General features: G+C 36.1%; 1 protein-coding gene across 1 annotated transcript; it reads left to right on the forward strand.

Moving 5' to 3' along the window:
* The first annotated feature begins 12,406 nt into the window (after positions 1–12,406).
* Positions 12,407–231,421, forward strand: LOC149190914 (agamous-like MADS-box protein MADS1). The gene is made up of 6 exons (XM_089410618.1): positions 12,407–12,565; positions 12,716–13,027; positions 230,615–230,696; positions 230,919–230,980; positions 231,139–231,238; positions 231,374–231,421. Exons 2-6 carry the CDS (start codon positions 12,846–12,848, stop codon positions 231,419–231,421), a joined length of 474 nt encoding a protein of 157 aa, XP_089266744.1. The 5' UTR covers positions 12,407–12,565; positions 12,716–12,845.
* Positions 231,422–288,358: the final 56,937 nt, after the last annotated feature.

Raw genomic sequence — 288,358 nt, forward strand, 5'->3', positions numbered from 1 at the left:
GTCGACTTTGATTATATTATCACCCCTTAAAATCCTATATATATAAAGGAGGTTTTTTCATTTGTATCATATAAGAATTGTTCATTTGTGTAATGTAAAGGAGGTTGATTTTGAAGTCGTTGATCTATCTTTTCTTCTATTTTTTTTACATAACATTTGTAGGGAAGGAAACATTCCTGATTGACATGGATATCTCACCCTTGGTGGAGCCACCCAACCGTGTATTACTGCAAGTGTGGTGTTTTTGGTAGTACAAACTACTTAACAACCTTTGTTGAGGTGAGGTCTTTTTTACTCCCACTATTGAAAATGAAACACAATGGAGCATTGTTCACCCACATTTGTGAGTGGAATATGTGTTCACTTTCCTCTACATCTTCAAGCTAACTTTATTGGACCTTGGTGGTGGCAATGTTGACATTGGGTTAGGAATCAACGATTTTATTCCCCTTATCTATGTTTGTTTCATAGTAGGAACGTTCATATTATTATGAATCTTTTAGCTCAACCAACAACGATTGATTCCTATGTCATTCATTACTATTATGAGTGGGGCCTTTTAGAAAGTGTGTCAATTTCTCATATCCTTTTTCATCTTCCTAGCACTATTCTTTATTTGAAGCTTAAATGGGTTGTATTGCACTGGTCATGCCTAGATCTATCTTTTTTCTATGGTTTTGGGATGTCATTTCCCTACTTATGTTGTGAAGGGTTAAAATATCCAAAGTCTCACTTCTTATGATTTAATTTCTTCTCAATTTTTATAGAATATTGGTATGCTTCTCCAAGCGAGGACATGTAGAAGAACTTCATTTATATCTGGATGTAGTTGTGCATACATCCATGGTACTTGAGTATAAAATGTCACTCATAGTCTTTGATACCCATCATGGCGTGGAAGGTATGAAATATATTTGTGAAATCTACCACTACTTGGTCCCTTTCCTACAATAGTGTGGTCCATCTCATGCACTAGCCTTCATAGCTTCCAACAAGGTAAAATTATTCCTTAACAACATCTCTAAAAGGGTCCTACATGGGTAAACTACAAATAGTAGAGATTCCTCCATGGCCCTTTTCTCATAGTAATTTTACCACTAATCGTTAACATAGGAGCAAGCTTAACAAGCGCAAAGGTAATTATTTCTTTGTCGGGAAAATTTTGGACTAAAAAAAATTGTCTAGACCAGTTGTCTAGAGCATTCGTGTCTATTTGACCTTTAAACATAGAAATATCAAAATTAGCGTGTACCTTAAACTGGGTGGCACCTCCAAAGTAACCATTCGATGCAAATGCATCAGCTACTATCATTTGTTGAAGGATATAGGAAAAATGATACATCATCTTGTTCCTTTGTCGCTCAAAGGCTACTTCAAGCAATAGTTTAACATGATATGTAGCTCCTTAGTATTTCTTTTCTTCAACCATTGGAGGCCCTTGATGTCAACGAGAAAGATATTAAAAGGGCTCAAATAGTTTTAATTATGTAACCATCTCACAAAATAAAATAGAAGATAGATCAACGACTTCAAATTTAGCCTCTTCGAGGGGGAAACCTCCTTTACATTATGCAAATGAAAAATTCTTCGATGATACAAATAGAAAAGCCCCCTTTCTATATATAGGAGTCTAAGGTGTCACAATATACTCAACGTCGACATAACAATAATAATACAAAGGCACAACCATAACAATAGTGGGCTTCTATGGGGAACAATAAAAATGATATGGGGACAATAGGGGTACAACAATAACAATAAGGGCTACAATTAAAATAGTAATGGGGGAATCACTAGTATTATAGGGACCTAACATGCCCCTCTCCTTTAAAAAAGTGGTGTCCTCAATGCTTGGGTAGTTGTGGATGCTTTTGTATTAAATTCTCATCCTCCCATGTGGAATATTCAACAGATAAGTTCTTCCACTTGATGAGATAATCCAAAATTGATCTATTTCGTAGCTTTTGAGTTCTTGTTTCTGTGACTGCTACAGGTTCCAATATGAATTTTCCTTCCTCGTCAAGTTTTGGTGATATTTTTTGAACTAGGAGGTTGTCACCTATAACCTTCTTTAAGCATGAAACATGGAAAACTAGGTGCACTCAAGAAGCTACATCAAGCTCCAATTTGTATGCCATAGTACCAATATTTTTACAACACCTTCTATGGACCATAATACTTTGCTGATAATTTATTATCCTTCTTAGCTTGTTTGAGGAATATTTATTTTTATGGTTGTAGCCATAGGAATACCCAGTCACCTACATCAAAATTTCTTTTGTTGTAATGTTGATCTCACTATTTTTTCATTCTATTCTGCACCAAAGTGACGTTATCCTTTAAGAGTTGGAGAACTTGTTGTTGATGCTCAATGTGATATTCCACTGATTGAACCTTATAATTTTCTCCTAAATATGATGTGATGGATGGTGGATGATATCCATAAAGTGCCATAAATGGGGTCATTTTTGTTGTAGTATGGAAGGAAGTGTTATACCACCATTTAGCCAGAGGAAACCATTTGAGCCATTATGTATGTTTATCAGATACAAATCAACAAAGATATCCTTCCAAACTTTTGTTTACTATCTCAGGTTTCCCATCAAATTGAGAATGATAAGATAAGCTATGAGCTAACTGAGTACCGAGAAAAAAAGGTAATTCTGTCCAAAATATTCCAGTGAAAATGGGATCTCTATCACTTACAATAATCTTTGGGTTTCCATGTAGCTTTTGAATTGTTTCCATAAATGTAGTAGAAATTGTACTCGCTTTAAATGGACGAGATAATGCACAAAAGTGTGCATACTTGGTAAGTTTTTCAACTACCACCATGATGACACCCTTTCCTCGGACTTGGTTAAACCTGTGATAAAATCCATTGAAACCTCTTCCCAACGTTGGCCTGGAATGGATAAAGGTTGTAATAGACCTAGGGTCTTAATTGTTTCAACCTTTTTTTTTTTTGCAAACCAAACATTCTGCCACAAACTTTTGAATATCCAATTTAAGGCCATCCAAAAAAAATTGCTTCTTAACCCTATGGTAAGTTTTTAAAAATCGTGAGTGCCCTCCTAAGGGAGAGGTGTGCAATTCCATATGAATCTTTTGTTTTAATTGTGAATTCTTACATAGGTATAAGCGATATATGTACCATAACGAATCATTTTTCCAACTAAATGTATTAGATGTACTGGATCATGTTGTAACTTTTGAATGAGCGCCCACACTTCTTCGTCATTATTCCATTCATCCCTTTCTTCATTTATCCAGTGTGATTGGATAATATAAATGTCGCAAAGACATTCTTCCACATCCTCATCCTTTCTTGAGAGTGCATCTGCCACCACATTTTGCTTCCCTTTTTTGTAGATGATTTCAAAGTCATAACCCAACATTTTTGTGACCCATTTTTGCTTCTCTTCTGAAGATAATATTTGTTATAAAACATATTAAAGAATATCATGATCTATTTTTATCTTGAAGTGTCTTCCCATTAGGTAGGGTCACCATTTCTTAAGTGCATGTAGTATTGCCAAAATTTCCTTCTCATAAATAGATTTGTGTAAATAATTCCCTTTGATTGGACGAATTTCAAAAGTAATGGGTGTTTCTTCTTGCATTAAAAGAACTCCAATTCCATTTCTTGAGGAATCACATTCCACAAGAAATGTTTTTGTGAAATCTGGAGTAGTTAAGATTGGTGCTTGGAACATTTCCTCTTTAAAATGTTCAAAGGCCTTTGTTGCTTCTGGAGTCCATGAAAATGCATCTTTTTTAAATAATGTTGTTAGAGGCACTGCTATTCTCCCATAATTCTTAACAAACTTGTGATAATACCTTGTCAAGTTGAGAAATCCTCGCAAATGCTTTATGGATGTGGGGATTTTCCATTCCTTAATGGCTTTAATTTTTCTAGGATCTACCTTAACACCTTCATGAGATACAATATGACCTAGATATTCCACCTCCTCTACTCCAAAGAAACATTTGGAGCTTTTTGCATATAATTGTTTCTTCTCCAATAGTTTGAGCACCCCGTCAACATGTTGAACATGATCCTTCCAAGACTTGTTGTAGATTAGTATATCATCAAAAAATACTAACAAAAATTTTGTAAGGAGGGGTTTTAAAATGGAATTCATCAAACCTTGAAATGTAGAAGGTGCATTGGTAATGCCAAAAGGAATGACCAAAAATTCATAATGACCCTCATGAGTTCTAAATGATGTTTTCAGAATGTCTTCAGTCTTCATTCTGATTTGATGATATCTTGAATGAATATCTAACTTGGTGAAGTAAATTGATCCATGTAATTCATCCAATAATTCATCAATGACAGGAATGGGAAATTTATCTTTCATATTGAGCTTGTTGATTTCCATGTAATCCAGATGCATGTTGCATGATCCATCCTTCTTGCCCACCAATATTACTGAAGTAGATAAAGAACTTTGACAAGGTTGAATTATACCTGCCTCTAGCATTTTTGCAATCATATGTTCAATTTCACTCTTTTCGTCATAGGAATATATGTAAGGCCTGATGTTTGGAGTAACTCTTCCTGCAATCAAATGAATAACCTGATCATGATCACAAATATGTGGGAGGCATTTGGGAGTCTCAAATACCTTGGATTGATTGTCCATGACTTTTTGGAGATCTGGAGAAATAGATGATTTCTATGTGGGAACCTATAACGAAAAAAATTGTGCAATTACACCTCATTTTTCTTTCTTTAAAAGCTTTGTCATTCTGTTAGATTTGATTATCTTTATCTGTTTCCCTATGATACCCCTTAATTCAACTTCCTTTCCTTCCGAAAAAAATTTCAGGAAAAGTTCTTGAAAATTAAAATCTATTGTACCCAAGGATTGTAGCCATTGGAGTCCTAGTATAACATCAGCACCACCCATTGGAATGGAAAGCATTGGGCTATTCAATACATATTCTCACATGGATAGTTTGATATTATGGCACTTTCCAGAGCAGTTTATGGTTCCTGCACTTGCAACCATCACTTGACACTTTGGTGTTGGATATAGGAAGCAATTCAATTCCTTGGCTATCTTACAATAAATAAAATTATGGGTACTGCCCGAATCAATCAACACTATTAACTTTTTCTTCTTGATATGTCCTTCTATCTTGATAATTTAAGGAGTGGTAATTCCGGCCAATGCATTACAAGATATGGTCAGATTCATTTCTTCTTTCTCTAGGGTTTGTTCCTTGTGTATATCCTCCTCTTTTCACATTTCTTGTTCCTTCTCTTCCTCCTCTTCATAATCTATGTAAAATAATTTCTTCTCAACACACTTATGACCTTTAATGTATTTGCTATCACAACTATAACAAAGCCCATTTTCTCTTTTTTCTTCCAATTGTTTTGGTGTCAAACTTGTAGGTTGTGGAAGGCTAGGGGAAACAACACTTCCATCTTTATAGTTGTGAGTGGTAGGATTCATTGTTGCCATAATTTTTCTTTACAATTTTATTGCCAACCTAAATGCTTTCTCCAATAAATCAAATTCCCAAAGGAGAATCTCATGTTGGATGTTATCCTTTATAAACCCTATCAACACATCAATTCTATGCTCCTATGGAATATCTTTTACCCTTATATTCAATTTTTGGAAGTCCTCAATGTGCTCCATCATTGAACCCTTTTGTTTGAGATTTATTAATTGGCTAAAAAAAGTGTTGCATTTTGTACCCTCATAATGTTCTATCATTTCTTCTGTAAAAATTTCCTAAGTGACAATTTGTTTACGATAGAAAAGTCATCGATACCATACAAACTGATTTGGTTCCAAATACAATGCATACCTTTTATGTGTTTTACACATTATGGAGATCGAAATATTTTTCCATCTATAGTATTAATGTTATGGGAACCTTCCCATCAAACCTCCTTGTATCGATCTTTGGAACATGGTGGGTCTTCAATCCAACGTTAGAGTCTATGAAATCATGATTAACATTTATTTTGTTCTCATCATGAGTTTCCTTTATTACCCTTTCACCATTAGTAAGAATTTCTTGTAGCAACTTTATCAAATCTATCTTCAAATCTTCCATCATGCCTTTAATTTTCTCTTCTATGCCATCCATCTTAGCTTCCACGTCATTCATGTTATCTTCCACGCCGTTCATATTAGCTTCCACATCTTTCTTTAAACCATCCATATTGTCTTCCACGCCTTTCTTTAAACCATCCATTAGCTTCCACACCATCCATATTAGCTTCCACGACTTTCTCTAAACCATCCATCTTAGCTTCTTTTACTTTTTTTGAGGATGAATTGTGTTGTACTTTGTCTCACAATTTTGATATATCATGTTGCATTTATTCCTCTTCTTCATGATTCATGCTAGAGACTTCGGGCTTTTTACTAGGCATTTCCATTTTATTTCTTTGGGGCATCAATTAATGATAATGCATCACTATTCCCTTTGAATTCCTTCATACTAATTTTTAAAACTAAACTTATGCAAAATTTTAGAAAAACTACACACTTTTTTTCACTTTGTAGGAGCTCGATATTGAATCTGTTGTAACTCTATAATTTTGGATCTCTAAGGTTTGAAATTGTGTCCTGTGGTAGACCTCTAAGTTCACTTTCCAAACTCATAAGTCTGATCAAGATTGGATTCTCCAAGAAAGGGTTATGCCAACTCTCTGATGATGACGTAATTATAGACTAGTTCAGTAGATCAAACTTGACGAAGTTCCATGTGTCATTGTTTTGACCTTAGGACATGAATCCAATACATAGAAAGCTACCGGTCATCCATGTTTTGTAACTTTTTATGATATTTCAATTTGATGCGCAGAGATAAAGTTATGACGATTTTCCCCAGGTCACCTATTTGAGATATAATTCAGAAGCCTACATAAACCCTGACTTCCTTGGATCCTATATCCGAAAATGTAGCGAGAAAAGATTGGACATTCAAACCCGAGGTTCATCACGATTTCTTCTCAAATGGGTTTTAATTTTAGCTTCTAAAACATCACAGACAAAACATTATAGCAAAAATTCCACGATGACCAATTTGGAGCAGCGAAACCCTAAAATCCAAGGCCTCTAATACCAAATATTATGTAACCAGCTAAAAAAATAAAAGAAAAGATTGATCAACAACTTCAAAATCAACCTCTTCGAGGGGGAAACCTCCTTTACATTATGCAAATGAAAAATTCTTGGATGATACAAATGACAAAAACTCCTTTCTATATATAGGAATCTATGTGGTCACAATATAATCAAAGCTGACATAACAATAATAATATAAGGGTGCAATAATAACAATAGTGGCCTTCTATGGGGCACAATAATAAAATATGTGGACAATGGGAGCACCACAATAAAAATAAAGGATACAATGAAAATAGTAATGGGGGAATCAGTAGTATTATAGGGACCTAATAGTTTGACTCCTAATTCCTTATACCTTAGCCTCGTTGGGGAAATGCATATAAAAATAGAGAAAGAGCAGACCACTCTGAAACCATTGATCTGATTTTATGAAGGGAATGAAATGAAATACATATTACTAACTTAAATATAGAGATACAACAAAACTTGACTTCAATTAAATAATGGAAAATTTTGAAAATTGTATAGAAGTAGAATGAAATCAAACTAACTCAACATTGGTAGCTTATCTCTTGGAAGAGATGTGACAAATATGCACCTTCCTAAACTTATTACAATGATAATACAAAGAATTTTTATCATAAATAACCAATAATAAAAACCCTAAACATCTAAAATCCTAACCCTAAGAGATAAAGCACTAAATACTTATGGCCCCAAGATGGGGTAAGTTGGAACAACAACTTCATGGGCTTGTAACTTTTGCATATGATCTTTATTTGACACGTAAGATAGCCCATTGGGAATTATGGCTGGAAAATATAGGAACCTTATAATCTCTAGTATCTTAAAATTCTTAAAAGGAGACTCCAAGATTATAATTCAAATAGCTACTCACATCATCAATGGACCTCCTACAACCATTCAACCAATCAACTAATACTTGGAGTATCATGTGCAATACTTGGATAACATCCTCTCCCATCAAGAAGTAATTGTATTCCCCCACGTCAAGCGCAACACCAACTCCCTTGCCGAATTCATTACAAACAAATGAATTGAAGATCCTCAGCCTAAACAAAACTGGCCTCCCTCCTCCCCTGCCATTGCAACCTTGATCACCTAGCTCCTATATCTGGTGGAGTGAGGTCTTCTCTCCCTAGACTCGGGTGCTTGAGAAGTGAATAACATGAAACATTTATGTTTTGGATCCTTTGTAATGGGACATCCCTTTCCACTAGCTTTAAATCTTGGAGATGAGGTTCAAGTTTGTGAACCAAAATTGCTCAAATCATAAACATTTCCTCATTGGTTTTCCAAAGGTTCTCTGGGAGAAGGAAATGGGGCAATGGTCCAAGCCATAGGAGGATAACATCTCCGCAGAGAGCTTGTGACCATTGATTGAGAGTTCTACAGAAACTAGAAATATGTGCAGACACGAGGAGATTTGGTTGATCCACCTCTTTTATTGTTAGAAGCTTAGAGGTCATTGGTGATTTTTATATGAACTAGGTTGGTTTCTCTTCCGAAAGTTCTTAAAAGTTTGTATTCATGGTCCAAGTATCTTTGAACTCCTTTTTTTCTTAGAATAGGTGATGATGTTGAGATCGCCCCCAAAAGCCTATTTTAGTAGGATCAAGTTGGTTCTTTAGAGAGGAGAGATGATCTAACATAGCCTATTTCTTGGAAGGGGCTTGGGGTTCATAAACATTTGAGAGGAAAGCATAGAGACCGGCTCCTAGAAGGAAAAACAAGGAAGTAAGAAAATATGGTTAAGGAAGAGGGGTTCGACAGTAATTTGAGAAGGGTTCTAGGCGATTCCCAGGCAGTTAGAGGATCCTTCAATGTCCACTGCAACGATTTCGACTGATTTACAAATTTTGGATATCATAGATGCAAAATCAGTGCTAGAGAACTTAATTTCTTGGATGAGAAAGATTGTAGGAAGACCTTGCTAAATCTTTCTAGGAAGGGATTGATGTTTTTAGTGGTTTCCTATGACCCTTATGTTCCAAGAGATAATCTTCATAAGGAAATTCCATATTTGGAGTAGATCTCTGAGATCTTCTTGTATTATCTTGATTCCACCAGCTTGTGGCCTAGAGTGCATAGTCTTTGAATCGTAGACTTTCTTCCTCCCTTCTTGAATTCTATGCTACTTTTATTCCCTTCTCTAGTTATTATGGTTTGAACCCTTGGATGTATAATGGATTTCATTTTCGGGAGTGTTGTAGTGACAAGGTGTATATGTTTGTCAGGAATGGTGTTAGTTGCATTCCAACGATAGACGCCTTCCATGGCAATGAGGTCTAGACCTTTCAAGTAAGTGAAGTCATTGTCCTTTTCCATGGGGATACCTTCATCATAGGGACACGAGTCCTTCATATTTGTTTGTTCCATGGAGGTTGGGCCTTTCCTTTGTCCATTTTCGCCTGTTGGTATTTGTTGAGTTGGGTGCTACTTCAACCTAATTTTCTATGTTTTCTTTGCTTCTTTTAGGAGAGCCTCCAACACTTGAAAGTTATTATTGGATGTTAGACACTTGGGTTGCGAGGAGGAACCGTGCTTCTTCGTGTGCCTTCACTTGGTGGGGATTTTTTTTAAGTCATCTCCATCAGTGGGACTGGCATTTGAGGCCTTTAGCTTGGGGTCATTGAAGGAACAGTCCCTGAATAAATGACCACATTGGTGGGACTTTTTGCATCTAAATGGAACATGCTCATAATCAATCATTTGGAACCAATCACTATCTCTTAATTCCATAGATATGGCTATAGCGATAGAGCGAGAGATATCCATATAGATAAACATTCATGCGTAAGCTGTGTAGAAACCTTGGCAGGTTTGTTCTAAGAGGCAAAAAATCCTCCCTAGGCTATTTCCTATATCGCAAAGAGTGTTAGGGTCCCAATACTCATAGGATAAAGAGTAAAGTCGGATCCATACAAACATCCAAGAGAAGTGCTCATTTTCTTGGATGAAGTACGAGGTCCATTATTGAATGTAAATACCTGTAGAGTTGAGAAAGTAAGGACCTCCTTCCAGAACTGATTTGAGATCATCTTGATGTGTGAAAATCATTGTGAAGAAGCCCTTAGAGACAAGTTTGACATCGTAATGAGATTTTGGCTTCCACCGCAGAGTGATCCAATGTAAGAGCATTTTCTGTGTTGGCCAAACATTGATGAACTTACAAATCAGTGTATGGTCTTAGATGAACTAAATGTTGTTATTTAACCGCACTGGAGCAATATGCAACCTTGGGATCTTCTTCGATTTGGCCTTACATGTCCTGGTGTTCCTCTGCTCTGATTTGCGGTGAACCCTAGGTTGATGCATAATAACATCAACAAATTTGTCACTTTGTAGTTTGATCTTGGTAGTTTGTGCAATGGGGTTAGAGGGTTTTGGGCCATATGTTGTAGAGGCGACCACATGTTGTTGGGGAGTGGAGGAGCCAAGGGATCCTCCCCAATGGATGTCATGCTTGCGGGAGCTCAACTGTGAGGGGAATTGGGGGGCATAAGAGGTAGAAAGAAAAATTGAAGACACAAAATTGTTTGCAGGTAACCTGGAAAAAAGAGCCAATAAATATTAATCTAATTATAACTATTATTCTCACTTAATAAAACTTTGTTTATATCTTCATTATTGTTTAATAAAATGTTATTTATATATTTTATAAATGAATTTAAAAAATATATATATAAATTCAAATTTTAAAAAATAATATATATATATATATATATATATATGTATGCAAATCTCCTATTTTATAAACATTAAAAATGCATACATCTTAATCATAATTTTAATTTTAAATAACAATAATATAATATTTCTAAAATATTATTATTATTATTTTAATATTAATATAGGTTTTATAACAACAATAGCCCTATACTTCGCGATGACCGCAAATATGTCATTTTGATCGAGAACCCAAGGCTCTGATCACATATTTAAATATTGATTTTAGGCGACTCCTATATTCAACCCTATAGCAAAGTTAATGCGGCCTGACATGGCCGCTCGATACGCAGATATAACACGTGCACGGTGATGACTAGGGGAAAAAAAACGGCATGTTATATCGGGTATCGAGCGGCCATGTCAAGGCACATTAACTTTACTATCATTTTGATCGAGAACCGAAGGCTCTGATCACATATTTAAATATTGATTTTAGGCGACTCCTATATTCAACCCTATAGCAAAGTTAATGCGGCCTGACATGGCCGCTCGATACCCAGATATAACACACGCGCGGTGATGACTAGGGGAAAAAAAGCATGTGTTATATCGGGGTATCGAGCGGCCATGTCAGGCCGCATTAACTTTACTATAGGGTTGGAAATAGCATTTCCCATTGATTTTATGGATATATGAATCATGATTTGAAGTGTAGATGGGCATATTAAATATTAATTTCATTGAAGTTTATGTACGATAAAGTTATTGATTTTGACTGACCCTAAAATTGATGATTTATAAAATTAATAATATTATAATAAAGTTATTGCCAAAAGAGGTGATTGGGTGATTAATAAATTCTAGGCTATTATAATAAACATGTTACTATTTAAGAGAAGACAATGGCCATTAGGCGCATGAAAGATGTCTTCCTCTTAGCAGGGATGGAGAAGGTGTGTTCCGCATTTTTTGTTTTGCGTTTGATTTGAATATTGAAAACAAACGGTAAAAACAAGGAAATTTGTGCGTTTTCCGTTCGGGAAATGAATAGTACTACCCTCTATGCGCCTCCAATCCCCTCAACAGAATTATGTATAGTGCGGCACGTGGCCGAAGGATTGATAGGTTTAATGGAAACAGGAGGGGGTCTTTTCACGGCTTTCCATTTAGCATCTCTAGAATGGAGTTGTGCGGCGTGGTGTAAGTGTGGTCGTATGGATCAGTAAAATGTCGGGGCCGTAACATTTTTGAATGAGAAAAACCAATATTATATACAGCGAGGCAGAAGAATATGATCCTCGTATTTGATTCGATTGATCATCTAAACATTGTCGGTCCAGTCGCAAATCTACCATGTTTTTCTTAACTATATTGCTAGTTTGCCATTGGAAGAGAATGGCCCAGGAACAGCCGGCAAGCGGTGGAGACGGATTTCGATTCCTGGTATTGCAATTCATAACTCAAATAGATTTTGGGTAATAAACAAATTTATCGACTTTACATAAACTAGGAATGGAGGCTCCATACAGAATAAGACAGCGCCACATGTTGAGTACCAACTACTTCGCCGGCCCCGAGAAAGAGCCTCCACCGCATAGATGACTGACTTCCTTTCCATCTACTAGCAAGGTTTTCTTTCCTCTCAACCACATAGATGACTGACTTCCTTTCCATCTACTAGCAAGGTTTTCTCTTCCTCTCAACCACATATTTGACTGTTTCTTTCCATCTTCCATGGAGGGTTTGCTGATTCTGTTTCTTCTTTGTCTGTAAGCGCTCTCTCGGAAAGCCTGATGATCCACTCCAACTGAAATGAGTCATCTTTTGTTAGAGTTATTATCCCCAGCCGTATGGACTAATTTTATTTCGGAGATATTACGGCCGGCCGCATCCACTAATTTCCTCATATCTCTGTACAGGTCGAAATAACCGCCAATACGCAGATCACCGTGGACTTGCCAGCTAAAAGCATTAGCAGGACTAGGGTTGCGTTAACCTAAGGACTCTGTGGATGTGACTGGATTGTTATAAAGTGCGTACAAATTCACAATGGGCCGCGGAAAGATTGAGATCAAGCGGATCGAGAATACTACAAATCGGCTAGTGACTTGCTGCAAGCGTCGAAACGGATTACTGAAGAAGGCGTATGAATTGTCTGTGCTTTGCGAAGCCGAAGTGGCACTAATCATCTTTTCAGACCGTGGAAAACTATTCGAATATGCTAATAAAAGGTATGGCGATTACTTACTCGAACTCCTTCCATTCACTGCCATCCATTATTTTCCTACTGAATGGGTATACCATGTTATGATACACGCCATTATTTTCCTACTGTATGGGTATACCATATATGGTACAGGTTATTAATATTTTTCAGGTAATACTTCATGCCAAAAAACTCAAAATAGCTCATGAAATTCAGCGTATGAAAAATCCCCTTAAGTAATATGGCAAAGATAACTTATAATAGCAATGGCTAGCAGGCTGTAATTTCAATTTTATTAGATTCAGTATGTCAAAGGCCAAGGTCTTCACACCCATTTATCTGGAACATCCAAATCTGTAGAAATCCACCTCCCCGCTGTTGTATACAAACCTTCACAACAAATCTGCGAGAATGCAGAATCAAATTTTACCATACAGACAGACACACGGCTATACTCTATACCATAACCCTCTTGATGTCTTTAAACATAGGGGAAATTTCTCGCCATGGTTTTTACCAGAACTGAATAATCGATCAATTCTTCCAGCGGCATTAAGCGGTTAATGAATTTCTTTTGGCATGTGAGGCTTCTTCTCAATCCCCATGCCTAAAGGATTAGAGCAGTGTTCACATCAAAACAGAAAACGAACCATAAACAGTAACGAGATTGACACAGTAAACAACTTAACCGTATGCTACTGCAGGATCGCTTTCCTTCTTCTTTATGCATAAAAAAATCGTGATTACATCAATATATAGATTAAAATGTCAGTGTCAGTCATACGTTTGATCAATCTTATTAACATGACCATTAATCAATTTCTTCAATCTCCTAACATTTGTTTCAACCATTCAAATAATTTTCTTTTGAGTCCTTCAAGCTTTTGAGTCGAGTTCTTCACCTTGGTGTGGTCTGGAGGTGTTCCGAAATTATGGAGAGGTATTATGTCTGGTGATTCAACTCTTGTTTTGTGTAATTGATAATTGGGGTCTTGTTCAATTTGTCTTTATATTTTGTCCAAGTAGGATTTGGCGGCACAGCTTGTTGTTTGATTTCTTTGGACTGTCACGGGGTCGTCTTTCTGTTTCTTTGAGTCTGAATTACTTGTTGTATAGTTCTTGGACCAGTGGCGTCCATTTCATTTCCTTGCATGTCAATTTGGTTCACTTTTGCAGAGTCTTCCTTCATCTTCTTTGGTTTGCATACACTATGCTTTCGGGCCCCTTTTCCTATCATGTGACCATTTATGTGATAGGCGTAGAACTATGTTTGTCTTTTGTATTTGGGTTGGGTTCACGCTTTTATCGTGATTTTCTTTTGTTACGTGGATTATGTGAATATATATCTTTGGTATGCCTTGAATTAGCTTATTTGCTCGTGCTTGGTCCTTGGGAGTGGTGTTGGGAGACAATATAGTGGTTTTTTTAATCCAGATTGTAAGGGTTTGTTGTCTTCCCAACCTTATTTTTTACTCGACATGGATTTTGCAATTGTATTCCCTGTTTTTCTTTCACAATGTCCCCTTGCCAAAGAATGCCTAGAAGAAGGGGTGGTTGTGGAAATGTGGGAGTTAAGCAAACTAGGTCTTTTGTGTTTGATTTCGTGGGCACCTTTTTTGATGGGTACCTCTTCAAGTTAAAAGGGAAATTATGCTTTGGGAGGCCAAAGAAATTGAAGCATCTATATCATTATGACTCTCAGCTTTTGGAGTTAATTGTAGAAATGAATAGGGTCCTAGACCCTTGGGGATTCTAGAGGAAAAGGTTGCATTTTTTGTACTCTCTCTCATTGCACCAGCAATGGATACATTGTTACAACTCAAGTTTTAAGGAAAAGTAGGTAGAAAAATATTTTAAATTAATGCTAAGAAATATTTGATTATGTATTAATAATGTTGATTCCAAACCGTCGAGGGTGGAGACCCTTTTGGTTTCAAATTCTGCTACTTGACTGATCATCTTGGGGATCCAAGTGACTCTCTTGTGGATAGTGGATAGGACTGGGTTGACATCCCTTCAGAACAAGATTAGCTTTTGGCATCCTATGTTTCTTGTTGATGCCTTGATGGTTTTGTTCTAGTGATGTCAAAGGGGTCATCAAGGTTGTCCCTTTTTGAAGGGGACATGGTGCATCATAGTTCAGCTGGCTTAGTTGGTGTTGAACACTTGTCTCTTGGGAGAACATATCTCTCATAGCAACATCAGAAATGGTACTTGTGCGAAATTGTTTTCTATGGATACTCAAGTTATGCCTCTTAAAATGTCTTGATTATGGTTTGGGTTTTTCACTGTCTTCTATGCAATGTATTTTGCTGGTGAGTGCATTCTTTTGGTGGATGTCTAGAGGGACTGGTTTGACGGTCTCTTGGGAGAAGTGGGTGATTACAGGGATGTTTTTCGATTTTATCCCAAACACCTTGGTCATGCTCGCCAATAGTCCTACTGCACAATGTCTATTATGTTTTCTTGATGTCGAACCCTTGAAAATGGGCCTGTGTATCACATATTTAATTGTTGTTGGTCACTATAGTAAAATGCATGGATTTTTGTTTCCTTTAGCCATTGTTGTTCGAAACCTTGTAACTATGTCATAATTAGCTTTTTGCAGGGAGTGGTTCAAACCACCTCATTATGTGAAAGACTATATGTACTAGGTTGTTCTCCACATAGAAAGATAGCATGTATGTGTGAAGTGCTTGGGCACTCTCCAAGTATCTCACCTGGAGAGCCTTTTAATTAAAAGAACATCGTATTTTATCATGGTATCAGAGTTGCAAGAAGGAGAGGTATGTACGCTGAGTTGACATCGTCGCTATGGAGTTGAAGAGTAATTGTGCCATTGTCACAGGGAGCAGAAAAGAGTAGCCGCGACGAACCTCTTGTACACTTCACACACTTTTAATTTGTTTCATTGTCACACAAGTTTGGCGCACCTCGACAACGGATTGTCACAGGAATTAGGTGTACTTTTGCAACTAGTTGCGAGTTCGAGGTGATTTGTAAGGACCTGTAGTCCTTGGCACGACTTCGCGGTTGGTGCGACAAGTTGGTTCATCCCTCAGGTGCACGGATTGATGAAGTGCGAGCTCAGACTTACAATGCAATGGATAATATATGCATAAAAGAGGAGAGGGAGGTGTTTTATATGCATGGGGAGCATGAACGCTCAACCCACGGCCAACCAACAAACGTAGAAAGACCGACTACACTTGTGGGTGTTTGGATGAAGGCCGACATGAAGTTTAGTGATGTTTGCGATGGAGAGGCAAGTTGGCTAGGTAGCCAAGACCTCACCCTACCACTCGTATAAGTTAGCACGCGTTGGAGCTCATTTGGACAATCAACAACTTCGCTCATCATGTGAAGAGAAGTGTGCAGATCAAGTGTGGACGCAGCAAGAAGGGAAGGCGCAAATTTTGGTGATGCGCTCACTCTTGGGCAAGGCCGCACGGAGGTAGCACATATCTCAGTTTTGGGTGAGACTTGGCATGGGTGTCTTCGTAGCTCGGGTGAGCACCTGCCCATCATGCAAGGGTAAATAGTGGAGACTTGGTGAATCGCTCGCCGGTGCGAATTCGGAGAATGGTGGAACATGGTGAAGCCAGGTGCACGGTGAAGCGTTGGTGAAGCCAGTTGTGTAAAGGAGGTGTCTTTGTGACTTGGTGGAGTATCCTGCCCGTCGTGCACGAAGACAAGGTTCGGTTGTGAAGTGTGGAAGACAGCTCGTGTGTGGGCGTGCCCGCCCGCCTTGGGCAAGGAAATCTTGGTTGTCACACGGAGGTGTGACAAGGTTGTAAATTTGGCTAAGTATGAAACTTGGAGTTTCCAAGTATACTTGTAAAGCTTTGTAAACTTGTAAAGTTGTATAATATATATTTCAGGCAGACTCATTGTTCAGGGAGTTGCCCCTCCCTTTATACTGTGTAATTTTGTTCTTCATGTATAATTGCTGATGATAATGAATGTGTATGGGTGTTCATTGGTATAAAGGAATATTAATAATACTTGGTTGTGAAACACAAACTAAGTAGGATAAGTGGTTATGCGTAGTCCACGAACATAAGTATTGGTGAAAAGAAAGTGTTCGATGGTGCCGCACCTCGCCAAGAGCGGTTGAAAGGCTACCGAGGCTCCGGCATCATGACAGTTGGTATCAAAGCAGCTGATTCAGGCATTGAAGGTTGAAGCTGCTACACAACTCCACTAAAGTGTAGTTGGTATGAAAGCTAGTTTGAAGACTTGGAGGAGTCTTGTAGGAAGCTGGGTGAAGCAGGTGTATAAACACTTGATAGTCGGTGACAGTGAAGAAGGTACTTGCAGGTGAAGGAAGTTGTTTCACATACAAGTGGAACAAGGGCTAGTTCAGGTTGCAGGCAATTTGGTGAAGCTGTTGGATGGTTGAAACTAGATCGCAAAGAAGAAGGAAGTTGTTAGCAAAGGCAGCTGAATCTCAGGTTGGGTCTAGTCACGGTGTGAAGGATGCTACTATTGCATTCATTGAAAAAGTGTTGGAAAAGATGGAGGACTTAGAGGCTTACTGGACTAAGAAGATGGACTTGGTCGAGAAGGATCAAGAGCCTAATTCGAAGATGAAGGAAGAGCTCGATGAACTCCAGACTCAACACAAGTACACTGATCTTATGTGTACACAACTTGAAGTAAGGGTCAAGGAGATTGAAGAGGCAAGAGATCATGGCTTGGCCGAGATCGTGAACTTGCATAAATCTCTTGATGAAGCCAGAAATGAGATCGTGGTGTTGAAGAAGGTCGTGAGGCATAACTCAAGTGGAGGAGTGCCTCATGTGAAAGTCAAGGAACTAGAATCTTATGATGGTACAAGGAGTGCAAAGACTCTTGGCAACTTTCTATGGGACATGGAGCAATACTTGGAATGATTGGGTCTATCTGATGATGAGACAAAGGTGAAGGTAGTTGCTCAGTTCTTGACAAAGGATGCTAAGATGTGGTGGCAAAGGAGGATGGATCAGATTGCCAATGGCAGTGCTGGTGACATTACTTTGTGGGATGAGATGAAGAAAGCTTTGCAGACCCATTTCAGTCCTCAAGATGAAACGTGGGAAGCAAGGATGAAGATAAAGTTCATAAAGCAGACAGGGAACCTACAGACATATCAGCGGGAGTTTGCAAGTGTGGTTCTGGAACTTCCTGACATGGCGGAGAGGGACAAGGTGTTCAACTTCATTATTGGATTGAAGCCTTGGGCATGAAATGAAGTGAGAGGCAGAAGATAAAAACACTTGAGGAAGCTTTTGCTACTATGGACAGGTTGGTGGAGCATTATGATGAGACTTCTGATGATGGGAATAAGAAGTCCAAAAATCCGAAAGAAAGAAGAAGGATGATGCTTTGAAATCGGATGATAAGTCGAAGACAAAGAAAGCCTTGAAGTGTTGGATATGTGCTGAACCACATACGGTGAAGAATTGTCCTTCAAGACCGAAAGTGGCTACTATTGCACAATCTAATGCGAAGAATGAAGAAGCTTCTGTGGGGATGATGCAGATACTTGGAGCTGCTACTGCTATAGAGGTGGTCTCTTAGAGAGATCCTGAGAGCAACAGTTTGGACTATGTTCGGATGAAGATTGGGGGTGCTGATATACTCACTATGGTGGATAGTGGGGCTACTCACAACTTCATGGGAGAAGATACTACGAGAAGGATTGGGCTGAAGTTTGTACCAATGAAGGCACAAATGAAGATAATGAATTCTCCTCCTGATTCGGTTCTTGGTGTAGCTGAAAAAGTGGACACAACACTAGGTGAGTGGACTGGGAAAGTTGACTTCACTATAGTGCAGATTGATGACTATGAAGTTGTGCTGGGAATGGAATTCTTGAAACAATTTGATGCTATGATTGTTCCACATTTGAAGAAGTTGTACATTTACGATGGAAGGGAAGATGTACCCATTGGTGTTCCAACCATTGGAGTGACAAAGCCTGATTGTAAGTTGGCAGTGATGCAAATGGAGGATGAGAAGCGAATGGAAGACATGAGTAAGAGGTTGTCCACAGTTGAGAAAAAGCTTACAGAGCAGTCATTGGTCATCAGGACACTTTCTGATAGTATCTTTGATTTGTCAAAAAGGCTAGAAGTGGTTGAGGATGATGATGAGGAGGAGGCATATGTGAGGCCGAATGTCCAAGAGGAGGATTGGGTCACTTATCTACAGAGGATGGATATAGAGAATCCTGACAGATGGATTGAGATGATTAGTGAGGGTGAGCCTCTAGACTCTACTCCCTCCACATCTTCTTAGATGACAAAGAAGATGGGGCTCATTGTTAGCTGCTCATGGCAGTGAGTCCTTAAAACATGTTCAGCAGGTATGATAGATGGTGCAGGGATGGTTTGGCATCAAGCATCATGACATGTTGCAGATGGGATGGAGTTCCATGGACTTGAGCATGGATGAGATTCTTGGTGAGTCCAGGATGTTGCAGAATCCGAGATAGATTGGTGAAGGCATAAGGATGTTCACTCTCATGGCTTGAGCATGACAGTTGGATTAGCTACCCAACTAGTTCAAACATGGGGTCCAGAAGTGCACGGAGAGATGCTGGCACCAGGCAGACAAGGAGGATAGTTCATAGGATGGGACAACGCATGATGGAGATGGAAGTTCTACATATGTTGCAGGGATGTTTGCAGTATGTGGAAGAGTTGACATCATGGATCGAGAATGCGATAGAGGTTTTTGATGATCTTCGTGGATGGCTACCACGATGGTATGTTGTCAAGGACGACAACGATTTTAGGTGGAGGAGGATGTAAGGACCTGTAGTCCTTAGCACGACCTCCCAGTTGGTGCGACGAGTTGGTTCATCCCTTGAGCGCGCAGATTGACAAAGTGCAAGCTCAAACTTACAATGCGATGGATAATATAAGCATAAAGGAGGAGAGCGAGGTGTTTTATATGCGTGGGGAGCATGAACGCTCAACCCATGGCTAACCAACAAATGTAGTAAGGCCGACTACACTTGTGAGCATTTGGATGAAGGCCGACATGAAGTTTAGCAATGTTTGTGATGGAGATGAGGGCGTGGGCAGGTCGCCTAGGTAGCCAAGACCTCGCCCTGCCACTCGTATAAGTTAGCACACGTTGGAGCTCATTTGGACAATCAACAAATTTACTCATCATGTGAAGAGAAGTGCGCAGATCAAGTGTGGACGCAGCAAGAAGGGAAGGCGCAGATTTTGGTGATGCGCCCACTCTTGGGCAAGGCTGAATGGAGGTAGCACATATCTCGGTTTTTGGTGAGACTTGACATGGGTTCCTTGGTAGCTCGAGCGAGTGCAAACCTGTCGTGTAAGGGTGAACATTCGAGACTTGGTGAGTCACCCGCTGGTGCGAAGTTGGAGAACGGTGGAACGTGGTGAGGCCGGGTGCACGGTGAAAGCCAGTTGGTGAAGCCAGTTGTGCAAAGGGGGTGTCTTGGTGACTTGGTGGAGTCAACCGCCCATCGTGCACAAAGACAAGCTTCGGTTGTGAAGTGCAGAAGGTAGCTCGTGTGTGGGCGCACCCGCTCGCCTTAGCCAAGGAAATCCCGGTTGTCACACGGAGGTGTGACAAGGTTGTAAATTTGGCTAAGTATGAAACTTGGAGTTTCCAAGTATACTTGTAAAGCTTTGTAAACTTGTGAAGTTGTATAATATATATTTTGAGTAGACTCATTGTTCAGGGGTTGCCCCTCCCTTTATACTGTGAAATTGTGTTCTTCATGTATAATTTCCCATGATAATGAATGTGTATGGTTGTTCATTGGTATAAAGGAATATTAATAATACTTGGTTGCGAAACATAAACTAAGTAGGATAAGTGGTTAGGCGTAGTCCACGAACATAAGTATTGGTGAAAAGAAAGTGTTCGATGGTGCCGCACCTCGCCAAGAGCAATTGAAAGATTATCGAGGCTCCGGCGTCGTGTCATGATTAGTCGCGAAGATCATGTAACAAGGTTTCAGAGACTAGTTGCATGGATGAGTTAAATTGCTGGCTACATTTGTTGAAGAAAGAATCGTGAGGTTGTGTCGTCAGTAAGTTTGGTGAGGCAATCATGTTGGTATGGTTGCTGAGAGGTCGTGTGAGCATGGACGACTGTGCGTAGAGTTGTATGTTCCTCGAGGGGTGGAGAACCCACATCAGATAAATCAGTGAAGGGAGGCTACAACATGATGTTAGAGTTGAGCCTCATGAGGTGTTGTTGGAGTGTTGTAGCATATCAATCCACGGATATGTGACATGAATAGTCATTGAAGTTGTATGTGTAATTTAGGAAAGTTCTTGCATGTGGAGAAGAATTTATGTGTTGTGGCTCAAGTGTCATTAGTAGAGCCACTGGTGTCACACCCCCAGGCCTGCGGTAGTCTTTCAACTGCTCTTGGCGAGGTGCAGAACCACCGAACACTTTCTTTTCACTAATACTTATGTTCGTGGACTATGCCTAAGCACTTATCCTACTTAGTTTGTGTTTCACAACCAAGTATTTTTAATATTCCTTTATACCAATGAACACCCATACACATTCATTATCATCAGTAATTATACATGAAGAACACAATTGCACAGTTTAAAGGGAGGGGCAACTCCTTGAACAATGAGTCTGTCCGAAATATATATTATACAACTTTACAAGTTTACAAAGCTTTACAAGTATACTTGGAAACTCCAAGTTTCATATTTAGCCAAATTTACAACCTTGTCACACCTCCGTGTGACAACCAAGATTTCCTTGCCCAAGGCGGGTGGGCGCGCCCACACACGAGCTGCCTTCCGCACTTCACAAACGAACCTTGTCTTCGTGCACGACAGGCGGGTGACTCCACCAAGTCACCAAGACACCTCCTTCGCACAACCGGCTTCACCAACATTTCACCGTACACGCGGCTTCACCACGTTCCACCATTCTCCAACTTCGCACCGGTGGGTGACTCACCAAGTCTCCACCGTTTACCCTTGCATGATAGGCGGGCACTCACCCAAGCTACCAAGACACCCATGCCAAGTCTCACCCAAAACTGAGATATGTGCTACCTCTGTGCGGCCTTGCCTAAGGGCAGGTGCATCACCAAAATCTGCGCCTTCCCTTCTTGCTGTGTCCACACTTTGATCTGCGCACTTCTCTTCACATGATGAGCGAAGTTGTTGATTGTCCAAATGAGCTCCAACATGTGCTAACTTATACGAGTCGCAGGGTGAGGTCTTGGCTACCTAGCTGACCTACCCATGCCCTCATCTCCATCACAAACATCGCTAAACTTCATGTCGACCTTCATCCAAATGCCAACAAGTGTCGTCAGCCTTGCTACGTTTGTTGGTTGGTCGTGGGTTGAGTGTTCATGCTCCCCACACATATAAAACACCTCGTTCTCCTCCTTTATGCATATATTATCCATCGCATTGTAATTTTGAGCTTTCACTTCATCAATCCGCGCGCCCGAGGGATGAACCAGCTCGTCGCACCAACCGGGAGGTCGTGCCAAGGACTGCAGGTCCTTACATCCAACTCCACCTGAAATCACTGTCGTCCTCGACAACATACCATCGTGGTAGCCATCCACCAAGATCATCATCAATATTTGTCTCATCCTCGGTCCATGATGTCAACTCATCCACATACTGCAAACATCCCTGCAACATATGTAGAACTGCCATCTCCATCATGTGTCATCCCATCTTGTGAACTGTCCTCCTTGTCTGCCTGATGCCAACATCTCTCTGTGCACTTCCGGACCCCATGTTTGAACTAGTTTGGTAGCTAATCCAACTGTCACGCTCAAGCCATGAGAGTGAACATCCTTATGCCTTCACTAGTCTATCTCGGATTCTGCCACATCCTGGACTCAACAAGAATCTCATCCATGCTCAGGTCCATGGAAACTCCATCCCATCTGCGACATGTCATGATGCTAGATGCCAAGCCATCCCTGCACCATCTGTCATACCTACTCAACATGTTTTAAGGACTCACTGCCATGAGCAGCTAACAATGAGCCCCATCTTCTTTGTCATCTAAGAAGGTGTGGAGGGAGTAGAGCCTGAAGGCTCACCCTCACTAATCAACTCAATCCATCTATCAAGATTCTCTATCTCTATCCTCTGTAGATAAGTGACTCGATCCTCCTCTCAGACATTCGACCTCACATAAGCCTCATCATCATCGTCATCCTCAACCACTTCTAGCCTTCTTGACAAATCCAAGATACTATCTAAAAGTGTTCTAATGACCAATGACTGCTTGGTAAGCTTTGTCTCAACTATAGACAACCGCTTACTCATGTCTTCCATTCACTTCTCATCCTCCATTTGCATCACTGCCAACTTACAATCAGGCTTTGTCACTCCAATGGTTGGAACACCAATCGGTACATCTTCCCTGCCATCATAAATGTACAACTTCTTCAAATGTGGAACAATGATAGCATCGAATTGTTTCAAGAATTCCATTCCCAGCAGAGCTTCGTAGTCATCAATCTGCACTATAGTGAAGTCGACCTTCCCTGTCCACTCACCTAGTGTTGTGTCCACCTTTTCAGCTAGACCAAGAAAAAAATCAGGAGGATAATTGACCGTCTTCATCTGTGCCTTTACTGGTACAAATTTCATCCCAATTCTTCTCACAGTATCTTCACCCATGAAGTTGTGAGTAGCCCCATTATCCACCATAGTGAATATATCAACACCCTCAATCTTCATCCGAACATACTCCAACTTGTTCCTCTCAGGATCCCTCCAAGAGATCACATCTGTAGCAACAGTAGCACCAAGTATCTGTATCATCCCCATAGAAGCTTCTTCATTCTTCGCATTAGATTGTGCAATAGCGGCCACTTTCGGTCTTGAAGGACAACTCTTCACCGTATGTGGTTCAGCACATATCCAACACTTCAAGGCTTTCTTTGTCTTTGACTTATCATCCAATTTCAAAGCATCATCCTTCTTCTTCTCTTTCGGTTTGTCGGACTTCTTCTTCCTATCATCAAAAGTCTCATCATAATGCTCCACCAACCTGTCCACAACAGCAAAAGCTTCTTCAAGTGTCTTGATCTTCTGCCTCTTCACTTCATTGAGTGCCCAAGGCTTCAATCCAATAATGAAGTTGAACACCTTGTCCCTCTCCACCATGTCAGGAAGTTCCAGAACCGCACTTGCAAACTCCCACTGATATGTCTATTGGTTCCCTGTCTGCTTTTTGAACTTTATCTTCATCCTTGCTTCCCACATTTCATCTTGAGGACTGAAATGGGTCTGCAAAGCTTTTTTCATCTCATCCCACGAAGTAATGTCATTAGCACTGCCATTAGCAATCTGATCCATCCTCCTTCGCCACCAAATCTTAGCATCCCTTGTCAAGAACTGAGCAGCTACCTTCACTTTCGTCTCATCATCAGATAGACCTAAATGTTCCAAGTGTTGCTCCATGTCCCATAGAAAGTTTCCAAGAGTCTTCGCACTCCTCCTACCATCATAAGATTTTGGTTCTTTGACTTTCACATGAGGCACTCCTCCACCTGAGTTATGCCTCACAACCTTCTTCAACATCACGATCTCATCTCTAGCTTCTTCAAGAGATTTCTGCAAGTCCACGATCTCTACCAAGCCTCAATCTCTTGCCTCTTCAATCTCCTTGACACTTACTTCGAGTTGTGTACACATAAGATCAGTGTACTTGTGTTGAGTCCAGAGTTCCTTGAGCTCTTCCCTCATCTTCGAATTGGCCTCTTGATCTTTCTCGACCAAGTCCATCTTCTTAGTCTAGTAAGCCTCTAAGTCCTCCATCTTTTCCAACACTTTTTCAATGAATGCCATAGTAGCATCCTTTGCACTGTGACTAGACCCAACCTGAAATTCAGCGGCCATTGCTAACAACTTCCTTCTTCCTTGCGATCTAGTTTCAACCATCAAACAACTTCACTAAGATGCTTGCAACCTGAACTAGCTCTTGTTCCACTTGTATGTGAAACAACTTCCTTCACCTGCAAGTACCTTCTTCACTGTCACCAATTGTCAACCTTCTTCAACCCTGAATCAGCTTCAATACCATCTGCACTTCGTCACGATCAACCCTACTCTGATACCAACTGTCACACCAATGAAGACAACAGTAGTCTTTCAACCGCTCTTGGCGAGCTGCGGCACCACTAAACACTTTCTTTTCACCAATACTTATGTTCGTGGACTACGCCTAACCACTTATCCTACTTAGTTTGTGTTTTGCAACCAAGTATTATTAATATTCCTTTATACCAATGAACACCCATACACATTCATTATCATCAACAATTATACATGAAGAACATAATTGCGCAGTATAAAGGGAGGGGCAACTACCTGAACAATGAGTATGTCCGAAATATATATTATACAACTTTACAATTTTACAAAGCTTTACAAGTATACTTGGAAACTCCAAGTTTCATACTTAGCCAAATTTACAACCTTGTCACACATCGATGTGACAACCAAGATTTCCTTTCCTTCCCCAAGGTGGGTGGGTGCGCCCACACACAAGCTACCTTCCGTAGTTCACAACCGAACCTTGTCTTCATGCACGATGGGTGGGTGACTCCACCAAGTCACCAAGACACCTCCTTCACAAAACTAGCTTCACCAATGTTTCACTGTACACTAAGCTTCACCATGTTCCACCGTTCTCCAACTTCGCACCAGCGGGCGACTCACCAAGTCTCCACTGTTTACCGTTGCATGACGAGCGGGCGATCACCTGAGCTACCGAGACACCTATGCCAAGTCTCACCCAAAATTGAGATATGTGCTACCTCTTTGTGGCCTTGCCCAAGAGCGAGCGCATCACCAAAATCTGCGCCTTCCCTTCTTGCTGCGTCCACACTTGATCTGCGCACTTCTCTTCACATGATGAGCAAATTTTTTGATTGTCCAAATGATCTCCAATGTGTGCTAACTTATATGAGTGGTAGGACAAGGTCTTGGCTACCTAGCCGACCGGCCCACGCCCTCATCTCCATCACAAACATTGCTAAACTTCATGTCCACCTTCATCCGAACGCCCACAAGTGTAGTTGGCCTTGCTATGTATTTTGGTTGGTCGTGGGTTGAGCGTTCATGCTCCCCACATATATAAAACACCTCGCTCTCCTCCTTTATGCATATATTATCCATCACATTGTAATTCTAAGCTCGCACTTTGTCAATCCGCGCGCCCAAGGGATGAACCAACTCATCGCACCAACCGGGAGGTCGTGCCAAGGACTGTAGGTCCTTACAACTAGAGTGCAAAGGAGCTAGTGAACATGGAGCTCGAGTAAAGGGTTGAGGCCTTCCGAACGCTGCATGGAAGAGATTGACAGTAGCATAGATTGGACCTGCGCGCAGTGGGTTGAGAAAGGTGCTGCATGTTCTATATCTGCTGCATGCTGCCTACATGGTGGAGTCTGCGCGGAATTGAAGGAGCCCACAGTGGAGGCAAAAGTAGCCTGGTGGCGTCTTTCAGATAAGGCAATTGATCTGGTAGATGAGGCATTTGAAAAAATAAAAGTGAAACTAAATTGACAATCATCTACATGCTAGCCACCTGTCTGTCCAATTTCCATTGATAGTCATATTCGATCAGCTGATTGTTTGCTTTAATAATATCTCACTCGCATCATTACGGGGAGTGTACACTTAGTTGTCATATTTCCAATCTAATTGTCACACAGACTCCACATTTGAATTCGAATGGTGAGATCTTTGGGCCATACATAAATTTTTAAATTGTTATCATCAAGAATCTGTGGGACCTGAGCAGAAGGTGCAGGTTGTGGATATCTGAAAAACAATTTAGAAATTTCCTTCTAAATTATTATATGCCACAGAAAATGAGATTTTGTTTTTTGTTTTTTGCTGATTTGAACCTATCTTCATAAATATGTGCATCAAAATTAGATACTGATAGCGTTTCCAACTTGTGAGAGGTAGTTTAGTTGCTCGTCGCCAGAGTCGAGGGCACTAATACATGCGTGGCATAGAAGCCACAGTCTACAAGGTTCTACAGTTGAAGAGCTGCCAAAGGGAGAAGTTTCTCGTTTGTGTGGTAACAGGGTTGTTGGAGCTCGAGGACTGTGTGGAGTTGAAAAGAAATCTTAAAGCAAGATAAGCTGGACCTTTCCAATATGGCTGCAATTTTAGACATATTTGATCCTGAGGGTTTTTTTTCATAAGGTATAGTGGTTTTATAAGTGACCACGATTATCAAGAGATACTATATGTTCTGTAACAATGTGAGACTAAAGACTCACGAGGTGTTTTCAGGAAAGATGTAAAGAGGAACATATTGTTGAAGATAAATTGGATGAGCCACATGAAGCTGATTGCAAAGACATGGTAGAAGAAGACAAAGGGGGAGTGAATTTAAATTCTAATGATCTCATTAATATTTCTATGTGTGCAGATGATACCAACAACGATAAGGAAAAAGTAACGAAGTTTGAAAAAGAATTGAAATTTCTTCAAGCATGGCTTGAAACACCATGTCTTTATGAAATCAACAGAGAAGTTGTAGTAATGAATGGTGAAGACATCATCGTTGGCATTTAGATGGTTGACACTGGAAATAGTGAGAAGGAAAATTCTCCTATCTAGCCTGCCATAATTCTGAAAAGGGCAAGAATAAGAATTCAAGTTTTCCTTCACAGGGGAAGAAATGAGGTGAAGATACAGCACTACCTCATGGCAAAAAAAGTGAAGATGAAGTCTCATCCACAAATGAACAAGCATGGACTCTCAAGCAAGAAGACTAAAATGAAAACCTCTGTTACCAAGTTGTTTTCATGTTTTTAATTGTAAGCCTAGCTGAGACTAGACCAGTAGGCATATGTTGTTGGTCAGTACCCTTTCTCCATTAAGGGGGGGTGTTAGAATTAATGAAAAAAACCAAACTTAGTTCACTGTTATGGTAATGATAGGATTGAGAGTCTAACTTTAGATCTCAGATCCTAATATTCAGGGAGTGGTTTGAACCACCTCATTGTGTGAAAGCCTATATGTACTAGTTTGTTCTCCACATAGAAAGATAGCGTGTATGTGTGAAGTGCTTGGGCACTCTCTAGGTATCTCACCTGGAGAGCCATTTAATTAAAAGAACATCATATTTTATCACCTATATACTCAAAATAGTGTCAAGAGAATTGAATCCATGACGTCTCAATAGAAAAAAAATGATTTAACGACATGAACTTGATCAATTGAACTAATCCTCAAGGATGTAAAGTGAAATACATAGAAAAAATAATATGAAATTCTTTTATATAAAAAGACAACATAAATACATATGAAAATTATTAAGTATTTAAGCCTAAAAAAAACTTGAACCTATACATATGAAATCTTTAATTGTGAAATCAAATTTCTTATAATTTATTAAACCTTTCATTGAAAATCCTATACACACGAAATCTTTAATTGTGAAATCAAATTTCTTATAATTTATTAAACCTTTCATTGAGTATAGTATTGTTCTCCCTCATATTTGTCGAAAATTATTGTTCTCCCTCATATTTGTCGAAATTTTTTCTTTTTTAAATGAGAGGGCAATTGGTTCCCGATTCTATCTCTACAATAGAGCGTCTCACATAGAATAATTAGGTCACATATTTCAATAGTAAATATTATATTGCAAGTTGTATTGCACTCGGGATGTTATGTTGTTAGGTTGAAGTGAGATACGTTGGCCATATATTGGTAGAGAATATCTCTTTCGAATCTATAAAAGACAAGAGTCTTCGATATTTCATATATGAATATCGTTGCTCATATTAAATGTAGAATACTTACATTCTCATTGATATTTTCATTTTTTTAATTGTAATTTACAATATGCGGTTTACGTGAAGTAATTATCTTGGAATAAAGGCATTATGATCCAGCATAGAACCATGGTAGCATCTCAGCGTCAACCACCTTGGAATATTTCTTGGAATAAAGGCATTATAATCCAGCATAGAACCATGGCAGGATCTCAGCGTCAACCACCTTGGAATATTTATTTCAGTTTAATATTCATGTAGAAAGGAGTTTCATCAAAGATAAAGTTGTCCATGAATAGAATTTACGCATAAACAAATTTAGAGGGTTTTTCATTCAATTGGATTTTGTGAATAGAGCATTAAAGACATAAAAATAAATATATCTTTGAAGGGAGAAAGACACCGACAAATACTTGTGTTCCTACCTTGTGATAATGAAAAAGAAACCAACGTTTGTTTATTATTTCCATTATTTGTTTCCACTATCAAGGCCAACACATAGAGGAAGCAACATGCATATCAACTAGAGCAACCAGAAGAAGGAAAGGAGGTATGCATCAAGTAAGACATTTCTCATTTTTCCTTTTTGCAGTAGTAAAGGAGATACCACTACCATATATTAGTAAATAGATAGGTATCATTTCTTGGGAAGAAAGGCCATCATGTGTAACCTTATTGGGAGAAATAAGGAACTTGTAATTAACTATATTTTCATCAAAAGAGAAATAAAAAAAAGGCTTCCTTAAACACAAAATTAATTGAGGCACAAGGAGAAAAGAAAATGTCAAGAAATCCAGAGAGTGGTGCTCAGAAATTTTGCCATGGGTACAACTTCAAAGGACATTGGGAAGAAAAATGTTGGTAACTACATCTATACCTTCATCCCAACATTGTCCCAACCAAAAGAAGGGTGTAGAAAATGAAGTGTAAAGTTGATGAACAAATCTCTCACTTGGTAACCTAAGGTGAAAAAACATATTTGTATACTTGCGATAGTCTAAGCGGTGATCTTCACAACAAAGGAAATAGTTGTCCGATGGAAAGAGAGTAGAGGGGGTGTTAAGAATGGCTTGATGCATCTTTCGCTACAGTTTGGTTGAAGAATGACTCACCAACCAATGATCCATCTTACATATTAGTAGACAATTAGCGAAGCAATTGTTAGATAGAGACTCGACAATTAATGACATTGTCATTTGATTGGTATTAATGTAAACATGGAATTTTGTGCAAGCAAATGTAATACTATAAATAATTTTTATGTCGAAAAGTAATTTATCATTACAAAACAGAGAACATCACACTTTATTTTGTTGATTTTTTTATATGATATCATATGTTTTTAAATATATTAGTAACTCCAAAATTTATTTTATTAGATATTAGGAGAGTCTATCTCCAAGTATAAGAATACAAGGGACTTACATAATGAAGACCATAGTGATTCTGACTGAAGAATTTTGAGTCTAGATATTAATCTAGAGTGAGAGCTAGTGAGAATACATCTATAACCTAGAAGAACATGAACCAATAAATTGAATTTAAAGTGAGATATATAGCTAAGAACAAGAATTAAAACCATGAATAAGAGAAGTAGATAAAATTTATGTTGATTTGTATTAGTTTCTTCTAGGATTTTACAAAGCATAAATCCTGTCAACGGAGAATTTAGATCTAAAATGGATATGAACAAGACAATGGTTGTAATATTTAGTGTCTACAAGTGTAATTTTACAATTATTGAATGTTAGTTAAAATATAAAAGATAATGAAATCAATAAAAAATAATAAAGTAAAATAAGGAAGAAGGAATGTAAAATAATTAAATATAGAATATAAACGAATATAAGAGAAGAAGAAGAGGGGAATCAGAAATGAAAACGTAAGCGATTCTTGGCCTTCCCATTTTTCACTCTCTATCCTAGATATTTTTTTATAGTCATTCTCACAAAGTTACTTTCGTTGCACTAAGGGAGGTGAGAATGGACAAAAAATAAGGAGTTTCATTTTTGCAAGAAGAGATTATCAAAATGAGAATAAAGAAACCATTTGAACTTGGTTTTCCCATTTAGATTTACAATATAAATACTATGTGTGGTGAATTTAGTTGCATAGTGTTAGATATATGGTTAAGTCTCTTATGGTTTTCAAAATGTTTGAATTGTTTCCGATTTTTGAATTCATTATTATAATGAAGAATTCCTCTCATTTTTTATTTTTTAAAGCAAACAACTATGTAATTATCTCCATCTATTACATTGTGAATTCAAATAAATGGATATTAGTAACAAGGTGTTGTATTTTTAAGTTAAGTTTATAAATTTTCAAATGAAGAAACTATGAAATTTAGTTGTTGGGCCCATTAAAGTCTAAATCTAGCTTGAAGAGGAACAAATTACTGTTTGAACACTACCTATTACTTGTTTCTTGCGCTACACATAGTGAATTCCTTACACTTGAGGTTGTATATAGGTTTCATATTCAATTTACTAATTAGGGAGTTCTCCTTTCATTCCCATTGAATGAAAAAAACACTTTAGTAGGTTGTATGCACCACTTGTGTGGTCATTCCTATTCCTTTTTTGTTGCACACAAAGTTGGGTCTCATTTTAGCACTTAATTTATGAAACTAACTCACATCTTCCTACAATTCCTTACTCAATTCAGGCGTTGAGCAGATGCCCTCACATGATAATTCAACTCCTAGTATTTTACCACTTATATTGTAATTTGTTTGCACTTATCATGCTTCAAATTATTTTAACATTATTTGAAATTGCCTCATCTCTTCTACACTTTTGAAGACATAACCTTAGTGATTGCAACATGGAGCTAAATTAATTGGTCTAATCCCTTTGACGTCATGGTATTTGTCTTGTTCATAGTTATCTCTCTACACTTTTGAATACATAACCTTAGTGATTGCAACATGAAGCTAAATTAATTTGTCTAATCCCTTTGACGTGATGGTATTTGTCTCATTCATAGTTATTTTATGAAGTCTCTTCACATCTATCTAGAGCATAATACTTGTGAAGATATTGATATGACATACATACATACATACATTATCTATTATCTATATATATATATATATATATATATATATATATATATATATATATATATATATATATATAACCATTACATAATAGTATAATAGGAATAATATATTTAACTTATACATATGAAGCATGGATTTAATGCATTGTTTTTTAGTTTTTATTATTAAGGCTTTTTACTAATTGAAGTAGCCTCATCCCTTATATTTTTTAGAACAATAAAGTTTACAAATTTGTGTTATTCATTTTTTCACAGAAGAAAATTATGTGCATGAATTTTCAATTGTAAACTTCGGTGGAATGACTATGTTACATACATGGAAAATTAGATCTAAAATTATAAGTTGAATTGAAAAGGAAATAGTATTGTTATGCTAGAGTTGGTTCAATTGGGAATATACTTGTAGAATACAGGTCTTATTTTTTATTTTTTTGGTACTACCTAAAGGTATATTATTGGCCATAATAAATTTTCGATTTTTTCGTTTTCATTTATATTTATATTTTGGTTTCTTACACTTTACGATGCATGGTGTATCTATAGTGATTCGCCTAAAACAAATTCATTATAATTAGAACTCAACACACACATAAAACTATGATTATGTCTTAGGCCTAACCATCTTGATAGATTTACTTCGATTATGAATTCATGTGCAAAGTAGTTAGACCAAAGGTAGATTTCTTGGTTGTTATTCCAAAAAAAAATCAAAGAGTGCATCATTCGACTGGTTATTGATAATAGATAAATACAAACATGAGATAAATCAAGTGTTGAAGAAATATAGCCAATACTTAAGCCCATGCTTAATGGTAACCATAAAAAATCCAACCCAAAAAAATGTTTCTTATTGGCATTATTTATTAGTTTTTTTGTGCAAACTACATTGAGGACAAATGTATTGTAGTCATACATATGTTAAATATCTGGGAAAAGGAGAAAGAAATAGATATCATGTTTTAATTCCATAAAGGTCCATGTTGGCGAGGAAAGTGGGATACACATATATTATTTATGTATCATTAGAGGTGCCAAATCCTTGAACATGGCATAGCTACTAGAAACTTCAAGAGAACAAAGACACATCATATGCAAAGAAAAAAATGAATGGTTGGTAGACTACTAGGGTCCCACCCTAACCCCCTTATTTATGTAGTAGGATTGAGTCATAGTTATAGTTAAGTAAAGAGTCAATAAAGCCCACATTAATAATTGTAAGTGGTTAACCCACAATTAATGACGGGACCACAGTTAGTTGCAAATGGGCCATAGTATTAGATAGATGGTATTAATAAGAACCGTGGTATTGCATGTATGAGTCATATATAAAGGATAGAGACCCCTGCGAGGAGCATCATGTCTTATTTTGTAATCGAGCTCTGCTCTATTGGAGGTTGCCCCCTCGAAGAGGCAAGTGAGCATTGCTCTCTGAATAATAAAATACCTACTGTTATTTCTCACTATTCTATGTTCTGGTTACATTTTTGCACATATTTGGTATTCTTGTATCATCTTGCCAGTTAAGAGCATAACAAGTGGTATCAGAGCGCTTTCCAGGGTCGGTGGGATCTCCATTTCTTAGCAAATTTTTTTTGGCTAGAGACGTGTTCCGGCGTCTTTAAACCATGGGATCTATCGTTCAGTGCATAAACCTACAGATTTGGGGAGGCATGCACGCAGGAAATACAAGAGGTGGTCATGCGTGTTGGACTCCCTTGTAACCCCTGTGGGTACCCCTTCGAGTAGTAGCGCATTAGACAGAACCATGCAAGGATTGTCTTCCAAGTACCCTCTGGGTATATCAGAAGCCCCCTAGCTCCTTTGAAACCTCGCCATAGATAAACCGTCGGCCGTCTTGCTGCTACAATACACCGAGAACAACACTCGGAGAGATTACTCACCCGTGCGATAGGGTAGTCAGGTTGTACGGCTAAGGGTATGGTTGTTCCTCCTTAGTTAGTGCCCTGAAACATTGGGCCGAGTATTACTGTCAGGCCCTTATGTATATTGCGATCTGTAGCACCTGACACTCCTCGAGACCATAGTTCCCTTCTCTATCTCTAGATCATGCATAATCTCTGCCAGATCAGATCTCACAAGTGGGGGTTTTATAGCAGTAACAACAATCAGTCTTGCCATTTAGATTTATCAGAAAGCCATTCAGATCTATTAGATCCATTAGATCTGTAGCAGAAATCTATTCCGCCTCTCCGATCAGCCATTCAAATATCTCAGATCCATCAGATCTGCCATCCAGATTTGAGTAGTTGTGTGGGTTCCTATACCTAGGCGTGATTTTCGCAAGACTTTTGGTAGCATTGACATTTCGGAGATTTGGCAACTGCAGTATTCCTAAGCAAGGAGTAAAACTCCATTAGGGGTTTCAAAAGAAGAAAAAAAATAAAAAAATCTGAGACCCCCCGGAGCACTTATTGGTGACTTAGCCCATAAGACGAGTTGAGCAAGAGGGTGCCATTCAATTGTAGTGGAAAAAAAATTCAGGCGGTCCCAAATTTCAAGTACATCAAATTGGTGCATGGTAGAAACTAGAGCTCAAGCTATGGCCAATGAGAAGATCGATAAACTTGAACAATCCTTGAAAGAAATCCAAGACCAGCTGGCGAAAATAACTAACACACTCTCTAAGGGCAAGGCGGAAGCCCGCGAGGAGGTGTATATTGGCAATGAACACAGTGAGGGTGAGTCTAGCCACTCTCTTCACCTCTGGGGCACCCACCAACAATCCCGTCTGCGACCACCCAAGCTGGATATGCATAAATTTGATGGTTCTAACCCAGCAGCATGGGTAGCACAAATGGAGCAGTATTTCAATCTGAATTACATCTTGGATAATGAGACTCAGCTTATGGTAGGGAGCATGTACTTGGACAATGAAAGATGGCAATGGTGGCAATGGCATCAACGTTGCAATGGAAGGCCCTTGACTTGGGACACCTTCAAAAAAGCTCTTATAGAGCGCTTTGACCATGACTCTGCTTTTTTGGGTCGTCTCACTAAGCTCCGACAGACTGGCACAGTGGATGAATATATTACAGCCTTTGAAGCCTTAGCTTTTCGCAATATGGGTCTCCAAGATGAGTTCTACACTGAATGTTTTATTAGTGGTCACAAATAGGCCATACAAGCTCACGTTCGACTGCACCACCCTCCCACATGGTCAGAGGCTTGCAAGGTAGCTCGTAAAGTTGAATGTGCATTAGCGGCCCAATCCAATCACCCAAATTTGACCACCAAGGGTCGCCCCCCACAGGCTCACAGCACTACTCAAACACGTAAGGTTCAAAAGGTGTCACTTGCAGAAATGGAAGAAAGATGAAAGCAGGGATTATGTTACTACTGTGATTAAAAATACTCCCCTGGTCATAAATTCAAGGAGCCCAAATTCTTTCAAATTGATGCCACTGATCATAGCTCATCGAAGGAAGCCCCACCACTTGAGGAACCTGACGAGGAAGAAGAGGACAACCAGAAGGACAATGTCCCTAATGAACCAGTTATTTCGCTGCATGCTTTGGCAAGGATTTATTCACCTCAAACGCTCAAAATCAGAGGTTTTATTAAGCATCGCCTAGTAGTAGTTCTGATTGATAGTGGAAGTACACATAATTTTATCCATCAAAAAATTCTGGTAGCAGTGCATTGTTTTGTATGAGCAGTTTCTAACTTCCAAGTCCAAATTGCAGATGGGGGAACAATGAAATGTGACAACCGTTGTGAAAATGTCAAACTTCAAATGGGTTATTATCAGTTGAAGACCCACATGTTTTCCATACACATGGGAGGGTGCGACATTGTCCTCAGTGCTGAATGGCTTCGCACACTTGAGCCAATCACAATGGATTTCCAGGAGTTATATATGAGCTTTAAGCAGAACGACTACACACATACCCTCCGCGGACTCCAGGTGGGAGCTCCCTCTATCATCAGCTCACATAGGATGGAAAATTTGTTAAAAAAGGGCCATCATGGTGTTATAGCTCAATTTAATGCCATCCAAGCTGTCGAACCCAATTCTCTTCCGATTCATCTGAGATGCAATAGATTTTAAATAACCATATACCAGTCTTTGACAAGCCTCATGAGCTTCCACCCTCGAGAGGGGAACATGATCATCGCATCACTTTGGTCCCAGGGGCCCAACCACCAAATGTGCGCACATATAGATATCCATTTTCCCAAAAGAATAAAATAGAAAAAATAATCAAGGAACTTTTGGAAGCAGGCGTCATTCGTCCCAAAATTAGTCCTTATTCATCACCAGTGGTCATGGTACTCAAGAAATATGGGGAATGACGTATGTGTCCAGACTTTAGGGCCCTCAATATGTTGACAATCAAAGATAAATTTCCCATCCCAGTTTTTGATGATTTGCTGGATGAACTAAATGGGGATCAATTCTTCACTAAGCTGGATCTTCGCTCAGGCTACCACCAAATTCGCATGAAAGAAGTCTAGATTCCAAAGACTACTTTCAGAACTCATGAAGGCCATTATGAGTTCCTGGTCATGCCATCCGGTCTTTGTAATGCCCCATCTACTTTTCAGAGCCTTATGAACCACCCCCTCAAACCATATCTCAGAAAATTTGTCCTTGTTTTCTTCGATGACATCCTCATCTACAATCGCACCTGGGCCGCACATCTTCAACATGTAGATCTGCTCTTGCAACTGCTCTGCAAGCATAAATTATTTGTTAAGATGTCCAAGTGTTCTTTTGGCATGGAAGAATTTGAGTATTTGGGCCACATTGTGGGGCGTGAAGGTGTTAGGGTGGACCCCAAAAAGATCCAGGCAATGCAGGATTGGCCTCAACCTAAGACCTTGAAGAGCCTGAGAGGATTTTTGGGTCTCACGGGATACTATCACAAATTTTTCTGCAATTATGGTCACATTGTGAAGCCCCTCACTCAACTCCTCAAGAAAAATTCATTCCTCTGGAATGATGAAGCACAACAAGCCTTTACAACTCTCAAAAATGCCATGTGTTCCACTCCAGTCTTAGCACTACCCGACTTCACCAAATCTTTTGTCATTGAATGTGATGCTTCGGGTATAGGTATTGGGGCAGTCTTAATGCAGGAAGGTTGACCCTTGGCCTTCACAAGCCAACAACTAAGTGGGAAGAATCTGGGAAAATCTACCTATGAGAAGGAAATGATGGCCATCTTACATGCAGTAGATACCTGGCGACCTTACTTATTGGGGTGATGTTTCCAAATCCACACAGACCATCATAGTCTTAAATATTTTTTGGAGCAATTCCTATCCTCACCACAACAAAATAAATGGCTCGCCAAAATGCTAGGATATGATTATGAGATCATTTACAAGAAAGGGCGCGAAAATATTGTAGCAGATGCATTATCTCGCCAATTTGAGGAGGAAAGTACCATGCTCACAATTTCCCTTCCCATTCCAGAATGGATTGAAGAGGCTTGCAGGGAATGGTTTTCACATCCCGGGTTCTCCCAACTCATTACTCAATTGCAGGCGGATCCAAATTCCACCAAGAGCTACTCGTGGTAGGATGAGATTCTTCGCTACAAGGACAGAGTCGTAATATCACCAACATCCACCCTCAAAAGATGCATTTTGGCGGAGTTGCACTCATCCCCCACTGCAAGACATTCAAGTTTTTAGAAGACGTATGCTCGCACTAGAAGATCATTTTTTTGGATAGGCATGAAAAAGGACATTCTTACTTTTGTAGCAGAATGCGATGTTTGTCAGCGCCACAAAGGGGAGACAGTCAAAGCACCAGGCACGTTACAACTATTGCCCATCCCGGCATCAATATGGATGGAGGTTTCTATGGATTTCATTACAGGTCTTCCAAAGTCAGGAAACAAGTCAGTCATCATGATGGTTGTGGACCGACTTTCCAAGTATGCTCATTTTTGCGCCCTACCCCACCCTTTTACACTGAATTTGGTTGCTCAATCTTTCATGGATCATATCTTTAAATTGCATCGCATGCCCACTTCTATTGTGTCTGATCGTGACCCGATCTTCACCAATAATTTTTGGCAGGAACTCTTCAAGCTATAAGGTACCCAACTAAAACTCAGTACTTCCTATCATCCACAAACGGATGGTCAAATTGAAGCAGTCAACAAATGTCTGGAAACCTACCTTAGGTGTTTCACTTCAGAAAAGCAACATCTTTGGGTACAGTGGTTACCTCTAGCTGAATGGTAGTATAACACCAACTATCATGCCACCACCAAAGTGACTCCCTATGAAGCAATTTATGGTCAACTCCGTCCTTCCCCTACTTCTTATATCAAGGGGTGCTTAGAAGTGCAAGCAATGGATCAACTCCTACAAAACTGCACAACCATGCTTGCCCATCTTAGAGAGAATCTTCATCAAGCTCAAAATCGCATGAAGCAACAGGTAGATTAGCATCACTCAGAACGCCAATTTCAGGAAGGGGATTAGGTATTTTTGAGGCTGCAACCATATAAGAAAACATCACTCAAAGACAAGGGTTGCCAAAAACTATCTCCAAAATTCTACGGACCATATCGAGTACTTTAGCGCATTGGAGAAGTGGCCTACAAGCTAGCTTTTCCACCCACTGCAAAAATCCATCGAGTTTTCCATGTCTCATGCCTCAAGAAAGTGATTGGGAACAACTGCAGAATTCAAACCAGTCTACCTGAATTGGATGAAGAAGGGTCAATCTGGCCCCAACTTGAACAGGTCCTAGACACACGAGAACAACACCTGCATGGCCGCATGATCAAGGAAGTCCTCGTCAAGTGGAAAGACACCTCTCCGGAAGATGAAACTTGGGAACCAGCCACTATGCTTCAATAGTTTCCGCAGCTTCAGCCTTGAGGACAAGGCTATTCTTAAGGGAGAGGGCATGTTAGGGTCCCACCCTAACCCCCTTATTTATGTAGTAGGATTGAGTCATAGTTATAGTTAAGTAAAGAGTCAATAAAGCCCATATTAATAATTGTAAGTGGTTAACCTGCAATTAATAACAGGACCATAGTTAGTTGCAAATAGGCCATAGTATTAGATAGATGGTATTAATAAGAACCATGGTATTGCTCCGTGGTATTGCATGTATGAGTCATATATAAAGGATAGAGACTCCCTGCAAGGAGCATCATGTCTTATTTTGTAATCGAGCTCTGCTCTATTGGAGGTTGCCCCCTCAAAGAGGCAAGTGATCATTGCTCTCTGAATAATAAAATACCTGCTATTATTTCTCACTGTTCTATGTTCTGGGTATATTTCTACGCATATTTGGTATTCTTGTATCGTCTTGCAGGTTAAGAGCATAACATAGACTTATGGACTATCAATGTGCACCATCAAGAAGAGAATGGACACTTGAAGGACAAAACCAAATGTTTCACTAAACAATGGAAGATGGAGAGAAACCTTCATAAATTGGCAAGATGTTTTCTATTGCAAGATAAATAATTTGATGAACATGAAGACTCTCTTAGTACTATAATGGTGTATCACAACAGAAATTGATTTCATCTGATGCAATTTAGAAAAGATATTCAAATGGATAGTTGGTAGGTGTGTAGGCTCACTCAAATAATGGATTAGCTCTAATAAGAATTGTAAAACAAGGAAGAAGAAATGTAAAATCTACAAGTATCTATCCAAGAGACCAAGGATGTAAATCCACCTTCAATTGTCACTATCAAGACAATGCCGTGATTAGGCCAAGCATAATAAGTTCACCTTTTTATCCCATTTCTCAACAAAATTTTGTAAAATTTGATAAACATATAAGATGTAATTTCTCAAATGAAGAACAATCACACAGCCATCTAACCACATGCACAACAAAATAACACACAATAATCAAACCAACAACACACAAAAGACAAACTGGCAGAAAAGGCAGAAAGTCGTCTCTCATGCTCATGTAATTCTCTCTCTCTCTTATTCAAATTATTTAATAATACATTTAAATACATGAGCAAGTGGTCTTAATATAGTGTGTCTATCTTAGACTCACTTGGTTGAGACATTTTCTCAACTTACACACTAATTTAGGAGAACTAGTTGGAGAGAATCTCTCCTCCTAACTAAACTCCTTAGTTTGAGAAACTAACTCTCATGATTTAATTTAATTAATTATTTTATTTGGATTTATAATTGTTTTTAAGGGAGTAAGGCTAACACTCCCCCCTCAATGATAAATCCGAAAAGAACAAGGAACCATCTTCCAAGTTCTCAAGTTGCTCCTCAAAAATCATATGCCTAAAAGACTGCCAAAGCTGGATGCTGGAAAAAACTTAAATCTGAAGAGAACATGAATCACCTACATGCTTGATTCATCTCTAAATGTCGCTTGACAACTCCATCACGTGCGAAGCTACAAAAGGATCCAATTTTCATTTGCTTGAAATCAGCATCCTGTGTCCACTAACAAAATGTGATGAATGCCCACTGGCGTATTTGCTGATGATGATCACCACTGGCTGAAGATGTCGAAAAAACAACTCAATGTTTCTTTTCCTATGATGAAAGCTACTCACTATTGGTTTTGTTGTCGATTGCCCACTGGCGAATTTGTTGATGCTCACTTCTGATGAAAAATGCCCACTGGCTGATGAAGATGCCCACTAGCTACTTCGTTGATGTTGTCGAGACTTTCAATCTGACAATCACTTGTCAATTTCATTGACATTTCCCCCCTTTGTCAGCTGAAAGGAGAGAAAATATTTTTCAAATTATTGTTGAATTCTGAACTCCCCCCCTTCAAGTGTAGGAGAGTGTCACTGTTGTAATCCCTCGTTCAACTGCACGAGAGTACCATCTTCATTTGACTGTTGGCTGCAATATGTGTGAGTGAATTTGATTGTAAAACTTGTACAATATTTTGGTTGTGGATGACCATTCCCAAGGATCAATCCATGAATAATTTATCTTCAATCTGGTCGGTTGGTCTTGTTTGCAGCATTTCTCTGATGAATGATTCTGCTTGCCACAATGGTGACAAGTATGAAGATCAAAACACTGATCTTCTAGATGACCGGTTCTATGACAATGAGAACATTTCGGTTTGTCTGCAACTTGAGTTTGCATGCATGTCTGTTTATCTACAACTTTCTCATGGCTTGTTGATGTTATTTGATTAAGAAACCCTGCACTAATGAACTTGATCGGTTTAGAATAATCGTGGATATGCAAGTTGTTTTCATCTTTGTCATATCCTAATCCTTGTCGATTTTTGTTACTTTGAATTTCTTCCCATGGCTTGATGATGGGTTTGGAATAAAGTTGCACTGGAACAACTTCAACACTTGAAGTTGGTTGGATGAATGATTTGGAATCAACATCTTTATCTTCATTTGTATGGTTGAATGACTTGGAAGAAGCACTCTGTTGTTGCAGCTCATCACTTTGCAGCTGCGATTCTAGTTGAAGGAACTCAATCGTTTCATGTGCATGTTGAAGATGCACTTGAATGTCAGTAAGAGTGGTTTTACTGATCTGCACCATGTCACCAACTGATGATAACATTAAATTGTTAATAATTTGGGACAACTGAAAGTGTGTCGCCATGTTGTCTTGCTTACTTGGAAGTCAGGCTCACTTGGTGGAGAAGCCATGCTTGAAAATTGTGCACTTGAGTTGATCACTAAAATGACAGGCTCGCTTGTACTGATACTTTTAAACACTTGCTTGAACAGCTGATGCTTTTAAACACTTTGCTTGAAATGTTGATTTCATGCTTGCTTGATGACGATTGCTTTGCTTGAATGCTTCACGGACACTTGTGAATGCTGTAAGAAACTTTGCACTTGATTTGGACACGCTCGCTTCATTGGTTGTTTGAATTACATGCTCGCTTGCTGTGTTTGTTTTACTTGAAATACTTGTTTGCTTGATTGTTTTTAATGACACGCTCGCTTGCTGATTATTGTTGTACTTAGTTTAATTACTTGTTGTCTTGAACTCTTGTTTAATTACTGCACTTAGTGATGCACTGAATGTGCTGAAAAATGATGGGTGTCGAGCATTGTCGAAAAATGCACCCAAATGACAAATGATAAATTCATCAATGTTCAAGTAACAACTGACTTGACTTAATGATGCTCTTTGCCAAATCAAATGAGGGTTTTGGTTACAACCGAAAATGCACCCTTACAATTCAACGTAATTTGACTTTGATTACAATCCAACTTACAAATTATGATTTGTAAGTTACAGTTTTGTATTGAGCTTATGAAAAAATGGTGCAAGTGCAATTGCCAAAAAAATTGTTGTTGAATTGCTTCAATTGTTGTTGATGTAGATGACAACTTCATTAACTTGATTGGATGTTGATGTAGAATCGTCTTTGAAAACTTGATTATGTAGCATCCTTAACTTGATTTGTTTGATTACATAAAGGAAGTTAACACATAACCAATAATACACTCACAAACCCATATTAAACATATATGCAAATTAACACACAATAATCAAACCAGCAACACACAAAAGACAAACTGGTGGAAAAGGCAGAGAGTTGTCTCTCATGCTCATGTAATTCTCTCTCTCTCTTATTCAAATAATTTAATAATACATTTAAATACATGAGCAAGTGGTCTTAAGATAGTTCATATATCCTAGACTCACTTGGTTGAGACATTTTCTCAACTTACACACTAATTTAGGAGAACTAGTTGGAGAGAATCTCTCCTCCTAACTAAACTCCTTAGTTTGAGAAACTAACTCTCATGATTTAATTTAATTAATTATTTTAATTGGATTTATAATTGTTTTTAAGAGAGTAAGGCTAACATCAAAATTATTAGGGAGTATGGAACAAAACAAAGAAGGGCTAGGTAATAGAAAGGAAGCATCACAAGCCCCATTTTATCTAAAACAAGAGTCAATCATCAAGGCTTGGGATTTAATGGAAAGGAGAAAAAGGAAACATAAACGAAGATGACAAATTTTAAGGCAGAAGATAGTAGAGTTGACTTCTTCATTTAAAAAAAAATGGTGAATTAAAATGGAAGCACACTCCCAATACATCCTTCTTCTAGGATATTTAAAAAGGAATCAATGATGAATCTATAAAGAGCCAATATGTGAAATATGAAATAAGAAAATCAAATGGAGTAAGAAGAAGAAGAGAAGGTATGCTATAGGCATGGAATTCCTCATTTTTCATTTTTACAAGAGTAAAATCCATAGTGCTACTAACTATTGGTATAAAAAGAAAGGCCATTATATGGCTTCTTTCAAGGAGAAGCAAGCCACATTCCACAAGAAAAGTTTGTTTCAAAGGAGGAATGGTAATAAGACATACAGAAACAAGTAGTGGTTTGAAAGGCATGATGAGAAAAGAACTAGAATCCATGCAATAGTACTAGGAGTGTTTTATACAAGTATAAGTTGAGTGGAAATTGGAAATGAAAGTATTGGTGACTTCATATAGATATTATCAAAATCAATATATGACTAAGAAAAATGTGTGAAGAGTGAAGTCAAAAGGAGATGATGGTCTCCTTACCTTGACATCCCAAGTTGTTGAAAGAGCTTGCAGATTTGCGGTAGCATAAGAGATCAACCTAAAAAATGAAGCAATAATTTCCATTTTGGAAGACAGAGAGAAAAGAGGGATATCAAGCTCGGGATGAAATTTATTTCATTGTAATCCAGTTGAAGAATGATTCAAAATTTTTTGAAACATCTTTCCTATTAGCAAACAACTGAAGCAACTAATGGGAAATGGAGGGTCGATCATTCATAGATACTTCTACATAGATGAAGTGTTGCACAAGAATATGATGTACTAGAGACCTATTTTTATTCGAATAAATAATTCATAATAGCATAATAGGATAAATCACAACTCTTTTTATGGTTTTTCTACATGATCGAATATGCTTTCTAGAATCTCACTATATGACTAAAGAAATGAATTCAAATCATATTTTATTGGCAATCAAGATAGAACATTTATAATTCTAAAACCAGAAGGGACTTGAATTTTGAATGTAGAAATGAGTTGTAAGCGAAGACTTTGGATATAGAGTTTTCTTACAGCTAATATTTAGTGGTAAATCATGAAAAAAAAAGAGCTAGGAACAAAGTCTAGTGTTGTAGTAGGAACCAATGCCATAACCAAAGACAATGTATGAGCTATATTTAGGAGCTAAAGTTAGATAAATGTTCCTAAGAATTATAAATAAATTATATTGACTAATATTGGTTTCCTCTATGTTTATGGAAACAAAAAATCTTCTCATTTGGGAGGTGTGATCGAAAATCAATCTGAACAAATGAATGGTTGTAAGGCTCAATATCCATAAAATGTGATTTGAAATTTAATGTAGGTAATATAAAACATAAAATATAATATAATAAATAAAATAAAGATTAAATTAAACAAATAAGAGAGGAAAATCAAAGGAATCAAATGTAGATTGTAAATGAAAATAGGACAAAGAAAAAGAGGGGAGTGCGAAATGAAAGTTCAAGGAGTGCTCTCCCTTCCCATTAGACATCAATACTCTTATATAATTATGGGAATTTTTCGTTCGTTGACCAATAGAGGTCATAATGCATAAAGAGCCATAAGATACATTACAATTAAGCATTGTTGAAATAATAACTTAGAAACAATTCAAAGCTCATTTTCCCATTCGAGTTTCCAAAATAAATATTGTGTATTATTGTAATGGATTTCCTGACATGTTGTGTTAAATATCATTGATAATTTACTAGTGATCTTATGAATATTTAATCTATTACCTATAGTTAAAATCATAGTTATGATGAAGATTTCCTCAGTATAGTTGTAACGAGCTCCATCACTTCCTTTTTGGATTTAGATTAATGCATATTGGAAGCTATCTATTATAATTTTAACCCAATTTGAAATTATATATATGAATATACAACATAAGTCAATCATTGGATAGTTAAGGTCTAATGAATGAAAAAGAATAAAAAATCAGAGGTTGAATGCTTCATATCTCTTATCATTGATGATAATTGCAAATGAATTCCTTGCATTTAAGCTATTATGTAGGTTTTACATTCCATAGCTAGTTTTGGAAGGTCTCTCATTTCCATAAAATGCATAATTCGTCTAGCAAGTTATATGCACCACTAGTGGGTTGCTTCTCTACCTATTTTGTAACACATTGAGTTGCATCTCCTTCTAGAACTTAATTTTCTAAATTAGCTCACAGGTTTCATCAATTCCATTGTCAATTCAATGTTGAGTGACTACCCTGTGATGATCATTTTGTTATTCCCAATGTTTGCATATCATGGTGTAAGTCACTTGTACTTACTATACTTCAAACTACTATGAAATTACTTGTGTTTGTCTTATCTCTTATATGATATTGAATTCATCACCTTAGCTATTGTATCATATAGAACAATTTATTAATATAATCCTCTTAAATTTATTGTAATTTTCTCACTCATCATGATTTGATGAAGTCCCTTTATGTGTTTGTGTATGTAGAGAGATAGAGAAAACAAATTGAAATGAAATTCCTTTGTGTTAGAATAAAATATATATGCATATAAGCATTGGAAAGATTTAGAGTTTAATTAGAGCTTGAGCCTATACATATTAAACTTGGAGGTGATATTTGTTTTCTTTGTTTATTATTAAGCATTTCCATTGAGTGAAGTAGCGTTATCCCTTATATTTTTTTGAAATAATGAATTTCAACACTTTGTGCCATTTCTTTTGGCCATATAGAGGTAATTAACTTGTGGTCAGGAAAGTAAAAGCGAAATTAAGCACACCCATAAAAGAAATATGTATCAACCTTAACCACCTTGATAGATTCAACTTATTTAGGTATTTGTGTGCGAAAGAGTTTCACTAATAACAAATTTCCTAGTGGACATTATTACTTCAAAAACATAGTTGGATTGTGATTCATTCAATTGGGTCTTTACAATACAACATTCAAAACATGAAAGAACTCAAGCCAAGAAGCACCACCAATACTTATGTGCTTTCCTGTTGATAACCGTAGATAAATCAACGCAAGATCCTATTTCTTATTTATATTATTAGATGGTTATTGTCTATACTATATGGTGAGAATATAGTCCTCATAGCCATTCAAATGATAGATATATCCAGATAACAAAAAGAAATAGAGGCAAATTATAAGTTCACAAGGATTAGTGATGGTGAAGTGAGTAGGTTATAAGTCCCCCATTTATGGATTTTTAACAAATTGTCAATCTAATTTCTTAGCCATTGAATTATGTGGATCTTTAAGTTACTTATTCCTTGAAAACACATTTGAAGAAATTTCAGTTGTCCTTTTACTTGGTTTTAATTTGAAATATTAAGAAAATTGACTCATTCATAGCTTGTTGAATCCATATGGGTTCCTTTGAGTCATTTTTTTAGCTAATATTTTCAAGTCAATCTCTATGTTACAAAAAATTAAAGGAGAAATATTAGAAGAAATTGTTTTCCATTCTTAAAAACGAGGAACATATTTTCTAATTCTTTTAGATTCCATTTTATAATTAGAAATTATTCTTTTGACATTACTAAAATAAGTTTCCACACTTATCGACCATTATTTCATCTCATAATCATTTAAAAAATAATAAAATTTTCATCACCAATAGAGGTAAAATATCAAGCACCATTATTTGAGGTCACTCATGCATACACACATTCGTATGCATTAATTTGAGTATCTCTTACCTCTAGGAAAACATTATACCATTCCATGTTTACCAAAAACACATGATTCACGAAACTCAAATGAATCAAAATTTAGGCCCATACCCTGATTATTCCCTTTGATTGCATGTCTTGTATAATTTTCTCATTCAAGTGACCATGTTCCTTACCATTTCACATGCTATTTATATTGCTTTTAGGTGTTTTCTTAGTTGTTAGACTCTTCTTAGTTGTTTCCAAAATGCTACTAACGTCAACATTAGTAGTAAAATCCAATCTAGATGGTTCGAAGATTGATTCCCTTAGCTAATACCAATGCACGTCCTCATGAAAAGCACATCTAGCATGCATTATTCAATTGGATTGCTAAAAGAATATTACTTTTATCCCACATGCATGCAGTTACATGATTTTCCTATCATTGTTTATTTCTAGCACAGACCCTCTGCCCACTACATTATAGGCTTTGTTATTTATAGGATTCCAACCTCTTCGAAAGAGGAGTCATATAAAATGAATCTTCAAATTCTAAAAGACATGTTTCACTATACAGTAGAATAAATAAATAATATGTAATAAAGTGCATTCCAATTTTTAGCCATACTCCTTGTTTCACTATACGCTAGAGTAAATAAATAATATCTAATAAAGTGCATTCCCATTTTTACCCATACTCCTAGCTAGTAGAGACCACCATAGTGACATATTCTTCTTTTTTTATTAAGAATCCTTTATATGTCCATTTTGGTTGCATTTAAAGTGAAATGCTTCACATTTTATCTTCATACTAGTTATTTTACTCTTTGACTTGAGACTGCTCGAAACCCATTGCCTTTATTACCTTTCCTTTCCTTAAAGTAGCCTTCTGTAACAAATGATGTAACAAATGATATTAAATATAAAGATATAAATTACATTCCTTCGTAATTATGTGTTAGATAGTGGTTTAAGTCTTTGGGTTATCTCTACAACATGAGTACATATCCATTACCAAAATTTTTCCATTAATCTAGCATACTAATTTAGACAGAAATGGATATCATATAGAATCTAATTATTTCATGATTGTATTAAATTTATTTATTTTATAATTTTTTACCTTCATTTTTGTCCGTAATGCTTTTTCTCAATGACATCTTATTAATTAATGACTTGAAGCTATACAAGGCCTTTCAATTCTCTCATGTTTCCTTTGTCATGGGAGCTTTAGAGATATTAAAGTTTACAAAGTGAATAAATTCTAATCGTATTATGGTAAATGGTAAACTACGTATATTATGGATGGACATTGATTATGTAGTAAAAAGACTATGATCCCCAAAATTCATTACTTGAAATAGAAATGTATAACCTGACAAAAATTTGTAGCTTTTTTAAACAAAATCTTTTTGAATCTTTTTATGGTCCTTTCTGAATCAAATCCTAAATTTCAAAAATTTTCAACTTTGTTCATAAATAGTATAGCATAAAGCTAAAAATAGCTTGCACTGTGCACTTTGTGGTTGTGGCCCAACAAGAAAACCCCAAAGCTGAACAATGAGAAGGATGAAAAAATAAAATGTTGAAGACTCGTTCCATAATGGGAGAATTACACATAACACGGATTTTGATAAAGAGAATTTGATATTCTTAACCATGAAGAAACTATTACCTATATTCAGAATCATGGTTATAATGAAAAATTCCTCACTATAAATCTATTAACGTCACTCAGAATTGTATTCCTATCATTCTTACTCTATGAAACCCAAAAATTATGCAATGATCTCCATCACTTCCTTGCTTTTTATTAAGATCAATGTCTTTTGGAAGTTATCCATCACAATCTCAACCTGATTTTTAAAATTCTAAAGATGGAGAAACAACATAATTCAATCATTGGGATAGTTCAGATGTAAATGTAACATGGAGAATAATGAATTGGGTGTTGAATGCTTCATACAAATTATCATTGAAGTTGCATGCAAATGAACTCATTCTCTTTGAGGTCTTATGTAGGTTGTACATTCCATAAGTAGTTTAGGAAGGTCTCCTCGACTATCCATAATCTGCACAATTCCTCTGGCAAGTAATATGCAGTACTAGTGTGTTGGTTCTATACCTATTTTGTTATGCATAGATTTGCATCTCCTTCTAGCATTTAAACTGTCAAATAAACGTACATGTGAGATCAATTACATTATCAATACCAGTGTTGAGTGAGTACCCTGTGATGATCATTCCATTATGCCCAATGTTTTTATATCATGATGTAAGTCACCTGTACTTACAATGATTCCATCTACTTTGACATTACTTGTGATTGTCTAATCTCTTATATGCTATTGAAGTCGTCACCTTAGATATTGCATCATATATCAAATTCATTCATCTAATCCCTTTGAATTTATGCTAATTATCTCCCTCGTCATTATTTGATGAAGTCTCTCTATGTGGAGAGAGAAAACACATTTCCATGAAATTCCTTTGTGTGAGAAGACAATACATATGCATATGAGTAGTAGAAAGATTTAGAATTTAAATTATAGTTGGAGCACATACATATTAAACCTAAGAATTTCCATTAGGTGAGGTTGTGTTGTTTGTTATTTTGATTGAAATAATCAATTTCAACATAGCGCGTTATTTGTTTTCATCATAGATAAGTGATTGGCTCATGGTCAAGCCAATACAATCCCAATTTAACACACACCTAGAATAAATATGTCTCAACCTTAACCACCTTGAGATATTCAAGGTACATAAGTATTTCTTTGTGAAAGAGTTTCACTAATAACAAAATTCTTAGTGGATAGTGTTAATTACAAAACATAGTTGGAGTGTTTTTCATTAGATTGGGTCTTGAGAATACAAAATTTAAAACATGAAAGGAGTGAAGCCAAGAAGCCCCACTAATACTTATGTTCTTTCCTGGTAATAACCATAGAGAAAGATACTATGGATCCTATTTATTATTTGTATCGTTAGATGGTTGTTATCTGTAGGAGATGCCTCATAGCGATTCATGAGATAGATATATCTACATAACACAAATAAAGAGAAGTGGATGCCTCATAACGATTCATGAGATAGATATATCTACATAACAAAAATAAAGAGAGGTGGATTTAAAGTCCACAATGATTAGTGTTGGTGATGTGAGTAGGCTATAAATCCTTAATTTGTGGATTATTAAAAAATTATTATACTCATTCCTTAGTAATTAAATTTTATGGATCTATAAGTTATTTAATCCTTGAAAACACTTTGTAAGATAGTTAAGGTGTTCTTTCACTTGGTTGTCACTAGAAATCTTAGGAAAATTGACTCATGCATAGCTTGTTAAATCTAGAAAGGTGCTTTTGAGTCTATTTACTTGTTTTTTTAGCTAGTATTTCTAAGTATATCTCCATGTTGAAAAACAATATTCACAGTCTAAAAACAAATAGAATATCATACTTCAAAAAAATAGATAAAAGTCACGAAGAAACACAAAAATCTAAATTTATACAAACGAAATCTTTAACCATTTTATTCATTATTTTCTCTTTATACATAATATAGAGTAGAGAAATTTTCTTTCCATTCTTAAAAGTAATGAACATATCTCATAATTATACCTTTTTTCCATGACTAGAATATATTTCCACACTTCTCCAACATTTTCCTTCTCTTTGCTAAATTGTTTGAGTCCTGAGATGATTGTGAGATAAAACTTTGGTTTGAGGAAATGTCACTCACAGGCATCTAAGCCATCAAAACCACTCGGGCATTGCAGTTGATTTGGGCCACACCAATGCTTAACATGGTTAGATTTTTTTCCCATGGAGTTTCAAATCGGTTACCATCACATCATGGAGTGCCTTAATAGTACACCCCATCACTATCTATTCTATGCCCCATGGGCCACTGTTCTCGTACATTGTTCCAGTTGGTAATAATTTATATAATTAGTCAAAGATTAAGCACCACAAATAAAAGTAAAAACTTAAGCACCATGAATTGAGACTAGTCATACATACACATATACATGCATTAATTATAGTATCTCTCTAGCTCTAAGAAAATATTACATCGTTCCACATTTAATCAATGCACATGGTTCATGCCTTTAAAGTGCATGCCTTTTATACTTTTCTCATTCAAATGAGCATCCTAATTACCATTTAGCATGCACATTATAGTCCCTTTAAGTGCTTCCTTAATTCTTAAACTTTTCTTAATTGTTACTGCAATACTACTAATCTCAAAATTAATAGCAACATCTAATCTATAAAGTACCAAGATTGCTTCCCTTAGCCTTAAGCCAATACACCTCTACCAAAATATTCCAAAAATTCTTTGTAAAAATTTCATCTACTTATACATTTGTAAATTACCTCACTATTTTTTAAGAATAAACCCTCTACCTACCCCATTATTTTCTTTCTCATCACCTATAAACATCCTTTCTCTATTTATCTATTTTCAAGTTAGTCATATAAAACGAAGCTTCATAATCTTTTCACTATACGCTAGAGTAAATAAATAATATCTCGTATGCAATTATATAATATCTAATAAAGTGCATTCCCATTTTAAATTTCTCTTCGAGATACAAACCATTGTTTCTTATTTCAAGTGTTTTAACCCTTTCACTCTCACTCGAGTCTTTATGAATTCTATTGTTTTACCTTCCATTAGAGTGACCTTTCGTAACAAATAATTTCATTCATTTATCATTAGATAACAATCAGATAATTGTTTCAATCTTTCAGTTATCCCTACAAGCTCATTTCATAGACTACCAAATTTTCTCATTAATCTACCATACCAATGTGGAGAGAGGTTCATCTCCAATGGAATCCAATTATTTCATCAACATTTTAAATTCATTTAAATTTTTGGAGAATTTTTTTCCCTTCATTTTTTTTCAATTTTTTTTTTTTTTTTTCCAATAGCATTTCATTAATTGATGACATGGAAGTATACCAGGCCTTCAGCTTATCCACATCTCCTTTATCCAAAATATTTTCTTTTCAATGACATTTTATTAATGGAGGAATTGGAAGTATACCATTTTTTTAGATTTTCCACATTCTTGTAGAGAGGTTTAAAAATATTAAAAATTATAAAATATGTAATGAAAAAGTGAATTAATTATTATTTATCTTGGTAGATTTTTTATTATTTATATTTACTAAAAAATTATATAGATTAAATGGTTGAAATTCTCAATAAACATTTTTATAGATAAAACTTAAAAATATTATACAAATTAAAATTTTATTGAAAACATAGAAAATTCACAAAGTGATTGAATTCTAATTTAGTTATGAAGTATTACAGACGTTATAAATAGGCATTGATTATCTACAAATTTTAAATCTATCTTAATTTTGGATTTATCAAGTACTCAAAAGTACAAATCTCTTTCCTAAATACATCATAAAATATTTTAAAAATTCACAATTGAAATTAAATTTCATTACGAAGATGTTATAAATAAGCATCGATTACTTACTAAAATAATCCAATCAATACCCAAAAAAAAATAGAAAAATAGATTAATTGAAAGGGAAATGTACAACTTAACATAAACATTTAGTGTTTTTAAAGAATTCAATTTGAGTCGAATCAAGCACCAAATTTCCAAAATTTACAACACCATTCGTAAATACTAAAAAAAAGTTACAAATAAATTGCAATATGCGCTTTGTGGTTGTGGTTTGATAATAAAAACCTTAAAGTTGGAAAGTCATGAGAAAATTATGGAAAACTTAAAAAATTCACAATATAAATCCAACTTCATTATGAAGATGTTATAAATAAGCATGGATTATTTAGTAAAATATTCCGATCAATACCTAAAAAAATAAATAGATTAATTGAAAGAGAAATGTATGATTCAACATAAACATTTAGCGTTCTTAAATAATTCTATTTGAGTCTATGCATAGCTCTTTTTGAATCAAGCACTAAATTTCCAAAATTCACAACACCATTCGTAAATACTGAAAAAGAAAGTTACAAATAAATTGCAATATGCATTTTGTGGTTGTGGCTTGATAAAAAAATCTTAAAGCTGCAAAACAATGAGAAAGGGGCAAAGTTAAGATGATGAAGATTCATTTATTCATGTGAGATTACATGTCTAAAATTTTTATTATGAGAATCTCATAATTTTAATTATGAGGAAATTATAATTATGTTAACGGGTATTTTATCATTTACTAAAATGGATGTGTAAATAATGTAATAAAAATAGTATGTTAATATTTTTTTAATTTTAATTTTAATTTTAAGTTAATAGGTTGAATTTAAATTAATTTATATGTTATTTTTATTTATTTTTTATATAAATATTTTTTTAAATTATGATAGGAAGTAACTAATACTATAAGGGATGTATAAGTAATGTAATAATGATAGTATTTCAACATTTTTTTTAACGTTGGTTTAATATGTTGAATTTATATTTATTTATATGTTGTTTCTATCCATTTTTTATATTAATATTTGCTTGAGTTATTGTAAAAAGTAACTAATGGCAAATATGTGATTTACCTGAATGTGAAATTTTTTCAAAGATTTTATTTTTGGATTAAAAAATCACTACATAAATATTGGAACCATATCAATAAATTTTGGCATAAAATATGTCATGCAGTTATCCACATGACATTGTATTATGTAAATACTAAAATAAGACCAACTTAATATTTGAAAAATAGTTTTTTTAATAATATAGAAAAATAAATAATTGTTTTTCAAAGCTAACCATTATAAGTTGCATTGGTCAATGCTAAACTAATAATGGTAAATGGAAATTCTATTGCTAGAGTCAAGCCTTGGGTAGGAACTAATAATGATTTTGTAGCCATATGTAAAGTTAATTAATAAGCACATAAATTTTTCACCATGGATATTTACCCCAAATTTACCATGGATATCATTAACTTGTAAATAGGCTTTGTTACAATACTATGAGCTAGTACCATGGCTTACTATGAGCTAGTACCATGGCTTATCAATACCACATGCCCAAAAAACATAAATCATTTCACAATAAAAATATTTTATGAATATTTTAGTTTAATTTATTTTTATAACATTTTTTAATTAAATATAAGAGGAAAATGGTTATAAATTTTCTACCATCAGTGATACTAAAAAAAATTGTAGATATTTTATAGATATTAAATTAAAGTTTGAATAAAATAGAAAATAAGAATACCTTATATACAAAGATGTGAAATTTATATAATGAGGGATCTTAACTCTTGATCTGTCAATCACGGAGAGGGATCAAATCTCTTTTCACTCAAAAATAGGTTTGCACATGAAAAGAATTGATCCATATCATCCCTTGGCAATCCATAGTTAAGATGGATCTAGGCTAGGCTTAATTATCGATTTTATGGGTGCTTTCTTATAATGATTTTCATCTGAACGTGGATTTAAATTTTTGAAAAAATATGTTGGAGCAATAAACACAGTTGAAATTGTGGAAAATTTGTTAAAAAATATGTTGGAGCAATAAATGCGGTTAAAATTGTGGTACACAAATTGTCTCTGATAACAGATAACAGGCTTTTGTGATCCACATTGATTTAGTGAATGTCTTCCATATTAATCACATTATCATTTGTTGTTTAATGTTTTTAAACCTTTTTCATGAGGATGAAACACATTAGATGGTTCAAAACGTCGACAAAAAAATGATAATTTGATTAAATCGCATTATCATTTGTTGTTTGATGTTTCCAAACTTTTTCCTGAGGAGACACATTATATGGTTTGACATGTTCACCAAAAAATAATAATGTAATTAATCTAAAAGACATTTGCTTAAAAAATTTGTTTCTATATATACAAGGCGAAAATAAACACAATATTATATTTCACCTCTTTCATATACATTCTTAAAAAATATATACTTACATGAATACTTATATTATATCTTTATCTTGTTTTCTAGACATGAATATCTCTAAATTCGATTTCTTATAGATACAAATAAAAACAGTTCTCTTTAAAGAGACTTTTTGGCAGCTTTTTTGGTCAAAATCCGGTGGCAATTTATTGGAATTGCAAGTTTAATAGCTAATTTCTGCACAATCAAAGCGTCCCATGGTTTTTCAGGGTGCTGAATCCAAATATGCAGTTAAAAAGCCATTTTAAATAATACAAATCAAGATTTAACCTCAATTTTTTTCACCAAATTCCGTCACCAGAATCTCCAAAAAGTCGTACTAAAGACAACTCCCAAATAAAATATTACTTTTAAGAAAATCCATTCCACAACCCTTTAGGGAAAAAAATTGAAGATTTTGATATATTAGATATCAAACTAGAAGAAGTGATATGCATGCCAATAACTTAAATTTAAGTAGCTCTTTCTAGGTGGCCATAGTATCGACCGACAAAGAGTTTCTTCTGCAAATCCCATAAGTACCGATTTTCTAACTTGTTTTATATGCTAGCGGCATATTTAATTAATCTATAAATCCACTATAACAAATGGTGGGTATGAGTCTTTATAGATGATTAGTTATTCATGGAACGAGCAGCATCTATAAAATTCATTGAACCTAACCTAAAAGCGGTAATGTTAATTATTTTATTTTAATTAAAATTTTGAAGAAGAATATAATTTATTATAATTTAATATAAAACCTTGATTCTTTAGATATTTTTTAAGTTTGAATCTCGGTCAGCCGCCTATTTTTACACGTAAATAAACTAAACTTCTAAAAAACCTATTTTTACAAATAAATAAACTAAAATTCTAAAAACCTAATTTGCCTATAGTCTTAAATACCATCCCAACAACAATATTTTACAAACCTTTATTTCTCAATACATCTTCGTGCAATCCTTTCCTCTTAAATGCTTCTTATTGACACAAGACATAGAAGGATACAAGACCTTCAGCTTCTCTACAACATATTATCCATTTTGAATTATTCATGATTATATAAACAACAAAATTCCATTAAATAACTGATCTTCCATCTTTATTTCGAAATGAAATTTTTGAGTTATTATCATTATTTATATTTACAAACATTCCAACAACAAAATTGTTGGTTGATCTTCCATATTTATTTCCACGTAAAGAATTTAAAACTTTAAATCGATCTCTACTCTTCTTTGCTCTTCAAAGTAACCACCTGTTTTTCATCACCTACCAATAATAAGAACTCTATAAACCAAGACATCTTTGATACCATCAAAAGCATCAAATATGTCGTTCATCGTTTTTATAAAATAATGATTTTAAGCTGTTAATTTATGCTTTTAAATAGTAAAACAAAATTTTCAATTAACATACCATTGAAATTCATTCCTTTTACATTATAAACGTGATTGTCTCTCTTTCCTAAGAAAAATACCCTAAGTGACTTAGGAAATTGAAAATAGATTTATATATAAATCCGATAAATATTGAGAATAAAATAGCATCTTCATGTTAAGTCTTTATACACATAGTCTCCTTTTCTAGATTAAAGATTTTGGTGCTGAGTGAAGATGAAGTTACTGTCGTTGGTAGCCACGGTTATCTAATGTTTTAGGTTTTCACTTTTTACAACGGAGTTGTCTTTAAAGAAACTTTTTGGAAGCTTTTCCAGTCAGTTTTTCCGGTCAAAATCCGGCAACAATTTATTGAAATCACAAGTTTGATAGCTAATTTTTGCACAATCAAAGCGTCCCAGGGGTTTTTCAGGGTGATGAATCCAAATATGCAGTTAAAAACCCATTTTAAATAATACAAATCAAGATTTAACCTCAATTTTTCCTGCCGGATTCCGTCACCGAATCTCCAAAAAGTCGCACTAAAGACAACTCCTTTTACAACTACTCCAAATGATAGGACCAGAAACAATTTTCTTAAAGATTTTTTTGTTCGCGTGTTTAAAACAATTAGAACAATGCATTTTTAACCGCGGTTCATCGTTTTGTTAAGTTTGAGGTTGTTATTTATAAAACTATACTAATGGGTGATATTTAACTTTGAGCTTAAATTGATTGTAGATTTTCTGAATATTCGGGAATGGACAGATATAGGCATGGTCAAAAAATTGACCGTGCCTATGTCTGTCCAATTCCCGAATATTTGGGGAATTTGCAATCGACTTAAGGATGTCCGATATTTAACATCATTGAAATATTATATTTTTTTGTCCTTAAAAAATATTATTTAATTTTGTAATTGATTGTAATTTTATAGTTTACTATGAAGGTAATATGTAATTGTGTTTATATTCAATGTGGAATTGATACGTGTTTTTCTAAAATCATAATAAAATATTTTTTAAATAGTAATTTAAGAGGGGATATAATAAAAATAAAAATGAATATGCTATGCATGTTTAATTAGTTCAGGTAAAATAATTAGAAGTATAAAAAAGTGTAAGATATTTAAACATTATATTTAAAAAAAAAAATCAACATGGGATTTAAATAAACTATTGGAAGATCTATGTTAACTAATTTATATCTATATCAACTTCATGTATATCTATATAGTAAAAAAAATGATATATAATTTAAATAAACTATTGAAATATTTATGTTAACTAATTTATGTCTATGTCTAACTTCTTGTATTATATAGTAAAAAAATGATATATAACATAAATAAACTATTGGAAGATCTATGTTAACTAATTTATGTCTATATCAACTTTGTGTATTATATAGTAAAAAAATGATATATAATATAAATAAACTATTGGAAGATCTATGTTAACTAATTTATATCTATATCAACTTCATATATATCTATATAGTAAAACAGTAATATATAATATTTTATTATATTTTAATGTTGTGTATAATAAAATATTCAATGTGGATTATCAATAAAATATTTTAATACAAATTAATATATGCGTATACTTAAAAATATATTAATAATAAAAGACCATTTTAATAAAAATGTACCTATAAAATATTTTAATGTCAAATTATGTATATATTATATGTTGTTTTTAAAAAATTATGTATATATAGTATAAAGAAAATTTAAATTTTTATTATTAAAATGTTTGAAGTTGGCCTCAACATTTTACAATTTTGTTTTTTAGGTATAAGTTATTTTTTGTTTGAATCTAACAAATATTTTTTAGATTTACAAAATGTATTTTATATAGCATTCAAAATTACAATTCTAAAAATGAAAAATTACACATTATATTTTACACTCTAAAAAATTAACATTTAAAATTTTTTATCCCTCTAAAATCATATTAAATCTTAAATCAAAATAAATCTATACAAATAATTAGCCATGAGTCAACAAACCATTTAAAACTATATTACATATTTAGAGAATCACTTTCTTTTTGTAATCATGTATTCAAAACTCTGTAATTGGATTGATCTTAATATATCTATTGTCATTAGATGCAAATGCTACCCTTCATAGTTTGTCTTATTTTGTTATACAACATCGTTGTACCAATATCTGTATCATACCTTCTAAAATATATTTAGTGTGCACTGTTCATTATGTGTGTATATATGATAACACCGTTACAATATTTCTACAGAATAGCATACACCAAAACAGAATTAGTGTGCATTGCTCATTCCTAGAGAATTATTGCCTGTGTTTTCCGATACTTCATAAGCATATCCTAAATTGATTCATCTTTCTTTCAGTGAAGCCTTGAATGAGCTGCTCTAAAATTAGAGGAGAGTAATCTCTCTACTTTTCACCTTAATAAAGCTGACACACGTCTCTCCCTTATTGAAAATGATTACAATAATTCCGAATAGTTATAGTTCATCATCATAAAAGTACAAGTGTACGTTTTATTCATAACTCTCACTGAAAACAGTATTGGAGTACGAGATTCCAAGCTAAAGATATAATTATAGAACCGGTGAACATAACCCTGTCAGAGATGGCCTCCGTGTATTTTAGTGGATGATGGCACGCAAGTAAACTCTGTTAAAGGAGTCGAACGACGCAACTGAAAAAAATAATTGCATTGAATCTGACTTGTGCAACAGGAAATTGGTATTTTAATCTATTGGTTTGAACTGCCCTTGGCCTTTTCCAAAATATTTAAGGGAGGCTAGGACATGCGTGTTTAAGGAGTCGAACGACACAACTGAAAAAAATAATTGCATTAATGTAACTTCTGCAGTAGGAAGTTGGTATTCTATTAACTTTATATTGGACTTTCTTTCCAAAAGATTTAAGGGTACCTAGTGTTTGGCTTTTTTTTTAATATTTAAGGGAGCCTGGTGTTTAATTAAAGAATAATTTTTCGATTAATTAGGTATATTCTAAATAGTTGATGTGGAATAATTTAGTTCATCAAAACTATCTTTCACCATCAACTCCTCATAAAATTAATTCTTCTAGATAAAAATTAAATCTTATAAAGACTAATAAATAAATTTGTTTTCATTCTAAATGTTAATTAAATCTTATAAAGACTAACCAATAAATTTGTTTTCATTTTAAATGTTAATATATTTTGATTAGGCTTAGATGTGATGGGTTAGGGCACTTGCTATTTTGAAGATTCACATCAAAATATCAAAGTCAATGTAGGCAAAAATCACATTAGGATGTTTGTTGAGATAGAAGTGGCATGAGGAAACCAGTTGGTGTGAACCAGTGTTAAGGAAAGAGGATGACTGCTTAAGTGACTGGACCATAACAAAAAAGAAAAAAAAATGTAGATCGATTTTTTTTGTTTGTTTTATGTACATGTAAATGGGCATTAAACTATTAAATCTAATTAGCCATGTGTATCTATGAAAGTAAAGTCTAGATGTAGACCTAAGTTATAGAGGAAGAGATCATGTTTTCCATATTCGATCTCAAGAATTTCCCAGTAGTTTAAGGGAGGATTGTTATGTAATATTGACCTACTGAAATAGTGAAGGTTGTATGTCAACAATGGTGATTTTGAGCACCAGATAATGGTGACCTGTGGTATTGAGCACATGTTACTATATGTTGTAATATTTAAATGGCTTGTGAATCATTCATTGTAATGCACCTGATTTTAGATAAGGCCCAACTTGTCTGAGGCTAGGGTGATGGCTAGATTGGCCACATTTGAGTCAAGGATACTAATAAATCCTACAATTTGATGGTTTCCCCTAGTGGGGTTTTCCAGCATAAATCATTGTATAAATAAAATAATAATATATCTATTATTATTATTATTATTGAATGGGTTTTAGAGGATAAATCATGGCATAAGTGGTTTATTTGCAATTATTTGCAAGGAAAAAACTCAGAGGTTGTTTCATGGTAAAGAAGGAACTAAAGTGATCTACATCCAGATCTAAAAGGATTCAAAAAAGGAGTGAATAACACAAATGTTTTGGAAAACAATACCATCATCTTATTATGAGGGAAAGATGAATATTTTATAAACAATGAAAACATTCTCCTTATGCATTTTTAATTACAAAATATATGAGATAAAAATCAATTACATTATTAGATAAAATAACTTTTTTCCCTTGGAAAAAATCGTAATTTCCATTAATTTTGAAAATTACATTTTGAAGATGCCAAAGCATTGCAAAGACAAGGCTATGTAGCCTCACAAAAATGATTGACACAAGTGTCAAGTACAGCGTAAAAAAAAACTGAAAAAATAAACCATGCCTGGAGCACTGAGATTCCTGATAGGGGGACGATCAAGTTTTCCTCCCCTTTTTCCTCTCTACCTTGCGCCACTTGCCTTGGGCCGGATGCATGGGAATGAGTTGAAGTGGGTTTTCCTCTCCGGGTTGAGGATTTTCCTTGTCAAAGTCCGAGGTGTCCAATTTATGCTGCCTTTTGGTTCCACTGGGTTTCGTTGTGTCGAAAGCCTTTTCCGGTTGCGTTTCCACGGGCACTTGTGGAGATTGTTTCTAGGGTTCTGCTTGGCTGTTCTCATTTGGGATGGGAAATTCCTCCTCACCTGCATCCTCTTCCTCAGGGTCTGGTGGGGGGAAAGTCCACCCTTTTTTTTTCCCGGATTTCCTCCTTCTTTGGTTGTCTTTTTTGGAATCTGGGAAGGCATTTTGTAGGTGCCCTATCTGCCAACATATTCTACATCAAAATGCTGTATTTTCATAATCTATTGTTTGCATCCAGCTACGATCTTTATGCTTCAGTACTATGCGGTCTGGTAATCCTTTGCTGAGATCAACTTCCACACAGATACGTGTGAAAGTGTAGATTCCATCTTCCACTCGCTGAGTATCCATTTTAATATATCTGCCAAAGGAGTTTCCAATGCATGCGAGAGTCTTTTGGTCCCAGAAATGTGCAGGGAGGTTATGTAGTCGTACCCATACTGGCATCCTGGAAACGATGAAGGAGTTTGCATCAAACTCTGGGGTCCAAGGTGTAATGAAGAGTCCTGAAGATCCCTAGAACCACGGTCCCTCCTGAATTACTAGGGCCCTGACCTCTTCTGAAGGGAGTTTGACTATAAAGAAGCCTTTGGAGCAGAGCATGACGTCACAATTAAGAGACCATTTTGTGAAAATCCAGTGAAAAAGGTCCATGGGTTTTGGCCAGAAACCGTTGAAGCGACAGATGAGGGATTTTTTTTCATAAATGTTATGTACCTCCTCTACTTCTGTTGTATCTATTGTTAGTTCAGGTGTATAGTTCAGTTGCTCCACGATATATGGGCTGGGTTCTGTTCCAGCCTACTGTGGAGCTGCAGAAGAAGATTTTCCCCCTTGTAGAATATGCTTGTAAGATGTTCCTTCGCTTCTATGCTGCTGGTGTGGTTCTGGGCTGTGTTTTGCTTTGGATCCACTGCCCCCTTCTGTTTGTTTTCGTGGGTTGCTGGCTGCTACACCTCCACACAACCTCATGTTGAGTATAATATTTGATCCTGGCTTGATGTTGTAGTCGTCAATTTCTCTGTGATCTTGTAATGATCTTCCCTCAGAGAGTAGATGTTCATATCCTTCCGGGAAGCCAATGTGATTGGGAATGTTTTTCTTCAGATTTGAGACACTGTCTGTAGCTTGAACCCAGATTAGGGTTGATTTCCCAGAGGGGGGCTTTACAATGATTTGGAAGCAAGGATCTGGTAAAGTTGTCGCCACAGAGACCGTGGGAGTTGTTCTTCTCTGTTTTGTATTCAGGCTATCCTCGTGCCATATAGCCCCTTCTGAGATCTGGGGAACCAAATCGGTGAAGAGTGCTTGTGCAAGACCCATCACCACTATCGAACAATCCTTGTTGTAGGTGTAGTGGACTGGGTGGCTGAAGTTTAAATCATCCCAGTCCCGATGGCCTTTCGTAAACCAGAGTTCCAGAGTTCTTGGATCTTGTCGTTTCCTTTAATTGTTGTCCGGATCGGGTAGATCCAGGCCAGATCTGGCGTGCTTGTACCTGTTCATGGCTGGAGGGAGCAAATCTGCATCGTGCGGCCAGCCTCCGTTGATTTCAGCGTTTGATCCGATGGGAAATCTTGCATATCCAGTACCCAGAGTGCCCAGGACCCCCTTCCTTTTTCCTCCCGTGGCATTGTTCTGAGCGTTCGGCTTTCCTGCGCATTTCTGAGAGTGGCTCATCCAGATCCCTGTTGCAGTGGGCATGAGTGCTGCATTGTCTTTGTTAATTCTCTGATTCAGAACACCTCTTTCGCTGTGGCTGAGATATGTCGCCGTTGAGGGCGCATGAAGGTTCCGGGAAAAATCCAGAGTTCCGTGTTTCGATTCCATGCTGCCTGGGATGTCTTTCCCAGCTTCTTGCAGGGTTGCAGGGGCGACCATGGCAGCAGTCTCCGATTCCACGGGAGAGAGCAAAATCAATCGATTTCTAATGTCAAGGAGAATCCCGGATGCAACCCGATAAAACAATTATAGAGACGTTTGCATCTTTACTAGTTTTTGATGTTTCTTTTTGTTTGAGTTTTAGATGTTGCCAAGAAAGTAGTGTGCTTTTCCCTTGTTATCCAGATGTTTCTGATTGGTGAACCTTTCTTGGTTGCCCAATTCCTCCCTATTTAGAGTGGGAAGTGTCCTGACTTACTCCACCAAAGGAGGGAAATTGTGCTTGAATAGCTTTATTTTTAGCCATTGGGTATGCACTCATGCGTGTACCTTCCAGCCAACAAGATATGATAAGTCAAGGGCCACATTGATACCCCTAACCAGTGTCATTCTTCTCAATGAGAGTTACCTTTTTGAAACAACAGAACACATTGCATGCTTGCTCATCAGAAGTGGTGAGTGGTGAGCTGTTGAGATTATTCATGCATAAAAAGTAGCATGAATTTGAGAACAAGTGAAATTTTTCTTGTCTAACATGGAACCTTCCACAATAGGGCCCTTCAAATTTTTGAGAACAAGGCCCTTCTTTGACTGCCATTCTTCATTTGTTTTCTTATTGTTGAATACAGTATCCACACTCTACCCAAAAGTTGTTGAAAATGGCTTTGCCCCAACTTGTGTGGCACTCTTCCGACAAGAAATTTAACTTGAGCTTTCAACCATTTCTACCATTAATGGATTTATTTGAACCCCATTATTACCACTATTAGATGTTACATATCTCTTTACAACCTATATATTTTTTTGTCTAGTCTGACCTTTGACAACAACATGTTTCTTTGATGAATCATTTCGAATAGATGGTTTTCCGGCAAGGAAAAAGGATGGGGCGATGGATAAGGAAGCACTAGGAATAAGATTGATTTGTTGTTCAATAGAGCATTAGGGATGCAACACTGTGGGTTTGGTGAAGATATTTACAAATTCTAGCTCTAGTGGAGCCATAACAGGGGGTATTGGGTTGGTGTTGTTTTCTGGCTTAACAGAGCAAATGAAACACAAAGGAATGTATTGGTTTATATCGACTTTCTTAATGGCAGCTTTTCTAGTAAGAGGTTGGATTGATGTGAGGGCCGAGGATGTGAGCACATAGGTGCGGCCCTCATGTTGCAAGTGGTATTTGTGATCTTTAGCATGATAAACAACATCTTGAGCTTGTTGGTATGGAATGCCTAGTAACAAATCGACACAATCGAGAGGAGAAACATCACATACCACAATATCTCGAAAAGGACTAATAACAAAGGTGACGACACAATGTTGGGAGATAACAAGACAAGAACTTTCGTTTTGAACCCAACATAGTTGATATGGGTTGGGTTGTGGAGTGGTCGGAAGGCTAAGGCAATGAACCAAGTCTTATGCCACAAGATTCTTTTGACTCCCATTGTTGAGGATAATAGTCACCAACGCATGTTTGATTTGACAATTATGGGTAAATAGAGGTGGAGCAGATGTCCCAAATTCATTAGCAGTTATGAGGATGAGAGAGGGGTCTACTTCGGGGCATTGTCAAGTGAAACAATTGCAAGTGAGGTGGAAGAATTTGGTTTCTCTACCTCCATGGAAAATTCTAGGGGCTAATATTTGCAAGTGGGCTAATTTTCAATGATTTTTCCAAAAAAGAAAGATTCGCCCAAATTTTATAGTATAAAATTATTTTACCCTAAAAATCACCACAATTATATGGACTCTACCTATAAAGTAATTATAAATTTGGATATTTTTATAAATATATCAACAAATATTTTATAGTTTTCTTATTAGACACTCATGAGATTCGCCAATATTTATAAACTTTAAAATAAATTCCCATCCTTAAAATTTTCTCTGTCTACCTCTGTAAAAAGAGTCTTGTTTGGGTGCATATTTTGAATTACATGATAGTCTGTTGAAGCATGTGAGTTGGTCTTATCAAATGTCCACTAGAAAGATGAGTTAGGGGCCACATTAGATGGACTAGCAAGGGACAGACCATTTTTGGTTTGAGGAGATCAGATTTGAGGAGCCATTTTATGTTCTATAACCAAGCCCCAATAAAGGCCTTGTCCAAGGAAGTACTATCAAACAACTCAACTTCTCGACAAAAAAACATTAGTAGACCAAAATTAATAATTAATACCTCTTCTGGATCAGAGATATCACTACTACATAAAGGGGGGTTTTAAGACAACATTTAAGTCAATTTTTGTGTAAATTGTCTTAACTTGAGACAAAAACAAGTTGTGTATTGTCTTAAATATTGTCTTTAAGTGGGTGTCTAAAAAATTATTGTCTCAAAGATTATTGTCTTAAAAATTATTGTTTTAAAGATTATTGTCTTAAAAAATATTTTCTTACAGATTATTGTCTTAAAAAATGTCTCTATAAAGACAATATATAACACAAGCATTATTGTCTCTTAAGAGACAATTTCATTTTTGTCACTCTTGAAATAATTTCATTTTTATCTCTCTAGAGACCACTCAGATTAGAGATAATATGTCTTTAATACTAGCTATTGTCTCTTTAGAGAAAATAATTTTTTTATTTAAAGCTCACTTTTGTCTCTCTAGAGACAATATAAAACAATGAATCCAGAAATATCTCACCATTGAAATAAATTGATATAAAAAATATTCAATTAAAAATAAACTACAAAATCGTTGATTAATCCATGTTAGCACACAGTGGAATCAAACCACCAACCTCCTTCTTGTAAGGCAGGCGCTCTTCCATTGAGCTAGCACACTTTAAATAATTATGTGAAGAGTTCTTGCAATCCCGAAAACTACATGTATAGCCATTGATTAAAAATAAATAAATAAATAAATCTGACACATGATATATAATCTTTACAAAAGCTATAATCATGCAGACCATATTTTTAACTTAATAAAACTAACAATTGCCCCAAAAGGTACAAAGAGAGGCAAATTATATCTCTAGCAAAAAATTCAAAATCTTCTATTAGTATACAGTTAAATGTTCATGTATATAGGCTATCTTGCTACAGTGGCATATCCTTGTGTTGGGATTTCATTCCATGTTAAGACTTCTTTTTCTTCATCTTCTTCTCCACACATGTATGTGTCTATTATTGTGTATATGCACCCATATAAAATTCTATAACAAAATGTCTTGATTTCCAAACGTAAAACAAACAGAATTATGATTTGTGAATCCACAATCTGCGATTGAGTCGTTATCAAAGAAAAAGAAATGAAATGGAGTGGATATATTCTCTTCCACCTTTGCAATCATTTCTCCCTACTTAAAAGTTAATAGACCTGGAATATGTTTTTCCTTTGAATTTTAAGCTGGATAGATTCATGACTCCATCCTAGCTCCACAATTATTCAGGGCCCTCTATGGCTTGGGAGTTCCACACCATCCATTGTTTATGACAATGAAGAGTATTAATGGCCAAGAACATGTGCTAAAAATTTCATCTATGTTGCTACTAAATGCAAATATATATCGTGATAATGAAAAAACCAACAACAAGTTTCTTATTAAACACGTGGACGTCGATTATAAAAAGGAGAGGATGACATAATGGAAGACAAACTACTCTTCAGTAGTCAGTGCCAAGAAACTATGGCACACACTCAACAAAATAGATAAGCATAACATGTGAAAAGTTGCAAACTATGAACTGTAAAGCAAAAGGTCAAAGAACTACTTACCACAATTTCTCCAGTAGTATCTATCCACCAGTACAGATTACTTGCAAGAATAGCAGCTATTAGACCAATTGTGTTGGTGATCACATCAAAGAAATGATCTTGAGCATATGCCTTCCCAATCTCATTAGTAAAACTTCAACAATACATTATGAGGAACAACTTCACAAAAGTAACTAAATCCATAATTCCAACCACCCAATGCCATTTGTCACCATCTAAAGATAAACCATCCTCCTATGGAAATTTAGAAATAGAGTTGACAAAAGTTAATTGCTTGTATGCAAATTGGAAAAATAGTTTGTCTCTCAAAATATAGTACACAAAATTCTGACCATAAGGTACATGATAGAGCAATCAACAATATGATATGAAGCATGGAGAAGCAAATCCACGGCTAATATGAGCTCAATATTAGTGTAACTTTTAAGACAAGGAGTAGGATTATAACTGCGCAAAAAAACAACAAGAGTATGAAAAATGATTTATTAAAAACAAAACTGTAAGACTTAACACACAAGTAGGTCCCGCAAAAGGTGCATGGATTTTTGGTGTTTGGGTGTTGCAATCCCATGCTTCCTTTTAATCTATATTCATAATACTAGAATTTGTAAATAAAGGGGTATCTGCAAGAGTTGATATCAAGATAGGAGGGTTTCTACTAATGACCATACAAGAAAACAAGTCATAAAGCTTTTAATCTATATTTGAAAAATAGAAAGTAATTCTGCCAGATATCGGAGAATATATAAAACCATAAATACAGGCTTTGCAAACTTAGTTTTCCTATGAGAGATTATAGAAAATTCAAATGTAAAAAGAAGATGTGCAAATAGCTATTCTAATTTGACATTCATAATGAAAAATTCAGAGTATCGTACAACGCACTCAGGCTCACCAAACCTCTTTGGTAGTGAAACAATAACATGTTTGTCCTACAAAATCAAGAGCATATAAATTCTATTACTGTCTAAAATAGAGCCCTAAAAAATCCTTGTTCATTGTAAGGGAGGTTATTGTTTAATCCAATTCATACATTGTACAAGTAGAAAGATAGCAAAATACAAAAACAATGATGCAATTGGATGAAGCCTAACTAACAAGTGCATTATGATGTTATGGTAGGAGGAGGTTTCAAGGAAAATTCACTAAATTAAAGTCTTGGAACAAAGAAATACATGAGCTGATTTGTATATATAATCTCTAAATAAAATTCCAACTAAACTGGATATGTTCACAACTTCCCATATAAGTTTAGCTTCCATCTTCATGCAACATCAATTTTAGTAACAACGGGCATGACCTCTAGTAAATGTGCTTCAATTTATGTAGGTTGGTTTGTGGTCTAGCAGAAGCTTGATGTGAGTCTACCCCAACTAACCCATGTTTGATTCTCAGTGTATGCATGGTTGGGCATCCCAAAACTGACACATGGCAAGAATTTTCCAACCACTCAGGCCAAAATTTGCATAGTTCATTCAGAAAATAAAAGAGGAGGGGAGACTTCAGTATGTATTCAGGTTGGAAGGGAGGGAGTGCCTCGGAAAGCAGTTGTTGGAGGGAAAACAAAAATAAATAATACCAAAGCATGATATAAACATGGTACAAAATCTTAAGCCAATCACCTGGCCATGTGGATGGTCTCGCTTTTTAGACCATGTATATTGTGGTTGATATGCGCCCATAGAAATCTCAGTATCTCTTGAACCATCCATTGAACTTTGGTTAATATTTGTAGGTTAGTGTTTTTCTGTGAAGAATAACTACCCTGCTATATATTGGTTGTAGTGAGCTTTATTTTTTTCTTTTAGTTGTGACCTTCGTTTTATTTTTCATTATATGCTCTTGGTTTATATACATCGTTGTAAGATTTGTTGATGCTTTGGAGTAATGCACTACTTCAGCACATATCTTCAAAATAGTTTTCATACCATCATGCATTAACACTCAACCCTATAGACCACACCTACTGATTAATAATATCTATAATATAATATCAAATTTTATCCATTCAATTATTAAAAAATCAAAATTCCTCACCACCCTATAAGCCACACCTATGGATTGATAATAATATCTATAATATCCAATGTCCATACAACATGGGAGAGCCATGGAATATCCTAAAACAAGTCCATATAGCTTATGAAAAAAGCCAAATGGACTCCTTTCCCTTCATACGAGGATCTTTCTGTGCTTGCAAAGCTGCAAATAGATGTAACCAATTTTGAACACAATTAATATGACCACGTTCTCTCATGGCTGTCTTAGGCAACAAATATAGACTACAAATGTAGTCATTCTTATGCATATATAAAAGATAAGTGACAACTATATGGGATGGTCTTCAATGGTGTGAAATGATGAACTCTTATTTACACACAACCGTCTTGTGCCTCTGTGGTTTACTTGGAGGCCTTGTAGAGGTCATCAATGATGCCTACATCAAGAAAAAGAGATGAAGTTTATAAGGATCGTGTCCATATTTGTGTATTATGATAAAGATAAACATTGTAGAGTTTAGGCTTCTGTGATCCATAACAAGTTTATGATAGTTTTTCGGTGAAAATCACATGAGAAACCATTTGTCAAAGATAAACATCTTCATAAAACAATATAGATATATTTCCAACTGCAATGGCTGCGTTGTATACATTTCGGGGAAACAATATCTATAAAAGGAGAGGTTGAAAGCACCACAAAGAAGCAACAACAAGTACAGTAAATATTTCAACAATCTTACCTTGTAGTACTTCAGTAATTGAGGTCGCTTCAAATTTAATGTTTGAGTGATCAGGTCCCTTTCCACATCAAATGGCTTAGGTTCAAGGTTAATACCTTTCAGCATCTCGAAACTTGAGCTAGATTCAACATAAAAAAAATCAAACAATCATGAAATTAATAGATAACTAATAAAAATGAATAAGAAATAAAATAAATTTCCCAAATATGTATTGGAAAGGGAAATTGAAAACATGAAGTGACATCATGATGGATAATTCATAATGTGTTACCTTGTGGTTTTTCCCAGCTGCATTGAGATCGTGTAGGATGTATTACTTTTCCTTCGGATTTTCACACAAATATTTAAATTGGTGGCAACCCTGCTTTCAAGCTCCTTTTGATCAAGTATAATAATTCCCACAAGAAAAGATTCGAAACTATTGCCATAAACCCATATCTGAAACATGACCAAACAAGAATGAAGAGTGAACAAACATAGCTAGCAGTGCTAACAATAAAGTTTCGTTTAAGGACTGAATTAGAAAGAAAGTGCAGTGTTCCCCCTCACAATGCATGTCCGTTTTGAAGATTCTATTTCTAGCATAATAATTTTCAAGAGTTTGTAAACAAGGGAGTGCCCCGGAAAGCAACTGTTGCACAAAAAAAAAAAAAAAAAAACAATAGCAAAGCATGATAAAAACATGGTACAAAATCTTAAGCCAATCACCTAGCCATGTGGATGGTTTCACTTTTTAGACCATGTATATTATGGTTGATATGCACCCATAGCAATCTCAGTATCCCTTGGACTATCTATTGAACGTTGGCTAATATTTGTAGGTTAATGTTTTTCTGTGAAGAATAACCACCCACTTGTATATTGGTTGTAGTGAGCTTGTATTTTTTGTTTTGGTTGTGACATTCATTTTATTTTTCAGTATATGCTCTTGGTTTATATACATCGCTGTAAGATTTGCTGATGCCTCGAAGTATTGCACTGCTTCAGCACGTATCTTCAAAACAGCTTGCAGAGCATCCTGCAGAAACACTCAAACCTATAGACCACACCCCATATACCACACCTACCACTTAATAATATCTATAAAATAATATAAAATTTTATCCATTCAATTATTAAAAAATCAAGCCCTATAAACCACACCTACAGATTAATAATAATATCTCTAATATCCAGTGTCCATACAACATGGGAGTGCCATGGAATCTCCTAAAACAAGTCCATATAGCTTATGAAAAAATCCAGATGGACTCCTTTCCCTTCATACGAGGATCATTCCATTCTTGCGAAGCTACAAATAGTTGTAACCAATTTTGAACACAATTAATATGACCACATTCTTTATGGTTGTCTTAGGCGACAAATATAGACTAAAAATGTAGTCATTCTTATGCATATATAAAAGATAAGTGACAACCATATGGGATGGTCTTCAACGGTGTGATATGATGAACTCCTATTTACACACAGTCATCTTGTGCCTCTATGGTTTACTTGGAGGTCTTGTAGAGGTCATCAATGATGCCTACATCAAGAAAAAGAGATCAAGTTTATAAGGATTGTGTCCATATTTGTGTAGTATGATAAACATAAACATCTTCAGAAAACAATATCTATAAAAGGTGAGGTTGAAAGCACCAAAAAGAACCAGCAACAAGTACAATAAATATTTCAACAATCTTACCTTTTAGTACTTCAGTAATGGAGGTCGCTTCAATTTAAATGTTGGAGTGATCAGGTCCCTTTCCACATCAAATGGCTTAGGTTCAAGGTGAATACCTTTCAGCATCTCGAAACCCTTGAGCTAGATTCAAAATAAAAAGCCCCAATAATCATGAAATTAACAGATAACTAATAAAAATGAATCATAACTAAAAGAAAGTTCGTAAAGATGTATTGGAAAGGGAAATTCAAAACATGAATAGACACCATGATAGATGATTCAGAATGTGTTACCTTGTGGTTTTTCCCAGTTGCATTAAGCTCGTGTAGGATGTATTGCTTTTCCTTCTGATTTTCGCACAAAGATTCAAAATTCACTCTTACCTCATTGGTGGTAGCCCAACTTTCAAGTGCCTTTTTATCAGGTATAACAATTGCCACAAGAAAATATTCGAAACTATTGCCATAAACCATATCTAAAACATGACCAAACAAGAATGAAGAGTGAACAAACATAGCTGGCAGTGCTGACAATAAAGTTTCGTTTAAGGACCAAATTAGAAAGAAAGTGCAGTGTTCCCCCTCACAATGCATGTCCATTTTTGAGATGGTATTTTCAACATAATAATGTTTAGGAGTTTGTAAACAAGGGAGTTCCTTGGAAAATAGTTGCTGTAGAGAAAAAAAAAATAAAGAATACCAAATCATGATATAAACATGGTAAAAAATCTTAATCCAATCACCTGGCCATGTGGATGGTATCACTTTTTAGACCATGTATATTGTGGTTGATATGCACCCATAACAATCTTAGTATCTCTTGAACCATCCATTGAACGTTGGTTAATATTTGTAGGTTAGTGTTTTTTTGCAAAGAATAACTCCCTTGTTGGATATTGGTTTTAGTGAGCTTGTTTTTTTTGTTTTGGTTGTGACATTCATTTTATTTTTCAGTATATGCTCTTGGTTTATATACATCGCTGTAAGATTTGCTGATGCTTTGAAGTATTGCACTGCTTCAGCACGTATCTTCAAAATAGTTTGCATAGAATCCTATAGAAACACTCAACCTTATAGACCACACCCTATAGACCACACCTATCGCTTAATAATATATATAATATAATATCAAATTTTATCCATTTAATTATTAAAAAATCAAAATTCCTCACCGCCCTATAAACCACACCTATGGTTTATAATTTCTATAATATCCAGTGTCCATAGAAGATGGGAGTGCCATGGCATCTTCTAAAACAAGTCCATATAGCTTATGGAAAAATCCATATGAACTCCTTTCCCTTCATACAAGGATCATTTTGTGCTTGCAAAGCTACAAATAGATGTAACCAATTTTGAACACAATTAATATGACTGCGTTCTTTGATGGTTGTCTTAGGTGACAAATATAGAATGCAAATGTAGTCATTCTTATGCATATATAAAAGATAAGTGACAACTATATGGGATGGTATTCAATGGTGTCATATGATGAACTCCTATTTACACACATTCATCTTGTGCTTATGTGGTTTACTTGGAGGTCTTGTAGAGGTCATCAATGATGTCCTACATAAAGAAAAAGAGATCGAGTTTATAAGGATTGTGTCCATATTTGTGTAGTATGATAAGCATAAACATCTTTAGAAAACAATATAGATATATTTCCAGCTGCAATGGATGTATTGCATAGAATTTCGGGGAAACAATATCAATAAAAGGTGAGGTTGAAAGCACCACAAATAACCAGAAACAAGTATAGTAAATATTTCAACAATCTTACCTTGTAGTACTTTAGTAATGGAGGTCGCTTCAGTTTAAATGTTGGAGTGATTAGGTCCCTTTCCACATCAAATGGCTTAGGTTCAAGGTGAATACTTTTCAGTGTCTCGAAACCCTTGAGCTAGATTCAACATAAAAAATTCCAACAATCATGAAATTAACAGATAACTAATAAAAATGAATCATAACTGAAAGAAATTTCCCAAAGGTGTATTGGAAAGGGAAATTCAAAACATGAAGCGACATCATGATGGATGATTCAGAATGTGTTACCTTGTGTTTTTTCCCAATTGCATTGAGCTCATGTAGGATGTATTGCTTTTCCTTTTGATTTTTGCACAAAGATTCAAAATTCACTCTTACCTCATCGGTGGCAGCCCAACTTTCAAGTGCCTTTTGATCAGGTATAATAATTTCCACAAGAAAAGATTCAAAACTGTTGCCATAAAACCATATTTGAAACATGACCAAACAAGAATGAAGAGTGAACAAAGATAGTTGGCAGTGTTGATAATAAAGTTTCGTTTAAGGACCAAATTAGAAATAAAGTACAATGTTCCCCCTCACAATGCATGCCCATTTTGGAGATGGTATTTGCAGCATAATAATGTTTAGGAGTTTGTAAACAAGGGAGTGCCTCGGAAAATAGTTGTTGCAGAGAAAAAAAAATAGAAAATACCAAAGCATGATATAAACATGGTAGAAAATCTTAAGCCAATCACCTAGCCATGTGGATGGTCTCGCTTTTAGACCATGTATATTGTGGGTGACAAGCACCCATAGTAATATCAGTATCTCTTGAACCATCCATTGAACGTTGGTTAATATTTGTAGGTTAGTTTTTTTCTGCAAAGAATAACTCCCTTGTTGTATATTGGTTGTAGTGAGCTTGAATTTTTGTTTTGGTTGTGACATTCATTTTATTTTTCAGTATATTCTCTTGGTTTATATACATCGCTGTAAGATCTACTGATGCTTTAGAGTATTGCACTGCTTCATCACGTATCTCCAAAACAGTTTGCAGAGCATCTTGCAAAAACACTCAACCCTATAGACCACACCTATCAACTAATAATATCTATAATATAATATCAAATTTTATCCATTTAATTATTAAAAAATCAAAATTCCTCACCACCTTATAAACCACACCTACAGCTTAATAATAATATTTGTAATATCCAGTGTCCATACAACATTGGAGTCCCATCTCATCTCCTAAAACAATTCCATATAGCTTATGAAAAAATCTAGATGGACTCCTTTCCCTTCATACCAGGATCATTCTGTGCTTGCAAAGCTGCAAATAAATGTAACCAATTTTGAACACAATTAATATGACTACGTTCTCTGATGGCTGTCTTAGGCAAAAGATATAAACTACAAATGTAGTCTGTTTGCAGTAGACCGTACTATACTTTATCTTCATAATATGGAGTTTCATGCCATCTATTTGAGTAAAATGAAAGGTTATGGGCATATTAAGATGTAGGTCATTCTCACTACCTAACAAAGAAATTATGGAGTTGCCTATGTTACTAGAGATAAAAAATAAATAAAAAATAAAATAAATAAATAAAAAAATGAACAACAAATGGGAACTGAAACGAACAAGAAATATGGCTCAAGAGTCATAAAGATGGAAGTCGTTGGAGAATCTGAACACGTGCCTGCAATTTCAAAGGAAAAAATTGAACAACAAATGGGAACCGAAATGAACTAGAAATATGGCTCAAGAGTCATAAAGATGGAAGTTGTTGGAGAATCTGAACACGTGCTTGCAATTTCAAAGGCCAATCATGGAGGTGCACTGGAAGTGGTATCAATTCAAAATGAAGAGGGAATTCATAAAGGGAAACCAGATAATTATACGACAATGATGTAGTCTTATGAAATTCTGTTTCACAAGCCAAAGGTAAGCATGCATGCTTGTTATTTTGTGCCCATATCGTAACCTTAAGTCATGGGGGGTTATTGGGTTGATGGAAATCAGGTGTTGTTAGATCCATCAAGTTCAATTGAAAAAAAGGAGTTAATATATATATTTTTCCTCGAAAGAAAGCAATGTAAACAATATCTCACCATCAAATGCAATCTCATAGAAAAAAGTTTTATATTTCCATATCATCATTAGGCATATATATATATATATATATATATATATATATAGATGACTTTGAAGTTCAAATCCAAATCCAGTAGCATATAATCCAGCATTTATAGTGGGATCCGAAATTCTGAAGTTACTTTGAATTCAACAATGCATATTCTAATATTTGAAGATACTTTTAATTTAATGATGTATATCCTAACATTTCAAGTACTTAAAGGTAATTTAAATTTCAGTGTGTATCGTAACATATATAACATTAATTTCCCTATTGTTGGGTACTTATTGATTGCTTCATCACGACATATGCTTATTTTAATTTGTTAAGTATATTTTTTTGTTATATGAGATAATTGATGGGAATGTATACTGTGTATATTTTTGGAAAGCGAGAAACATTGTCGCTAGCTTATCAGACAATTGGGGTAGTGTATGGAGATCTTGGAACTTCTCCCTTGTATGTCTTCTCTTCTGTTGGTGTTGAAAATCCAAAGGAGAGAGAAGTACTAGGAATTCTTAGCCTCATATTTTGGAATGTAACCATGATTGCCCTGGTCAAGTATGTTATGATTTTCCTTCGAGCATATGATCATGGAGAAGGTAATGGATTTTATTTCAAATGTGTTCCACTTCACTTATAGCTTCTAAGACTATAAATGCTTGGATTTCAAGGGTTTTCCCTCTTTTGAAAAAATACCATTTTGTGGCTATTGAGGGTTAGTTGTATTGAATATGCACATTCGCACAAACCCATTTAGACCAGGGTTTGATATGAATTTAGAGGGATATGCATTTTGAGGTTGCATATTTTTCTATTGGAGACAAATCCAATCTTGAACTTCACCATGGTTGTGAATTTTGTCACTGCTTACTTCCATTTCCATTTCTTTTAACTCAAGATATGCACCCTCCTGCTTCACCTTTGAGAGGTGCATCTGAGACCCAGTTTGGATGGATTTGTGCCACTGAATAGGAATATTTAATATTCAAAAGTAACTAATGGTTTATCATAGAGTGCAGGTTAGTGCTAAAGTGTGAACTGGTTTACAGGAGGCACATTCACTGTATACTCCTTGTTAGCTCAGTATTTCAACCTTGAAAAAAGCACTAGAAAGAAATTCACATGCCTTGGATCAGATAATAGATTGAATATTTCAGTACACAAAATGGTGGAAACGCTATCAACTCGAAGACAAAGTAATTTCTTGAGAAGAGTGCAGTTTCATTTCGATGCATGGAGTAAAATAAAATAAGATTACTGCATCAGAAATCAAAATAAAGGAATTTTACTTTGCAAAATCATTCGTGAAAATGCTAACCTTCAGGAATATTTGCAACAATGATACCCACTTCTGATAGGAACCATAAGATAAAATTATATTTATTGGATATTCTTCCCTGTAGTGTTACGCGAGATGCTTACCTGATGGACTAGCAAGTTCAGGGGTGAGTATAATCTCAATTCATATAATTTTTTGGCAGAGAAGACAGATGAGGGACAGACCTATTGAAACTCCTAAATTCAATGCAAGATATTGAATAATCAAGCTACTTATAGACATCACGAGAATGACCAAGAGTAACTACAAAAACACAAAAAATTGAGCAAACAATATTATATTAGGATCAATTCTAAATTCTTCTAATAAAAAAAGTAATTAATCAGAATCAATCATCTCATTCAAGAGCTTATTATTATTATTAAATACCTCATATTTGAACCTAGCCCCTCCGTGCAAATCAAATGCCACTGAGACGCAATCAGAATTCTCGATATCAACATCGATACCCAAATATATACGAAATAAAATTGTTAAATATTAGTAACTACACACACATTCCAGGATCCATGAAGGCTATGGACACAAGAACTGCAGGTCAAATATAACCTAAAAATTTTCTCCATCCTGGCTTATTCTTCAATGATATTTCACAAATAAAAATTATTAAAAGGTAAGGAAATCACTTATGTTTAAACATTAGAGTGCCTTGCTTAAACTGTAGAAGGAATGATACATATAGTGAGATGTAACCATTATAACAAAATTCTACCTCTTAATTTAACCATAGAGATTCTTAACCTCTTAACATTTCTAAGGGAAGAATAAATATGCACACTAAAAGATATGGAACCCTAAGGTTTAAGGGAATGCATAGAATTTCAAATCATATATTCGAATATAAAATACTTGCCCCATATGGCTATCAAAAAATTGTAAAAGTTGAAATCCCGCTAAAAAAGAACATGACTCTTCATTAAACGATGACCCAAAAGGAGATTGGGCACCATTCCAATAGATGCATTGTGGATCTTATGCATCTCTAGGAAGACATTGAAATCGCCATACCTGTAACAAGAGCCAAGTTATTAGACTTATCTATTTATGAGTGTTTCATAGTAACAACCCTATCACAATTCGAAGAGAACAATAAATGTGCAAACTGAGAAATCTGTAACACTAAAGTATTGAGATGCACAATTTTAAATCATACATTAGAATATAAAATGGCTGCCATATATTTCCATAACAAACTCATATAATTGGAAATCAGAGTAAAGAGGAACATAGATCTTTGTTATGGGGTTACCCAAAAGGAAATTGGGTACCATTTGAACATAAATTGTTTTCCTTGTGTGGCTATAGAAAGCTCATAAAAGTTAAAATCCAACAACTAGGCAACACATGCCTTCTTTATGGGATGACCCCAATGAAATTCACAACGATTTGAACATAAAATTCTTTCCCTAATGGCCAAAAAAAATCCATAGAAGTTAAAATCCGACAAAAAAGGAAAATGTATCTTCTTTATGGGAAGAGCCAAAAGAAAATTTGGTATTATTTAAATATATAACTCTTGCAGTGTATGGCTATAAACAAACTCACTAAAATTGAAATCTGATTAAATATTATTAAATCCTAATTAACAAGATATAAGCAGCGAGATCTAATTAAATACTAATTAACAAGATTAAATCCTACATCAAGGAGCTTTCTATGAATCAAATAGCCTTCTCTCTTGCAAATACCAAATAAGCAAGTAAAGAAATTGCATCAGATCTAGAGCCTACTTCTAGTTTCCCACAATCTTTTCTAAAGGAAAATGCAATTTTAATGTTGCAGAGCTATTTCTAAATCAAAATATCTATCTCCCTTCACATAAGCAGCTAGGGAAATTGCACCCGATCTAAATCCTACATCTAGCTTTGCACAATCCTTTGTTAGTGAAAATGCAATGGTGACATTGTAGAGATTTTTCTAAATCAAATTAGCGTCCTCCACATCACAAGCGCAAGTAGGACTAGTGCATGAGATCTAAATCCTACATGTAGATCTGCACAATCTTTCATTAAGATACTTAGATGCAATAAGCTGAAATAGAAACTAAATTGTTATAAAGTCCATAATTAGGAATTTATATTATTTTTATCTAAGATTGCACTCTTCTTGACTTTGGATTTTATGTTTCCATCCTCGTCACTGGTTTCTGGGGTTCTACTTATAGTTTTTCACCTATTTTTGTATTGGATTTATAGATTCATATCCCATAACTAAAAATTCTCCTATGTTGCATCAGCATGTTTGATTTATGGATTTTATCTCTATTACTCATAGCAATCATTGCCTACCCTAGACCACACAAAATGGAAGACTCAAACTTGCACGATGTGCCAAAGCCAAGCAGAGGCGGGATAGGACAAAATGATAAACTTTTAAGAAAAAAGGGCTTTGAAAAGCGCCAAAGACAAATAAAGCGAGTGCAAAAGAAACAGAGTTTGACAAAATTACCTCACATCAGTTTCGACAGAATCATCTTGATCGTCGTAGGGAGAAGCATCTTGATCGTCGTCTGCACTGGACACATTGACCGACTGATTATCTTCATCATCTTTGTCGTCATCTACCATCAGACAAGTTACAACTTTAAGCTCTTCCTGGTCATCCTCTTCTTCATCTGGGATCGATTCTTCATTCTGTGGATGTTCTTCCTTGTAGGAAGCCAGGTCGTCTGATGAAATCCTACCATGCTTGCCCATTGCTCAACTCAGCTTAGTTGTAGAGGATAGATCCTGGGACCTGTATGGAAAGTAGGAGTGAAAATTGGAAACCCTTGAACCAGTGAGGGTTTTAAAATTTGATGAACAAATAAAACTATGCTTTGGTAGCTTTTGTTGTCACTAGAGTGAAGCGGGGAGGAGTATATTTGAGTAAAATGGTGAAATGTTGTTGCCACCCTTTTTATTGAACTAGAGCTATGAAAAGATAGATCAAATACAAAATACTCAATATCATGTTTCATACTATTATCACCCCAAGAAACTCTCCTAGGTTGTATATCAGAGATGCTCGGGAACATTACAAACTCAACAAAAAGTTGGATAAATGGTGGATGAATGAAAGAAATGTTGCATATTCAAGCCAGATAACCACTTCTACTGTGCTTGACCCTAGACATGGATTAACACTTCTAAACTACAAGGCTTTAGACCACAAATTACTCATAGTTTTAGGGAAAATGTGAAGATGGAGAAGACTGATCACACTAGCAGATGCGCAGGACCCTGAGATGGCCAGCTGCAACCAGTTTAAAGGTCTGTCAATCTATTTCTTAATGAATAGACAGGATGACAACTCTCTGGCATTAAAACAACAGAAACCTGCATACAAATTCAATGATACAGCTATATTCTAACACAGAGGTGGGATGACAGCCCCTCTAACGCCAAATATCAATAGTACATGAATAAATACATGATAGGCACAATCAGAACAAGAAGAAGAAGTGGAAAGTCAGAAATCAATAGAGAAAGAAGCTTGTATTAGTTGGAAATGAAGACCAGAAGCTGCAGGTGTCACAATAGTTGCAGTCTCCAGAAGTTGAACCTTACAGCAAAATAACACTCGTCAACCTATTACATCTTTTCTCTAGGTATATATGGAGGTCGACTACCAAATTGCTCTGCAAATCCATGCGAGGGGCCATAACTGACCACCAATTGCATTTACAACTAGAAATGGGTCTCTAATACAGTTTGACTGTTTTTAATGAACAAAATGGCTCTTTCCGTACTTTTTTGTCCTTCTTGAATAGGTGAAGTATTATTTGCATGACTTTCAATAATTGCTGCAGTCATTGAATTGCTCAAGGATCATTCTTCTCATCCTTGGCTGTGTTGTCTCCTTAATTGTGGTTGCTGAGAATTCAATTCACAGTGTACCAGATGATCTCTTCCTTCTTCGCGCGCACAAAACAGACCGAAAACACTAAAAATACATTGAAAATGGATGATGAACTAGGCACGAATATTAACCATTGGATGACAAAATGGATGATGGAGATTGTTTGTAGGGAGCTATTAGGCGTAGACGAGAACAGATGAATGAAGATCCACCGTTGGATTCATAAAAATCAATGGCAAAGATCGTTTGATGAGGGGTATCGAGAGGTTAGAAAATCAGGATAGACGAGAGCAGTCAGATCAGGGTGCGATCAATCCGACGGCCATCGCACGAGGAAGATGCGCACAAGTTAGTGAGTGGGGGACCATACCGAAAGGGCGGTAAGTGGTTTCTCCACACCAATTTATGGGAAAGGTGGTTTACGTACAAGGGCATGCGATCAAGTAAGGTTGCGACATGTGGCTAGCGGGAAACCACTTCCCCGCGGGTTAACAGTCATGCAGGTTTGTGGAGCAGGGGAAGTGTACATCGTTGGATGATATGGTGGGTGCAATTGGACGACGAAAAACGGTGAAGGGTTAACGGAGTGTGATGTGACAGGTGAGGGCCGGCGAATATTAAATTTCTTTGTATGGGCGTGGCTAAAATGTATTAAGTCATTAGTGCCAGGGAATAAACAAATAAAGGTTTATGCGGGGTTTAAAAGGTTTTCGGGCTTTTATAAAAGGTAATGGGGTTCATAAAGGGTTTAGGTGGGCTTTTATAGGTTTTAAACAAAAAGAAGCCTGGGAGCCCGAAAATGGGTTTATGAGGGGTTTTGAGACAAAAATAGGATAAAGGGTTTTAAAGGGAAATAAGGGGAATTTATGGGGAAGGAGGAAACGGAGGTGTGGGAGTTATAAGGAGAAAAGGGAAAATGAAGGAGAAAGCATGAAAAACTGCTGCCAACCTTGTACAAGAAAACTAGCACTGCTCAACACCTATTTTGATCCATCAAGTATCAAAGAACATAGCAGAGCTAACACTGGCTCCTTCTGGCGATGAGATCCTCCCTGTGAGGTCTCAAGAACCTACAGATCAATGTCTTTCTAGCTAAAAACAAATTAGCCAAAATTCCTAGTGTTCCATTGGCATGGACTCTACTGCATCTACACTAAAACTGATAAAAACACAATATTTACAGCTTTAAGGTGAAAGACCTTAAACAACATAAACTTTCAAAAACCGCCCATTAACTAGGCCATCAAAAACTCTCTCCTCCCATACTTTTTAGTATGAAGGTGTTGTTCCCTTGAATCTATAAAATGATGAAAGGCCCTGTCCAGAGAGCATCAAATTTCCCATGATTTCCTTTCTTCTCCTTTAGTTCATCCCATTTCAAAACCAAGTCACCAATTTGAAAAGTATTTGTTTTTTCCTTCTTGTCAAAGGCATCCTTGATCCTTCTCTAATGTGCTACAGCCTTTTCAAACAGTTGTTCTCTAATCTGATGTATTTCCGCTAAATCAGTGATCCTTTTTGCCATTTCCTCTTCTTCATTTTGCTCTTCTTGAAGGAATTTAGCCACAGGGAGAGTTAATTGAATTGGGAATATAGCCTCAGTGCCATATACCAGCTTGAAAGGAGAATTTCCTGTGGATTTTTTAATTGTCACTCTGTCAACCCACAGTGCATACTTGAGCTTTGAGTCCCAATTCTTTTTATTGTCCTCTAACAACTTTTTAATTATCTTGATCAGACTTTTATTAGAGGATTCTGCTAGACAATTTCCTTGAGGATAATATGAGGTGGAATGAACAAGTTTAATACCCAGTGAAGCACACATTTCCACTAGCTCTTTTGCCCTAAACGCTGCTGCATTATCTATAATTAATTTATGTGGACAACCAAATCTGCTGAAGATATTCTCTGTCAAAAACTTTATAACCACATTATGATCAGCCTTCCTTGTAGGGACTACTTCAATCCACTTAGTGAAATAATCAGTGGCTACTAATATCCACCTGTGCTAGCCACTGGAATGTGGATTGATTTCTCCAATAAAATCCAAGCCCCACTGCTGAAAAGGTCCTTTTGTCTGAATTAGTTTTAGGGGCAGGGATTTCAACTATTGTTTTCCTTCAAATATTTGGCACCTGTCACAATATTTAACAAAAGCCAATACATCAGAAAATAAAGTGGGCCAATAGTACCCAGCTTTGAGAATTTTATGTGCTATCGTTTTCCAATAATGGTGCCCTCCACACATGTTGTTATGAAACTGCTGCATAACTTCTTTTGGATGTTCTTTTTCCAGACACCTTAACAATATTCCAGATGGATCCCTCCAATAGAGAAGATTTTCCATAATGCAATACTTTGCTGCTCTAAGTTTTAAAGTTCTGGCTTGAATTTGAGTAAATCCTGAAGGGATCTCTAGCTTCAACAAGAAGTTAATTATTTCAGCATACCAATTACATGAAGCTAGATTTTCAGTCACTAACTGCTTTCTCTCTGTTTCAGCCATTTTCTCTTCTTTTGCCTGACCATTTTTTGTGATTGTGCATAAGAAATCAATATCTAAAGACCTGTAATTTTCTTCAGCCAATAACTTGGAAAACCCCTGACCTCTGACCAACTTGGTGGGCTTCAGCTCAATATTAAATTTTATCATTTTTGAAATCCATTTTGCCCTTCTTCCATCAGCATCAGGTTGTGTTAAGACATCCTTTATTGCAGCAGAAGGAACATATACAAGTATTTTGGAATGAAGGATATAAACTCTAAAATCTTTGAAGGATTTGATAAGAGCATATGCCTGTTTTTCAATAATATCATACCTCAGTTCAGCATCCCTCAAATTCTTGCTGAAAAATGCCACTGGATGCTCTGAACCTTCTTCATCTGCCTATAATAAAATAGCTGCAATAGTGTCTTCAGAGGCAAAAGAAAATATATGGAACTCCTTGTTGTAATCAGGGCTGCTTAGTGTGGGAGCCTCCATAATAGCTTTTTTGATGGAATCAAGTGATTTTCTTGCTGCATCAGTCCATCTTACCTCTGACCCTTTCTTCAACATGGAGGTCACATGCTTAACCAATTCTGCAAAATTTGGAATAAATCTCCTGACAAAATTAAGTTTGCCCAAAAAAGATTGAATATCCTTCTTTGATCTAGGGACAGACAAAGTCTGTATTGCCTTTACTCTTTTTGGGTCAATTTGAACACCTACAACAGACACAATATGTCCTAACAGCTTGCCTTCATTTAAAGCAAATTGAGATTTTTTGGGATTAACTGATATTCCAAACCTCCTGCACTTTAGAAACAATTTTTTCAAATGCTGTAAATGATTTTGATGGAAGTAGTTGTAAATTGTTATATCATCGAGGTATATAAGAACAAATTTTTCCTTCTCTCTGACACATGCTATATCCATAGCTCTCTGAAAGGTCGCTCCAGCATTCATCAATCCAAATGGCATTTTGGCATACATAAAAGTTCCCCAAGGAGTGGTAAATGCAATCTTTTCTTGATCATCTGGGTGCACAGCAATCTGATTGAAGCCTGAAAAACCATCCAAGAAAGACATCACTTTAGCTCCTGAGACCTTTTGCAGCAAATGTTCTAGCTTTGGCGGAGGATAGTTGTCTTTCTTGGGGAATTTTTTAAATTTCTGAAATCAACACACAGTCTAATTTCTCCAATCTTCTTCCTTACCACCACCAAATTGGCTACCCATTTTGAATACCTGAGAGGGACAATGATCTTGGCAACCAGCAATTTTTTTATTTCCTTTTCAATCAGTGGAAGAAACATAGGATTTATTGGTCTCAGCTTCTATTTGAATGGCATAGTATCTTTCTCCAGAGGGATTTTATGCTGAATTATGCTCTTATCATAAATTTTCAGGTCACTATACTCCCAGGCAAACACATCAGCAAATTGCCTCATTAAATTGCAGTATTCAGCAATTTGATCTGCAGACAAATGAGTGGACAAATTTACATATCTAGGCTGACCTAGACTTCCTATATCATGCTTACAGACTACAAATTGGTGTTCTTTTTTAGCAGCTTTGTAAGGCACATCATTCTAGTCAAACAATATTTCAAGAGGAATTAGACCCTTAGGAATATGGTTGCTGGGAAACTAGACAATGTTATCTTTACCAATTTTATTTCTAAGTTGGGACTGGTGGTTTTCTATCAAGGCTTCATTCTCTTGGTCAATTTGCATCTTAGAAAACTCATCAATGACTTGAAGGAACCTATTTATCTCATCATCATCTTCAAAAGCTTTCCAATGCTGGACATTGTCAAGCAAGGACAGTCTGTATTTCATTTGGACTTCATAAACTAGTCTGGGAGGCAAAGGAGGTATAAATAGACTAGCAGAAACAACAAGGGAATCAGCAAGCTGATTTTGACCTCTAGGAATATATGAAATATAGAAATAATCAAAGGAATCCCTGATTCTCCATACCTCATCTCTGTATGCTTTCAACCTTGGGTGCTTTGCTTGAAATGTTTTATTGACTTGCTGAATAATCAAATCAACATCTCCAAACACTTTCAGATTATTGATTCCTATGTCTTTCGCTGCATTAAGGCCCAATTGCAGAACTTCATATTCTGCTATGTTGTTTGTCACTTGAAAAACCAGCTTAAAAGATAGCTGAATACTTTCTTTCTTTGGAGATTCTAGCACCACCCCTGCTCCTACAGTTTCCCTAGAACATGCTCCATCAAAGAACATCTCCCAAACCTGACTTCCTTGTTCTTCCTCGGCCTGAACTATTGGTTTCCTGATCTACAACGAGGCCTTCTAAGATTCTTATATTTGGAGAATACATGCTCCAAAATCAGTGTCCACTGCATATATAGGATGATTTGTAGGATTCTTCTCATCACTAATGATGTATGCCAACTGTGCTTCTCTATATAACCTCTTGCTTTCTCCTCCAAAAAATGGGATAGTTGCATAAGATAGATCATTTTGTAGTGTCCCACCTAGTTTCTTAATCCACCCTCTGGACAACAGCATGTCAAACTTATGAGGGACATCTGCTACCAAAATATGCATCATCATATTCTTCATGGGCAGCTGAGTTAAGGTAATGGCCAGATCTTTAATCAATCCAAAACAATTCACCTTCTTTGAATCAAAAGAAAATAAATCATGATAGGGTCTAGTGATATCAAGGCCTAACTCTTCCGTGACAACTTTAGGCATTATATTGTGACTGGCCCCTATGTCTAGCAAGCAGTATGGAGGATTTTGTCATGAATGGTCAATGAGACATAAAAATATGGAGAATTATTATCAGCAGGTTCAATCATAGGGCTGAGCACAATCGCAGGCTTGTCATCTTGCAAATTGACGGAGTTAGTGGATGTTTGTGTGGTTTTCAGCTCAAGTGCTTCAAATATGGGCTTTCTAAACACTTCACTCTTTACCAACTCAACCAGAGGCACATATATTTTCAATTTTTGGACCTCTGACTCAAAGCTGAAAGAGGAGGGCAGCTTATCAGAACCTCTTACCTCTTGAACTGGAGCTTTGAGGATGACTGGATTAGCTGTTGGTCTTCTTTGTTTGATATTCTGTGATTCTGCTTGAAAAACAGCTCTTTGGGCAGGATTCTCCTTGGCATTTTTTGCATTGGATCTCAGATTATATCTCTGCTGGTCACCAGTTTGTAGAACAGTTCCTTTGTCCCATTCTTCATTGTCTTGTTCCTACAGCAATGATTGTTCACACTCAGCCAATGTCAAAAATGCAGCGCTACCTTTATCTTCCATGCAGTGAATTTCATCCTCATCTTCTTTAAATTGTTCCTCCTCCATGACAACATTTTGGAAAGGAGCTTTAACTTTCTGATCTTCTTTTGAATCTTCACCCCTCTACATAATCTATAACTACTCATTTTCTCTTCTAAATGGATTGGGATTTCTTCGAGCAAATGTGTTCTGCTGCCTTGTTTTCCCTGAATTCTGCTCAACTTTTAGCTTAGAAATTTTAGCAGCCAATGACTCTATCATCTTGGTCATTTTATCTAATTTAGGCTCTGAAGATGATGTAGAAGAAGTAGATGCCTGATTTCTCTGTCTTCTCCTGTCAGCTTGACTTTTGAGCTTTTTTGCAGCCATGATATTAGACTCTACTTCAAGGGCTGCATCTTGCATGTCTGCCAGCATAGCACATCTCCTTTCTCTCAATAACAGGAAGAAATCAGAGTCAAAAGCATTGGCATAAGTGAATTTGGCAAAGGTGGGAGTAAGCTTTACCTCAGTTGGTAATTTACTATACATGCGATTGAATCTTTTATTGAAATCAGGGAAAGATTCACCATTTTCCCTCTTCAGATTACCAAACTCAGTATGATAATATATCAAGTCTTTTTTGTCTCTCCATTGCTTCAAAAATGCATCATCTAATGCTTCTATATCTGTTATAGATCTCTGGGGTAGTCCTCTAAACCACTTCCTAGCCTCTCCATCAAGGCTCTGGACAAAAACTCTCATCCACACATCATTTTCACTTATGTCTAAATTATCGACATAACTGTAAAAAGCTTCAAGGTGTTCTTCTGTTGTTACTCCCTCTGTGCCAGTGAATTTAGACATATATTTTTGATATTCTCCCACAGGCATAGGATTTAAAGTAACAGGCAGGACTAAAGGTCCATATCTAGCAGCTACAATTCTTTTTATCCTCGTAGGTGCTTGCTGTCCTACCATGATTGGAATATTTGGAAGAATACTAACAGATTGAATGGTAGAGAGTAATGTGATGGATGGTAGAGATAAAGGGATGTTTTGGACTGAATAGGAAGCTTTCTTTGGACTGAGATTCAAAGGGGAACTAACTGCACAATGGGCTGAACTAACCTCTAAAGGTTTTTCCTTATTAACAGTGTTGTGCTCTAAATCTTCAGCAATAACTTTATCTTTCAGAGATGAATAAGATTTCTTAGGCTTACCTGATCTCGATGCCCCTTTCTGTGATGCTTTCTTCGATTTGATAGTCTTCTCAAGTTCAAGCACTGATTTAGTAGGTGATTTCTGAGGATTTTTTTGAGTGTGTCTCACAAACTGAGCTAGAACTTTAATGTGGAGTCACCAAAGGATGGTATTCTTCCAATGGAGTCGCCAAATAGATTATTACAACTAGAAACTGTGTTCAAACCTTGTCTATCATCAAAGCTTGACGCTGTTTCATTCTCCCAGGGAAGCTGAGCTTCAATTATCCTCTCCCCAGCAACGACGGCAATTAATGTTATCACCCCAAGAAACTCTCCTAGGTTGTATATTAGAGATGCTCGGGAACATTACAAACTCAACAAAAAGTTGGATAAATGGTGGATGAATGAAAGAAATGCTGCATATTCAAGCCATATAACCACTTCTACTGTGCTTGACCCCAAACATGGGTTAACACCTCCAAACTACAAGGCTTTAGACCACCAATTAATCACAGTTTTAGGGAAAATGTGAATATGGAGAAGACTGATCACACCAGCAGATGCACAGGACCCTGAGATGGCCAGCTGCAACCAGTTTAAAGGTCTGTCAATCTATTTCTTAATGCATAGAAAGGATGACAACTCTCTTGCATTAAAACAACATAAACCTACATACAAATTCAATGATACAGCTAGATTCTAACATAGAGGTGGGATGACAACCCCTCTAATGCCAAATATCAACAACAAATGAATAAATACATGACAAGCACAACCTGCAACAAGAAGAAGAAGTGGAAAATGAGAAATCAATAGCAAAAGAGGCTTGTATTAGTTGGAAATGAAGACCAGAAGCTACAGGTGTCACAATAGTTGCATTCTCCAGAAGTTGAACCTTACAGCAAAATAACACTCATCAACCTACTACATCTTTTCTCTGGGTATATATGGAGGTTGACTACCAAATTGCTCTACAAACCCATGCATGGAGGGGTCATAACTGACCACCAACTACATTTACATCCAAAAATGGGTCTCTGATACAATTTGATTGTATTTAATGAACAAAATGGATCTTTCTGTACTTTGTTGTCCTTCCTGAACAGGTGAAGTATTATCTACATGACTTTCAGTAACTACCGCAATCATTGAACTACTCGAGGATCATCCTTCTTGTCCTTGGTCGTGTTGTCTCCTTAACTGTGGTTGCTGAGAATTCAATGCATAGTGTACCAGATGATCTCTTCCTTCTTCGCACGCACAAAACAGGCCGAAAACACTGAAAATGCATTGAAAATGGATGATGAACTGGGCACAAATATTAACCTTTGGATGACAAAATGGATGGCAGAGATTGGTTCTAGGGAGCTATCGGGCGTAGAAGAGAACGGATGAATGAAGCTCCACCGTCAAATTCGCAAAAATCAATGGCAGAGATCGTTTGATGAGGGGTATCAGGAGGTTAGAAAGTCGGGATAGACGAGAGCCGTCAGATCAGGGTGCGATCGATCCGACGGCCATCGCACGAGGAAGATGTGCACAAGTTAGCAAGTGGGGGACCATACTGGAAGGGCGATAAGCGGTTTCCCCGCACCGCTTTATGGGAAAGGTGGTTTACGTACAATGGCATACGATCAAGTAAGGTTGCGACACGTGGCTGGTGGGAAACCACTTCCCCGCAGGTTAACAGTCGTGTAGGTTCGTGGAGTGGGGGAAGCGTACATCGTCGGATGATATGGCAGGTGCAATCGGACAGCGAAAAATAGTGAAGGGTTAACGAGTTGCGATGTGACATGTGAGGGCCCGCCAATATTAAATTTCTTTGTATGGGCACGGCTAAAATGTATTAAGTCGTTAGTGCTGGGGAATAAAAAAATAAAGGTTTATGCAGAGTTTAAAAGGTTTTTCAGGCTTTTATAAAAGGTAACGGGGTTTATAAAGGGTTTAGGCGGGCTTTTATAGGTTTTAAACAAAAAGAAGCATGGCAGCCCAAAAAAGGGTTTATGAGGGGATTTGAGACAAAAATGAGATAAAGGTGTTTAAAGGGAAATAAGGGGAATTTATGGGGAAGGAGGAAACAGAGGTGTGGGAGTTACAAGGAGAAAAGGGAAAATGAAGGAGAAAGCATGAAAAACTGCTGCCAACCTTGTACAACCAAACCAGCACTGCTCAACACCTATTTTGATCCATCAAGTATCAAAGAACATAGCAGAGCTAACACATACAATGGCCAAAACCCAATAAGCTAATGTTATATAGAGGATGAAGAAAAACTCAAGACATCCAAAGGACATGGTACACATTTAAGCAAGAAATTATTAGGACAACCAAATAAAACCCTTGACATCAGTCGCACAAACCCAACAATTTTTTTCCCACAAACCTTCTCATAAATGGATGTTGAAACTATCAAACATCAAATGCATGTCTTAGAACAACATGTAAGGGAGTTATGAGATAAACCCATCGCAAATTTCTCAAATATATTAGCAAATAACAAGGACCCCAGGGTTCATATTCATACAACATGCAAAAAGGGAAAAATGAATTTGCACTGACAACCAGTAATATAACTACAATACACAGAAAGAAAGATAAGTTTTCGATAATCGCATATGTACTCAAGTGAGTTTATAGCTCTCCCACAAAACTTAGAAGGGGATAAAAACTAAATGATCGGCTTGTAGAATTGTCGAGATATTTAGAGTTTGAATCTACAGCATGAAAGTTGTGATAGAACTCGCACCTCTTTCTTCAATCTCAGCATGATGTGCACTATGGGGTCCTTTTTTTTCCTACGTGATCTCTTACTCAAATATCCTAGTTTTAACTTAGGTTAAAATAAACTCTACGCAGCGATCGTGTTTTGACTAGTGTAGTCACATTTGATATTTTTTAGTTTTTCTAGCCTTCTCACCATGGATTGGGAATTTTTCCTTCCTATTGCAAGTTTTTTTTTCACAATGTAACAATGTTTTGAAATTCTTTTGTAAGGCATGAAAATGGTTAAGTTTGGCATGATTTTTAGAGATATGCATGTGTACATAATGGTGGAGTAAATGAAGTATGGTAGGGAGATGAGGTTGAACCCCAATAAACACAAGAAAGGAGATAAATTTAAGAAGGTTGGTGGTGTGGGTCAATGAGCATTGCGCTACTTAACTTTATTTTACATACATTTGTCTTATGGATTGAAATGTTTTTGATAAACTCAAGAAAGTGGTGATTATTTGATTTGATACATTGCAGTGTGGTAGAAGCATCTCAAAAGTTATGAAAGCACCCCTTTGGCTCAAAAATCACAACTAAATGGAATTTATTCTATTAAAGTCAATTGAGACTTAGACATAGCCCCTTCTTCAAAAAGAAACCCCCTTAAGAAGGAAATTCAATGCATGAAGGGTGAACATGTCACGTGGCATAATTGAACACATGTGGGGGAATAATAACACACTATACACATGTCCACTATCGATATCACCCACCTCCTCCTCTAGGGATGGGGCCAGATAATATTGCCTTTATCACTTCTGATGACTAATTATGGTAACTAGTATCTTGTTAGTTCTTTTTGTTTTTTGTCATGTAAGGCCGATAAGGTTGTGGGCCTCCCAGTTGGATATTTTTCTTTTTGTCAGTACCATGGTAATAACATTGGTAAAAAAAACTGGCCAAGGTAAGGCCACATGCATTTTGATTCCCTTGTACATACTTTTTGATTAATGAAAAATCTTCAACTTACAAAAAAAATAACACACTATACTCACACACAATGCAATAAGAAATCCCACATCGATGTTATGCACTACCTTAAATGGGTTTAGTAGCCTTGGATGGCTCTAACAATCATAGTTGAATGTATATGATGTTAACTAATTTAACCAACAAAACATGTCTTCAACAATGGTAACTAGACTTACACTCCATTTACTTCATTAAACAATTAAGTGGGGCTTTAATAATTGTAACCAAAAATACAAGTTGTTGATCAAGTTAGCCAACCTAACACTCCTTTAATAGTGATAAACAAAATGTACATGTTAATAATCAAGTGACCATTGTTTCATGCCTCTAACATGTATTAATGAACATAAATGTTGTTGATTGGGTTGACCTATCTAACATACCTCCCACAATTGTAGTCAAACATGCATGTTGATTCGATTAATTTCCTACATAATGTTAATAAAAAATACATGTTAATATCCAACCTAACATGATCTGAATTGGATCCTCAAACATTTTCATGACTGTTTCAAATTATGTCAGATCAAATCTTATGAATAACAAGCTTATCAGAAATGACCTTTGGACAATGGCAATTGTGGCCAGCGCAGAACAACGAGGACCCTCCATCAAAGCACGTTGACCGTTGGCCCATGGAGACCATGCATAGACACAAATTGGCAATCGGAAGCCTAGATCCAGAAATAGAGGTAGTTTCTGATACGCTAATTGCGTATCGCAGGGTAAAACCCTCAAAGAAGGAAAGCCCTGAGCGCTCGGTCACGAGGGAAAATAGGAAACCATGCAGAAAACATCAGAAGGCAGGTCCCATGCCCAAAACTGGCAAGGTATCATGTTCACTTCGAGAAGTAAATAGGTTTCGCCGAGTTCAGCACAATGCCATACACTGGGCAACGCGTGTCCAGTGGATGAGACAGAAAACCACTTACATCATGTGAGTAATGGTCGAGCAACTTACCCACGCAATATAGAAGGAGATCGTAGGATCTGGAGGCTCTAGATCAATGGCAGAGAATCAACCCGATGGATGACCGAATTTGGTGGGGAAATAGACTAAGGCACATAAAGATTTGGGGTCTGGCATGACTGATGAGCTGGAAGAAGAATCAGTTTCGCAGGAAAATCCTAGAGCAACAGAAATAACGACTGTTTGAAGAAAACTGACACTCGGTTCACAAGGCAACAAGTGGCCACCTCTCTGTGCATCGTTACATAGTAATGATGATGTAGAGTAGGGAATTCCAGTAGAAAGAGGCAGGTGATCCAGAGAGCTAGGAAAAGGAAACAAACAGTCAGGGAACAGATTGGCTTTAAGCCATGAACAGACAAAGAGCAAAGGGGAACGGAAGTAGAGAAAGAAGCGAATGGTAGAGAACAGAGAAATCGAGCTGACCTGCAAAGCAAAGGTAGCATTAAGCAGACAGAGACAAAGAGAGTTCGAGAGTCTGTGAACTCTAGAGAAGGCTTGAGAGGTTCAAGCAACTCCTCTGTGTATACCTGTCAGGTATTGAGTACTGAATTGGACTCGTACCATTGAGACCAGTTGAGGTTGGGATTCAGTAAGGAGGGAGTCTGTGTACTCTAGAGGCTTGGGGGATCCAAGTACCACCCTATTGACCATCATCTGTTAAGTGAGACTGAAATTGAGCTCCTTATTGTAAAAACTCTACTTTAAGACACAATAGAAAAGGCCACCACTGAATCTAGACCATGAGACATAGCCCAGGAGGATTGGGTGAACTCCTTATTAAATTTGTTGTGCTTTTGTATTTGCTTACTATGTTTCTCTTACTATTTCAAGTGTCTGTGTATTTCGTAATCTTATTGATCTGTTGCTTAAAATAACATAGAAACGCCCCAGCATATGAGTCTGTAATACCTTCATTAATTAACTAAGATCATTCACGAGTGATTTTCAGATCAAGTGGTATCAGAGCTTCTAGGTTGTTTAAGGTTAGACAAGCTTGTGCCGGATTTGGCTGTTGAATGCTAACTAGATCAAAGCTTAAATTAGGAGAAGGAGAGTTGGCTGAAACTAACTGAGAAACTTGAAGAGTCTATCCTCAAAAGAAAATGTCAAAAGAAAGTCCCTTGGGACCAGACCCTCAATTTATAGAGAGTTTCTTGGCCTTGAGGTCCATGGTAGAGGAAATGTATAAGCACTTTAGGAAACATAAATATGAGGACTCATCAGGCTCCAAGAAAGATAAAGGAGAGGAAGAGTCTCTCCTCCATGACCACTCAAAAGGAAAAGGGAAAGAAGAAATATTTCTCACACCTTGTTATAAAACCAGCTCAAGAAAAGATAAAAAAGATAGATCAACGCCTTAGAATTCAGCCTCTTCGAGGGGGCAACCTCCTTTACATTACATAAGTGAACAATTCTTGGATGATACAAATGACAAAACCTCCTTTCTATATATAGGAGTCTAAGGAGTCACAATATAATCCAACCGACCTAACAATAATAATATAAAGCCACAAAAATAACAATAGAGGGATTCTATGGGGCACAAAAATAACAATATGGGGGTAATAGGGGCACAAAAATATAAATAAGGGGTATAACTACAATAGTAATGGGGTAATCACTAGTATTATAGGGACCCAACATGCCCCTCTCCTTCAAAAAAGTGTTGTCCTCAATGCTTGAGTAGTTCTGGATACTTCTGCATAAAATTCTCATCCTCCCATGTGGAATCTTCAGCGGATAAGTTCTTCCACTTGATAAGATACTCTGAAATTGATCGATTTCGTAGCTTTCGAGTTCTTGTTTCTGTGACTGCTTCCGGTTCCAATATAATTTTTCCTTCCTCGTCAAGTTCTGGCAATATTTTTTGAATTGGGAGCTTGTCACCTATAACCTTCTTTAAACATGAAACATGGAAAACTGGGTGCAATCGAGAAGCTGCAGGAAGCTCCAATTTGTATGCCATAGTACCAATCTTTTGCAACACCTTGTACGGACCATAATACTTTGGTGATAATTTATTATCCTTCTTAGCTTGCTTTAGGGACATTTGCTTATATGGTTGTAGCCGTAGGAATACCCAATCACCTACATCAAAACTTCTTTCACTGCGATGTTGATATGCCTGTTGTTTCATTCTATTTTGTGCCAACACGAGGTTATCCTTTAAGAGTTGGAGGACTTGTTGTTGATGTTCGATGTGATGTTCCACTGCCTGAACCTTAGAATTTTCTCTTAAATATGATGTGATGGATGGTGGTTGATACCCATAAAGTGCCATAAATGGGGTCATTTTTGTTGTTGTATGGAAGGAAGTGTTATACCACCATTCAGCCAGAGGCAACCATTTGACCCATTGTGTCTGTTTATCAGATACAAAGCAACGAAGATATCCTTCCAAACATTTGTTTACTATCTCAGTTTGCCCATCAGATTGAGGATGATAAGATGAGCTATGAGCTAACTGAGTACCAAGACAAGAAAATAATTCTGTCCAAAAATTTCCAGTGAAAATGGGATCTCTGTCACTTACAATAATCTTTGGGTTTCCATGTAGCTTTTGAACTGTTTTTATAAATGCAGTAGAAACTGTACTGGCTTTAAATGGATGTGATAATGCACAAAAGTGTGCATACTTGGTAAGTCTGTCAACTACCACCATGATGACACTCTTTCCCTCAGACTTGGGTAAACCTGTGATAAAATCCATTGAAACCTCCTCCCAACGTTGGCTTGGAATGGATAAAGGTTGTAATAGACCCGGTGTCTTAATTGTTTCAACTTTATTTTGCTGGCAAACCAAACATTCCGCCACAAACTTTTGAATATCTGATTTAAGGCCATCCCAAAAAAATTCCTTCTTAACCCTGTGGTAAGTTTTTAAAAATCCTGAGTGCCCTCCTAAGGGAGAAGTGTGCAATTCCATAAGAATCTTTTGTTTTAGCTGGGAATTCTTACAGAGGTATAAGCGATCTTTGTACCATAACGAATCATTTTGCCAGCTAAATGTATCAGAAGTACTGGAATCTTGTTGTAGCTTTCGAATAAGTGCCCACACTTCTTCGTCATTCTTCCATTCCTCCCTTGCTTCGTTTATCCAATCTGGTTGGATAATAGAAATGGCACACAACAATGCTTCCACATCCTCATCCTTTCTTGAGAGTGCATCTGCCACCACATTTTGCTTCCCTTTTTTGTAGATGATTTCAAAGTCATAACCCAACATCTTTGTGACCCACTTTTGTTGCTCTTCAGAGGATAATCTTTGTTCTAAAAAGTATTTAAGGCTATCATGATCCGTTTTTACCTTGAAGTGTCTTCCCATTAGGTAGGGTCGCCATTTCTTAAGTGCATGGAGTATTGCCAACATTTCCTTCTCATAAATAGCTTTGCTTAAAAACTTTCCCTTGATTGGACGACTTTCAAAAGCAATGGGTCTTTCATCTTGCATTAGAACAGCACCAATTCCATTTCCTGAAGCATCACATTCCACAATAAAGGTTTTTGTGAAGTCCGGTGTAGCTAAGACCGGTGCTTGGCACATTGCCTCTTTAAGATGTTCAAAGGCCTTTGTTGCTTCCAGAGTCCATGAAAATGAATCTTTCTTCAATAATGTTGTTAGAGGTGCTGCTATTCTCCCATAATTCTTAACAAACTTGCGATAATACCCTGTCAACCCAAGAAATCCTCGCAGATGCTTTATGGATGTGGGGATTTTCCATTCCTTAATGGCTTTAATTTTGCTAGGGTCTACCTTAACTCCTTCATGAGATACAATATGACCCAAATATTCCACCTCCTGGACTCCAAAGAAACATTTGGATCTTTTTGCATATAATTGTTTCTCCTCCAATAGTTGTAGCACCCTGTCAACATGTTCAACATGATCCTTCCAAGACTTGCTGTAGATTAGTATATCATCAAAAAATACTAACACAAATTTTCTAAGGAATGGTTTGAAAATTGAATTCATCAAACCTTGAAATGTTGAAGGTGCATTGGTAAGGCCAAAAGGCATGACCAAAAATTCATAATGACCCTCATGAGTTCTAAATGCCATTTTCAGAATGTCTTCAATCTTCATTCTGATTTGATGATATTCCGAACGAAGATCCAACTTGGTGAAGTAAATTGATCCATGCAATTCATCCAGTAATTCATCAATAACAGGAATGGGGAACTTATCTTTAATAGTGAGCTTGTTGAGCTCCCTATAATCCGGACACATGCGCCATGATCCATCCTTCTTGTGCACCAATACTACTGGAGCTGAGAAAGAACTTTGACTCGGTTGAATTATACCAGCCTCTAGCATTTCTGCAACCATACGTTCAATTTCACTTTTTTGGACATAGGGATATCTGTACGGCCTGATGTTTGGAGGAACACTTCCTGGAATCAGATGAATAGCATGATCATGATCACGCATAGGTGGGAGACCTTTGGAGTCTCAAATACCTTGGAATGATTGTCCAGGACTTTTTGGAGATCTGGAGAAATAGATGATTCCAATGTGGAAACATCTAGCGAACATAATTGTGCAATTACACCTCTTTGCTCCTTTTTTAGAAGCTTTGTCATGCCATTAGAGCTGATTATCTTTCCTGGTTTCCCTGCAATACCCCTTAATTCAACTTCCTTTCCTTCTGTAGAAAATTTGATGAAAAGTTCTTGAAAATTAAAAGCTATTGTACCCAAGGATTGTAGCCATTGGACTCCTAGTACAACATCAGCACCTCCCATTGGAATGGAAAGCATTGGGCTAGTCAATACATATTCTCCCATGGATAGCTTGATATTATGGCACTTTCCAGAGAAATTTATTGTTCCTCCATTTGCAATCATCACTTGACACTCTGGTGCTGGATATAGGAAGCAATTCAATTCTTTTGCTACCCTACAATGAATAAAATTGTGGGTGCTTCCTGAATCAATCAACACTATTACCTTTTTCTTCTTGATTTGTCCTTCTATCTTGATGGTTTGAGGAGTGGTAATTCCCGCCAATGCATTACAAGATATGGTCGGATTTATTTTTTCTTCATCTAGGCTTTGTTCCTGGAGTATATCTTCTTCTTTTGACCTTTCTTGCTCCTTTTCTTCTTCCTCTTCACAATCTATGTAGAATAATTTCTTCTCAGCACACTTATGACCTTTAGTGTATTTGCTATCACAACTGTAACAAAGCCCTTTTGCTCTTTTTTCTTCCAATTGTTGTGGTGTCAACCTTATAGGTTGTGGAAGACTAGGGGCAACAACACTTCCGTCTTTATAGTTGTGAGTGGTATGCTTCCTGGTTGCCATAATTTTGCTTTCCATTTTTCTTGCTAACCTGAATGCCTTCTCTAATGAATCAGGTTCCCAAAGGCGAACATCATGTTGGATATTATCCTTTAAAGACCCTATGAACACATCAATCCTATGCTCCTCTGGAATATCTTTTACCCTTATGTTCAATTTTTGGAACTCCTCAATGTGCTCCATTACTGAACCCTTTTGTTTGAGACTTATCAATTGGCTAAAAAAAGTGTTGCTTTTTGTATCTTCATAATGTGCAAAGCCATTGATACCATACAAACTGATTTGGTTCCAAATATACAGTTGCCATACGTACCTTTTGTGCGTTTTGCACATTATTGAGATCGAAGAATTGCTCCATCTGTAATATCCATGTGGCGGGATCCTTGCCATCAAACTTCCTCATATCGATTTTTGGAATATGGTGATTCTTCGATCCAACATTAGCATCTATGGAATCATGATTAACATTTCTTTTGTTCTCATCATGAGTTTCCTTTACTACCTTTTCACCATTAGTGACCCTTTCTTGTAGCAACTTCTTCAATTCTTCCATGCATGTCTTCAAATCTATCTTCAAATCTGCCATGTCTCTCTCCAAATCTGTCTTCGAATCATCCATCTTAGCTTCCATGCCCTTTATCTTAGATTCCACACCATTTATCTTAGATTCCACGCCACTTATCTTAGCTTCTGTTAGCTTTTGTGAGTGTGACATTTGTTGCACTTGTTCTTGTAATTTTGATATATCATGTAGCATTTCTTCCTCTTCTTCATGAGTCATGCTAGAGCTTTCAGGTTCCTTACTAGGTGTTTTCATTTTCTTTCCTCGGGGCATCAGTTACCGATAATAATGCTTTACTATGCCCTTTGAATTCCGTTAAACCAAGCTTACACAAAAATTTAAAAAAAAACTACACACCTTTTTTCACTTTATAGAAGCCTGATATTGAATCTGATGTATCTCTGTAATTTCGGATCATCCAGTTCGAAAATTACTACCTGTAGTAGCCTTCTGCGTCCTCTTTCCAATGCCACAAGTCTGAGCCAAATTGGATTCTCCAAGGAAGAGTTATGTGAAATCTCCCACAGTGACTTGCTTTTAGACTGGTTCAGTAGAGCGAACTTGTACGACGTGCCACGAGTCACTGTTTCAACCTTTGAATCTGAAACACACATACAAGAAACTAAAGTCTATCCTCTTTCTGTACCTTCTTACGAAATTTCAATCTGATCCCTAGAGAGAAGGTTATGACGATTTTCCCCAGGTCACCTATTTTGAATGTAATTCAGGAGTCTGCAAAAAGACCAACTTCCTCAGATCATATCTCCGCAAATATCACGCGAAAAGCTCTGAAATTTGGACCCAATGTTCAGCACGATTTCTTCTCAAATGGGTTTTTTTTGAGACTTCTGAAATATCACAGAAAAAAAGTTATAGTGAAAATGCCACGATGACCTGTTTGGAGCAGCGAAACCCTAGAATCCAAAGCTCTGATACCAAATGTTATGAAACCAGCTCAAGAAAAGATAGAAAAGATAGATCAACACCTTAGAATTCAGCCTCTTCGAGGGGGAAACCTCCTTTACATTACATAAATGAACAATTCTTGGATGATACAAATGACAAAACCTCCTTTCTATATATAGGAGTCTAAGGAGTCACAATATAATCCAGCAGACCTAACAATAATAATATAAAGCCACAAAAATAACAATAGAGGGATTCTATGGGGCACAAAAATAACAATATGGGGGTAATAGGGGCACAACAATATAAATAAGGGGTATAACTACAATAGTAATGGGGTAATCACTAGTATTATAGGGACCCAACACACCTCCTAATAGCCTTGAACATAAAAAGAAGACATCTTTGATTAAATTAGATGTCAAATTTGATTTACCCATATATATGATGGAGAATTGAATGCAGAGAAGCTGGATAATTGGATCAGAAAAATTTATGTGTATTGCAGAGTGCAGAGTATCGACTCAGACAAGAGTAAGATTTAGTTGGCTAGCCTACGCCTCGGAGGAACTGCCTTGCTATTGTGGGAAGGCAGGACCCAAGCTGACATGAAGTAACATGGTAAGATTCTTTCTATCTGGAGTGAATTTTTTTTGTGATCAAAAAATAGTTCTATCCACTAGCTTACATGCAGCAAGCCATCATGAGCTGGAAAACTCTTCACCAATTAAAAGGGCAAAGTGTATAGGGTTACACTCAAGAATTTAGGAAGAGAGCTTTGATTCTAGGAATTTCACTAGACTCACTTGAGACTCTATTGAAGTACATAGTGGGTCTACACAACTACATGAGGCACACTATCCTCATGTTTAATCCCACTAGTATAGATGAGGTATTCTGTTCAAGCTACGCATCTAGAAGTTAGAGGAAAGAATGGGAACCCAGAAGTTGGAGGGTCATCCAAGCCCATTGCAAGCAAGAATAAGGAGAAAAGAAAATAGAAATGGCAAGAAAGGAAGGCCAATACTGTACAAAACACCAAGTATTCATGCACTCACTGTAAAAAGGATGGGCATGATGATGAGCACTGTTGGATTCTACATCCAGAGCTGAGACCTAAGAAGTTCGAGGGCAAGGAGAAGAAGACTGATGGAGCTATTAAAAAAGATTTGGGGTCAGACTCAGGAGATGAAACAAGCATTGTAGCCATAGGTATAAAAGGTAAAAATTCTGAAGCATCTACTATAATTCTACACAATCTATTAATGATGAAGAAAATGAGAGAAAAAGACATGATCTTTTCCATATTCGATTTATTTCCAAACATCAAAAGCTTGATACTTTGTTTGATAATGGCTCACAAGTAAATTTAATTTCTGAAGAAATTGTAAAGAAGTCAGGATTACTGACTACATCTCACAAGAATCCATACCCATTAGGTTGGTTAAGTGATAAAGCACAACTACAAGTGATTAGACAATGTAAACTTAAGTTTTCTTTTAGGTCACCATTTGTAGATGAGGTTGAGAACAAGTATCTACTCATTAAACATGGAATCAAATACTTTGTAAGAGCTCATAAGCTCAAGAATAATTATACTCTTATAAACTCAGGGTAGATGAAACAAATTGTAAATTCATGCAAACTTTTTTACTTATGGTTGTAAAGGAAAAGAAACCTGATAAAATTAATGTATTTGAGGGTTGTGATGCTAAACAGTAAGCTAATTTAGAAAAAGTTGTTTCAGAGTATGATATCTTGTTTCAAGACCCTAAAGGCCTGCCACCCAAAAAGGAAATAGTGCATGATATTAATTTGTAGCAAGATGCTCCATTGCCTAACATCAGAATGTACAGGTTTTCTGCTTTAGAGAATGCAAAAATCAAAAAGTAAGTGAAGGAGTTGCTTGAGAAGGGGTTCATCAGACCTAGCACATCATCATGTGGGTCACCAATCGTTCTGGTGAGAAAGAAAGATGGCTCATGGAAAATGTGCATTGATTACCGAGCATTGAATAAGATAACAATAAAAAATTGTTATCCCCTTCCTCGCATAGATGATCTATTAGATCAGTTAAAGGAAGCTGTTTATTTTTCCAAGTTAGACTTGCATAGTGGATATCATTAGGTCAGAGTTGCAGAACAAGATGCATGGAAGACTGATTTCAAAATAAAGCAAGGATTGTATGAGTGGTTGGTTATGCCTTTTGGCTTAACTAATGCTCTTGCTACTTTCATGAGAATAATGAACGATGTACTTAGACCTTTTCTTGATGATTTTGTTATTGTATATTTGGATGACATTCTTATATTTAGCAAAACGTGGGAAGAACATTTAAAGCATGTTAAGCAGACACTAGATGTTTTGAAAAGAGAAAACTTTTATGTTAAACTCTCAAAATGTGAATTTGGCAAAACATCTTTGAATTATTTGGGACATACAGTAGGGGGTGGTGAACTGAAGATAGATCCCTCTAAAGTTGCAGTCATTGTAAACTGGCCTAAACCCAAATTTGCTACAGAAGTGAGAAGCTTCTTAGGAGTAGCACAATATTAGAGAAAGTTCATTTCTAACTTTTCCTCAATTGCAGCTCCCTTACATGCTTTGACAGGATTGAACAAGGCGTTTTAGTGGGGAGGCAAACAGCAGAAAGCCTTCGACACCTTGAAAGAAAAGATTAGTATAACACCAGTGCTAGCACTACCCGATCTTCAAAGACCATTTGAGATCCAAATGGATGCTAGTGACTATGCCATGGGAGCAGTGTTGATACAACATAACAAACCCATATGTTATCATATTGAGACATTTAATTATGTAGTAGTTAACTATCCAACATATGATAAAGAATTGTATGCATTAGTACAGAGTGTGAAAAAGTGGAAGCATTATTTAATGGGCAAAGAGACAGTTATGCACACTGATCATCAACCACTTCAATATCTACACTCCCAAACTAAATTGCAACAATCAAGAAACTATAGGTGGATGGGTTTTCTACAAAAATTTCATTTAGTCATCAAATATAAAAATGGCATAGACAATAAAGTTGCAAATATGTTATCTAGAGCTATTATAAATGCATCTACTATACTTAAGCATAACTCCATACTGCATGAGAGCTACATTGAACAATATGCTCAAGATACAGATTTCAAAGATGTATATGCAACTTGAAGTCAAGGAAAACGAGTAGAGGAATTGGATTATCATGTCAAGGACTGAATCTTGTATCGCTGTGGGAAGCTATGCATTCCACAAACTGAAAGGGTAAAGATAATTTGAGAAGCACACACTTCTCTAATATCAGGCCACTTTGGGGTAAGTAAAACAGTTGCACAGCTGCAAAGATTTTTTTATTGGCCAAAAATGAATGAGACAGTTTCTAGATATGTAAAAGGGTGTACCATGTGTGCTAAAAGCAAGCCCAGCAAAAGAAAACTAGGCTTGTACACTCCACTGCCAGTTCCTTCTCATCCTTGGGAAAGTGTTTCCATGGACTTTGTTGTAGGACTCCTCAAATCTAGGAAAGGTCATGACTATTTATATGTTGTTGTGGATAGATTCAACAAAATGTGTATTTTGACACATTGTAACAAACAGATTACAACTGAACAAACTGCAAAGTTGTTCTTTCAGCATGTATGGGTTCATTTTGGATTACCCACTTCCATTGTATTTGATCGAGACACCCGATTTGTTGGGAAGTTTTGGTTGAGTCTGTGGGAACTGATGGACACCAAACTGAAGAAAAACATAGCCTTTCATCCACAAACATATGGCCAAACAGAAGTAGTTAACAGGACAGTGATCCAATTGCTCAGAGGCTATTGCAGCAAGCATCCCAAACCTTGGGATGAACATTTGTGTTATGTGCAACATGCTTACAACCGAGCAAAACATTCTTCTACACAGATATCTTCTTTTGAGACCTATTTTGGTTTCACACCTAGGTCTCCCTTGGATTTTGTCTTTGGTAAAGACATAGCAGTTGATGGACACAATGATGTGGACAAGGCAACTAGGTTCATTGAACAAATCCAAGAGATTCACTAGGAAGTACAGGAACAGCTGGAAAAGAGCCAAGCCATCTACAAGGCAAGGCATGACAGGCATCGGATGGAGCATAATTTCCAAGTTGGTGATCAAGTCTGGCTGTATATCAGTAAGGACAGAATGCAAGGTGAAGGTAAAAAGCTACAGCCAATAAGGTATGGACCTTTCAATATACTTGAGAAAATTGGTAAGAATGATTTTCGCCTTGATTTACCAGTTTACATGCACATCTACTCAGTCATTAATGCAAACAGCTTGAGACTATTTGAACCTTCATTAATTGAATATCCTGAAGAGCAAATTCAATTGCCTTCTATTGATGACCTATTACCTAAATATCTCAATGAATTGCAGGGAGACACAGTTCTGGATAGGAAGGTGAGGATGACGCATAGGGGAGATGTTGAGTACCTTAGAATTGGACACAAGGGTTCAAAACCAAGCAGTGGAAAATGGATGGAGATTGGACAAGTGAGACAATTATATCCTCACTTAGTCAATGCTTGAAAACCAACTTTTGGTGGTTCAAAAGCTTTTTCAGTGGGAAGGGCGTGATCCAAATTGGATCCTCAAACATTTTCATGACTGTTTCAAATTATGTCAAATCAAATCTTATGAATAACAAGCTTATTAGAAATGACCTCTGGACAATGGCAATTGTGGCCAGCACGGAACAACGAGGACCCTTGGTCAAAGCGCGCTGATCGTTGGCCCATGGAGACCGTGCATGGATGAAAATTGGCAATCGGAATCCCAGATCCAGAAATAGAGGCAATTTCTGATACATGATTAGAACAAAGGCAGGGAAAAACCCTCAGAGAAGGAAAGCCCCAAGTGCTCGATCACGAGGGAAAATAGGAAACCGTGCAGAAAATGTCGAAAAGCAGGTCCCGCGCCCAAAACTGGCAAGATATCGTGTGAACTTCAAGTAGTAAGCAGGTTTGGCTGAGTTCAACATGATGCCATGCATTGGGTGATGCATATCCAATGGATGAGAGAGAAAACCGCTTACATCACATGAGTAACGGTCAAGCAACTTACCCGCATGATATAGATGGAGACCGTAGGATCTGGAGGCTCTAGATCAACGACAGAGAATCAACCCAATGGATGACCGGATTTGGTGGAGAAATAGACTAAGGCACATAAAGATTTGGGGTCTGGCATGACTGATGAGCTGGCAGAAGAATCAGTTTTGCAGCAAATCTTGGAGTAATGGAAATAACGATCGTTTGAAGAAAACTGACACTCGGTTCGCAAGGCGACAAGTGGCCACCTCTATGTGCAGCGTTACACAATGATGATGACGTAGAGCAGGGAATTCCAACTGATAGAGGCAGGCGATCTAGAGAGCTGGGAACAGGAAATGAATAGTCAGGGAACAAATTGGCTTCAAGCCATGAACAGACAAAGAGAAAAGGGGAACGGAAGTAGAGAAAGAAGTGAATGGTAGAGAACAGAGAAGCTGAGCTGACCTATAGAGCAAAGGCAACATCGAACAGACATAGATAGAGAGAGTCCAAGAGTCTGTGAACTCCGGAGAAGGCTTGAGAGGTTCAAGAAACTCCTTTGTGTACACCTGTCAGGTATTGAGTACCGGATTGGACTCGTACCATTGAGACCATTTGAGGTCAGGATTCGGTAAGGGGGGAGTCTGTGTACTCTAGAGGCTTGGGGGATCCAAGTACCACCCTACTGACCATCATCTATTAAATGAGACTCAAATTGAGATCCTTATTGTAAAAACTCTGCTTTAAGACACAATAGAAAAGGCCACCACTAAAGCTAGACCAGGAGAGGTAGCCCAGGAGGATTGGGTGAACTCCTTATTAAATTTGTTGTGCTTTTGTATTTGCTTACTATGTTTCTCTTACTGTTTCAAGTGTCTGTGTATTTTGCAATCTTATCGATCCATTGCTTAAAATAACATAGACACGCCCCAATATATGAGTATGTAATACCTTCATTAAATAACTGAGATCATTCACGAGTGATTGTTAGATCATAACATGTCACTAGTAGTGACAATGGAATGTGCATGTCAATGACTAAGCTAATAGAGCTGATTGTTGTTCACTGAGATGATTAAAACATAACTCACTAAGCTGACCAAGTTGACAAACCATTGGTTTTTTCATTGAACTGACATGCCTTTAATAGACACAACTAAAATGTACATGATGTTAAACTAGTAAACCATCATGGCATGTCTTTAACAATAGTAACAAAGTGTGCAAGTTATAGATTGGGAAAACCAAACTAATATGCCAATGATAATCATAATTGACCATACTATTGGAATTATGACACAGCTTGGCACTATGGCATAGGTATTGTCTTTGATGGCAACTCACTCAGCAAATCATTCAGATGACAGTTCGGGCTCACAAGCTCTCAGAATAAAGGAAAAGAAGGTATACACAGGTTATCATTCGCCAAGCCACATATACACGCGGGATCGCTGATCAAAAGGCGCATATGCATATGCACACACTTTCATGCAAGGGAAAGAGCGTACAGTTTGGAAAGCTTGGTTTTTGGTCCTTGGTATTTGGACCTATGGTTTTGAACCATGGTATCTCGTCCGAAGTGATGAACCCAAGTATTTGGACCCATGTATTGACTCTAAGTGGTTTTGGACCATGGTGTTGAGTAAGGCCTAAGACTATAAAAGGGGAAGGATATCATGAGGTAAATGTACTCAAGCATTGAATATCTAATGAAGAGTAAGATCTAGAATACTGGTGTTTGAGTTATGGTGCATAGTTGGATCTAAATCAAGGAGGAACCTGAGCGCTAGAAGATGGATAAGTTCTATTGATGGGTCAAGATCTTAAGGCTTGAAGAGAAGTATCTTTGTGTGATTTTGATCTGTTATATTTGGCGCATGCTTGATCTGTAAATCTAATGATCTGGGTATAACTGATGTCTGAATAGTTGAAAAGGGTAAATTATCTTTTACACATCTGTACGTAGGTTCAGCATAGCAAAGGTGCATATAGACACTGGTTTGGTAATTCAAAATAGCGTATACGCAGGTTTGCCTTAATATAGTAGTGTATGCATGCAGGTTCTACATATTGAAGTAGTGTACATCTCATAAAATATGTTTTAGCTACCTCTATTTATTGCTACAGTGTTTTGGGTTCAAGATTGGTTTCTGGTTACTGTTATTATATTCTGGTTACAGCATTCAGAGAAGTGATTATTTGATTCAGTTTTGGTTGGTGCAAAGGAAATTGGTTGATGCAAATATATTTGATGTTTGATTGATGTTATTGATAGATATAGTCTGAAAATTTATGAAATGTGGTCCCTGGAAGAAGAGAGAAAGTTGTAGCCTTCTGTAAGTCAGCACCTACGTACTAGTACGTCAGTTAGTACAAGAGCTAAGGGGGTTGTAGCTCCCTTCTAGGAGAAGCTGGAGAATGAGAGAAGGTTGTAGCCTTTTGCATGTAGAACCCTGTGCACTGGTATAAGACTGCACCAGTACAGAAGTATTGTAAAAAGAAGTTTCTTATTTAAAGAAGATAGAGATGAATTGCAGCAGGTGTTTTTCACCCACATTGGCTTTCCACCTTATATCTTGTGTTCATGTGTGTGATTGCCTATACTGTTTACTACACTTTATTACTATCTTATGGTTCTGATACATAGATTAATATCATCTAACTAAAATTAGAAGTTTGCAAGATATACGCAGTTTTCTCTAAACACAGTTGCATATATACGCAGGTTCAGTTAACAAAAGTAGCGTATATCAATTTGTTTACGGAAATGAAAAATTGTTAAATTGCTAATACTGATTCATGGCCCCCTCTTAATATTATTTCCAACAATTGGTATCAGAGCAGGTCCTTCAGAAGAAGCTTGATTTCTTGAAGGAAGATCTATCATCATGAGCAACTACGAAAAAGAGGCATCCATAAGGCCACCAATCTCTGATGGAAGCAACTTCCTCTATTGGAAGGTGAGAACCACAACCTATCTTCAATCTCTTGGTACAGATGTTTGGGATATCGTGGAAGGAGGATACACATTTCCATCAGCAACTCCTATAGACACGGCTAGTAAAACGCAGTATGAAACAAATGCAAAACCTGTCAATACTCTATTGGGGAGTCTATCACAATCAGAATTCGTCAAGGTTATGTGGCTCAAAACCGCTAGAGAAATATGGGACAAGATCATTCTAAGCTATGAAGGAGACGATCAGGTAAAACATGCAAAACTACAATCTCTCATAATTCAATATGAAACTCTCAGAATGCACAATGATGAAAGTGTGGCTAATTATTTCTTACGTATAGATGAGATTTTTAATCACATGAAAAACTTGGGTGAAGAGATAAAAGAAGTTACTTTAGTTGAAAAGGTTCTAAGATCTTTGTCTTCTAAGTTTGAATCAAAAGTTTTTGCCATAGAAGAAAAGCAGAATCTTCATATTATTACCATGTCAGAGCTGCACAGAATCATAACTGCTTTCAAAATGAGAAAAGGGAGTCCATTAGACATGAGAGAAGCTGCATTCAAAGCTTCAGGAAAAGGAGAATAGATTGAGTCAGGACATACGTCAGAAGGAGAGGAAGAATCAAACTTTGTCAAGAACCTACAACGGGGTTCTGGAAGATTCAGAGGTAAGCTACCTTTCAAATGCTTTGCTTTTGGAAGAGTCGGTCACTATGCAGCCAAATGTCCTCATAAAGATAAGCTTGATAAAGGTAAGGAACCAGTTAAATGGAACAGAAAACAGAACGTAAGTAAGAAGAGTTATTATACACATGAAGACAGCGATGGACTTTCAAATAGTGATGAAGATGAACATGGTAATTATTATAGACTTTTGATGGCTTTTGAAGATGATGATTTCTTGGATGCTATAGATGAAGATGGTCTCTATGAAGAAATTTCTAAAATTAAAATTTTTTTATAAGAAGAGAGTATGATTATAGATACTCTGACATTCCAACTTGCTGAAAGGGAAAAACACAATGAAAAGTTAGAATGTGAAATTGTGGGTCTTATAAAAGATATTGAGAAAACAAAAGCTCTTAATCTTAGATTTGCTAAAGGATCTGAAACTTTAGATGAGATTATCAAGGTGTAGTGTTCTCCTCTAATCAAGACAGGTCTTGGATATACTGAAGAAGCATCTCAAGCACAGAAGCCATCCACCTCCAAAAGTTATCTTGATGCAAAAAGGAGAAGTGAATAGGTAGACAATCGTCAGCAAAGGCATAAAGCAAATCACCAGGTAAATTGAGGTCAATCTACTTCAAGGATGAATAGAAGCTACAACCAACCACAGGTAAATCATTCTCAATTTGACTCAAGAATGAATGTCAATGAAAACTAAAATCACCTGGTCGGCAGATTTGATAATCGTAGGAATTTCTTTAATGGCAAATGTTTCTCTTGTCATAACTTTGGACACAAAGCTGCTCAATGTGTTTCCTACAAGACCATCATGACTAGAGAAGCACGAAATCAGAGGAGTGTTACTAGGATCATGAAGAGGACCTACAATAACTTTTCTGCACTTGAAAATGAAATAGAATGCTCTATTTGTAACAACTTCGGTCATGAAGATTCTGAATGCAGGAGTAAGTTTCAACAAACATCTCAGAAGGAGCAAGCTTCATTGGGTCCCAAAACATGGATAAAGAAAGAACCACAATCAGAAAGATGTGGTATAGAATTTTATGCGGAAGGATAGGAAAATCAGTAGTACATTGATAGTGGATGCTTGAAACATATGACAGGTGATAAAGAAAAACTTTAGTCGTATAGTGCCTTAGAAAAGGAAAGGAAGGTCTCATTTGGAAATGACACCCCTACACTCATAAAAGGTAAAGGTTCTATTCTTTTAAAAGAAAAGGTCAAAGCTGGAAATATTATGTATGTTGATGGCTTAAAGCATAATCTATTAAGTGTTAGTCAAATGTGTGATCAAGGAAATGACGTAGTATTTCGATCAAATGGATGTACTGTTCGTGAGTTTGATACAGGAGAAACAGTGATCAAAGGCATAAGAACTCCAAATAATTTATACATACTCAAGGGACAACAACAACAATGCTATCTATGCAAAAATGATGAACACTGGCTATGGCACAAAAGATTGGGGCATCTAAGCTTCCCTCAGATAAAAAAAGCATGCAAATATCAGGTTGTTCGTGATCTTCTTGACATCAAAATTCCAGACAATACAATATGCAAATCATGTCAGTTTAGTAAGAAAACCAGAACACATTTCCCTGAAAAGGAAGGATCAGCTAGTAAGCCATTTGAACTTGTCCATACTGATATATGTGGTCCATCAAGGAAAAAGTCACCTCTTGGAGAAGAATACTTTATATTGTTCATTAACGACCTTTCCAGGATGTGTTGGATAGGACTTCTGAAGCATAAAGATGAAGCTTTTGAAAAGTTCAAAGCATTCAAAGCCTTGGTTGAAAATGAATCAGATCGCAAAATCAAATACCTCAGGTCTGATCGAGGAGGGGAATTTACCTCAGATGAATTTTTTGATTTTTGTGAAGAACATGGAATAAGAAGGGAATTCTCTACTACAAGGACTCCTCAGCAAAATGGAGTGGTAGAAAGGATGAATATAACAGTTCAACAGATGGCTCGTGCTATGCTTGATGAGTCTAGAACTCCTACAACCTTCTGGGGTGAAGCTGTATTTGCTGCCATCACTATTCTCAACAAAATGAATGTTCGGGTAAACAACACTCAAACTCCTCATGAACTTTGGTATGGTAAGACTCCTACTATCAAATACTTCAATGTTTTTGGAATTAAATGTTATATCAAAAGGACTGATGAAAAACTTGGCAAGTTTGAACTTAGAGCAGATGAAGGAATTCTCTTTGGTTACTCTTCCTGGAGTAAAGGATAGAAGTGTTATAATAAAAGACTAGGAAAATTTGTTGAAAGTATTGATGTTGTGGTTGATGAAGCAGGCGAAAATCCAAAGCAGGTAAAAACTGAAGAGTGGGAAGATGATGAGGATTATCCTTCCACATCAAGTCAGACTAATGCTGAAGAAGAAGAAACCAATGAAGCACCAGAAGAGCAAATAACGGCAGAAGAAAAGACTCCATCCAGCTATGTTTAGAAAAATCATCCAGAGACTCAAATTTTGGGACAAAAAGAGGCAAGTGTGCAGACAAGAAGAACTATTATAGAAGCTTCAAGCTATCTAGCATTGCTCTCTTCCATAGAACCACAAAATGTACATGAAGCATGCAAATATGAATGTTGGGTCAAGGCCATGAATGAAGAGCTTGAGAAAATGTTAGGCTCCTATACTACTAGTGTAACCCCTTATTGTTATTAGTAACCCCCTTATTATATTTTTGTACCCATGTAGTCCCCATATTGTTACTATTGTGCCCCATAGAAGCCCACTATTGTTATTATTGTGCCCTTACATTATTATTGTTATATCGGCTCTGATTATATTATAACCCCTTAGACTCCTATATATAGGAAGGAGGTCTTTTCATTTGTATCATCTAAGAATTTTTCATTTGTGTAATGTAAAGGAGGTTGCCCCCTCGAAAAGGCTGAATTCTAAGGTGTTCAACTATCTTTTCTATCTTTTTGTGAGCTGGTTTCATAACATTTGGTATCAAGGCTTGGGATTCAAGGGTTTCGCTACTCCAAATAGGCCCCTATACTACTAGTGTAACCCCTTATTGTTATTAGTACAACCCCCTTAGTATATTGATGTACCCATGTAGTGCCCATATTGTTAATATTATGCCCCATAGAAGCCCACTATTGTTATTATTGTGCCCTTACATTATTATTGTTATGTTGGCTCTGATTATATTATGACCCCTTAGACTCCTATATATAGAAAGGAGGTCTTTTCATTTGTATCATCCAAGAATTGTTCATTTGTGTAATGTAAAGGAGGTTTCCCCCTTGAAGAGGCTGAATTCTAGGGCGTTGATCTATCTTTTCTATCTTTTTGTGAGCTAGTTTCATAACATTTGGTATCAGAGATTTCAGGTTGCTTACTAGGTGTTTGCATTTTCTTTCCTCGAGGCATTAGTTATCGATAATAATGCTCCAAGGAGAGAAAATGCAAACACCTAGTAAGCAACCTGAAAGCTCTGATACCAAATGTTATGAAACCAACTCACAAAAAGATAGAAAAGATAGATCAACACCTTAGAATTCAGCCTCTTCTAGGGGGAAACCTCCTTTACATTACACAAATGAACAATTCTTGGATGATACAAATGAAAAGACCTCCTTTCTATATAGGAGTGTAAGGGGTCATAATATAATCAGAGCCGACATAAAAATAATAATGTAAGGGCACAATAATAACAATAGTGGGCTTCTATGGGGCACAATAGTAACAATATGGGCACTACATGGGTACATCAATATAATAAGGGGGTTGTACTAATAACAATAAGGGGTTACACTAGTAGTATAGGGGCCTATTTGGAGTAGCGAAACCCTAGAGTCCAAAGTTCTGATACCAAATGTTATGAAACCAGCTCACAAAAAGATAGAAAAGATAGTTGAACGCCTTATAATTTAGCCTCTTTGATATTACAGATGGAGGAATTTTTCAATCTCAATAATGTGAAAAACACACAAAAGGTACATATTGCAACTTTATATTTGGAAACAAATCAGTTTGTATGGTATCAATGGCTTTTCTCTCGTAAACAAATTATCACTTGGGCAATTTTTACGGACGAATTGATAGCACATTATGAGGATACAAAAATCAACACTTTTTTTAGCCAATTGATAAGTCTCAAACAAAAGGGTTCAATAATGGGGCACATTGAGGAGTTTAAAAAATTGAACATAAGGGTAAAAAATATTCTAGAGGAGCATAGGATTGATGTGTTCATAGGGACTTTAAAGGATAATATCCAACATGATGTTCACCTTTGGGAACCTGATTCATTAGAGAAGGCATTCAGGCTAGCAAGAAAAATGGAAAGAAAAATTATGGCAACCAGGAAGCATACCACTCACAACTATGAAGATGTAAGTGTTGTTGCCCCTAGTCTTCGACAATATATAAGGTTGACACCACAACAATTGTAAGAAAAAAGAGCAAAAGGGCTTTGTTACATTTGTTATAGCAAATACACTAAAGGTCATAAGTGTGCTAAGAAGAAATTATTTTACATAGAGTATGAAGAGGACGAGGAAAAGGATCAAGAAACATCAAAAGAAGAGGATATATGCTAGGAACAAACCCCAAAGAAATAATAAATGAATCCGACCATATCTTGTAAAGCATTGGCAAGAATTACCACTCAAACTCTCATGATAGAAGGACATATCAAGAAGAAAAAGCTTCAAGAAGTGAAATATCACATCGAGAAAGAAGAAATCAATCCAACCATATCTTGTAATGCATTGGCCGAAATTACTACTCCTCAAACTATCAAGATAAAAGGACATATCAAGAAGAAAAATGTTCAAGAAGTGAAATATCACATCAAGCATCAAGAAATGAATCCAACCATATCTTGTAAATAATTGGAAGAAATTACCACTCCTCAAACTCTCAAGAAAGAAGGAAATATCAAGAAGAAAAAGGTTCAAGCAGTGAAAGATCACATTGAGCATCAACAACAAGTTCTCCAACTTTTAAAGGATAATGCCACTTTGGTGCAAAATCAAATAAAACAATAGGTAGATCAACATCACAGTGAAATTTCTTTTGATGTAGGTGATTGGGTATTTTTACGGCTACATCTCAAGCAATCTATTTATGAGAAGGAAATGTTGGCAATACTACATGCACTTAAGAAATGACGACCTTACCCAATGCGAAGACACTTCAAGTTAAAAATGGATCATGATAGTATTAAATACATTTTAGAACAAATATTATCTTTAGAAGAACATAAAAAATGGGTCACAAATATGTTGGGTTATGACTTTGACATCATCTATAGAAAAGGGAAGAAAATTTTTGTTGCAGATGCACTCTCAAGAAAGAATGAGGATGTGGAAGCATTGTTTTGTGCTATTTCTATTATCCAACAAGATTGGATAAATGAAGCAAGGGATGAATGGAAGAAGGACAAAGAAGTGTGGCCACTCATTCAAAAGTTGCAGAAGATCCCAATTCAAAAAATATGGGCAGAACTTGAAGAGGAAGGAAAAATCATTTTGGAACCTGGAGCAGTCATAGAAACAAGAATCCGATAGTTACGAAATCAATCAATTTCAGAGTATCTCATCAAGTCGAAGAACTTACCCGCTGAAGATTCCACATGGGAGGAAAAGAATTTTATACAAAAGCATCAAGAACTACTCAAGCGTTGAGGACAACACTTTTTGAAGGAGAGGGGCATGTTAGGCTCCTATACTACTAGTGTAACCCCTTATTGTTATTAGTACAACCCCTTATTATATTGTTTTACCCATATAATCCTCATATTGTTACTATTGTGCCCCATAGAAGCCCACTATTGTTATTATTGTGCCCTTACATTATTATTGTTATATCGGCTCTGATTATATTATGACCCCTTAGACTCCTATATATAGAAAGGAGGTCTTTTCATTTGTATCATCTAAGAATTGTTCATTTGTGTAATGTAAAGGAGGTTTCCCCCTCGAAGAGGCTGAATTCTAAGGTGTTCAACTATCTTTTCTATCTTTTTGTGAGCTGGTTTCATAACAGCAAATTGAAAAGAATAAGACTTGGGAATTAGTTCCTAGACCTAATGATAAGAATGTCATAGGGACCAAATGGATATTCAAAAACAAGTCGAATGAAAATGGAGATGTTATTAGAAATAAGGCTAGACTTGTTTGTAAAGGGTATGCTCAACAAGAAGGTTAGGCTTTGAAGGAACTTTTGCACCAGTTGCTAGACTTGAAGCCATAAGAATGTTCCTTGCTCTCTCTAGTTTTCATAAGTTCAAAGTAGATCAAATGGATGTAAAATCTGCCTTTCTAAATGGAGACTTAGAAGAAGAAGTGTACATTGAGCAACCAGATGAATTCATCCTTGGAAATGATCCAAAACTCATATGCAGACTCAGAAAGGCTCTCTATGGTCTCAAACAGGCTCCAAGAGCTTGGTATTATCATTTGGACAAATACCTCCATCAACAAGGTTTTTCAAAAGGATCACCAGATAGGAATCTATATATAAAAATTGACAATGATAAATTGCTAATACTTGTTGTGTATGTTGATGATATCATCTTTGGTAGCAATGAAGAAGCAGTGATGCAGAAAGAATTTGAAATGTCCCTGCTTGGTGAGCTCACATATTTCCTTGGTTTACAAGTCCAACAAAACAAAGATGATATCTTTCTATTATAAACCAAGTACTTCAAGCAAATCTTGAAGAAATATGGCATGGAAGATTCGAAACCAGTATGTACCCCTATGGTAATAGGATGTAGCCTCAGTGAAAATGATGAATCAGCAACAGTACATCAACCAACCTATAGATCCATGATTGGTAGTCTACTCTATCTGACAGGTACCGACTAGATATCATTCATGCAGTGGGAATAGTTGGAAGATTCCAGGCCAATCCAAAAGAGGCACACCTTCAGGCAGTTAAAAGGATATTCAAATATCTTCAAGGAACAAAAAACTATGGCTTATGGTATCGTAGAGATACAGATCTCACACTTCATGCATATACAAATGCAGATTGGGCAGAAAGCATGGATGACAGAAAAAGCACTAATGGTGGTGCATTCTTTATGGGTTCCAGATTAGTATCTTGGTTCAGCAAGAAACAAAGTTCAATTGCATTATCCATAGCTAAAGCAAAATATGTGGCTGTTGCATCTTGCTCCACACAACTCCTTTGGATGATGCAAGCATTACAAGACATTCAAATCACTTGTACTCCACCCATCTCCATTTTATGTGATAACACAAGTGAAATCAACATTTCAAAGAATCCATTCATGCATTCCAAGACCAAGAACATACCTATCAAATATCATTTTCTCCAAGAACAAGTGATTCAACAAAAATTCAAATTGGAGTATGTTCCCTCCAAGGAACAGGTTGCTGATATATTCACCAAACCACAGCCCAGGGAGACATTTGAATACCTCAGACAGAAGCTAGGAATAGTTGATGCATCATCTTGCTGTTAACACTTATCTGTTTCAGAGAAAAGTGGGTGTACGTGAATTTCATGAAGTGCATCAGCGTACATACATCGGTTTCTGTGGATACAATCACGTATATGTTGGATTGAAGAGAAACAGTAGGCTAGACTCAAGATGAAAAGAGTCTGATATGGGTCTGACAGAGACCATCTAGCACAGGTTCAAGGGGGGCATATACTTCTAATAATGCATTGTTGGCATTATCTTAGAAGATCTTGGTACAACTTCACAGTTGTTTTTTATTCAAGTGGAACAGGTGCAGACGGGGATCATGGTTGCTAGTCTGGATGGTAATTAACAGATGTTGTTGATGATAGTTGCTGATAATTGTCATAGTCTTGTTTTAGATAATTTGTCTCTATGTCATGTATATATTTTATTATCAAGGTCATGTAACGACCTATTTTGTTTCCCCACTAGGCCTGGGATGGATGATGTAAGGTTCTTGTGTTATCATGTATAAACTTTTGGTGTATCCCCACTTGGTTGGGTAGATGAGTCAATTTTTGGAATATCCCCACTTGGTTGAGAGATGGATGTATGTATGAGTCTTTGGTGATAGGAAAGTCATTTATGATGTATAGAGTCATGTTCTTTTTGTAGAACATCTTTTTGCAGACATTGCCTACAGTCAAGGGGAGCATGGACAACACAACAGAGAAGAGATTTTAGCATGTACTCAGGGGGAGCATAACCCTTTGCCCTTGATGACAAAGGCGGGGAGTCACTTGGGGTGTCCATCAAGTCCAAAAGGGGAGATTCTTGGCATTATGACACAAGCTTGGCACTATGGCATAGGTATTGTCCTTGATGGCAACTCACTCAGCAAATCATTCAAATGACAGTTCAGGCTCACAGGCTCTCAAAATAAAGGAAAAGAAGGTATACGCAGGTTATTGTTGACCAAGCCACATATACACGCGGGAACGCTGATCAAAAGGCGCATATGCGTATGCATGCACTTTCATGCAAGGAAAATCGCGTACAGTTTGGAAAACTTGGTTTTTGGTCCTTGGTATTTGGACCTATGGTTTTGAACCATGGTATCTCATCCGAAGTGATGAACCCAGGTATTTGTACCCAGGTATTGACCCTAAGTGGTTTTGGACCATGGTATTAAGTAAGGCCTAAGACTATAAAAGGGGAAGGAGATCATTAGGCAAATGTACTCAAGCATTGAATATCTAATGAAGAGAAATATCTAGAATACTGGTGATTGGGTTATGGTGCATAGTTGGATTTGAATCAAGGAGGAACTTGAGTGCTAGAAGATGGATAAGTTATATTGATGGGTCAAGATCTTAAGGCTTGAAGAGAAGTATCTTTGTGTGATTTTGATCTGTTATATTTGGCGCATGACTTGATCTGTAAGTCTGATGATCTGGGTATAACTGATGTCTGAATAGTTGAAAAGGGTAAATTATTTTTTACAGATCTGTATGTAGGTTCAGCATAGCAAAGGCACGTATACACGCTGGTTCGGTAATTCAAAACAGCGTATACATAGGTTTGCCTTAATATATCAGCGTATGCACGGAAGTTATACATATTGAAGTAGCGTACGTCTCATAAAATATGTTTTAGCTACTTTTGTTTATTGTTGTAGTGTTCTAGGTTCAGGATTGGTTTCTGGTTACTGTTATTGTATTCTGGTTACAATATTCAGAGAAGTGATTATTTGATTCATTTTTGGTTGGTACAAAGGAGATTGGTTGATGCAGATATATTTGATGTTTGATTGATGTTATTGATGGATCCAATTTGAAAATTTATGAAATGTGGTCCCTGGAAGAAAAGAGAAGGTTGTAGCCTTCTGTAGGTCAACACCTACGTACTAGTACATTAGCTAGTACAAGAGCTAAGGGGGTTGTAGCTCCCTTCCAGGAAAAGCTGGAGAACAAGAGAAGGTTGTAGCCTTCTGTAAGTAGAAGCCTACGTACTGGTATAAGACTGCACCAGTACATAAATATTGTAAAAAGAAGTTTCTTATTTAAAGAAGATAGAGACGAACTGCAGCAGGTGGTTTTCACCCACATTGGGTTTCCACCTTATATCTTGTGTTCATGTGTGTGATTGCCTGTACTATTTACTGCACTTGATTACTGTCTTATGGTTCTGATACACAGATTAAGATCAGCTAACAAAAATTAGAATTCTGCAAGATATACGCAGTTTTCTCTAAACAAAGTTGCATATATACTCAGGTTTAATTAACAGAAGTAGCGTACATCAATTTTTTTATGGAAATGAAAAATTGTTAAATTGTTAATACTGATTCACCCCCCCCCCCCCCCTTCAATATAATTTCCAACACATACGTGTTTGTTGTGATCAACCCTTAAGTTTTCCCTTGCTTCTATATAAAATTAAGTGTGCCATGCAACTCTCAAAGTGTTAATTTGAGGTATGTTCTATGCTAGAGCAATTTATTTCAATTTTCGCAGTTAGCTCATTATCTTTTCCATATTAGCAATCACATCAGCATTAAAGTAAACTACAGATAGAACATAAATATAAATCGCAGAAGACAAGCCAAGATAAGAGTACACAAGATGTGGCGCTAGCTAGGGAAAAACCCCACAATGTGGAGAAACCCTTCATCAATTCTTCTTTTGTGTTCTTCAAAGTTTAGTAGAGAAAGAGAGAGAGAGATAGTATATTTACAATAGAATTCAACACTTTGAATTATCTAGATAAGAGCATAGATCATCTCTAAGAAGATGATACATGAGATCAATTGAAGACATGCTACCTCAACTGATTCTCCAAGGTGACTCCTTCACCTATCGTTGTGTTCCATTTCATCATCATGCTGCACCTCATCGCGCTGCACCATGCTACACCCATCATCACTGTACTACATTATGTGCCATTGTTGCACCATGTTGCCTTCCTAGTAGTTCTGGCTGTTCCCTGCACTTCTGATAGTTCTAGCTATTCATAACAGTTCCTGCAGTTTTGACAGTTCCAGCAATTCTGGCTTTTTTGGCAGATCTATCTTTTCCGACAGTTCTGATTTTTCCGGCTTTTTTAGCAGTTCCAGCTTTTCCGACAGTTCTAGCTTTTCTGGCAGTTTTGGCTTTTCTGGCTTTTCCAGCGGCTCTGGCTTCTCTGACTTTTCCGGCTTTTCTGACAGTTCTGACTTTTTCGGCAGTTCCAGCTTTTCTATATTTTCCGATAGTTCTGAATTTTCTGGCTTTTCGGTCTTTTCTGGCTTTTCTAGTAGTTCCAGCTTTTCTGGCTTTTCTAGTAGTTCCAGCTTTTCCAGCAGTTCCAGTTTTTCTAGTAGTTCCGGATTTTCTGGCTTTTCCAATAGTTCTGGATTTTCCAACATTTCTAGCTTTTTCAGTACTTTCGGCTTTTTTGGTAGTTTTGACTTTTCAGGCTTTTCCGACAGTTCCGGATTTTCTGGCTTTTCTGGCAATTCCGACTTTTCTGACTTTTCCGACAGTTCCATCTTTTCCATCTTTTCCAGCTTTTCTGACAGTTCTGGCTTTTCCGGTAGTTCCAACTTTTTTGGCAGTTCTGACTTTTCTGGATTAAGGCAGCGTTAACCCTTAAGATCTCTCCTCCTACTAAAACCCAAAGACAAGTAGAGAGAGCAAGAGATCCCAAGTGTGTGTTGAAATGACTTGAAGTCCTCTATATTTATACTAAAACATAGATGATGAATAGGCATGTCTATTGGGCTTTTGAGCCTACTCAAATTGTTAGTCGGCTTGATAATAATTCCATAATCAAAATAAATTCATAACTCCATGAATACTTATCGGAATCAGATGATCTTTAGATCAATCCTACACCTCTCAATGAGAGGGATCCAATAAAAATATCAGCTACCATAAATAAGCTGGCCCACATGGAGTTTGGCCCTAGTTTCCAATTTTAACACAAAGTAACTTTGATACATATACAAATTAAGTTTGTATTTACCTATTTTATTTGTGTTAAAGTGTTTCCTCTTTAAAGGTCACAGGATTGTATCTAAAGGGAATTAAGGTATGTACACCTCCATATATTAAATGGTTAAAGCATTGAATGGAGGGCGTCCCTTGTCTCACAAAAAGGGGGTTTCATATGTCAACTTGGCAGCTACCTTCATTATAACTTAATATTAAATATTACTCTTATTTTTTCTATTAATATGAATGTTTCTAACATTTAATATATTTTTGAGGAGATTACCCCTCGACTAATTAGTGAAGTATTTAATATTGGATGAGAGAGTTGTGAGGATGAAATTTTGGTTACCACAGGTTAAATTTGGTGTTTGTATTATGTCAATGCAAAATTAGATTTCGCACCTCTCAAGGAATAAATCAAAATCATTTACACATACCAATAAAAGGCATTTAATAGATGGTTAAAGTAGTGGTTGGGAGGAATTCATTGTTAGATACATCCAAGGGTTTCCAAACTAGAGAAACAAGGGCATGTGTTTGATTTATGGGCTAACATTTGAAAGATTGCTACGAGGAGAGGAGTTGGTGGCAGTCCTTCTTATGGAAAGGCCCTGCAACTGTTCCTTTATTCCTTAAAGCGGGCTTGAAATAAGTGATTATAGATATATGATACATATAATATGCAAACCACTCACAACACAACAATATTGAACATTTTCATGTGACATAACTTAATTTATTCTCAATATATTTTTGCTTTAAAAAGGCAATATATGCTACCATGATGCAATACAATGATTCACCAACATTGGGCACCAAACAAATGACTTGGACCACAGATGTTATGTACGATGACAATCATCCACTATAAATTATGAGTATTAGCCACTCTGACACCCCACATTTATGGTCACTCATTGAATATGCTCATGAAATTTGAGATCACTGGACATGGTTAACATGCTTTGGTTAACACAATCTAGTATGGTGTGAGGGTCTTGCCTATAATGTTAACTTTCTAACACCCTTTAACACAACATTGATTCATGAAAGGAATTTGACATTGATTCATAATTTTTCTTTTGTATATGAGAAAGAAAATAAATGTTACTACTCCCCTATCCAAGATAATGCTCTTGATTACAAATTGAACAATGCATCATGACATTGCCTTTCTCTCTTCATGTGAACTTGCTCAATCAGCATCTAGATACCTCATGAGATAAAACTTGATATATGTACTATATTTGGTATTGTGTCAATTATTCATTTTTTATGTCTTAATATTGTGTTAATGTCCTTCAAATGCGTGGTCAGTCTTGAATTAAATTTTGACATGGAAAATCCCAATTTTGCAATTTTGGCATTCAGAGGCACAGTGCAGCAACAACGTGTATCCATCTTGGTGGATAGTGGGGAAACCCAAAAAAAAATTGATGCACAGTTGGTGGAGTGTAGAGGCATTCATAGATTGATATATATCCTGAACAATGTGGGCGATAGAGGATTCCAATGCTTCACCTCAGTTGTCTTCTTGATTGTTGGTTTGATATGTTGATGATATGGTTGATGGGGCAAATGTTGAGGATATGGTTGATGGTTCGATATTGAAGTCGAGATCCTCCCTTAAACTTTAGCCAAAGAAATATCTCCTCAAGTATCTCCAATAATATCTTATGAAGAGTCATAACATTTACCTTGGAATTATGGCCGACCATGATCATCTAATAATTAATTGAAATAGCACTAGACCTCAATTTAGGGAATGCATGGATCATATGGTGGGACTATGCTAGTGGGAACCCTAAATAAATGACTGAAAACCCCTTCATTTTCTACCTTGATGGAATTCATCTCCCAAATTTCTTGTTGAATACACAACTCCTAGAAAATATGACAAGGAAGATGAGAGGAAGTTGACAAGGACATTAGGTTGTCCTAGAACATCATAAAGTGCATCCACATGGATAAACATGGAATGGGAATTAAGGTCATAAAGTAGACTAGAGTGTTAAAGAAATAGGGTGCATCAAAATATTTTTGGAGTGTCCCAAAGGGCCATATACAATTCTTGTCTCCTCTAAAATACAATAAACATTTATTGTGGTGATAGTATCCACAAGATTCTTAGAACTAGTGGTATAGTGTTTGGTCATGAATGAATATGTGGCAAAGAAATATAAAGCTTTCGACTCACTGGCATAAAATAGATCATGGGGCTGAATCAAAATTTCAAGGGACATGTGACTCAAGGATCTCTGGTAAAATGGGGTTATCAACCAAAGGCTACCTTCCAAATAATCTAAGGAGAGTAGGGCATATTTAGAGGAGGCCAACTCAAGAAACCGTAAGCTATAAAAGGGGGAAAGTATCTAACAAATATGGTTAGAGTATGCATCAAAATCCCCATCCTTGAGTGAAATGATGATTTACACAGGGCTCATGAGAGAATATGGGATGGAGAGTAGATTGGCATCATCAAAAAATGAGAGAAGGGTTTTATCTACTAAAGGAATATGGGATGGAGGTTATGTCTAAGTTCAGTGAGGCTTTTAGCTTTTTTGAAAAGGATGGAGGTGGATGTATCACAACAAAGGAGCTTGGGGCAGTAATGCATTCTTTGGGTCGAAACCACAATCTATATTGGAAGTGGTCCAAATGTTTTATATTCAATAATCCAGTATCGAATACAATCAACCACAAAAGACTAATTATAATCTTCCTGTAAATGCAACATATTAAATACACCATTCCAAATTGATTTTGCCAAGGAGAGTAAAATAAGTAGATGATTCTGGTCATCCATCACCTCCATACAAAGTAAACAACAGCCAGGCTGACTCTTTCCTTTACGACACAAATTTTCTTATGTCAAGATGAAGCCGAAAAGATACATTAACTAATATTATTAGGCAGAGCCAAAATATGAAGCCAATATATAGACATTCTTTGAAGTACTACTCAAACGAGAGTCAACTTGCCTCCTAGGGAGAGCCACCCATGTTCCCATGATAAAAGTTTATATTGGATTTTATCTATAAGTGTTGCAATTTATTTGCTCATCTGAGCACAACCTGCAAGTGAATAACCTGTCTCTCTACTAACTAAGAAGATCAAACCCAGACTTAGTAAATTTCTACCTCTACTTGAGCCCATATTTCCTTGTGCAATTCCTTGAGAAATTAGGCCCCTATTATTTAGGAACTTTTATAAAATGGATTGCAAAATTCCCAAGGTTGATCATCTGACTGCATGCAACACCTATAAACTCAAGGCTAGTCTACAATTGATGTTACACTACCTTGGAATCTCCACCATAGATGGAGAACTCAAATTCTCCATGCACAAGATATTTTGGGTTCATTGATAAGCTAACTGGATGATTACTGAGTTTGACTGAAGTCCCACTGCACAATTGCCTTCCACTAGTTCCTCAAGTAATTGGAACTAGTTTAACTAAAAACAACTTGAGATAACTGAATTTGATTGTTACAAATTGTTGGTGCACTAAGATGTCTTTCTACAGGCAATCTTAATTCCTACATTAGTTGTCAACCCGAGGCAATTCTTTTTATTTCAAGAGTGTCAGCACCATATAAGCAGTGAATTCAGAGATTAACTAATAACAAATTATTGTAATTGCTAATGACTATCTTCTTCAAACTCAATCCAAACAACTCTAAAAGAAATTCATAGCACACTCCACAATTCTACTTAACCTATCATGAAAGGAAATGGATTTGAATAAAACTTGTAAATAATCACGCTTGGTAGTCTTAAATAGAATTGAAGCTAACTCGCTCACTCATGAAAGAGAACTGTAACAATTCACAATGGTAATTGAACAACAAATCCTAATTAAGCAGCGATTCTGAATTGAACAACAAATCTGAATTGAATAGCAATTCCGAATTGAACTCCAAATGATACACATATAACAAACATTATCTGAATAGAAAATAATTGTAGAAGCATAAAGTGATCAATTCTATCTCTAAAATCTATGATAACATTACTTGAAATGAACAATGATCGAAGCTGGAACTAGCATAACCAATTCAATCATAAGCATTACTCGCATATAACACACGGATCAATCTGAATCTCAAACGAACAACAAAAGCAAACAAAATTGTCAATCCTTACGATAATCAAAAGTAATATTAACTTAACATTAAAAAGCAATCAAGAATGAAATACAAAATATTATGAGACAAGTAGAGCAATAGATCTTCTCTTGATTCGACCCAGAGTCGCGAGAAGTCTCTGCTAAGACATACTCATAATATAAGTATGAGTTAAATGCAGTCTTTCTTCATTAAAATAAGTAACCAAGTTACAGCATCCAAGATAACAGTATTATATGTCCAAAAGAATAATTACAAACTATGAAATTATGAACTCCATGCAATTTTTCCTTTTGGCCTTATATATTACATTTAGAAAGTAAATAGATAAAAGTGAATCCTTAGGATTAGGGGATCTTGAGGATTTCGCTATACTTGATCTGATTCTATCATAAAATAGTCATTGGTTTGCCCGATGTTCCATTGTCCTGCCTTGCCTATGACGTTGTCACTTTCCCTTATGAGATGCTATCGTTTTGTCGATTGAGCAAATATCAATCAATTCGTGACTTTTGCACATAAAGATAGTAAAAATCAGTTTTTCCTGCTTAGATTCATCTAATTTGTTACTGATTACTTTTACTCGACTTTAGCTATTATTTCCTCTATTTTTATTCATAAACAGAGATAATCATGTGAGGATGAGTACTAAATAAAGCAATTACCAAGGAGAAAACATACCTTTTTCTTGACCCAACATACTCCCCAGCTTACCTTGTTGCATGACCTCATGCAATTAAATGGTTGAGGTGTAGCTGAGTTATGGAATAGATAGGATATACCTCCTCATTATAAATTCTGAAGCCATTTTTCTTCTTAAGTACAACAAAAGTATGGTTAATGTCTTGATCCCTCAATGTGTATTCACTGCGATACTTATCTAGAGAATACCATATGATTGGAGTTCTATACTAGCATCCTATCCATTTAGGCCCCATGGTTAAAACCATGTTACTGTACTTATGGAAACGAGAGGAGGTAGCTTTAAATTTCCAGTATCCAAATGGTTCTCGATTCTAACAATAGTGTTGGAGACTTTTCACCTTTGCCTAACTGTAGACAAGGCTTCCTCCTTAATCTCTTGGAAGTACACCTTTCTAGCTTGTGTAATATATATGTGAAATGGCCCCAATTGGCCCACAACACCTTCTCTCTTCATGAATTACTTGTGCCTAACCAAAAGATGTAGGGGTTTTGTAGGTTCCCCTCTAACCATAGGTCGATTCCATATTCACGCTTTCTAAAAGTATTATGAGCCTTGGCCCACTTGAGTTGGTTAGTAGAAAAAGAGAGAAATTCTTGGAATTGAACATTCCCTATAAAGGGGCCAGGGTTGTTGTCTCTGTCATCTTCCAGAAATATATTGTACATATAAATTTCATAGAGGAGGCATTGTACCTGCTCATTATGTTCTTTGAAGCACTTAACAAAGTCCGACGTAGTTTTGATTTCCACAGACTTCCCAGCCTTAACAGCTTTGATTTTCAGCAGGAGGTACCTTTCCAGGAGGAATAGGGCATAATTTGTAGCAGGGGATCTGCATTACAGGGTGTCTGAATAAAGAGAGCAGACAGTCTCCAACTGCTCTTTAGCCTTTTGTAGTTCGTCCTTGCTTTCTCAACCTTTTTCTGTTCAGCCTTGTACTAGGTGAAGGTCTCATCCTCAGTCACTGTGAGTGCCTCAAACTTTTTCTTTAATTCTTGAGGTATACATAGGGGCAATACCGCCCCCTTGTGCTGAGTTAATTCATGTTGAACCTTCAGTAGTTCATTCTGCAGTCTCCTAATAAATGCCTCCCTTACTAAGGGAATGTAAGAAGGTGTATCCTCTGTTTGGGCATCATTATCTTGTGTCTCCATAGGCTCAGTTTGGACAACAACCTCGACTGCTTCTTGAGTTATGCAATAATCAATTGGGATGCTTTCTTCAGCATTAGTCTGAATGGCAACGTTCACAGTAGGGTAGTTCATTTGGGTCTCCTGCGAACAAACACAGGGGTCTTCAGTCTACATTTCAGTGTCCTCTACAAGACATGGCTCTCTCTAAGATTCCTTTGAACAAACCAAAATAATCTCAGCTTGGGTTTCAGCATCATTTCCAGAACAATGTTCTATCGGTGTTCTTGTGGTCTCTCTTTCCACTTTCAATTTTCTGGCTCTAATGGCCTCTTTTAACCACTATCTTAGTTTCCAAATTATTCGCTTTTGTTTTCTATATTATTTTAGCATTTTTTTTTAGCCTGTCCTTGTAGGACTTCTTTATTCTGGGACTTCCAACTGGCAATGGTGTGGCTACATCTTCGTCAAGTTCATGCTCAGGTGGTATTATGTCAGCATCAGGGAGGGTTTCAACTAGAACTGTATCTCCCGATGGAGCTTCACGTTCTATTTCATCTTTGTCATGAATTTTTCTCTTAAGATACCCCAATAAAATTGTGTTTCCTGAGCAGTTATCATTTTTCGGGTTTTCTTCTAGGTAGGCCTCGTCCTTAGGGGACATAGAAAAAATAGTATTTGCTGGTTGATTTTCATCTCCCAGTGTTTAAGCTGCAAGATTTTCTTCAGCTGGGTGGTCCACTCGATGAGTATCTACTATCTGATTTTCTTCTCTAATATCTTCCTCTTCATGCATCTCGGCTTCAAGGGGTTTTCCCACAGAAGGGACTAGTTCCCTCTGTTCTTCCAAGAAATCAGTAAATGGAAAGGTTTGATCACAACCGGGGCTATCAGTAGAGGCAGATTGGTTGGGGGGACAATTTTTTCCTTTAACATTCTCAGATTGTTCTCTTCCCTCACCAAACACCCCCATGTTTTCCAATACCCTAGCTACCTCTTCCTCATAGTCTTATAAAGGGGTATTCTATGGACTTGGAGGTGGTGTGAGCGATGGCCCAACCTCATTTTTCTGAATTGGGGTATGTTGTTGGGACTTCACCTGCAAAGAGCACCAGCATTTTGTTGGGTTCAAGGGCACAGAGGAATTTTTTCTCTTCAATGTCCTTCTCGAACATGGGGTTCTAGGCCCTTGTCATTATGTTACTGGGTTTTCTGGGGGTGGGGCCAGAGTAGGATTTACAATATTGTGCCAGGTTAACTACCGCTGGGCCATTCCATGCATAATAAGCAATTTCATCAGTCTGTGATGACTAATGACAGTGCATGGGTCCTTAGCTTTCCTAACTTGTCGAGCGACATCATGCAATATAGAATTTAAGTAAAATGACAAATTAACTGAAATAGGATGGCTAACAATTTGAGTTGACGGGGCTTTACCACATCCTAGTGACCATCACATGTGATGTAGTGCTGCACAATGACTGCCAACTTCTGCCATGCCTGTCTTAACGCTGAAGGGTGAATCCATTTCCCTGTTCGTGCCAATTGCTCACCCAGGTCTTGGAACACTTCAACCACATTGTGCAGAAGGACATGCTTGTTTTTCCATTTTGTTCGCTTAGCCAGAAGTCTAGTGACTGTGGCTATGATCACTTCAGAAACTATTATATCCCTGCCTTTTATTGTGGTGCTGCTATTCTGCAAATTCTGCAAGAATTCGAGTGTCATTTCTTCGTGAAATCCCTGCAATGTATTCAAATATTGTAGCCATCTTGTGCACTTGAGAATTGCATAAGCCTGGTCCGATACCATGAGTATTGTGGGCTCATTTTGGATAGATTTACCTCCCATGGTTGTTGTGTTCCTATGACTAGTTCTCCTACATGGACTTCTCCTGCTCTTTCAGAATTTAGAACAACAGCAAAGATCGTTAAAGAAATTAATAGGAAAATAACGTTGATTTGGGAATTAACAACATATACATTCAAGTCATTTGTGTCATCAACCATATTTGACGTAGGATCATAATCAATTCGCATTCCATCCATAATGGTTGTCATTGTTTCTCCAATCAGAAATACCTTGCTAATTATTACGCATATCCAATCATCATGCAGCCTTTACCCAGAAATCAATTTAATAATTAGCATTCAATTATCCATAATTATCACACACGTTGTTCATATGCCAACCATCCCCCCTCCAATGGGAAAAAGGACGTCCATGTTTGCCAAGCATGTGAAAATCAAGCGCATGAATTGAGGATTCATAAATGCATACAACCAATCTAGAAAAGCTATGCAATTTATGATAAAGAAATTAAAACTATACACGTATCAGAGGTAAAAATGGTTGAAAAAGATGAAAATAGATATCTAAATTATTATGTGAAAATATTTTCATCTCAATCAGTATTAGTAATAAACGCATAATTGGTAGTAAGTAGTAATCACTGTCATGAAATGATTGGATAGATATAACATAATGAATATATAACATAAGTTATCATGCATGTTGGCTTGTAAGAGTGATGTTCAAATGGGAAATCTACTTAGAAATGAATCCATAGGTGGCAATAGAATAGAGAGAATTTGGCAGTGTAAGATAATACTCGAATACCATAAGCAAAGCCACTATTGCCAGCATGCATTCATAGAATCAACAGGGTTGCTTTTTAACCCCACAAATGAGCCAGAGTCATCATTTTAGTATGTAGATGATTCTTATTTTTCTACCATAAGGAGACCACTATGCTGGAATGGTGACCAGATGATCATAGTGCCATTCACCAAGATATAAAAAAATGATCAGGTTGGCTCGTAATGAGACCCCTTGTCCTTCTAACACCTTTTAATGATCAAGAAGGTCATTACCTTGGTTTGGGGGCCAAAAATGGAATGTCACTTGTTACATCTTTATGATCATGGTAGGCTGACTCATGATGAGACCCCATATCCTCTTTAAGACAGTGTTCATTGCATTTTCATAGTTCTTTGTTTTCATTTTTCTTATCTTTTGATGTTTTTATAGAAAGAGGGAGGCTAATTTTCTCCTTAAGAGTCAGGGATGGTGTAAGAAGTAAAAGGATTCCAAGGAAGGGTTATAGTTTTACCCCCATCTCATCATATCAAAGGGATTTGTCTATTTGAAAGTGTGGAAAATAAGCCAACATGGTTTGAAATAATGAATCATCTTGTGATGTGTCCAAAAAAAATGTCTAGCCAATCATTATAGAGATGCACCATATCAACTTTTGAATAAGGATAACCATCAAGAGGCCTCATAGATCATAATAGTGTTGACATTACTATTTTTCTTTATGTTAGGCACAAATCCACTCAGATGGTGTTTATTCAAAACATAAAAGAAAAAGAAGATGGCACAATGATCGACAATGAATCAATAAAATAAATCACAATTCATCCTAAAATAAGTTTGAAAGTGCTATTCAATTGATTAAACAACAATCTTCAATCATTTGAATAGAAAAATCGAAAAGAAAAAAAAATTGTTGTTCAATTGGTTGAACAACAATCGTTCAATCAGTTGAACAATAAAACCAAAAGGAAAACAAAATTGTTGTTCAATTGATTGAACAACAATCGTTCAATCGATTGAACAGCAAAATCGAAAGGAAAACACGCAAGAGTGTTGTTCAAATGATTGAACAACAATCATTCAATCGTTTGAATGGAAAATATCAATAAGAAAAAAAACAAAAGCGTTGTTCAATCGATTGAACAACAATCGTTCAATCGTATGAATAGAAAAAATTGAAAATAAAAACTCAAAAGTGTTGTTCAATCAATTGAACAGAAATCATTCAATCATTTGAATAGAAAAAATTGAAACTAAAAAGTCAATAGTGTTGTTCAATCAATTGAACAACAGTTCTTTAATTGTTTGAACAACAACAAAAAAAATTGAAGGAAAAAACAAATGCAAAATTCTTTTTCACTCGATTGGACAACAAGCATTCAATCGTTTGAACAACGAGAATTGAAAAATAACAAGTGCAAAAGTGTTGTTCAATCGATTGAACAACAATCGTTCAATCATTTGAACAACAAATATCAGTAAAGAAAAACACAAAAGTGTTGTTCAATCAATTGAACAACAATCGATCAATCGTTTGAACAGTGAAAGTTGAAAAATAAAAACGTGAAAAGTGTTGTTCAATCGATTGAACGGAAATCGTGCAATCGTTTAAACAAAAAAAATTTTAAAAATAAAAATAAAAATGCAAAAAGTGTTGTTCAATCGATTGAACAACAATCGTTCAATCATTTGAAGAGTGAAAATTTGAAAATAAAAAATGTAAAAAGTGTTTTTCAATCGATTGAACAACAATCGTCCAATCGTTTGAACAACAAATATCAACAAGAATGCAAAAGTGTTGTTCAATCGATTGAACAACAATCATTCAATCATTTTAACAACAAAATCAAAAACACAAAAATGTTCTTCAATTGATTGAACAACAATTTTCACACACAAAAATAAGTGTTTTTCAATTGATTGAACAATTGTTCCATTGATTGAACAACGACGCACACATATACATAAGTGTTGTTCAATTGATTGAACAACAATCGTTCAATTGATTGAATAACACTTACCAAGCACTTAAAACAAGAAAAATCCTCATATTTACATGGTGATACCTAACTGAATTGCAATCAATCAAAAAGAATATATACATTATTTACAATTTAAAAAATTATTTGTTTTTTGAAAGAAAATCTACAGGTTCATCACTCTTTGTAGCTAAGATTTGCATGGAGGGGTCCTCATGTACCTTCTGGCAAAAAGACTCCTTGGTGAGTGGTTTGTGGTAGAGACGGACTCGATGCCCATTCACCTTAAAAGAATGGCCAAATCCGTCAATGGTAGTCAAAGTAAGAGTGCCATTGTTATGTACTTCTTGAATCTCATAAGGGTCGAGCCATCTTGTTTGCAACTTGCCCAAAAAGTCCTGGAATTTGGAGTCATAAAGGAGTACCCAATACCCTTTTTGAAATGTCTTCTTTTTTATAACGTTGTCATGCCACTTTTCCCTTTGTTGCTGAATAATTGGAGTACGTTACAAAGCTAGCAGTCGAGCTTCATCTAGTTCGTTGATTTGTTGAAGTTGCCTAGTTCGGGCTTCTGTTAAATCCAACCCCACTTCTTGAGCCATTCTTAGAGTCTTTATTTCAAATTCGATTGAAAAAATATGTTCTTTTCCGAAGACGAGCTGGTATGGAGAGTATCCAGTAGTATTCCTCCAAGTCATGCGATACGCCCACAAGGCCTCTCGCAATCTAGCAGCCCAGTCTCACCAATGTGTTGACACTGTTTTGGTCAGAATCACTTCAATGATGTTATTGGTGCTTTCGACCTGCCCATTTTCCTGCAAGTGATAAGGGGAAGTGATCCTATGTGGAATGTGGTGGTTTCTGAGAGTGGTGGTAATCTTGTGTCCTACGAATTGCCCTCCCCCATCTATTATCACTTCCTATGGTAAACCATACCACACGAATAGCCCAAAGAGGAAGTTAATCACGACTTCCTCTGTATCTCTTGGTAAATCTATTGCTTCCACCCATTTCGTCACATAATCTATGGAAACCAATATGTATTATTTCTGATTTGATGGCAAATGGAATGGGCCAACAAATTCCAATGCCCATCATTCAAAGGGTTCTATGACTAGTTGGGGTTGCAACAACATTCCATCAGATTGGCCAGGTCAACCCATCCTTTGGCAGTTATCACAAGCCTGGGCATATTTCTTAGCATCTTTAAAAATAGTCGGCCAATAATAGCCCATCTATAGTACCTTATGCCCTGTCCTTTGATCTGCAAATTATCCTCTATAGGGATTGTCATGGCAAGCTTTCAGGATGTCATAAATCTCATCCTCGCAAATTTATCTACGTATACACATATCAGGCCCTGTGTGAAAAATATATCCACCAACCTAAGAGAATCGGACGCTGCGCTGAACGATCTGTTTCCTCTCCCTCACTGTCAAATGCCTAGGCAACTTCCCTACTACTAGATAATTTTCACATCTACATACCATGGCATCCTGACTGTCACGGCAAACAAATGTTCATCTGGGAATTGGTTGTCCACTTCCAGTGGATCGTTTACCTTTGGGATTCGAGACAGAAAATCAGCAACTCGGTTTTCCTTCCCCGAGAAATCCTTAATAGTAATGTCAAAATCTTGCAAAAGAACTAGCCAACGAGTCACTCAACCATTTGTGATAGGTTTGTTAGCTAAATATCGAACAATAGAGTGATCAGTATAAAAAAAAAAACTTGGTAGCCAGTTATGTAATGTCTAAATTTGTTTATTGCATAGATAACAGCTAAGAATTCTTTTTATGTTACTGTATAACTAATTTCTACATGAGTAAGATTTGGATTAATATAATATATAGCATAACGCTTCATGTCCTCTTTCTGACTGAGGACAACACCTATAGCTACATCTGATGCATCGGTGGATATGTGAAAAGGCAGCTCCTAGCTTGGTCCACATAATACTAGTGTTGTCAAGACTAGCTTCTTTAAACGTGTAAAAGTTGTGTCACATTTGTCAGATCATTTGAAATCAACATTTCTAGTTAAAGCATATAAAGGTGCAACAATTTGCAAAATTTTTTTAATAAACCTACGATAATAGCCTGCATATCCCAGGAAACTAAGTACCTCTGTCTGAGTATAGAGAATAGGCAGTAAAAGAATTACATGTATTTTTGTTGGGTCTACCTATATCCCTGCTACAAAAATATAATGTCCCAAGATTACACCTTCGGTCATCATCATGTGACACTTGACATTGCTTAAACATAACTGGTAGCAATGCATTATTCTAAAACATTTTCTAATGTTTGCAGTGCTTGATCAAAGCCATCGCCATATGGAGTAATGTCATCCATATATACCTCAGGTCCTTCGTTTATCAAGTTCGAAAAAATGATGAGTATAGCTCTTTGAAACGTGGCCAGGGCATTGCATAAGACGAATGACAATACTCTATAAGCAAATGTACCCCAGGGACAGGTGAAGGTTTTTTTGTCTTTGCCTTCAGGGGTGATCTGAATTTGATTCTATCCAGTGAAGCCATCTAGGAAGGAAAAGAATTGCTTCCCTACCAAGGTATCAAGGACTTTATCGATAAATGGGAGAGGGAAATGATCTTTCTGTGTTGTCTTGTTCAATTTCCGATAATCTACGTAGATATGTCATTTCCCATTTTTCTTGGGGATGACCACCAATGGAGAAACCCATTTTCTATCTGAAATAGCATAAATGAAATTCACATCCAACAACTTCTGTAATTCTTCTTTCACAATATCCTTAAGGTGCAGATTCAATCTCCATTGAGGCTAGCAGATAGGTTGAGCATCCGTCTCGATATAGATGTGATGTGTGCATAGCTGTGGGTATATACCCTTCATATCTGGGTAATCCTAGGAAAAATCCCCTTTATATTTTTGCGGGATCTGAATGAGTTTTTGTTGTTGATCACTATCCAGGATATCATTAATGTTTAAAACTTTGCTTGGTTCAATTTCCATCGAATTGCTATTATGAACAACAGTCATTTGGATGTGCTGATCATCAGTATCCTTCAATGGATCTTCCAATGCTTCATTATCAAGAATTGTTTTCAACATTTGACACTTCACATTGCTCACATTAGTTGGTTGATTGATGAAATTGTTGATAATGTCATTTTCAGTCTGATATTTGAATTCTAGTGCCTCTACTACTGTGAGTGGTGAATGCATCCTTTCTTCCGGGTATGATGGTGGTTGTTTACATATTTTTATAATGGGCAGACTTGGTTTGGCAGGGGTATATAAAACAAAAAAATTTGCAGCAGCCCCCTTTGTAATAATCATGTTGCCCTCCCATAATCCTATATATGTATCAACTGTCGCCAACCAAGGTCAGCCTAGTATCAGAGGGTGCCCATCCAATCGACTCTTCGGGTTTATAACAAGAAAATCTATTGGATATTCCCATGAGTCAATATAAACCGTGATATCTTGTAGAGTTCATTCTAACCTTGCCACCAAACGATCAACAAGTTCCAGTAAGGTGGTGGTTGGTTCCAAGGCTGTAATACCAATTTCTTGACAAGTTTCTGTTGTTAAAATATTAATAGTTGCACCCAGATCAACTAGCATATTGGGAAAAGAGAAGCCATATATCTGAACTGTCACTATAGGATTCCCAGGACCTTCATACTTTACCAGAGTTTTCCCTCCCAAGAGTAAATCAAATAAGGCTCCTACAACATGAATGGTGGGTGAAGTTTTTGCTTTCCTCACAGTGTTCTTTACACATAACTCTTTAATTGTTTTATCATAGATGGCAATGTCCTGAATGGCCTAGAGGACCGGAATTTTTATACAAAGATTTTTTAGTTCCCCTACAAGATCAAAATTTGGGTAAAAAATCGGCTTAGGTATCGTTAAACTTTTGGGGAACAAGGGAGAAGTGACTATGAATTCCTCTGGATATTTCTACTGATCTGTCTCTTCTCCTCGTTTCATTTCAATATTAATTATAGGTGGTGGTATATGTACAGGTCAAGTTTCAATCTCAATGATGGTTGATCCTTGTTTTCCTTAGGGGTGATGATACATCCTAACCTCAATCTAATTTCATTACATTCTTTTTGCTCAATCTTATAGTCTAAGCTTTCTACAATTTGCACCAGTTGGACCGTTTTGTTATTGGGATTTGGATTCGGTTGGGTTGGTAGTTGAGGGTGCAAAAGAGGCTGTGGATTCTATTGTAATGCATAAGGAGCAGACAATGCGAGTTGAGGTTGAGGAGCTATCTCCATAGGATTTTTGGATATTCTAAAAGGTCACTGCCAATTTATAAACCAATTTGGGTTTTGAGAAGTGGAGGCAGGCCGCTAGGATTGATAGGGATTGCCTTGCCAAACAAGAGTAAAATTTGGCCAACCACTACTAGGAAAGGATTGAGTTATGTCGTTGATTAAACTGTGAAGAAGGAAAGAACTCGGATGCATCTTGTGACATACCTAGAGTTTTGGCCTGCCACTATCGACGCTAGTTCATTAGATATATTGTCTATGTCTCTTCTTCTGCTTCCTTGAACACTACTTTCAACCTCGGGAGTGGTGGACATTGTTCAGTGGCGTGATCCTTGGTATAGATAGTGCATGTCTGAACCATGTCTAATGGACACTGATGTTGGTTGTGCTTCTTCCGACGACATGGATAGAAAATGGACAAGTTTTGTTCTGTTAAAGCTTGTTTTTATTTAGCTTGTATGACGTCCAGCTGTGTTGTGAGGGTGCCTAGGATGTCCATTTTGAAACCTTCTAGGAAGTTACAGATTTTGATTCGTGTTACTCCTCCATTGTTTGGCTTCCTTCCCTTGTTCATGGGATCTCGGCTTGTTTCTCCTGTTTGTGAGCTTCCTCGCAAACACCTGATACATAATCGAAAAATTTCATCATAATCTTCCTAAGAAATATCTCCTTTCCCCATTAAATTTAGAGTTTCTAACCACTCCTCTTTCATTCCTTTAATTAAGATAACTCTTAGGACTTCTTTTGGTAGGGTGGTGTGTGGAGATCTCTGCAAGTTATAATGAAATCGTTCGATGTATTCTTCTAGAGTTTCATTATCCTTTGCAGCTATCTTAAATATTTCACCCTTTAGCTCTCTATTCTTGCAAAAGTCCTAGTATCTTGTGAGGAAGGAGGTTTTCATATTGTCCCAAGATTAATAGTATGTCCACCCAGACCCATGAACCATCTTAAAGCTGCTCCTTTCAAAGTAGAAGGGAATAGTTTTAGCTTTTGGGGTCAGTGGTGTAGTCATACCCTTTGTAGATGACATCAAATTCGAACATGAAGGAATTAGGATCTTCTGTGATCATCCCATTAAAAGTTGGGATGCTCTACAAAGGAATACCCATCATGGGGGCATTGGCCATTTGGTCGACTATGGGGTATTCCAATGTTGAGGTTTGACCTTGAAGTGGTTGATTTTCCATTTGGTCAAAGATGTGCCAATACTCTTCAGGGATTTCAAGGGGTGTTTTTTGAGTAAGCGGAGGATTAACAACCCAAGATGGCTTCACAACATTGCTTAGATATGGGATCATAGGAGACCCTTGTTCAGGCAGCTGAGGTCGTGCCTTAGCAGTTCCACTGGTTTCTCCTTCTCCTTCTCTTAAGTTACACGGTTTTCCCTCTTGTAGAGGATTAGAATGTAAGCTTACTGTAGCTTGAACACTCTGTTTAGATCCTCCAATTTGGCTTTGAATCTCAATGTAAGCTGCAAATGGTGAGCCTGCTGCTTGAGGGATTACAGTAGAACTTTTTCTAAATACAGTGTAGAATCCTACTGACGTTCAAGACTCTCCTTTTATCACAATTTCATCTATAAAAGTCATTCTCCCAAGGCTCACCGATCCCTTGGTTTTTGTGGATTTTGGAGGGGGTTATGTTATTTTTCTATCTTTATATTCCTTGTCATTCATAAAAAACAATTCCTATTTAACCTCTAAGCATTTGCTGAAAAGCGGGTTGGTAAGAAAGCACTTTACTTGCTAGGGATGCAGGTTCTTACCTCCCATTTTTAAAACCCAATTCTTTTGCAGCAAGATAAAAAGGAAATCACTTTGGAACACTCTCTGTGGAAACAATGCCAAAATGTTAGTGCACTAAGATGTCTTTCTATAGGAAATCTTAGTTCCTACATTAATTGTCAACCCGAAGCAAGTATTTTTATTTCAAGAGTGCCAGCACTATATATGCAGTGAATTTAGAGGTTAACTAATAACAATCGTTGTAATTTCTAATGACTATCTTCTTCAAACTCAATCCAAACAACTCTAAAAGAAATTCATAACACACTCTGGGATTCTACTTAACCTGTCATGAAAGCAAATTGATCTAAATACAACTTCTAAAGAATCAGACTTGGTAGTCTTAAATAGAATTGAAGCTAACTTGCTCACTCATGAAAGAGAACTGTAACAATTGACAACAATGGTATTGAACAGTAGATCCTAATTAAACAACAAATCCTAATTAAGGAATAATTCCAAATTGAACAACAAAACTGAATTGAACAGCAATTCCGAATTGAATAGCAAATGATACAGGAATAACAAAAGTTATCTTAATAGCAAATGACTATAGAGTCATAAAGAGATCAATTCTATCTCTGAAATCTATGATAACATTACTTGAAATGAACAACGATCTGTGTTGGAACTAGAATAACCAATTCAATCAAAAGTATTACTTGGATATAACACACGCATCACTCTGAATCTCGAATGAACAACAAAAGCAAACTGAATCGAAAATCCTTACGATAATAAAAAGTAATATTAAATTAACATTAACAACCAATCAAAAATTAAATAGAAAATATTATGACACAAGTGAAGTAGTAGATCTTATCTTCACTGGGCCCAATGTCACCATAAGTCTCTGCTAAGAGATAAGCAAAATATATGTATGAGTTAAATGCAATCCTTCTTCATTAAAATAAGTAACCAAGTTACAACATCCAATATAACAATATTATATGTCTAAAAGAATAATTACAAACTGTGAAATTATGAACTCCATGCAGTTTTGCCTTTCGGCCTTATATATTACATTTAGAAAGTAAATAGATAAAAGGGAAATCCTAAAGATCAGCGGATCCTGAGGATTTCGCTTTACTTGATCTGATTCTATGATAAAATAGTCATTGGTTTGCCTGGTCTTCCGTTATCCTGCCTTGCCTTTGATGTTGTCTCTTTCCCTTATGAGATGTTGTCGTTTTGTCGATTGAGCAACTATCAATCAATTTGTGACCTCTGCACATAAAGATAGTAAAAATCAGTTTTTCCTGCTTAGATTCGTCGAATTTGTTACTGATTACTTTTACTCGACTTTAACTATTATTTCCTCTACTTTCATTTACAAACAAAGATAATCATGTGAGGATGAGTGCTAAATAAAGCTATTACCAAGGAGAAAACATACCTTTTTCTTGACCCAACACAAATTAGCAATCATACATGCTTAACTAAACTCTAACTCCAACTCAAATTTACTGAGTAAACCGGGTGATACAAACCATGTCACACAAGTTAACTACATCCAAGCTGTTTGTTGATGTGGAAATTCAATTTTTCTCAATTTAATCAAGGAAAAATCAAATTGAGAATTTCTTCCTACATTTTTCAAGACTCCCTCTCTACAAGAAAGGGATTATCAACCACCCCTATCTTGCACCTATGGAATTTAAACTTCCCTCTTGACAAAGCTTTTGTTAAAATGTCAACATCTTAATCCTCTATCAGAATGGAGTGTACCAACATCATCTGCCTCTAGACACAGTCTCGTAAATGGTGATATTGGATATTTATATGCTTGGATCGATCATAAAATATAGGATCCTCAGAGAGATTGATGCAATTTTTATTATCTCAATTGGATCCATCATTTGACCAAATAGTCCAACAAGTATCTTTCTCATCCATATTGCCTCACGTGTTGCTTGACTTGTAGCCATGTATTATGCTTTTGTCTAGCTGAGCACCACAAATCTTTGCTTCTTGTCGTACCAAGAAAGAACTACATACCAAACACTAAAAATTCCACTTGATGTACTCTTTCGGTGTGATGGACATTGTACCCAGTGAGAATCTATGAAGCCGAACAAATTCACTCCCTCTACTCATTTGTACCATACTCCAAATTGGGTAGTGCTTGTGAGGAACCATAAAGCATGCTTAGTTTCCTTCCAAAATAGTTTGGTCGACCTAACCATAGCTTGGCTTATCTAGTTGATTGCACAACACAATCTGGTCATGTGTTCACAAGATACATGAGTGGACCCACTGGCTGCCGATAAATGGTAGCATCCACTTCACCTGAAGTGGCATCCTCCTTCCGCTAGTTGTTCATTAAAGGTGTTTCAATGGGTTTACAACTCTCCATGTAGAATATATGTAGTATCTCATTTTCATACTTGCATTGAGAAACAAACAATTCCCCATCACCTTGTCATACTTCCAACTCGAGAATTTAGTGCATGAGACCCATGTCCTTCATTTCAAATTCCCTTGCAAGGTCCTCCTTGCAAGATATTATCAATGACTCATCACTAGTTAAAATAAAATTATCAACATATATGAAAATAATAATAAATTTACCTTCTATTGAGATGTGATGAGGTTTACATTGGCTTCACTTATGGTGAAGCCCAAACCACTGAGATAACTATCGATCTTGGTGTACCAAGCACAAGGTACTTGTTTGAGGTTATACAATCCTCACTTGAGTCTGCACACAAGAGACTCTTGATCAAATGTCTCAAAGCCTTTTTTTTACTCTATGTACACCTCCTCCTTAATAACCTGATTCCAAAATGTTATTTTTACACTCGTCTAGTGGATATTCCACCCCATTTGTGTAGCAAGAAAAAGAATTGATCTAATGGATGAGTACCTTACTACAAGACAAAATGTCTCCTCATAGTCAATTCCCTCAACTTACCCCTTGGCCACAAATCTAGCCTTAAACTTCCCTATGCTTTTTTTTGTTGCTTGCTTCACCTTGAAGATCCATCTCAAACCCACTATTGATTTATATGCTGGTCTTGGGACATTTTCCCAAACATGGTTCTTTGCAATGGATTCATATTCCTCCACCATTTCATCAACCCATCCAAGTTGCTCTATTTCTTCCTCAAAATAGGATGGCTCAATCTCTATAAGCTCAATCATAAGAGCCATGTAGCCAGTGTACCTCTTAGGTGACCTCCTTTGCTTACGCAATTTTGAATAATATCCCACATTCTCCCTCGCATCTTGCACAAGTCTATCAACTTCCTTAGTTCTTTTTCTGCCTTCTCTGGAGGTTTTCCTTTAGTGAATTTCTCCACTTTCTCCTCCACAATTTGTGGTTTCTCTACAACTTCCTGAGGTTCCTATTTTGGAGCTAAAATCTCATCTTTTGGTGGGATCTAAAGCTCCCTCTCAAGAGAGTACCACATATATTTCGCCTCATCAAAATTTACATCCCTACACACAGCTATCATTATGATTGATGATAAGTACACATGTTAGTTGTGGGGAGTTTCTATGTAACCCACAAATACGCCCAATTCTACAATCGACTAAACCTTATTCTTTGATTCGTTGGAGACATGGTAGTAAATAAAGGCTCCAAAAATCTTGAAGTGCGACACATCTAGCTTTCTTCTCAAGAAAACCTCCTCTTGTGTAATCATGCCAAGAATCTGATGAGGACTTCGGTCCTGTAAACATACTATTTTATTGCATTCCTCAACCCACAAATGCAAAGGTAGGCCTTGGTCATACAACATCACCCTCGTTGCTCCAAAAACACTATGGATATTTTTCTCAACCACCGCATTGTGATGTGGGTTGTGGGGTGTTGTCAACTCTTGTTGAATTCCTTCTTTCACACATAAAGTTTTAAATTCATTCAACACATACTCACCTCCATTATTACTTCTGAGAGGCTTCACCTTCTTGTTGATTTCTTTCTCAATCAGTGCCTTGAAATCTATGAACTTGGACAGTGTCTCATCTTTCTTCTGCGTGAAGAGATCCAACACTTATGTGAGAAGTCATCAATAAAAATGACAAAATATTTGTGTCTAGCAGTGGAGGCTATCAAGGAAGGTCCACAAACATCAGAGTGGATCCTTTCTTGGACTGCATGTGCTTTGTTGTCCCGATCACGAAATGTGGATTTTATGTACTTCCCCAAGGTACACCCTTTGCATACATCCTGTTGCTCAAGCTCTCCTTTAGGGAGGATAGTGGTTGTTTTTTGTATAATATTTGAGGTACCATGATGAAAATGGCCAACTCTTATGTGCTAAAGTTCACCTACATCATGGCCCTACATTTTCTTTTCCTCAGTTCTTAATGCAACACAAACTTCCACATCTAACTTATATAGATTCTTCACACAAACCTTGATCTTCTTCACCTGTCTTGCGACTATGTGTCTCAAGAATGTTTTTCCTTTGTTGAAGATCACATCATAACCATGGTCTTCCAAAAATGCAACAAATATGAGATTTTTCTTTAGGCCTGGAACAAACATGACATCATTGAGCCTTAGATGGGAGCCTGCCTCCCTCTAAAAGGTGACTGTACCAATATTGGTCATGTTATACCTTCCATCGTCCCCTAGCTTGATGTGCATCTGGACATCTTTCTCCTCCAGGTCACTAAAAAAATATCTACACCCTTTCATGTGGAACAATGCACCTAAGTCCAAGTACCACACACTCCCCATCACTATGTTGGACATGTATGTGATAAGGGTAAAGTCAAGGTCGAACTGTGAAGCCAAGGCTTCACCCACTACTCCTCCTAAGGTCTTTTAGCATGTCTTTTTTTGTGGGCACTTTGTGGCATAGTGCCCTTATTCATGACAATGGAAGCATTTAATTTTTGACAAATCTTTCTTCTTTCTCCCTTGGTTGGATTCTAGTTTGATTTGAGATTTCTTCCATTTTCCTTTCTTTCCCTTTCCAACCAATGAAAATTTTTCTTCATCCTTGCCCTTTGATGAGGTCCCATCTCTGGTATTCTAGCTTGTTTCCTCCTATACCAAATCATACCATAAGTGTTCCCAATTCGGTAGTTTCTCCCTCCTGTTCACTTAATATTGATAGCTGTGCCAACTCTTGGGAAGGCCCAGAAGGGATATTCTTACCAAGTCATCCTTTAAAAGATTAACACCAACCTCTGCAACCTCATCAAGAACTTGTGTGAACCTCCTCAGATATTGCGGGATAAGGTCATTCTTCTACATCTTCATATTTCAAAGTTTATCCTTAAGCACCAACTTTTTGTGGTCACTACTATTCTAGAATAGATTTGTCAGGGCCTACCACATTACATAATGATTTTCTTTCCCATGGATATTTCTGACAATGTGGTCCCGTACTCCCTCCAATATTATTATCCACACCTTGGCTACAATTTTCTTCCACTAAGCAGGGTTTTGGGCATAAGATTCTATTGGCTTTGTAACATCTCTCTTGATGTATTTTAGCAATTCATCATCATCGAATACCTTCTCCATGTGATCCTCCCAGTCAATGAAATTAGAGTTGCCTTCCAAGGCATACTCTAGTGTCAACCTGTTGAAGGTCATGTTTTTAGTTCTTAAGAGATCTTGCTACACTGAACTGCAAATTCAAACCTCCTGAGAAAAAAATTTGAAATATTTGCTCTAATGTGAATCCTGCTATGACACGATGAAGAAATTGTGGTGTATATTTACAACTTCTCATGATTTGTTTTCAAAATCATAAGACACAAACCTACTCTACTGCTCTATGGAAGTTAATTCACAATTTAGAACAAAAAATTCAGACATGCAATAAGAAATAAAACACATGCACAAAATATTTTTCCTAGGGAAAGCAATCTTCTAATAACTCCAATGCCTTCTTGCATAAATCTTATGAATAAAGATGTATTACAATTTCTTTACTCAACTGTGCATGACCTATAAGTGAATAACCTATCTTTGTGCTCACTGAGAAGCTCAAACCCAAACTTTGTCAATTTATGCCTTTTCTTGGGCCCCTATTTCCATGTGCAATTCCTTGAGAAATTAGGCCCCTCTTATTTAGGTTTTTCTCCAAAATGGATTGCGCAATTTCTAAGGTTGATCATGTGACTGCATTCAACACCTGTATGCTCAAGACTAGTCTATAACTAATGTTACACTGCCTTGGAATCTCCACCATAGTTGGGGAACTCGAATTATTTGCATGCACTAACTATTTTGGGCTGATTGGTCAGTTAACTATATGATCCCTGCATTTGACTGAAGTCCCACTACACAACTAGCCTTCCACTAGTTCCTCCAAAAGTTAGAACTAGTTTAGCTTAAAACAACTTGAGATAATTGACATTGATTGCTACGAATTAGCAATCACACATGCTTAACTGAACTCTATGTCCTCCAACTCAAATTTATTGAGTAAATTGGGTGACACAAACCATGCCATACAAGCTAATTTCATCCAAGTTGTCTACTGATGTGGAAATTCAAATTTTCTCAATTTAATCAAGGTAAAATCAAATTGAGAATTTATTGCTACATTTTTCAACAACCGTTCAAGTGAATCTAATCCATGTTGCCAATCTAGCACAATAGCGTGCTAATAAGAACAACCAATGGATATAAATAGCATTCAAAATAAATAAACGAGTCAAAAAGCACATATTAAAGCACAATTGATGGAGACCCCAAAAAGTACTCCAACTATGTTACCACCTATTAACGTTCATCGAAAGTGCCTCCATCACTCCTCTCACGACGCACACCTCTGTTTTCAGCCTCCATCGCCCTAAATACCATTATTTATTGTCAACCTCCATCGCTCTACTTCCCAAAGAACCCCTCAATAGCGTAAAGATGAAACCCTAATCCTTTACCTTTTTTACTAGCCCGTCGTATTGAAAGTTTTAAGACAAAAGATTTATTTTCTGTTAAAAATTTGTCTTAAAATTCCCCTCCATGTAAGTGTTGAATGCAGAGACATACAAGTTGTCTCTAATTGTATCAACAGAGATTGAAGGGACAAAAGAGTAATTAATTTTTGGGAAATTTTGCCAAGGAAAGTTTTCATGTTCTTTAGAGTCAGTTACCCCCACAAAACAAAGAGCCCAACAATTCGTTGTCTTTATATAATATAACATGAATGGAAAGTGAAATAATAGCATTGGTATATGCGGAATACAGTGCTAGCCCACAAGATGGTGGACTTAGGGTGCACTATAAGAGTCAATTTTGTAGTTGTTAAATAATATTTTCTTAAATTGATATGTTTTTGTCTTAATTGTTAATTTTCTTAAATGAGTTTCATCTTAAGTGGCCATTGTCTTAAATATAAAGTTGTCTTAAAATATTTTTGTCTCAATCTGTTTTTGTCTTAAATATAAAGTTTTGTCTTAAAATAATTTTATCTTAAACTATTTTTGTCTTAAAATAAAGTTTTTTCTTAAAATATTTTTGTCTCAAACTGTTTGTCTTAAAATATTTTTGTCGTAAATATAAAGTTGTCTCAAGATATTTTTGTCTTAAATTTAAAATTTTGTCTTAAAATATATTTGTCTTAAGTTGTTTTTGTCTTAAATATAACTTTTTGTCTTAAATTTTATATTTAAGACAATTCAATTGATATTAAATTTTAATGTAAAATAATTAAAATAAAAAGTGACTTTTTAAGACAAAATATTTCTTTTGTCTTAAAAAAATGTCTTAAAAGTGCCCTTGGTGTAGTAGTGTATGGAGTTGAATGCGCAATTTGTAGAAGACATCAATGTATGCTTGCATTAATTGATTCAGTAGTTCTCGGAGTTGCAACCATTTGGCAAGGAGATTCTGGAGATATGCTGTGCGGTAAAAATGTTCTCCTGAGGCTTGGCAGAAGTCATCCCAAGATGTGATATGTGTGGATCTTTTCTTGGCTTGGTCTTCGAGCTCAATAACCAAGGATGTATTCTCGAGTTGAGTATCCCACCATGTTTCCTCCAGGCCCTCCAACTGTAGACTGGAGATTTGAAGCTTCATGTCTCTTCCATCGTGGGACATGTTTTGAAATAGGTAGAGATACTATGGAGCCAAGAATCAAAGTCCTCTCCATTCATTTGGCCTAAAAATATGGTCAATTAAAAGCATATATCCAATTGCATTTGTCAAGGAGGGTGTATTTGTTGTTGCAACATAATTAGCTCTTGAATAGCCATGGCTAAATCATGGACTAGTGAGTCCTCAGTTGAGGGTTCTCGACGGGGTGGCATGATTTTTATCCACTAAAGGAATTGAAAGGTATGACCTCAAGTGACTTGGACTATGAAGCAAGGAGGGCTCACTAAGAAGGGTGTTGAATTTTTAAGCCATAAATCCCAAAAAAAATCTTTGAACAAGTGGATGGCTTCCAAGATCTTATGCTCTAATACCAATTGATCTACGTGCAGATCTAAAAAGATCCAAAAAAGGAATGAATAAAATAGATGTCATGGAAGACAATACCATCATCTTATTATGATGGAAAGATGAGCATTTTATAAATAATGCAAACATTCTCCGTATGCATTTTTAATTACAAAATATATGAGATAAAAATCAATTACATTATTAGATAAACAACCATAGAGATGTTTCCATCCTTTCTAGTTTTTTATGTTTCCTTATTTTTGAGTTTTAGATGTTGCCAAGAAAGTATTGTGCTTTCCCTTGTTGTCCAGATGTTTCTGATTAGTAAGCTTTCTTAGTTTCCCATAAAGTTTTTGGTCGATCCACAAAGGGGTCGAGCAGAATGTATGGATGACCTTCTTGGATCACTGCTTTAGTAGCTAATTGCACAGGAAACGTTTTAGCCCTCAATGGGGTTTTAGAGGATAATTCATGGTCTACATGGTCTATGTGTGCTTCTTTATATGGACAAAAATGATAAGTTCCTACTTGGTAAAAAATAAAATAAAGTGTTTTGTCAAGCCACAAAGGGATTGAGAGTAATGCATGGTAAGTAGATGCACAAGCAAAGATCAAATTCAACGTAGATGGAAATTATATTAGGATGTTGGTTGGAAAGATGCAACATGGGGAGATAACTTGTTGTGTATTGTCGTGAAAGTGATGATATTGTTTTTTTAAGTTCTAGCACAACAACTAAAAAAACAAAAATTGGCTATGGAAATTTTTTGTTTAATTACATGTAAATGGACATGTCACTATAAGAGTTGGTTAGGAATCCATAACTCTAGGGGTAAATTATAGTGGTAGATCTAGATCATAGGAGGGAGATCATGGATTTTTTCTATATTGGATCCAAATAATTTCTTGGGTCAAATTTGAAGGGGAAATTGTTGTTTCACTAATTGAAAGAATCAAATTTGTTAGGTCAAAAATAGTGGTTTCTTATTAATGACTCATAATATTAAACACATGGTATTATAAGTTGTAAGGCTTCAAAAAAACCTGAGCATTATCCTTATTATACTTAAATGAAAAATAATAATAAATTAATCGTTAAATAATTTTTTCTCAATTAAAATTTTTCTCGTTACTAATTTACATAGTAATTATTTTTATTCTCATTCCATTTTAATTATTAACACAAAATCTATACAATATTTGCATTAAAAGAGAATAACTTTGTTTTTCCTCTTGTCTTATATTTCAGGATTTTAATTATTAACACAAAATTTATACAATATTTGCATTAAAAGAGAATAATTTTGTTTTTCCTCTTGTGTTATATTTTTACCTGAAATAGAACATTGTTTCGCTCAATTTGGTTGTTTATCATGTAAATCTGAAAGTTTCATTTCATCGAAGAATAATTCGTTTTCGTTAAATTTGGTTGAATGACATCAATAATATAAATTTTAGAAATTTGATTCGATGGATTAATAATACAGTCTAATTCAATTTTTATATAGTATGAGCTCGAATTTATTATTACTATGATTATGTATCCATCAATGTTTTGATCCATGACAAATAACTTGTGCGTGCTATTAAAAAAATCATACTTGGGCAAAGTCTGCGAAGCCTCTTATAGTAATTCCTTACGTTATGTAACCATTCTAGAAAAAACATTCACAAGGCTCATAGAGAATGAAAACATGTGTAGTGGAGATACTCTTCTCAATATTATCAAACAATTATATTATCAAACAATTAAATAAGGTTATATAGGAGACATCAGTAATAAATTACTACAATGAGACTGAACAACAACTCAATCGAATTGGACTAAACTCTAATTGACTGTGACACTTGGAAGGGTAGTTATGATACCTACCAAGTGGTTGGAATTAGATTCTCTAACATTCCCCTTTAATTTCAACCAAAAAAATTTAAACTAAGATGCCTATTGGTCTAAGTCTCAGCTACACTTTTAGTTTTAAAAAATTACATCAACCATATTTCCTTTTCTTTCTATTTTCTTCCCAATCTTGTATGCTCTAAATTTCTTTAACATTTTCTTTTTGTTGTATGCTTCTAATTTAAAATTCATGATTTATCAATGTAGCTCTTCCATTTTTCCAGGATATCTAAGCATGTCCTTGCCTTTTTCAGAAAAGGTCTTATATGTGGGCTACTACCACATGTCATATTTTGTTGTGTGATTTTCATCATCAATATTCTACTGCAACATAAGTCTATAGTAAAACGTTATATATTAAAGACTCCACTTCATGAAAATATCATTAATGTTTTCATCATCCATGTCATCTTCAACATTCATTTTTGCAACCTCTATGCATACTTTATGAAGGAATTGTTTTGCAAGACATGCTTCAAGGAACTTTAATTCTTCTTCTTAATCATCTTGTTCACTTCCACATTGGAAATAGATGTTAGGATTAAAATAATTTGCAAAACTCCATTGGTTTTGTTCCTTCCACTCTGCAATGAGATTTTTCTCATGTTGCACTTCCTACACTATCTTTGTCAGTTCCACTTCTTTACTAACCTTGGTTTCTTCAAAAAGGTTGTCTTCCACTTGGCTTTGAGACTCAAGTGGTCTTCTCTCACTAAATAACATCATGTTGATATGATGTTCCTATTTCATCATCTACAACCATTCATCATTAGGGAACAAGTATTCACCAAACTTAACATCAAAAAATTGAATTGATGGATTCACCATAATATTGGTTGCTTCAATGACAACTTCATTGTCATCAGCAAGCTATGTTGCTGGATTCACCAAATATGCATCCATTTGTGGTTGTGCACAATGGGATTCAAGTGCATCTGTATGATCTTTCTCTACTTCTTCTACAAATTATTCACAATCGTCATCCCTTGGTGGCTAAGCACAGTTGGGTTCACAAGAATATATGTGTTGTTTCTTTGTTTCTTCTACAAATTCTTCATAATCATCATCTAGGTGTGGCCAAGCATAGTGGGATTCACCAAACTCTTCATTTTCAACTCGATTACTCCCTCTTAGACCAAAACTCCTCTCAAGGGCATCCCAAGCCTTATTGGCTATCTTTGCATCTACAATGAGGAGAAGAATGTTATCGTCTACGCATTCTTTTATGCATTTCAATGCGAAAGATTTTTTTTTCATTTTCGTTTCCAAAGCTTTGAAAATGATATCAAACATTTAATTTTACCCATTTGACCTTCTCAAGCTCTTGGTTGTTCCCCTTCGTTGAGCACTGTTAGAATGTGGCTCAACTAGCGATTTGTCTTGCAGACATAGTGACTAACCGCAATAAAGATGCCTCTGTGGTGGCTTCTTTTCTCCTTAGCTTCCAAAAATAGATGGGTGTACAAAGTTCTCTGCAAAAGTGACACTTTCACAAAGCTTTCACATATTCGTCTATCATTGTTTCAAACAAAACCATTTAAGCAAGGTGTTTTACTTCTTTTAATAGACCCAATTTAAAGATTCAATATTTTTTTTTTAATAATATATGAAGACAGTCCTTTTAAAATGAAACACAATGCCTTTTATTTTTTTAATAGACCCTATTTAAAAAAAAATGACATTTTTCCTTTTGAAAAGGAACAAACAATGAAGTCCTTTAACATAAGCCCTTTTCCTTTTAGTATCTTTGGAAGCCTTTTTCTAAAAATAATGACATGAACGCCCTTTTAAATTTTAAAATTAAAACTGTAGGCCTTTTTTTCAAAAAGAATTACATGGGTGACCTTATTTTTTTAGCCTTGAAATAAAAGTCTACCGAGACAAAAATAATAATAATAATAAATAAATAAGGTAAGGTCGACTTGATGCTCACAAGAAAATTCATGCTCCAGACAGATAATGCACTTCTTGATGCTATGTTGTCGCGTTATTGCAAAAGTCGTGTGTGGGACATAAAACACGACTTTTGAGTGATGACATCATTGCATCTTTTAACACATGAATTGTGCATTGAATCATTAACCATCCAGTCTTGAAAAGGGTATTGTTGAATGTTTTTCTTTAACTATTCCTGCAAACAATAAACTAAGCTCCATGTTGGAAAATTACTCCCAACCACCTCATTAAATAACTAACACCCAATGGGAAAGTACGTAAGCAAATTTTGTGTATCAGCTAGAGGAATGTCAAGTTAATGTTTTGCAAGCCTAAGGACACAGATTTGGTGACTATTAAGTGAGGCTCTTACTCCAATAGTATATGGAATGACAAAAATTAATTTATTTGACTCATCACCATATTTTGTGATGCCAGGGTTACCCCAGCTTACACCCATAGTATGCATGTAAAATGCATAACCACATTAGTCCAAGGTATTTAACTCACCAAGGAGTCAAATCTTCAACCATCAATGGTTAAGGCCCCATTAATCAATTCCTATGCAGAATTATTTACTAATGCCCAACATAGCTAACCTTTAGTCCATATACACTTATCGAGACTTAATCACCCCTCAAGTCTTCATTTAAGACTTTACTAAAGCCTTCCATTAAACCCTTCCTATCGGGACTTTAAAACCATAAAAAACTTTAATTAGCCCTTTGCTAACCTTTTAACTGCATATATATATAACCTATCCCTCATAACATTGGTTACATATATTTTAACACTTATCGTATAAAACCTTCCATCGCCACTATGTTTCTTTACAATCCATTTACAAAGGAATTATATGAAAAACCTTTTTCTGCCTTGGTATGACCTCTACACAGATCCTGAGGTTAACTTTATCATAATCGGGTATCACTCCTCCATGGGCACACCACATATATATATCATCACTGCTTCCCCTCCGATGTGAAACTATCAGAATGATAATATATTTTTTAGCCTTAAAAGACTCGGCACAATATTTTAACGCAAATACATGGAATACACAGGAAATCTGCTCTGAACACATATAGCGGATCTTAAATATTATACACTCGCCACTATAACTCCATTGGGTCCACACCTTCCAACCATTATACAGCACTGCTCCGGTCGCCCCGACCTCCGATCACCAATCGGTGCTTTATCGCTATTGGTGTATCGGCATATCCACTGTCTGACCTCTTCCACTTGAAACAGCTGATCCGATATGCCTTATGAACCCGATGAGATTATCGATTGCGTATGATAAGGTTTCAAGTCTAGCTACCAAATTGCATATCGCTCTTTCTTTTGGCCAAGGTTAATTCCTCCCTTTGGATGGTTGCGATGCGACTTTCTGGTTCCGATTCGATCCTAGCCATTAATCTGCCAGATCTAACGGTTCCTGATTATCACTCTTCACTTCTCCGCTCGTTCCTTTTACTTAGAATTTATGCGGTTTTCTTCAGCGTTTCTCCATGGTTCGGGTTTTTTCTTTAGCTTTCTTCAAAGGGTTCCACTGCTCAACTTCCTCTGAGCTTTACTCTTCTGCGAATTCTCACTTCGCTATTTCTCCCTAGAGCTTCACTCTAATCTTCAACTAGATTCAATGACCCATTTATGATTCCTCTTAATCATTCTTCACCTCTACGTATCCTTTAGAATTCTGCCTGCAACCCTGTTACAGAACCGACTAATTCACATGTAATGCATTCATAAATACTCATTTCACACCATTACATAGTTAGAGAATAAAACTCTATATAATAAGTACAAACAAATGATTACATTCAAGACTCTTTGTCTCTCACAAGCCTGATCTTTGATATCAGTGGCCTCTTCCTTCCACTCTACCCGTAGGCTTACACTTATACTAGAAAGCTCTGTTGAACTAACTCTAGTTCAAATCCTAAATCTACTAAACTGACTCCTAAATCCTCTATGTCCACTTCTAACTTCATTTAATTCCTAAGAACTCTCCCTAGTTCCTCAAATCATGAACTGCTTTAAGAGTTATATTTGACTTCTAACTCTTTTGTCATTACTAGCCACTCATGTTCTGCTTAATTCGAGAGCATTTACAAATATCTCACATTATCTAATTAATTCTTATCCTATTCACTCAAAAGCCTAAATATTTACATTATTCATCACTTAGGAATCCAACTTCCTTAAAATACATGACCCTCTATGTCTACTAAAATACAATTATTTTCTCTTCGATTGAATGCTCCTACATCATCTTGCGTGTATGTTTTTACCCTATCATGAAAATTTATGTCAATGACACAAGTCACATGAGGTATGTGGATTTCTATATTAACACATCAACAAAATTTTATTTGATAGTGAAGAGGGGAAAAGTCTTCACAAGGGATCTATGATCTGCAGACCAAAGGAAGAGTAAAATAGCAGAGAGCAGTTTTGCAGACCAGAAGAAGAGTAAAATAGTAGAGAGTATTTTTGTAGGCTGATACAATTCATTACAGTACATAAGAAAGAGCAGTTACAGTGTGTAAATTTTTTGTCTTTCACAATAGAGGTTGAGCTAAAGTCTTAGTTTTAGTTTGCAATCATTTTTAGCCTCCATGAAATCTTAATATAAAGTGTATTATTTGGACACTCCTATTTATAGAATTATAGTCAATCCCCTATTTTACTCTATTTTACTTTGTTTTAAATGTGTCGTTACTTTTTTTTACTCTGTTGTTACATTGTGTTGTTTTTTCACATAAATTTCTGGGTTTTACCTTCTACCTCAATCAAATAGTGGTATTAGAGCATGTTCAAGAAGTTTTTTTTTTAACAGTTAAAGATAGCAGCAACATCAAGAACAGACTTGACCAACCCACAAATACCTCAATTCAATGAAAAAAATGATGACTATTGGGCTATTAAAATGAAGGCCTTGTTTTCTTCTCTATATATTTGGGATTTGGTGGAGAATGGATTCTGAAAACCAGTAGATGCAGTAGAATACAATTCTTTGTTACAAACAGAAAGATATTTACTGAGAGACAATAGAAAGGACCCTAAATCCCTCTTCTACATCTTTCTAGACATACATGAAAACATATTTTTGAGGATTGCAATAGTAACAAAGTCCAAGCATGGGATATTCTCCAAACAACCTATCAAAGCATGTTAAAAGTCAAGACAAAAAACCTACAAATGTTAAGAAGAGATTTTGAAAACATTTGCATGAAAGTATCTGATAATATAGACTCATGTTTCACACAAGTTATTGGACCAGTTACCCAAATCAGGTCTTATGGTGAGACACTTGAAGATAGAAGGATATTTGAGAAAATTTTGAGAAGTTTTCCATCAATATTTGACTGTATTGTTGTTACCATAAAAGAGATCAAGGATCTCTCATCATTTTCAATGGATGAGCTTCAAGCATCATTGATTTCTCATGAGCATAGGTTCAATAGAACAAAAAACAACTCATTGGAACATGCCTTCAAGACACAAGTTTCCATTGGTCAAGGTAGATGCAGAGGAAGATCAAATGAGAAGGGGAAGAAGTCCACATAGAAGTGGAAGTGGGAGCCCTTCAAACTCAAGTAAAAGAGGCATAAATCAAAATCTAAGTCAAGGTCCAAGACAAAATCAAGCACAAGATCATAGGTATGATAAATCCCACGTTCAATGTAATTATTGTAAGAATTATATCCATTGTGCAAATGAATGTAGGAAGAAGAAGCATGACCTTAGTAATAAACGAAATGCAAATTTCATAAAGGAAAATCAAACCAAGACAACATGTTATTATCTTTTAATATAGCTCAAGATAAGCAAAACAATGTATGGTATTTAGATTTATGGTGCAACAACCACATGAAAGGGAACATATATTTTTTTTCAAATATAGACTAAAGTGTGAAATCTGAAGTGACATTGGGGACTTATAACAAAGTGTTTGTTGTGGAAAAAGGAAGAGTCAACATTCTAGAAAATAAGGGGGAGAAGAAGTATATTTCAATTGTATATTTTTTCCATTATTTGAAGCACAACCTTATAAGCATTGGACAACTCATGCAAAAGGGCTACAATTTCTTCTTTAAAAATGGTGAATGCACGCTATGAGATAAAATTCTAAGTAAGAAGTTGATTGCAAAAGTGAAAATTACAAGCAATAGGATGATTCCTTTGAAGATAAAATTAGATTTAAAGGAAGAAGGTGCACAAGCACGACTGTCAATTGTTTTACAGGACAAAAGAAAGGTAGTTTCTCTTATATAGATAAATGTTGTTACAGAAACCAATTTTCAAGCAGAGTTGAAGGATGAAAAATGGTTATGACATGTAATATTTGGTCATCTTAATTTTGGAGGTTCAAATTTGTTGCATAGTAAAGGCATGGTGCAGGGATTGCCACTCATAGAATAATCAAACAAGTTATGTGAATGATGCATCTTGGGCAAACAACATAGAGAATCATTTCCAGCGGGAATGTCAAATAGGAAAAAGGAACCCTTGGAGATTTTCCATTTAGATTTATGTGGACCAATGTAGACACCATCAATTGGTGGCAACTATTATTTCTTGGTATTCACAAATGATTATACAAGGAAGACATATGTCTACTTCTTAAAATATAAAAGTGAAGTGTTTGAATGCTTCCACTAATAAAAAGAACTTGTTGAGAAGCAAAGTGGATATTACATAAAAGTTTTGAGGATTTACAGAGGTGGGGAATAGATCTCAAATGACTTTCATCGGTTTTGTAAGGAGCATGGCATTCACAAGAAATTTACAACAAGGTATATGCCTCAACAAAATGGTGTTGCAGAAAGGAAAAATAGAACCATTGCAGAAATGGAAAGAATTATGATCAAGGAAAAAAATTTGCCAGATGAGTATTGGCCTGAATTTATTGTTTTTACAACATATATTATAAATAGATGTCCAACAAAAAGTTTCAATAATAATATTCCTAAAGAAGCATGGAGTAGAAGGAAGCATAGTGTCACTCACATGAGAGTGTTTGGATGTGTGGCTTATGCACATGTCTGAGATGAATTAAGGAAGAATTTGGACATCAAGGGGGAGAAATGCATATTTTTTGGATATAGTGATGAATCCAAGGTTTAAAATCTCTACAATACATTAACCAAGAAGGTCATAATCAACATAGATGTGCAATTCATTGAAGAGGAAGTATGGGATGGAAGTTTGGAGAGGATAATCAATGTAATAATAAACATAACAGAAGAGGATAAAGAGGAATTGATAACAACAAGTCATTCCTCATTGATGACTCCTCCTACACCTATTCAAGCTCAACAAAGCAGTCATCGAGTGACACCATTAGCAAGCAAAAGGAAAATGTCATGCAAACAAGAAAATACTACTCCTAGTGCATCGAAGAGACTCACAACATCATCTTCTCTAAGAAAAATATCAAGTGACATGTCAATTCCATCTTATGGAAGCATGAGAAGACAAAAATTTAAATATTTTAGTGAAATTTATGAGCAAAATGAAGCTAAGTAGCAAAGGTATGAGGTCTTTATATGTTTTTTTTTGTCATGTAGATGATCCAATTTATTTGGAAGATATTGTTACAAAATAAAAATGGGTTGCAGCAATGAATGAAGAAATGGAAGCAATAGAAAGGAGTGACACATGGGAATTAGTGGACCTTTCCAAAGGAAAATAAGGCCTAGATGTCAAGTGGGTGTATAAGACCAAAACCAATGTTGAAGGAAAGATAGAAAGGCACAAAGCAAGGTTGGTTGTAAAACGATACAAGCAATGACATTGAATATATTACGTAGAGAAATTTGCACAAGTTGCAATAATGAAGACCATACACAAAGTGTTGTCAGTAGCTGCACAACGTAGATGGAAGGTGTACCAAATGGATGTGAAGTCGACATTCTTGAATGGACTACTAAAAGAGGAAGTATATGTGCAGAAGCCATCGGGTTTTGAGGTTCAAGGCCAAGAAGATACAGTGTATAGATTGAAAAAACTTTTTATGGGCTGAAGCAAGCACCATATGTATGGTACAATAGGATAGATGCATACTTGTTGGATAATGACTTTGAAACATGTGATGGTGACTCTACTTTCCACATCAAAGAGAGTGACCATAAGCTTCTTATTGTTGTTTTATATGTACATGATTTGATTTTCACAAGGAGTAATGACCTCCTCAATGATGATTTCAATGAAGTCATGAAAAGTGAGATTAAAATGACAAATTTGGGTTGTTAAGGTACTTTTTGGGAATGGAAGTGAAGAGAGGAGAAAATGGCATCTTTGTCTCTCAAGAAAAGTATGCCACAAATATTCTGAAGAGGTTTAATATGAAGGATAGAAAGTCTCTGCCAACTCAAATTGTCATGGGGTTGAAATTAAGCAAAAGTTATTGTAACAATAAGGAAGAATGTAACAACAATGAGACATTGTAACAACAGTGTCAATCTGACATTATACATAAGTATGGTTGGCACCTTGATGTATCTAACAACAACCGGGCCTCATATAATGTATGTAGTGAGCTTGGTGTCAAGATTCATGGAGAAACCATTGTAAGCATTAAAAAGAATCCTAAAGTACGTCAAAGGGAAAAAGGAATATGGTATTTTGGATACTGCAACAACTGATTTCAAGTTGGTTGGTATTTTGGATACTACAACAACTGATTTCAAGTTGGTTGGTTACAGTGCCAGTGATTAGTAAGATAGCATTGATGATAGCAAAAGCACTTCAAGCTATGTATTTCACATGGGTTTGGTAGCCAGTTCATGGACATCCAAGAAACTAGCAATAATAAGAAATTGAATATGTTGTTGCAACAACAACAACATGTCAAGCAGTTAGGATGAGAAAAATGTTGAAAGATTTATGGAAAAAAACAAGAAGGAACAACAACAATTTACTATGACAATAATTATGCAATTCCTTTATCTAAGAATTATGTTTTCCACGAAAAGAGAAAACACATTGACACTAAGTATCATTTCATTACAGACTGGAGAAATTGTTTTGCAAATCACATGAGCTATTTGTAAACATATTTACAAAGCCACTCACAAGAGATAATTTTGTCTATCTTAAATATTGTTTGGGTGTAATGAATTTCGGTGATTGTAACGGGAGGAGTGTTGACAAAAAAAACTCCCAACCACCTCATTAAACTACTACCAGCAGCTAATCTCAAAAAGTACGCAAGAAAATTTTCTGCATCATTTGGAGGAATGTCAAGTTAATGTTCTACAGACCTAAGGATGCAAAGTTGGTGACTACTAAGTTAGGTTGTTGCTGCAGCAGTATATAAAATGATAGAAAATTAATTTATGTGACTCACTCCCATACTTTTCATGTCAAGTTAATGTTCTACAGGCCTAAGGATGCAAAGTTGGTCACTACTAAGTTAGGTTGTTGCTGCAGCAGTATATAGAATGATAGAAAATTAATTTATGTGACTCAATGCCATACTTTTCCTTTATGTTATTGTCATGACATGAAAAGTTAAGTCGTCGCACTAGTCATTTGCAGTATCCATATTTCTATATTAACGCATCAGTACAAGTCTTTTGGACAGTGAAGAGGAGTGAAGTCTTTACAACAGATTGATGGTCTGCAGACGAGAAGAAGAGGAAAATAGCAGAGAACAGTTTTGTAGGTTAATACAATCTATTACTACAACATATAACAGAGAGCAATTACAATGTGTAAAATTTTTGTATTTCACAATAGTGAATGATGGTCTGCAGACGAGAAGAAGAGGAAAATAGCAGAGAACAGTTTTGTAGGTTAATACAATCTATTACTACAACATTAACAGAGAGCAATTACAATGTGTAAAATTTTTGTATTTCACAATAGTGAATGAGCTGAAGTTTCAGTTTAATCTTAATATAAAGTATTTTATTTGACGCTCAGATTTCTAGCTTTACAATGCATCCCCTATTTTACTCTGTTTTAATTTGTTTTACAACATGTTACTTTTTTTTACTCTGTTGTTATGTGTGTTGTTACTGTTTTACTCTGTTTTATTTTGTTTTACAACATGTTAATTTTTTTTTACTCTGTTTTTGTGTGTTGTTACTTTGTTTTGTTTTTGCACATAAATTTCTGGGTTTTACCTTTTTCTTTGCAATCAAACACTCCACATAAATTTCTGGGTTTTACCTTTTTCCTTGGAATCAACACTCCACATGCTCTCTGTGTTCGTATATGATTTACTAGCTTTACAGTGCATCCCCTATTTTACTCTGTTTTATTTTGTTTTACATGTTGACTCTTTTTTACTCTGCTGTTACTGTTACTGTCTCTTGTTTCTGCCCATAAATTTCTGGGTTTTACCTTCTTCCTTGCAATCAAACACTCCACAGGCTCTCTGCGTTGTATATGATTTACTCGCGGCACAGACAATTCATCAAGATAATGCTATATACGTACGACGCTTTAGAAAGCGAGATTTTGATTTTGATTTTGTATATGGTTCTAGCCAGGAGTTTAATTGTTTTTTTGGGTTGGAATTTTAAATTTTAGATCTTTAACTTAGAGTAATAAAGTGTTCATGAGTTTTTAGAACGCTCAATTGTATATGGAATGTATTTTAGATAATTAAAATTCATGATTTGATCTCAATTATATCACCAAACTATATATAACCTATTTGAAATAGTTATTTTGTTCTATTCCAGCGGCTACATGAGTTATTTGTTAACATAATATTATGTGTTTGACCGTATATCATTTGGTTTATCATACTTTTCAGATTCCTATTTTTCTAGGTGTAGTTTAGGAAATGACATTTTTTATTATATCTTTTCTGATTAATTTTAATCAAAATTTGACGTATATTTTTAAAATTTTGATTTTAAATTTTTTAATATACATAATTGTAGTGTTTTAAGAATTCTCAGGATGATGAATCTATTTATACACTTAAAACTGTATTTTAAATATATAAAAAAATTGAAATTGTATTGGGAGATTTTGATAAATTAACTGAATTTCTTAATTGACCTGTATTTAAAATTTTATTTGAATGGGAACTATGCATATCATATAGTTCATAAAAGCATTTATGTATATGAAGTAATTGAAGAAATATATTTTTAAGATTAATATTTTAAATAATTTCAAACTATATTTTTTTTACAATTTGAAATATAACTTCTGTAAATTACACTATCCAAATATATAAAAAAATTATCTTAAACATTAAAACTATTCCTACATTCAGAAATACAATTCAAACCAAAAAAATTACATAAAAAAAAAAAAAAAATTACCTAAAATATATAGATAACCACCTCCTAAATTTGTGATTAAAATGCATCTTACGCTAAATTACTGCGAACGGCTCCAGATAGGTTATAAATTGCTCTTAATATAATAGATTACCGTGCACTATTAAATGCAAATACTCTTGGATTATATTGAATGAATCCATGCAGAATCATAAATAAATAAATAATATATATATATATATAGCTGGTAAATATTAAATATACTCTTGGGTTATATATATATATATATATATATATATATATATATATATATCCCTGCGAAGTATTAGGGTCAAGGTTAGGGTTACATCATAAGAGGGCTATATTATGACATCCACATTGTTATATCTTATAGATAGAAAACTGTGCCTACACGGTGGACGATTAACCAGTTTTGATATGGAATGGCATCAGACAATTAGACATCACAGTTTCAGAAACGTTCTCATATCCGCTTCAAATCTTAAAAACGCTTGAACTAAAACCACCAACAGTAATGAAATATTTTTCTAGCTGTTGCTGCATTGCAATAAACTGTGCCCGGTGGACAATATAAACCGTTCTGGTATGCAATGGCCGGGGAGATTCTCGTCCACAATCCGCCATCACAGAATTCTACAGAAATTTTTGGCGCTTGGAATACTGTTGTTGTTACGACTCCTATGTTAAGAATGCACGAACTAAAAAGCCAACCCTACTGTGCCATCCACAGTAATGGAATATGGAGTGTGAATATGAGTAGTACGGACTAACCAACCGGTCAAAGGTATTGCTGAATGTTATTTTAACTATTGCTGCAAGCAATAAACTAACATCCAAAGGCTCTCTGCATTCGTATATGATTTACTCGCGTCACATACTATTTATTAACATAATGGTATATATGTACGACGCTTGTACACAGCCTATTCATTAGCATAATGCTATATATGTACGACTCTTGACCATAGCCAGGACTTTGATTTTGATTTTGATTTTGTAGGTGCTTCTAGCAGGTCGTAGTTTTAGTGTTAGGGATTACTAAATTTTGTTAGAAATTTCATTGAATTTATTGGAATTTTATTTTTTAGTTTTGTAACTTAGAGAAATAAAGTGTTCATGCCTTTTAAGAACACTCAATCTATTCCTTCATTAAAAAATAAAAGGTATCGTAAACAAAAATTGGCGATCTCATCCCGAATTATATTGCCAAGACCCAGAAAAACAAAGACCTCCCATAGTTAGATTTTGCTACATTCGAGCCGTTGCTTGGGAAATTCGTTAAAATAATACTATTATGTGTTCGACGGTCCTTCAATCTTGAATCCGAGATTTTGAAATGGTTTATCATACTTTACATTCGAGCCGTTAACATAATACAATATGTGTACGATGGTCTTTGAATCTTGAATTCGAGATTTTCAAATGGCTTATCCTACTTTTGCGACTCTCAGCGTTGGTAGATTGTTCTACGCGTGGCCGTAGCTAACCATCAATGAAAACCTTTTCCTATGGACATTTTTTTTTATGATACAATAGTGATAAGAAATAACAAGTTTTAAGTGACATTTTATTAATTTTTAATTGCCAATCAGATTTACTAAGGTCTTTAAAATTGTTATTTGAAATATTGATCGCTTGAATTCATAACGTTTTGGTTATCAATGGTTTACTACGTTCCCACTAAGTAATAAAAACTGGAACACCAACTGAAAACATCCGATAGTTTCGATCCGAATTTTACTTGAAAATGAGCAAACGATTTATTAAAGGATTGGATAATTTTCGATAACACGAGCTCAATGTTAACTAACAATCTGATAGCGCCCTATTAACCAATCGGATAATTTTGATCGCACTAGTTTTAGAGAAAAACTCTCAATACATCTGGTTATGAAACTATAAGAATCCAATTCGCTGATTTTCAAGGAAAACTGGCCGGCAAAATTCGTTTTGGCTTATGAATCTCAGTCCCTTTATTTATATATTCAAATTCCAACTTAGTTTACTAACATCACAGATTAACCCTCTATATAAAATACTTTTGACGTTCCTTTATGAAGCTCTATATTCTAAATATATATATTATTAATTAAAAGTTAGTTTAAACTTTACTAACACATTATAGATTAACTCTCTATATACAATATGAACACCTACCTTTTTACTATGATACCTGGCACATCATTTCTTTATTATTGTTTTTATTTCTCTTCCATGACCACCAAAATATGAACACTTACCTTTTTACTATGATACCTGGCACATCATTTCTTTATTATTGTTTTTATTTCTCTTCCATGACCACCAAAGCACTACTCATCTTCTTCTCAGTTGTTCAATGATGATCTTATAGTCATAGTTCAATATCATTTTCATGCCATTTACAAAATTAAACATCAAGACCACCACAAGCATTACTCCTCTTCTCCGAAATTGTGCATTTTCCAAAATTAAACATGATTTTTTTATTGTTTCTCTTCATGATCACCACAGGCATTACTCCTCTCCTTCCCAATTGTGCATTTTCCATTAAATGATGTTTTTATAGTGATATTTTAACATTATTATTTTTGTAAACTAACATTTTTTTAATAATAATATTAGTGATATTTTTCTTAAAATTACACAACATGGAATTAATTACTCAATATGGATATCTCTTATTCTCTTTATTAATTTAAATGAAATATAAATTTTCGTGACTAAATCGAATATAAATTCTCTTGACTAAATGGAATATAAATTCTCTTGACTAGACACTCTATCAATACATTCACTTGATTATAAAATAAAAGCATGGGAGGATAGGTTCAATGATTTTTTTCATCTCACTTGAAACAAATATATTTCATCTTTCTTCATGTTTGTAAGTGGATTTAAATTAACAATCTTTTATTAACAATATTTAGTCTTCAATTTAGTTAATCATTATCTTCATTTTAGTAATCTTTAGTGCAATTAATCATAATTTTCATTTCAAAGTTTCTTTTTCATTAATTTTATGTAAACCATAATTTTTCATCTTTCTTTCATTTTCTTCTCAATTTCATTATCATCCTTACCTCTTATCCACAACTGCTTTTCTATGTGATATCATAACCTATTTCACAAAGTGGTATCCTAGAGTCTAATAACATTGGTGTAAGACAAGGGTGAAATCTCCCTTCCCACCCAGCTATCTTAGTGTTGTCAACAAGGCACAAGGGAATGCATGGGCACAAACAGCCTTGCGTCACATATAAATTGGATATAATCATGAATATAAATAAAATATAAATTACTCAAAATATTACTAACAACAACATGAACATAATACATAGATGCCCACATATTAAAAAAGTATTTAGGTAGAAGGGCCAAAGTGAAAGTTATTGTTTCAAGATCTCTACCATTCTTTTCATTTATAAATCAATTCCATAGAATACATATTTGGTACAATCATGGGGATTACCCTAGTTATTGTCTTGTGATACAGACATATAATCCTAGGTTCTCTAGGTAAGTAGCAATGCCTTTGGGCCTTTCTCATCTCTCAGCATAGAGTTGGGATTACTCCATCAAAGCCTCAACACTAAGTTCCTATCTCCAATATCATCAATTGTGGAAGGGTTATCTAATTGGATATAGGATATTCTAATAAAACCTTAATAGAATGTTTTTGTTCTTAGATAATGATTTCCTAAAGCTTTAACATATCATAATTTAGTCATTCAACCATTGTTGATGACATTTCTCTTATTTACCATTCATTCACATCCACATATCTCATCCATTCATCTCATCACTTTCCATGTCATCCTCACCACATCCTAAATATTCTTTATAGATACTAATAATAAACGATCTTTTATGTTTCTACATTATCATTTCTAGAATTTCACTCTTGTATAAAATTTCTTCACTACATTATTGGACCAAAACATTTTTACTGAACATTATCTAAGATAACAATATTAAATCCAATCATTTCAAATTTCAATAATGGGAATTTATTCAATTAATTTTTCATTGGATTTATACCATTATTTTAGTTAATATTTAACATAGAATATAATCAATAGTAACCCATCACTCACCCACTGGGTCTATGATAGATGTGATGTGTTATTTTCAAGCACTCCTTAATGTGAATTCAGGCACTCCTTGATGTGAAGTCATGGATTCAATTCCTACCCCAATCCAGATCATATATTCGACATGATGAACATATAATCCCACCAAGTTTACAAAAAAAATTAACAACCCATCACTCATAATGTTATTCATAGTTTTTCATTAAATCTATAGTTTCATCTTAATTAACCTTCTATATAAAATATAATCAATAATAACGCACTTCAATACTTATCATAAATAAATTTGTATTTAGTATGGTTAATTAATTAAAATTTTTAATAATGTGCTAATATTATACCCTTAATGTATATTGAAATATCATAATGTCTTCGGATTTTTCTTCTTAAATTACATGAACCCTTGTGAATATTTCGTCTAAAATTCATCACTATTCATTTAAGTTATCTTTTAGTGCAGGTCCATCCCGACTTTTACATGTTTCCTTAGTGCTCACTGAACAATCTATACAATCAAATCTAATGGTGCAAGCCTTCGTCAATTTTGTCGTCGGAAGCACTATGCGGCTAAATGCTATGTCGAAGGCCCAAATAGAAAGTAGTAACTTCTCGCCTCATGCTTAAAACCACAGACTCCTGTACCTCTACAACTACCCAAAATCCGAGACTGAGATCAAAACAAAAAATGACGACAACTTTCTATGTCTCTCGCTCCTGTTAGATAAAAAAATCATACTCCTCGGTCCCTGTCTTGAAATATCGACCTTCAGCAGCTCTGTTTCCCTTTCCAGGTCCTGAGATAGAATGAAATTGTTGACTCTATTAGTTAACATATCATGATAAAAAATCTTCGATCGACCTACGAAGGAGTTTCTTGGCACTATATGAACACCTCGATATTTTGAAGGCCCGAGAGACATAGACGCCAAGAGAAATGGGAAAGGTTTCTCTGTTGATTTGGCACGACATTCGTCAGTTTTATACATAGAGACTTTAAAAGCCCGAATATTCATTACATCAACTATCATTCTGATTCAATTCCCAGGAATCATCGTTGACATCTCCATTTAAAAATTAAGGATGGAAAATCTATGACAAAAATGGTCAGCTCTCACGTGAGGCTATTTCACAGGCCACTTCACCATTCATTATAAAGAATACGAAAGTACATACATGTAAAGTAATACAAATATGTTGAGAAGTTGGAACAACTTCCTGGTAAATAGGATCTATATCTTAAATAAATTTCACAACTTTAGTGAGACATCATATTCTCAACAAACATCTAATAATACATTCTAGAATTCATTAATTCCAAGTTCTTTTTTTAATGGAGAAATAGATCAAAGTATAACATAAAAAACATGCACCTTGGTGAGAGTGCCTGCTCATAGGCCACTTCGCCATGCATTATAAAGAAAGTACATATCTGTAAGGTAATACAAATATGTTGAGAAGTTGGAACAACTTCCTCATAAATAGGATCTACATCCTAAATAAATCTCACAACTTCACTGAGACACCATAATCTCAACAAACATCTAATAATACATTTTAGAATTTCTCCATTAAGTCCAAGTTCCTCCCTTAATGGAGAAATGGATCAAAAACATGCAGGTTGGTTTGAGTCTCAGTCACGATTACAATTTGACCTTAAATATTTCATTTTTACTTTTCTTGTTATTAAATAATGATGCTTCTTCCTTAATTTCGTTAGCTACATGATGTAACTGGGCATTACCTCATCAAGTTCTCGAGACCATAATTTGTCTTCAATAGTTAGAGATTTTTCAATACATACATAAGTGGATTTTTGTGTTTTATCATCATCTATACCTTTTTCGGTGGATTGTTGCCACATTAACCTATAGTAATGCCTAATTTCTTCAAGACTCCACTACATAAGAATCCCATGAACTTATTCGAATGTATCAATTGTTCTATCAATCTCCATGTCCCCCCCATAATTCATGGATTCTTTACATGTAGCTCTGACTTTTGTGTAGGTTTTATCAAGACATGGTATTTCAATCCATTCTTTAATAAATTGTAGCTCTTCTTCAAAATTTGTTATTTCTTCCTTGTCACTGCTAATATCTACGCATTGAACTTTTCCACCTAACAAATAATCTATTAAATTCTTTTCCTATATCATTTGTAACAAACCTTCACTGGAAAAAATTTCATCATCATATACCCGTTAATAAATTGTAATACTTTTAACAACACCTTTAGCAACAGGAATACTTTCAACAACACCTTCATCTTCAACTACCTTACTTCATTCCATTTTGAGTTGATTCGAATCTATATTTTGCATTTCATATGCCACCTCTGCCCTATAATAATTTCTCCTGAATTGTTTAAATTCTCTTCGGAATTTTTTAATTTTACTTTTCCTACCCATTGTTTCTTTCTCTTTTGTCTTATCTCTATCTAGGAAACATATACAATATTTTTTTTTAAATTACTAGTAACAATTCAGATTGTAATGGCAGAATTAATTAACCAAATAGTATGTCTTTTAGTTTGTCAAGATCAAGACCTCTACGCACAACGATTAAATCTCTAGGTCACGCCCACAATAATTCCACGGTCGGTAATAATCTACATAGAGATGACAAATGGGATATCTATGTAACATATTGGCTCTCATAGCAGGTCAACTCTCCACGCAGATCAACTCCACACACTACTACATGTAGGGGGTTTAAGACAATATTTGAGTCAATTGTCTTAACTTAAGACAAAAAGAAACTTGTGTATTGTCTTAAATATTGTCTTTAAGGGGGTGTCTCAAAATTTAATGTCTCAAAAATTTGTCTCTATAAAGACAATATAGAACACATATTATTATTGTCTCTATAAAGACAAGAATTATTGTCTATTAAGAGACAATTTCATTTGTCTCTCTAGAGAAAATTTAATTTGTCTTTGTAGAGACACTTTCATTTTTGTCTCTTTAGAGACAATTACATTTTTGCCTTTTTAGAGACAATAGCTGAGATTAAAAACATATTGTCTCTATAGAGACTATATGTCCATAATTCAAACTATTGTCTCTCTAGAGACAATATAAAAAAATATTTAAAATTAAATAAAATCATTTTAAATGTTCTTTCAATGTAGTTTCAACATTCAAAGTTCCCAAATAGTGATTTTAATTACCTTAAATCTCTATTGTTTATGGATACCAACAGAATAAAAAATAAATAAATCCATTATTTTTAAAGATAACAAAAAAGTAATTTTAAATCTAAATGAAAAAACAATTCTTGAAAGCAACATTGAAAATAATAAGGCAACACACTTATATTTTCTGAAAATGCATTCATGTCATTTGAACATGCACGATCCTCAGTTGGAACTTCATTTCAAGACATATTATGAGGTAAAAAAAAAAAAATTCTAGATTCTCCTTCCTACAAGAGGCTTCACTCTCTAACATATAAATTCAAAGCTTCAATCACATTAAATGGTGGAAATTAAATTCATATCTAGTTGTTAAACCATAATTTCAAGATCCTTTTATAATTGGAATTGGCTTCCTTGATAACAAAGAATTGTAATAATGTATATGCATTTGAATCTACAATTGATTGGAAATTTTGTCTTCATGAAGGTTTTACAAAAGATGGACAATTGACACAAGTCCTGGCAACATGATATAGGCCAATTCTCAAATTATTGGTGACCTACAAAATTATCTTCTCCACTACTGGCTTTCACAATTCGAGTTGGCTCCATCTCCTGTTTGCAACCCAAGAATTGCTGCAATTGGTATCCAAATTGGTGGTGATCTAGTTCCTGAGGAAGCTTCATATCCAATGAATCTAATTCAGGTAATGAACTATTATGATCAACTTCATAGCAAGCTGAAGTTGCAGAGAAGTCTCTATCACTAGCTTTTTTCTGGGCAGTTAATCGTTTCTTGGAGGCACACCAAACCATCCATCCTTTTTCCTGTTAAGAATAAAATAATAAATTCATGTAAGGCAAGTTTTATACCATTGTTCAACCATTTCCAAGAGAGCTACTTACTGAAATAAAATAAAATAAATGTAGTGCGTACCTGAAATAGAAATGTGTGCACTCTTAGTATTTCTTCATTATCACTTGCCTTGCCTTGCCTGATTCCCCAGAGCACCTGCAAATGCAATAGTAGAGTCATTTTACTTTTTTTATAATAAAAACCCCTACCATCTTTATAATAATTAATAATTGAAATAAAATTAAAATTCTGCAAACTTATTAAACTCTCAATATAAAAATGGCTCAAAAACAAAATCAATATACTCTTTAATATAAACATAAATTTTAATGATGATACCATCTCTATTTTTGGTTGGTAGCACTGTTTGTTCCCATTCAAAGCCCAAAAATGTCATGAATACTAGTGAAAATACAAGGTAAGTTTCAAACCCTTTTAAAATGAGAGTAAAGCACCTATTTTTCTTTGCAGTGGGATGAAATGTCTTTGAAAACACTTCTTAGAAGAGTGAACAAAATCTCTGATTAAAACTTGTAGAATCTTAATCAACATCAATACTCAACAAGTATATGGGATTTTCCCTAAATCAGGAGATAGGGGAGAGAGAAGTAAAGAGTTCCACCTAGCCAGAAGATGTGAGATCAAATGGTGATGGAACTGGAAAACATCAAACAGAGAAGAGGTAAGTTGGTTCAAAACATAATAAATGTCCTCCTTCCCAGTGAACTACTCAACTGGATGGTACTCTGGCTATTGCATTAAATCACAGATAGAACTCTACCACAAATGCCATTACTTATTACAATAATAAGTTGGGAAGCATGAGAAAATGAATTCAATGAAGAGAGGTTGAGAAAAATGAATCTTCATTCAAAAGGGTTGGTGGTTTGCATTCCCCTGGAGTGTTGGTAGTGTCGAGTATCACCAATCTGGTCTATTATGTTAAACACCATGGATTACAACATTACCAAAGCTGGTAGCCTGGTTCACAAAGCCCCAAACATGAGGAAAACCAGGAGGATGCGAGGCAGACCACCCAAGTGTAGGGAACAAAAGAAGAAAGGAGGAGGACCCTCTCCTCATAGGAAAAAGACAAGGGTGGAAACAGATATTGCTACGTTCTAACTGAACCAACATTCAGTAGTGAGAAGAGAGGTTGAAACCATGGATGATAGGGTCAATATTACAAGCGGTAGAACCATAAATTTTGAGATAGATGGGGGGATTGGGAAACCTATTCCAAATACTAGCTTCTCTAGAACTAGGGAGTCTAAGTAAACCAACATTGTGGATCCTTATGTTATATTTTTGGTTACTCCCAAAGTGTTTACACCATGCTTAATGGTGTTTCACATGATGTGGAGATAGTGTGTTAGCTACCCTTAGTTGAACTATGAAGGGAATACACATTGGATATAGCTTCCTCATCGATTGCTACATCTTGATGTGATGGATATGCGGCATGCTTTGTTAAGAAATTTGACATCTATATGGTTTGGTGATATTTTTCATGTAGCATGTTACCCACCAAAAGTGGGTAAACCATAAGTGAAACTTCTTCTCCTCATTTTGACAGCCAGACAACCGGCAGCCCAATGATGGTCAACACATAGCATTATGCCACATTTTATCCACCCATTTCTCCAGTCAGATCTCTCTCCCATCTAGCATTCTTCTTGAATGAAGATGGCTCATATTTTGGTAGGTACTCAACCATTCTAGCAATCATATATTTTCATAGTAATGTTATGGGAATATTAATATGGATCATGAGGCAAGCTGGATGACTGATTAATTTGGATTGTATCCTTGTTCCCACACTTCCTTTGGGAGGTTAGTATTCGATTCCAATCCAGTGAGACCTCCTCTAAGGTCTTATGGTTTAGGAAGGTCACTATTGGCGAGACATTGATTGATAGAGCATGTCCAAGGTAATCCATACTTATCACTTTCCATATTTTCCAATTATCCATCTCCCATCATTGGAGTTGTCACCCTATATCCACATCCTTAAGTCAAAGACAGAAAACTTGGCCTCGGAGGTTGATGCAACCAAAATAATGATAGAAGAACATAAAGCCACAAGGAAAGAAAATGTAAAATGCAAAACATGGTTGGGGCAGATTTAGCACGCGGACAAAGCCTAGCATGATCTCCACCCTTCTCATTATCTATCACCTAGTTCCTCAAGCATTTAATGCTTCAATCTCAAACAAAGGAACTCTTGAATGCCCCAACCTCGTTGAGTGAGAAACTTTTATATATTACAGGAGTATTGAAAAGGCATAAAGCAAACTTGGGCTCCTAAGCTATGCACCAAATAAAGATAAATAATTAAAGGTGCACCAGGGGGTGGAAAAACCAGGCAAAGAAAAGGGATAACTAATTTTAATTTCTAAGTACCATTTTCAATTTTTTGTTTCTTTGCAGCACCCCAAAAAATATTTTACCCAACAAATTAATTTTCTACAGTAAATAAATTTTGAAAACTACAAAACAAAAATACTCTGGTACTTTTAACTCGATAATTTTGCAACAGAAATACTCTGGAAAAAAGTCAAGCAAATAGCAAAGATTTTACCCTCCAAATTTCTCTTCATTAATTTTTTCTCACCAAGGAGGATGGCCCTTTGAAATACAAAAAATACAATTAATGAAACTTGGAAAAATCGGCCCATAGAAATCAAGAAACTGATCTCTACTCACAACCGATTGCCTGATTTCTCTATCTTAATGGATCATGTTATGTTTGAAAACACAAATAATGGTGCATCTCAAATCTTTGATCTTGCTATCGATCTTCAGATCGCATTGCCGAGGCGGATTAAATACAGGATCTCAATGCGAATAAACTTGAATGTGAATATATTCTCGGTTTTTTATTCAACTCTTTTATAATTCTTTGAATCTATTATACATTGGAATTCATTGTTTTAGGTTGGTAGTTCCAGTGGTTGGTTGGAGCTAAGGTTCACTTTTCCATTCACCGTAGTTTAACTTCAAAGCCATATTTCACCATAGTAATAATGATCTCTCGGCATCTGCTAAATCAAAATTTCTGATATATGTAATCTTCTAGTTCTAGAAATATTTCAATAGTATTAGAATAGCCTGTTTAAATATAGTTTTTTTTAATTGTACATGTAATTTCAACAGCCTAAGTTATTAATAAATGGTATATCTAAATATATAATAAGTGAAACAACTACCATGACCTTGCCTATACTTCCATAAAATCGATTTTATGGAACACATTTTCCTTTACTCCATCTCACATGTTACATACCTGTAACGAGGATCATAAGGGTAACATAATTTATACTCGAGTAGGGTGAAAAATAATTTATACTCAGGTTGTTTCTATCCCTCACCGAGATTTAAATTTCCAAAAGACATGTTCAACATACCCATGTATACAGGCTAGGCTATATGTTCCAGTTAGAGCCAAATACATATCCTTTGGAAATAGATATATGTAGTAACAGTTGCTTAGCCAACACTAAACAGTTTTCGAAACATCACATTCACCCTTCTTACTTGCGAAGTAGTCTTTTACTCAACTGAAAAGACAAAATGGTCAAATTCCTCAATGCAATCCTTCACTACTATACCTAATACATGAACATGCTTTTGGTTGTTTAATATGTCCCTCTGTACAAACCTCTAAATAAACTAATTGAATTCATGAATGGTTAGAGAACTGGAATAAAAAGCTAAAACAGATATGATAAGCAAGATAGACTTACAACATATTCAATATAACATAAGTTGATGCCTATTTGAATTGCAAGGAATGTAACACTTTATTCCTACAACAAAATCACTATGGTACAGACTATATTCACTACTCTTACCTGAGAAGATTACCCTTTCCATGTCAGACTTTTACATGTCTAGAACGGAATCTCCATGTACACATCACAAACCTCTTGATACACTAAAAATGAATTCATGAATGGTTAGAGAAATGGTATAAAGAAGGAAAAAAAGTTATCTTAAACAAGAGAGGCTTACATTATCTTCTTTATTTATGATATTTTGAATGCAAGAAATTATTCTTATACTGCAGATAATACCCATGTGCTAATCCCTGAAGTGGAAAATCTGCTTAACGAGTCTGCTTGAAATACATGTTTAAAGAACTAGCCGCATCTTTACTCTTGGTCCTATTTAAGGTATCAAGAGCTCCAAAGACTTAACAAATACAAAGGAAAGGTTGTCATTGTGTCAACACAAAAACAAAGGAAAGATTGTCAGCACAAAACAAATACTTTCAACACAAAATCTATTTAGTGTTAGATCAATACAATGAATACCTCTGCCAGATATAGCACTCTGGACATGTCACCTATAAACCTCTCTTATCTCAACCATATATGGATATTTCTATAAGGTCCGCTGGTTCTGGCTAAATGCATGTGAGCAGATAATACCCTTGTGCTCATTCCTGAAGGATGAAAATCTACTTAATGGATATTCGTGAGATACATGTTAAAAGCACCACCCGCATCTTTACTCTTTGTCTTCTTTAAGGTATCAGGAGCTCCAAATAATTTCCAAAACCTAAGAGTCTCATCTCTTATAGCCAATGCAATAGTGTACCCATCTAGACTCTGAAAATACAAAACAAAGGAAAGATTGTCAGCAAAAAGGCTAAGACTGTCAGCACAAACCCAATTAGTGATAGATTAATAGAATGAATACCTCTGCCTATCTAAATTGCAAGGAATGTAACAATTTATTCCTACAACAAAATCACTATGGTACAGAGTATATTTGCTACTCTTAGCTAAGAAAATTATCCTTTCCATGTCAGACTTGTACATGTCCAGAACGACATCTCCATGTATAAATCACAAACCTCTTGATACACTAAAAATGAATTCATAAATGGTTAGAGAAATGGTATAAACAAGGAAAACCAGTTATGTTAAACAAGAGAGGCTTACAATATCTTATTTATTTATAATATTTTGAATGCAAGAAATTATTCATATACTGCAGATAATACCCATGTGCTCATACTTGAAGCGGAAAATATGCTTAACGAATCTGCTTGAAATACATGTTTAAAGCACCAGCTGCATATTTACTCTTGGTCCTCTTTAAGGTATCAAGAGCTCCAAAGACTTACCAAATACAAAGGAAAGGATGTCATTGTGTCAACACAAAAATAAAGGAAAGGCTGTCAGCACAAAAATAAAGACTTTAAACACAAAATCCATTTAGCGTTAGATCAATACAATGAATACCTCTACCAGATGCAACACTCTAGACATGTGACCTGTAAAGCTCTCTTATCTTAAACATATATGGATATTTCCATAAGGTCGGTTGGTTCTACCTAAATCAATGTGAGCAGATAATACTCCTACGCTCATTCGTGAAGGAGGACATTCTGCTTAATAGATATGCATGAGATACATGTTAAAAGCACCAGCCGCATCTTTACTCTTTGTCCTCTTTAAGGTATCAGGAGCTCCAAAGACTTGCTAAAACCTAAGAGTCTCATCTCCTGCAACCAATGCAACAGTGTATCCATCTGGACTCTGAAAATACAAAACAAAGGAAAGATTGTCAGCAAAAAGGCTAAGACTGTTAGCACAAACCCATTTAGCAATAGATCAATAGAATGAATACCTCTGCCTATTTGAATTGCAAGGAATGTAACAATTTATTCCTACAACAAAATCACTATGGTACAAAGTATATTCACTACTCTTACTTGAGAAGATTACCCTTTCCATGTCAGACTTGTACATGTCTAGAACGACATCTCCATGTACAAATCACAAACCTCTTGATACACTAAAAATGAATTCATGAATGGTTAGAGAAATGGTATAAAGAAGGAAAAACAGTTATGTTAAACAAGAGAGGCTTACAATATCTTCTTTATTTATAATATTTTGAATGCAAGAAATTATTCTTATACCGCAGATAATACCCATGTGCTCATACCTGAAGCGGAAAATCTGCTTAACGAATCTGCTTGAAATACATGTTTAAAGCACCAGCCACATCTTTAATCTTGGTCCTCTTTAAGGTATCAAGAGCTTCAAATACAAAAGAAAGGTTGTCATTGTGTCAACACAAAAACAAAGGAAAGATTTTCAGCACAAAAATAAAGACTTTCAACACAAAATCCATTTAGCGTTAGATCAATACAATGAATACCTCTGCCAGATGTAGCAATATATACGTGTGACCTGTAAATCTCTCTTATGTTAACCATATATGGATATTTCCATAAGGTCAGCTAGTTCTGGCTAAATCCATGTGAGTAGATAATACCACTGTGCTCATTCCTGAAGTAGGAAAATCTAATTAACGGATATGTGTGAGATACATGTTAAAAGCAGTAGCCGCATCTTTACTCTTTGTCCTATTTAAGGTATCAGGAGCTCCAAAGACTTCCCAAAACCTAAGAGTCTCATCTCCTGCAGCCAATGCAACAGTGTACCCATCTAGACTCTGAAAATACAAAACAACGGAAACGCTGTCAGCAAAAAGGCTAAGACTATCAGCACAAGCCCATTTAGCGATAGATCAATAGGATGAATACTTCTGCCTATTTGAATTGCAAGGAATGTAGCAATTTATTCCTACAAAAAAATCACTATGGTACAGAGTATATTCACTACTCTTACCTGAGAAAATTAACCTTTCCATGTCAGACTTGTACATGTCCAAAACGACATCCCCATGTACAAATGACAAACCTCTTGATACACTAACAATGAATTCATGAATGGTTAGTGAAATGGTATAAAGAAGGAAAAACAGTTATGTTAAACAAGAAAGGCTTACAATATCTTCTTTATTTATAATACTTTGAATGTAAGAAATTATTCTTATACCACAGTTTATAATACTTTGAATGCAAGAAATTATTCTTATACCACAGATAATACCCATGTGCTCATACCTGAAGCAGGAAATCTGCTTAACGAAACTGCATGAAATACATGTTTAAATCACCAATTGATATGTAGTATGCTTCCAAACCAAAATGCAATAAAATTGATAGAAAGTACTAAATATCTATGTCCTCTTACATACTAAAACCAATTCCTCAAAATATTCAGATGAAGGCAAGTTGTCTAAAGTCGTCCCTAGTGCATACAAAAGGCTAAGAAATCTTGACCAGACTTTACTTGAAGCATACAATTTTTTGATGTCTAGAACAATATGTTAAAATTTCACTACATGGAAAATAGACCTACAAACTTAAGGAACTCTCAAAACTACTTCTGTGTGTTGGATCTGAAATCTCAAATTATAACTGAAAACTGGTAGCAAAACAAAACAATTTACAGCATTCAGAAAATCATCTCTATTTTTCTTTATTAGCTTGGGAAAGGAAAAACAGTGCACACACTCTCTGGTAAACTAAATGGATAACAAAAACAGCAGGGACACCTTAACTAGTGCATCCTAATCAAACCCTAATTCTACTCTAGGGAAGTGTACCCAGGCTTCATAAGCGAGATGCTTATAATATATCACCTCACCTATGGAATAGTGTGCCCTAGCTAAACCTGATACACATGGCATTCTAATTTTAGAACTCTGGTAAACTAAATGAATAAAAAAGAAGTAGGGACACCTTAACTAGTGCATCCTAATCAAAACGTAATTCTAATATAGGGAAGTGTACATAGGATATGTGCAGCAGATGCTTATAATAGATCACCTCACTTGTGGAATAGTGTGCCCTAGCTAAGTCTGATCCACATGGCATTCTAATTTTTGAACTAAACTGGACAAAAAAAACACATCTAAGGCTGGCACATGCATTTTTCAGCAGATTTGCAGCAACCTCAGCTCAACCATATATTAGCAGCCAAGTTGGACACTAAATTGGTGTCTGAGCCTCCCTTGTTTTTGGGACAAGGGATCTCATCCACACAGCAATTTGACTAGTAAATTCTACCAGATATGTTAGGGAACCTATATACTTTTTGTACACTGACGAATCAACCAAATTTGAATCTGAATCTATTGATAACTTCAAAATATGTATCATAAAAGTAGCCTAGGGTTTATTGTCCATTATCCAAAACTTCTTCAGAATATCAATTGCTTACTTACCCGTGTTTGAGGACCATCTCACCTCAACTTAGCCAAACCTCCAAGGCCAAGAAATAACGCATGAGGATGATGTCCTTCATGTCAACTTCACTTGCCAGTTTCTTCTTGCACCATGGGATAGAGTTCTTTAAACTGACTATTAGGATGAGGTCATTTACATACAACACAAATATAAGCATATCAAATTTATCATAATCAAACAAATAATACAAGTTAGGACCTGCAATAGTCTTAGTGGTGCCCATAATCTGTAAGTACTCATCAATCCATGAGTACCAAGCACATGGAGGCTACTTTAGCCCAGAAAGGGCCTTCTTCAACTTGCACACATGGGTATCCCATCCTAAAAAATATATTATATCTGAACCCAAGCAGAAATAAAACCATGAATCACTCTTCCTGCCACCTACATCTCTGGCCCAGTCAAAATCCACTAAAGCATGCAGCATCTCAAATCACTATGCCAGTGTGCCCTTTAAGTACCTCGCATGCCTCAGACCATGGACTAGATTTGCAGAAACCTCAGCTCAACCATATATTAGCATCCAAGATGGACACTAAATTGGTGTCTGAGCCCCCCTTGTTTGTGGGACAAGGGATCTCATCCACACAGCAATTTGACTGTTAAAGTCTACCAGACATGTTAGGTAACCTATATACTTTTTGTACACTGATGAATCAACCAAATCTGAATCTAAATCTACTGATAACTTCAAAATATGTATCATAAAAGTAGCCTAGGGGTTATTTTCCATTATCCGAAACTTATTCAGAATCTCAATTTCTTACTTACCCTTGTTTGAGGACCAGCTCACCTCAACTCAGTCAAACCTCGAAGACCAAGAAATAACTCATGAGGTTGATGTCCTTCATGTCAACTTCCCTTGCCAGTTTCTTCTTGCACCATGGGATAGAGTTTTTTAAACTCTATTAGGACCAGGTCATCTACATACAACGCAAATATAAGCATATCAAATTGATCATAATCAAACAAATAATACAAGTTAGGACCTGCAACAGTCTTAGTGATTCCCATAATTTGTAAGTACTCATAAAAAACAAAGTATCTTCAAAATTTGTTTTTTTGCACACAAAATTGGTTTATCTTTGGATCCTCACAACCTAGTTCACTCCTTAGAAGCTAGAGTGATGCACTACATTAATTTTGGGTGTGGAATGCTCATCGCATTGAACACCCTCCTCATTATTTTTATCTCCCATTCATTGAAATTCAATAATGGTTTCCTGCCAAGGTTCATGAATGACAATTGAATTATTGTGTGCAACAAATGAATCATCATGTGCTTTTATCTCCTCCCCATGCTTACTCCCAGATGTTTCACCTGATTCCTATACACAACAGACTTTAACTTGTTAGAATAACATTATACCTCCAATTGAATTATTGCATTATTCATCAAATATTATAAACAACTAACCTCATATCCATAACGAGTAATTAATTTTTCCCCTCAATTTATCATGTGTTGGTGAAGACCTTGGGAACCATGTAATAAAGCATATTTTAAGTCTTCCTCTAAATCTTCCTTTTGAAACGGGTGAACCTACATTAACAAAGATAATCATATTTATAAGGTAAAATAACTAATAATATACAATTAACTCAACGTGACCATGGTTACTTTGCCTAAAATAGAAAATATAATACATGGAAATATCACTTACCATAGCACCACGAATACTATTATATCCACCAGAGCGTAATTTGTGAGATCCAATTTTTGACACCCTTGCTTGGCTTTCTTTTCTTGTATCTTGGAGGCATCTCTTAGGTCCTCCTTGTGCAAATGGTGTATAGTTTGGATTTTTGAGGACATTCCTCTTAAACTTGGCATCTTTCATAAGTTCATCCCATGTCACTTGGTCTGTGATACAAGCTGGATGTGGATACATCAATTTTTTTGTCAACTTTGACCTTAAATTGGACCTCTTTGAGTGCATGTATTTACTTGCAATCTCTAAAATAAGTTCCTTATCAAATCCAGGATTACCAAATGCTATTACTACATCTTTAAATAGTTCCTCTTTTTTGGCATTGGCTTGTTTCCTCCAATCCATTTGGATGGTATTTCCAAATAATTGTTCTACACGATGAAAAATAAAGTGATAAAATTTCAACCCCATTTCATCCTTCAAGACATTTCCTTCTGAAGTGAGCAAGATTGTAACTTCTTGCATTCCTTTTGTGGTCACCAATGATATTTTTGTAGTCTTGGGGATTGAGGAAGATGCCCTTATAGGTACATTAGGCACTTTGTCACTTACTTCCTGCATTTATGATGAAATTGTGGAGCTGTTAATAACCCAACCAAAATATTAAACTATTTTTCATTTCTAAAATAATTATCCTAAACATAACAAAGGAAATTATAAAAAATAAAATAATTTTACCTGTTGATCTCTTGCAGGAGCTACACTCTCCAACAATGACATTTCCCATAACAGAATTTGTTCAATTATTTCTTGTCTGATTTGAACATTTGTAGGAATATCTGGTAGGAGACATAACATTCTTGTTTGTGAGTCTATAAAACTCCTCAAAGAAACTTGTTCTGGTCTTGGTGGGAGAATTTTGACTGGACCCACATTTGATGTAAAGGGCATGTTATGGGGTTCTAGTCTAGGTGTAGATGGCATAACATGACCCTCTATACCAACAGATTGTATACTTGTTGGAGTCACCCTAGAAACATCTTGCAAGGCACAAATATAAATAATAAGATGGAATAATAGATGAATAATGTTGAAATACATAACTAGGTTCAGTATTCATAATGAGATATGTAATCACAATTCTATGTAATTTATGTAAAAAAAGGAAAAAGAAGATTATTTTTGTTATGCTTGAGGCATGGGTTTCATCCTCAAGGAATTGTATTCTAGATCAAGCTCCCATTGTGATCTCTTAAAATTTTGTCATTGAGTCGTTGTCATAAAGACCAATTTCGGCATGTTACATATTGCAAAAAAAAAAATTGTTTGGGTTAAATAGAGTCAAATGACCATCCAAGACCAATTCGAAATGTTCCATAAGCAACCATACTATAACTTGATGGAACACATGAAGAAGCAAGTCCCATTATAGAATGACAATATCTTGGAAGACTCATTAAAAGAAGGTCATGAACATGGAAAATGATCAATGAAATGTATATTACTGTTGCAAAGAATCATGGCAACTAAAATAATAAGCACTACAGATAGGTGTCCATGAGGTATGTATAATAATTTTCTTTTAAAGGGTTCATCATAAGATGTAGTAGGATTGAATTTATGGGTTTATATTTTAAGAAATACCCTAGTATTTAGAAACCTTAATCTTAAGGTATTTGTTCCCTATGATTTGATTTCTAGGGCATGGGATAAACTCTATAATGACATAAAGGGAAAAGAGTATGATCTAAGGTTTGAATTTAAGAGACCCTAAAAAGACCTCTTGATTACATAAAAACCCTAGAAAAGTAACTTGACATCATGTTTTGGAATAATATATTGCTTGGGTTACTTGCTAAATAGTATTGCATGTACAAGAAGTAAAAAATAGATGGGGTGATCCATTGAAAGGCATGATGTAGCTCTTGGCAACCTCATAACTCAAGGAGTCGTAGTGAAAAAACTTTATTAAATATATGCCCTAGATTTCTCAACAAATAACATAATCAAACCCACACAAATAAATGGTTGAATCTTACATTTTGCATAACATTGGATGTATATGGGGGCATTAATGATCCTTGCATGCCAACATTAGGTGTATTGAGGGGAATAAATGAATCCTACATGCCAAAAAAATGCACACTTAGTAAAAACACAAATATTAATAAATAGATATAGTGAAATAAGTTAACTAAATGCACAAAAATATTGTTCAAGTTTTATCACTAGCATTACCTTAGATGTATTATAAGGTGTTATAGGGGTTGGAATGACTTTAGCGATTGCCTACATTCCACAAACATAAATTAGCATAATATAATAAGGAACATAAGATAATTGAACCTATAAAAGACAATATTCAAGCTTACCTCATGCATCATCATAGCAGCGCCTTGCCCTCGTGCATTTGTTAACATTTCCATAAAAGTAGTGAAATTCATTGAATCCCCCATAGTAGCATCAGTAACACCCATGGGTACATTCTTAAAAAAACACATAATAACATAAAAATAAAAAAACCTTGATAAAAAAAACGATAACAAAATAGAATCGGTAACACCAAAGATATGTCTTTCAAGTAAAACCTTAGACATCCAAATTACTAGATGTTCATTACAATTAAAAATTCATTACTTAACTTGTAAGGAAAAATTATATTGCAATGAATCCTTACAACCATCTTAAATTAAGCATAGTGATCGAAAAATGTCATACTCACAAGTAAAACATTAAACATTCAAATTACTTAATGTTCATTACAATTAAAAACTCAATGCTTAACTTGTAAAGAAAATTGTATTGTAGTGAATCCTTAAAACTATCTTAAAGTAAACATAGTGATCAAAAAATGTCATCCTCACATGAAATCTCCTCATCTGATGGCATATATACCCCATCATTAATAGACCCCAAATCCACAAATAAATTAATACCATCATTTTCATAGTCCTCATCACCTTCAACTACAGTAAATTAAAATCAATAAATTCATCATCTTCATGGATTTGATACCCATGTGGTTGCTCATGTCCTTCAGACACTTCAGTAAACTCATCCTGGTCTTCATCTTGGTCATATGCATCATTGACAATAAAGTCTTCATCATCTCCATCTTGGCCATCTATGTCTTCAAGGGGAACTTCTGCATCTTCAAGTAAATCATGGTCCTCTACATCTTGAACAAATGTTACTCCTCATCCTCTTGAATCATAATCAATCACAAATGACCAACTAGGTTGTTCTAAATTTGGAATGAGAAAATTTTGGTGACATTGACTTGGAAACACATAAGGTTCAGAAGTCGGTTCAAACCTAGATGTATTGATCATATGGAATCCATTATTATGGAGCAAGATAGTTTTTTCTTCTCCCACTTCAATAAGCTTGTACCATTCAACACGAAAAATAACTTTCTTCAAAGACATAAAATCAAGCTCTGTAATGTCTTCCAACACTCCATAGTAGCGAAGTGTTCTTGTGATTCATTGTCTATCATTTGCATGTGAATGATATTCCACCTCAAATGATGTTGAAACTCCACAATCATAAGTTTTTCTCTTTTCATCAACTTTTTTGATGCAAAAATGATGACCAAAATTCCACATTCCTTTGTAATATATTACCTAAATTCATATAAATATTAACTAATTAGATTCAAGGATGTGAAATCTAACAAAAACTTTATTAGATATATGCAATATATTATTATATATCACCTCCCCATTTATAGATCCTTTAATGAAATTTAATTGTTGTTGTGTTACTCTATCATTCCCTTTTGTTGCCTCATGTTCAATATTGGTTTTTAGCCAATTCCACGAGCATCTCTCTAGCCACTTTCTTTTATGGATTGCAGGAAATCCTCGAGTAGTGTTTTCACCATGTCTATTATATATATTGGCCCATGCGTTTTCATCTTATAATTTATTTTTTTCAGCGTACTTCTCCCATAAAGTCAAAATTGTATGCAACATACAAATGTAATGCCCCATGGCTTAGCATCTACAATGAAAAATGTATTTTTTCAATGAATTAATAATTATTTAAAGCCATGTAATATAAAACCTAAGATAAAAATAACTCCTAACATTTTTTTATACCTTTTATCTTATTTGAAGTCCCTTCACCCTCTATTTTTTCTCCTTCAAATGATTGAGATTGGATATAATTCCATAATCGTGGAGCTTCAAGATGAAATTGAGGTAAGTACTCACTCAAATGAACCATGGCCTAGAAAACCATGTACCCCTCAACTATGGACCCTTCTAGTCGATCCGTTTTCCTCACAAATTGTTTTAAGACCTTCATATATCTCTCCATGAGCCACCTTGTTCGAATATGAATAGGACCACACTGTTCAATCTCTTCTACTAGGTGTACAAGATAGAGCTCTTGAGAATTAAGGAAGCATGGAGGGAAGCACATTTGAATATCACACATCAAAAGTGAAAGATTCATCTTCCAATACTTCAAGTCATCCTGATGTATCTCTTTAGATGAGACCCACCTACAATTATTACAATAAATACTTGTTATTTCTTGTAAACTAAAAGTAGAAACTCATATAAAGGCATAACCAATGATGCAATTCAAACGATAAGAGTAATGGAAGATTATGCATGATGGATTCAAAAATACCTCAGATATTTACATAATTTGTAAATAGTCAAAGTCACATTGTGGTCAAAAGTACTTGGTAATGCTACAGGCAACACATACTGCATGACCATTAACAAATAGCCATGTTCAAATATGCATGAACTAATATTATCACTAGGATATAAAATTTTCTAATTAAGTTTCCAACAAATATAACATGTGACAACATTACCTTTATCCAATTGTGTCAATCGTGTGTTTTTAGGCTTGGGAACTCTGATCCATCTCTTGTGAATAAGTTTTTTAATGTCGCACCAAAGCCAGAAGGAAATCTCATGCTTTTCATAGTAGCAATGATTTTTTCTTTCTCATTTGATGTAAATGTCCATGGAGCATGAAAATACGAGTTGTCTTCGTGCAACCACATGTTCGGCATGATATTGGCAACTCGAAGGTCCTTTATTAACTTTATTTGTGCTTCAATGTTATTTCCATTTAGATGTTTCCACAAGCACTCTATTGCATTTTTCTCGATATGCATAGTATCAAATAGATGGGTTATTGGCAAGCTCTCATAATATTCTAATTTGTAGAAAATAGAGAGTCTTTTCATTCCTAGGGGAAAACTTGTCCCTTCTTTTTTGTCATACATCGTTTTCCACCTAGTAGGGTTCACCTTTATTGTCTCCCTCATTTCCACTTCCTTTCCATTGAACTTATGTTGCTCACGCACTCGATAGAGATGATTTTTTGGTAAGAATTGTCGATACCCATCATAGATAGTTTTATTGAGATCCCTTGATGGCCTATGCAACAATTTTGGCCCACATGATGGACAACCATGTTTCCCCTTTGTTTGTTGTCCTAAGATAAGATTGGAACCCATATTTAATAAATTCTAAAATGAACATAATAATTATAAATGTAATTTATATTATATACCACAACAAATAGAGAGCCCCAGGGTATCATGAATTGTCCAGATAAGAATCGCATGAAAAAGGAAGTTTCTATCATTGATAGGTCTTGATACATCAAACATATTTACACCATCCCATAATTCATGAAGCTCATCAATGAGGGGCTCCATGTATACATCCATATCCTTTACCTGATATTTCTTTAAAAGAACAAAGAGTTCTTTATTAGGATTAATTGAATTGAAATATTTTTATGTAATCTTCAAGAAAGCATTGCGTTCACATGTTCTAGTACCTAGTATGATAAGAGCTAAAATTGCATGTTCCTTTTTCATTTCCATCCAAGGGGGAAGATTGTTGTTTATAATTAACAATGGCCAAACAAAGTATGTTGTTCTAAGATCTCCAAAAGGATTTACGCCATCAATTGCTAGAGAAATTCTTGCATTTCTTGGCTCATTTCTTAAATGTGGCCATTTTACCTCAATGTCCTTCCAATATTTACTATCTGCAACCATATGCACGACACCATCTTGGCTCCTCCCTTGTGCATGATGATCCATATATTTTTCCAACTCCTTGCATTTGAACATTCTCTCAAACCTTGGCTTTAGTGGAATGTGTCATAATACTTTATAAGGAACATTCTTGGATAATTGATCTTGATGATACCTATTTCTGTGACACATTGGGCATTGTTGTAAATTTGCATTATTTCTGTAGTACAATATATGGTCATTTGGACATGCATCATATTTCTTGTACTCCATTCCAATGTCTTTCATTATTGAAGATGCTTCTCTATGAGAATGAGGCAATTTATTGTCCTTTGGAAGTATTTTGATCCAAAAGTCTCCATAGTGCAACAAATGATTTTTATAAGTATACATAATATTCAAAACTTTTAAGACATATAGAGCATTAATTTATAGGAATATCAATCCAATCTTAATATATCATTAAAGCATGTGTTTGTCAATCCATGTGCAACCTTCAAGTTCAACAACAACATAAGTGTCGCCAATATAGAAGATTCAACATTTGCATAAAGAGGTGTCCTAGCCAAATGAGCTAGGGGTGAATCAACAACTTCTTCAAAATATGTGTACAAGTCTTGGATAAATTCATTGACACCAGCCTCATTTATCTGTGAAGTGGCTTCATTCATAAATGTGTCTTTTCTTCATCTTGAGAGTTGCTATTATCAATATCATTTGTTGGTTCTTCAGGAATATTTGGAACCGGAAGCGACTTTCATAAATAACAAAAATCAGATGAAATGATCAATAATAATGTATTAAATAATGTGCATATTTATTTATTATAAGAATAACAATTTGTTAATTATAATGTACCTCTTCTATATAAAATCCATGGTCTAATCTATGGATACCAACAAGCCTTTGCTTCTTTAGTTTCCTATTTTGGCACATTTTTCAACTCCAATATATCATTTCATTGGAGTATTCATCTATACTTGGAGTAGGTATTGTTTCCCATTCATCTGAATATTTGGATGACGATGTGCTATTTCCCTGAATGCACCATGTTTTCGAAACAATAAGACTGCAATTTTTATCTTGGGTATTACTTCTTTTTCAAGAGAACATGACCAATGAATAAACCTAGGGAGTGAATCTATGAATATGTAGCTTTTCAATGTATTTTTTGGCTCTTTGATCATTTGATTGTTTGTACTTTAGTTTTTTTTTTTTGTTTCAAGGTAGTGTCCAGTGCTTCTATAGGAATTAGATATGAAAAAATTGAGATCTAGGTTCAAAACCCTGAACAAAAATCTACCAATGTGTTGAGTGAGCATTGAAGATCTATCCAACACTTTGAGGCAAGCTTATCAGAGTGTTCCAACAAACATCTAACTAGTCACAAACAAACTTTTGAAGTATCGTTTTAAAATTATTTCTAAAAATAAATCCAACCTCTAACTAAATCAACAACATAAGTACTACGAATGCCAAAAGCAACATAAATACCTCGTCTGCCATTTTGTATAGAATAATGTAATAGAAATATGTGAAGAAAAAATTGTGGACACTAGCTAGGATCATTAAATAAATAAATGTTGAAATATATGACAACGTGTAAAACCATAAAATTATTCTAAAATATGTTGGTTTAAACTTTTATGCATGTAATACTAATTTCATTGAGGCAGTTTTGTGATTAAAATGCATGTAGTGAATGTAGACCAATTCAAACTTTACAAGCTACTAAATTCACATGATGTAGTCTTACTAAATTTACCAACATCTCTATAATATTTCTCAAAAAATTATATATATAAATAAATTCTTTTATATATATATATATATATATATATATATAAGAGCATCATCTGGAGTTGAGTGGTGGAGACCTAGCAAATCCTCCATTGCACTCTGAAAAAAACATAAGTGTATTTGAAGACTCATTAATTACTATACAAAAATGTACAAAAATGTTGTAAGATGAAGGATTGCAGGAGGAATGACTTTCCTCCAATATACCACTGAATAAATATCCTTTAGGATAAGTTTCAGAGTTTTGATCTCTGCCATATTAAAATGGATACTAATCGATTAGAAGATGAACAAGCCAATATTGGAGTTAACTTGGCACAAGGAATGATTGTGGAAGACCAAAATAATCTATTTGTATGCCATATCCCATGATTGTACCCCTTCAAGGGAGGATAGTCCCAATGAACCTTATTAAGAAGAAATTAAGTTATGGATGAAGGAGCCCACTTAATCAGGAAACTAGGTGGAAACACACAAGGAATATGGAGAGGTATCAGGACAAGTGGAGAAACGATGATAAAATATTAACTTCCTATATTAGGGTCAGACCTGATATTACTATTTCAGAGTTTGATTGGTCACCTTTTTTAATGTGTGCTCTCAAATTGCTTGTTTTAGCAATGGATCTTCAAATTCATTCTGAGCGAGGACATGATGTAACCATTGAATGTCAGCAGAGCTCCTCTTCAATTGTCTTGGGAACAGACAAAGATATAAAGGGTTGGATACAAAATTTAAAAGTTCAATTGATTATTATTAGAAAGTGAATAGCAGACAGTATGGCCTCAGCTTCTGGGAATTGTATTGATAAATCCCTATCCCTCAACATTTATCATATATCCTTTGAGACATGGTGTGATCAGCACTGTTGACAATTGAGGGTTGAGACATGGTGTGACAGTGATTGACACCATTATCTTCCCAGGACTCTAAATCATATGATGGAGAATTTTGCATGAGCAACAGTATCAGGGCAAACTCTCCCTGTGCTTTTGTTTAGGATTTATATAACAAAATTCAGAAGTTGGATTAAAGTGAGAGATTGCAGAAAATTAAATGAAAGTCTGGTTGGTTGACTCTCTACAATTATGGATTGAAAATATTACACAACTGAGATCCATATTTAAAAGAGTCATCCTTGTGGGATTTTTGGTGGTGCTAGTTGTCTTCCTGAGTAGCTCAAGTACATGATTGACTCTGCATTTTAATCATGCTCTTGAATATGCCTTTGATGGAAAGGGCTAGATGCTCCCTAGATTTACAAAAGAGGAGGGCATGCTAAAACCCCTGAAGACAGAGTAACACCAATCCCTCAGCATTTATGATATATCCTTTGAGACGTGGTGTGATTGGCACTATTGCCAATTGAGGTTTGAGACACGGTGTGACAATGATTGACACCATTCTCTTCCAAGGACTCTAAATCAGAAGTTGGATTAAAGTGACAGATAGCAGAAAGTTAAATGAAAGTTTGGTTGGTTGACTCTCTGCAATTATGGATTGAAAATATTACACATTTGAGATCCATATTTAAAAGAGAATTAATTATGCCCAGCTCACTGAGTGAAATTAATATTGGGAGGACTAGAGTTTCTTTAGCTGGTGTCATCCTTGTGGGCTTTTTGGTGTGGCTAGCTATCTTCTTGAGTAGCCCATGTACATGATTGACTCTGCCTTTTAATCATTCTCTTGAATATGCCTTTGATGGCTAGGGCTAGATGCTCCCTAGCTTTACAAAAGAACAGGGCATACTAAAGGTCTGGAAGATAGAGTAACACCTACCCCTCAACATTTATGATAGTTGTAACTAGGTAGCCATGGATGTAACATCCATCGAGAAGGGTAGCTGCCACTATGACAACATATGGATCACTACATCTTCTTGCTATTCTAAATTATGAGATTCTTTAAAAGAAGGGTTTATGTTTGTTGTCAAAATCACCCTGCCCCACACAACCCAACCCAACCCACCATATATTCACACTAGTGAAACCACTGAGGTTGCATATATGGTGCTCAACAAACAAGCAGTGTTCCTAACAAAAAAGCATCATTTTGCATATAAATTATTTAAATAAATTATCATCAGTTTATATTAAACTATTAAATCAACATTTGAAAAGCAATGCATATTAAGCATATTAAGCATGGATGGAAACTACTAATTGGAGTCCAAGGAATTATTATGGTAGATGAAGCGATATGGTGTGTTGCCTTAGAAGAGCACCAATATGCAATAAGGAACCCTCAAATTTTCTAGAAAAATGAAAATACATAAAATAATGGAGAGTATTGGTGGCAAAGAGGGTAGAAAAAACCAGAATTATGTTTGTGCTCCAGAGAAAATGGTTGAAAGCCCTATTTTTTAGACCTAAGACATCCCTGTAAATACTAATAGCCAAGGCAGGAAGAGTCACACTGAGATCATGTTGAGAACATAGATAGAAGATCTATAGTGATCTCTTCATCAAAATCTAATACAATCATGTAGAAACCCTTCATATTTACTACGGAATTTAACAAAACAACAATATTAATTGTAGCAAAATAGCATGAGAGAGAAAAATAGAGAATTTGGGTAAATATGGAACTGGATCAAAATAATCAATGAATATGTTGTACAAATGAGTGTGCATGAATTTATTCACATCCTTCTAGGGTTGGGCACTAGTGCCAAGAGGGTGACTAGGCCAACCTAGTCATAAATAATAAAGTGGGTAACTTTCCCATATGTAAGAAAATTAAAGCACTCAATACATCAGGTAGTGGATCACCATGTGGTCTTAAGTGGAGATTACCCATACTCTAATAATTAATCAATGCTTAAGCACATATTTTGTATCAATGGAATTCTTGAATCATGAAGGCTTTTATGTTATAGAAATAGTGTTATACACATCAACAATAGCTATAGTGACAATCCATAAAGATGAATAATGCATAGATCTGGCTAGAAGGTTTTTTCTCTCTGACCTCTATGTTAGAAAAAAATATGACTCAGATCCTCTTTTGGGTAAGAGATGAATTTTCTCTGGATTATATTACAAAGGGCAATGCACTGTCTTAAATTGTTGTCACATCATGCAAAGTAATCTCTCTGTAGAATATTGGGTTTATGTGTTGTCAACCATAGGGTTCTAACATTTAAACTTCTTTATATTATTATGAAAGGTAATTTCCATTGGTATGTTTTAATAGGGACTTGTCAAATTTGTTTATTATCTAGTCCCCTTATTTATCTAATGTGATAAAATTCTTCCATACACTTACTGTGATTTAGTTTTCTGATACCAATCACTTTAACTTTAGAAGATGAACAAGCCAATATTGGAGTTAACTTGGCACAAGGAATGATTATGGAAGACCAAAATAATCTATATGTATGCCATATCCCATGATTGCACCCCTTCAAGGGAGGATAGTCCCAATGAACCTCATTAAGAAGAAATTAAGTTACGATAATCCGCATAAAAATGTTTTTAATTCCAAGAAACAGAGTCTCGAGGATCATCAATTTTGGATGAAGGAGCCCACTAATCAGGAAACTAGATGGAAACACATGAGTATGGAGAGGTATCAAGACAAGTGGAGAAACAATGATAAAATAAAAACTTCCTATATCAAGGTGGGACCTGATAGTACTGTTTCAAAGTTGGATTGGTCGCCTTTGTTCATGTGTGCTGTCTAATTGTTTGTTTTAGCAATGGATCTTCAAATTCATTCTGAGTGAGGACATGATGTAAGCATTGAATGTGAGCAGAGCTCACCTACAGTTGTCTGGGGCCCAGACAAAGATATAAAGGGTTGGATACAAAATTTAAAAGTGCAGTTGATTACTATTAGAAGGTGAAGAGCAAACAATATGGTCTCAGCTTCTAGGAATTCTATTGATAAATCCCTAGATGGGCAACTCGACATGATGAAAACAAAAGTCTCAGAGTTGATATCTACTATAGGAGAGAATCTAATCAGTGAGAGTCATTTCCACTTTCTTTTGATTTCAAATCAACTTGGTGATCTAAAAAAATATGTGGAATGCCTGCATGCAACAATGGATTTGATAATCACCAAAATGGAGAAGTTGGAATACAAGGTAGAAAATTTTGAAGTGAAAGTGGAAACAACCATCGTTAAATTTTTGAAGGAGGTTTTTGGTCTCAACGAACAACAAAATGTCTTGAACAAAGAGCATCATCTAGAGCTTAGTAGTGGAGACCTAGCAAATCCACCATTGCACTCTGAACAAAACATGCACTTGTATTAAGATGTCTCCCAGAATAATACAAACTAATATATCTGGTTGGTTGACTCTCTGCAATTATGGATTGAAAATATTACACAACTGAGATCCATATTTAAAATAGAATTAATCATGCCCAGCTCACTGAGCGAAATGAAGATTGGGAGGACTATAGTTGCTTTAGCTAGAGTCATCCTTGTGGGATTTTTGGTGGTGCTAGATGTCTTCCTGAGTAGCTCGGGTACATGATTGACTTTGCCTTTTAATCATGCTCTTGAATATGCCTTTGATGGCAAGAGCTAGATGATCTGTAGCTTTACAAAAGAAGAGGACATACTAAAGGCCCTGAAGACAGAGTATGGTTCTCAACAAACAAGTAGTGTTCCTAACAAATAAGCATCATTTTGTATATAAATTATTTAAATAAATTATCATTAGTTTATATTTAACTATGAAATCAACATTTGAAAAGCAATGCAATGTTTACATTTTAAGGAATCCTCCTTAATTATCCAGTAATGATGTATCTAAGAATAATATTATTCAACTCTTAAGGAATAAATTTATGTTAAAACAAGTCGAATTAAAATTCAATGTGTTTGGACCTGCTACTCAAATAGTTGCTCTTAATATCTTTCACTGATAAAGATATAATCCTATCTCCATTTTGGAGGTATGATAATAGGGTTGGAACCCCTTTTCCGAAGAGGAATTAATACTCCTTGCATGGTTGAATTGTTTGATATCCGTCATAAGGAATATGAACATGCAAGAATAGGTACAATAATGGCAAATTTAGCTACTAGTTGTCCGTATGGTACTATATATCTAGACTATGTTGTTAGCTTAACAAATAAGCATATTAAGCATGCATGGAAACTACTAATTGGAGTCCAAGGAATTATTACGGTAGATGAAGCGATATGGTGTGCTACCTTAGAAGAGCACCAATATGCAATAAAGAACCCTCAAATTTTTTGGGAAAATGAAAAGACATAAAATAATGGAGAGTACTAGTGGAAGAGAGAGTAGAAAAACCCAGAATTATGTTTGTGCTCCCTAGAAAATTGTTGAAAACCCTATTTTTCAGACCTAAGACAACCTTGTAAATAGTATTGGCTAGGGTAGGAAGAGTGACACTGATATCATGTTGAGAACACAAACAGAATATATATAGTGATCTCTTCATCAAACTCTAATACAATCATGTAGAAACCCTTCAAATTTACTATGGCATTTAACAAAACCAGATCAAAATAATCAATGAATATGTTGTACAAATGACTGTGCATGAATTTATTCACATCCTTCTAGGGAAGGGTAGAATATTGGGTTCATGTGTTATCAACCATAGGGTTCTAACATTTAAACTTCTTTATATTATTGAGAAAGGTGATTTCCCTTAGTATGTTTTAACAGGTGCTTGTTAGATTTGTTTATTATCTAGTCCCCTTATTTATCTAATGTGATAAAATTCTACCATACACTTATTTTGATTTAGTTTTCTGAATTTAAGAAACTTTAACCGACAAAAACCCATAAGCTAATCATTGCACTTTACACACACTTTCTTGGTAGTCCCCTTCCATAACTGCTCTTATAGCAGGATATGTGTTTGTTCTCATCTTGCCCAAGCAATTGCCAGCAAGGAAAATGCTACTAAGGGTTCTTATCCTGCATCGGTAAGCTGAAACAATATATTTTACTTGCAGAGTCATCATGCAATCTTAGTAGTTGGTAGAGGAAAAATGTTTATGCGTGCTTTTGAACCTACAAATTCCAATTATGCACCTACAAATTCCAATTACGAAGTAATCATAATTGACAGTGTCAGCATATGTAATGGTACAAACTTCATTCCTACTTAATGATACTGCTCATCCAAAAGTAAAACAACATGTGTTAAAAGATTACATAACAACTGGTACTTCAAATACTGAGGTAGAGGGAGTTGGTTATGAAGAAGGTTGTCTTCCTTCTGATTGGTATTTTCAATATCAATCTTTAGAGGGACAGAAAAATGAGAAAAATATCCAAGAAAAATTGTGACTAGGAATGGTCAAATATAGTTTCTACAAGATATGCAAGAAATTTCAAAAACAATCATTAAGCCACCAAGATATAGTTTTTCTAATCATATTAATAAAGCCTACAACTATACCACTGAATAAAGCTCCTTTTAGATAAGTTTGAGAGTTTTGATCTCTGCCATATTAAAATGGATATCAATCGATTAGAAGATGAACAGGCCAATATTGGAGTTAACTTGGCACAAGGAATGATTGTGGAAGACCAAAATAATATATCTATATGCCATATCCCATTATTTCACCCCTTCAAGGGAGGATAGTCCCAAAGAACCTCATTAATAAGAAATTAAGTTATGACAATCTGCATAAAAATGTTTTTAATTCCAAGAAACAGAGTCTCGATGATCGTCAATTTTGGATGAAGGAGCCTATTAATCATGAAACTCGATGGAAACACACGAGGAGTATCGAGAGTTATTAGGACAAGTGTAGAAACAATGACAAAATATTAACTTCCTATATCAGGGTGGGACCTGATAGTACTTTTTCAGAGTTGGATTGGTCACCTTTGTTCATGTGTGCTCTCAAATTGTTTGTTTTAGCAATGGATATTCAAATTCATTTTGAGTGAGGACATGATGTAAGCATTGAATGTGAGCATAGCTCCTCTGCAATTGTCTCGGGTCTTGACAAAGATTTAAAGGGTTGGATACAAAATTTAAAAGTGCAGTTGGTTATTATTAGAAAGTGAAGAGAAGACAATATGGTCTCAGCTTCTGGATATTGTATTAATAAATCCGTATACGAGCAACTTGACATGATGAAAATGGAAGTCTCAGAGTTGATATCTAATATAGGAGAGAAGCTAATCATCAAGATTCGTTCCCACTTTCTTTTGATTTCAAATCAACTTGGTGATCTAAAAAAATATGTTGAATGCATGCATGCAACAGTGGATTTGATAATCACTAAAATGGAGAAGTTGTAATACAAGGTAGAAAATTTTGAAGAGAAAGTGGAAACAACCATCATTAAAGTTTTGAAGGAGGTTTTTGGTCTCAATGAACAACAAAATGTCTCAAGCAAAGAGCATCATCTGGAGCTTAGTGGTGGAGACCTAACAAATCCACCATTGTACTTTGAACAAAACATGCACCTGTATTAGATGTCTTGTGGAATAATACAAACTAATATATCTGAAAGGTTGACTCTCTGCAATTATGGATTGAAAATATTACACAACTGACATCCATCTTTAAAACAGAATTAATCTTGCCCAACTCACTGAGCAAAATGAAGATTGGGAGGACTAGAGTTGCTTTAGATGGAATCATCCTTGTGGGCTTTTTGGTGGTGCTAGATGTCTTCTTGGGTAGCCCAGGTACATGATCGACTCTGCCTTTTAATCATGCTCTTGAATATGCCTTTTATGGCAAGGGCTAGATGCTCCCTAGCTTTACAAAAGAAGAGGGCATACTAAAGGCCCTGAAGACAGACTATGGTTCTCAACAAACAAACAGTGTTCCTAACAAACAAGCATCATTTTTTATATAAATTATTTAAATAAATTATCATCAATTTATATTAAACTGTGAAATCAACATTTGAAAAGCAATGCAATCTTTAAATTTTAAGGAATCCTCCTGAACTATCCAATATTGATGTATATAAGAATAATATTATTCATCTCTTAAGGAATAAACTTATGTTAAAACAAGTTGAAGTAAAAATCAATGTGTCTAGACCTACTACTCAGATAGTTGCACTTAATATTTTTCACTCATGAATATATAATCCTATCTCCATTTTGGAGGTATAAAAATAGAGTTGGAACCCCTTTTCTTAAGAGGAATTAATACTCCTTACATGGTTGAACTGTTTGATATCTGTCATAAGGAATATGAACATGCAAGAATAGGTACAATAATGGGAAATTTAGCTACTAGTTTTCCGTATGGTACTATATATCCAGACTATGTTGTTAGCTTAACAAATAAGCATATTAAGCATGCAAGGAAACTACTAATCAGAGTCCAAGGAATTATTATGGTAGATGAAGTGATATGGTGTGCTACATTAGAAGAGAACCAATATGCAATAAAGAACCCTAAAATTTGCTAGGAAAATGAAAAGACATAAAATAACGAAGAGTACTGGTGGTAGAGAGGGTAGAAAAACATAGAATTTTGTTTGTGCTCCCCAGAAAATGGTTGAAAACCCTATTTTTCAAACCTAAGACAACCTTGTAAATACTACTGGCCAGGGCAGGAAGAGTCACACTAATATCATGTTGAGAACATAGATAGAAGATCTATAGTGATCTCTTCATCAAACTCTAATACAATCATGTAGAAACCCTTCAGATTTACTATGGAATTTAACAAAACTAGATCAAAATAATCAATGAATATGTTGTACAAATGAGTGTGCATGAATTTATTCACATCCTTCTAGGGAAGGGTAGAATATTAGGTTCATGTGTTGTCAACCATAGGGTTCTAACATTTAAATTGCTTCATATTATTGTGAAAGGTAATTTCCCTTGGTATGTTTTAACATGTACTTGTTAGATTTGTTTATTATCTATTCCCCTTATTTATCTAATGTGATATAATTCTGCCATACACTTACTTTAATTTAGTTTTTTGAATTTAAGAAACTTTAACTGACAAAAAACCAGAAGCTAATCATTGCACTTTACACACACTTTCCTGGTAGTCCCCTTCCATAACTGCTCTTATACCAGGATATGTGTTTGTTCTCATCTTGCCCAAGCATTTTCCAACAAGGAAAATGCTCTCAAGGGTTCTTATCTTGCATCGGTAGGAAGAAAGAATATCATTTACTTGCAGAGTCATCATGCAATCTTAGTAGTTGGTAGAGGTAAAATGTTTATGCATGCTTATGCACCTACAAATTCCAATTACGAAGTGATCATAATTGACAGTGTCAGCAGATATAATGGTACAAACTCCATTCCATCTTAATGATATTGCTCATCCAAAACTAAAACAACATGTGTTAAAAGATTGCATAACAACTGGTACTTCAAATACTGAGGTAGAGGGAGTTGGTTATGAAGAAGGTTTTCTTCCTTCTGATTGGTATTTTCAATATCAATCTTTAGAGGGTCAGAAAAAATGAGAAAAATATCCAAGAAAAATTGTAACTAGGAATGGTCAAATATAGTTTCTACAAGATAGGCAAGAAATTGCAAAAACAATCATTAAGCCACCAAGATATAGTTTTTCTAATCATATTAATAAAGCCTACAGCTATACCATGAAAATAATCCCAATGCCTACAGCTATACCAATGCCTATAGCTATGCAAGGAAAATAATACCAATGCCTACAACTATGCAAGGAAAATATATCAAATCCAAAGGAAAATACCTATGGAAAATAAACCCTTTGTTGTCTTCCTTGAAACTTCTAGCTCAGCTTCCAGTTCCTTTGCAAAATAACAATGAAAGCCCCAACATATAAAAACTAAAACAATTTGGTGCCAAAATGATTTTCGGCCACTACAACAAAAAAAAATTAGCGGTTTCAGCTGGCTTGTTTCCATTTTTGGCTAGCCTGTTTCCATTTTAAGCCAGCCTAGCCCATTGTTTCCTGTTGTTTCCCACTAAGTCGGTGCCCCTGTCTCCCACTTTTCCTATGAATTATGATCTTAATATCTATTTCCCACCACCCACTAATAAAGGATTATGTGCTCTACTGCCCTGAATGCTAGTAAGGGGTATAACCATTGGGCCTCATGCCCTTAATTCTCATCACAGAAAACCTCACCTTGTGGCTCTCAAACCCTAAGCATCTATCAAACCCTCATCTGATGGCTCTCAAACATTGGTGTTTGTCTCTCCATTTTCTTGACAAACCCTCCATTGCAATGGGGCAAATGAGGCCATCCTTCCACGCATAAATTCTCATACTCCTGACACAGGCCACCATGATCCGCTGTGCATATTTACAGAACCCTCAAATAATGTAGAGAGGGAATTCAATCCAACACAAGCTTAGCATCACCGACTTGAGACAACTGCACTCTAGGAGAATATTACGCACAATCAACATGCCCAATGGCATTGTCACCATATTCGTGAATCAAATATAGCTGAAAACATTTATCAAGCTTTTCCGAGATCAAATTCTTCTTTTCCTTGAAACCCTCTCTTAAACTCTGCAACTCGTTATACTTATTCAGAGAACTCTGACTTTTCCTCAGAGTTGAAGCTGCCTTACGAATCTCATTTTGCACAACCTCGATCTGATTTTTAAACGTTTTCTCAAATTCCCCTTAAGGCAGGTAGATATTTTAGGTAATTCATGAAAATTCCTCGCATTCGATGACCAATTTCAATAATGATGGGCCGCTCTTCGAAAATCAGTTCAGGAGTCCAGCCATGGGTACCTAATAAACGCTACTCTCACAGGGAAACCACAACTTAAACGTTGTTGTCATAGGAAAACCACACCTTCGACTATCAATTCCCAGCGTTTAAAAGACAATTTTATCGTGCCATGTTCCTGTAGATACTTTTGATTACAAATTACAAATTTTGTCTATGCTAGATACCCCATATGATTACAAATTACAAATTGTATATTTCTACTCGTTTGCTTTTCATGTTTTTTATTAATATTATAATATATTTTATAACTAATACATTAATATAAATTAAATGAATGGTAAAGTGAGATCGACATTAATTTATAATAAATATCAAATTTCATGATACATTTCATACTATTAAAACTAAAAAATTCATAAAAGCTAAACTAACCTACATCCACAAAAGAGATACATGAACACCACAAATGATCAGTGGTGATATGTGTCATGCAATTAGCTACTAGATTTCCATCAAAATTTGGGATATTCAAAGGAAATTTAATAGGCATGGGTGACCAATTGGGGTTATAGCATATGTGATGATTGATTAGCTTATCCAAATCCAATATATCAAGAAACCCTAAAAATTGCAACTAATTTTGATCAAATGGATCTAGGAAAAATGAAGACCATCACATGGACTTTATCATCTTCACATAAATCAAATTTTAGAGGTTGAATCAATACCAATTTATTAATCCTATGGTTCTAGGGTCTTGGGAAAAAAACAATAGAAAAAGGATTATTTCCCCTAGGTGGGTTTTTCTTATCGACAAAGGATCTCCAAAAGGCATCACTACCAATGGTAACATATCAATCTTTAAGAGTATAAATCCCCAAAACCAAAACACCCCTAGTTGTAGGGAACATCAAGACTAAAAGGTACTAGTAAGAACATTAACCCCAAATTTATGGGCACTCCTTAAGACATTAAGGCCTTGAGTGAATATAATTTCTCCTAATGACTATTTTCCCTATTGCAACAAGGAACAAATTTACCATATTTGTGCGAATACTAGGTTGTGAACACTACATAATTGTGGAGTGGGTGAGTTTGTGAAATCCCCATGTTCTAACCTTACCCTTGTAATGATAATTTTGACTGTAACACCATTGTGGAAAACCATGAATGAATGGAACTCTAATTAAACATATGAAAATTATCATTTAAAATAAATTAATTAATGTAACTAAGGAAGGGACAAACTTACAGATGTTTGGTTTAAGCGAAGCTTACCTGCTTGTGTATTTTGATAGCCTCACCCAACCAAATTTAATACCTAAATCCACTTACTTTCTCACCTAGACATGACCCGTACCTAGTCGAATTAAATGTAGAAGTTTCTTGCAGCCAAAATAAGCCATGGTGTGACATATTTAATGTGATGCAATTGGGGTTGAATGATGTTGGAAAATTTCAGTAACATTCCTCATGAGATTTGAGTAAGGTGGTTCAAGGTAAGAAGTGCTCATTATCAATGTTATCTCTCACCAATCGAGGAGACAACCCTAGAGGAGAAGACAATGAAGAGCTAAGGTAGTTCTCTCTTGGTTGTGCCAAGAGACAAAGGAGAAATTTTACATATGCACACATTAGAAATGAATTATTTAGTGGTTTGTTTTCTTAACAATAATATAGTAGCTTATTAGTTCACTAATCAAAGATTTCTCCACCATCACCTTCAAGTCAATGGGACGATCGATAGATCTCATCACATTAGAACTTGCATGACCGTTACATCCCTTATTCTAGTCGAGTGGATCCTCCATCTAGAATAGGGCTAAAGACAACTAGGCACTAAATGAGGACCATCATTTTTGGGAGATTAGAAATTATAGTAAACCTAGATTTTCGGAGGAGGCCTTGATGCAGCACCCCAAACTTAATCTTGAGGAAATTCTATGCGATATTCAAACCTTTACCACCCATCTAGGTGTGAAGAAAGTTAGATAGTTTTGGTAAGACTCCAATGCATTGACGAAGTGGAGATTTTGGATGTCTCTGAATCATTGGCCAGTGTGGGACTCACCCCTAGATTAGGAAGACCTCACCCTAATTCTGTGTAAGTGTCCTATTCTGAAGAAAGGAAAAATAGACAAGCTTCAGTTGGGGCACCTTTCAAAAGGTATGTTCTCTCTTAAAGAATATTATTCGACACTTTCTACCTCATCTAACCAAGTTCCTAACCCATTATGGAAACAAATCTAGTACTCAAAGTTGTGGACCATGATTTCATCTTTTCTTTGTCTCATCAGGCATGGAAAGATCCTTACGTGGGATAAAATTAGGAAAAAGGGCTTCTGCGGCCCCTCTAAGAGCCCCTATTTCATCTTGTGCAGTTTTAGTTTGGGTCGGGTGGGAACTAGTTTTTTCTAGAACAAATGAGTAGTAGTGGTCCTCTTCGGTCCATTTATAGGCTTCTTTGTTGCTGGGTGGAGCCATTGGAGTGAAAATATTAAGCTCTAGTTAATGTGGCTCACGGGTGGCCGCTTTAGGTGAGGTGCATACTTCTGGCTCATGGTAGGTGGTTGTGATTTCTGTATTGCATGTACTTAGCACCATGGAGAATGGAGGTTCAGCCGGGGCTGGTGGTGTCTCCTTTTGTACGGGAAGTTCGAGAAGTATCAGGAGGGTGGTATTTTGTTCATTCTAGTGGATCTGTGAAAGCCATCCATGCACCCTATTCGTCGCTCAGGGTATAAATGTTTCCTTCAATGTTGACAATGAAGTCATCGGAGAAAGGATTACATAATCTTATATCCCAGGTATAATGTGTGCATGTTGGGTCCAAACTAATGACACATGAAATTGATGAATAGACATGAGGATTTTGTTAAATATTATCACTGTGTTGATATGGATCCAAACATGTTTCCACCAAGATACTATGTCATCCATAACCAAAATATCATCCACATAGATACATAAGGTTAGTTATTGATATGGAGTTATGTACTCTATGGTATGTACAAGTATTATTACACCAAAATGTCACGACTAATCATTAACGGACTTATTTTACCAAGATCCCTTAATATTGTGGTAAAAGCTTAGCAAGAAGAATTAAAGTGGAACTTCAAAGTTTAATTTTGTGTCACTGTGACTAGGTTAGGTGTGACTAGGTTAAGTAGGAGGTGCCATCTGATATCGTGATAGCAATATCAACAGATTTTACCGAACAACTATCTCTTTCACCAGGTTTCTCGATTGAGGCCTTAAATTTAGTCGAGGCATGCTCACATTGCTTAGAAGAACATAATATGCCATCCTCAAAATCCTCCACCTCCTCAAGTTAAAAAATAATATTAGGGGAAGGAAAAATTATTTTGAATCCTAACACACAAATAGGATTTTTTCTACTTGTTTCATCAAGAAATATAATTCTGTTAATGAAGCAAGATGACTATGTAATCAACAAACATTAACACTCAAAATAGTTTTGTGAAAAATTTCCATCACCTAAGGAGAACATATAGACGAAGGAGATACTAAAGATGAGGCTCCCATAATAGGTACAACTTAACCTCCACCCATCAATATCCCATTCTAGTAGTTGGATTGTCCCTCTTTAATTCATCCATCACTACAACACATGAACTCTTGAAGCCTAATATTTTCATATATTGAAAAGTATTGGTTGATGCAATCCCTCTACTCTAGTACTTCTTGCGTGGATAAGTTGTCAATATATTGTGTGTAATGTTAAGATAATTTGTGATCCCATTTTAGTATCATGAATTAAATATTCCCATCCATTCTCTACTTTATTTTGTACAGACATGAGAAGGAGACATGAAAAAATGTCTTACTAGTGACGTGACTTCTAAATAATCCACAACATCATAAGATGATCCATAGTAACATCACTAAAATTCAACCCATATTAAATAGTTATCAATTTAATAATTCATTATATAGTTTAATATATGTTATTTTCTAAATAAACCATGTTTGATAATAATTTTGTTAACAATAACAAGAAATATTATATAATAAAATATGTTTGTGTTTTTTCTTTAGCAAAAACAAAGTTGATCATATTTCTATGTGATTTGAAAAAAATACACATAGTAGATACTTATATCATTCACAAGGAATTGAGGTCATTATATTATTGTTACAAATTTCTCTCTCAATATTTAAAATTCTAGCAAAAATATTAAGAAGCCCATAACCCTTTATAAAATTGATTGCAAACATCTAGTATTTAAATATTTATAATTACAATATACCATGATAAAATTTTAATTACTTCCAATAAGGAAATGATGTACTCTATCATCACCTAGAATAGAGTACTCTCTCAAAGGTCTATGTAGATATGAAATTCTATTCACTCAAGATTGATTATTGCAAAAAATATTTGGAGTTCTACTCTTCACCTAGCCATAGACCTTATTGCTCCAGATATTTCAAAAACAAGTCACGCATGAGCCATCAATCCATTACTATGTTGTCTCTTCTTAGCCTTGTCCTCAATTACACAAGAAAAAGTGATGCCATCTTCTCCTTCTTCTCCCTCCTTATATAGAATACATTGATGGTAAGGAACCCAAACCCTATGGTCCACTTATCATTATATAATTATTCCTTTGTCTTAACATTTTCCATTTACATAAACCTACATTATATATTATTCCTCCCTCGTCTTTAATTTTATAATTATCAATATAATAATTAATTAGTAAAATTTAAACTTGTTACAAATTTCAAATTTATGAATGGAATTTCAAGAAAAGGTATCATGTAGATATTGAACATTGCATGTCTTGAACCAATATAGAATTTTCATATCTTTAAAAATTGCACCACTAGAAGCTACACCAATGCTTGTTTTTCACATACCAAACAAGATTTTAGGAGACCAAAATGTGAGATGAACACCACCAGCATAGAACTTCAATTTGAAAATCCCAAAAACCCAACTTTCCCATTCAATAAGAAAATGATAGATAGGAAATGTAGGTGAAAAAGTCGAAAAGCATAACCACTTGGTTCTTTCTCATATAACTTTTCTTGATGAATGAAAATAGTGTAATCCTTTATAGAAAAGTATGAGCTTTGAAATGTTCCATGATAATTGCATATTCTTGGGGCTTGGTTTTCAAGGTAAAGTCCAACATTCACTCTAAACCAACTATGATCATCAATAACTATTTGGTGAATGCCAGTAGTCAACGAGTAAACCAACCACACTAGAATTTGAAACCAAATAGGTAAAGACAGAACTTCAGGGCTTTGCGTTGATCTCGCAGGTCTAGTATTCTCGCAGATCTCGCAGATCTCTTCTGGTTCAGATCTCGCAGATCCCGTGGATGTTCGTAATCTTTTGGAGGCAGCGGAACGTGTGGAGGACGTAGCTGGTCAAAAGTTATTCGTATGGAGGCAACGTAACGTGTGGAGGACACAGCTGCTGTTCCAGCATTCTTAGGGTCTGCGGTTCAAATATTTGCTGCTGTTCCAGCATTCTTAGGGTCTGCGGTTCAAATATTTGCTGTTGTTCCAGCATTCTCAGGTATTCACCATACGGTATTTCCAGCGGAACGTGTGGACGACGCAGATCTGGGGACGGTCGTATCTCTTCAGATCTGCGGCTTGAGCTGCGTATCTCTTCAGATCTGCGGTTTGAGCTGCGGCTCGTAGTATCTGCGGTTGAGTGGGACGTTCGTATCTCTTTAGATCTGCGGTTTGGCTTTCGATCTGGTGCAGATCTGCGTAAAATATGGCTTCGAGCTTCGCAAAAATAACTGGTGGCTCATCCGCCTCTGGAGGGCAATCTCCTGCCCATATCGTGAGTGAAGCCCCAGCTCCCACTATCCAAGTGGTCCAGGACTCACTCGATGAAGCTTTGAAGTTCTCCGAAAGTTCCCTAATTTTCCGGTTCAATGGTTTTTGGCCGCGGCTGATAGCACTCCACAATTGGATCTCGGAGGTATGGAAGCCTATCATTTCTGATGAAATTAATATCTACCCCTATGCTAGAGGTTTCTTTATAGTAGATTTTGAAAATCCTGAAAGCAGACAATGTATTCTAGATTTCGGCCCTTGGTTTTGGGAAAAATCAGGCCTATTCATGAAGCCATGGAACCCATCATTCGATCCCTCTACAGCAGTGATAACCTCAGCAACAGTTTGGGTGAGATTGCCAAGCCTACCCTTGCATCTCTGGAATCTCTCCTCGCTAAAAGCCATCGGAAATGCAATTGGGAAATTTTACTGCAGGTGCCCAGAAACAGAGGAATATGCCAGAACCACCTATGCACGCATCTGTGTGGAAATGGATTTCAGCGCCGGATTCCCAGCTGAAATAAACCTAACAAGTAAAGACTATGTGTGGAACCAGAAGCTTAATTATGAAAGTGTCCTCTTCAGATGTCGATCGTGCTTTGAGACGGGGCATCTAGCCAAAAATTGCCCAAAAGCCTCTGAGAAAAATTTTGCTAGAAAAAACCACCACAGATCTACATGGTGGGAAGGAGCACAAAAAGAACACTACACTGTCATCAAAGAAGAATATTCTAGAGAAAACTCTGAGTCACAAGAAATCAAGGAAGAAGGAAACAACTCTCAAAGCAAGCAAGGAGAAAGCTCGCCCCAACAAATCAACAGTTATGAGGATTTGAATACCGCAGAAAATAAATCTTCATTTAACAGCAAAGCAGATCTCCTAAACCAAACTTCTCCGACTATAGATCGCGAAGCTAAGACACCAATGTCCCAAGAACCAGAAGAGATGAAGGTGATGCAAGACAAAGGAAGTTGGAAGACCGTAGAGAAAAGAAAGAAAGCTACAACACCAATCTCGCCAAGAAAGACGAGGAGCCAGACAAGTAAAAATTAAGAAAATTGTAGGTCCGATAGACCAATTTGGTCTCAGTGGACGTTAACCATCATCATCATCATCATCATCATCATCAAAAATGAAAATTAAGTATGTTAACACGAGAGTTCAATAAGAACTTGAATTTGGTTACTCATGCCTACTAGGGATATATTTCCATTAAAGGAAATCATAACACAAGAAACAATACAACAAAGTATAAGTGAAGGACTGGGAAATTTATGGTGATGATGGGAATGATAGATCTCGAAGACAACATGATGATGTTGTTGGAGAGAGACATATCATTGTGGAGGGATGGATTTATTTTCTAAAAGGGTCTCAACTCAATCTACCCAAATGGATGGGTTGTTTATCTCAGATATAGCAAGATTGGTTAAATTTAGCTTATCAGGTTCATGATGGTAGGAGAGGGAGGTGAAATAGGGATGGGAAGCTTAACAGTCCTCCCCAAGGAAAATAAATGCTTGCATGTAAAGGTAAAGGGAATGCTAGGGGGCTAATTTGATGCAAATCAAGGGTGAATTGTGCCTCTATGAATGCACATCATGAGACCATGTTTAAGATTTTCCATTCTGAAGCTGCGAGAAGACTAGAGTGTAAGCACAAGAGAGAAGCTAAACATATTGTGGGTTGAGAAGAGGGTCAAGAAGGCACTTTCTGGTTCTTCCTCTTTTATATTGGAGACACAATATTTAAGAGTTTTTATATGGTAGATAGTAAATATGAGATGGATTGTCAAGCATATGCTGGTAGGGGTGTTGTTGGACTGTCACAGTGGAAAAAATGATCTAATGGATAAAATGAATGCCTACTTCCAAAGAAAATTTCAATGTTGAGGAGCAACTTGGGACGGCTAGCTGATGATTCCCTAAGCTAGGTCAAGTGCTTGTAATGGATTAAATATCAACTTCTATTGCAAAGTCTCATGAGGAATATGATTATACAATAAATGCACATGAAAAAATGGAATTCAAAGTCTAGGACTCATTAAAAAGAAGCGGTTCAAACAGTCACCACTAAGTTTTGAATGGGATCTAAAATTTGACTTTCTCAAAATTGAATGAAGTTGGAACCACTCTTAAACAACCCTAAACAGTTAATGTTAATATTCAAAATTTAAGTAAAAGTTGACATTATCCTTATCTTTCATTTTCGAAAAGGAAAGATAAGGAAAATGTCAACTTTTACTTTAACTTTAAAAATTAAATATTACCATTAATTACTAGGGTTAGGTTTTCTACGGCCTTGGGGTTAAGATATTTTTTTTCCTTTGAAGTATTTTTTATTAAAAATTAATATTTGGTGGTCATTAGCTATGTTGTGCTACATTCTTCAGAATTGGTCAATTTACTAGAGAACTAGTCACTTTGGTGTTTTAAGGTTGGTTCAATACAAGACCAGCCTTAGCTAATTGGAACCACCAAACTAGACTAGTACAACTCTAAAACCATTGGGACCAACCAATTCCACTAGTTTTAGGCTAGTACCAATAAGAGTGTTCCCTTCTCATCTTCCTCTCAAGTCGTTTTGTTGGATCCTTTCAAGAATGGTGATTTGGAGAGTGCCATAAACTGTCGGACTATTGTGAGCACCTAAGATCATAAGTAGTTAAGCCTTGACAAATAGAAATTTGCAAGGAACTAGTACAGACATCCCAAAACATATTTAGTGAGGACGTGCATGCAAGGAACTATTACAGACCTCCCAAGATACTTAGTGAGGACGTGCATGACCAAAAAGCATCAGAAAAAATTATCCACCCTCAAAAACCCTACCCAAAACATTGAAGTGTGGTGCAAAACAAATTGTTGGTAGGCTATTAATGCTACCAAAAATCATTCCCTCTCCAATTTCACAAGAAGCTCCTACTCAAGCTACCTCCTCCACTATGGTTATAGTAAGTTCTTGCAACTCTGTGAGCTATAAGAAATTAAAACTACCTTGGAATCTCCACCAATCTTAGGGAACTTGACTTCTCTACATGCCCCAACTATTTTGGGTTGATTGATCAGTTAACTGGATGATCACTGAGTTTGACTGAAGTCCCACTACTTAAATTACCTTCCACTAGTTCCTCCAAAAGTTAGAAATAGTTTAACTGACAACAACCTGAGATAATTGACCTTTATTGCTACAAATTAGCATTCGCATATGCAGAACTGAACTCTAACTCCTCCAACTCGAATTTATTGAGTAAACTAGGTGACACAAGCCATGTCACACAAGTTAACATCGTCAAAGTTGTTTATTGATGTGGAAATTCGAATTTTTTCAATTTAATCAAGGAAAAATCAAATTGATAATTTCTTGCTACATTTTTCAACACATAGTTCACTGGAATGTATTACTTTCACTATGAACTTGGCATAGTTCACATGTTAAGTTCATAAGGCTTTTCACTGATGTGGTTCTATTTGTTGTGTATATAAAGAATAGGTGTCCATCTCTTGCTATTAGAAACAAGACTCCTTATGAAATGTGGTATGGCGACATTCCTTCTGTGAGGCATCTCAGGGTTTTTGGTTCCTCCTATTATGCCTTCATACCTAAGGAACAAATAAAAGAACTCAATCCAAGGAGTCACAAATGTATCTTCTTTGGGTACTCATACCTCCAAAACATACCATCTCTATGATGAAGTGAATACGAAGTTTATAATATATAGAGATGTGATCTTTCTTGAGTCTTCCAAGATTGAGAATGTTGTTGAGTGGCAACTTAATCGTTTGAATAGGTTTAAACATGCAAAGTATTTTCAAGAGTTTGATAGTGATATTCCAGATCTCCTTCTCTTAGCTTTATACTTTCTATGAAGAGCCTTGAAGAAATCAAGTTGAAGGAAATTCCTACCTTTGGTTTGTCAGGAAAGAGCTAAGAGACTACTAGCAGCAGGTAGCCAAATTTGATAAGCAGTGAGGGTACATGCAAGATACAAAGCAAGGATTAATGCAAAGGAGTGTACTAACTATATACATATCATCAAACATATTTCATCCCACTTAGGATGCCTTGCATTGTGCCTGGTTGGTCATAAGATCATGTTGGTCACAACCTCTGTAGCTTAAACAAACAATTGGTATTACTCTTCATCTTCTAAGCTATGTAATAAAAAAGTGAAAAAGAGAAAGCCACGTAGAGGAAACACATGGACTGACTTTCAGTTCTTGCAACCATGCATCTCATTGAAGACAAAATGATACGATAATGATAAGAAAAATTTTAAGCTACAATAGGAGGTGTATTTCAAAAGATGTGCTTTGTTTTCCATACCTAGCCTCCAAAGGGTTATGCATTAGATGGAGTCTTCATGCAATCCCGATATTCTATCATACCTTGGTTTCCTTGGTCTACTTATTTTTATCCTCAGCTCCTTGAGAGTCATCTATCATGTCATCTTTCTTTGCGGCCCCTGAGAGACATAATTGTGTAGTTTCAGCGAGTACTGACTATGACAGGATGAGGCCCTGGGAGGACACATCTACGTAATTTTAGGATGCAAGGAAGACTGGGTAATAAAGGGACAAAACTACATAGTTTCTGGAGACATTGGGTTTCGGCTGAGGGAAGGACATTGGAGGAAACCACTGCGCAATTTTGAATGCTAAGGGAGGTTGGTATTTCTGTGTGTTGCATAGTTCCAATAGGCAAGGGAAAATCTTGAGGGTTACATATGTGAAGTGCGCAGTTCAGGAAAGTTGGATGAGGCTAGGTTGATAAGGAAACTTTGAAATTTGGCTAAGTGTGGGAGCAGTGGAACTGATGTGAGCAATGATAAAACTTGACTACGATCAAACACTTGAAAACTTAGCGATACAACATAGACTATTCAAAACATATAACACATACTTTGCTTAGTGCAACAACCTTTGTGGCATCTTACGACAAGTACGACTCCGATGATAGACTTTGGGAGGATGATTGACTATGTGAAATGAGTGTGAAACATGTATATGTGGTGAGGACAAACCATTCTCATAAATATTTCCGCTTGAATCAAAACAAGCCTCCCTTTGTATGACAAGCGATAACCCACATGCCCAAAGATGACACATTCTATGTAAAAATAAAAGCATGAATGACTCTTAAGATCGAAAAGGGGAGCTTGAGATCATGATCAACTTACCAATAAGTGACTAAGGAATGATCAATCAAAATATCCATAGTAGGCTCCGAAATTTAAGTGCAAGCCAAAATTTTCGAGGGTGTTGCAGTCGCTACAACAGAGCCTTCACCTTCTTGCTAGCTTCTTTTCCAACCAATGTCTTGAATTCTACGAACTTGGAGAATGTCTCATCTTTTTTCCACATGAAGAAGATCCAACACTTCCGTGAGAAATCATCAATAAAAATGACCAAATGTTTGTGTCTCACAGTGTAGGTTGTCGAGAAAGGTCCATAAACATCATAGTGGACCCTTTCTAGGACTACATGGGCTTTGTTGTCCTGATCATGGAATGTGGATTTTATGTACTTCCGTAACGTACATCCTTTGCATACATCCTACTGCTTAAGTGCTCCTTTAGGGAGGCTAGTGGTTATTTGCTGTATAATATTTAAGGAACCATGATGCAAATGACCAAATATTTTGTCCCAAAGTTCATCGACATTGCGACCTGCACTTTCTCTGCCTTAGTGCTTAATACATCACAGTTTTCCACATCTAGCTTATACACGTTCTTCACACAAACCCTGATCTGTTTCACCTGTCCCGTGGCTATGCGTCTTAGGAATGCTTTTCCTTTGTTTAATATCACTTCACAACCATGGTAAACCAACCACTTGGTGAATGCTAGTAGACATACCCCTAATCTTTTACCTTTTTTTTACTAGCACCTCGTATTGAAAATTTGAAGAGAAAATATTTCTTTTCTCTTAAAAAATTGTCTTAAAATCCCCCTCCGTGTAGCAGTGCTGAATGCAATGATAGACTAGTTGTCTCTAATTGTATCATCAAATATGAAAGGGATAGAAGAGGAATTGATGTCCGAGAAATCTTGTTAGTAAAAGTTGTCGCATTCTTTTTAGTCGACTACCTCCACAAAACAAAGAACCCAACAAATTGTTGTCTTTATATAAGATAATATGAATGGTAACTAAAATAACGACCTCGATATAGGTGCAAGACAGTAGTTGCCTGCACACTAGCGGATTTAGGACGCACTGTGAGAGTAAATTTTGCAGTTGTTAGATAATATTGCCTTAAATTAATATGTTTGTGTCTTAATTGTTAATTGTATTAAATAGGTTTTATCTAAAGTGACCATTACCTTAAATATAAAGTTGTCTTAAAATATTTTTGTCTCAAATTGTTTTTGAATTAAATATAAAGTTTTGACTTAATATAATTTTGTCTTTAAATGTTTGTCTCAAACTACTTTTGTCTTAAATATAAAGTTTTGTCTCAAAATATTTTCGTCTTAAATTATTTTTGTCTTAAATATAAAGTTTTGTCTTAAAATATTTTTGTCCCAAACTGCTTTTATCTTAAACTATTTTTGTCTTAAATATAAAATTTTGTATTAAAATATTTTTGTCTCTAACTACTTTTGACCTAAAATATTTTGTTTTAAACTATTTTTGTCTTAAAATGTTTTTGTCCCATATTATTTTTATCCTAAAATTTATATATAAAAAAATTCAATTGATATTAAATTTTAATGTAAAATAACTAAAATATAAAGTGATTTTTTTTTTAATCTAGGATAATCCGTAACTAGTGAGAGTTATGGTGAACAAAATCTAACTGGCTGCCACTATAGACCTAGGCTATGTGCAACACCCTGCAAGCCGCACAATAGCAGGAAACTTCCTCAAAAAGAGCCGAGACATCCGCTATTGGGTTGCCTACTCTTCTAGCCAAGACACAACAAGTCATATATATACTCAATGAGATTTGAACTCTCATCTCGTGGGTTTCACCCAACGAAACTTACCGTTAAACCCCATATCACTATGTTATAAAGTGATTTTTCAAGAAATATTTCTTTTATGTTAAAAAAAAATCTTAGAAGTACCCACATCGCTCACCTCAACAGCTTTCTCGAACATGACAAGCACTTTGTCGAGCAGGATGACTATGGTAAACCACTCACCTCCAGTCAACAACATTAGCAATCTATGTGACATCTGCCCCCGTTGTAGATAATAGCGTAGCTCTTCACAGCTCCCAACGCCACATAATGTTTTTTCTAATGCTTTCTCAGTCGTTACGAAGGCTCCACCATACAATAGACAACAATTGCAGTTGCGAGGAAGATTTTCTTCGGAAAGGGCTGGAATATATGTAAACGTTTTTTCTTTTGCTTCAGCATCTACTCTGTGTTCTCGATCTCATCTTTGTAATAACGGTGAGAGAAACCAATTTGCAACAAGTTTAAGCCTTTGAAACCCTTTCCAAACTGAGATGCATGCTACAATGGCGATTTCTGCAAAGGCTGGGCGCCAATCCTCAAATGCATCCACAGCTCGGCCTTAATTCACAAAAGACTTGACTTCAATAGATGTCGCCCTCCTATGATCTCTGGTTTGTATATGTCACGGATTCACTGTTTCCTTCGTACTTCACACCTAATACTTCACATCACAACAGGAAGGCAATGACCTAGCCACAAGCAAGATCCCAAGTAGATTCACACAACTGTATCATTCAGGCACAGTCAGCACCACAACTCTTATTTTACCTTTTAACGTTGCTTTTAATTCGAACAACGCCATCCGGACAAGAAGTCTGGAACGACTTCACGCCACGAAGTATGCAACGATCGCTCCTTAACCACACAAGAAACAGACCAATTCAAACACCACCTCCTATCATGATACGCTACACTCCACACTAACTCAACAACAAAAACGCCTACTGATCCTCTGGACGTTAACCATTATGCCTTTTGAAAAAAGCCGCTTCTCCTTCCTCGTACAACACGTGATCTCACGGATCACAACAATTGAAACAACTTCAAGCAATGACACATAATCTTCTTTATGGGCTGACTGGTGCAGTCTTCCAATGCTATCTCTCACGCATTTAAACGCTTAACGACAGCGGTGGCTGCTCAAACAAAACGATATCCTGAGAACTCCACGAAAATCTCTCGTACAGGCTATTGTGGATGTCTCGTGGTAATTTACTGATCACACTTTAACGGTAAATACATCGTAGACAACGACTGCTTTTGTTCAGAGACATACCGCCAATTCTTTTTTGGAGCAGTGATCACTTGCAACAGGGATTGATCTCTTGACAATAGATGACTTATAGTGGCAGCGCCCTCTCACACACCAAAAAAGATACTATAACAACTCTTCTACTGCAGAATGATCTACAAATTCACCGAATGGCATTCGAGCCTTCTCCCTGCTCGTAGCTCTGTCGTTCTCTTCATAAACTTACAAAAACTTTACCACGACTCTCCTGCAGATTCCACGCAACACAACTTATTCACTGGCACACATCTCCTCAAGGTCAACGACCTTCTTACTCGCCCTGGTTTTGACTTACAGACAATCCCCACTCTTTCACGGTTCCACTACCTCTTACGGCTTCAAACAACTATCAAACACACGGTCAAATTCACCCTTTAAAAATTCCCCGCTAAATCACAACTAACGTCGTCTTATTGCAAGAGCAACGATCTCTCTCAAAGCAACGACTTTCAGCATCTCCCAAGGCACAATCCGCCCTTATCTGCACCTCTGTTTCCAAAACCACCATGCCACACATACACTTCCTACGCACGCACTTATAATTCACTTCCCAGGCTTCACTTTAGCTCAGGTTCACCGGTAGAATCGATTTCTTTTCTCTTTGCACATAGCCTGACGCTCTATTCAAACTCACTCACTCAGCTTTAAGCTGATGCACTCTGTACTATATAATCGAGCATCGCTCTACAAAAAACTAGCGTCCACCATGCTGGAAGTTAAGACTGTTGTCGCCAGTGCAGCGAAAAATAATTATGTTAATGTTAAATAATCAATTAGATCAGGAATAGGCTGGACAACGCCTTCATTTACACCACACGTTCATGTGCTTCACACAACACCAAAAGCACCTCTCGAATCCCGAATCAGGTTCAATATCTGGTAGATTCTTAACACTTCAGTCAATTTTCCACCAGTGCCGCAAATCACAACGGGTTTGACTCACGACCACAGTGGGAAACGTACCCACTACCACGAAGAAAGAAATTCGAAACCTTCAGCAACACCACCAGATGGTAGGCCAAGATTTCCTTTCCTCGACAGATCGTAAGCAGTTCACCAATACACAACTGACTAAACACACCCCCTAACACCAAACTCAATTAACAATGGACAATCTATGACAGAAATGGTCACCTCTCAGTTGAGGCTACCTCAACGTGAGAGTGCCTGCTGACATGCCACATCACCATTCATGAGCAACAAATTATATACATTTAAGGTATTACAAATTTATTGTGTTGTTAGAACAACTTCCTCATAAATAAGATTTATATAATACATTCTAGAATTTCTCCATTAATTCCAAGTTCTCCTGTGTAAATTTCCTTCTTTTCACTTCCAACTCGGCAAAATGCCTGCAACCCAAGGATGTAGTTACTATTCGAACGTTGTTAATGTCAAAGATTTTGCAAGGATGTAGTTACTATTCGAACGTTGTTAATGTCAAAGATTCTAACCGAGACTCATCCCTTTGTTTGTACATCTGTTTGATCATTTTGAGGGAAAGAACTCTGAAAAGTGTTTTAATGCAGTGACAACCGGTAGTGGGATTGATTCCCATCACTAGTTCCTTACAGACTCCACAATTCCATTGCTCAAGAAGTAGTTTCCGCTATAAAGGGATTTGATACCGCACTGTTTTTCCACTGATCCAACATATAAACACATAGGTTTCTTCCTTATGATATAAAATGATAAATACATTATTTAATAAGAAACCAGGAAAGGAACCATTGAGACAAATAATGCATAAGAATTCGGATTCAAATCGCGCACCGTTCTAATATTAGTTCCACATCGAAAAAAACATATATGAAATTAAGAATGTATCTCGCTTTCACACACTTATTTGGCCATGCTTGGCCTATATCCATAACAACCACTCTCTCACTCCTTTCAACCTACAATATTTAACTCCAAAGGATACTAATACTACACTTGGTTCAGATCCTAAATGCCCCCCCCCCCAAATTCTAAGACCCCTTCTCTAACAAATAATAATAATAAATATAATATTCATACATACGAGGAAATGATAAATATAATATTCATACATACGAGGATTGATAATATCAAATATTTAACTAATTGACTTAAATAAGCCATTTAGATGATAATTAAGGAGGAAACCTTATCCTTCTAGAATGTGATTATAACTTTCGAAAATAAAACTAATTAATTAAGAGAATCCACTACTTTAGTAAATTTCAAATAATCCTTAGTTCTAATCAAAGTGATTGATATTTAATGGGATTTCTTTTGAATCGTACATCCCAATATCAAAATATACATGATCTTCTACCCGTGAGACTTTTTGTGTTAATTTCATCCTAGGTTCTAAATATTATACGATTTCTTGCCACTTCCCTTGTTGTCATGTTGTTGTTTTTTTAATGTGGGTAACCTTCCATGATCCCAAACTTTTCTTTTTTCTTATGTAACCTCCTTGTTCCCAATTTAATCATTAGCCATTGTTCACTATTTTTTATTTTCCTCCATACCCATTTGGAAATCTTCCTTACTAACTTTGTTTTCTTAAAAGAAAAATGGTCGTTGCACGCCTCTTTGAATTTGATACTTCACCTTTCCCCAACACATTCTACAATTTCATAAGTATCCTTTCAATGTATTATAATATTTGAAACTTAGTTCCATGCTTTCTTTACGAACACCTTTCTCTGGTGTGTCACTGTGTACTTTAATTCTTTCCTTCATCATTAGCATCATTTTCTGCCTCCAAAATGTTTCCCTTGGATTGTCTTGGGTATTAATCCATAGCTCCTTAAATGAAACACTTAGATAAGTAATAATTTATAACTTAGTTTTTGCTTCCATTTTCCACATGTCCATTGTTTTGAGTTGATTCTTCTTACCATAAAACCAATCATTTGTGCACTAGTCTTTTATTGTAGATTTTTTTTTTTGAACTCTTGAACCTTGCTAACATATCCTTTTTCTTAGGTTGTACCCAATTTCACTATCAATTCTTCCAATTTCCCAAACAACACCTTGATCTTCATTTCCTTTTTTTTGTCATCAAAATTAGTTTACATTCTGCAACTTGACATCTTCTAGAATCCTAGTTTCCTTTAATAATATACTGGGTAAGACTTGTAAAAAATCTTCTTCCTTCATTCCAAGTCCCATCTTTGCAAAAGTAAACATACTAACAAAATTCCTTTAAGGTTAGGTTGGAAATACATCACTAATGAGAGGGCCCGTGAATTAGTAGTGATAGTGATTATATCCATTTTAACTTTTTTCCAAGTTATTAAAAAAACTCTACACAACAAATGATCAGTGGATTTGAGCATGTAAACAATATTAAATAATCAACATAAGCATCATATGAAGGATGCACATAGAAAACAAGAGTTTATGGTGGAAACCCTCAAGGGGAGAAAAGCTACCCTAATACTTTGTTTCTTTCTTTTCTTATTATTCTTATATATCTTTTACATAGTTTAGTTGGCCACTACAAGTAAGGATCCACCACCCCTAAAACAATTTGATGGCCACTACTAGCTAGGAAGGCCCAACTCCCAATCAACTTTTTTCTATCCACTACCAGTTAGAAATCCCCAACTTCCTATCTTCGCAAGCCACCACTTACCAAAGGCCCCAACCTCCTCAAGATCTAAGGGCCACCATTTCATTCATTTTCATACTCAGCCCAAACATAACCATTAATATAAACTCGTAACCAATTCTCTACCCAATACATAATAACACTCTTTTTGATCATGAAAACTCTACTCAACATCGTTATCTTTGCCCCACCATCTCACTCACAAACCCAACTGCCAAACACATTCATGAGTATCATACCCACACTAATTCTCTAATCAATATACATATCAACAAACCGCCAAGCCCTAGTAACATATATAAATATACAAGCCACACTTACTTAGCCATGAATACATAAACAAACCTCACAAACTTTGACTATGTTCATCAATACATCTTTGTTGGCTCAAACACACTCTAATATACAACTCTTAACATATATACTATAATTCGCTCTCTCACTTAGTATATATAACTCTGAAAAACCTCAAGAGTAGTATAAATAAGACTTTGACAGAGTACTTCTAACAAAATATGACATTACAGGATTTTCTACAACACACACTTAGTCATGCTTTCAAACTCACTGAATAAAGCAACATACAAAAACACTATATACTGATACAACCTCACTTATTCTTGATCGTAAAATATTGTCTTTGTGATGAACGTACAACAATTTGATTAACAATTCTCTGTCCATTAAGAATGGACTCTACAAGTTCACAAATATAGGCATCATCACAACGACCACTAAAAGGCATATAATCCTTGATCCAATGCTCAAATAAAGCTCAATGCACTCTTTTTGACGTATCAATCTCTTCAAGGTATCTAATCCCTAATCCAACAGTAAAAAAATATCAACGCAAACCATCTACTGATGTGGTGATCTCTGCCATCACACTCCTATACCTTAATCAATCTGCTATAAATCTGCACTACATCATAGATTTGCTAAATGCATTTATTCCAATCACTCTCTTTCTCTACACACAAAATCCATTGCACTCTACGTTTGACATTTACAAATAATCACATACTATTCAATGGTCAAGAAACACACACTCGCTAATCAACCTCATTTAAGCCTTAATCAAGTTCTCATTTAACCCTTAATCATGTTCACAAGAACTTGAGCTTTACTTCATACACAATTTACCAAAACTCACACATCGTAATGTTAACAATGATCCCACAACAAGGCATTTGTAAATTGTTTGCACGGAGGATCACTAAACCACTATGAAGTCTTCGACACATTCACATCTCTTGTGGCCAGATCATCATACTCAGACCGAAATAATGCATGAGAAAATGAGCACATTAACAAGCAATAACCAGATCAATTATTAACACAATGATTAAACATTAAATCATTACCAAAATAGACAACGCATTTACATTTATGTGGAGAGTAGATCAACTTAATTAAACTCATCACATTTCCTTTGTGACTTAGACCCAATCAGTACACAACACTAAATATTTCATTGCATTCATTCTCATTTTGGATCAGATTGAGAACAATTCAACATGAACATTGATGCTAAAACCTTGGGAAATTACAATGGTTAAGGCCCGAGTTTTTCCCTTTGCGCATCCCGTCAGCAGTGCAACTATATAAAAAATGGCAGATTACAACAATTGTTGTGGGCGCCCAGTGGCAATCCTATGCCACTTCCTCGGTGTCACTATCTGACTGTGTCAGGCCTACTGCTGTCTCTATTACTATGTAAATTGAAATTATCTCTTCACAGAACTACTACCAAATTCTTCAACACATACTCAAGTAGTTGTACACCATGTTAACACCTTCAATCACATTTGAAGTACCCGTAGCGTTAATAATGAATTAGGACCATGATCCACCACTAGGTTGAGATCAATGGAAATATGTGAACCTGCCATAGTGCCAACTGGCAGTCTATGAACTGGCATACTATGAACCACGGTCTATGGAATAAAAAACTATAACAATGGTTGTGACCGCAGAGTGGCAAGCTTGTGCCACTTCTTCAGTGACGCTTTGTTACTACCTGAAGCTTATGATATTATGTATTACTAAGTAAATTTCAATCCTCTCTGCCTAGAATTGCTTCCAAATTCTTCTACACGCCTTCAAGTACCTATACAACATGTGAACACCTTCAATCACCTATGAAGCACTTGTAGTATCAACAATTCATCAGGAGCACAATCCCCCAACTAGTTGACATCAACGACAACATGTCAACCTGCCATAATGCCAAGATGCTAGAATAATGGAAAGAATAAATTCCAGCTTTCCCCTGGATCCTATACCGTCCTTGACAGAGGCTCAAATTCTTATGTTTCCGTGGCCTTTTTCTTCTCTTGTACCGTAACAAAAACATATTCCCTTCTTCAAAGTCTCTTTCTCTCATCTTTTGGTTGAATGTTACTTTAATTATTTACTATTTTTTATATATTTGTTCAAAATAAAGACAGTTAGATTCATGTAAGTCTAAAGTGGATCAATTCTTACATGTACTACATTCTTTTATATCATGAGCTATTGTATAAATTGAATAATAGGTGATTGGAAATGAATAGGGAACTTGGATTCAAATCCATATACAAGTTCAGAGTTATTTTTTTAATAAAAGTATTAACAATATTATTATCAACCCATAATGCATAGTTCATCTTTTCATCCCAACTCTTCCTATACTTACCCACAATTTTCTTAACAATGTTTATGATATTGTTGTTGTTGGATTCTTCCAATCCATTGCCTTGTAGGCAAAAATTAGAAAAGTGTAATAACACAATCCCATATTTAAAGGAAAATTTGGCTAGGGAGATTGATTTAAATTCTTTAACATTGTCTATTGTAATTTTGGGCCAGGTTACAAATCTTGTAATTATTTTATCTTAAAGAAAATTCATTATGTCCATCTTCTGAAATAATATGTGGTAGTCAAAGTCCATTAATATCCATCACTAGAATTATATTTCAATTCCTTGATAATATCTTAGCCCCATTATTGAAAAGGTACTTCAATTTCCACAAATTTCAAGGAAAATATGGGAGTTGTTTCTTTCCTATGAAAAATTAACATGGTTGACAATATCTAACATCTTTATGAGTATCAACAAAAATTGTGACAATAATGTGCCACCCTTAAAAATCTTGTGTCCGGTAGTTCACACTATAAAATGTCCCCTAAAATATCGAAAACAATATTTTTTATTAGATTTTTAGTTTCTCCTCTATTGATGCATTTGAGTTTTATTTCATTAAGAATTTTGCAACCAATACCATGTTGAGTTTTGCAAATTTTCATTTCTTTCAACTTCGATGTCATTTTTTTATCATCAATTAAGTGAGGATATGTGGGTACATTTTTCAAATAATGGATGATATGAGACTACCACTCATCATTTTCTAATTCACTCAAAATAGCACAAACTTTATCATCTTATCCTATTTCAAAATCCTTTTTATTTCATTAATATTTTTTCTAATCCTTTTCCATTAACAATTTTCTTTGCTCTAAGATTAAGGGAAAACTCTTGAATCGTTAAAACCTATTTACCCCTAGTCCCTAAGAAATCTTGTTGTGTTAACACATAATAAATGACAAGATGAGGGATATATGCCATGATTTCATTATTCCCAACATTAGCTCAAAAAGCTTCAAATATTTTATGAATTTATAGGCTTGTTTCTCAATGATAATATATATCAATTCTGCATCTTGAAGAACTTTACTCATAAGTTCAGTAGATTTTTCATTCCTTTTGTCATATTTTTTGTAGAATAATTTCATCCATAGTTTATTTTGATGTAAAGGAACCAATATTAATAATAAAATATTGAGAATAATATAGAACAATCATTGGTTGTGTGTTATATTCTTTCTACGACTAGCCCCACACGTTAAGTGGGGGGATATAGAGGGGGGGTTAGTCCCCCCTTTGTTGTAGCAGGCGTAGTGAGGGGGTGACAGCCCTCCCTGTCAGGGTGTTTGAGGGGGGCAGTAGCCCCCTTATACAAAGTCCATGGAAGTGCCTTAGGATTTTTTTTCTTTGGACCCTATATTAGTGGATGAACCTACCTTCATTGGGGTTTTGTGCATGGGTTTTGCACTTGGTTTTGGGCATGACGGTTTTATGCCCGTGGTATCTTGTAGATCCGGTCAAGGGAACTTCGATTACATTCTAATATAGGGTGAATGGATTGGGTTTATGAATGCTTCAATATATATACATATGTGATGTAACATTGAAAGGAATATAATGAAAAATCAATCTGGTAGTCTCAGTTTTGAGATATAGGGGAAAATATTTGTGTACATCTGATTTGTGTTTTTATTTATTGTATATTTTTTGTTTTTAAGAATTTCTTTGCAGACAATTTTTGTACAAGGTTAAAACGTACATTTGGTATCATAGTTATTTTGGCTTCAAGGGGATGCCTTTGCTATTGAGGGGTTTTGCTTGGCCTTGTGGTAGACTATGTTCAATGGGAGAGCTGTGGGATTGATTCTTGCCATGAAAGAGGATGGGGAGTAGTGGAAAGATAGACATTGAGAAATTTAATGGTCAAAGTTTTGAGTTGTGAAAACTCAATATGGAGGATCTCCTGGTGGATAAAGATTACTGGATTGCGGTACATCTCGGTACTAAACCAACGACAATGTTAGATGAAAATTTGGGGAAGTTTGATAAGAAAGAAAAGAGCACAATACGGTTTTGTATCGTAGTTTCAATATTATTTAATGTATCAAGGGAAGCTACGTTGAAGGCTTTGTAGGACATGTTAGGGACTTTATACCAATCTAAGTCTCAGGTGAACAAATTGTTCCTATGGAAAAATATATATAACCTAATGATGAAGGATGGAGACTTGGTGACAATTCCTTTAATACTATGGTAAGTCAGTTGTTATCTATTAATATTAAAATTTTAGAGGAAGATAAGTGCATGAGTTTTCTTTATTCTCTATCATATTCGTGGAATACTTTGGTTGTTGCAATAGGTAGCAATACAACTACCTTGAAGTTTGATGAAATAGTCTCATCCTTGTTGTCGAAGAAGATGAGAGAAAAATATGGAAGGACAAAATGGAGATGCCTTGTCAGATGAGGACGATCCCAAAAAATAAATAAAAATAAGCCCTTGAGTGGAGATATAAATCTAGAGGGAGATCTAAGTCTCCAGGAAAGCCTGTAAAGGTGTGTTGGAAATGTGGAAAGGAAGGGCACCTCAAAAAGTACTGTAGATATAAAGCTCCTGAGTAAGGAAAGGGATTTGATGATGCTCCTTATGCAGAGGAAAAAAAACCTTAGATGAAGGTGGGGATGTGTTCTTGGCTTCTTCTTCAAGTACGCATGTAAATCATGAGGCATAGTTGATTGAATTAGGTGCATCCTTTCACTTCACTCCCCATAGGGAGCGGTTCTATGAGTATGAGAAATATGATGGTGGTGACGTCTTCTTAGGAGATTATAGGAAGGCTAGAATCATTAGACGTGGAAAATTCAAGCTGAAGATACAAGGTGGAATGATTATAACACTTCCAAGTGTTCTACGTATTCCTGCATTGGCCATAAATCTTATTTATGTAAGAAAGATGGATGATGCAGGTGTAAAAACAATGTTAAATAAAGATACATGCAAGATGGTTTAGGGAGCATTGATATTGATGTAGGGAGTTCAGTTTGGAACTCTATACAAGATTTTGGGTAATAATTTTATTGATGGAGGCAACAGTTCTGTGTTTCCTGAAAGTGGAACGGAAAATATAGTGGTATCTGGAAAAAAGACCATGCTATGGCATCAAAGGCTTGGACATATTGTAAAGAAGTGCCTTCAAATAATTCATTGTAATGGTATGGTAGAAGGTATGTCTAATTTCCCTTTGGATTTCGATTTTTGTGAACATTGTGTATATGGGAAGCAGAATCAGGTGCTTTTCCCCTTTGTTGCTAAGAGGGCGAAATGAATATTAGAGGTAAGTCCGTTTACTATGTATCATTTATAGATGACTTCTCAAGTAATACATGGATATATTTCCTCATGAAGAAATCTGAAGTCTTTGGTAGGTTTAAAGAATTTAGGCTCTTGTGGAAAACCAAATAGAGAAAAAGATAAAACTGCTAAGGAAAGACAATGGTGGAGAGTTCTGTATGAAGAAATTTGAAGATTTTTGTAATATGTGTGGTATAGCATGACAAAATACTTCTCCATACACACCTCAACAAAATGGATTTACATAAAGAATGAATAGGACGTTGATGGAAAAGTCACGAAGCATCCACAATGGTTCCGAGTTATGACATGAATTTTGGGCATAGGCGATGGAGACTGCATGTTGCTTGTTCAATAGATCATCTTCATCATCTTTCGAGGATAAGTCTCCATATGAGGTAAGGAGTGGTAAGAAACCCTATCTTTCGCATCTGAGGGTATTTGACTGTGATTCATATGTACATGTTCAAAATGAGAAAAGAAACAAGTTGGATAGTAAATTGAAAATGTGCATTTTTATTGGGTATAAGGATGGTTTAAAAGGTTATCAGCTTTGGAACCTAGAAACAAGGAAGGTTTTGTACAACTGAGATGTGGTATTTATAGAGGTGAAATATGTAATTAAACATGAATTCCTACCAAAGTAAACTGAGAAGATAGAGTTTGAGGTAAAGGAGGAAGAATCAGACTCTACAACAGAAGAGGAATCAGAAGATGAAGAGCTGCAGAATCCAGCTTTGAGAAGACCAGTTCAAGAAAGAAGATAGCCAAAAAGGTATAGTGCATCTTCTTTATGTTCAAATTTGTCTTTATCTATTGCTGATGATGATCCAAAAACTGTGAGGGAGGCAGTAGATTCAGAGGATGGAAAACTATGAAAAGAGGCCATTGTTGATGAGATGGCATCTTTTCACAAAAAAGAGGCTTGGGAACTGGTGGAGTTGCTGACTGGAAGGAAACCCATTGGAATAAAATGGGTGTTTAAGAAGAAAATGAATGTAGAAGGAAAGGTGGAGAAATACAAAGCTTCGTTGGTAGCTAAAGTTTATTCCCAGGTGCTGAGAATTGATTTTTATGCAAGGTAACTCTATTCGTGCTTTTATTTGTTGTTGTTGCTTTTGATTTTGAGGTAGCATAGATGGATGTGAAGAGAACATTCCTTCACAGGGAGCTGGAAGAAGAGGTCTACATGAAGCAGCCTAAAGGCTTTGCAAATGAAGGGAAAGAAAGAACCTGTATACATGTTAAAATAGTATTTGTATGGGTTAAAAGAGCCACCAAGGATGTGGTATCAAAAATTTGATGCATTTATATGGGAACTTGGCTTCATTAAAAGCAAAGCGGATCACTATGTGTAATTTAAATTAATTGATGACTGTGTTATTTATTTGATCTTCTATGTGGATGATCTCTTGCTAATTGGAAATGATAAAGAAATTATCCAGGATTTGAAGACCGAAGTTTCCTCTAAATTTGGCATGAAGGATCTAGGTGCTGAAAAATATATTTTTTGCATGGAAATTAAATGAGATCAGGAAAAGAGGAAGCTCTGGCTAAACCAGAGGAAGTATGTCGACACAATACTGTAGAGGTTTAATATGAAGGATAGTAAAACAATGAAGGTTGGTATTCCTGTAGGTGTAAAGTTTTATGTTAACAGTGTCCCAAGACACAAGAAGAGGAAGAGGACATGTCCAGTGTCCCATACACAAGTGCAGTCAGTAGCCTGATATATGAAATGGTCTGTACTAGACCAGACAATGCACATGCAATGCGAGTATTGAGCAGGTTTATGTCAAAAATGGGGAGGAGCATTGGACAATAGTGAAGTGGTTTTTCATGTACTTGCATGGCACTAGTGATTATGATTTGTGCTACCATGAAGACTAGGATTGGATAGAGTTTTGGACATTCGTGGCTTTGTTGATGCATGCTCAGTTGGAGATCTGGATCACAGAATATCTACAAGTGGGTAAGTGTTTAATCTATTTGGAGATGTGGTCAGTTCTAGAACAAGAGATAGTTCCTAGTGACACTTTCAACTACAGAGGCAAAATACATGGCAGCCACGCATGCAAGAAAGGAAGAAATTTGGTTGATGTGTTCAAGTATGGGGTTCATACAACGAGCTATAAGGATAGGCTATGACAACCAAAGTGTAATTTTCTTGGCAAAGAACCCTACTTATCATTCAAAGACAAAGCACATTGATGTTCAGTATCACTTTTTTAGGGATATGGTTCAGGATAAAAAGGTGTTGTTGGTAAAAGTGGAGACTTTGAACAACACTGCAAATGCATTAATGAAGTCTGTGACTAAGAAGTTTTATTGGTGTAGAGAACAATGGGAATTTCATGGGTGGAATAATGAATAAGCTCCCAGGTGACCCCCTCTGTGGAAAGAAAACAACAAGTGGGAGAATTTTTGGTGTGTGTTATATTATTTCAACGACTAGCCCCACACGTGAAGCAGGTGGTTAGAGGGGGGGCGTTAGTGCCCCCTTCGTTGCGTCAAGTGCAGCTTGGCAGTCATGGGGGGGTGGAGACCCCCCCTATTGGGGGTTCTAGGGGGGTCGTAGCCCCCCTTTATGGGGTCTAGGGTAGTACCACAGGAAACATTTTTTTGGACCCTATATTAGGTGGTCAGACCTACCTATGGTTTTGTGCATGGGTTTTGCACATAGTTTTGGGCATAATGGTTTTCTGCCCATGGTATCTGGTAGATCCGGTCAAGGGAACTATGGTTATGGTCTAATCCAGGGTTAATGGATGGGTGTTTATGAATGCTTTGGCATTTATATATATGTGTTGTAGCATTGAAAGGAATATAATGAAAAATCAGTCTGGTAGTCCCAGTTTTGGGATCCGGTGGAAAATATTTGTGTATATCTATTTTATGTTTCTCTCCATTGTATATTTTATGTTTTTAAGAATTTGTTTGCACGTAATTTCTATATAGGGTTAAAACCTCCACCAACCATGGTAGGAACAGATATACAATTTTCATTTATATCTTCAAAATATGTCTTATTTACTTCATTCTATACAAGCTCAACATATTTTTTTAACAAAACATTCATAGGTTTAATGACTTCTGCAAAATTTGTGATGAATATTCTTATGAATTTATCTTACCGAAGATACATCATAAATCTTTCCTATATTTCAGGAGGTGTATTGTTTGAATAGACTCGATGCTTTCAATATCTATGGAAATTCCATCCTTAGACACAATGCATCCTAGAAATTTCTCTCAGTCACACCCAAATATTAAATTCTTAGGATTAAAGGAAAATCCATACTTCCTACATTACTGAAAATATTTTTTTAAGTGTTGTATATGTGAATCCCTCGCTTTAAAAGATACATTCATATCATCTTGACATATGTCTACTTAAGTCTTTAATGGTGAAGCCCATGACTATTTGAAAAGTTGAACTAGAATTTAAGAGGCCAAAAGGCATTCTTCAATATCTATAAATTTTCCATGGAACATTAAAGTTTGTCTTTAATTGTTTTTCTCTTTGACGAAAACTTGATTATATCCTTAAAAACAACATGTATCATTGACAACATTCTAGCCCCACTAACTGCAAAATTTTTCCTTGTTTGGAAGGGGATACTTATCTTTAAGAAAAGCTTGATTGAAGCCCCTAAAATCAACAAACAACCCAATATCATCTATCTTTCTCTAACCTGCCAAAAGGTTACTACCCATGAAGAAGATCTAATGAGAACGATAATCTTATTGTCGAGCATCTTTTGTAAAGAAAAATTGACAAGAGCTGTTAGTTTTGGATTTAAATGTCACAAATTTTCTCTAATAATTTTAACATATGGGAATGGTGTGTTGGATTATGTATTTTCTATAAAAATTTAGGTCTTGATAAGGCCAAGAAAAATCATGTTTGTATTCATGTAATAAATGCTTAAGGTATTTTCATTGATTATTAGTATTTATTTTACCTACCTTAATTATTTGAGGAATTGATTTCGAACTATTATTGATTTCAATTTATTTTCATACCAATCAATTATCCATTCCTTCTTACACATATCATATCTATTGAAAATATTTTTTAAGGGTAGCATTCTTTTAGGAAGGAAATATTCAAGAAGGTACTCAAATTTCAAGTCTTCAAATTTATTTGGTATTTTGAGAATTCCTTTACACTATCTCAAAAAGAAATATTTTATGTATCATCACTAAGACATGATAGTGCTCAATGTTATCTATTACAACTGGTTTAACAAATAATTTCATACTGCATTTTCCATACATAATATTTTTTTTTACGTTGTAATATGGATGAAGCAACAGATAATGAGTCAAATAAGGCCTTTCTTTCTCTACGTATATCCTATACAGAAAAAGTGTCAAAAATTTCTATGGTTTCCCATACAACATTTCTATATCTTCTAAGCTTCTCATTTTTGGTACTAAATTTTTTCTTAATCTAGGATATAATTAGATCAGTATCACCAACAATATTAAAAATTACATTCTTGAAAATATCCGAAGAAAATATTAAAATTCTAAAATTTTCTATCCAAAGAAATATCAAAATTCTAAGATTTTATATCCAAAGAAATATCAAGTTCTAAATTAAGAGTTTCATATTTTATAACATTGTTGGTACATTCAAACTATATTCTATAGGAAAATAATTTGCAAAGCTCGGTTGGTGAAAGTAGGATTATGAGAATAATAAGCCATATTTTAGAGCAAGCCCCACCAAAATACATAGTCAAAACTTTATTCAAATCATCCTCAATTAACAAGGATTCTGAAATTTCCAATTTATTTATCTTCCAATTTTTCATCATCCAAGGAAATGTTTTATTCTTCCACTCAAATCCTCTTAGCTATTTTCTTATATAGGAGGACAAAACATTTCAATCTTACTAAAACTTACCATAAAAAAAGTAAAAAATAAAAACGCCCTTTTGATAATACCAGCTAGGAAAAAATAGCGCCCTTTTGATAATACCAGCTAGTTTTCCTTATCTTATATAAAATCATGCCCCAAGAGTTTGGAAAATCTATAAAGACTACATCCATTTATATGAATATTCTATAGTGGAATTATATATATACTAGTAAAACCTTGATTATGGAATAAACATTAATATCCTGTAAATAAATAACACAAACATTTTTATATGGACAACTAATTTCCAATCCCAATTGTTTCATATTTTTAGCAACATTACTGCAGTAGAATCCCTTCAATCCCCATTACATTACAATTATGGAGAGGGAAACCATTAAATAATAATGTTATGAATAATGGGGATGACTCGCATGATTCTTTTTTGTATATAAGATTATAGTAAGATAAATTTCATCAAAATCAAGAGGGATTGAAATATCCTTGGTCCAATCATTTTTGTTCCATCAAGAAAGTAATTGTAGGAGAAGGGTTATGTAAGAGAACTTGATTTCCCATTTGTAGCATACTTATTTTTTTTTGGGCAATGACATTATGTGTCTTAGGTATTTGGGGAGTCTATTATTAGGTAATTTTTGTTTGCACTTATCACAAAGTCGTTATAAGGATTGATCACATCTATAGTACTAATGGTGGGTTTATTCATGAAAATATTTTCCTCATTATTGAAAGCATATTCCCGTGATTGGAAAATAGTATCGATATTTATTACTAAAGGAAAAAGTAAAATATTCTTTAAATACTTAAATATAATTTAAAATATGAAATTGCGATGAATTGTTTTTAGATCCATAGGATTTTTATTTTCATCAATGTTTCAAACCAGCAAGTGTGGCTCATCATTAGGATGAATGTAAGAATAATGGGAAAGTTTAATCCACTATATATATATAACCTAAAGGATAAAACTAAAGATGGAATGAGAAAGAGGGAGATGAAGAAAAATTAAAAACCAAAGAAACCCTAAAATACTTAAATTAAAGGTAATATGTAGATATTGAATGATAATTAATAGTATGTTTTTTTTCAATTATTAATATAATATATTACATTAAGAAGTATAAGATTTCATAATATTATATAAATAATATATGACTCACAATAAATTTTTATATTTTATAATAACATATAAATACTATATTAAATACCACATAGTTTATTTAAAAGAGGAAAGGGGAGGGCTTAGTAGGAGATAGATCTAGAGGTTAATCTGGGAATCCAGTTCACACTAATTTTGCTACCTTCACCTCTGTTAAGATTGTTAAGGCTCTTACCTTTTTGGATGGCTTTATAGATTTTCTATGGTCATAATGATCAATATTGTCAAGGATGTATTTATTTTCTATTGGAATTTGGTTTTCATTGATGTCAACCCAAGCATGCTAGAAGAAATATTTCTTTCATTGAGGAAATTGATTGGGAAAAACAATATTTTCTCTTACAACACCATATTCGTTTCATATAATTTTCATGAGGATTCCAACTATAGGTGGCACAACCCGTAACTCCTCACAGTTGAGGAGATATGCCTAAAGAAAATTGGAACCCAATTGTGTGGTCATGATCCCTTAAATAAGATGATAAGAGAAGCTTGTTGATTGGTTTATTGGTGGCATTTATTATCCAAAAAATTCAATTAAATTATGATGGGCCTATTAAATCTTGTTATTTGGACTATCCCAACCCAATTTAGCTTGTAAATAAAGCTTGTTAATTATGAAAAATTTGGAGGTTAAGTGGAACTTAAATGTTGGCTCCAAATTTTAAAAATTCAATTTCAAATTACAAGGTTGGCTTCCATGGAATAAGGCCATGTTATCCCCTCTGGAAGTCCCCTCCGTCACTATATATTTGAGCTCAGATTTCTCCATATGGGAATTAATTTATCACACAATCATCTATCTATTGTTTTGATTTCCTATGGCCTTGTATAGTCACGCATATCTGAGGGAGTGAGGCCATGTTTTTAAAGAAGTTTATGGCATATTTTCCTTGTGATTTTCTTTGGTTTGGGAAGATATTTAAGGACTAATTGAGGGAAAATATAAGCTAAATTCATTGGTTCTGTGGGAAAATTCATATTTTTTCTATGTGCATATATTTTCCACCTAAGAAGGTTTATTTTGGAGGCTTTCACTCAGACTTATGTGGATGTTTTTCTATAGTATATTTGGTCTCTTCTGAAGAAAACTATGGCACCCACTTTTGAGACTATTCTAACGCTATTGGAATTACTATTTAGATATGTTCTAAAGAAATTTTTTCATCCCTATAAATTTAACATTCACATGGTTGAGGCCTACTTGTTGAATTCCTTCATATCTTTATGGAAACTATGAAAAGTTCCTATTTCATTTACTCATTGATATGAAAAAAAATTGACGCCACTTTAACAATTATTGTGAAGCTCCAGTGGCCCTAATCGAAAGGTTTCATGTAGCTTCCTTGGGAATCATTTTCATTCCTATATCAACACTCTTAAGGCCTCTTCCATTTCATAATTTGGCATCCTTTTGAGACTGATTTTGTGGATAATTTTGGCCTACTTGTGAGTTCAACCCTGACTAAGCTAGATCTCTATATAAGCAAATAATTTTGGAAAATTTATGGCCCAAACTAGGGATGGATTATTAGTAAATTCATGTTCATTCTAGTCTAATTACTTTTGGATTTTGTAAGGTAAAAATGCAAATTCTTCTAAAGAATTGATTTTATAGCTAAGGTTGAAGTGCGGTAACATTGTTTTAGTATTAGTTGAATCTAGAGAGAGGATGTGCAGAGAGCTATGGTGATTCAAGGATGTCTTGGGTTAATCCTTGAGTCAAAATTGTTAATGTTTTAGAGGAAATTTTTTGACTGTGATTAAGCGCTGACTAAGACCATATTCAGGGAAAACGTTGAAGAAATCAATGGAACACTTTTCATTAGCCTACATGAGGTATGTTTGGTCAAATTTTTGTTTTATTATAAAGTCATTGTTGAGGTAAGAATTGGATAGTAGACTTTGAGGCATATTAAATACAATATATCAAGTAAAGGTGAAGGATTTTGATTGAAAGAAACATCAAGTACTGCAATAAAAGGTAGGAGCTATCATTATGTTATATCTTACTATACTATCTATTGAAATTTATGATTTATAAAAGCTTGGACAAGAATCATTGATCTATATAAGGAACTTTTCTAAAGTTTGGCTGTTGAAGTAGTTTTTGCATTTAATGCATCAACTGTAAGGGGTTTCATTTAATACCATTGTAAGTGGTTTATTGTCCCTAGTATGGGATCCAAAATAATTTTTATTATATTTTTATAGTGGTTGGGTCGTGCAACGTAAGCGATTGAAGTCCACCTCAGATTGGAGCTTGAAAATACTTCACGTTTGTAGGGTGGTGCTAGGGAAAGTTAGAGCTTGTAGGGTGTTGAAGCATCCTTTTAGTTGTAGCTAATAAAACTAGGGTGTTAAAGTGTCCTTCTAGTTGGAGTTAATTAACCAAGGTGTTGGAGAATCCTTTCAGGAATTGAGGCTTCGTAATAAATTGAATGATGTTATAGAGTACTAGGATATTGGAGCTTCCCTTTCAACTGGAGCTGAGAAATATTGTATTTATAAATTATATTAAAGCATTTAGTGGTTTTTCTCCGACAAGGGTTTCCACTTAAAATTTATTTTGTAATGCTCTTATGATGTGTTGATGATTTATGTTTAGTTTGATTTTAATTCTTTTAAATTTAATAATTAACTAATTGAAGTGAAATCCTCTAAGTATTTCCAACATCTTCAATGCCATGTTCAAGATGGAAAAATTTAATGTTCATTTATTTTCAAGGATGAACTCTACCAAGCTATCAAATTTATGGTTGAAAATATTTTCTTCCTTTAAAAATATGGCCACTACATCTATTTTATGCTCTCATATTTTAATCAAAAACATCACAAAATATTTCCAAGTCTTGATGTCTTTATCTAAAAGGATTTGACACCAAGCCTCTACATTGTTGTCTAGGGATAAATAAAATAATATCATCATCATCATCATGTCTTAGGTTATATGTATTTTTCGGTAAGAAAGACATGCCATACTAAAATAGTAGAAATGTTAACTACGTTGGTATTATTTCCACAGAATATTGGCAACATTACTTTAAATTCCTCATCCATTTTATAGGCATGACCTTGTGTACTTACCATATCAATAGGTTTGAAGATATGTTGATCTAATGGTTTGATATCAATTATATTAGCAAGTTTTTGAAATACAATACCATTTGAATGGAAAGGTTTCTTAGATAATCTTTGATATGTGATAATAGTGCTATATTCTAAAATTTATAAATTCATATGTGGAGTCACCATATGAGTAAACTAGAGTAGGTTTTGAGATATACTGATCAAGAAAAAGGTTGAAGCATAGATTTCATATTTTGAGAAGAAAGACTCAACTCCTCACTAGTGATGGGACTAAAAATGTTACCGTAAAATATATCAAGTCAATACAAATTATCTAATGGGGAAACTTAAATTGAGTGCAACAATGGGAGTGTTACCATTTTCACCTTAGCAACAACTCACCTCATTTCATTGATGTATGAAATCCAACACAAGGAAGGATGCACTAGTTGATATTAAGCGTCATGTTACCCAATCACTTTAAACTAAATCCTCAATTCCACAAAGGATAAGAAGCATTGAAATTAGAGTTCAAGGTGGATCAAATTGAAACCTTAGGATTTGAGTTACAAAAGCTCATATGGCTCAATAAAAAGGCTCAAATAGGTTCCAAAACATACACAATCTAGAAATTACACTTGGCTAACATATGCCATCCATTTAAATAAATAAACAAACAACAATACAATAGTTTATGATAGTAATAAAACTAGCCCCAAAATATATGATAAAAAGGTGTAACATGATGGATACAATAATGAGTAAATAACAAAATAAGAGAATAAATTACAATAATTTTTTTGTTGTTAGAATATCATAATCCCTAGACATTGTACCTATATTGGGAATGGAAAATGAAAGTAAAATGACAAATTTTCTTTTCCAATTATATGTAAGAAAACCCTAACCCTATGACAATAACATCCAAGACCATTAATGCTAAAAATGTATGATTTTTTATTTAAATAAACATTTAATTATCATAGATTAAGTAAATAAAATATTTTTTAGGGATTTAAAGATTGGCACAAAATATAATACTATTTTCTTTCTTAATATAGGGCTAATTGAATCTACAAATATTAATATTTAGAATAACACACTGGATTTGGATTCAAAGGAATAAGGGAGATAGTTTAGTGTCCTTCAATCCTCTAACCCTAACATACTTCTATATTTTTAGACAAATAAAGGGAAGGAGCTAACACTATATCACCATAAGGGAACTTAATGAAATCCTTCTTCGGGGAGAATTTAGAGATAAATAAAACATTGACAAAATGTTGATGAATAGTTAATAACCCTAAATCTTTGATAAAAGGAAATATTGGAGGAAGATAACTTAGATAGCATAGAATAAATCATTAAATATCACCAATATTCATCCATGAAAATAGAACCATCCACAAAGAATCTCCCAAAAGAAAATTTCTCAATTAGTGATCCATAACGCACAAGAGTGAAAAGACAACATCAAGTATAAATGATCTACAAGTGTCTTAATGATCTGAGGAAGTGAATTTCTCCCCTATACATATGAGGTGAAGCAAGTGATTTGATCCTCTAATTAGGATAAAAGCCCCTAAGAGTATAAATTCCATGATATAGGGTGGGTATGTTATTAAGATAACAACCAATGATAGCATCTATCATATTTATTAAAAATAGCCTAAAATAGTTGACACATGTGAGAAAAGTCCCTTCCGAATGGTGACAACATCCTCCAAAGTGATGTTTCTCCATGAAAAGTGGGAATATGTGGAGAAAATGGCATGTATCATTCCCTTAAATCATATATCATCACCTAGGAGTGGTGCTTCATCATTATAATTAGCCCTTTCAAGACCAATATCATCCTCCAAGGTCGACATCATCATCAAATTTAGTGCTAGTGTGATGTCCTTGTATTAGGGTATGGTGTCATCAATATAGAAGGTGTCAAATTCCCTTTGCAGGGGTCCAAAGTCATCATCATAGGAAGTTGTCCTCAAAATTTACCTAGCACCCTATACCAATTTCCCTATTTCATCTATGAAATAGGTGGAGCATCAACTATTAAGTGCTACAGAAGCATATTCATCATCCTTCAATGGATCTTATCTACACCTAGAGTATTATCTAGAACATACTGAAGAAATCAAGTGAGGTCAACATTATGGATAAAATAATATTAGGAACATACATATGGACCATATTTAATATGAGATACATCAAATTACATCACACTAGTTTTCATGTTCAAATGTCTCACTATCTTATGACTATATACAATTTGTCAGCTTTAGATACGGGAGGGTGTATGTCGCTATTAGGTACCTCCAAATTGAAGGGGAGGAATAGTTCCTAGGAAAATTGTTTCAAATGACAAGTGCAAGCGATAAATATTAGGATTTTTAGTTTCCATCATGAAGGATTTCATAGTCTTATACTAGGAAATGTAAAACCGTCAGTGATGATCTCCTCTATAGAAAGAGTGCTTAGTTTCTTTAGTTACCTTCTCTCATGTTTTTTTTTCCAAACCCCTTTTTTATCCTTTTTTATTTATTTGATTGACTCATTTAACAATTTTTGTTGATTATCATGTAATAATGATGATATACCCCTTTGATATATGGTAAATTTATCGCTTCATAAGGGTAGAGCTCTCGCATAATTGGATTTTTATTTGCTTTAAATAACTTACCATTATTTTTCATTCTAACTTCTTCCCTATGATTATTCTTTTTTCTTTACTACATTAACCTCATGCATTTCCATTCCCTTCTTCTCATAGGATGAATTATATAGGCATCTAGTATAATTGACTAACAATATCCAATCAAGTTATAGGCATAGGAGTAATTATGTTATGGGAAATATTAAGTATGAATATGCTACACATGATACCACAATCAAAACCCTTATTTTGCACCTCCTAAATAGCTAAAGAAAGGCCCTAACTAAGGTCACATTGTAATAGAAGAAAATGATAAGCACCAAGGTGAAATGATGAATAATTATACGTTCTAAGCATCAAGATATATTATCTAGTCTCAAACAATAACCCATACTAGAGTGCCAAAAGCACTATATGAAAATCCTCATAAGTAAAAATGGTTCATGTAACTCATAATAGATGACCCCACCTTCATCAATGAATATGTTAGTAAAGTAGACAAGATAACCAAATAGTGGCCATGAGGAATCTAAGGATAGTATATGTGAACTATATGAGGTTTTAAGCTAGAAATCTACATCTTAGAAGAAAAATTTTGTCTTTCGGTTACTGATGTATATGTATGGGTAAGAGACAACATTACAAAGTTTTATGTACCAAGGATGGGTAATGAAGTTGTAACCATTGTTCGGAACGAACAATAAACACCTCAACATTTTATTAAATCTTCTTAGGCTCAATAACTTTGAAAAAGTCATTGAACCAATGGAGAAGTCCTTAGTAGAGTTATTTATAGACCTCTAGGTGGGATATAAGTGTCATGAGTAATTTACCTAAATTTGAAATGGGCTTTGATGAATAAACATGGTCAATGTGAAAAAATAAGCATAATCCCCAATGTAATGATCTCAAGCTCAACTTCCATGAACAACACTTACAAACCACAACATGAGACCTCCACAATGAGAATTTAACATCCATGTTAAATATAAGCACCATTATGAGGTCATGGGCATCATGGATGTCTTTTTGGTGCTTTACTATAATCAAATGAAGGGAAATTTTATCTAATTCTAAACCTTGCTTCTTAAGCTCAAGCACCATGTATGAGCCATGAAACTAAACAATATAAATTTTTTATGGATCATTCACCTCTAAATGGTATATGATCATTATAAATAGGTTATTTTTCAACCAAGAATGGGCTTGAAAGTCTAACAAAGGTTATCGGAGGAAAACAAAGGCCATGTTCCCTAAATGAATCTTCTCAAGTTTAAGTTTCATGAATAATACCAATAACCCAAGAGGCTTCTTAGGAAAACTAATATAATGATCCGTGAATGACCACATAGTATCCCTATACAGTATCTCAATCTTAGTGGAAATATATAAATATCATGAAAAAAAACACAACCTAATCCCCAAATAGAAATGTGTCTCAATCTCATGCCAATAATGGTTCTCAAAGACATGATTAGGGTTTCTCAGCATTTCAGTGAGATACGAGTGCCATGAGTAGGTTTTGTGTAAAGGAAACATGTCTCAATATGTAAACATGGTCAAGGAGGAATCAAGGGGATTAAAACCCAAATAAAACTTATGGAGCTGAAGAACCATAATTATGGAAGGAAAACACTTGGGCCTTATCGATAGCCTCTTGCATTCAACCACCATTAATAAAACTTGCAAACCACACAATAATCCCTTTCAAAGGGGTAATTCGTATTAGAGATGGGTATGGATACCACTATGAGGTTCTGCATACCAAGGATGGATCACAAGGCCTTAAACATGGTCAAGAAAGGAAAATAAGTGCATTGGGATATTCTTGGATCTTCTTAGGCTCAAGAGATTTGAAGAAAACATTCAACCTACACGAGTCCTTTGTAGGGGTTATTTGCATGCATTCAAGTGTATAAATACACCATGAGTAGGCTTTGTATTGTTGAAATGGGTTCCAATTCTGAACTATGGTTAAGGGGTAAAGAAGGCCCATAACCCCTAAATAATTAAACCTCCTTGAGCTCAAGCACCATCAAGAACACCTAAAAACAATGACACAAAGCCTATTTAGGAAGTATTTGGCATCCATGTTAAAGAAGATAATGCATAACTATAGCAACCTAGATTCACAAGGGAAGATTAAGGTCATTCCTAACTCTAGCAAATTCATGAAAATACCATGCAAGTTCATCTTTAAGTAGAGCATGCTAGATGCCACTCTTTGGATTTGAACAAAAACTTAGCAAATTTATCTCAAACCAAAGCACCTCAACCTCTTTCCAAGACTTTTGTTCTCTTAGGATAAATAATAGAATTGATAAGAATAGCATTTAACCCAAAAAATATAACATTGAACAAACATACATACTTTGAAGACCTATTGTACTAAAGATAATTGCACGTTAATGACATGATAAAGTAAAATGACCAATAGCAAAACTTTAACACCATGTTATATTTTATCTCATATTTTCATTAAAAACTATCAAAACTAATATATTTTTTAAAATAAAATTTTATAACTCTTTGTTAAAAAAAAAAAAAAAAAAAAATTATATAATTATATATATATTATTATTTTTGGTAAACCACAAGGAAACTAAATATCAATTTCTTACCAATTATATTTATATTTATATTATAATATTCCAAACTTAAAATATACAGTTTTATATACATGAGATTAAATAAATGTTAAATTGATTTTGGTTTATCTAAAAAGTGTTCACAGAAATTTTATATTTATATTTATATTATAATATTCCAAACTTAAAATATACAGTTTTATATATATGGGATTAAATAAATGTTAACAAAATTTGATTTTGGTTTATGTGAAAAGTGTTGACAGAACTATTGAGAGATATAAGAAGACACAAACGAAGGAGATACGATGCAAACCAATTACACAGTCAAGTGCAGAGGTATTGACGTTTGGATTTCTTTTCAGCATATATTTCTCTACACGTTTTGTTTCTCTTATATATGTAAAAGAAAGAGAATTGGCGTTTAAAATATACATATTTCAAATTGGGGCATTTAAATAAATATAAATCTTTAAATTTTTTTAATTTTAACATTTCAAAAAATTCAGAGAATTTTTAAATGATGCAGTTTGGTTTCCTAAATGCATTTTAATTTCACAGTTTTGGCAAAATGACGCTCAAAAATTAAGACGAGAAATTGACATGCTAGCCAATACTAACAGGTTTGTACTTAACTATAGCTCATAAAGCACCTTTGATAACATATTTTAATCTGAATATTAAACGTTTTTAGAGTATAACATCTTTATAATGTTTAACGCTTTGCAATAAAGTTTTATCATAGATTTTTTAATTATAAGTTTTGATGTTATCGATGTAGGAATTTAATGGGAGAGAGCCTTCCATCATTAGATATGAAGGAACTCGACGAACTTGAAGTTCGACTTGGGAGAGGAATTCACCGTGTCCGATCCAAAAAGGTGATATAATATATGCAGTTTTTTTATTTGGGCACCTTTGCAATATTTCAATATGTCAGTGCAATAAATTGAAATGATATTTGATCATCATTCTCATTTGGATATGTTAAATACCAATTTCTTTTTAATACTCAGAGAGAAATGTTACTTCAAGAGATGGAGGCTACCCAACAGAGGGTATGATACATCTTTAACCAAATCAATTATTAACATCATAAACACTTAGATTTTTAAATTTTTCATCATATAGTTTAGATCTCATTTCTATGTCGTGGTTATTACTGGAGTTCGATTTTGCGATTACTGTTTTAACACTTAAACAATGTTCCTGTTTTCAATCAAATCGTAAGAAAGAATATGTCATTTTATGATTTACAGGAGCAAATGTTGATTGCAGAAAATCAATTCCTGCATAACCAGGTATATCCTCATACTATAATAATTCATCTATTATTTTTTATACATTGCTCAGTATTAACTCATTAATATTGTTTAATTTTTAGATAAAAGAGTTCCAAATTGCGAATGGAAGTAGTGGGAGTACAGTGTTGCATTTTTATAAGGAGCCACTTCCTCAACTGCATATGTAAGATTTTCTTGAAGGAAATTTGGTTGAGATCAGCGCAAACAACGGTATTAAATATGACTAAGGGGTTCTCTCACCTGAATTTTCTGTAAAAAATATATTTGAAGTGTTAGTTATTCTGATTTATTTTACAATGTATAGGGGTGTATACTGAATATGACTAGTCGTGTAAGTGAATCTGGTAAAATTGTAAAACTGTACATTATATGAATCTGGTAAACCATGGGGTATATAGTAAACCATGGGGTGTATTTGTGGAAATAATGGAGGAAAAAACTGAAATAAGAAAATGGTTAATTTGAATTAGTTAATAATGGAGGAAAAAACTGAAATAAGAAAATGGTTAATTTGAATTAGTTAATTGCAAGATGGAATTAGTGTAGACACTTTTATTTTTAACAGTGGATTTTTTTGTTGACTATATTATCTAATTTCATTTGAAATTGAATCTGTATGCCAAAGTTTTGATTTTGATCTCAGCCTTATGGGATATGCCTGAGGGAAAAAGTGGATATGCAAAAACTGTATAATTTTGAAAATGGAAAAATTAGTGATTTTATTTCAAATAAAAAAAACAATACTCTATTTTGCCCGAACGAATTTATTTTCTGCAGCTGAACAGGGAAAGAATTAAAATAATAAATTCAAAAGAGAATATTAAATAATATAAAAATTATTTTTTTTCTTTTTTTTTTCAATCTATTTTTCTATAAAAACCATTGCCAAATCATAAATAATAAATTAGAAAACAATATATTAAACAATTTAAAAATCATTTTTTATTTTTTCTTTCTTTTCTTTATCCATCTTTCTATAGGAACCAGTGACAAATCATTCTCAATCATCTCTAATGGACATTCTTTAATTTAAATTTTTTGAAACATAAACTCTTTCTGGGCCAACCTTCCCATCTTGTAAAACCACGCTTCATGATGTTACTCCAGATGAATCGGTTCTGATTTATGAGGTGTTTGTCAATCGTGAACCAAGGTATTCATATCTTTTTATTTAAAAAAATCCCTCAATGATCTCCCCTGCTAGATGGCGGCTTTTTCCCAATGGGACGAGTGTTGAAGATGACTCGTGTGTAAAAAAGTTTTAATGGTAAGATTTTTATATAAAAGTAATTAATAAAATATTAAATAAATAGTAAATTTATTATTTTAATATGTAGATTGTTAAATTAAATTATATTTTTAATAAAAGTGTAATTTTACTTTTTGTAAAGAGGGAAAATTTAAATTGAATATTTTATTTCAAAATAAAATGGAATTAATGAAAAAATCATTTTATTTAAAAAAAAATATTTTTAAACTGTTTTATTTTTAAATTATTTAGAAATCATTTTATTTAAAAATATTTTATTTTCAAACTAAATTTTATTTTAAAATTATTTTTTAAACCTATTTTAATTGTCAAATTTTCGAGCATATAAAGGAATTGAATCTTTTGAAAATTCATTTTTTTTAAGTGCAAGAATTTGAACACTTAGGTAAAATTTTCCACTATTATGAATTTGATTCGTCATTAAAATATATATAGATTAGTCATTAAAATATATATAGGTTAGTTATTTTAATAGGTTAGTTAAGGTTCATGACAAATAGGTAAATGAAAAATTATATATTTTAAAGTAATATTAAAAATGTTACATAAATAATGTTAGTAAAAAAGAAAAATGTCCAATGATGAATAATATGAATAATTAAAAAGTATTTAAAAAAATATTTATTTTTCAAATTTTTATTGCATATAGTAGGATTTTCAATGAGACCAACCATTTAAAATCATCCAAACCTTTATTATTAAATACTAAGTTAAAATTCATAGCCTAAGTGTGTGCATCCGTACTTTTGAAATCATTTCAATACATAATTTTCACTATTTCGATATTGAGTATGAGTACACTACAAAAATTAAAAATTTTAGAACCATAATTTTCAATGCAAGATTAAATGACTATATTACAATTTTAGTAACTTAACTTGGAATACTAATTTATTCCAAGTTGACTATATTACAATTTTAGTAACTTAACTTGGAATACTAATTTATTCCAAGTTAGGTTTCAGTATGATGTTTTTTTTATTCTTTCTTTAACATATCCTATTATTTTGCATCTAACAAATACAATTACTTGATTCCTACTAAGCATATTTATATGTGGAATATGATATACCAGTGTTAAAGGTTGCTTTGTTATCACAAAAAATTGATCATCTAGCCACAATGTATGTAAAAAATTGATCATCTAGCCATAATGTATGTAAAAAATTGATCATCTAGCCATAATGTATGTACTAACTGAAGTACACCATGTAGGGCCAATTTTACCATAGTAAAGATGTTTTCACTCATAGAAATTACTTAATAAACCGCATTTGTTAAAACATTTATAACTAAACCCGTGAAGAATAATTAAATAAATCACTATTTATTTAATTATCTTCTACGAATATTTAATTAAACAATTGCTTAATTAATATTCCTTGTCACATTTGACCCAATTATGAGAAATAAATAGATAAATCATTGATTACCTTATTTTTCTCTCGGAATAATTAATTAATCACCTATTAGTTATTATTCTTTGCAAGTTTGACCAAATCCCTTAGCAATAATTAAATAAATCATTATTTGTTTATTATTCCTTAACCATATTTCTTGAGATAATAAATAAATCATTTATTTATTTATTATTTCTAAATAAAAGTTTAAATACTTTTTTCCTCTAAACAAAATATAATAAAATATTCCAAATGGTTAATTCTAGAATGGGGTTAATAATATTTTATAATTGCTCATTATTCAATGATAACCTAATATTTTGTTATAAATAGAAGGGTTTTCCATTCATTCTTCACTTTTGATTATTTTCATTGTTGCACTGAGTGTTGCAGCTCTGATTATTATCATTGTCACACACCATCTTCTTTTCCATTTGAGTTCTCATTGAGCTCAAACATTTTGTTTGCTGGGTTTTACACATTATAGAGGTGAGAGACTCTACAAAAGTTGAAGACAATGAGGATAGCCAAGAACCATCCGATAGAGGGGGACTGGTAACATTATTTTTTCCTTTCACAAGTGTTGTTTAATAAAATATATTCTTTATATATATGGTTTCCATTGGATTATTCGAGTTATTTGTGCTTATTTTACTTTTCCAAGTTGTTGTTTAACTATCTCTGTGGCATAGATCAGGGCTTTGGCAAGTTTTGTTTCTATCATTTTCTCTAGATCTACATTGTTTACATTGTTTAACAAGCATTTTTATTGTTAGGGTTGTTTGTTATCCACAGCCTAAAGTGGTTTCTTTTTGTACACATTCAAGAAGAATACTTATTAACAAATTGGTGACTCCATTCGGGAATTTATGATTGTCACTAACACATTGGCAACTCCACTGCGTTTTTAATTCTGATTCAAAAACATGGGTGACCTTCAGTTTTCAACTTAGGGTTTTTCTTTTTCAATTTCTTAATGTAATTACTAGTTTTCTAACCCTAGATCAGTCAAATTTCTAACTTCCACAAGTTTTTTGGTTATTTCGGTAGTTCACAAGAACCAACCGCGACAGAGACGACAAATTTTGTCGAGACTTGCCTCCTGAGAACTAAGGAGCAAAAATCACATTTTTCTTCCCTAAAAGTGTGATCTAGAGGTTCAAAGCGCACTTTCTGGCCCAAAAAGTGTGATCTCCTCCTAAATAGGTTAGTACTTGTGATTTTAGGTTTTATGGGATTTTTTTATCTGTTTCTGGGTTTTGCCGAGAGATGTCTACTAGGTTGGTGGACCACTGTCTTAGCCCGCTTAGGCCTTGATCTACTATGTTTCACTCGTCGAAGTGGAATTTAGCCCATTAGGGCTTCTAATACGCTTTTGCCTTTATAGGAGGAGTTTAAATGAGTAAGAATTCTAAGTTTTTGCAGAGCTTTCAGCCATATTTTCTAGATCTGTACCTTCCTTTTTCATATCTTCATACATAAGTTGTTTCCATCCAAAGTTTAATCCTAAACCTTGTTTGGTCATTTGCCTTAGGGTGCCACTCTTTGCCCTAAGTTTCACACCCATCTCCCTATATTTTTGCAACGATTTTCCTCCCTAGTTTTTTACTGCTGCTACACCACTTCCAGCAACATAGTGTCATTTGATCGCAGTCACACCAACTATTAGTTCTGTTGGTTGTTTTCATGTGTTTTTAGTTAATTTCGCCACCAACAAGCATAGTGTTTTCAAACCCAGTTTGGGTGGGGTTTAGAGAGTTGATTTGTTGTTCATTTTTTGTTTTAATTTCAGTTTATTTCAATAATCTTTTTCTTTTTTAAAACACAATCTGGGCTTAATTAATAAACACACTTACACACATAAGCACCTCTTAAGCGAAGGGCATTTGGTTTACACCGCCAAGCCAAGAAATAACTTAATTAATTTATCTCCCTCCATAGAGACAAAATCATCTTATTGATCTCCCTTCACCATTTCCATGTCACTTGTGTCTTACAACCATTATGCCACTAAGGAGTTTGTCACGGAGACTCTTAGGCCTTCATCCCCATTTTCCTCTTGGGCATATTACTCCTCCCTGAGGGGTTCAAGTTCATAGTCCCCCGAGTCCCCATACCGAATCCTCTTTTAGTTCATCTGATTCCTCATCTAATTCCGAGCCTCCTTCATTGTATACTATCATCATGTCAGGACCCACTACATGTGCAGGAAACCAACCTCTTGTTGGCTCTGGTTCTACCCCGATAGTCACATCTAGTGGAACCATCTCAAGAATCATTCTGACAGCTACCATGCTACCTTTCATGGCTAGGTTAAGCCTCCTGGATTTTATCCAATTGATTAACAACCTTATACACCACGATGATGGTTGTCTATCTATGTCGACTAAGCTCCCCTCCAATATTCTCAATGTTTTATGGTAATTATGGAGAAGACCTCACCAATCACGTCCGCTCCTTCCATATGTTTTGTTCATCCAACTTCATCACCGATGATTCCATTTGTCTTTGGTTATTCAAACGCACGCTCATTGGATATGCTGCAAAGTGGTATGTTGACCAACGTGCCACCTCTCATTCCACTTCCGCGATGCTTGCTAAAGTGTTCCTTTCATATTTTTAGTTACCTCTCCAATACAACACTGGTACGAAGCTCTTGACACATTTCGTCAGTCCCCTGCCACCAATGTTTCCTATCATGTTTAGGAATGGTGTAGAAGGAGGAGCATGTAACATGCTCCACTATTCAAAGACCCTGTCTACCTCGATTGGTTTCTTAGGAATCTTTTAGAACCTATTTCCAAAGATGTCGCGTCTCACTTTCCTCAAATAGAGGAAGAGGATCTCCAGACTACTCTGATATATGACTTGATTATACTGTTATATGAGACCTCCCCTGTCCTGGTGGTGTCAATGCACCAGGGGCATCTTACGCCACCGACGGTATCATTGGAGCTATTTAACATTCTTCACCATATACTTAGTAGAGTTATGGCTATTCACAGGGGGGTACCAATTCCTCTAACACTTATGCCCCTCCTGCCAACAAATTTTATTCAAGACAAATCACCTCTTATGAATTTACCCAACCACACCAGCAGATGTCAGGGCTAGCTAGTGCTCAACCTGTCTACTAGACCATTGTCCCTTTACCATATTATACTTATGCACCGCCAAGTGTTCGAGCCCATCAGGCATTAGTGTCGCAGCTTCCCATGCATCATCAACCCCAACATCCACCACCCCCTCAGGGTCAAGTGTTTTCATAGCAGAGTGTGACCAATCCCCAAAATTCGAAGAAAAAGAATAAGGGAAAGGTAATAAGGGTAACCAGGATAGCCAAGGTAATCAACCTAATGAACCCCATGGGAACCATCCTAACACCAACAACCAGCAACAGGGCCACCAAAAGGGCCTTGTGCATGTTGTGGTGTACATGGCCATTATACTAATGAGTGTCCCCTCTTACCCTAGATGCACCAAACATGGGAAGCTCAAGCAGCTTGTAGAGGTCAACTGCCCATGCAACAACTGCCTCAAAATCCTGTGCCATCTCAACTAGTCATGCTCACAAATCGTCCCTTAGAAAGGATTTGTTGCTGCTCAACCTCAGCAAGGTCAAGCAACCCACCTTCCCTAACCTTTTGGTCTTGGTGACTACCAGATCCTCATGATGAATTCTGACGAGGTTAATACCTCTCATATGAACTTGCAAATTTGGTTGCATCGATGTGAAAATCCATCGAATTCATTCACCACTGAGTCCAAAACGAAAGCATCTACTAAGCCTCTTACAACACAACATGGTCCGCTACAGATCCCTCAACCTAAATTTGAGTCATTTCCTAAGATCCCCAAGGGACCATTATGTCGTAATGCAGCTTCTAACCAAGTTTCCTATACATGTAGTATAGTAGGCAACTTAGCACAATCACCTGCTACCATGTCAATGCTGGAGGTTCTCTAGTCATTCCCATCTCAAAAGAAAGCTCTAATAACTTCTATAGGCATAGTAGATCCTTTAGACGATTGTTTGATTGTATTTCCTATTGATACATTAGAACATCCTCCATTACCTCCATCCATTGCTTCTCAGATACCAGTCAGAGTCCTTAATTCCATCATCTCTCGATGCATTATCGACAAAGGTGCATCCTCCTACGTGATGTCCCCTACTATTTGGAAGAAATTCAAGTCACCTGGGTTGTCCCCATCTACCATCACTTTGCGTGCTTGGGACTTTCACTCCTCCCAACCTCTCAGAATGTATCGCAATTATCCAGTGACTCTTGCAGGTAGGATTGTTCATGTAAACGTTGAGGTTATCGATACCCCTCTAAATTAGGAAATTCTCTTGGGTTGTAGTTACACTTATGCCATGTCATTCGTCACGTCTGTGGTTTTCCGAAAGATTTGTTTTCCCTGTGAAGGGAAGATATTCATTATCGATCAGTTGACATACTACGAGTCGTCATCCTTGACCTCCCCTGAGTCCATTATCTCAACAATGTCCAACAAGTAGTCTTCTACTCCTCTCACCAGTGTTTCACCCAAAGTTTACAAAGATTATTCATTATTAGGTGCTTTCCTCAGTCCTCCCCCTCTTATCTCTAAGCCTAGCTCCTTGAGTGCTTGGATGTTACAAGTGTCACGGGCTCCTCAAAAGTAGTTTGGTACATCTAATCAATAGCCATCTCATCAGCACCCTCCTGTTACCATCTCATCTAAGCCATTTGGATCCACCCCCCAAGGACCTCCTCCTTTTGTGGGTGCCTCCCCTTTGTTCCCACGAGGCACTATTCCTCCAAGTCTCAACCATCTAGGAGCTATTCCACCTGGACATTACCCTCACGACATATACCTTTCTTGTTTCCTCCTCCTGGAAGCTTTTATGTCCCTATCATGGTCTCCTTGATTCTCCCTAATATGACTTTGGGGATCCCATTGTGGTACATTGATCCCATAATGAACACTCTGCCTAGTCAACTCAGACCATATCATGCTTTGAACATAGTTCAACTAGTCCCTGCGAGCCTTGTCGCTACTCCAGGTCCACTACAACCTCAACAGGAACCCACTCCTGTTGCAAAAGCATCTGGTTAGGGGGGAAAACCAAGAAAAAGGAAACTAAGGACAAGTCTCCCTAAGAACCTTCCACTCCCAAAGCCCCAAAGATGACACCTCCATGTGCTTTGTGTGAGGTTGTTGGGAATTCCACCAATAACTATCTTGAGCTTCCTCATCTCAAACCTTTGGTTCATGAAACATTCCCTCAGTCAAATGTCCTTGAGGTCCAAGTTACCTTACCAGGAGCATCCAATAAACTCAAAATGTTGTGTACAAATCACCCTTGTGCCTTGTGCGATCATTATGATCACTATTCCCATTTTTCCGTCGTCTCGATGAATTTTGTGATTGCCTTAAAGTGCTTTGTGACTTCAAGGCCACTCGTAGTGGATCACCTACTCCTATATCTGTGGATTTTGATACCAATAGTACACTAGAACAGGGGGACTCTGTCCCCACCATCATGATTCCTCCCCCCAATGTCGCGATTGCAAAATCCATGGTCCATATCCTTTATCTGTCATCATCCTTGAGTTCCTTGTAGGAAAACCCCTCCAAGGTTTCTATGCACGCTTCTATCGAACATCCTTCGTCGGAAACCAAGGTCTCAACATCATTAGATTCTCCATCTACTAGCTCATCGTCTACCATTTTAGATGACGCATATGTGAACCTTCTTTCTCAGTATGACGCAACGGTCTCGACACCGCATCGTATAGTTAGTGTTCCTCCCATGTGCCCATCTTCCATTATGATGAGGATGTTATGGGAGCCATGTTTACCCCTCATTACCCTTGGGATGATATGCACCATCATGCATACTTCCTTTGTAGGATCTCGTGCCAAGTTCGGCTAAGATTCTTGAATCCCTTTTTCGAGCACTCTAAACTAAATTATGCTCCACAAACTCCTCCTGCTAGGGGGCATCATTCCCTCCTTTGCATACCAGACAAGTCCCCTCCATCACATATGCTTGCATGTAATATCCCATGCTTGGGGGCACGATGGTTTTCCCCTGGTCATATTCTCAGTTGATTAACATAATTCTTGACCTAGATCCCAATGAATCTAGGTATGGTCAATCATTGTCCCATTCCTTGTATAATTTGTCCTACCAGCCTCTCCGACGAGCCATATTCACATCATATATCATATTTGAGACCATATCTTCAAATATTCTAATCTATGTAATACCACCTTTACCACATAGTCCCCATGTTTGACTTAATGGGTGAGGATGATTCTAGACCTCCTATAATAGTTCATTCTAGTTATCCTCTTCCCTTAATTCTTCATGAGGAACCATCATTCCAAGAAGCATTAAGGCCATATTTATACAAGTAAGGACACTTACCTAGATGTTGTAGATCTCGATTCTGGTGGTCGGTTTTTCCACTATGATCTCCACAAGATTTAAGGCCTTTTCCTCCTCTCCAAATTCACCAAAGCTCACTTAAGAAATGAATCCAAATTGGAGGGAAAATATCCTTTTATAGAAAAAACCATAGTTTTTATGTTGCCCATTCTGACCAAACCATAGCTCAGTTTGATGAACCGTCAGCACCATTGGAAAGATCTCATCAAATATTATGGGTCTTTCTTAGTTTTTGGTGATTTGACACCTCACCTGGAATCCATTTTTCCAAGAAGGTTCACTTCATCGCCTCTCAAAATCGAATTTCTTCATATGTGACACTTGTACATTGGGGACCACCTTCCCTTAGTGCTTGACATATCACGTGTCGACCTTTGTCATGGGAAATGATCATTTGTTTATTTTTTCATGGTCACCACTAGGCCTATTATGTATGGTAGCATCATTGAGTCACCCTTGTTCAGAGCATCCACGACGATTCACCTTTGCATCCATGGAGTTTGTTTCACATCCCATTGTATCCTGTCACAGTATTTCATCCATATTTGCATATCATTAATCTAGTGTTGCCCATTTTGGCCTTAACTCATACTATCCATCATCCACTCCAGAGTCAAGTTAGCAGCTGCTAGGTCAACCATACACTTTATGGTTTGAGAAGGGAAGTCATATGTTTGTTCCTTAGTCCCATCTTCCCCATTTTCCCTAGTGTCAGCGAATGGGTCGCATTACTATTTTCCCTTGTGACTTAGTTGAGGATCCTCAAGAGGGGCCTACGCAGGCCCTACGCTATTGACATCAACACATCTATTCCAAAAGAATGACCTAGAAGGTGTTGTATCTTGGCTCTCCCACTCTTGCCCAGTGCCTCAGATCAAGTAAAGGGAATCATCATTGTCGTTTGACTTGATTGTTTCATGCTTGTGATACATACACTTGATGGTCCAGTGATGCAACAGATTGTACTAGTGATTCTCATGTGTGTCTGAGATGTTTCATACCTCAAGAGGGGGTGGCCCTTAAGGTAGCCCCCCACATGCCCGGAAGCCTTCATATTATGCTACAACCTCAAATGAAATTCTGTAGATTTGATGGGTTTGATTCTTGCCATTTGTAGTTCTCATGACATGCATGTCTCCTACAGATGATCCATTCAGTTTGGAGAGCCCTTTCCTATTCAAAAAGGATTCTTTGGTTGTTTTACCCTCCCTCCCATCCATTTTTTGAGGGAAGGGCCATTTTATCTCATGTACTCAGATGCTATTCTATTCAGTCCTAGCTCATGTTTTCTTCCAGGCACATTATGTATATGGGACACTTTGTATTATTTTCTGGCTCAATTATGCCAACATGTCATGTACCATTCAACATGTATTTTATTTTTTAGTTTCATGTTTTTCGGTGCATCATTATTTTTGTACTAAGTTATCTCAGTAGGTATAGGTATGCTTCCCCGCCTCATTGAGATCTGGTACAACAACAAAAAAGGAGACTTTCATTAGCCTCGCCCCTTCTGTCATTATCCTCTTTCACTTCAACTCCATTGGTCTCTCTCTCTTTCTCTCTGATTCCACTTTGTTGTCTAGTGATTGTGTCCTTACAACGTGCTTCAGTCATACGTTTTTCTCCTAACACTCATACATTCGGGGGCAATCTGTTATCACAAAAAATTGGTCATTTAGCCATAATTTACTAAATGGATCGAAGTACACCATGCAGGTCCAATTTTACCATAGCAAAATTGCTTTCACTATGAGAAATTACATAATAAACCACATTTGTTAAGTCATTTATAATTAAACCCATGAAGAATAATAAATAAATCACTATTTATTTAAGTATCCTCTAGGAATAATTAATTAAACCATTGCTTAATTAATATTCCTTGTCACATTTAACCCAATTATGAGAAATAAATAGATAAATCATTAATTATCTTATTTTTCTCTGAGAATAATTAATTAATTACTAATTATTTATTATTCTTTGTCAAGTTTGACCAAATCCCTTAGGAATAATTAAATAAATCATTAGTTGTTTATTATTCCTCAACCATATTTCTTGAGATGATAAATAAATTATTTATTTATTTCTTATTTCTAAATAAAAGTTTAAATACTTTTTCCCTCCAAACCAAATATAATAAAATATTTCAAATGGTTAATTCTAGAATGGGGTTAATAATATTTTATTATTTCTCATTATTCAGTGATAACCTAATATTTTTGTAGGTTTTAACCCTGTATAGAGATTTTCCCCTGAATCCCAAAACCGGGACTACCAGATTCATTTTTCATTATGTTGCTTTCAATGTTACAATACATATTTATACATGTCGAAGCATCCAATACCATGGACCGAAAACCATCGCATCCAAAACCATGCACACAACCATAGGTAAGTCTTCCCAACATAATATAGAGTCCAAAAAAAATTTCCCCAAGGCGTTGCCCTAGACCACGTAGAGGGGGGCTACCTGCCCCCCTCAAAGCCCTTGTGACCCCCCCACCACGCAATCGGCACAATGAAGGGGGGGCAGAACCCCCCCCCCCCCCCCCCCACCCTCTAACCCCCTGGTTAACTAGGTAGGCTAGTCATGGAAAGAATATAACACAACCCAACATTCTCCCACTTGTTATTTTCTTTCCACAGGGGGCCACATGAGATCTTAGTCATTTATCCAATACTGCAATGCCTATTGTTTCTCTACACCAAGAGAAATTATCAGAGCTCACAGATTTTTTCAATGCATCTGCAGTATTCTTCAAAGTGTCCACCTTTACCAGCAACACCTTTTTTTCTTCTATCATATCCCTCACAAAGTGATACTGAACATCAATGTGCTCTTTGAATGGTGATACTGAACATCAATGTGCTCTTTGAATGGTAAACAGGGTTCTTTGCCAAGAAAATTGCACTTTTTCTGTCACAGTCTATCCTTATAGCTCCCTATACTAACCCCATACTTGAACACAATCTTTGCAACCAAACTGCTTCCTTGCTTGCATGAGTGGCTGCCATGTATTCTGCCTCTGTAGTTGATAGTGCCACTACAGATTCTTTCGTACTCATCCAACTGACTGCACCTCCAAATAGGTTAAACACATACCCACTTGTATATGTTCTCTAATCCAGATCTCCAGCTTAGTCTACATCAACAAAGCCACGAATATCCAAAATTTTGTCCAATCCTGGTCTTCTTTGGTAGCACAAACCACACTCACTAGTGCCACGCAAATACCTTTAAACCCACTTCACTGATGTCCAATGCTCCTTCCCTAGTTTTTACATAAACCTGCTCAATACTCCCACTGCATGTGCAATGTCTAGTCTAGTACAGACCATCGTATACATCAAGCTATCAACTGCACTTGCATATGGAACATGGGACATGTCCTTTTCCTCTTCTTGTGTCTTGGGAAATTGTTCAGCAGATAACTTTACACCTACAAGAATAAGAACCTTCACCGGTTTATTATCCTGCATATTAAACCTCTGCAATATTGTCTCGACAAACTTCCTCTAGTTTAACTAAAGCTTCCTCTTTACCCAATCTCTTTTAATTTCCATGCCTAAAATATGGTTTGTAGCACCAAGATCTTTCATGTCAAATTTGGAGGACAATTGGGTCTTCAAATCCTAGATAATTTCTTTGTCATTTCCAACCAGCAACATGTCATCCACATACAAGACTAGATAAATAACACGGTCACCAATTAATTTAAAATACGCACAGTTATTTGCTTTGCTTCTGGTGAAGCCAAGTCCCTGTATAAATGTATCAAATTTCTGATACCACATCCTTAGTGATTGTTTTAGCCCATACTGAGACTTCTTTAACTTGCATACTAGTTCTTTCTTACCCTTCACCACAAAGCCTTTGGGTTGCTTCATGTAGATCTCCTCTTCCAGATCCCTATGAAGAAAAGTTGTCTTCACATCCATCTGTTCTATCTCAAAATCAAAAGCAGCAGTAACAAGGAAAAGTAATCTAATAGAAGCTACCTTTGCAACAGGAGAAAAATATAACCAAAATCAATTCCCGACACCTGGGAATAACCTTTTTCTACCAACTAAGCTTTATATTTCTCCACCTTTCCTTATGCATTTGGCTTCTTCTTGAACGCCCATTTGTTGCCAATGGGTTTCCTTCCAGCCGGTAACTCCACCAGATTGCAAGCCTCATTTTTGTGCAAAGATGCCATTTCATCAACCATGGCCTCTTTCCAGAGTTTTTCATCCTCTAAAACTACTGCTTCCTTCACAATTTTTGGATCATCATCAGTAATAGATAAAACAAAATTTGAATAGAAAGCCGATGGACTATACCTTTCTGGTTCCCTTCTTTCTCAAACTGATCTTCTCACAACCGGAGTTTGTGTCTCTTCATCTTCTAATTCCTCTTCTCTTGTAGAGTATGATTCTTCCTTCTTTAGCTCAAACTCTATTTTCTCATGTTTCTTTGATGGAACTTCATATTTAATAACATCTTTCACCTCTCTAAACACCACATCTTGGCTATACACAACCTTCCTTGTTATTGGGTTCCAAATCTTATAACCTTTTACACCATCCTTATACCCAATAAAGATGCACTTTTTAGATTTACTATCCAACTTGGTTCTTTTCTCCTTTGGAACATGTACATATGCAACACATCCAAATACCCTTAGATGTGAAAGAGATGGTTTCTTACCAGTCCATACCTCTTGTGGAGCCTTATCCTCCAATGCTGATGAAGGTGATCTGTTGACCAGGTAACATGTTGTCTCCACCACTTCTCCCCGGAATTCCTATCCTAACCCAGCACCACTGAGCATGCTTCTTGCCCTCTCCATCAACGTCTTGTTCATTATTTCTGCAACTCCATTTTTCTCAGGTGTGTATGGATTAGTCTTTTGTCATGCTATACCGCACTTATTACAAAATTCTTCAAATTCCTTGTTGAAAAATTCTCCACTGTTATTTTTCCTCAGCACCTTTATCTTCTTCTTTGTCTTGTTTTCCACCGGAGCCTTAAATTATTTAAACCTGTCAAAGAATTTAGATTTCTTCTTAAGGAAATATATCCATGTATTCCTTGAGAAGTCATCTATAAATGATACATAGTACAAAAACTTACTGAGTGATGGAACCTTCACAGGTCCAAACACATCACTGTGCACAAGCTCTAATATTTGTTTTTCCCTCTTACCACCAGAGGGGAAACTCACCCGATTCTGCTTCCCATATACACAATTTTCATAGAAATCAAAATCCATAGAGCTATTAGTCATACCTTATACCATACCTTTACCATGAAGTATTTGAAGGCCCTTCTCTCCTGTATGTCCAACCCTTTGATGCCATAGCATGGTATTTTCTCCAGAGACCACTAGATTCTCTGCTCCACTTTCAGGAACCACAAAACTGTTGCACCCATCAATAACAGTGCTATCTTGCAACTTGTACATAGTTCCAATCCAAACTCCCTGCATCAATACCATTTCTCCTTGAACCATCTTGCAGGTATCTTTCTCGAACACTATTTTTACACCTGCATCATCTAGCTTGCTTACAGAAATAAGATTTATGGCTAATGCAGGAATATGTAGAACACTCGAAAGTGTTCTAACCCTTCCACCTTTCAACTTCAACTTCACTTTTCCACAACCAATGATTCTAGCCTTCCTGTCATCCCCCAAGAAGACATCACCACCATCATATTTCTCATACTCGCAGAACCACTCTCTATGGGGAGTGAAGTGAAAGAATGCGCCTGAGTCAATCAACCATGCCTCATGATCTACATGTGTACTTGAAGAAGCCAAGTACACATCCCCACCTTCATCTGAGGTGGTTTTTTCCTCTGTAGAAGGAGCATCATCAGATCCCTTTCCTTTCTCAAGAGCTTTAGATTTATAGTCCCTTTTGTAGTGCCCTTCCTTTCCGCATTTCCAGCACATGACCTTTATAGGTTTTCCTGGAGATTTAGATCTCCCTCTAGATTTAGATCTCCCACACGATGACTTATTTTTGTTTCTATTCTACGACCGTCCTTGTACAGACAAGGCATCACCATTCTGGCTCTCCATATTTTTCCGTCGCATCTCCTTCGTCAACAAGGATGAGACTATTTCATCAAACTACAATGCAGTTGCATTGCTACCTATGGTAATAACTAGACTATCCCACGAATCTGGTAGAGAACACAACAAACTAATGCACTTATCTTCATCTAAAATTTTAATATCAACAGAAAACAATTAACTTACCACAGTATTAAATTCATTTAGATACTCTGTCACCGAGTCTCCATCTTTCATCCTTAGGTTATACAGCTTTTTTCGTCGAAACAGTTTATTCACCAAAGACTTAGATTGGTACAAAGTCCCTAACTTGTCCCACAAAGCCTTTGTCGTAGCCTCCCCTGATACATTCAAAAATACTGAATCTGAGACACACAATTGTATTATTCTCTTTGCCTTCCGATCCAACTTCTTCCATTCTTCATCGAACACTCCCGTTGTTTTAGTACCTGGATCTACCATGATCCACTTATCTTTTTCCACCAATAGATCCTCCATCTTGAGTTTCCATAACTCAAAATTCTGACCATTAAATTTCTCGATCTCTATCTTTCCACTGCTCACCATCTTCTTTCACCACCAGAATTGATCCCATAGATCTCCCACTGAACAGGGTCTATCACAGGCCCAAGCAAAACCCCTCAACAACAAAGGCATCCCCTTGAAGCCAAAACACATCTGATACCAAATGTAGGTTTTAACCCCGTACAGAGATTTTCCCCTGGATCCCAAAACCAAGACTACAAATTGGTTCTTCATTGTGTTCCGTTAAATGTTACAATACATATTTATACATGTCGAAGCATCCAATACCATGGACCAAAAACCATCATGTCCAAAACCATATGCGAAAACCATGCACAAAACCATAGGTAGGTCCGTCCAACCTAATATAAGGTCCAATAAAAATTTCCTTGGAGCACTTCCCCAGACCCCATAGAGGGGGGCTACCCACCCCGCTCAAAGCCCCTATGACCCCCTCACGGCACAATCAGCACAATGAAGGGGGAGCTCCGCCCCCCCTCTAACCCCCCAGTTAACTAGGTAGGCTAGTCATGGAAAGAATATAACACAACCCAACAATTTTGTTATAAATAGAAGGGTTTTCCACTCATTCTTCACTTTCGATTATTTTCATTATTGCACTCACTGTTGCAACTCTGATTATTATCACTATCACACAGGTCCATCTTGTTCTCTATTTGAGTTCTCATTGAGCTCAAACATTTTGTTCGCCGGGTTTTACACATTATAGAGGAGAGAGACTCTACAAAAGTTGAATACATTGAGGATAGCCAAGAACCCCGTCCCATAGAGGGGGGTTGGTAACATTATTTGTTACCTTCATGGATGTTGTTTAATTAGATATATTCTTTATATATCTGGTTTCCATTGGATTATTGGAGTTATTTGAGCTTATTTTACTATTCCATCTTGTTTTTTAACTATGTATGTGGCATAGATCAGGGTTTTGGTAGGTTTTGTTTCTATCATTTGTTGTAGATCTACACTATTTAAAAACCATTTTTATTGTTAGGGTTTGTCATCCACAACCTAAAGTGGTTTATTTTCGTACACATTCAATAAGAATACTTATTAACACACTAAAATACAAATTTTTTGAATTACATTATTCAAGGAAAAATTTGACGGCTATATTACAATTTTACATAGTTAACTTAGCATGTTAATTTATTTTATGATACGTTTCACTATCATGTCTTAGTATTATTTTGAGTTGATGAATGAAATGTATATTTTCGCCTTTTGTGGTTCACCTTTAGTCCCTTATTAAATATTTTAATCCTGAGATATTGATTCACAAGTTTGAATAATTCACACTTACTCAGCTTAACATACAATGGGTGCTCCTCTAACTTTTGAAACACTAAGCAAAGATTATCCTAGTGCATTACCTCATTCCTAAGGTGGACCAACATGTCATAAATAAACATAATAACAAACTTATCTAAATTATTTTGAAATACATCATTCATTTATATCATGGAGGCCATGGTGGCCTCTGTTGTGGTTGGAATCAACCTCCTAGAGACAACCCTCGGGTTGGAGGAAAGACCAATGCCTAGGACATCCTTGTTGAGTGCTTGCAGGTTTGCAAGAGCTATCACACACTCAACATTAAATATGTCACTGAATTGAGATGGTTCAGAGCCCTCCTCCAGAGGAAACATATAACAATCTGATGAAAAATTAACTCGTAGAAACTTCAATGAAAATATACATCAGCCTTCATCACCTCAGTTTGTATCTTAGTAAGTTATTGTAGCATATGGAATAGAAGCGTTAAACCAGAAGGAAATTCAATACATAGGGCTTATCTCTAAGAATCCTATGTAGCGAAAATCAAAGTGAAATGAATTAAGCAGATATGAAAGATGAGATGAAAATATACATAGTGTGAACTTTAAGGATTTGATTTCCATGTCTATACAGGCATTACACATCAATACTTGGCTTCAACAAGTCCATACATTCATGAGAAAAACATACGACATCTATTTATGATATAATTTGAGAGGAAAATGGAACACATATGAAAGTAACATAGGAAGAACACATACTACAAACTCGACTGAGCCGGAATCACCAAAAACTTGTATTAAGCTTCAACATAATAATAATCCATTAAAAATACGCAACACTTCTCTATTGGAAAGAAAACATTTTCACAAAAGTTCTTAACCCTCTTAAAATATCATATAACTATCTTTATAGGGCCTCCGAAGGAGAACCTGTTACACAAATATTCTTTCTTCATTTCATTATAAAGAGTCATCATGTCAAAATTAAGAGTTCTCTGCGACACATTTGTTTGTAACATAAAATGTAACTGGCTGAGAAATAAAATATTTACATAGAAGTAAAAATAAAAGTGACATGATCAACACAATTCGCAATATCTTCAGTTTGGTTGGGTAGGAGGTGGACGTTGAATCCTAGGACTGATGATCTAGAGCACAACAAGATCAATGAATTGCTAACATTTCTACCATTGTATCGGATAAAAATGGATATGATATCTTCAAATTTGTTAAGTCTGAATAGTCCATCCTGGATCTAAATAGCATTTTTACCAACCCAGGAAATTGGAAGTCCTTCTTGAGATAATTTACCACTGTTCTTCCCTTGAGAGTGGCTATCTTCTAGTGGGAGGAGTCTACTATGATTTTGGCCTCTACTCATAGTTGGTTGTATTGACCCCAAGGGTTTAGCTTCCCCAATTCGCAACAACTAGGAATGTTGCCCTTATTAATGCTTCAAACTCCTCATTGAAAGCATCTACCATCCTTGACACTACCGCCAAGCATTCTTAAGCTTTGACTTTTGGTTCCTCCTTTTGAACCATCTTAGTTATCTCCATGATGGCCCCCACTGTGTTTACCGCATCAATAGGTCTCAAGTCATTGCGTGACCTCTCATTTACAAGCCTCATGAAATTTTGAGTAATATGGGAATTATTTACTCCATATTCCTTAACTGATAGGATGAAGTATTCAAAGTCTTTTACCATTGTTTCATGCTCATGCATCATGGTTATGAATTGCCAGTTCCTCCCAATTTCTTTAATGATTTTATCCCACACCAGTTTTTTAACCAGCAACAGTCACATGTTCGCTTTTGACTTACTCTTTAGCTATGTGATCTGTCGTTTAGCTTCATGTAGGTCTTTGTTTAGGATCTTATCATTAGTCATGTTGACCACTAATTGTTTCTCATTCTAAGCTAAGTTTTTCTGGGTAGCCTCTAGATCTCTTTCTACTCTTTTCAGTTCCCCTTATGAAAGTTGAAGTTCATTAAGGGTCTTGGTAAGCTGTTCAGTAGGGATTTGGGGATCCTCAGGAATGATGACTGTACATGTATATGAGTCAATCTTCTACCACAACTCAGATATCTTCTTCTCGAGGGTTACAACCTCATTGTTCTTGTCATTGATCTCATTGGCTAGGATCTCTTTTTCTACTTCTATCTGCACTAGCTCCTTAGATTGGACAGGTTCATTGCCTTGCATAGTAATCTTATGAATTAGATCCTGAATCTTTGTTTGAGAATTTTTGAGTAGAGCATCAAAGGCTGACTTGTCCTTAGGATTCACCCCAAGCTTTACCACTAGCACCTTGAAGATTTCATTTTGTATGTGAAGGGCACAAGAGTTGGCTTTCTCTTGCTTCAACCTATTTGCAACTTTCTCTAGTAGTGTTTCTTCCTTGCTAATGGTAAAGGAATTCCTATTTAGCTCACTATATAACATTTCCCTAGCCTACCTATGCAAATTGATTTTTTATGGGAGGACAACACTTTCCAAATTCAAATACACATTCAGATTTTTCAATTGTGAACTAAAGGAAAACATTGGGCTTGAGAATGCTGTAAGAAAAATGTCATCGGGTTCCTTTCCAAATCCATTGAATCTAGTAGCTTGGTGTGATATGGGGTTGAATGAGATGTCATTTTTTGTTGCATCTCCTCCCTCACTTTCTTATTTCTTTCTTTAATGGCCTCTCCAATAGGCCAACTTGATCTTGTGACTGATGTACTAGTTGTTGTAGCTTAAAAAATACCTCTGAAGAAGATGAGGGAGTATACTATTACATATCTTCCAATGAGACATGAAAACCTGGCTGGTATGGGCTTGTCTCCAATGGCCCAATTTTCAATATTTCTTCCTTTGTTTCCTGAGTCTTAACCTTTTTAGAAGAGGGTGCATATACGATCTTGGTATCTCGAATCTGGCACGCGGGCCTCTTTTGAGCTTTATATTTGGGTGTCAGATTCTCAATCTACATCCTTTTTTTAAGAGCACGTGATTCAATGTTATATTTGCATTCCACCTCAGGTTTAGACTCATGTAAATAAGTCAAATATCTTTTCTCTCCTTTCACCAATGACACCATGAGGTTCATAGTGCTAGAACTCTCCTAGGCTAAATTTCATCACTTCAAGCAAGGCCTCAACTTTCTTTAAATTCTTCCTGGCATTAACAAAAAAATTCCCCATATGCATTCCCAATTTGAACACATGTCCCTTCCTTGCAGGGACAAAATTAATTTGATCTTTATAAAGACACTTCCTAATGAATTCTAAAGAAAATATCCTCATAAGCATGAAAACAGGTAGGTGGTAGGTGGGAGTATCACACCCATAAATTCTAATCTATGTGTGGTCTTCAAACAAATACTAGTCCCCTACCCTGGTGTCCTTGCTCAGTTGAAGGATTTCTTTTTGTTGGGCAAGGACTCTGGGAGGAGACACACCGTAAATGATCCTATATGCAATGGCCATATAAGTTGATATAAATTGTGAATAGGTCTAAGAGTCTATTCTTTTTCTAACAGCAACATCCCAATCAAGGACTAAGTTTCTTTTCTTATCCCTAGAGACCAAGTTTAGTTTCAGACATTCAAATTATTCAACATGAGAGTACAAAAAAAGATAAAACAACAAGCAGTATTATTTGAAGTATTAAGTGGTGGAGAAGTGGTGCATTTGGAATCTGATGGCTTCATATAAGTATGTTTGAATGTTAAAGCAATAATCCAGGTTGTAGCATTTTCTTAAGGAAGCCCAAGGTGGCTTTGTTGTCCATGTTGGCCTCTTCTTCTCCCAGTGGGTGAGCAATGATGGACAAGATAGGTTGGATGAGCTATGCATAAAGGTTGATGGGGAGGTCGCTAGCAATAGGAAAGTCTTCTAGCCCAGGATCCAAGATCATTCACAAGAATGGTTGTTGCTCAGTGGCTAGGAGAGTAGAATAATAATACATCAGGGTGGTATCAGTGAACTCTAGAAGGTCAGGGGGAGAAGGGTACACCAATGCTCTCTGAATTAGCTTTTGGGGTGATTTCTAGGATTTTTGACCCCCTGGGAGGAAACAAAGTAGTTATTATTTTTGACATAGGTTTCTGCCATATAGGAGACAAACTTTGGGAGGGAATGCACAGTGTAATTTGGTACTATAGCCTTGACTCCACCACTCAGAAAGGGCCTACCCCCCTGACATAGTTTCTCAACAGGTCATATCAGTGGTCAACTAGGTTGTAAGAACATACTCGGTCTGCAATTTTCACTTCTAGGTCCATGAGGGGGCGCAGGCTTGATGAAGGCTTGGACTGATGGGTTTATGGAGTTCTTGGGGTTTTTGAGGGATTTGAGGCTACCATTTTCTAATTTAAAATGATAACCGACTAAAATCATGGAGTACAAGTGAGCAGGTTACCTAGTTGCCGCAGAGGAGGCCAAAAATGAGACTGGGAGGCGTTGTTGAGGCGACGGGGTGTGAAAATAGAGTTCTATGTAGGTTACAGGTGGAAGGAGCATTGTGTTGTAGTAGCTACAACCAGCCTCCAAAATTTTTCCTTAGCTTCGTTTTGGAGCCTCCCTTCCAACCTTCACAACAGCTTGCCTTGCTTCATCAAGATCACAAGCTTCAGTGTCTTTCTTGCACAAAGGCAACCTGTCAATCACAGCTTGATCCATTCCCCTCATAGGTTTTTCACCTGGACTTGGTCCAGCTGCAGGCTGAGCAACTTCCCCAAGAAAATTGCGCATTTCTGGAGGGAAACTAGCCTTCCCTACAGAAATTGTGCAATCCTATTTGGCAGCCTGTTGGGATCCACGATTACACAATCCTACCAGTTAACACTCCCAGTAGGAATTGCACAATTTTCCCCAGCAGGGCTACTCAGCCCAAAATTTTCACAAATCTAAGCAGAAGTTAGCTGCTCTGCACATAAATTGCACAAATATCTTGGGTAATCAGCCCAGCTCCCAAGCAGAAATGTGCATTTCCTTCAAAGCAGTCGAACATCCTCTTGCATGTGCAGTTGAGTTAACCAGTTCCCTCCGTAAATGAGCAAAACAGACTTGCATGCATGGTTTTCTTCTCGCAAGGCAGCATGAAAAGGCATCCCTTGTTTCAGGGACCTATGTTTAGTAGTTGAAGGTTACATGCAAGGATCAATTCAGAAACCTCCCACCAAGTGTCACTCCCCCTAGATTTGTGGCATGCACGTCACAACCTTGATGTTATCAAAACTCATCAACTGGATGTTGCGAAGCTCATTCCTCACATCAATCTTGCAACTCTGACATCCCACATCACATCTAGGATAAGTCAGCACATTCATCTCAACTATTTTGGGGTAATCTCGCTTCCCATGCCTTGTGCTACATTCTTATTGCTTTTTGTGTTTTTGCTTGTGGGAGTACTTTTTTCTTGATTTCTTTGAGCACTTTCTGTTGTTTACATGTATACTATCTTGTCCTGGCTCTGTTTTAGTTTTCATTGCTATCTCACTATTGTCGCATGCATGAAACTGTTTGCACGGACGTTCGCCCAACCGACGAATCGCCTCGCCCACATTCATGTTTATCTATTTGTTTAATTGTTTATTCATGTTTTGCATGCATTGTCGATCACTTCTATTATCACTTAGTGTCGCCATGCATTTGTTGTCTTATTTTCTTTTAGTTGCCTATCGGCAAGTCGGGCCAACCTTGGCCTAGACTCTACCTTCACCATGGTTGCATTACGCAATCTAGGGAAGGAAGGCTCACCTTCCTCTATAGATTTGTGCATTCCTACCCAGCACTGGCCTCCAGGACTGTTTTGCGCATTTTTGGAGGACATTGGCTGCTTGGCCCAAGAAATTGCATAAATATGTCCCTAGGCTAGCATTCCTTCCCAGCTAGAATTGCACATTGAGAAATCCCAGCAGTCAGTAGCCAAACTAGACTATGCATTGCACAGTTCCAGCAGTCATCCAGTCTCCCAACAGACCAGAATGTGCCTTGTGTAGTCTTGGTAGTCGATCTCCCGACCTCCCAGCTGAAATTACGCAACCTTCATGATCATGCACCCATGTATGTTGCAATTCAGTTCTCATGTTCATTTTGGTTTTTGACTGACAGATTGCTTGCCATGAGTGTTGCCATGTCTCCAGGTATCCCAACTGTTCATCTTCCTCTTAGTAGTATAGGTAAAATAGTTTGCAGGAGATAAAAGATGAAGGCACCATTCATAGCACACTTGGGGATGTAGTCGATCAAGTGTCCCATGGACTTGCCTACCCACGAAGACATAAAGTTCTTTGTAGACAAGGACATCAAGATATGATAACATCAGCATCATAGTGAGCAACATCATGAATAGTAGTTGAAGATAGCATACCAAATGCAATGAATGCAAGACGAGGGTTGTTGACAACATGGAGGCGGAACAAGGTTGCAAGCTCAAACAGGTCCATTGATGATGAAAGCAACTTTGGAGACTCTAGCTATGAAGTGACGGCGCGACATGAAGATCACGTGAAGGTAGAAGATGGAACAAAAAAGGAGTTTCATGTTTTGAAGCAACAATTCAGGAAGAACATGAAGCTACATAGACAGACGAATGAGTTGTAGCAGGAACAGGAACAACAATGGGCGCAACATGCACTCACGGATGAAACTATGCCTGTACAAGTTAAGGATCCATCCTAGCAGCTGACACAAAGCAGACATGGTGAGTAGTGTTATTGATCACATGAAGGGACTTAGCAGCATGCATGTCATTGAGCACATGCATGCAATCCAACCCATTCAACACACTCACCAAGGCAAAGAGAAGAAGCAAGTCCAACAGCGGTTGAGCATGTACTTCAGCAAGTTGATGCACATGACCACCAGCACACACTTAAAGATTAGCACAGATACTATGCATCAATGTGTTTCCAGTTCAACTATACCCAAGAAGACCATGTGCATGTTAGGAGATGAGTTGAATGAAGGGGCCGAACCAATGCACCATTGCAATGGAGGCAAGAGTTCTCTTCAACAAGATGTCAACATGAGGTGCATGCACACCATCACGGATGACCAAGTTTGGCATCATCTCACCACCTTCACCACCACAAGCATGTCAAAGAGTTGGTCTCATCTTAGCAAACTGAGTGTCAGTGATGTCTTGCAAGGCTTTCTCAAGCCATGTTGTCTCACATGAGTACATGTGCATTGTAATGTTGAGTCATGTCAAGTGTAATTCGAGTGTCAATGGTTGGATGTAACAGTCATAGAGTAGGTGAAGAGTCATGAGGGTAGTTGAATTGTCAAAAAGGGGAATGTCAAGGGTCACCCCACCCTTCACTATAAATATTCCCTCATAACTCATTGTAAGGGCTTTTGGTCAGCCAAGCTTCCGATAAGACTATCTTGGAAAGAGCCTGGACATTATTGTAACGTGCCTTGGCTTCTCCACTGCACGGAGCTAGTTCATCTCTTTGGAGAAGCAAGCCGATGTGGCTGTAATGTTTCATTGTTGGGGCTAGCAGGTTTACGTGGATGTATTGTATGATTGGAACTTACGCTTTTTATATAATAAGAGCCAGCACATTTTCATGCATATGTTGTTGTTGTAGTTAGACTGTTACAGTTACCTTAATTATATATGTTGTTTAAATTACTTATTTGTGTATGAACTGATTTATATGAAATTATATGAATCTTGTGTATATGTTTTTAATGTTGTCACCGTTCGTGTCGACTACTCTGCCATACATCAGATAGACCTTTCACATGAACCTTTTTGTAACAACCGTCACACTTGTCTCAAACTAATCTGTGAGTATTGTACATGTTATCTTACCTTGTATGATGTGACTGGTGCATCCGAGTGGATTGCTCCATTGGAAGCTGTGAATGTCCCATTGTGTTGTGTGTTCCTAGCTAATTTGGGACTGATCCCTTTCAACCTGGAACTCACTTTCACCCTCATCTTCCCCTTATGTGTTAGAACCTCTCATACATATTCCTTGACTCACTGCATCAGTCACACCCTTTCTACTGACAAATTTATCTCACTTGCCTCTGTGTGACATCGCGGTCAAGGCATTATCGTACAAACCATTGCTGGGACTCCTACACCAAACAGTCTGAGGTCTAATTTGGAATTCTTACCGGGGAGATCCCATTTACATGTTGGCAAGTCCAGCACCATCAACATTTTGGCACGAGAAGGAGGGCCAGATGACAAGTTTAGTCCTCACATCTATTTGGAATCTCTACACCCCTATCATGGTTCACTACCAAGTTGCTCTTCCAGAATGTATGTCTTATGGAAATGATTTCATCATCTCGGACCAACTCTACGATCACCTATCCCATAAAACTTTTGATGGTGGAGGCTACATTGCTTTGGTAAGGCATGCGGTCGGCATTGTAGGCTCATGCAAAGACATGGATTCTTTGAAGAATACATGAGCTACACGTTGTTCTTCTACACACTTCGAGGGCACCCAATGCACTGGTGTGCCACGCTACCTGAAAAATCTATTCATTCTCTTACTCATCTGGTTGCAGAGATAGACATGCTTTCAATCACTATGACCGTAAAGCACTCAAAAAAGATATTATGAAATTACGAAAAGCACCCAACTAATCCATTGAACAATTTCGCACATGTTTTTATAATCTTGCATACTGATTCCCGGAAGATGATATTGATTGGGAATTTCTTGATGGAATATTTGAGTATCTTCTTCACATATCTGAACCCCGCTCAACACACTTTGGTGATGGAGCTGTGCAATCATAGGCAGGCACAGTTCCTATCACAAGTGATTGTCTACCTTCACCTCATCAAACAGCTCCACAACTGTGCAGTGATGCAGGAGATCATGCACATGCCTCTATTCAACTGTCACACTCTCCCACCCCACATGGTCTTGGGATTTGCATAGATTTGGCTAGCAAGACTATTGGTTTTCATGTGGACTCTTTCCCTCGGACTCCGTCCTCGCGTTCGATTGATCCTTCGGATTGTAATGTCTTTTGTTCTCCCATTCCGAACTCCTCACTTGCTGTGAATGAGGATCAAGTTGTCGACGGAGTTGGTGTTATGCAACCAAACTGTGCCATCATTCATGATGAGTGTGTGTTGGAATCTAAAGAAGAACCTATGGTGAAGGATGACTCCCTTCCAGCTATGCCTCATCTGCTTCATCCTGACATCCCTTTTGATTCTCCCACTGCTGATTTCTCCTGTGAAAACTGATTTCTGGATGCTGCTACTTCCGATCAATCACATGACACATTGAATGTTAGTATGTCATTACAATGTGGAGAGGACACATATTCCTCAGAAAAATCATTCAATCTGTCATTTATCTTTCTGGAAAACACATAGGGTGAACATCTTTGCTTCTCATCTACCCCTCTGTTCGATTCATTAAACCATGAGGATGCCAATAAGCATCTTGAATTTTCTGATCTTGGTTGTCATGATCTATTCACTTCCTCATTCGATCATGACGTTGATTCAACCGGTGTTCATCTATCTAAGACACTGGTCTACAATGATCTATCTCTTAACGAAGTTGAAACCCCCCAGACTGTCGAGGCACTTCAGCCTGAGCTTATGGTTATGTCAGGCCCTCGCTGTCATGAGGTTGGTTTCACTTCCTGTCAAGAAATTTTTGAAACACTTAAGGCTCCTCATCACTCTCTGCTTTGAATTGAAGATCAACCAAGCACCCAGATTTCACTTCCTCCACTCGAACTACACGATCCCATCGCTCATGCGTTAGAGGAATCTTACACAACAAGCACACATGAACAACACAAGTGGTCTACCTTTCTCAAGTTTGCTTGCATGTCACAGTCAAGAGAATGCGTACACTCAACATTTGCACGTGGTATAGCACAACATCATGGCAGCACCATAGAATGCATGTCATGCACTTTCACTCATATGTATTATGTGGTCACTTGTAAGCTCGGAGTGTGTTTGTCTTCACTGTTACATCTTTCTTGTTTACTGGATTGCACAACTGCCTTTTTCGCGAACCATGCCTTCACCAACATGGGTCAACCAATGTTCCAGTGGCTGCATTGGAAGTATCACTTCACGTGAGATGACCCATGCACTGTTAGCTTAGGAGTAGGAGTAGTGTTTGATTTCAGTCAGTTTTCTTGCATGCTTGTTTTCTTACTTGATTCATTTTTTTATTTTTTTTTCCTTCTTACTTGTTTTCTTACTTGCTTTGATTTTTATTTTGCTTCTGCTCTTACTTTGCTTTATTGTTTGTTAGTTCTCTTGTTTCATTTCATAGGATAGTTTCACATGAAACCATGCATGACTCTTGAAGCAAGCTAGGTAAAGTACAAGAGGGCTTGTGTAGCTATCACTACTTGCTTATCTGTCATCTTACCTATGTATGAAGAACTTGTTACTTTTAGTCCATGATACGTCGAAGGAAAATACAAATTGTTCGAAGTGAACCTTGGTGAAAACACAATGCTTGCGTGCTAACTAGTGTCACCTTCTCTAGTCAGTTATTTTTGGGTTAACCCTTGTCAACTCAGTCAAGTAGAGTAAGGTGAGGGGGAAAACCTTAATAGGCACGTAAGAGGTATAATAAAATACTTCTCTGTAGGAACAACCTCTTCTACTTTCAATAAGTCGAGATCCCTCTTCTGCCTATGAAATGAATGAGTGTTATACACAGTTGAAAAAATGAAAAAAAAGTGAAAAAAGTTTGAAAAAATTAAAGATGAATAAGGCGAAAGAAGAGAAAGGCTTCCTATGCTAAGAGGTGATGCAAGTAACTCCATTAGGGTACTGACCAAGCTCGCTGGGAATAGAGCCATGCCTGTGTTCCTATGTGACTCCACTGGGGTACTGTCCAGGCCTGCTAGTAGCGGAGCAACACCAAAGATGAAACTAAGACTCTGATGACTATGTTTCTTGTGCACCAATATACCCCTCGACCCCAATTGAAACAATTGTGTTGCCTTGTCTTGGAATGTTTGTAAATTGACCAAGAGCTTGGAAGATGCTACATCTTACAATCAAGCTAGTGTGGAAACCAAGAGGAGCTCATAACTGAACAATACTTCCAGAGGTGTTAGACTTGCTTTTCACAAACAAGGTCCATCCAGAGAGCTGGAGTTCTACTAGTGCGTTGCCAAGTGTTGTAGCAGCTACAACCAGCCTCCAAAATATTGCCTTAGCTTCGTTTTGGAGCCTCCCTTCCAACTTTCACAGCAGCTTGTCTTGCTTCATCAAGGTCACAAGCCTCAATGTCTTTCTTGCACATAGGCAGTCTGTCAATCATAGCTTGATCCATTCCCCTCACAAGTTGTTCACCCAGACTTGGTCCAGCTGCAGGCTAAGCAGCTTCCCCAAGAAAATTGTGCATTTCTGGAGGGAAACCAACCTTCCCTCTAGAAATTGCACAATCTTGTCCGGCAGCTTGCTAGGCTCCTGGATTGTGCAATCCTGCTAGTCAACACTCCCAACAAGAATTGCGCAATTTTCCCCAGCAGGGTTTCTCAGCCCAAAATTTGCACAAATCTGGGTAGCAGTTATCTGCTTTGCCCAAAAATTGGGCAAATCTCCTAGGCAGTCAGCCCAGCTCCTAGCCATAAATGTGCATTTCCTTCAAAGCAGTCGAACAACCTCCTGCATGTGCAACTGAGTTGACTGGTTCCCTCTAGGACCAAGCAAAATAAACTTGCATGCATGGCTTCTTCTCCCAAGGAAGAAAGCAAAGGCATCCCTTGTTTCAAGGATCTATGTTTAGCAGTTGAAGGTTACATGTAAGGATCAAATCAGAAATCTCCCACCAAGTGTCGCTCCCCCTAGATTTGTGGCATGCACATCACAACCTCAATGTTATCAAAACTCATCAACCCGATGCTGTAGAGTTCATTCCTCACATAAACCTTGCATCTCTAACATTCCACATCACATCTACGGGAAATCGGCACATTCAACTCAGATGTTTTGGAGTGGGCTCGCTTCCCATGCCTTGTGCTACATTTCTGTCACTTTTTGTGTTTTCGCTTGTGGGACTACTGTTTGCTTGATTTATTTGAACACTTGCTGTCATTTACATGTATACTAGCTTGTCCTAGCTCTGTTTTAATTTTCGTTTCTATCTCACTGTTGTCGCATGCGTGAAACTGTTTTGCATGGATGTTAGCCCAACCAACAAACTACCTAGCCCAAATGCATGTTGATCATTTTTTGAATCGTTCATTCATGTTTCGAATGCACTATCGATCACTTCTGCTATCACTTAATATCACCATGCATTTATTGTCTTAGTTGCTTTCAGTTTCCCGTCGAAGACTTGGGCCAACCTTGGCCAGAACTCTGCCTTCACCAAGGCTGAATTACATAATCTGCGGAAGGAAGGCTCACCTTCCTCTCCATATTTGTGCATTTCTACCCAGCACTGGCCTCCAGGATTGTTTTGCACATTTCAGGAGGATAATGGTTGCTTGGCCCAAGAAATTGGGCAAATATGTCCCTATGCCAGCAGTCCTTCCCAGCTAGAATTGCACATTTCGCAATCCCAACAGTCAACAGCCAAACTGAACTATGCATTGTGCAGTTCCTTCAGTTATCCAGTCTCCCAACAGCCCAGACTGTGCCTTGTTCAGTCTTGGCAATTAGTCTCCCGACCTCCTAGCCAAAATTACGCAATCTTCATGATCATGCACCCAGGTATGTTGCAAGTCAGTTCTCATGTTCGTTTTGGTTTTTCATTGATAGATTTCTTGCCATGAGTGTTGCCATGTCTCCAGGTATCCAAGGTGTTCATCTTCCTCTCAGAAGTACAGGTACAATGGTTTCCAGGAGAGCAGAGATGAAGACACCATTAAGAGCACACTTGGGGATGCAGTCAATCAAGTGTCCAAGGACCTGCCTACTCACAAAGACATCAAGATATGATAGCAACAACATCACAACAAGAAACATCAAGAATGGAAGCTAAATACAACATTCCAAATGCAACAAATGCAAGAGAGGGTTGTTGACAACATGGAGGCAGAACAAGTCTGCAAGCTCAAGCGGGTCCATTGATGATGAAAGAAACTTTGGAGACTCCGGCTATGAAGTGACGGCGTGACATGAAGATCACATGAAGGTATAAGATGGAACAAAGAAGGATTTGCATGTGGTGAAGAAGCAACTCAGGAAGAACATGAAGCTACACAGACAGATGGATGAATTTCAGCAGGAACAAGAACACCAATGGGGGCAACATGCACTCATGAGTGAAATTGTGCCTGTACAAGTTAAGGATCCATCCCAACATCTAACACAGAGAAGACATGGTGAGTAGTGTTGTTGATCACATGCAAGGGATTCAGTAGCATGCATGTCATTGAGCACACGCATGCAATCCAACCGATTCAACACACTCACCAAGGCAAAGACAATAAGCAAGTCCAACTAGGGTTGAACATGTACTTCGGCAAGTTGATGCGCATGGGCACTAGCACACACTTGAAGATTAGCATGGACACTATCCATCAGTGTGTTTTCGGTTCAACTGTACCCAAGAAGACCATGCGCTTGTTACCAAAAAAGTTGGATAAGGGGCAGAACCAATGCACCGGTTGCAATGGAGGCAAGAGTTCACTTCAACAAGATGTCACCATGAGGTGCATGCACACCATCATAGACGACCAAGCTTGGCATCAGCTCACCACCTTCACCACCACAAGCATGTCAAAGAGTTGGTCTCATCTCAGCAGACTAAGTGTTAGTGATGTCTTGTAAGGCTTGCTCAAGTCATGTTGTCTCACATGAGTACATGTGCATTGTAATGTTGAGTCATGTCAAGTGTAAGTCAAGTGTAAATGGTTGGATGTAACAGTCATAGAGTAGGTGAAGAGTCATGAGGGTAGTTGAACTGTCACAAAGGGAAATGTCAAGGGTCACCCCACCCTTTGCTATAAATAGTCCCCCATAACTCATTGTAAGGGCTTTTGGTCAGCCGAGCTTCTGATATGCCTATCTTGGAAAGAGCTTGGATAGTATTGTAACGCGCCTTGGCTTCTCCATTACACGGAGCTAGTTCATCTCTTTGAAGGAGCAAGCGGATGTTGCTATAACGTTTCATTGTTGGGGCTAGCAGGTTTACATGGATGTATTGTATGATTGGAACTTACATTTTTTATATAATAAAAACCAGCACATTTTCATGCATATGTTGTTACGTAGTTGGATTGTTCTGTTTACCTTAATGATATATGTTGTTTAACTTACGTATTTGTGTATGAACTGATTTATATGCAATTATATGAATCTTGTTGCTAATGTGTTGTACATGTTGTTAATGTTGTCACTGTCTGTGTCAACTGCTCTACCGGACATCAGACAGACCTTTCACATGAAGCTTGCTATAACAACCACTGCACTCATCTCGGACTGATCCATGAGTGTTGTATGTTTTATCTTACCTTGTATGATGTGATCGCCGCATCCGATTGGACTACTCTGTGAGAAGCTATGCATGTCCTATTGTGTTGTGTGTTCCTAGCTGATTTGGGAATGATCCCTTTCAACCTGGAACTAACTTTCACTGTCATCTCCCCCTTATGTGTTAGAACCTCTCATACATCTTCCTTGACTCATTGCATCAGTCACACGCTTGCTACTGATAGAGTTATCTCACTTGCCTCTATGCAACATCACAGTCAAGGCATTACCTTATGACCCATTGCTGGGACTCCTACACCAAATGTTCTAAGGCCTAATTGGGACTTCTTACCAGGGAGATCCCCTTTACATGTTGGCAGGTCAAGCACCATCAACACACTAGGAAACAACGAAGAAATTTTAAAAAATCGTGCGGAGGAAGACATTTCATAAGTAGTGGAGCCAATGGTCGAGTAACATCATGATGATGTCACAGAGGATGAACACATGTCATGATAGGATTTGGTGATGGCGGGTGGAGTGGCATACAGGAGCGCGGAGGGGGAACACATGGGTTACTCTTGAAAATTTTAAATTCTTGATTTCTTTGTGAATCGTAGGGCCGAAGGATGTAATCCACCCAACATCATTGTCCCCACCTTGCTCTAGAGGTCAAAAAGTGGGAGTAAAATCTCTCATTTAATACCCTAGAATTAATCTATGTCATTGAAACAAATATTGAATAGTCAACTACGGAGCGGTGGAGAAGCTTAACGTATGGGAAGGTCGCCCCTCCGAACTGCTTCTGGAAGGAGGCATGGAAGAGATGAGTGATTGTCTGCCCAAAAGATGTGTGATATTTCAATAGTAGGCCACTCATTAACACTTTTATCCTTTCTCTTATCCTTTACCTTTTCTGCTTCATGGTACCAAGGCCTATGATCGCGCACCAATATGTCGGAACCCCCCCCCCCCCCTCGACCTCATAACTTCTTGAGATATTTCTCATGAAAAAATTTTGATATTTGATCCCTGATATCGGTCCCTGACATTTTAGTATGCCATGGTCACTTCTTTAACTTTTCTTATATTCCGATGTCCGATATGAAACCTAAGAGCCTCTTGTTTTACGTGTTGCAGGGAGAAGAGAGAGAAGAAAGACTTTTAGGCCTCAAAAATCTCTCATTTTACTTTGATTCAATGTCAACTCCCTTGTCTCCTAAAAAATAAGGCCTCTCAAGCATGAATGCAAGAGGGGTAGAGTAGGTGACAACGTTGACTCCAATTGGGGACAATGTATTGCAAGAAATGCATTGAGAACCTATAAATTGGTGTCTTGTTTCCATTGGGCATGGAGTCATTTTATTTAGGTGCATAAAAGTAAAAAAAGAAAGATAAAGAATTGAAAGTATTACTGATACATTACATTGTCTCACCGATATGTACAATGGGTGAGAAATGGACCTCTTAGTGAAGCAAGTAAAGCCTGAGGAATTACCCATTTACAGGCAGCTCAAAAACATCAACCTCCAAGTTTTACATCAAGAAAGTATTGTTTCACTTTGCCTCATCAATCCTGAAGGGTCCAAACCATAAGGGATGAAATTTTTCATGTTTCCCTTTGTCTTCTCTTCTTACATCCTACTTAAGCACCATATCTCCAAGCCATAACAGTCTATCCTTAGCCCTTCCATAAAAAAGATCCTTTGTCTTTTCTTGTTATTTGACCAAGTTCTGAGTTACTTCTCCCCTAGTTTCTTGAATTTCCATAAGATGATTGATTCTCTTAGTTAGATAATTGGGGTCCTCCTCAACATCTTGTAGTTGTTTAGCCATTGACATCGCTAGTTTCATGGGAAAAATAGCAACCTTCCCATACACTAATTCAAATGGAGACTTACCACTCAACCTCTTAGTCGTGACTTTGTTTTCACATAAGGAAAACTTCAGCTGTGAATCCAATATTTTATGATTATGTGATATGGTATTTTTCATGATTCTCACAACAGTTTTGTTAGAGGATTCAACCAATCCATTCCCTTATGGGTAATAAGTATTATAGTGCCCCATAAGGATATTGTATTTCTAGTAGAAGCTCAAAAACTTGGAAGATTTGAACAATTGAGCATTGTTCGTTATTATCTTCCCTAGGCACCCAAATCTGTCCAGAATGTTCTCTTCCATGAATTTGTATCAATTCCATTCCTGGCTGGGATAACCTCCACCCACTTAGTGAAATAGTCAGTTGCAGTGAGGATCCATTTCTGTTGACCACTGGATGATGGGTGCACTTCTCCAATAAAGTCAAACCCCCATTGTCTGAAGGGTTCTTCCATAAAGACAAGGATCAATGAGAACAGAGACAATCTCTATTTTTCATCAAATCTTTAGCACTTTTCATAGTCTTTGACTTAAGAATAGACTCCAGTAAACATTTTCGGACAATAAAATTTGTTTAACAAATTGAGTATTTTATGTGTTGTAGCTTTCTAACTATAGTTCCCCCACAAGCGCAACCACAAAATTCATCCATTACTTTGTAAATCACTTCTTCGACTATGCACAATAGTAAACAACCCATAGGGTCCTTCCAATACAACTCACCACTTGAAATGACAATTTTCTGGGCCTACAGCCTCAAGGCATGGTATTTACCCTTGTCAAAATTTATTGGGCATATTAGGAAAAATAAGTAATGAACTATGTATTTGTTCCTATGGGATATGGTAAAATTCATTTGGATTTTCTAAGTTGGGCTCTTGACCCCTCATTGCTCCTCTTCACCTATTTTTTTCTTTTCTCCATCGAATAGGAGATTAATTCTCAATGCTTGAAAATTATATTTAGACATCATTTTGGATAGCCCCTATCCCTTTATCAACTTAGTGGGATTGATTTCCAAGTATTATTTTTGGATATTGGCAATTCAATTGCCCCTCTTTCCTTCAATGTCTCCTTCTAGAATAATATATTTCACAGAGGCCATGAGGACATAGGCTATTGTTCTTGATTCCAAGACATACACCCGGAAATATTTCAAGCCTTTGATGAAGGCATAAGCTTTTTTCTCCAATCTACTGTATTTCATCTCAACATCCACTAGAACATGGCTAAAAAATGCCATAGGCTTCTCATGGCCCTCATTATTTTTCTGCAACACAACAATTACCACTCTATCAGGGGAGGAAAAAGAAAAATTAAAAAAAAGTGTTATATAGTCTGGACTGACTAACATAGGTGCTTCAGCTAAGGTCTTTTTGATCCTAAGGAATGATTATTGGGCTTCTGGGGTCCATTTTACCTCCTTGTTCTTCTTCAACATCTTGGTGATCTCCTTCCCTATCTCAGCATAGTTTGGCACAAATCTCCTCAAGAAATTTATTCTTCCCAAGAACACTTGAATGTCTTTCCTATTCTATGGTAATGAAATGTTATGAATGGCCTCCACTCTTTTAGGGTGAATCCTCACTCCCTTCTTTCCCATTATGTGTCCAAGAAACTTTCCCTCACTTAGAGTAGACTGAGACTTTTTTGGGTTCAAATATAGCCCATACTTTCTGAATTTCTCAAATGTAAGCCTTGAGTGCTCAAGGTGTTCTTCATATGTCTTTGAAAAAAAATGAGATCATTTAAATAGATAACCATAGACTTATCTTGTTCTCCCACAAAAACAATTTACATGGCCTTCTGAAAAGTGACTCCAGCATTAATAAGACAAAATGGCATTCTTGCATACATGAATGTCCCCTAGGGTGTGGTAAAGGTAGTCTTCTTCTGATCTTCTAGGTGTACAACAACTTGGTTGTACCCAGAGAATCCATCCATCATATACATCATTTTTGACCCTACCACCTTCTGTAAAATATGGTCCATCTTGGGTAGGGGGTAGTTATCTTTCATAGAGGCCTTGTTTAGGTTCCTAAAATCAATACAAAACCTTATTTCCCCATTCTTCTTTCTTACTAGGACCAAGTTTGAAACCCAAATTGAATACCTCAAAGGTACAATGATTTTATCTTGTAATAACTTCCTGACATATTTTTCAATAGATGGAAGTATTAAACGATTAATCTGTCTAAGTTTTTTTTTGTAAGGGTTCACCCCTCCCATTAAAGGTATATTGTGTTGGATGATGGTGGTATAAAAGGTTTTCAAATCCTCATAAGGCCAAGAAAAAACATTCATGTAATTCTTAAGTAGGTCAAGGTATTTCTGATTGTACTCACTAGGGATTTCTTTTTCCATCTTTATCACCCTTGAGTCTTGGTATGTGACAATGTTGTGATCTTCCACTTGCTCATCGAATTCTTGCTTGTCTGAATTGGCTTCCACATCATTCGAACTGAAAAGCCTTTGTAGTCGAACCAATTCCTTGGGGATAATGTTGCCTTTGAACTTAGGATTTTATTTCCACCAATGGTTTCTTCCCAATTTTTATGCTTTTCCTCTATCACCTCCTCATCCTCTTAGTCGATCATCAAATTGGAGAACTCCCATACCACCTCCATGAAGACTTTTATTTTTTCTTCATCCTTAAATACTTGCCAATTTTTGATGTTGTCTCATATTGAAAGTTTGTACCAGAATTCAACTTCATACCTCAATAATGGATTTTGGGGAGGCTTGAAGTTACTTGCAGCTACAACCAAGGAATCAACCATCCTATTGTTGTCTAAGGGAATAAATTGAATATTAAAAGCCAAGAAAAAGTTGTCATTTAGATCCCATACCTCATTCTGATAAGTCCTCAGTCGTGGATGTTTAGCCTGGCATTGATTCTTGATCTTCCTGATCACCAACTCTAAGTCCCCAAATACATTTAAGAACCCAATATTTATATTTTTTGGATACATGTAGTCCTAGTAGCAAATCTTCACATTCAAAAAATTATTTTTTTCTTAATACTCCATTTTGAAATAAAGATGGATTAGGATGCCTTCTGGAGACATCAATAATACTCTTGCCCCATTACCTTCCATGCAACAAGCCCCAAAAAAATATAGTTTCTAGACTTTATCACACTCCAGGGGTTCTTGATTTGGTTGTGCAAAAAAATTGACCTGTGTCTCTTCTAAGATAAAATCATCCTCTTTTAGTAATAGGCAAGAGAGGTCTATCTCTTTCCCATACAGGGGTGCATTTTTTGAATAGTCAACTTTTGTGACAATCTTCACAAATCTTGATTCTTTGTACAACCTACGTTCTTGTCCACCAAAAAAATGGATAGTGGCATAGGTAAAACCCAATTTAATGGATCCTCTAATATTATACCCCCATGATCTAGATAAGAGCATCCCAAACATTGCAAGGATCTCTAAAACCAAAATATCCATCGCTACACTCTTCACAAGAATCTGTGCCAAAATCACCACAAAATATTTGTTCAACACCAAAAAATTCACTCTTTTGGAGTCAAATGAGTAAATATCCTTGTATGGCCATGTTATTTGCAGCCCCAAATGCTCCATTACTAATAGAGACATCAAATTATGGGATGCCATGAATAAAGCATGTAATTTTGCAGCAATATCTCATGAATTACCAAAGTCACATAAAAGGGGGTTGTAGAAGTGTCTTTCTCTTCAACATGGGGTCCAAAAATGACCATGGGCCTTTCTTCTTGTAGATTTAGGCTGTCTTGCATAGGGGTCATGGAAGGTGGGTCAATGAACTAAGACACTCGTGCTTTGTAGCTTAGCTGTCTCAATAGCTCAAACAAGGGGACACCAATTTTAACTTTTTCTAGTTCGTTTTGTAGATTGAACATAGAGGGGTTCTTATTAGCGGAGACAATATCAGTAGGATCTTTTGCTTTATTGCATATTAATTGGGATAATGGAAGGACTTGATTTGATTTTGAGACTTCCAGCTTATGAGGGAGAGGGGTGGAGGACTCTTTCTTCTTAGGTGAAGGTTGATCTAGAGGCTTCTTCACTTTTTCTAGTGGTTTGGCAAGATTGGAGGTAGAAGGCTCTTCCCCTTGGTTCTTCCCTCTAAATATTTTTATGGAATACCTAAATTCATATTTCTTGTGAAGCTAAGCTTCCATGAAGTTTGCAAATTGTCTGGAAAAGTCATCAATATATCCATCATCCAAAGGGACATTCAATTTCTCTCCTTATTCCTCATGTGCTGCAACTTCGTACTCCTCTTTAGATATAGAAGAAAAGTGGTTGTCCTGAGATTCCATAGATTCTTCAATTAGCTCCTCTAGGCCATCCTCTAAGTATAAGTAAGAATGAATGTGGTCTTGTTGTTCCTTTCTTTCTCTCTACAGAAGTTCCAATTGGGGTCTCCTATATTGAGGATTGAAAGTTGTATTTGGGGGTGGGAGGGTTTGTCTCAGTGGAATTTTATTTTAGAGCTCCATATTCACAAGATTGTTAGACAAGCTCTTAATAATTTTTTTCATTTCTTCCAGCTTCTAATCTTGAGCTTCCCTCCCTTGACTTGAAGAGCTAGCCTCCTCTTTTCCTCTCCTCCTATCAACATAACCAGGTTTTCTTCTTGATTTACCAGTGGAGGTGAAGTTAGTTTCCACTTCAAGTTCATTGATCTGAATTAGATCAATGGTGTGGGATTTTCTCTCCCTAAGGTTAAAAGCAAATTAACAATCAAAATCCCAAGAAAAAACCACCTTAGCAACAACTTCTAGGGGTTTTATTTCAACAAGAAAGCTATTATATATTTTGTTAAACCTTTTGATGAATTCAGAAACATCCTCATTATGTTTCTTCTTCATTGCATTAAACTCTGTGAGAATGTATCCATAGTCTCTTCTCTCACCCCATTTATGCATGAACACATTCTCCATTTCCTCCCATGTACTAATTGAAGCATTGGGTAAGGCTTTGAACCACTTTATGGCCTCCCCATCTAGTGATTGGACAAATAGTCTCAAAATCACATCCAAGTGCTCCACAATTTGATTTTTTGCAAAAGGGCTTAAAGTGTCGATATGTTTTTGGGCAGAGACTTCATCCTCTCCAGTAAATATTGGCATATTTTTTAGATAATATTGAGGCATGGTATTCATAGGTGGAGTTAAATTGAGAGGAGAATACATATTAAGAAGAAAACTAGGGATGACCATATGTTGCAAAAGAGGAGGTGGTAAGAGATTTATCACAAGCCTTTGTTAAAGAACTGGTTGAATTGCGGTTGTCTAAGTTCGAGCTAGAAAGATATTAACACTGGGTGTTGGGTTATCCTCAAGTATATCTTTAACCTCTTCAGTATCTGGAAAAATGAGAGAGGAAGATGAGGGAGGACTAGGAGGATCTCCTTCGTCTTGATCTCTTAAGAAAAATGAGCAAGATAATGAGTAATGATCTTTTGTATATTTAAGGACTTTGGAAGAGGGTTAAAAATGGTTTATTATGTCCTTGTATGAGCTAGATGATGATATATCTAGAAAAAATACCCCAACACTTGGAGTGACTAGTGTTTTATACTTCTAGACCCTCCCCTATATTATTCTTTCTAGTTTAAACAAAGGAGGGGTATTCTGCTAGCTTGTATCAGAGTGGATATCAGGCCTCTTGAAATCCAGTGTGAAGAATTAAGGGATCCCCAGTGGAGTCAATAAAAAATTTCTTTATGTGGAGTTGCCAAGGTGAGAGAGATCCATCCATGCACTTACTTTTCTCACCTACTAAAAGGAATGAAAAGTTGTCATTATCTAGGGATTTTTATTTCAAATTCATCCCTAGCAAGTGTACCATAAGATGTTGTGGCGGGAATCAACCTCCTAGATACAACCCCCAGGTTAGAGGAAATATCAATGCTAAGGAAATTATTGTTGAGTGCTTGGAGGTTTTCAAGAGCTATCACACACACTCAATATTAAATATGTCACAAAATAAAGATGATTTAGAACCATCCTCTAGAGGAAACATATAACAATATGATGAAAAATTAAGTGGGAGAAACATCAGTGTAAATATACAACGACCTTCAACACTTGGGTCTGTAGCTTAGTAAGTCATTGTAGTATATGGGACATATGATTTAAACAATAAGGAAATTCAATATATATGGTTTATCTCTAAGAATCCTATGCATCTAAAATCAGAGTGAAATAGATTAAGCACAGATGAAGGATGAGATGCAAAGATACATAGTATGCACTTTAAGAATTTGAATTCCATGTCCATACAAGAATTGTACATTAATATTTGACTTCAACGAATCCATACATTCATGAGAAAAAAATCCAACAACTATTTATGATATAATCTGAGAGGAAAATGGAACACATATGAAAGTAACATAGCAAGAACACATACTACAAACTCAGGTGAGCCGAAATCACCAAAAAATTGTATTAATCTTCAAACAAGAAATTATCCATCAAAAATACGCAACACTTTTCTATTGGATAGAAAACAATTTCACAAAAGTTCTGGTCCCTCTTAAAATATCATCTAACTATCTTTATAAGGCCTCTGAAGGAGAACCCATTGAACAAATATCTTTTCTTGATTTTATTACAGAGAGTCATCATGTCAAAATTAAGCATTCTCTGTGGCACAATTGTTTGTAACATAAAATGTAACTTACTGGGAAATAAAACATTTACATAGAAGTAAAAATAAAAGTGTCATGATCGACACAATATACAATGTTTTTTAGTTTGGATGGGTAGGAGGTGGAGGTTGTTGTGGAGTATGAAGATTCTCTCTGCGAACAAAGACAATCCCTCTAGCCCAGGGGAGAGGGTCTAGCCACAAGCAAGACAATCTAACATAAGTTCCCTTCAATTGAGAATTGATAATATCCTACCTCTTCTATTTCTTATCCTTGTTTGATGAAGTCCTTGTGTCTTTACTCCAGCGATCAGCTCCTTAATGTCAATCAAGTACCTAAAACAATAGACAAGAAACGAAAGCACACATGATATCATACAATAGATTCGACCTACTTAAGAGGCTAAGGAGTCTTAAGCTACCAAATACCATATGTGATCGATATAGGAAACAAAATATCAGTTGTATTATGAAGAAAAAAAGGAAAGTACAACCTTCGCCTTAGCGTTGCAGGTTTCCTTCGACATGTCTAAGTTCCAACACCACTATTAGCATCTCATTATTCACCTCAAACAATAGAAGTTCAAGGCTTTTTCCTCTTTTCTCCAAACCAAACAAACTAAAAACTTATTCTCCCTTTACCAGCACAAAGTAGAAGGCTAAGGCTATCAAGAGTTGATTAGGCTATCAAGATTTTGTAGATTATTCAAGCCCTTTCATTAGCTAGCTGAGGTTGGAATAGGAGAATTTTATAGCTTGAGAGAGGGGACATGGATCCTCTTATGATGGGAGAGGTCTTATCCCTTTTGGTTTGTTCCATTTTAATAGGATAAAGGAGCCCAAACAGTCTCTCTCGGCTCTATCTTGACTAACCATTTACCAGACTTCCGTTCATGAAGCTTCTAGACCTGGAAGCTTCGACTCCATTTTTAAAAAATTTCCAAAAGAGGGTCGGCATGGGTAATGGATGGATACAAGTGCTAATCGGTGATAGGCTCAGTGTTAAACTCTGCAAATCAGCACGAGGAAGAAAATGAGGGATAGCAATAGCCTTGAAAACTGAGTTTGAAGGAATATTCTCTGGAAATGATGTAAGAGGGAAATGTTCTGCAGATGAAGAGTGATGTAAAGACATGTTATTCATGATAGGAAAACATATGATGTTTACTGTATAGGTCCTCCAGGATCGAGGAATGGAGAGTATAGGGAGAGTGACAAAATGTTGTGTAATAGATTCCCCCTAAAGCGTGAATGTCGAACAAGAGTGAGGGGTGAAATGCTTTACGAGTAGATGCATGGAACCATAAACTTTCATCGGGAACCTGCAAGAAAGCATAAATACATATACATTACTAAAATATCTGATAAAAGATACATGAATTGTGGTATGGATGTAGCCATCTAAAAAAATATCATTTAAATGGATCCAAGGTATGGGCACACCCATCTGGTAAGAAGGATCATATCTAACCCAAGGTATGGTCACCAGGGAAAATTTTAAGAACCCCCCCTAAATTTATAAATATAATAAATGGGCGAATCTCCATGGTATATAGGAAAAGTGGAAGGCGATTTTATCAATAATATAATATGTATATATAATTTTTGGCGAATCTCTCACCAGGCATGGCGAATATTTTACTCAATTATAAAATCTTGTAAGATCTTGGCGAGTCTTTCACTAAATAATAAAACTTTGTAAAGTCCTAGTGAATGTTAGCATAGGCTACATGCTGGTTTAATTCCCCCATTTAAATAGGCTACATTCCAGGTGAATACCATGGGTCAATACCATGTGCCATTTTGGTGAATACCATGGGTCAATACCATGTGCCATTTTTATTTTTATTAATTCTAATATTATGGTTAATAATGGTTTTTTGCATGGTATTAATAACAATCTAGTCCATGGTATTTGTCCCATAGTATTTTGGCCATAGGTTTCACCTAAATATAACCCATTGTTTGAGTGTTCGTAAATATAAGGTGACTTATGGAGTAAATATAAAAAAATGTTTTATTTGTTTACCATACCTCTCGTTTATTTATATTTTTATGGACTAAATATAAAAAGAGGTTTTATTTATTTACGATACGTCTAGTTTATTTATATTTTTATTTATTTACCATACCTTTTGAGTAAGTATAAAAAGACGTTTTATTTATTTACCATACCTCCACTTTACTTATATTTTTATTTGTTTACACCCTTACATGTATATAAGGTGACTTATGGAGTAAATATAAAAAATGTTTTATTTATTTACCATACCTCTCATTTATTTATATTTTTATTAATTTACCATACCTCTTTTATAAATATGGTATTTGGCCCATAGGATTCACTTAAATAAAACCTATTCTTGAAAATGGGTGAATGGATTGACTTAAATAAAACCTATTCTTGAAAATGGGCGAATGGAAGGTTGTAAGTCCTAATTTCAAGGGCTAAATTTACCTTTTTTACCCTCTCCCTTAAAATAAGGTGGGCTATTTGAGGTGATTTGTAAAAATGTACTATGATACAAAATATTCGCCCACTAAAAATTTAAAACCCCTTAATTTCGCCAAAGGGCCAACATTCGCCCCTAAACTTATCCTTGATGGTCACAACCATCCAATAATGAGAAGGATCACATATAACAGACTCATGGTATGGTTGCAACCATCCATCTAAAAGAGACACGTGTATAAGAATGATCATGTCACATCACCTCACAACCTAGACTTTTGTAATCTGAGCCCAGGGTCTTGCGCTCCAACACGACCCGATAAAAGTATAAATTATAACATGTGAATAGATATATCAAATTTGAACATGTTATAAAGTCACTTGATTACCGGTCAATGATGTGAACCGTTAACAAGTGCAAGAGAAGCCACCAATAATGAAAATGGATCTCAAGGTACTAGCAGAACAATTCATGGAGTGTGAATAAGGAACTAAATTCGAACACCTGTGAAGTGACTCGATTGAAATCCAATGATGAGAACCTGTCATCGAGTGCAAAGAACTTGCCATTAGGGAATGCAAGCTCTAAGGTACTGGAAGGAAGTCTCTTGGCCAACTTTCGAGATAATGAGATGAAGTCGACAAGAAATGGCCTTGTCGAAGGAGGGCCATGATGTATCCCACATAATCAACGTGAGACAATGGGATGCAATGATTATGGATGATATAGAGAATCAGGAATGAGTGTAAACTGCAGAAGGATTAACTCTTAAACATATCAGCGACACGACTCTGGAGTTAAGCAACCCTTTGGATCCATAGGATCAGATTTCATGATGATGTGGCAGAGATCAAATGGAAAGACAAAAAGTGGATGACCCAAACCCAGGAAGGTCAATGATGAAGTGAGGAAGACATGAAGCAAAACAGTGTCATGTTCAAGAGTGACAAGCTACCAACACAACTAGTAAACATTTTCCATTTCCCCCCACCATTCTTGGTAGGTACCCCAATTATTTTTTATCACAATCTTGAAGGGGATAGCATATTCTTGTAATATAATTCTATCCTTTGGATGGATCCAACCTAGTAAGATTAACAAGCCCTATGAAGGAGAAGCTCATGTCCGTCATGGTGACAAATCTGATGTTGTTAAATTTTAACAAGTTCGACAACGGAAAAACTCAGTATCATTTTCATGTTTAGAGAGTTTGAAAAAGACATGAAAAATAAAACTCCAAAAGGTCCCTTTTTGTAAAGTTGTCTCTCGAGCCCGAAAAAGTAGAAAACAATACTTGAGAGAACCTCTTGTCCCTCTCAACAAAGGAGTACAGTTTTCGTAAATAGTTTATCCCAGGCCAAAAAGGGGTAAATTTATATTAGGTAAATGACGTTTCAGAACCATTTATGAGGTCAAAACAACAAGAGCTCAGAAATATTTTTGTGTTTTGAGAGTCAGAAAAGAGATTAAAGAAGACTCCCAGTTTTTATTTACTTTAACGAGTTAAAAAGGGAAAAATGCTCGGCAATCTTTTCATTTCCATTTTTTACTAGTTGGGAAAAGAGCTTAAATATGACTCCAGTTTTGCATCATCACTAGCAAACCATCATTTGTTGTTGCACAAGAAGAAAATGCATTATCCATTTCTAAGGAAAAATGGAAAAAAATACTTTGAAAACCCTAAAACAAAGTCAAAATCTTATAAAAAGGGGAAAAAGTAAAACATTTTACCATTTACCTTTTTACCTCATTGGAGGAATTTTTTACCCACTTTTGCCCTAGATCATTAGGAGCGGATTGTTGCAGATCCAGGAAACTGATTGTCGAACTGTTCATTGTAGGTAAGAGTTGTGGCCCTATTCTTTGCATTGATACTTGTTTGTAAGCATTTAACTATCTTTTCAGGGGAATTTAAAGGGATTTTTACAACAACAAAAAAATCGTTGACAGTCAGCGTGGGATCCAGGAATGGGACCGTGTCGATCATTGGGTTTTAACATGGGATCCAACACCATTGGTGCCTCTATTTTAAAAATAGTTGTGCCGGCATAGAGAACCAAAATTTTTCGGATTTTTCCCAAATTCAATGCTTCAAACTGGAATTTTCCCTTTCAAGGATGAAGGCAAGGAAAGGGTGATTGAGTGGAAAGAACATGAACATGAAAAATTAGACCAAATGGCCTTGGAGGATCTAGACTACCTTGATGCATTGAGGAATTGTACGCTCCTCAAGTTCTTTTTGACACCAGGCCTACGAGCTCAACCTGTACTACTGCAGTACCTGATCAATCTATGGGATATCAGACGGGAGGTATTTGTGATTCATGACCAAGAGCTAGAGTTGGAGACTTTAGATATTTATTTCATTACTGGACTATCTCGCAAAGGGGAACCAGTCCAGCTGTACGGAAGTAGGCCTATTAGGGTGAGTGTAAACACGCTCATTTCCCAACATTGCCCAGGAGCTCTAAAACTTCAAGTGGCAACATCGATATCGTGATAATGGATGATCTTCTACTAAAGGTGGTACTTTTTACCATCAACCAAGAATTTGGGGCTTAATAACCACATGAGTCCAACAAATCTCGCTTCCAATATGCTGTGGACTATATGGCGCCCACTATTTTCAACTAGGTGGAAGAAATGAAAGTAAACATGAAGCGACAACTATCCAAATGCAAAGCAGGGAATTTGAGGCAATTTGGATATGGCTTTGTCCTAGTATCCTTCTTCTTGGAACAAATCCCACTATTCCATTATCAGATGGCAGAGGTGAGCCCCTTGGTACCACAAGATCCAAGGATGGTTCGATGGAGCAAGCTAATGCCGAGATCTAGAGGGGGCCAACAAATTTCTTACAAGCTCACCTTCTTTGTTTGGCTTAGATGACAGTTTATCGTCATGGAGGATTGGCTGTATAGTGGGACTGACTTCCATGGTTATCCCGACATGCCACTCCCACAGGGAGAGGACTTCGGTGATGGAGGTGAGAAAAATGCAAATAAATTCTAAATAATTGAGGGTTTCTGATAGAATATTTCCCATTGAGCTGAAGAACAACAAGTTGTGAATCAAGGTTTACAACCATTTCTCAAATGTCAAGAGAAATAGCTTCTGAAAAGAGTTCGAGAATTGCGCTATATTCAACAATGTTATTAGTTGTTGGACCCAAACAAATACCTTGAAGATCAATCAAATCACCATGAGGGTCATAGATAGCCCATGTTGCGGATGGTAAATTTTGGGTACTACAGCAAGAACCATCAGCAAAACCGACATAAGGAGTTACATACATCTATGAAGTAGGTGAAGACATATTAAGCAGGAAAGTTGCTTGAACAAAACAAACCAAACCAAACTGCACAAAAATGAATAACACACTTATGTACATAAGAAACCATGCGAGATGACTCATGCATAATACCTTTTGAGGTACAACCCATTGCGAGGGTTGTCCAAAGGGTTACCCTCATAATCAATTAGATTGTATGACCCTTTTTGTAATACACACTTGACAATATAGGGCCCATGCCACATGGGTTCGAATTTTCCTTCCCCTAGCTTATCGTTAGCTTGGTTATATAGCAAGACCAAATCACCCTAAAAAAAAGCACAAGGAGAGACCAACTAATCAAAATGGGACTTAACTCACTTTTTCTATGCTTCAATAACTAAAGCAGTAAGACGTCGGGTTTCATCTAGTCATTCCAAATATAGGAAACTCTCCTCTTGAGGCAATGTATCAGGGAGTAATTCGACAACCAATTTGAGTGAGGTAATTTCACATTCAATCGGCAGGGTACTTTCTAGACCATAGACTAGTTGAAAAGGTGTGAACCTAGTTGCGTCTTTAGTCAATGTTTGATAGGCCCACAGAGCTTAAAAAGTCATGAGATGCCAATTGGATTTGTGCATCCCAATGGCATGCTGAAGCATAGTAACTAAAAATTTGTTTACCGCTTCAACTTGGTCGATTGCCTGAGGCTAATAAGGATTTGAGCCGTCATCATGTAAGCCCAATTTAGAAGTTAGCTCAGCCATCATGTAATCGTGAAAATGGGAGCCATGGTTAGTGACAATGGCTTGAGGAACTTCAAACCTGGAAATAACATGATTGAAGAGAAATTAGGCAGCCATTTTACCATGCATTGAAAATGTAGGGATCGCTTCGACCCATTTGGTGAAATAATATATGACAACGATAATATAACCTTGCCCCCTAGCTGAACAAGGGTTGCATGTCATAAAATCAATGCCCCATTTGGAAAAAGGATCAACAGTAATAACGGGGTGAAGGTGAGTGGGTGGGGCGTGCATTTTCCACTGATAAATCTGGCACTCATGGCATTTGCGGATAGCAAGAATGCAATCTTTAAAGATGGAGGGCCAAAAATAACCAGCGTGGAGGATCTTTTGAGCAGTGGCGTAGCCAGAAAAATTACCACCACATGCGCTAGAATGGCAATCATTTAAGAGTCTTTCAGCCTCATATAGATTTAAACATTGGTGAAGAATCAAATCAACACCAACACGGTATAAAATATCCCCAGTGATGCAGTAAGGTTGGGATTAATGCCAAATGTGTTGGCGATAATCCTTGGAAAAAACAAATCGAAAGGTAGAAGTTTGGAGATACACGATGATATCACTGTACCAAAGATCAAGGGTGCTAATCAGAAAGAGAGTCTCATAAGGGAGCTAGTCATCAACACCAGTAGGTGGAGAAGCAAATGGAAAAGAGAAAATCAACGATTTGGCAGTAGTGAATACCAAATCGAATTCCGGGAGGATGACAATCCACTTGGAATATTTTCCCCCAAGTAACTAATGAGTCAAAATATAAGTGATGGGGTTTCAATCAAAAATCACAGTTGAATATCATGTCGAAAGCATTGAATAGACTGAACAACAGCCAAAGCTAATTTCTCGACATGAGCATAACGGATCTCAGTATCGAGGAGACTGTGGAAAAGGCAATAAATGACGTGTTCCTAACCTTCGTTATCATCTTGCACCAGTACCATAGCAATAGTGCTAGAAGTTGCAGCTAGATAGAGGAAATAATCACGATGATAGTTTAGAGGGTGCAATAAAGGAGCATTAATGAGGACAACTTTGAAGTCATCAAAAGACTTTTCGGTAGTCTCATCCCAAAGAAATGGAGTTCCTTGCTTAAGTAATCGGGTGAACCTTGTAGCTAGCTCAGCATAGTTAGGCACAAAGTGACAAAGGAAATTCGCTTTCCCTTGCAGACTCTATAATTGATGCAATGAAGAGGGAGGGGGTAGATTAACAATAGCCTCAACTTTGAGAGGATCAAGATGAATACCATCCTTCGAAACAATAAAAACAAGAAGTCGTTCGGACCCAACACAGACGACACACTTATGCAGGTTAATACAAATGTTATAGTGTCTACAACGAAGACAGATTTGTCGAAGATGATCGGGATGGTCATGGAACTTAAGTGAATGAGCAGGAAGATCATCCAGATAAGGTTGAATGATGTTTTTAATGTCATGAGAAGCATAAGACATTGCTCATTGGAAATTAGCCCTAGCATTCTTAAGGCCGAAAGGGAGATTTTTATATGCAAATGTCCCCCACAGACAAATAAAGGTGGTCTTGTGTTGATCGGCTGGTGAAATGTTTATCTAGTTATAACTAAAAAAAATTTCCATAAAGGAGAAAATCTCACTCCCATCATATTCATCTATAATATGGTCTATAAAAGGAGTGGGATAATTGTCTTTCAGATAGGCACGATTAATGTCATGGTAATCAACACAGACATGAATGGTGCCTTCTTTCTTAGTCACCAATACAATGTTGGACATGCAATCTGTCAAAGGTATAGGATAAATAAAACTAGCTTTAAGAAGATTTTAAACCTTCACCTTAATGGCGACCTCTTTTCTAGGTTGCATAGGACAAAGTTGTTGATGAACGGGCTTTGTGTTAGGATAAGTCAACATTTCATGCACCAATATACTTGGGTCAATGCCAGGCATTTCGTCATACAACCATGCAAAAACATCTCAAAACTCTTGAAAATGGCGATTATAAAGCTTGATCTCATCACGAGAACAAGTTACCCCAATATGAGCATGTTCAACGATACTAGGTTTGACAGAAATATCAATAGGCATCGTTTCGGTCATATTACCCATGTTCCCTTCCGACCAAACTCCATGCATCATGATAGGCTTCTGAAGTGGTTGGGTTGGGAAACAAGAAGAGAACTTCTCAAGACAGGTAGACATGACTTCCGAGCTAGGTAAGAACAAGGAACGATGATGAATATCATTCCAAGGCGCTTCCTCAAGGGACATAATTTCAATGATACTTTCGTCAGTAGGAAATGTCTCAGTTAAGGGAACGGAAGAATCTAAAGAACCAAGACAAGGGGATTGAGAATACGTGTCAAGGGACATGCTCAAAGTAGTGTGAATAGTAGATACCAAAGCCGAAGCCAAAACAATCTCCACATAATTAATCTCAGCAAGGCTTAATGACATGACATCACCCCACGAATCAATGCGATCAGGAGGGGGAATGACCCAAGGATCAGACTTAACTGAGATCATGTTGATTGAGGCAACATGCGGAGGTGGGAGAGGAAAAATACCCATTAAGGCAGGATCTTTGAAAATTCCAGCCCCCACACTCTCATATGGAGCACCGGTATGCTTCACGTAAGGAACATTGTCATCCAAGGAGGAAGAGGCAAAGAAAGACAATTGGTCGACCGTGACGATTTTCCCTTGATGAGGAAAATGGAGCATGCGGAAAAGAGAGGAGGCTACACAATGCATAGCATGGGTCCAACTCCGCCCGAGTAGAAGATTATAGTTAAGATTTGCATCAACAATTTCTACTTCGACATTAACTATCTTACCTTCCAAGGTAATGGCAAGATTAGGAAGGACACCGAATGGTCGAGAATCACATCCATCAAAGGCTTCCAACGTGTTAGGCGATTGGTTCAGGGTAGGAGAATTGATTTCCTTCCAACAAGACACAAACATGATGCAGGTAGAAGCACCTTCATCAATGATGGTCTTGTGAATCGTCTTTTCATTAATTATCACCTGAATGAGAAAGGAAATCTGATGGGGTAAGCGCAGAACATGGTTTTCTAGATCAAAGCAAATGAGGTTGGAATCAAATGGATTAACACCTCCAATGGGTGATAGTAATGCTTTCCACTAAGAGGGAAAGATTTGAAGGACCTTGAGGGCAGACATGGATGATGGCGCTTCAGCTAAATCCTCAACAATATTGTAGTATTAAGCAGCTCGAGCGTTTGGATTATACGAGGACTTTCACAACACACCTCGAGAGGGTGGTCATATAGTAGAATCAAGACTAGGTTTCTCTATATGGAGAGGGCCGAAGGTGGATGGGATAGAGGAGGAAGGGGTGCTTTCATTCTCTTTCCCTGTCATCGAAGGAGGGGTTTGATAATCTTTAGATCTGGTAGCCACATTTATAAGCGTATTCATCATAAACACTTGGGAACTTGGGGAAGTGGAAGCTTGAGGTTGGTCTACCATTTGGATCTGTTGGGATGGAATGGGTTATTTTAAGACAGCTGGAGTCCCTTTTAGCAAGCGAATAACTTCTGATCGTCGGGGACAATATTTAGTGTAATGATCCTCCTCACAGATGAGACAAGGATACTTCAATTTTCTTTGAGAAGCATCGCCACCAGAAGACTTAGGAGGGCCCTGCTTCAAGGCATCATCTTTGGTCTTACCTTTTCCCCTCTTTTTACCCTTAGAGGTTTTGTCAGTTTTGTCGGTTGTGATACACTAGACAATAAGAACCTCAAAGGTCTTACCAGGACTAGATGAATTTCTAGAGGGATCATTGGAACCAGTGTTCAAGACCAATTTCTTCTTTGAAGAAGATTTTGTGGGAGTTTGAGACAAGGAACCAATCACTCCATCAATAGTTGGTGTATTCAGAGAATTCAAGGTTGTCAGATCTGATGATGGTCTTGGAGCATCGGGTAGCATCTCATATAATGTGTGAGATTGTGACTAGACTAGGTCCAAATACTGGGCATGAGCAATGGATTGCTCCTCAATAACACACCCACCCATAGCTATGTCCTTAGCAATTTTGCCGACGAATTATTTTTTGAACCATTTTGTCAACAACTCATTAGCAATTTCAAACTTGATGAGGCAATACCAACATGTCCATTAGTGGATGTGATTGGAGATATGGATCGCAGTGTCTTACTTAAGTATCGCAAGTAGATAGCTGCTAGTTTCATAGTGAAATGGTAGCTGAAAATGAGTGAGGAAATCCATAGGGAGAGAGTTGAAGTCACCTTATGTTCCTCGAGGTGATTCGATGTACCATTTTGCTACAGCTCGTGTAAGAGTTCTTTGAAAAAGTTGGAGACAGATGGAACCATTGATGTACGAATTGGAGGAGCACCAAAGGTGATATGTCATCACATGGGCTTGTGGATCCTCCTTCACTTTTCCCTCATATTTTGGACAATCACTTGGAATCTTCATTTGGACTAGAGGCCAATAGGGTGAATGAAAGATAGGATCATTGGTGAGCCTCAAAACATCTGGCAATTACAACGTGGCCAAGAAAGGCAATTGCATGTTAAAAGGCAAGTGGGGCCTTTGAGTAGACTTAAACTGCAGAACCCATCCTTGTTGGTAAGGATTTTTCCTCCATAGTGGAGGATTTGTCCATATGGAATCTGATTTTGCCTCCACTGAAGGTTACCTTTATCGTAGGGATGATTCGATCATGGGTAGATTTGATATTGTCCTACCATAGGCCACTTATGGGCATATGGGTTAAAAGACTATTGAACCTGTTGACCTTCGACGTAAGGATTTTGAACCTGCTGACCTTGTACATAATGATTTTGAACCTGCTGCTACATGAGTTGACCTTGACCTTGCAAAGGTTGACCTTAGCCTTCAACAGGTTGACCTTGCCGATATGCATATATGGCCTATTACTGGAAAGGTTGACCTTGTGGCTACTGCAAAGGTTGGCTTTGCTGCTGCAAAGGCTAACGTTGTGGCTGCAAAGGGTTCCCCTACTGCTACAAAGGATGGCCTTGCGAGAACAAAGGTTGAGATATCTGCTGCACAAACTGAGTTTGTGGCTGCAAAGGTTGATATGGCTATAACAGTTGTCCTTGTTGTTGCAATGCTTGCCCTTGTTGCAGTAAAGGTTTCCCTTGCTACTGCAAAGGTGGTCCTTGCAGCTGCAAAGGTTGCCCTTGCTGCTACAAGGGTTACTGAATAGTTCCTAGGGTTATACCTGGAAGGTATTGATAGTTCCCAAATTGAATTTAACCATATCCACCAGGCATAGTGGGTTGACCATGCTGAACATAAGGTCCATCTTGAGGAATGTAAGGTGGAGTAGCCAAGGCTTATGAACCATATTGAACATAAGCCGGTTGGAATGGAACTTGATCCATGTATGGTTGCTAGTATGGGACATTACCTGACCCAGATGGATCAACAGGGTTAGGAATAGCACTGTAAAAAGGTTGATTATTTCCAACCACGTGAGTTTGTAATCCACTCACATTGGTTTGGCCTAACATAAGAGGAATATTCGGATCATGCCCCCCAGGTGGTGGCAGAGTCTATCCACTCACTAGTGGGGTAGAAGGACCTACCAAGACCTGACCTGAGACAGTCGGCTGGATCGGGAGAGTCGGTTGAAACAACAAAGCAGGTTGAGATGGAACGGTAGGTTGAACTGGAATTGAACTGAATGTAGTTTTCAAAATCAGTTGAGAGGCCATGTTTGAGATGAATGGACCTAACTTGGGCATAGCATTGGAAGACCAAATGGGATTCTAATACAATGACGAGGCACTAGGAGTGCCTAAAACCAACTGAGCTAAAGTGGTGTAGTCATGCGGAAACATAGGTCCACTAGTCTGAGAATAGGTGTTAGAAAAGATGTTTCCTATATAAGGAAAGCCTTCTAGAGGGAACTCATATCCCTGCTCATTATTTATGTGAGGAGTATGAGTAGCAGAAACTTTCGACTAACTCAGATAGGAGACTAGGATTTCGCCTTCCAACTCCATAGAAATCAACCGACGACGAAGAGCCGAAGATTAATGAGGATACAACTCCAAAGCAACACCAGGCTGATCGTATAGACTGTAAGGATGCTGAGGAGATATCACAAAAGGGTCTGCTGGATAAGCAACTAGTCTTTGCAGAAGAACCTGTGGACTCTCGGGAGTCTAGATAAGATTATTAAATGATTACGAGCTAGATTCATAAGGTGACCCGGTATCTGATGGAGGCAGACGAGATGACAAAGGTTGAATACTCAGAACAATCCTATGTTAAACACCTTGATCCTCAAGTGACTTTGGAAGTTCACGGAAAGCTCCTCCGAATGACCTTCCAGATGGAGGAGAGGAAGGGGAACGAGGAAAACCTGATGGTTTAGCCACGATGACTTTGTCTCAAACAAAAAGAGAAGAGATATTAATTTCATGGCTTCTTTAAAATATATTAAGGATATATTCACGATGTGGTCCAAAATAAAACTATAAGAATGTGATGTGATTGTGGGGAAAAAAATTTAAGACGCCAAAACAGACTGATGCCTTTTCACATTTTAAGATTTGATAACAAGGCAGAGATGACTCTAGTCACTTTTGGTTTGAACGAGCTTGAAAGGACAAGTGCTTGATGATATTTTGAATTTAAAGAGTCAAAAATATCAAAATGACTGCTCTAGATAATCTAGGAAAAATGGATTACCAAGTAACTATGAACTGCAAAATACCTCCCGGCAAACCAAAAAGTACGACCAGGAAAGCTCCCCAAACGCTATGTTTGGTGTATCACGTTTACAAGGCAGTAGAGTCGACTTGCTATGGATAAAGGATTGAAAACCTAGTGGGGTCTCCCTTTATATACGTGATGGTATAGGGAGCATAAGTTCGTACTAACGCTTTCTAATGCTAAAGAGAACAACAATTGTTAGGTTTAAAGACGTCGGAACACGTCTCTAACCTAGACTTCTAAAAGTAAGTGTTTAGTTTCAAATGCACCTTAGGTTAATTGAATAGATTTTAAAGGTTTATTTTGAAATTAAGCCTCTGTTTTTAGGTCTTATCAATGTCACCTGAAAAATTCTTATGTGTAGCTATATGAGACAAAACCCTTTCAATTCCATGAATGCTTACACTAATTGAGAGGAGGAAATAATCAATGAAACAAACAAGCAACCGAAAGTAAGATGACTCTTTACTACTTCAATTTTCAAAACAAAACAATGAAAATTCTTTCCACTTCCTACTCTTCCTATCAGATGCACTTCAACTATTCCTTTTAATAGTAAAAGAAATTAATTTTATTTCAAATGCTCATTATGATGTAATTGTATCTTTCAATTCAGCTACTCAATGCAACATATCAATTAAACAAACTAGAATGATGTATTTTCTTCAATGGAATGCTAGAATGAATATTTCACATAAACATTTCAATGAAAATTTTCAAACAACCAAACATCAATCATATGCAAAGCATGATAAAAAGAACTCCTTTCAAACCAAATATGCAAACATTCACTCGAAACAACCCCAACAATTTAATCTATGCTAAAAAAGAGACGTTCAACAAGAGAAGAGAAAATGAAAGTTTTTCACTCATTCAATTGAAAACAGAGCAATATAGATGCAAGGAGTAAAACATGAAATGCATGAAGCAACAAATCACCAACTTGATTTGATGAGCATATAAGCAAATTAATGAACAATGACCTAGATTCCCTAGGAACGTAAACCATCCAAAAACTCAAGAAATCAAGTAATGCAATCTCAAACCAATCAAGCTAACAAAGCATTCTAGCCAAGGATAATAAAGGTAAACAAGCCAAGAAACATAATCTATGATGACAAGACACATTGTCAATGATTTAAGAGAAACCTTGATTTTAACCTACAGGAATCGGCGTGACTGTCTAACTAGAAACAAGCGCCATAAGGGGCTATGGCATGACTGTTCAAGAGGAACTCACGCTGGTTGACGCTACGGTTAGAAAAATAATGGCACTGATCGAGGCATTCAAAGAAAAACAAAAGATTTCCACAAACCAAAACCATACCTATCACTCTAAATTCAAGAATCAAAGAAGTAGATAACGTAAATTACATATTACAAAAGAGAAAGAGTGATACGACAAAAGTCATCACAAATCATGAAATGAAAAACAATCCAAAGAGAGGGATGTCTCCCCAGTATGGTCGCCAAGTTGTGGAGTCTGAATATTCTCTCTATGAACAGAGACAATCTCTCTAACCCAGGGGAGAGGGTCTAGCCACAAACAAGACAATCTGACATAAGTTCCCTTATATTGAGAATGGATAAGATCCTACCTCTTGTATCACTTATCCTTGTTTGATGAAGTACTTGTGTCTTTGCTCCAGTGATCATCTCTTTAATGTCAATCAAGTACTTGAAACAAATAGATAAGAAACCAAAGCACACATGATAGCATAATATAGATTCAACTTACTTAAGAGGCTATGTCCTAATATACCAAATACCATATGCGGTTGATATAGGAAACAAAATATCAGTGGTATTATTATGACAAAAAGGAAAGTACAACCTTCACCTTATTGTTGCAGGTTTCCTTTGACGTGTCCGAGTTCCAGCACCACTATTAGCATCTCATGATTCACCTCAAGCAATATAAGTTCAAGGTTTCTTCCTCTTTGCTCCAAACCAAACAAAATACAAACTTATTCTCCCTTTAGAAGCACAAACTAGAAGGCTAAGGCTATCAAGAATTGTTTAGGCTATCAAGATTTAGCAGATTATTCAAGCCATTTTATTAGCTAGCTAAGGTTGGAATAGGAGAAGTTTATATATCTTGAGAGAGGGGACATGGATCCTCTTATGATGGGAGAAGTCTTATCCCTTTTGGTTTGTTCCATTTTAATAGGAGAAAGGAGCCCAAACAATCTCTCTCGTCTCTATCTTGACTAACCATTTACTAGACTTCCATTAACGAAGCTTCTAGACCTGGAAGCTTCGACTCCATTTTAAAAAAAAAATCCAAAACAGGGTCAGTGTGGGTAATAGATGGAGGGCTCAGTGTTAAACTCTGGAAATCGGCACGGGGAAGAAACTGAGGGATAACGTTGGACTTGAAAACTGAGTTTGAAGGAATATTCTCTAGAAACAATGTAAGAGGGAAATGTTCTACAATGAAGAGTGATGTAAATACATGTTCTTCATGATAGGAAAACATTTGAGGTTCATTGTATAGGTCCTCCAGGATCGAGGAACGGGGAATACAGGGACAGTGAAAAAAAAATTTGTAACAGCTGCATCGTGGGGTCGCTGATCTGGAGCATGTGTAAATCAATGAATTGTGGACATCTCTGCCACAATAGCGGAAGCTGAGGAGATAGGAAGAAAAACTGTTATGAGATATTCATATTTGTTAATTCTAAATAGTCAATCCTAACCGTAAATAACATATTTACCAACCCAAGCAATTGGAGGTCCTTCTTGAGGTAATTTACCACTGTTCTACCCTTTAGAGTGGCAGTCTTCTTGTGGGAGGAGTCTACTCTACTTTTGGCCTATATTATTCATTGTTTATATTGATCCCAAGGGTTTAGCTCCCCCAATTCCCAAGAGCTAGGAAATTCTACCCTTATCAGTGCTTCAAACTCCTCATTGAAATCATCTACCTTCGTTGACACTACCCCCAAGAATTCTTCAACGCTGACTCTGGATTCCTCCTTTCAGATCATCTTAGTGATCTCTATGATGGCCCCCACTATGTCTACCACATAAATAGGCCTCGGTTCACTGAGTGGCCTCTCATTGACAAACCTGATGAACTTTTGAGAAATATGGGAATTCTTTACTCCATCCTCATTAGCTGATAGGATGAAGTATTCAAAGTATTTAACCAATGTTTTCTAGTCATGAATCATGGTTATGTATTCCCATGTCCTCCTCATTTCTTCAATGTTTTCATCCCACACCAGCTATATATCCTGCGGCAGTGACATGCTCCCTTTCAACTTACTCTTTAGCTCTGAGATCTATTGTTTAGCTGCTTGTAGGTCATTGCTAAGGATCTCAACATTAGTCCTATTAACCTCTGTTTTTTCTCCTTCCAGGCTAAGTTTTACTTGGCAACCTCTAGATCTCTTTCTACTCTCATTAGTTCCCCTTCTGAAAGCTAAAGTTTAGTAAGGGTCTTGGTAATATGTTCAGTATGGTTTTTTGGATCCTTGGGAATGATGAATGTACATGTATGTGAGTCAATATTC

This window comes from Pinus tabuliformis, chromosome 3_1 (genome assembly GCF_031772625.1).
Source record: "Pinus tabuliformis cultivar Carrire ecotype Pingquan chromosome 3_1, CPIR1, whole genome shotgun sequence".
NCBI lineage: Eukaryota > Viridiplantae > Streptophyta > Pinopsida > Pinales > Pinaceae > Pinus > Pinus tabuliformis.

Excerpts from the sequence above, each read along its gene's own strand:
- LOC149190914 (XM_089410618.1), top strand. The coding sequence starts at position 12,846 with ATGGGCCGCGGAAAGATTGAGATCAAGCGGATCGAGAATACTACAAAT. Across the intron at positions 13,028-230,614 it reads TTCGAATATGCTAATAAAAG|TGTTGACAGAACTATTGAGA; the intron begins GTATGGCGATTA and ends TTATGTGAAAAG. Across the intron at positions 231,239-231,373 it reads ACCGTGTCCGATCCAAAAAG|AGAGAAATGTTACTTCAAGA; the intron begins GTGATATAATAT and ends TTTAATACTCAG.